Source organism: Artemia franciscana, unplaced genomic scaffold, assembly GCF_032884065.1.
Source record: "Artemia franciscana unplaced genomic scaffold, ASM3288406v1 PGA_scaffold_1180, whole genome shotgun sequence".
Lineage (NCBI taxonomy): Eukaryota > Metazoa > Arthropoda > Branchiopoda > Anostraca > Artemiidae > Artemia > Artemia franciscana.
Window position 1 is genome coordinate 542,283 of NW_027062618.1, and position 288,358 is coordinate 830,640.

General features: G+C 35.3%; 3 protein-coding genes and 1 long non-coding RNA gene across 10 annotated transcripts in view; 2 read left to right on the forward strand and 2 right to left on the reverse strand.

Annotated features, from left to right (window-relative positions):
- LOC136041234 (uncharacterized) overlaps nucleotides 1-8,813 on the forward strand; it is a 22,419-nt gene extending 13,606 nt beyond the window's left edge. The window contains exon 2 of the long non-coding RNA XR_010620979.1: nucleotides 8,604-8,813. This is a non-coding gene — a long non-coding RNA (uncharacterized LOC136041234). The remainder of the gene's footprint in view (nucleotides 1-8,603) is intronic.
- A 24,202-nt stretch (nucleotides 8,814-33,015) lies between these two features.
- LOC136041230 (structural maintenance of chromosomes protein 2-like) lies at nucleotides 33,016-173,514 on the reverse strand. The gene is made up of 15 exons (XM_065725819.1): nucleotides 173,324-173,514; nucleotides 160,061-160,348; nucleotides 157,347-157,481; nucleotides 153,162-153,366; nucleotides 149,385-149,564; nucleotides 140,900-141,561; nucleotides 136,200-136,346; nucleotides 131,890-132,094; nucleotides 124,110-124,475; nucleotides 111,014-111,246; nucleotides 104,291-104,569; nucleotides 97,803-97,919; nucleotides 78,108-78,323; nucleotides 45,580-45,789; nucleotides 33,016-33,296 (listed from the first exon to the last, which is right to left on the reverse strand). The coding sequence occupies exons 1-15, from the start codon at nucleotides 173,489-173,491 to the stop codon at nucleotides 33,123-33,125; spliced, it is 3,585 nt and encodes a 1,194-aa protein (XP_065581891.1). The 5' UTR covers nucleotides 173,492-173,514; the 3' UTR covers nucleotides 33,016-33,122.
- A 10,339-nt stretch (nucleotides 173,515-183,853) lies between these two features.
- LOC136041232 (NFU1 iron-sulfur cluster scaffold homolog, mitochondrial-like) lies at nucleotides 183,854-227,816 on the reverse strand. Of its 2 annotated transcripts, none has more exons than XM_065725820.1 (7): nucleotides 227,677-227,816; nucleotides 215,427-215,550; nucleotides 210,859-210,990; nucleotides 200,289-200,400; nucleotides 197,958-198,080; nucleotides 192,331-192,437; nucleotides 183,854-184,033 (listed from the first exon to the last, which is right to left on the reverse strand). In XM_065725820.1, exons 1-7 carry the CDS (start codon nucleotides 227,757-227,759, stop codon nucleotides 183,932-183,934), a joined length of 783 nt encoding a protein of 260 aa, XP_065581892.1. In that variant the 5' UTR covers nucleotides 227,760-227,816; the 3' UTR covers nucleotides 183,854-183,931. The 2 variants fall into 2 exon arrangements, with proteins under 2 accessions (XP_065581892.1, XP_065581893.1); XM_065725821.1 differs by having other exon boundaries at nucleotides 215,427-215,544; nucleotides 227,677-227,787.
- Nucleotides 227,817-237,887: 10,071 nt separating this feature from the next.
- The window catches only part of LOC136041239 (uncharacterized), a 61,826-nt gene continuing 11,355 nt past the window's right edge, over nucleotides 237,888-288,358 (forward strand). The window contains exons 1-3 of one of the 6 annotated variants that reach the window (XM_065725834.1): nucleotides 237,888-238,036; nucleotides 277,112-277,258; nucleotides 286,731-286,818. In XM_065725834.1, coding sequence (XP_065581906.1) covers nucleotides 277,117-277,258; nucleotides 286,731-286,818 — 230 coding nt within the window. In that variant the 5' untranslated portion in view covers nucleotides 237,888-238,036; nucleotides 277,112-277,116. Of the gene's footprint in view, nucleotides 238,037-259,845; nucleotides 260,022-272,349; nucleotides 272,439-277,111; nucleotides 277,259-286,730; nucleotides 286,819-288,358 lie in introns of those variants that run through there. The other 5 variants (XM_065725835.1, XM_065725836.1, XM_065725838.1 and 2 more) reach the window with 5 other exon arrangements.

Sequence of the window (288,358 nt, forward strand, 5' to 3'; positions counted from 1 at the left end):
ATTTTTTTTTATTAGTTTTTAGTTTTTTTTGTAGTTTTTGCCTTTTTTTAGTTTTTTCAGTTTTTTTTTTTAGTTTTTAGTTTTTTACCTTTTTTAGCCTAACCAGGATTTGAACCTGGGACCTTCATTCTCCGTTCTGACACCCTCTCTCACCGAGTGACTAGTCCAGCATGTTCATTTTGGTGTTTTAAATGGTATATTATTAACCAAATTAATGTGTTTTACAATATACTAAGCATCGTCATAACAAAAATGACGACAACTAATTTCATGACGTCAGCCGACACAGAAACATGACGTCACCTGATCCACAGATCCACAGACAGACAACTTATTTTTATATATATAGAAGATAGATATATATACATATATCTATATATATAAAAATAAGTTGTCTGTCTGTCTGTGGATCAGGTGACGTCATGTTTCTGTGTCGGCTGACGTCATGAAATTAGTTGTCGTCATTTTTGCTTTGACGGTGACGTCATTAACGGTATTTAAGACATTTGTTCACGGAAAAATGTTTAATTGTAAAATGACTGAAGAACCTACAATGGCAACAGCCGAGGAAGCTGCTCAAAGAGTTTATGCCAAAAAACTTGCTGCTGATAGAGAAAGTAAGAAAAGAAAGCGTTCCGAGGAATCACAAGAACAGCAAGAAAAACAGGCTTGCAGCTGATAGAGAAATTAAGAAAAGAAAGCGTGCCGGGGAATCACAAGAACAGCAAGAAAACAGGCTTGCGGCTAAAGAATGCAAAACCGCGCAGTTAGATGAAAATCCACCTGGACAGCGAGAGTCAAAACATATCAAAACTGAAAATGATAGCGATGATGATTGGGTTTGGGATTTTGACTTGGATAAGGTCATCAATGCCTACCAGATTTACGTTAAAAAAACAAAGGTTCGTCGATATGTACTTCATAGTGACGCTGAAAAATAAAGAAGAAAAAGAAAACTGAAAAAAGAAAAAAGGTAAAAAACTAAAAAAAAACTAAAAAGAAAAAACACTCAAAGAGAAATTACAGACCGGGACACAAATGACGACCGAGACAGAGGGAATATAAGTGACGACCGGGAACCTCAAAGAGAAATTACAGACTGGGACACCCGGACACAAATCACGACCGGGACACAGGGAATATAAATGACGACCGGGACACAGGGACACAACTACAACGGGGACGCCGGGGGCACAGGCCGGATATATAGACACCGGGACACAAATGACGACCGGGACACCGGGACACAGGGAATATAAATGACGACCGGGACACTCAAAGAGAAATTACAAACTGGGACACCGGGACACAAATGACGACCGGGACACAGGGAATATAAATGACGACCGGGACACACGGACACATCATTAGAATAATGAGATATAGATCTGAATACGGATTGTTTTTCCCATGGACAATTATATGTTGCATGTTCAAGAGTCAGTAAACCTGACAATCTATTTATATGCACAGACAATGGGACAGCGAAGAATGTTGTATATTCGCATGTTTTACGTAGTTAAAAACATATATTTATATCTATCTCTATTCACAGGTGGGACACAGGGACACAACTACAATGGCGCGTAACTAATATGGCGCGTAACGACTTACGCGCGCGGGGGGGCTTGGGGGGGCGCGAAGCGCCCCACCAACTAGGTGTTGGGGTGGCGCGAAGCGCCACCCCAACAGCTAGTATATATATATAAATAAGTTGTCTGTCTGTCTTTCGAGTGACGTCATTATATGACGTCTGAATTATTTCATCATATACCAATTCAAAAACGAATGTATTCAAGCCGAAGTAGCTGAGTTGGTAAAGCGTTATGTTCCAGGTTCTAGGTCCGAGAGGTTCCAGGTTCGAACCTTGGCTTTAGCATTAATACAAAAGAAGAAAAAAAAACTAAAAAAGGTAAAAACTACAAAAAAAACTAAAAAGAAAATACTAAAAAAACTAAAATGGCTAAAAAACTAAAAAAAACTAAAAAAAGGTAAAAAACTAAAAAAACTAAAAAAAACTAAAAAAAAAGGTAAAAACTACAAAAAAAACTAAAAAGAAAAAAAACTAATAAAAAAACTAAAAAAACTAAAAAAAACTAAAAACTGAAAAAGAAAAAAAAACAAAAAAAGGAAAAAACTGAAAAATAAAGGAGAAAAAGAAAACGAAAACCGGGACACAGGGAATATAAATGATGACCGGGGTACTCAAAGAGAAATTACAGACTGGGACACAAATAACGACCGGGAGATATAAATGACGACCGGGAGATATTAATGACGACCGGGACACTTATAGACAAATTACAGACCGGGACATCGGGACACAAATGACGACCGGGACACAGAGAATATAAATGACGACCGGGACGCTCAAAGAGAAATTACAGACTGGGACACAAATGACGACCGGGATACTGGGAATATAAATGACGACCGGGACACAGGGACACAACTACAACGGGGATGCCGGGGGCACAGGGGTATATATAAATGACGACGGGGACACAGGGAATGTTCGATTAGCAATCACCATCAACAAAGCTCAAGGGCAATCATTAGAATAATTAGGTATAGATCTGAATACGGATTGTTTTTCCCATGGAAAATTTCATGTTGCATGTTCAAGAGTCGGTAAACCTGACAATCTATTTATAAGCACAGACAATGGGACATCGAAGAATGTTGTATATTCGCAAGTTTTACAAAGTTAAAAAAATATATACATCTATCTATATTCACAGGTGAGACACAGGGACACAACTACAATGGCGCGTAACTAATATGGTGCGTAACGACTTACGCGCACGGGGGGGGGGGGGGCTTGGGGGGCGCGAAGCGCCCCCACCAACTAGGTGTTGGGTTGGGGCGCCCCCACCAACAGCTAGTATATATATATATATATATATATATATATATATATATATATATATATATATATATATATATATATATATATATATATATATATATATATATATATATATATATATATATATATATATATATATATGTATATATATATATATATATATATATATATATATATATATATATATATATATATATATATATATAATATATATATATGTATGTATATATATATATATATATATATATATATATATATATATATATATATATATATATATATAATATATATATATATATATATATATATATATATATATATATATATATATATATATATATATATATATATATATATATATATATATATATATATAATATACATTTAAATTTAATAATAAGGAACTATTTATAAGTAAAAGAATAAAATATTTAGGCTTTATCTTATCGGAAAATGGAAGCCTAAGGAGTCATGTTGATGAAATAATTAAGAGAGGTAGGGTGGCCATGTCAGCAATATTTAGAAACCCGACGATAATGGGGATTAAAAACCTAAAAATGCATAAAAGAATATTTAACACAAAAATTTTACCCGTGATAGAATATGGAGCAGAGATATGGGGTGGAGAAACGGTGCAGCAACTGGAGTCCCTTCAGCTCCAGTACTATAAAAGAGTGTTTGGTATACATCAGACAACTCATTCACAGACTATGAAAGGTGATATGGGCCTGTTTTCTTTAAGGCTATGTAGGTATATTTTAATGCTTAGATTCTGGTTGAAGTTAACTAAGTGTAATGAAGATAGACTACTAAGAGCGGCATATGAACAGATGTTGAAATGTGGTTTAAAAACCTCGTGGCCATCCCAAATTAAATCATTACTAGAAAAAGTAGGAATGCCTTATTTATGGAATAATGGTCTTTGCTCTAGTGATACACCAACAAATTTAGAAAGCCAGGTACGATTTATATTAGAGAGTCAAGAAATTCAGCATTGGCAAGGGATGGTTTTAGATTCTACAACCCTACAACATTATAATCAGGCAAAACCTAGTTTTGGAGAGGAATTTTATTTTAAATTTAATTTACCGGCTATGATTCTACGTCGTTGGATTCAGCTTAGGGCGAATTGTCTTCCAATCCAGAACAGGCAAAAAACTTTCGACAAAAATAAAATGATAGTTGGTCCTGACAGGCGATATGTTTGTCCCCTTTGTAAAGACGATGATGAAGACTTGGACCATTTTCTCCCGAAATGCCCTGTGCTCTTGGATTTACGGGAAATTTACTTGCATGGGATTAATTTGATGCTTCCGGGTATTCTGCAAAATAGTAACCCAACCACAATATTTCGAGTGGGAGTGTATATAGATAAATCCTTAATAAGAAGAAAAAGTTTCATATGACTAATTTATTTGTTGTTAGATTAGGCATTTTCGCGTTGTATTCTGTTTTGTGCATGTTTGTAATTCATACTGTTGTTTAATTTCCTTGCTTGATTGTTATTTATTTATATTTTTTGTGTATATGGCCCATGGGTTTTTGAAATACACTTATCTATCTATCTATCTATATATATATATATATATATATATATATATATATATATATATATATATATATATATATATATATATATATATATATATATATATATATATATATATATATTCGAAATACTTTAGGTTCATCCAAGCTGTCGAATTAACACAAATGCAATATCTCAAAAATAAAATAGGGTGCAAAGTTGAAACTTCAGGGAAGCTGAGAGGGATGTAGATCAAAATAAAATCAAAATAATCAAAATATCAAATATAAAAAATCAAAATTAAGTATTTAGAACCAGACTGTCTTATCTGGATTAAAAAATAAAACATAGAAAACTAAAAAAATATCAAAATTATTCTGAATTTAAGGGTGTGTTAGCGCTCCAAGAATTACCTTGTTTATTTTACTATCATCAATATCTCTTTCTTCTATCTGTATTAATTAAGGTGCATCTCAGTTTCTCTTTTATTTGTCATAACTTATCAGAGAATGAAAATATTTGCTTCCATTAGCTGGTTATTTGATTTGTTTAACAAGAAAATATTAAAGGGAAAGAAAAGTCAATAAAGAGCTTTCGGTTCTCTCTTAGAAAAAATCATTTTTCAAACTGAATTTCTAGGTCACAGAAAGAGGGAATAACTTGTTAAATCTTACCCTGCTTGCAACAAAGAAAATTCAAGAAGTAATTCGTCAATAGGGGGTTGAGTTTGGTTTTAATGCCGACAACCATAATCATAAGTTATTTCCTTATTTCGTTGCTACCTTAATATACAAGGTCACAATATAGAGTTAAAAATAAATAAAATATAAAAAGTATATGTAGTATAAAAGTAAAAGCAATAAAAAGTACAATAAAGTGTAACGTTTTATTTTTTTTAATGCTAACCCACTAGCCAAGCATTAAAAGGACGCTGAACTAACTTTCCAATCAAATAGGTCATTGTTAAGTAAATCTATATACGTGCGTTAGGTAAATTAGGGATTTGAGGTTTTGAATAAGGGATGAAAACTTACGATTAATAACTATATGTGATTAAACATTTTTAGTGTAATTAAGTATTGTCACGTCTGATAAATGAAAGGCTTAAATAAATCATACACATCTCAATTGGATGTAGTTTCACACCATAACCAGTGCTGTTACTGATGTTAAAAGTAACATCAAAATCTCTAGTAGCGTATAGGGTTGACTCAAGGCTGAAATTCTGGAAGGGTAACTACCTACCAGGAAGTTATAATGCTGATAGACTCCAGGATGAGACTTTGGGAAAACCTTTTCAGGAGCAGTTGAATACTAAATTGAAGAGTTTAAAATTTGACAATGTAAAAGACGGATGGAATAATTTTAGGAAAATAATTTGTCAGAGAAGAAAATTGGGAATGCAGCTAGGAATATCAGTGAAAAAGCTTTGTGTAAGGCCATAAAGATAGTAGAAAACGCATTAAAATATGAAGTAAGGAGGTATGAATTCTAGACCCATTGTCAGGAATCTAGAAGATTCTAGAATTAATTTAAGAATCTAGAATTAATTTAGAGGGAGTAGGTCAATCCGGACTTGTCCCTGTTGAAGAGAGGAACGGGGCCACAATTAATAATAAGGAAAGAGATATTGAAAGATGGGCTGAACATTTTGAGAATGCGCTAAACCGAGATACCGTTATAGGAAACATGATACAGAAAAATTAAAAAAGTTTTGTGATACCTTGGATGCGATGTATGATTTGATTTGTGAGGAAGAATTAGCGGCAGTACTAAAAGGATTTAAAAAATAATAAAGCCCCAAGTGCTGATAGTGTGGTAAATGAGTTTCTTAAGTATGGTGGTTCTGAGGGATTTTAGAAAAAAAAACTAATTAAACCACTGTATAGAAAGGCGATAAGAGAGTGTGACAATTATCGAGCCATTTGGCTAGGTATCTGTAGCTACTTGCAAATTACTTAGTAATATGATGCTTTTTAGACGGAGAGATGGCTGTAAACAAAGTTACAAGAGCAGAACACTGCGGTTTTAGGAAGGGTAGAGGATGTGTAGACCAAATTTTCACTCTTAGGTTAATAATTGAGAAGTACCTGAGTTATCATCTGAGTCCTCCTGAGTAAACATCTTTAGTCCTCAGTTTTATATATTATGAGCGGGCAATTGATTCTGTTGATAGAAGAGCTGTAGCGAATGTTTTATCAAACAATTCGTGGTAACGAACTGTGGTAAGGAGCGACCCGGCTCAATAGTAACAAAAGCTCTAAAAAATAGAATTTTGATACCAATAGCTACATCAAAAGAATCGCATTTTAATGCTGATTTTAAATATATACTTTTCATCAAGTTTAGTCTTACCCATCAAAAGATAAGAGCCTGAGAAAATTAGCCTTATTTATTTATTTATTTATTAATACCAAATACGGTAAGCTTTCAAGCTTGTCGCAATAAACATAATAAATAGAAACTATGACAATACTGATAACATAATACACACAGACAAATCAATGCAAATAACGGCTACAACAAACACTGACAAATAATACTAAAAATTATTTAAAAATGATTTACTTTGAAAATTTGTTTCTGCTAGTTTTGTTTTGAATGTGTTTATGTCATCTGTTAGAAATGTTTTAGGTGGAAGGTCATTCCATGGCTTCCATACCCTGCTGTAAAATGAATGTTGGCCTATTTTCCTTTTTGAAAGTGAGTGGTACAATTTATGTGGGTGATAACGGGTCCTGTTAGTGTCATTAAATGTGAAGAACTGTGATGTACTTATATTGTCAATGCCTTTGATTATACGGAATGTGTTAATAATGTCTGCCCTATCCCTTCGGATTTGAAGACTTGACAATCCTAGCCTGTGCAGTCTATTTTCATACGGCAAATGTTTCAAATAAGGTACAAGCTTAGTTGCTCTTTGCTGAATTTTTTCAACCCTTACTCTGTCATTTTTATTCAATGGATACCATACTGACGAATTGTATTCGAGTATCGGTCGAACTGTTGATTTATAAATGGCAATGAATGAACGGAGATTAAACTTACGGAAATTCCGTCTAAGATATAATAGCTGATAGTTTGCCTTACGAGTTACTTCAGAGACATGCCTGTCAAACCTAAGACTAGAATCAAAATGAACACCAAGGTCACGGACATTTTCAACAGGTAAGATCGAATGTCCAGCAAGATGGTATTGGTAACTTTGTTCTACTTTGCCGAAGTAATAGACGACCCTACACTTATTTTCGTTGACAAACATGGAGTTAGCATTACACCAATTGTGCACTGCATCCAAGTCTTTTTGAAGCAACGAGGCTTCATCTGACTTTGTCAAGGAGCGGTAGAGCTTTACATCATCTGCGGACATTTTAATTGTGGAATGGTGGACAACAAGAGGCAAGTCATTGATGAAAAGGCAGAAAAGTACTGGACCAAGGCAACTACCTTGTGGAACGCCACTTAAAACTATCTCAGCAGAGGACAAAGCATTACCTACAATCACTTTCTGGGTCCTGCCTGTTAGATAATCACCAATCCAATTCAACGTTCTGGCACCAAGGTGATATACCTCACACTTTTGAAGTAAAAGCGGAATGGAAATTTTATCAAACGCCTTAGAAAAATCTATATAAATGCAATCAAACTGTAGACCTTCATGTGCCATCCTATGGAAGTCAGTAATTACTTCCAAAAGCTGTGTATTACATGAACGTTTTTTACGGAAACCGTGTTGAGATGGATGTCAAAGAAGATTTGATTCGAAATAATTTTGTATTCTCTTGACCATTAGTTTTTCCATAACTCTGGAAAAAATTGAAGTGTTTGATATTGGTCTATAGTTTTTGTTATTATTTTGTTTTTTGTTTTAATTATTGCTTTTTTCGATGCCAAAGGGCAAGTACCAGATGCCAGACACAGATTATACAAATATGTCAGTGGTTCAGTGAGTACTGTTACAAGCTCTCGGATCATATGGTTTGAAAATTCATGAATGTCTGGTGATTTATTTGTGTCAAGATGCTTCAAGACCTCAAAAACTTGTTGATCATCAAAAGTCAGAATCATCAAAATCTATTGTGAAATTGGTAGAAAAATTAAGATCAATAGGAGTTTCACTGTGAGGTCGTGTAAAAACAGATGAGAAAAGTTTATTAAAATGTTCAGCTTTTTCATTATCATTATCTATATTTGTCTGTGTTTCAGGGTCAGTGAATGAAGTTGAGGATGGGGACTGTGAAGTCTTTTTTTTTTATATATTTCTAAAGCCTTTTTGGACAACTTTGAGCTGATGCAATGATAGAACATTCAAGTGCCTCACGATTTGACCGAAGAAGCCTAGTTGCTCTATTTCTTGCTCTTTTATATCTTATCCATGACTCAGTGCTTCTTATTTTAATATACTCACGCCACCGATAATTTATTTCGCTAATAGCTTGTAGAATTTCTCGAGGAAGAGTTTGCCTATTTTATAGAGCTGACTATACTATAGTCGGAATAAATTTGTTTTGACCCACTACCAAAGCCTCATGAATCAGCTCAAATACCTCATTAACATTATATTTATTTTCCCTCAACTGTTTCGTGATACATAGTGATAAAATGAAATTTCGGAAAGACTCATACTCGCCTTTAGTGTAATTATATTTAAGGGTCTGTTTTTGAGGAGTAGAATCATCACCTGAAGATTTTAATGACAGTTTAAGAACGGTGTGATCACTTTTTCCTAATGGAGGTAGAATTTCAATATTTCTAACATCGTCAGGAGATTTTGTTATTATCAAGTCAAGGACAGAAGAATTCGAAACATCCCGAAATCCTGTAGGCTCCTGAACGTGTTGGCATAGGTACGTGTCCTGCAATTTTTGAAGGAAATGATGCTCAAATGATTGATTAGAAAGCGAGGTTATTTGATTTTTCCAATCAATGGAAGGTAGGTTAAAATAACCCACCACTAATACCCTTGAGCCAACTGTTGAAACATTGTGAAGATACTGTAATAAATTTGCATTATTATTTGGAGATAGCTCATTAACACTAGGACTTCTATACACTGCAACAATTCTAATACTATTTGTAGACCTAGGAAATTTTACACCAACCACTAAACATTCACTAATACTCAGTACTAAAGGATCATTTACTTCTGTGTACTTAAGCAACGAATGAACATAAAAAAAATTCCACGTTTATAGTTAGTATTTACTAATAAAGTATAACCTTCAACCTGTTGAAAATATGCTTCTGGATGTGCGCAATTCTTAGGCAAAGATTCAGTAACAACAACAACATGAGGCTTATGCACTGACATTAATGACTGTAATTCTTCAACTTTATTTGATAAAGTATCTGCGTTGGTGTAGAGCACAAGGAAATTATTGTTCCATAACTGCTTCCCTAGGGATTTGCGAGCTATTTTCACCTCGAAAAGAGCTTATCTTTACAAGTTCTAGACCACCCTTTCCATCTTTAATTTTCCAACCTGATTCTCCTGCTGTCACTTTTTGGTTAAGTTCTTCTTTCAGAGCGTTATACCTTTTCTTTTGAGCAAGTTCCAGTTTCGTGCGATCATGAGAAAAGTTAAAAGTCGGGTATGAGGATTTTATGGTGTTCAGGTTACCACTCAAGAAGAAAGAAGCAGCATCACGTTCTATGGGGCTACGGAAAAACAGTTTGATCGGACGACATTTTCCATTATTTAGTCTTCCCAAACGAACTGTAAATGAACATTTGACAGGGCAATTCTGCAAAATTACTTGATTCAGGAGCTTTAAATCAACCTCATTTGACTCTTCTTAGTACTACAGTTTGGATCCTCTTGAAGTCCAAATACAACTAAATTTTTTTGCTTCGTGACCAAATCTTCTAGAATATCATTGGCTGTTTCTTTGCTTTTTATTTCATTTTTCAATTTTTCACTAAGGTTATCAAATTCGACTTTGAGCAATGTAGTGGCGTGCTTCTTTACATCCTCAACAGAACATTTGGCAGATACCTCTTTTTCTATCTGTGTTAATCGATCACTTATTGGTTTCAGTAGTTTTTCAAATTTATCTTGAAGCTTATTTTCCATTGTTGAAAATGAACACCTAATTTCACTCTTTATTATGTCTTTGATCTCACTAGCCCTTTTGCTTGCAAACAGGACAATGCCAGAGTGACCCAAGACGACGTGTCATCTTGTTAAACAAATCATACTCTGACTTGCTCATTTCAATGCATTCAATGCACAACCATGCATCACACATATCGCATGAAAGGGCACAACTATCATCCTTTAGCCCAATATCACATGCTTTGCAGCAATCTAGATCTTTTATCGGTGATTGTCTCTGATGTTTGCTGCTCATTTCTGTATCCAGCCAGACTACTACAGTGCTTTTTTGAAAAATATGATAACACTGCGCAGAGACGGAATTCAAAATATGTTACAAGCGTGCTTTTGTTGAAATGCAGTTTTTATTGTCAATATAAGTATCACTAAACCTAATCAAAAATGCTGAGATCACATTCAATTACTTTTGAGCCAATGCTGAAACAATGAAAAACGGCTGAAACTGCCTGTTCTATGGTGTTACGGAAATGTAGCGTTGGCAACTGCAAACTTTATAAGTTCGGAAGGAGAAAAAGCGTTTCGTTTGTTTTGATTATTTGGCTTGTCACTTTCAGTAGTTTCTTGACAGGACCTACTGAAAATGAATTTCAAGAGGTCCTGTCAAGAAACTCAAAAAAAAGGAAAAAGATTTCACCAATCAAAAATAATACCCCTTCCCATGATCCAACATTCCCCTCACAAAACCTTGGAATTTACTTAAAAATCACTCCAGATACCCCCTTTGAGATAAAAAAGATAGCTCCCTTGAGGGTTGCAATCTTTAAAATGTTAAAATCAATGTTTTCATTAAACATTAACCGTGATGGATCTCTGCTAATAGCCTTTCAAGATTCTAAATCAGCAGATATATTACAGAATTCAAAATCTCTTCTTAACATACCCATAAAATCTGTTCTCTGGACCCCAAACCAAAACCCAACTAAAATAGTAGTGTATAACATCCCTCCAGAAATTCCTATTCAGGATCTAAAAGAAGGACTCTCTGACAGAAATGGTAACTCAATCCCAGTAGCTGATGTAACCCAATTGAGTAAACCAGATGCCAATGGCCAAAAGTTAAGCAAATCTTTCTTGTTCACACTAAGAGAAGAAAATAATAACCTGGATCAGATATTCCTATTTGGACAAAGGAAACTCCACAAGCCCTACAAGCCAAAACCTATCCAATGCCAAAAATGTCTAAGACTAGGACACACAAAAAACACATGCAGTGAAACATTACATGAATGCAATTCTTGTAAAAACTCCCACCCCACTGGAATGATAAATTGTAAAAACAATCAGCCAAAATGTATCAACTGCAATGGTCCCCACGATTCTACTAATAAAACTTTATGCCCTGTATATAAAAAACGAGCACTAACACTCCAAATAGCAACAGAAAAAAACATACCTTACCCTTTTGCAGCAATGGAAGCAAATGCAGCTCAATCACACCTGACCAAAAACTTTATGAAACCACCCAACCCTCTCACCCACAGACCAGCCATTCTACCGAAAGCATCAAGCACCCCCAATAAGACTCCTTCCTCAAAGCGACCAAGCTCACATTCCTATAAGAGAGATTCACCCTGGACAAACCTTCTAGCCTCTACAAGTAATGATAGAAGATCAGAATGGCCACCTCTCCCAACTAGAAATGAATCAGAAGTATTAACGGGTATTAATCAAATTATCAACAAAAAGCCAGATGAAAATCCAAATGAATTAACACCTAACATGTGCCTATTTATACTAAATTCTAATGCAGTACAGTCAATGAACCTAAAACAACCACAAAAAGCAAAAATAATAAGCGAATTGGCAAAATTGTACCTACCTAATCACATGCATATCCAAGCAAAAAAGATCTTGCTCTGCTCCTAGAAAAGCTAAAGATTGATACACAGCAAAATGAAAATTAAAACAACAAAGCAGCATATTTCAATACTTCAGTGGAATGTAAGATCACTTTCAGAAAATAAGTTAAATGAACTTTTATCTTTTATGAATATAAATTCCATTGATATTGCTTGCCTTCAAGAAACCCATTTGACTAATAACCAACAAACAAAGTTTCCAGGATATACTATCCTGAGAAAGGATAGGTCTTCACAGAGAAAAGGAGGTGGCGTAGCTATAATTTTAAATAATAATATTAAATTTTGCGGTATTAATTTCCCAGATTTTTCAAATGATGTTGATGTTATTGGTATCAATGTCTGGATAAATAATACAAAAACATACATATTAAGTCTTTATAACCCTAATGGCCAGACTACAGATGCCATGGATTTTTTCACTTATATTACTAATTCTAATATGCTAAAAAACATAATCATCTGCGGGGATTTTAATGCCCACAGTCTTCTGTGGGGAGATAAGCCAGCAAATAAAGCTGGTAAGCTTATTGAAAGATTGATTTCAAATAATTCCGATTTAGCAATTGCTACCCCTCCTAATCTAAATACATATTTGAAACCCAAAAGTGGCAAATTCTCAACTATTGACCTAAAAATTATTTCAATAAGTATACTAAATAAAATTTATATTAAGAAAATTGAAAATCTATGCACTGACCATTTTGCAATAGTATCCTCTTTAAATGAACCAGCCAACATTCTCCCACATATCCCTAAATATGTCAACACCAAAGCAAATTGGACCATGTTTAGAAATAAGCTTAATGAAGAAGTCTTAAGTTTAACCCAGAAATCTCATACCTCAGTTGTAACTGCTGACACGTGTGCTGAAGCTATGACATCAATATTAACAAATGCAGCTAATCAAGCTATCCCCAGAACTTCACCTAGGAAAACCATCCCTAAACATACCCCTAAAGCATGGTGGACAAAAGATTGCCAAATTATGTGGAGAATAAAAAATGCAACTAGGAGAGCATACCTAAGAAAACCATCCCCTGCCACATATTTAAGTAAATTACAAGCAGAGGCTAACCTCAAGAGAACAATAACTAATGCCAAATATAATTATTGGAATAATTTTGCAAATAATCTTTCCAGAGAAACATCTGAGCCAAGAATACATAGACTTATAAGCAAAATCTGTGGGAGAAAAACATCCTCCAACCCTCTTATGTATGAACTAATACATGAGAATTCCCACTATGATAATGACATTGATAAGACAAGATTATTTGCCTCCCTTTTCTCAAAAAAGCTAACATCAAAAAACAAAAATATCACCACACAAATCATGACAAATCCTATTTACCAGCCCCGACCAGGTTCAGAATATATAAACCATCCCTTCTCAATACATGAATTGAATAATGCAATACAGCATATCAAGACCAATGCTACAAGTAGCTATGATAATATACACCCTATATGGATAAAGAATCTTACCCCTTTGTACAAACAGGAGCTCATAAATTGCTATAACCATGCATGGGCTACATCCACATTCCCTAATAACTGGAAATGTTCATCTCTCATACCAATTTTAAAGAAAAACAAACCTAAACATGACCCTCAGTCATATAGACCCATAATGATTACCCCAGTGCTGGGAAAATTAATGGAGAAAATGATTTACCATCGGCTGCTTTGGTTTGTTGAGAAGAATAATCTGATACCTCATACTCAAACTGGCTTCAGGAAACACCATTCATCAACGGATGCTTTCATAGTGTTAACAAATGCAATAAATGACTCCCTATCAAAAAATAATGTCTTAACTGCTGCATTCCTAGATTTTGAAGCAGCTTATGATAATGTTGACCACCAGATTCTCTTAGTTAAACTTACAAACCTTGGACTACCCCCCAAACTTGTATCCTTCATAAAATCCTTTATAGAAAACCGAAGTTTCATTGTTTGTGTAGGTTCAGCCTCTTCACCCAAAACTTCAATAACCAAAGGCCTTCCACAGGGTGCAGTCCTGAGCTGCCTCCCATTTTCACTTTTTCTGTGGGACACGAACCTCCCACATACCAATCTACAGTACGCTGACGATCTGGTATTATGGGCAACTGGCAATACCTTCGAGATTACGCATTCAAAGTTGCAAAATGCACTTTTCCAATTTGAAAAGTTCTCCCAAAAGTCCATTTTACCTACTGCACCCACAAAGTCAAAAATTATCCAATTCCACCATAAGCGAAATCATTATGATGCTAGGCTAACATTAAATGGAATACTTATCCCAGAGGATAATCAAATTAATTATCTAGGGCTCATACTTGACCAAAAACTAAATTTCCACCTCCACATCACAAATACAATAAAAAAGTACTATAGAAAAATAAGAATAATTAAAAGGCTACTAGCCACACCATGGGGCTGTAATGAGAAAACACTACTCCAATTTTATAAATCATATATAAGACCCCACATTGATTATAGCCTCATAGTTTATGGCGCTTGCGCTAAGACCCATATGCAAAAAATCAAAACAACTCAAAATGATATAATTTGTCTTATATTTGGTCTTAGGAAACCAACAAAAACTAAGTTTCTGCTTACTGAGAGTGGACTATCACCAATAAATGAAAGAAGAAGATCTCTACTATTTAAGTACCTTACAAAAATTGAAGCCAATGATTCTCATACCCTGCATAACTGGTTAAGAAATCCATCTATGTTTAGAGGCGTTGCAAATGAATATGCAAATATCCAGAAGAAGTTCCCAGTGCCAGTAAAATCTATTGCACCCACGTTCCCCCAAACCCCCCCTTGGAGCTGGTCAACCCCCATAATAAAGACTGACTTCTCAAAGTGGACCAAAGAACTTACCCCAATTTCTTTTATTCAGAAAAATTTTGCCGAGCTAAATAATGTTGCTTATAAAAAACATTTCCAAATTTTTGTAGATGGGTCCAAAATGAATGAGAAAGTGGCAAGCGGAGCATTCTTCCCAACCCATGATATCGCTTTAGGAGAGAGATTACACGATAATTCATCTGTAATGTCTGCCGAGCTAAATGCCATAATCATGGCATTAGATTTCCTCATGGTTAGTGAATATATGAAAGCTAATATTAAAAATATTATAATATATTCTGACTCTTTGTCAAGCCTTGAGCTTCTTTCGCCAGCTTCTCAAAATAAGATGGATATCGACACATTTCTTTGTCTTAGGATTATTGATATTTTTGCTTCAAACGAGTATTTTAACTCATATACAGTATATTCCAAGCCACTCGGGTATAATAGGTAACCATAAGGCAGATGAAATAGCAAAAAATGCTTTAAATATTGACCAGCCAAGTGGGAGACCAATCCCCATTAGAGATATTTACCGCTGGAGACTTACAGAGGTGCTTATAAATAATAAGAATCCTACCCTATGACCTTTCCCAAGTAAGCACCTTTCCAAGATTTATCATAGAATTCGGTCAGGTTCAAATGGGCTAAACTTTCAGGCATTTTCATATCAGATCCCTAATTCAAGTGGCGAAGTCCCCTCGTCCCCCCTTTGCAGGTCATGTAATCTTAAGAATGAAACAATAGATCACTGCCTATTTGAATGTAATATGCTGACGTCTGCACAGTATACCCTGCGATGTAAAATGTTAGAATGCTTCAAACACCACAAAATTCCACTAACAGCCAAGAGTCTTGCTGACCATACTCTCTCGCAGAGCACAGAGATCAATATATATTCTCTTATAATTCAACTGCTGGTATCAAAAGATACACTTCAGGAAATCTGAGCAGATACAAATCATATAAGACAAACCAGCTCCATAGCTCTGTCGATCTCACAGAGTGAGCCAAAAGGAAAAGGGCTAAATAGTATCGACTGAAAAGCCCGTCTGCTGAATAAGAAGAAGAAGGCTTTTGGGAAATACCCATGGGGATAGAAAAAATTCATTAGCTTTAAAATCCAGGTATTTAAAGTCAAATGCTAAGGGAAGCCACTTAAAATGACACCAAAGGATAAATATAAGCAGAAAACTGCAAATATAAGCAGAAATAAATGTTCTGTCTCACAAATTCAGCCAATAATCCTTTATTCAATTTTCACACACCCAGGTACTGTTACTGTTGTCAAGTCAAAACTTACCCATCAAAAGATACGAGCCTGAGAAAATTTGCCTTATTTTAGAAAATAGGGGCAAACACCCCCTAAAAGTGATAGAATCTTAACGAAAATCACACCATCAGATTCAGCGTATCAGAGAGCCCGATTGTTTCAAGCTCCTATCTACAAAAATGTGGAATTTTGTATTTTTGCCAGAAGGCAGATCACGGACGCGTGTTTATTTGTTTGTTTGTTTTTTTCCCAGGGGTGATCATATCGACCCAGTGGTCTTAGAATCTTGCAAGAGGGCTCATTCTAACGGGAAATGAAAAGTTCTAGTGCCCTTTTTAAATGACCAAAAATTGGAGGGCACCTAGGCCTCCTCCCACGCTAATTATTTTCCCAAAGTCAACGGATTAAAATTCTGAGATAGCCATTTTATTCAGCATAGTCGAAAAACCTTACAACTATGTCTTTGGGGACAACTTACTCCCCCACAGTCCCCATGGGAGGGGCTACAAGTTACAAACTTTGACCAGTGCTTATATATAGTAATGCTTATTGGGAAGTGTACAGACGTTTTCAGGGGGATTTTTTTGGTTGGGGGGAGGTGTTGACAAGAGGGGGATATGTTGGGAGAGCTTTCCATCGAGGAATTTGTCATGGGGGAAGAAAATTTCCATATGAAAAGATTTTTCTACTGGAAGTAAGGAGCAGCATTAAAACTTAAAACGAACAGAAATTATTACGCATATGAGGGACTCACCTCCTCCTAATACCTCGTTCTTTACGCTAAAGTATTTTTAGTGATTTCAACTACTTATTCTACGGCTTTTGTTATTCGGGGGTCATTCTTAATGAATTAAGACAAAATTTAATCTTTATTGTAAAGAGCGAGGTACTGACGAGGGGGTGAACCCCTCATATATGTAATAAAAACATGAGATTACAAAAGTTCGTTACGTAAGCTAATTTATAAGTTACGTCTATCTTTTACTAATAAAAACAATCGTAAAAAGTTAAAAGTTCTAGTTGCCTTTTTAAGTGACCAAAATACCGCAGGGCAACTAGGCTTCCTTCACCGTTCCTTTCTTTCTCAAAATCATTCGATCAAAACTATGAGAAAGCCATTAAGCCAAAAGAAAAAAAAACTTGCAAATTTCGTGTTAATTATTTCTCTGCGGAGAGCCAAAATCAAAACATGCATTGATTCATAAACGCTCAGAAATTAAATAAAAAAACAAATTTTTTAGCTGAAAGTAAGGAGCGACATTAAAACTTAAAATGAACAGAAACTACTTCGTATATGAAAGAGGCTGCTTCCTCATCAACGCCCTGCTCTTTACGCTAAAGTTTTCTTTACTGTTTTAACAAGAGCTAAGAGCTCATATGGCACTTGTGACGAGGCGAGAAGAGCTAAGAGCCAAGAGATCATATGGTATGAGCTCTAACAAAATTCTATGAATCAATAGATTGATTTAAAAAGGAAAATAAGAGGCTTAATGCCGGTCAAGATTTAAAATAAGAGCTCTGAGTCACAAAGTCCTTCTAAATATCAAAATTCATTAAGATCCGATCACCCACTCGTAAGTTATAAATAACTAATTTTTCCTCTCCCTTTTGCCCCCCCCCCAGATGGTCAAATCTGGGAAAACGACTTTATCAAGTCAAATTGTGCAGCTCCCTGACACGCCTACAAATTTTCATCGCCCTAGCACGTCCAGAAGCACCGAACTCGCCAAATCACTGAACCCCTCCCCCCAACTCCCCCAAAGAGAGCGAATCCAGTACGATTCTGTCAATCACGTATCAAGGACATTTGTTTATTCTATCCACCAAGCTTCATCCCGATTCCTCCACTGCAAGTGTTTTTCCAAGATTTCCCCCTCCAACTCCCCCCAATGTCAAAAGATCTGGTCGGGATTTGTAATAAGAGCTCTGAGACATGAATTCCTTCTAAAAATCAAATTTCATCACGATCCGATCATCTATTCGTAAGATATAAATACCCCAATTTTCATGTCTTCCAAGAATTCCGGTTTCCCCCTCCAACTCCCCCGAATGTCACAGGATCTGGTCGGAATTTGAAATTAGAACTTTAAAGCACAAGATCCTTCTAAATATCAAATTTCATTAAGATCTGGTCACCCTTTCGTAAGTTACAAATACCTCAATTTTCAAAATTACCCCCCCCCCCCCCAATTCCACCAAAGAGAGCAGATCCGGTCCAGTTATGTCAGTCACGTATCTTAGACAGGTTTCTATTCTTCCCATCCAGTTTCATCCTGATCTCACCGCTTTAAGTATTTTCCAAGATTTCCGGTCCCCCAACTGTCCCCCCACCAATTACGCTTGATCCGGTTGAGATTTAAAATAAGATATCTGAGTTACGAGGTCCTTCTAAATATGAAGTTTCATGAAGATCCGATCACTCCTTCGTAGGTTAAAAATAAGTAATTTTTTCTTATTTTTTACAATTACCCCCCCCCCCGCAATTGATCGGATCCGTTCCAATTATGTAAATCACGTATGCAAGACTTCTGCTTATTTTTCCAACCAAGTTTCATCCCAATCCCTCCAATCTAAGCCTTTTCCATCATTTTAGGTTTCCCCACCCCAAACTTCCCCCAATGTCACCAGATCCGGTCAGGATTTAAAATAAGAGCTTTGAGACACGATATCCTTCTAAATATTAAATTTCATGGAGATTCAATTACCCCTTCGTAAGTTAAAAATACCTCATTTTTTCTAATTTTTCAGAATTAACCCCCCCCCCCCAACTGCCCCAAAGAGAGCGGATCCGTTCTGGTTATGTCAATCATGTATCTAGGACTCGTGTTTTTTTCCCACCAAGTTTCATCCCGATCCCTCCACTCTAAGTGTTTTCCAAGTTTTAGGTTTCCCCCTCCCAACTCCCCCCCCCAATGTCACCAGATCCGGTCGGGTTTAAAATAAGAGCTCTGAGCCACGATATCCTTCTAAATATCAAATTTCATTGAGATCCGATCACCCGTTCGTAAGTTGAAAATACCTCATTTTTTTTTAATTTTTCAGAAATACCCCCCCCCCCAACTACCCCAAAGAGAGCGGATCCGTTCTGTTTATGTCAATCATCTATCTAGGACTTGTGTTTATTTTTCCCACCATGTTTCATCCCGATTCCTCCACTCTAAGTGTTTTCCAAGTTTTAGGTTTCCCCCTCCCAACTCCCCGCCCCCGTCACCAGATCCGGTCGGGATTTAAAATAAGAGCTCTAAGACACGATATCCTTCGAAACATCAAATTTCATTGAGATCCGATCACCCGTTCGTAAATTGAAAATACCTCATTTTTTTCTAATTTTTAAGAATTATTCCCCCCCCCCCAACTACCCCAAAGAGAGCGAATCAGTTCCAATTATGTCAATCATGTATCTGGGACCTGCGCTTATTTTTTCCATCAAGTTTCATCCCGATCCCTCCGCTCTAAGTGTTTTCCAAGATTTTAGGCTTCCCCCACCTCCAACTCCCCCCAATGTCATCAGATCCGGTCGGGATTTGAAATAAGAGCTCTGAGACACAATATCATTCCAAACATCAAATTTCATTAAGATCCAATCACCCGCTCATAAGTTAAAAATACTTCATTTTTTCAATTCTTTCCGAATTAACCGGCCCCCCACTCCCTCCTCCCAGATGGTCAAATCGGGAAAACGACTATTTCTAATTTAATCTGGTCCGGTCCCTGATATGCTTGCCAAATTTCATCGTCCTAGCTTACCTGGAAGTGCCTAAAGTAGCAAAGCCGGGACTTTAGGTTTTCCCCCTCCAACTCCCTCCAATGTCATCAGATCCGGTCGGGATTTAAAATAAGAGTTCTGAGACACAATATCATTCCAAACATCAACTTTCATTAAGATCCAATCACCCGCTCATAAGTTAAAAATACTTCATTTTTTCTATTTTTGCGAATTAACCGGCCCCCACTCCCCCCCAGATGGTCAAATCGGGAAAACGACTATTTCTAATTTAATCTGGTCCGGTCCCTGATACGCTTGCCAAATTTCATCGTCCTAGCTTACCTGGAAGTGCCTAAAGTAGCAAAACCGGGACCGACAGACAGACCGACAGACAGACAGACAGACAGAATTGGCGATTGCTATATGTCACTTGGTTAATACCAAGTGCCATAAAAAGCAGAGTTAAGAGAAAGAGTCAAACTTTAGCGTAAAGGGCGGGGCGTTGATGAGGAAGCAACCCCTTTCATATACGAAGTAATTTCTGTTCGTTTTAAGTTTTAATGTCGCTCCTTACTTTCAGCTAAAAAATTTGTACTATGATTTGTACTATGTACAATATAGTATAGGTACGAGAATAACACTGCTGCGGTTAAGGTAGGAAATGAGGTTAGCTGCTGGTTTCGTATTAAATCAGTAGTTAAGCAGAAATGTCTTCTATCCCCCTTTATATGGATCACTTTGATGGACTTTGTCTTAAGGAGAACAGGAAAGGCAATGGAAGACCACTAAACCAAATGAGGAGGAAAAACTTTCCTGGACACAGATTATGCTGATAATTTAAGCATTCTAGATGAAAGTGTGAGCAAAATGAATGGACTTTTAGAGGTTTTGCGAGTTAAGGATGCTAGAATAGCTTTGAAAAAATACTAAGTCGCCAAAGCTAGACATAAGTGAACCTGAAAAGGTGATGTTGGGTAGCAAAAAAATTGATTAAGTGGACAGCTTCACTTACATTTGTAGCATTATTAGTAAAGACGGCGGGAACAGTGAAGATGTTAAAAGTAGAATAACCAAAGCTCAGGGTATTATTTTCGAAGTCGAAAAAAGTTTGGAAGAATAGGAAGATAAGTCTGCAAACCAAAATTAGAATATCAGAATCTACAGTGGTCAAACATTGTTCTGAAGTATGGGCGCTTCGTAAAGCTGATGAAGATGTGCTAGATGTTTTCCAGAGATATTGTGTACGGATTGTTCTGGTTACCGGGAAGACTGACCGTATTTCAAACAATAGGCTGTCCGCAAAGTATAGTTCAATCTCAATTTCTAGGGCTATAATGAGAGAAAGATTGAGATGGCTAGGGCACGTTCTGCGGGTGAAATATTACAGATTGCCGATGATTGTCCTTTTCGGCCAACCGTCTAGGGCTAAACGGAAAGCAGGTCGTCCAAGGTCATGGTGAGAGAGTGTCGCAAAGAAAGACTTAAGGGATATGAGACCTTCCTGGGAGGGTGTTAAGAGGGAGGTTTTGAATATATTGTGATGTAGACAGAGCGTGCGTAGCTGTGTTGACCTCAGGCGGCTTGGTGCTACAGTGAGTTGTTAGTACCAGTAGTAAAAACAATTTTAAAATAAGTTTGAAAATATAGACCCCCCCCCCGAAATCCAACGATTCCCTTGTAAACTCATGTAAAATTGATCAACCAGCCCACTACCTCCCATTTCTAATCACTCTTTTGTTGATGATGTCTTTCCACATATGCTTGCACGTGTAATCTGCACATTCTTAATTACTGTCTTCTTGATACGTTCAATATGTCTTTAGATAATATCTTACACAAGCTTTAGCCTTTGCCTGTTTTTTTTGTATCAAATCATTTTGCATTTTACGTCGAAGCCATCTTCCACTTTCCCTGCTTCATGACACCACAGCAGGCAATATTCAAAATGGGAACTTCCTGGGAGGGTGTAAAGAGGGAGGCTTTGAATAGATATGGATAGAGGAGGAGTGTGCGCAGTGTGATGGCCTCAGCCGCTTGGTGCTGCGGTGAATTGTTAGTAGTAGTAGTAGTAGTAGTAGTAGTAGTAGTAGTAGTAGTAGTAGTAGTAGTAGTAGTAGTAGTAGTAGTAGTAGTAGTAGTAGTAGTAGCAGCAGTAGGATTTCGATGACATTTCTTCTAACAAATCTAATTCTGGTAAATGACCAAAGGATCTGATTGAAATTTTGCTTTCGCTGATTAGATAAAATTTCATGCCCAATCTCTAGACTTATACCATTTACGAAAAGAGGGAGTATTCTTAGAAGGTATATCCTCTGGTTAGCAGTTTTGTGCAGAAAAGCCTCGTTAAACCTTAAAAAGGAGTGGTTTCCTAATTTGAGATGATCTTAGACGATAGGAGGCTTTTGAAATTCATTTTCGTTTTGAAAAATCTCCATCTTAAATCAATAAAACTTAAATCAATATCCCCTAGTCTTTTTTTTCTCGGCCATCCCGAGATTTCCATAGGAGAAACCTTGAATGCTTAGTAGAGTTTTGTCTCCTCTCAAAACAAGAAATTGTTTTCTTTTTGCCTCTTTGCAAGAACAATATCTTTCAGCTATATTTCCAAGACGTGCAAACAGGAAATTGAGTTTGAGATGACCCCTGGCTTTAAGTGCTCTATTTTGGAACTTAATTTGGCTGTCAAGTCATTTTAATGGTACTTAAAATAGAGCTTCCACTGATAAAAAGTCTGATAAATTTCCATTACATGCTTTACGTTAGATAAAGATGTAAAACATGAACGAACTGATGAAAAAAAGAGCAGAATCCGTTCTTTTTCAACGCTTCTATTTAACCTCGTTTTTGATCGAATACCAAATCTTCCGAAAATCAGAATGCCTTTCCCAAACTTAGCATTCAACATGTTCAAACTGCGCATACTGGCAGCTTGAATGTAAGGTGGGCGTTGTGTCAGTATGACTTTTTTTATAGGAAGATGACTGTATGAACAAAGATTAGAATTTTGTAGCTACAGTGATGACAGTGGTCAAATATACTTCTTGAGCTTGGGCATTCCAAAAGACAGATGAGGTTTTTTAGATATTTTCCAGGGAAATTGTCTACTGATTGTTTTGGTTACCCGTCTGACTGACCGTATTTCAAGCAGTAAGCTATAGGAAAAATGTGGTTCAATCCCACTTACTAAGGCTTTAATGAGAGAAAGGCTGATATGGCAAGGACACGGAACTCACTCTGCATTTTGTCTTCCGTTGTTGTGCTTTTGGAGTCAATGTTGTGCTTTCCAATTGTTGTTGTCATCAAGTAGTCTCTTAGTTTTCCGGATATCTTCTAAACTCATTTTGCTTTAACAGGTATGGCTGAAGAGAGAGCACTTATTTCCGATAGATAAGCTCCGACATTAATGGCCATCTCTTTGGACTTGCCGTATAGAACAAAAAAATACTCAGCATCACGCATTTTCCTCGCACCACTCGCACCCGTTGAACTCATGCTTTCAATAATCACAAGTGCACTTGAACACAACTAACACCGTTTCACGGTTCTTTGTTTGATGAAGGGTAACGAGAAACTAAATACAAAACTGGAATGACACCCTGGTCTGGATACTCCTCTTTTCCAGATGTTAGCCTACACATAAAGGTGCCGACTGACGGGATTCATTAATTACTGGAGACATTTCAATGTCTCCGAGCCCAGAAAGTACTTTACAAACCCCTGCTAAAAGGCTGACCATAGATTAATTAGGGAGAACACCAAAAACAGGATACTTTCTTGAAATGCAATAATCATTGAGTACCTTGAATTTGCTTTTTAGTAACAATTCACAGTAGAAATGCGATAAAATAAGAGAAAAAAATAGAACAAGGACAAATAAACAAAGATTGAGACGTGGAGAGAATTACGTGGTTGAAATTGGGCCCCTCCAGATATCAGGGGGGTCATGGCCCCTCTGCCCTCCCCAAATGGCGCCACTGATGCAGACCTTCTCAGCAATATATGCTATGTGTAAACAATGAACGAATTGCCAAGCTTACAGCCTTTGTCCTGAGGGCTGTGGGGAGATTTACATCCCCAAAGACCTAATTACTGGACCTTCCAATAAGGCTGAACAGACTAGATCTCTTAAAATTTAGATCGAATATATTTTGGGAAATGATACGCTTGGGGGAGGGGCTGGTTGCCCTTCATTCATTTTTGACTCTTGAAAAGGGCAATAAAACTTTCGAATTTCTAATCAAATGAGTTCAATCCAATCCAAAGCTTATACGAGCACCCGTTCCATAAGAACCTTATATGCCCCGGGGCTGCGGGGGCATAACTCACAATCCTTGCCCATGGGCCCTCTGTCCACCCTAATGACATTGTTATAGGATTTTAGGACTATTGGTAATAAAATGACCATCTCACAGTTTCAAGTGAATGCGTTTTAGGAAAAGATTATGTCGGGGAGGGGGGGCTAGCGGCTCTCCATCATGTTTTTCTCTTAAAAGGGAACTAGAACTATACATTTCAAATTAAATGAGTCTCTTCTAAAGTTCACACGACCACCCCTTCGATAAAAACCTTCGAAGCCCCTGGGACATAACTTAAAACCCTTATCCCCAGACTTTGGGGGATTCTATCCACCCCAAAGGCCATATTATATGATCTTTGGACGACTTAATGGCTATCTGAAAATTTTTTATCGCATGCATTTGTGGAAGATACGACGTAGGGGGGGAGGCTGTCCCTGATCACTTCGACTCTTAAAAAATAAGTTAGAACATCCGATTTCCATTCCCATGAGCCTCTCTGGTGTTTATAAAACCACCCTTTCCACAAAACCCTTATATGCCCTTGGGGCATAACCCTTGCACTGAGGGCTGTGGGGGGTTGTCATTCTCAAAAGATATAATTTCCAGACCTTTTAACTACGCTGAACAAAATGGCTATCTCAAAATTTTGATTAGATGTGTTTTGGGAATTGATGGGTCTCAGACGAGCTCACAGCTCTTAAACACAAGAGTAAAGCTGAGAAAGTCTTTACAAAATCAAAATTCTTCATTTTTGGAATGAAGGGAAAGCATGAGGGGGAAACGTTGGTTTTTTAATGTAAAGAAGAATGATGAATAAGTAGTAAAATATAAACAAAGAACTTTAACAGTAAAAGTGTCATTTTCAAATACTACTCACTTTTATTTTCAAACACACGCCCTCCAATCACTTTTAACTATTAAAAAAAATTCCTTTCAATTCCCAATCGAATGAGCATTTTTTGAAGTTTTCTACGACAACAAATGGCCATCTCAAAATTTCTATCAGATGCAATTCAGGAAAATACGAGGTGTGATGGGGTATCCACCCTTCGATCATTTTGAATCTTAAAAAGAGTATTTAAAAATCTGATTACCAATCCAACGAGCCCCTTCCGAAGTTTATACGACCACACGTTCTATAAAAACCTTATATGCCCCCATGGCATAACTTACAACCTTTTCCCTGAGAGGCTTCGGGGTGGAGGGGTTGTCATCCTCAAAGACATAATTTCTGGACATTTTAACTACATTGAATAATATGGCTATCTGAAAAACTTGATTGGATATGGGGGGGCTCCAATCACTCTCATCTTCAAAAGGCAAATGAAACTTTTGATCATCTATTCAATGAGCCCCCTCTGAATTTTATACGATCCTCCTTTCTATACATACCTTATATGCCCCCAGGACATAACGTACAACCCTTGCCCTGAGGGTTCTGGGGGATGTCATCCTCAAAGACATAATTTACGAACCTTAAAATTATGTTGAAAAAATGGCTATCTCAAAATTTTGATTGGATGTGTTTAGGGAAGTGGTGGGCGTGGAGGGGATTAGTTGACCTTCAATCACTTTGGATTATTAAAAGGTCACTAGCTCTTTCAGTTTTTAATCGAATGAGCCTTTTTCGAAGTTTCTACAGCAACAAATAGCCGTCTCAAAACTTGTAGCAAAGGCATTTCGGGAAAATACGAGGTGTGTGGGGGTGGTTGTATCTGGGTATCCAACCTCCCATCACTCTGAATTTCGAAAATGGCACAAAAACTTCTGATTAGTAATCCAACGAGCGCCCTCCGAAGTTTACAAGATCACCTAATCTACATAAGCCTTATATCCCCCCTGGGCATGACTTACAACCCTTGCCCTGAGGGCTGTGGGGGGGGGGACTGTCATCCTCAAAGACATAATTTCCGGACCGTATAATTACATTAAACAAAATGACTATCTCAAAATTTTGATTGGATGTGTTTGGGAAAATGGTGGGCATGGGAGTGGTGCTAGTTGCCCTCTATTCACTTTCGATTATTAAAAAGGGTCCAAGCCCTTCTCATTTCCAATCGAATGAGCCCTTTGGGTCTAAAATTTTTGGTCTAAAACCAAAAAAAAAACAATAATAATAATGCATTGCGCCCACGCCACTCAGGCCACGCCGTGCTGCCTATGGTAAAAAGGGATTAAGTTACAATACCGAAGTTGTAACCAATGAAATATAAATAGTTGTCGCTATAAGATAAAAAGAACCTGTCACTTGGTGATGTATTTGATCAGGGGCATTAATTCACAAGCATGTAGGGGAAGTGGGGCAAGAATTTCTTCAATATTTTTTACGAAGATATAAAAATAAGAAGGCTTTTCTTCAAAATATATGGGGTAGGCTTAAGGGCATTTCGCTTTTTACTATTTTATGAACATATATAGCAAAATATTTATCTTTTACCAAAAAATATTTTTTTTTACAAAATCTAGGAGGATTGCACCCCCTTCAACTGGAGCCTTTGTTTATTATCAAAACTGTTTGAATGACAAAATCTTGCAAAGTTGTTTTAGATAGGCGAACAAAACTTCCAGGGATGGGCTTACAGTTAAGAAAAATCTATTTTTATGCTAACATTAAATATTTCATTAAGTAGGAACAATTTATCAAGATATTTATCAAATTCATTCAGAAGAGAGTCAGTGTGGGCTGAATGGGGCTATTTGACTTAAGCTAAAATTGCCCGTCGCATTATTTTTGTGTCATGTCAGTTTTGACTTGGTAGCATTAATGGTTAGATTGGATTCGTTACACTGGAAATTTAGCTCATCGAAAATGTCACTAGCAAACAGCGCTACTGGAGTGTTACTTTCAATTACATGAGTAAATATGAGAGATAAGTCATCCACAAATTGATACATGTCTTCACGCTCGCTCAGGATGTAGTTAGCAATAGCGGGAAATGTTATGCCTGCAAGTTTGCTGCCCTATGGGGCCCCGCAGGTTACATCGGAGGCTATATCGGAGTCAGTGTCTTCTTCATGGAAGGAGAATACCTTCTGCTGCCGTCCAGACAGAAAATCAATTACAAATGTTAGAGTTTGACGCATGGCTCCCATTCACTTCAAGTTAAGGCATGCACTGAGATGAGATAGAAGGTCAGAGGCTTTGCAAAAATCGATCACAGCTAGATCAACAAAACAACCCCAGGGTCTCTAATAACTTTAGAACGCGGTCAAACATTCTTACTAGGTATACAGAAGTTAAACATTTAGAGAGCCCTACGTATTGATATATGTTTATGGATTCACACACATAAGCTAACAAGCAGCGAAATATGAAAGATTCCGTCACTTTCACAAAGCATGGGGGAGATGGGTCTCAAGTCATCACAGCCCTTAGGTTGGCTTACCTTTGGAATGACACGTATATGTTCTTTCTTCCAAAACGAGGTAAACACTCCGGACGCAAAGCACTGATTAATCAGGGTGGAAAGGGGTAGGGCGAGGAACATAGCAAATTCATGGATAAGTTTTGCGGAGGTTTCACCAGAAAAAAGTGAGACTCCTATTTTATTTTTCTCGGCTTCTTGTGCACATCTAAGTCGCTGAGTTCAATTAAACCTTCTTGGGGGCAGTCTTCAAGCAAATACTCTTTTTCCTGGACAGTCATAAGAGGAAATGTAGCGCATATAGAGGTTGAGAAGGCGTTTACAGCACGAGACCCCAGTAATCGTCCGCTATCGTCTGTAATTGTAATAGCAGTTTTTGAAGACCTTCCACTTAATTTCTTGACGTAGCGGTGCCATTTGGCAGGCTTACTGTTCAGAAGTGCCACAACTTTTTCACACCCATATTCAGTTTTGGCGTTGCGTACCACGCGCACTACTTGGTTCCGTACGATTGATCCTTGGTTTGCTTCACCACGTGCGTAAAGATAACTTCGTTCACGACTTTTAGCTTTTATTGCAGGGGTAATCCATGGTTTGTCGTATTCGGTCAAGGTCACTGTCTTTGTTGTCAATATTTCAAGATAATTAGAGTAAAGTACCTCGTAGAAGGCGCTTACTCTCTGCTCAGTACCATCTAAGAACACTTTCGTGAAATTGTAAGAAGTAATCCACCGGCCATAGTCACGTACAGTAAAATTGGTTAGGGGCCTTGTTGTTACTCGAGAAAGCTTAGATTTCTTCACAGAAGCTTTGGCCTTGAGTATTAGAGCGTGGTGATCAGATAACCCCAATTGTTCCAAGGGAAATAGGGGGGGGGTGATAGAAGTCTTCCGTGTTTGTTAGAACTAAGCCCAGGATGTTTTCGGATGAGTGGGTTGGAATGTTGAAAATTTCCAAATTAATTAAAGTACTGATGATCATTGGAGACCTTTATACCTTATCCCATACTTGACAGAAAGCTTCGCAGCCACTACGTGTTTGAGCTTATTACCTCTTTTTATTTTTTTTATGGTTTTAAAACGCTGAAAAATCTTTCCATGACGACGTTTGAGCATGGAAGCGGTAAAATACAACCAACCATTTGAAGCACGTGGACGAACTTAGTATTCCGCTTGACAAAATGTGTCATCCTCCGACACATTTTGCGGATGATGGATGACAGATTGCCAAAAGATCGATCTTTAGGCCCACCCATCTAGGGCCGAAGGGAAAGCAGGTGGTCACCGAATAGGGTGAGAAGCAGTCATTACAAAGGATTTAAAGAAAATTAGAACTTCTTCGGAGGGAATAAAGGAGAACCTCTGAACAGATCGGGACGGAGGATGAGCGTCTAAAACTGTGTTATCCTCAAGCAACTTGGTGCTAAAGTGAATTGTTAGTAGTAGTAGTAGTAATATATTACTTTAATGCAAACACGCCCCCCCCCCGCCACCCCAACAAACAAAAATAAAGAAACAATATTACCGTGGTCAGGTCATTAATAAATGCTATTATAACAGTAGTACCTACAAACTGGTTGACGTTGATTTTTCACTTTACTTGTCGTTTTCACTCTTATCAGTCTTGTTTTCACTTTTCACTTTCACTTATCACTTATCACCTTTTCACTTATCACTGTTTATTTTCACTCCACTCTTATCTTCCTCTTGTTTTCAAAAATTGAAAAAGGCGGTTGTCTACAAACTCTAAAATCTCTCGTGCTATGTGAATGACACTTTCATGCATGGATAGCAACACACTTTAGGGTCTGAGCAAACATTTCCAAGATCTCACCCCGTCCCCGCCATGTACTAGGCAGAAAAGATTCTATACAGATTTATTTTGAGAAATTTTCTTCAATTTTCAGGTTTAGTTTGAGACTTGCTGGGGCGGGGAGCCTTCAGGAGGGACAAAGGGGACTGAGCAAAGATAGGAACTTGAAAACGCCTTCCCAACCACTGTTTGGACTGTAGATCAATTCCTGAAAAATGTATTCACTGCAACTACCTGAGTTCAAGTCACTTGAACACTCACATTTTCTACTGCTTTTACTCTCTTTTTGACCACATAGATTTCTTATGTAGCCATTTGCGAACGGCAATGATACTGATAAGCCACTAGTCCTAACAATATCATTTTAAAACGATTAATATGTCAGTATTTTTGTGTAGCACTATAGGTGTAAGTCTAGAGGGAGGGCGGCCTCCTTTGACCTGTTTGCGATTTCCACTTACTTTCACAGAAATCTACCAATCATAAAAGAATAGAAAATAACGCCATTAATGTTCCAGTATGTATAATTAGACTTCTACGAAGTTGGAAATTAAAAAATCCGCTATCCTAGTAGTCCTCCCTTGGGCAGGGGGCTTTTTTCGGAGATGGTAACCAAGAAATTATTTCTTCTGAAAGATTTTCTTTCCATGTGTTTGTTGATATACATTTCTACCCTTACTGCTCTCCTCTCAAATTTTTTAACCCCATTCAGCTTGCTGTGTACTAGTGTTTTTTTTCTAAATGCTCGCTCCCTGTTAAACACATATTACCGTCAAATCGTTGCCTGTTTGAAACAAGCAGAAGCTGCTGCTATCTCACGTGTCCCGAGTTCGCCTAAAAACTCGTAGTTCCATTTGGAAAGATGTCCCCGAATTAAAAGGCATTAAAAATAGAGCGAAGTTCTGGCTCGTATCTGGATCGCCTGTGGTCGTCCAAATGTAGGCCATGCTTTTGATATTAAAAAGAAGACCAAAGAAGAATTCAAGCGGTATCTGCGCAGTGTACGGTATAATGGCTATAAATTTCCCAAAACTGATTCTTAATAGAGACAGGTGATCAATTCCTCTAGGCTGGAACCCAATGCTTCTAGTGATGTTATTCCTGTGGCTTCTTGGATTGAGCACTATTCTAGTATTTTCACTGTCAACTAGGCTGTGCACTTTCATTTCTCGTATCTCTTTAGTGATTTAGTTCCCTTGAAGCTGAAGCAGAACAATAATCCCAATCTCCTGTGAACAAGTGCTTAAAAGTATAAAACAACTTAAATCGAAATCTGTTGATCATGATGGTATTTCTGTCTCCCACCTTCGAACGGAGTCGCAAGATTTAGTGTTCCAACCTGCAGCTGCTTTTCCAAATGTGCTTGGCATCCTCTTTTGTGCCTGACTCCTTTCTAAGCGTTGCAGTAGCCTCGGTGCTACAGCGTGGAATGGATCCTTTAAGCTGTGATTCCTGTAGACCCATAACTGTGGCCTGTAATTTTAGCAAAGTTTTTGAGTACGTTTTGTTACCTTTCGTAACAGAAATTATTGATAACAGTCAAAATCAGTTTGGATTCAGGCAGCATATTAGTTGCCAGCACGCCCACCGTGTTTTAACTTCTGTCCTTCTAAAGAATCAAGCCAGTGGCTCTGAGGTCCATTTTTGTGCGGTGGACCTGTCTAAAGCTTTTGACAGTGTTTCTCATGCTCAAGTTATGTTTTCCCTTGTCAGCTCTGGAGTCAACGTTTTTGTCGTTCGGGTTCTTTAATTTTGGTATAGTAATTCCCATGTTCAGTTGAAGTTTCACTCCAATTTTTATGGGAATAATCCAATCTGTTTGGGAATTCGTCAATGTGGTGTTCTTTCACTGTATCATTTCGGTATTTGTAATTACAGTGTGCTATCCGAAATTATGCCCCCTCTTTTTTGTGATTTGGTAAATGTCTCTTATATTGCATTTGCGGATGATATACTTCTTTTAAGCCGTTCTAGATCTAGCCTCTCAAATTCCGTATCATCTATTTCAAAATATTTCCAAAGTCATTGAATATTGATAAGTTTGAATACCTAGTCTTTAATGCAAATTTATGCCCATTTGTCTTCCGTGTTCTCATTTCTCCGTCCGTTGTGTCTCTGATTTGCGGTGGTTAGGCATTCATATTTGTTCGAGTCTATTAACTTTCAGGACCAATATTGTACGCGATGTTAGAGAAAAACAAAGTGGGTTATGGTAAAATAATGGCTAATCGTGGTCATTATTCTCGAAAAGCGTTAGCATTGCTATACAGTAGCTTTTGTGACCATTCAATACTTTTCCTGTCTGGTATTTCACCTATCCTGAAAAAAAAAGGATCTGGTTGATTGCGTATATTATATTTCCGCTATTGTAAGTTTCTGCTTTAATTATTCGTTCTAATAGGAACAAGAAAATAATTCGGTATTTCCGGGCTCCTGACATTATTACTTTTTTGCCCTTCCACCCCTTAGTTCATTTATTTACCCATTAGTTTTCACCTGTTTTTATTTTATAGTTCTGTTGTCTTTTAGAGGTTCTTTCAATAACTGAGTTATGATTGTATTGTACATGTTTTATCTCTCGTTTAGTTGTGTTATTTTTCTTTCATTGTCTTTTATTTACTCACACTTGTGTTGTATTTTAGTGGGTTAAAAATAAATTATTATGGTACCCGGTTATGCTAACGATGTTCTAATATGAGGTATTATGGACTCTCGAACCCCAACACTACTATTGAATCCCGTGGTGTTCTCGACCCGACTGTAGAATAAAAAGGTGGTATGCATAAAAATCATTTTATTTAGCTTCTTGTACAAGACAACAACCCAATTTCATGCTAAAAGCTCCAATTTTACCTAATTGTCTTTCTTTTTTCACCTATATTTTTAAAAGAGCTCCATTTTACCTAAAGCTCCGTTTTCCTATAAGCTTCCGTTTTACCTATAAAGTTACCTATTCATTTTACCAATTATTCAATTACCTATTCATTTTACCTATAAAGCTTCCGTTTCCTATTTCTGTACTTGAGACATGGGGATTTGATCCGTTCAGAAAAAAATTAGAGACCTCCTATCATTTCGGAAATCAAAAGGTACGAGAAAACGACTTAACACATCAAATATTTGTTAATATATTTTTTTTCCGATTTTACGAGTCAGATAAAATTTCGGGGGGGGGGGGTCAATGCCCCTCCTAGATATGCCCTTGATTGGGAATTACATCCGATTTTCACCCAAAACTTATGTCACAGTCCAATCTCCCAGATAGATTACCAACCATATTTATAAGACTTTGAAGGCATACAGCGCAGTCTATTCATTCTTCTAAAAAATCAGTCACTTTGAATACGGTGTTTTCATTGTTTTAATATATTTTTATAGGTAATAAAAGCATTAAAAAGTTTAATTACATCTTGACACGAAGACTTAATGTACAAAATAAATGACCTCGCCTCATTTCTTAGGTCGTTTAGTACCCTGCGGCTTAGGTTGATTAATCACTTCCTCCCGTCTCTGCCCTGATGCCTGAGTGGTTCTCGAAACGGTTGACATTCCATCGACAAATTTAGTTCTGAACAGAACATTTGCATTGTTAAACATGCCATCTTTCAGAGAGACGACAATGAACTGAAAAATAACAACGATAGTAAAACACTAGCAGTTAGATTCAAATGGAAGAAACTGAAGATCATCTTAAATTTTATGGTGCATTTCATATGATTTATGGTGTTAAATATGGCAGTCGTAAATACTGTATATTGAACTCTTTTGGAAACAGGAAAATAAAGTGATTACTAATTTTATGTTTAGAATATTATAACTCTTTGTCTTGGAAATAAGGACACAATTTTTTAATCTTAGTCTTCAAAAAAGTTCCAAATCTATTGCAGGCAGACTTTCACAAATTTTATGTTTAAAATGTTATAACTCTTTGTCTTTCAAATAAGGGCACGGTTTTTTAATCTTAATCTTTTCAAAAAAGGTCCAAACCTATTGCAGGCAGACTTTCACTAATTTTATGTTTAGAATATAATCTCCATTAAAGTTTCAATCAGGCTCACTTTTAAAAAAATGCATTTCACTTAATCACTCTTACAAAATATTAAATTTTAAAATCAAACGCACCTTTTCAGGATCAAAATCTATCCTGAAGCCAAAACCAAAAGCCAAAGTTGGCTGATCAAAAGCCAACTTGTCAACTAATTCCATGTTTATTTATTAATTTAATGTTACATTAAATGTTAAAAATTTAATTAATGTTAATTATTATTAATTCAATTTAAGGTGTTATTTATTTTAAACTTGGCATAAAGAATCCAATTTTTCAAAAAGAGTGAATTCAAGTACAAATATCTACATTTCTTACTTTAAAAAAAAATCACTTAATCCGCCCTCCCCCGCTCCTCAACCAAATAGTTCGTTGTTAATTTAAAAAAGAAGACATTAAGCTAGACTAACAAACTCCAACATAAAATTTTGTGCAACATACAGACATTCAAAGGGACGACAATGAAGGGAGAAACGACATTAGTTCTGTCGTCATCGTCATGAAAGTATAAGGGTCCAAATTAAAATAGACGAATAAGAAGCTATTTTACAATTTATCGTAAACGATCAAGTCCTTGCCACTTTTGTGCAACATTCAGATATTCAAAGTACGACAATGAATGGGAAAACAATGACGACATTGTTCATGTCGTCATCGTCATGAGAGTATCAGAGTCCAAGTTTAAATAGACGAAACAGAACGCTATTTTACAATTTATTATTTACGATCATGCCCTTGCGACTTGTGAATCGTGCAGATGACACTGTTGTCTACTTGTGAATAGTGCAGATGACAACGATGCCTAAACAGTCGAAATCAGTAATTTGATACTGTGATGCCCCAATAAGCGGATAGCCGAGCAACACCGGGCAGTTTCAGATCTGTGCAATCCCCTCGATACTTTTACCAGATTCAAACGCATAGGATTTCCCATCGAAAAACTAAAAGGAAAATCCCAAGACATGTTCATACCGAAAATTTTTAGATTCACCTCTGGCATCATATGCTTAAGTTTCTCATTGGTTCAAAAACTACGCATTTCCCTTAGTTCTATGCATTTCGCTTAGTTTAAAAATATTATAAATGTATGAATTCTTCCTTAAATGCATTCAAGTAATTCTTATGCAGGCCAGAGAAAAATTAAAAACCTCAAATTTTTGTAGAGCCAAAAATCCCGTCGTACCTAGAGGAAACTACTGCAACTACTAACAGCTCACCGCAGAACATAAGTCAACTGACGCCAACAGGTGCGCAAGCTCCTCCATCCCAATCTATCCAAAGCGTCCCTCTTTACAATCTTCCAGGAAGTTCTCATATCCTTTAAATCCATCTTTATAACATTCTCCCACCCAAGACGAGGACGACCTGCTTTCCTTTTAGCACAAGACTGTTGGCCGAAAAGGACTAACTTCGGCAATTTTTCATCCTTTATCCGCAGAAAAAGCCCTAGCCATCTCAACCTTTCTTTCATTATGGCCCTAGAAAGCGGGATTGAACCACATTTTTGTAGAGCCTACTGTTTGAAATATGGTCAGTCAGAATGGTGCTCAGAACAATCCGTAAGCAATTTCTCTGGAAAACTACTAGTATATCTTCATCCACTTTTCGGAGCACCCAAGCTTCAGAGCCATATTTGACCAGAGTCAAGTTTGAATCGTTGCCACAGTTCTACTTTTTAAAACAATTAAAAACTTTAGCGTAAAGAGCGAGGGATTGCGGAGGGGACAACCCATTTCATATACGGAGTAATTTCTGTTCGTTTTAGGCTTTATTGTCGCTCCTTACTTTCAGTTAAAAAAAACTAGTTGTTTTTTTATTTAATGCCATAAAAGGACAAGACCTTTGCTAAAGCTATTCTATCAATAGCTTTCCGAACGCTTACTCATATAATCTATAAAACTGAGGACCAAAGGTGTTTGACAACTCAGGCACTTCCCGATTATTAACCTGAGAGTGAAAACTTGGTCGACACATCCTCTACCTTTTCTAAAACCGCATGGTTCTTCTATTAAAACTTTGTCTACAGCATCTATCAATCTAAAAGTATCTTATTACCAAGTAATTTGGTACCTACAGAGACAAGATTAATATCTCAATAATTACCACACTCATTCTTATCACCTTTCTTATATAGTGGTTTAATTAAGGTTTACCTAAAATCATTAGGTACTACCGTTTTTCAAAAATCATATTCATAATCTTCAGTAACTGTTTTCCAACCTCAGGGCCACCATATCTAAGAAACTTATTTACCACTCTATGAGCACCTGGAGCCTTCCCAATGAAAAAATAATGGTTTTTGTGAAAACACTGGTTTTTCCCTTTCGTGATAATTAGGCATTTAGGGAATTTTTCTTGAAGGGGGCTAGACTAAGGGAAACTTACAAGAGTGAAAACCGATACTAGTGTAAAAACAACCGACACCATCTAGCGTTTGGAGACTTTCTGTCCCAAAACTATTGCATACTTGTCTTTCCAGGTACTTAAAATGCAGAGGAAGGTAATAAAAGTTGGAAGTTTTCCCAGTAGGCCAACCAGCCTGAAATCAACTAGCCTGCTAAAACTACCAAGATTTTCCTATCTAACCTAAAACCTACTTTGCACAGACTGAATTTTGGCTTAAAATAAATATATGTAAATAAGCGACGACTTATTATCATAGGTAGTAAGTAAAGAGCGATGTCGGCACAATTTTTTTTTTTTTTTGGTCTTACACCAGGGCACTTCGTATCGAAGGAGTTGTCGTAGAAACTCCAAAAAAGGCTCATTCGATCGGAAATTGTAAGGACTAGTGCCCTTTTTAACAGTCGAAAGTGACTGGACAGAAATTCCCATGCCTATCACTTCCTCCAACACAACCAACCAAAATTTCGAGATAGCCATTTTGTTCAACGTAGTTAAAATGCCCAGAAATTATGTCTTTGACGATGACACCCTCCACCCCCCCGATCCCTCAGGGCAAGGGTTATAAGTTAGGCAATCCGTCCATTATTTACATATAGCCTATCTTATCGAGATAGGCTGATATGTTTGACCTTTCTAAAATGACGAAGGGCATTTGAAGGCTCGAATGTAATTTGCACTTTACTGAAAATTAAACAGGTTGTTCAGGCTGAAGGTTTCACTTACCCAAGAAATATTTCTATAAATCTGTATAAAAAAGGATTGAAAAACGAAAAAGAAAAGCGACGAAATGTCTTATGAAAACCATAATGCTGAATAATCGTTAAAAATATTTTATAAAGAAAAATCTTTTCACAAAAATAACTTGGTGACTATGGCTTCTGAATCCCATCTCTCCCAAAAAATCTATTGAGTTAACATTAATCAGAACTAAATAAACAACTTGCCCTGAAAATAAAGTAAATTGAAGAAACACTTGAGAAAATGTCAACAGGTAAATCAATAAGGTAAATCAAACAGATAGTGGTAGCGAACTGTAAGCAAGGAGCGACTGGGCCCAATAGTAACCGCAACTCTAAAAGACGAAATTTCAATAACAATAGATACATCAGACGAATTGGCTTTTTATTTTGATTCTTAATATATATATATACATATATATGTATATATATATATATATATATATATATATATATATATATATATATATATATATATATATATATATATATATATATATATATATATATATATATATATATATATATATATATATATAAATAATATATATATATATATATATATATATATATATATGTATATATATATATATATATATGTTTTTAACTACGTAAAACTTGCGAATATACGACATTCTTTGCTGTCCCATTGTCTGTGCATATAAATAGATTGTCAGGTTTACCGACTCTTGAACATGCAACATATAATGGTCCATGGGAAAACAATCTGTATTCAGATCTATACCTCATGATTCTAATGATTGCCCTTGAGCTTTGTTGATGGTGATTGCTAATCGACCATTCCCTGTGTCGCCATCGTCATTTATATATCCCCCTGTGCCCCCCGGCGTCCCCTTTGTAGTTGTGTCCCTGTATCCCGGTCGTCATTTATATTCCCTGTGTCCCGGTCGTCATTTGTGTCCCGGTGTCCCAGTCTGTGATTTCTCTTTGAGTGTCCCGGGCGTCATTTATATTCCTTGTGTCCCGGTGTCCCGGTCGTCATTTGCGTCCCGGTGTCCCGGTCTGTATATACATTCGTTTTTGAACTGGTCTTTTTTTTTAGTTTTTAGTTTTTTACCTTTTTTTATTTTTTTTTTAGTTATACCTCATGATTCTAATGATTGCCTTTGAACTTTGTTGACGGTGATTGCTAATCAAACATTCCCTGTGTCCCCGTAGTCATTTATATATCCCCCTGTACCCCCCGGCGTCCCCGTTGTAGTTGTGTCCCTGTGTCCCGGTCGTCATTTGTATTCCCTGTGTCCCGGTCGTCATTTGTATCCCGGTCTGTATATACATTCTTTTTTTAGTTTTGTTTTTCTCCTTTATTTTTCATTTTTTCCTTTTTTATTTTTTTTCTTTTTTAGTTTTTTTAGTTTTTTAGCTTTTTTAGTTTTTTATTAGTTTTTAGTTTTTTTTTCATTTTAGTTTTTTTTGTAGTTTTTACCTTTTTTTAAGTTTTTTTTAGTTTTTTTTTTTTTTACTTATGTCCTGGTCGTCATTTATACTCCCTGTGTCCCGGTCGTCATTTGTGTCCCGGTGCTTTGTTGATGGTGATTGCTAATCGAACATTCCTTGTGTCCCGGTCGCTTTCTCTTTGAGTGTCCCGGTCGTCATTTATATTCCCTATGTGCCGGTGTCCCGGTCGTCATTTGTGTCCCGATGTCCCGGTCTGTAATTTCGTCAGTCGAAAACATGACGTCAGTCAACACACAAACATGACGTCACCCGACAGACCCACACACAGACAACTTATTTATATATATATATATAAATATATATATATATATATATATATATATATATATATATATATATATATATATATATATATATATATATATATATATGATTTGTTAAGTTTAACGTTACCCATTAAAAGCTAAGAGTGTGAATAAATCCACCTGATTTTCAACAAAGGGGAAGCACCCCCAAAAAATCTTAGTGTAGATCGTGGCGTTAGATTTCAGCGTATTGGAGAGCCCTTCTATAAAGGTTTCAGTATTGTTTTTTTTTTTTTTGCTTTTTTTGGTGGATATTATATCAAAGACCGGGAGAGTCCTAGTCCTAGAAAACCGAGAGAGGGATAAAGAAATTAAGATTTATAGTGCCCTTTTTAAGTGACCAAAATGATTGGAGGACAACTAGCCCCCCTCCCATGCCCCCTTTTCCCAAAAAGTATCTGATCAAAATTTTGATATAGCCATTTTGTTCAGCACTGTTAATAACCATTCCTCTGGGGATGACATGACCCCGCTCAACAACTGGGGGGAAGGGATGTAAGTTATGAAATTAGCCCATTGTCCACATGCGGTAGGCTATTCGTTATTTGGTGGTATACAGACGTTTTTCGGAGAGGGCAAATTTTCTGCGAGTGGGATTTTCCACGGGGAGAACTTTCCTTTGGGAGGGAGGTTTCCAGGAATGAACTTTCAAGGAGAAATTTTACAGAACTTCCATACGCTGTTCTTTTTATTTGTCTTACTTTCTCTTTAGCGACTCACACGTAGATATATTCTGGGGAAATTATCCAGAGAAGATTTTCAATGGGGCTGAAATTGTTTAGATGAATTCGCCATGGGAGGGAGGGTTCCACGGGAGAAATTGAAATTTCCGAAGGAGGAATTCTCCATGGTTGAATTTCCCGCGGGAAAGATTCTCCATGGGGAATTCTCCGGGGAGAGACTTTCCATGGAGGGAGGAAAGGAGGTTTCAGAAAAAATATTCAACTGAGGGGGATTCCAGACATGATTTAAAAACGATCGGAAATTAAATGAAAAACAATTTTTTTTTTCAAAGAAAAAGTAGGCTAAGGAGAATTTCCAGCTAGAATTGTCCACAAAAATATTTTCTGGGGGTATCTTCGGCGAAAATGAAATTGTCCGGAGGAAAAGTATTTTACGGGAGGAACCTTCAATAAATCAATCAATTTATGTCCGTGGAAGAATTTTTGTTAGGGGAATTTTTCATGGAGAGGGGATGCAAATTCTCCGGTATTATTTGAAAAACGATTTGTTTCAAGACAAGTTTTTTCAACTACAAGTAAGGAACAACATTAAAACTTAAAACGAACAGAAATTAATCTTTATATGAGAGGGAAAGCATCCTCCTCAATACCTCGCTCTTTACGCTAAAGTTTGACTTTTTGTCTGAATCTTTTAGGAACGACTCCTGAAACACAAGAGCCAATCATTTAGAATAAAAAGCTTTTTCTAAAGTACTTAAAACTTTAATGTGAAGAGCGAGAGATCCCTCCTCATTTAGAGAATAATTCCTGTTCGTTATTAAGTTTTAATGTCTTTTTTTTTTCATTTTATTAATATAAGATCAGCGCAGATTTTTAATATATGTTGCTATGAATACAGTATGGGTTTTATTAAAAATATAGATAGTTAGCTTCTTACTTTTCACTTCTTTTTTTTTATATGTTCAGATGTTCTATATGTTCTTATATGTTCAGGTGTTTTATATGTTTTTTTTATATGTTATATGTTTTTGTTTTTTTTTATCAAGGGAGGAGGTCCAACTAAGAGCATCCCACAGTTTAAAGATAGTGACTTTTCCTAAAAAAACAAAATAAATCCTGAATTTCTTTTAAATTCCGTGTTTAATAAGATGTTTTTTAAAGTTTTCCCTTCCCCGAAGTAAATGAACAAAATCAATAGAATTGTGACAAAATCGCGGTTAGGTCTTAGTATAATCGTAGCATTTTGCAGTGCAATGTTACTGTCCAACATTTTGACTAGTCGAACCCCATTGGGGAATCTCACAAATCAGCGTTATCCACAGCAAAGAGTAATTAGAAAAGGAGAAAAAAGAATTCCTTCTCTACTTCAAACTCATCTCAGAAGATCTAACACCAAGAGGAAAACTAGAAAGTATCCCAACATTCAAGAGTTACAGAGCTTAACAACAACATTACCAAGGGCGACTAAGGAAATGGTTCCTTGTCTTATTAATCGCTCTGGATCAATCTATCTTTCGTCCAGTTCCCCCTTGGATTCATTCTCAAGCAAACGAGATGAAGTCCCTGATTCTTTTCTTCTTTAAATGAATCTTTCAATTAAAAGCAATTTACTTGGAAGCAACTATTAAATAACAAAAGGTAATGAAATGAGGAAAGTGACAACAGTCAGTTTATCGACGAAAACAGGGAAGTTATTTTTTGAACAGGAAATTTTACTTAATACATATTTATTATTTTATACATCGTTTAATCTAACCATAATTGATGTATATTATAATGTTTTATTTAATGTGTAATGTTTTATTTTACTAATAATTATTTTATTGTTAAAATATTTTATTTTGTTTATTTTGTTAAGTTAATACAAAATAACGATAATCAGGAGTTGCCACAAAGGCGAAAAATACCCATCTATAATACAAATATACAAATACAAAAATATAAATATCCAAAAATACCGTATCTAGGCCATAATATGATCTAGCCTGCATTAAAATATAGGTAGAAATGCGAGTTCACTTCGATAAAATTGGGGCTATTGATAAGGAAAGAAGTTAAGAAAATTCTTACTTCATAATACGCACAATAATTATATTTACCATATTTTTACTGATTCCACTGTATTTTACCCCCCCCCCCCCTAATGTGCAAATATATAGCCCAAATTACATATTTCCCATGTGTTTCCCGTTTCTTGATTTAGTAGTCGTTGATTCGATTTACAGACCAACGGTTTAAAACAAGATAAACGAATGGCAAAATCCATGGGAAATATGCAGTTTGGGCTATTAGGGGTTGAGGTTGGGGTAAAGTATAGTCGAATAACAGTCGAGATATGCTATCTACAATTACTCCGCAAAATGTGTCTCAAAATGTGTCTTTTCATACTACAGTCTTTCCGAAGTTATTATTTGATTATTCAAGCAATCCGATTTCTAACAGCCATTTCTAAGAATAATCAAACATTTGGTTTTCTTTTTTAAGGTTTTGAATTTTTGTAACCCCTTACAAATGTGACAACGTTATTACACTACTGATGTAATCTAGATCTTTTTTGGGGGGAGAGGAGCGGAATATCACAGGATACCGATTTCCCGAAAAAAGACAAAATACAGTATCTTTTTTAAAATATTTGATTTTTGAAGCAAGTCCGATTTCTAACACCGGTTGTCTACTAAGTTCCAAACTTTTGGTTTTCTTTTTAAGGTCTTTGAATTATTGTAATTCCTTGTTAAAATATCTATCTATATAAAAATAAGTTGTATGCATGTTCGTTTTTTTGTAAAAAGAGGGTTTGCATATGACGTCATATAAGTATATACGGCTTTGCATATGACGTCATTATAAGATGAACTTACAGACCGGGACACCGGGACACCGGAACACAGGGAATATAAATCTGCATTCTATACAGAATACAGAATGTGTCCCAGTATACAGCCAGAAATGGGCTAAAACCTAACCTAAGCTGACCTAAGCCAAACTCATCTAATCAAACCTAATCTATTCTAACCTAGCCCGTCATTATCAAATCTTGTATTCAATTGAAAAAGTTTACTGCCAACGCTGACTAAATCCAAGCAGAAAAAAAGCTATTTCGGACATTCACCAATTTGCCGACATTCACGGTAATATATATATATATATATATATATATATATATATATATATATATATATATATATATATATATATATATATATATATATATATCATGAAAAGAGAAATCACCAATGCAACAGCACAAACACAAAAAAAAAGAAAAAAAAAGAGACAGAAGGAGAAAAGGAAGACTGTTTTCCTAAATTAGTGATTAATATAGACCAGCACTTGAATTGCTCGCCAAATCGCAGAACCCCTCCCCCCAACTCCCCCAAGTAGAGCGAATCCAGTACGATTCTGTCAATCATGTATCAAGGACATTTGTTTATTCTATCCGCCAAGCTTCATCCCGATTCCTCCACCCCAAGTGTTTTTCTAAGATTCCCCCCTCCAACTCCCCCCAATGTCAAAAGATATGGTCGGGATTTGAAATAAGAGCTCTGAGACATGAATTCCTTCTAAAAATCAAATTTCATTAAGATCCGATCATCTATTCGTAAGATAAAAATACCCCAATTTTCACGTTTTTCAAGAATTCCGGTTTCCCCCTCCAACTCCCCTCAATGTCACGAGATCTGGTCGGAATTTGAAACTAGAACTTTAAAGCACAAGATCCTTCTAAATATCAAATTTCATTAAGATCTGGTCACCCTTTCGTAAGTTACAAATAGCTCAATTTTCAAAATTACCCCCCCCCCCCCCAATTCCACCAAAGAGAGCAGATCCGGTCCGGTTATGTCAGTCACGTATCTTAGACAGGTTTCTATTCTTCCCATCCAGTTTCATCCTGATCTCGCCGCTTTAATTATTTTCTAAGATTTCCAGTCCCCCCAACGAACCCCCCCCCCCCCCAATTACGCTTGATCCGGTTGAGATTTAAAAAAAGAGATCTGAGTTACGAGGTCCTTCTAAATATGAAGTTTCATGAAGATCCGATCACTCCTTCGTAAGTTAAAAATACGTCATTTTTTCTTATTTTTCAGAATTAACCCCCCCCCCCCAATAGAACGGATCCGTTCCAATTATTAAATCACGTATGTAAGACTTCTGCTTATTTTTACCACCAAGTTTCATCCCGATCCCTCCAATCTAAGCGTTTTCAATGATTTTAGGTTCCCCCAAACTTCCCCCAATGTCACCAGATCCGATCAGGATTTAATATAAGAGCTTTGAGACACGATATCCTTCTAAATATCAAATTTCATTGAGATCCGATCACCCGTTCGTAAGTTAAAAATACCTACTTTTCTAATTTTTCAGTATTAACCCCTCCCTCAACTACCCCAAAGAGAGCGGATCCGTTCCGGTTATGTCAATCATATATCTAGGACTCGTGCTTATTTTTCCCATCAAGTTTCATCCCGATCCCTCCACTCTAAGTGTTTTCCAAGTTTTAGACCCCTCCCAACTCCCCCCCTCAATGTCATCAGATCCGGTCGGGTTTAAAATAAGAGCTCTGAGACATGATATCCTTCTAAATATCAAATTTCATTGAGATCCGATCACCCGTTCGTAAGTTAAAAATACCTCATTTGTTCTAGTTTTTCAGAAATACCCCCCCCCCAACTACCCCAAAGAGAGCGGATCCGTTCCGGTTATGTCAATCATGTATCTAAGACTTGTGTTTATTTTTCCCACCAAGTTTCATCCCGATCCCTCCACTCTAAATGTTTTCCAAGTTTTAGGTTCCCCCCCAACTCCCCCCAATGTCACCAGATCCGGTCGGGATTTAAAATAAGAGCTCTAAGACACGATATCCTTCTAAACATCAAATTTCATTTAGATCCGATCACCCGTTCGTAAGTTAAAAATACCTCATTTTTTCTAATTTTTCAGAATTACCCACCCCCCCCCAACTACCCCAAAGAGAGCGGATCTGTTCCGATTATGTCAATCATGTATCTGGGACTTGTGCTTATTTTTTCCATTAAGTTTCATCCCGATCCCTCCACTCTAAGTGTTTTCCAAGATTTTAGGTTTCCCCCCTCCAACTCCCCCCAATGTCATCAGATCCGTTGGGATTTAAAATAAGAGCTCTGAGACACAATATCATTCCAAACATCAAATTTCATTAAGATCCCATCACCCGCTCATAAGTTAAAAATACTTCATTTTTTTCGAATTAACCGGCCCCCCACTCCCCCCAGATGGTCAAATCTTGAAAACGACTATTTCTTATATAATCTGGTCCGGTCTCTGATACGCTTGCCAAATTTCATCGTCCTAGCTTACCTGGAAGTGCCTAAAGTAGCAAAACCGGGACCGACAGAATTTGCGATTGCTATATGCCACTTGGTTAATACCAAGTGCCATAAAAATATTACATGATCAAAAACAAATATCCAATTATTACATGATACACAATTCACAATATATACTAATGAGCTACATCTTGAAGCAACAAAACACAACTGATTCAAAACTTCAAACAAAAATGAATGAGAGAAACATTTCAACACTCTGACTTGGTACAATTGAAACAACACCTTCCAGGCACAATTCCACCAATCAGGATCTAATTACGTATTTTAAGACTTCATGATATTTTTCATCCAACTCTCTAATTTTTATTTCCTGTGTCGCCAAGACAATTTTATAAAAAGCTACAATCAACAACAAAAAACAAAATAGACTAAAAACAAAATAGACTTTACTTAATTTTAAAATGGGAAGGACTGCTTATTTTGATTTTTTAATGCCATAACGGAGAGTGGACAAACTTCTAACCACATGAAGAAACTCTGGAATAGCCATTTCAGTATAAAACATTATCACAACCACATAGGCAGGAAGAAGGGCTCCAGCTTGGACCTCTTAGAAATCTCAAGATTTTACGGTTTTTCCTATAACACACCTATAATGTGCAATTTGCGCCTCATTAAATCTGTTTTTTTTTTTGTTTTTTTTTTAAGCTTGTTCATGTGACGGAAGGAAACATACGAAAGCTTGTTATTTAATGAACTAGTAAATATAAACAATTAATTGAATAAACTATGTGAATATTCCTATTTCCATTCCATTTAATGAAGTTGTAGAGAATAAAATTTGTTTCATTTAATTAACTTTTTTCTCATCAACTATTTCTATTCGATTAATATATTTAAATAGGAAGTCGTTTATTTATAAAAATAAAAAAAATAGATTACTCACCTGAGAATTTTTAAAATGAGTCTTTAGCATGTAGCCAATGTTTTGGGTATGAGAAAGATCAAGGGCAGCATCGACCTCATCCAAGATGTATAACGGAGCAGGCTTAAATAATAGCAGGGCAAGAATAAGTGACAATGCCACTAAGGACCTTTGACCACCAGACAACTCATTTAAGCTTTCCTTCCATACGTTTCCAAATGCCACTTTAACCTAAAATGAAAAACAAAAGATTCAAATACAAATATGAAAACATAAACTTATCCACTATGTAAATGAGTTAAGGGGCGGATCTGGAGAAAAATATTGGAGGGGGTAGTGTGACAAGGACTCCAATAAACAAAATCTTGATGGGGGGGGTAATGTGACAAGGGTGCCAATAATTGACCTAACTGACAAATTTACTTTTAAAAAAGAGTAAAAACAGAAAAAAAACAAGGAATATGGGCGCCGGAAAAATACTGGGGCGATCCCCCTCTGGATCAACATCTGACTGAACTTATGAGGGGTTGCGTTATGTTATATCTAGATACAGTATGTTTTCGTTAATCCTGGTATTTCATTTTAATGGGGGGTGGTTGATTTGATGGTTGAATTGATTTTAATATCCACTCCTAAATATATATAGTAAAATTTGGCGATTTCATTAAAAAAAAGGCGTATTCATTCTTTTGTAAATTCTGGGCATAGTTAGACAAATAGAAAATTCAAACTTATATGTTTTAAGGAATTAATATATTCTATAATTTATTTATAGATATAATTTAAGGAATTATAGGAATTAAGCGTCTTGTCGACAAGCATTTAGGTATATCTTTATAGATAAATAGATGGATAAGCAGATGTGTATTCAAATGCAATAAACCAAAAATAATGAACAATTAATATACATAAGAAAAAATATACAATAATAAAATAATATACATCATCACACACCCTACGCAAAACTCTATGACTAGGAATGCAGGGACAGAGAGAAAGAAATAAAGACAAAAAAAAATCCCAAAAAGGATTCAAAACATATTATCAAAGAAAACAATGAGCAGCTACCCCCATTGAGTACCCGCCAAAGGTCTAGCTTGAGCCAATTGACACTCGCAATGAGCAATAAGAACACACTATTCGAGCTTGGATGACAATATTATAAATACATATCAAGTATAGTATTATATATATATATATATATATATATATATATATATATATATATATATATATATATATATATATATATATATATATATATATATATATATATATATAGAAATTCTCTTTCACAATTTTATTTTCTAAAGGCACCATACACATGACACTTTTTAGCTGACTCTGTTAAAGTATTCGAAACATACTCTTAACAGAGTATTCAAAATAATTAGTACCATTTTGGGTAATAATTTAGCACGTTTTACATTTCATAGTAAACTATCTCAACACGCGTTTAATTCTCAGAAAACTTCTGATAAGTATTCCACCTCATGAAGAGGTATTTCGCTCATACCTCGCATTTGTGTCTGTTGATCTTTGGAATTCCAATCTAGAATTCCAGATATTCCTCTTTCTCTTTCCCGGAAGGCGGTTTTGGTGGCGTATTTTCCGCAGCGAATAATTGTCCTTTATAGTTAACCCTCTAGGTAGATAATTTCTTAGACCACACTGTTTTTCCGTTGAAAATTTAAGAGAGTAAAGCGATTTAATTAATAAAGAAATGAACAAAACGTACTAAAAACAAAACACAACAAAAAATAATAATTAAAAAAAAATTAATTTTAAAGAGGAGAAATATCTGTTGTACAAGTGACATACGGTCTTCGGTGATTAAGGAGACAAACAGTTTTTCAAGTTCTGGAACTGTTTAGAATATCTCTTTTGCCAATCAAACAGTTCGTGATAACGACTTGTAAGTAAGGAGCGACTCGGCTCAACAGTAACCAAAACTCTAAAAAACCGAATTTTGATACCAATAGATACATCAAAAGAATCGGATTTTTATGCTGATTTTGAATACAATAATTTTCTCAAGTTTGGTCCAGCTCATCAAAAGCTACGAGCCTGAAAAAATTTAACTTATTTTCAAGAAAAGGGGGAAACACTCCCTAAAAGTAATAACGTCTTAATGAAAATCACATCATTAGATTCAGCGTATCAGAGAAACCTAATGTAGAGGTTTCAAGCTCCTACATGCAAAAATGTGGAATTTTGTGTTGTTTTTTTTGCCAAAAGAAAGATCACGGATACGCGTTTATTTGTTGTTGGATTTTTTTTTTTGCTTTTCCCAGGGGGTGATCGTGTCAACCCAGTGGCTCTAGAATGTTACGAGAGGGCTCATTCGAACGGAAATTAAAAGTTCTAGTGCGCTCTTTAGTGACAAAAAAATGGGGGGGGGGCAACAAAACCCCCTCGTACGCTCATTTTTTCCCCAAGTCACTAGATTAAAACTTTGAGATAGCCATTTGGTTCAGAATAGTCAAAAAATCTAATAACTTATGTCTTTGAGGACGACTAAATCCCCCACAGTCCCCGGGGAAAGGGCTGCATGTTATGAACTTTGGCCATTGTTTACATATAGTATTGGTTATTGGGAAGTATACAGACGTTTGCACGGGGGATTTTTTCTGGTGGGGGAGTAAGGGGAGAGGGTTACGTGGAAGGATATTTCCATGGAGGAATTTTTCATGGGGGAAGAGAATATTTCCATGAAGGGGGCGCCGGATTTCCCAGCATAATTTAAAAGACGATCATAAATTAAGTTAAAAAAAAGTTTTTCAACTGAAAGTAAGGAGCTGCATTAAAGCTTAAAACGAACAGAAATTATTACGTATATGAGGGGGTTCGCCCCCTCGTCAATACCTGGCTCTTTATGCTAAAGTTTTTTAGTACTGTCAAAAGAGCAATTTATTCTGATTAAACGCCCTTTGTGATTCAGGGATCATTTTTAAAGAACTGGAAAAAAAATTGAACTTTAGCGTTAACAGCAAGGTATTGACGAGGGGGCGAACCCCCTCATATACGTAATAATTTCTGTTCGTTTTAAGTTTTAATGTTTCTCCTTACTTTCAGTTGAAAAAACTTGTTCTTTTTATTTAATCATATGAAAGGTAGGTACTTCGGTGTTATAGCGACCACACCAAAGAAGTGAAGTTAGGCTAGTCCTGATGAAATATACCAAGATATGATGAAAATATAATACTTTAGTAACAAAATTACGGAAAATACAACAGAGAATTATGGAAACCAAGCCGCCCAGAATACATGATATCAAATACCTAACCAACTCTATATATTAAATATTTAATTAAAGTATTTTAATTAAAAATTAAATAATAAATTATATTACATAATAATTGTGTTACTAAATGCTAGAATAGTTATGGTCAGAGCCCCGCAAAAATTGTGAGCTTTATTTGTATAATTCACAACACATTCTCCCCTTGCATGGCTGATTAACGCTACGTTGACAAAGGCGATGGAGATGCATAACTGCCTATAGGGAACTAAATCATGCATCAAAGTGAACTAATGTGTTGCTTCAAGTTTGTTATAAGATAAATTTTACGATGAGATGTTTCGCTTTAAATTGGATGTGTTGGGCGATAAACTGATTTAACTATATATCGATGCTTTCGCTTTCTATATTTGCTATAGTGATTTCGATATCTTCGATTTTTTTTTCTCGAATTAATTAACTCTTCGCTTTTCCCAAGTTCAATAACAAAAATTGTAATTAAGAAATATTTTGCATAATTTTTTCCAAACATTGAATAATATAAAAACAAGCTTCGATGACATAAATGCTTACCATAGAAATCTAGATTTTAAATTATACGGGCTCAGCCTCAAGATAAAGAAACACAAACTACTAGCTATTTTTTGCTTTTCAAAATATGTGGCATTTCAATATTTTCTCCTGAGAATCGTTTGTGCCATTTCGTGATTAAACAAAAAAGCAGGTTTTTTCAACTAAAACAGGGTGAAAAATTAAACGAACAGAAATTATTACGAGAGGGGGAGGAAACCCCCTCCACAATACCTTACTCTTCACACTAAAGTTATTTAGAATGTTCAAAAAGCTATCTTATTCTAATTTAGCTTGTGTTTCACTTTTTGTTCGTAAAGGAAAGGGATACAAAGTCATACTTTAGCGTAAAGAACGAAGTATTTAAAAGGGGCCAAACCCCACATCTCACTACTGAAAATTCCCCCAGAGAAAATTCACCTCCCGAAAAATGTCTGTTTACTTTCCCAATAACAAATGCTATGTGTAAACAACTGGCAATAGACTTTTCTTTTTTGAATTAAATGAAAAAAAAAGGTTTTTTAACTGAAAGTAAGCAACCACTAAAACTTAAGTCGGACGGAAATTATTCCGTATACGAAAGGTGCTGTTCCATCCACAACGTCTCGCTCTTTACACTAAAGTCTGACTCTTTGTCACAACTCTACTGTATAAAACAATAAAAACTTTAGCGTAGAGTGAGGCGTTGAGGAGGGGACAATCCCTTTTCATATACGGAAAAATTTCTGCTCGTTTTAAGTTTTAATGTTGCTCCTTACTTTCAATTGAAATTTTTTTTTATTTAACCTGGCTTCAAGGATAAGAAATACCTGTTGTACTAGTGACATACGGTTGTCGGTGATTAGGCTGACACTTACAGTTTTTGTAGTTCTGGAATTGTCAGGAATGTGAGTTTTGTTTGTTTGTTTGTCTTTTTTTTCTTTCTTGTTGTGTTGTTGTTTTTTAATGATTTAAATTTATTTTTGTTTTCTCTTTTATTTTTCCTGTTGATAAAGGCTCCCGGATGTGGAGTTGAATTATTCGAAAATGTTTTAATTTATGCTTTTTGTTGTATTTTGTTTTTAGTACGCCTTCTTCACTGCTTGATTAATTAAACCCGTTTTTATCTCTTAAATCCCTCCCCCCTTCCCCTCTTCATTATTATTCCTCTTCTGGTCGTTCAACTGAACGATTTCTGTTTGTTTTATTTTTTCTAATTTTCTTCCATTCTCTTCCCACTTCAAGTTTCGAATGTCAATTGGATTTTTTTTTCTATGTGTGAAGGTTTATTGGCTCCCCGACAGACCTTTGCCCTGGTCCAGGTTTTTAACCTGATACTGTTAATCATTGGTGAGATGGCACTTATGCAAGTTTCATGTTTTCACGAAACAACTTTTTTTTCATGTTTATGTATTTATTGACCTATTGACCTTGGCATGTTTTTTGGACTTTGATTGTTGGATTTTGATTTGGATGTTGGTTTGATTTTGATTTATTTTCAAAAATTTTTAATGCAACAAAATACGAATATTAGCCTCGGAACTCGGAACGATTTTTTGAAAGTTAGTAAGTGTAAGAGTCGTTGTTTTCTATGCCAAGATTATTTTATCCCACGGACTTCTGTTAAGAGTACATTGTATAATAAAAATTTTGCGTGCAAGTTACGTGGTAATGTTAATTGCAAAACAACCGATGTAATTTACCTATTAGAATGTAATAAATGCTGCCTAATAATAAACTAATAATATACATAAAAGATTTTCTGGACACAAGACAACAGTTAATAAAGAAAAAATTAATAACTATCTAGTTCAACATTGTAATAATGGTATGTGTTCCATATAAAGAGTTAATATTTGTGATTTGGTAAAATTTATCACATTTAGTTTACCTACTGCTGCTACGCAGAGGAATATATTAACAGGATAAGCTTGTTTTGGTGTTACTTGGTTGTTCTACATTTGCTTTTTTTTCATAGGCATATATTTCGGGGGTGATACCTAACATGGGGATACCATAGGTATTCTATGGTAGGCACAACACTTGACTGGGTAGAGAATTTAAAGTGCCGAAACCCTATAGGCAAGTGTGTATTCTCCTGATGAGCCCTTGTGATGGGTTGTTGCCTCTGAATTATTTGTCTTTACTGTTTTATTGTTTGGTAAATGACGACTTATACTTATTGACGACATGACTGCCTGTCCACGGATTATTCTTTATGGTTGATTGTGTAAGGCTATGCTGTTTGACCTATGTGATTGTATGGATGAGTAGGGTTAAGGCCTCATTCAAGTGCTGGTCTATATTAATCACTAATTTAGGAAAACAGTCTTCCTTTTCTCCTTCTGTCTTCTTTCTTCTTTTTTTATGTGTTTGTGCTGTTGCATTGGTGATTTCCCTTTTCGTTATATATATATATATATATATATATATATATATATATATATATATATATATATATATATATATATATATATATATATATATATATATATATATATATATATATCCTCTATTGTGTTTTCAGCGGCTTTTCCTTTTTCTTTCTGTTCCTATGCATGTGACTTTCTGTTTAAAGTTGGTATTTCGCTCGTTTCTACTTTTTTTGCATTACCGTGCTTATGCAATGTGCTTGTTTATTGGTAGTAAAATGCAGGGGCGTCATTTCAGGGGAAAAAGGGAAGGGCACTTGCCCCCACCAAATAATTTGGAGAAACAGTATTATATAGCCCATACACCTTGACTATCCGGATATGGACCCTTGCCCCCCCCCCAAATAAAAATACTAGAGCTACTCCCCTGATAAAATAGAAATTAAATGGATCATAAAAATAAATTAGGGGCCACCAAGTAATATGAATATAAAAAATACGGTAATATCACTGTTATCTCTTTTATATAGATCTCATTTCCTATATATTTATCATAAGGGCAGATGACATGACAACACGATCATTCATACACCGAATGACAGATGGAATAAACATCAAGGAATAGCTCACTTGAGAAAACAATGATATCGATGCTGCGTAAAATAAGTGGCAGACGTGGAATTAAAACCCAGGAAGTAATTTCGAATTAATTATTCGAGACACTTTAGTACATCAACCGCGCTGATCGAATTGATAGCTGAATTTGAATTAAAATTAAATAGATAGCTGAATGATAGCTGAATTTGAATTAGAATCGAATAGATAGCTGAATGATACCTGAATTTGAATTAAAATTGAATAGATAGCTCAATGATAGCTGAATCTGAGCTAAAATTGAATAGATAGCTGAATGATAGCTGAATTTAAATTAAAATCAAATAGATAGCTGAATGATAGCTCAATTTGAATTAACATCGAATAGATAGCTAAATGCTGAATTTGAATTAAAATTGAATAGACAGCTGAATGATAGCCGAATTTGAATTAAATTGAATAGATAGCTAAATGATAGCTGAATTTAAATTGAAATTGAATAGATAGCTGAATGATAGCTGAATTTGAATTAAAATTGAATAGATAGCTGAATGATAGCTGAATTTAAATTAAAATTGAATAGATAGCTGAATGATAGCTGACTTTGTATTAAAATCGAATAGATAGCTGAATTTGAATTGAAATCGAATAGATAGCTGAATGATAGCAGAATTTGAATTAAAATCGAACAGATAGCTGAATGATAGCTGAATTTGAATTAAAATCGAACAGATAGCTGGATGATAGCTGAATTTGAGTTAAAATTGAATATATAGCTGAATGATAGCTGAATTTGAATTAAAATTGAATAGATAGCTGAATGATAGGTAAATTTAATTTAAAATCGAATATATAGCTGAATGATAGCTGACTTTGTATTAAAATCGAATAGATAGCTGAATTTGAATTAAAATTGAATAGATAGCTAAATGATAGCTGAATTTGAATTAAAATTGAATAGATAGCTGAATGATAGCTGAATTTGAATTAAAATTGAATAGATAGCTGAATGATAGCTGAATTTGAATTAAAATTGAATAGATAGCTGAATGATAGGTAAATTTAATTTAAAATCGAATATATAGCTGAATGATAGCTGACTTTGTATTAAAATCGAATAGATAGCTGAATTTGAATTGAAATCGAATAGATAGCTGAATGATAGCAGAATTTGAATTAAAATCGAACAGATAGCTGAATGATAGCTGAATTTGAATTAAAATCGAACAGATAGCTGAATGATAGCTGAATTTGACTTAAAATCGAATAGTTGTGGGCATCAAGTCATGGCTAATTGTGGAAAAAGCCAAGACAGATAGTCCAATTGAGTGAGAGGCAATTCTGGCATTAATCTCCCTTATTAGGATTGTATAAAAATGATGTTAATTAATGTTTAACACTATAAATACACTTTTCAAATCTAGAAAAAAAGGCAAACAGGTTCGTTCTTGAATTATGTACTTCTCGCCAGTTAATCAGTAAGTTCGAATAAATTTTGCCCTAAGAAGGAAATAATTTTCCTAGAAGGGTGCTGAATTTACTTTGCTGGCTCATAAAAGAAGAAATATTGTCAGGAGGTGTGACAACAATAAAAAGAGAACCAATAACGAACGAACTGTGAGGAATATGTATGGAATCAAATCGACAAGACTCGGCATTTTGGGAGGGGACAGATGACAAAAGATAACCCCCTCCCGTATCCGCATGAGTGGCTGCTGTCATTCCGACAGCCTATATATAAGGAAGGCCAACATGACAATTGACTACTAGGTACTGAAAGAAGAAAAAATCACAAAATTTATGGTAAAATATTGTTAAAAACAGTCATAAAATAGGTCAATTGGTGCGCTGGACAGCTGAGTATCTCAAAAGGATGAAGTTGTTTTAAGCATGAAAGTATCAGACATTTTTGCGGGTCATGAAATTTCATGAGAGCATGTCTTTTAATACTACTATCACTAACCGCTTGTTATATCTTTTGAAAAACCCTCGCTGAGTCAGCTTAAGAATGTCACTCGTTTGGTACTTTCAAAATAATTTTGAGAAATTTCTTAATGTCTTGATGACTTATGTTTATTTGGTTTTTTTCTGCTTCTTCTTTTTATGGGACGGGTGAATCTTATGTGTGTTGAAAAATTTTTGTTGTGAGGACTGATTGACTTGTTCTCAGCATTTCTCGTGGCTTGGTTTCAAATATCTAATAGGAAATATCTGTGATTCATGGGATAGTCCTCGATTTTTTTTTTTTTTTTTTTAGGGAGATTTATGTTTTTTGTTTTTTTACCTTTTTTGGGGGGGGGGTGTCTCTTAAAGTTTATAAAAATTGCATTTTTTTTTCTTTGTTTTTCTCTTGTGCTGAGTCTCTGAATGGCGTAACTGTGTTATGTTGAAAATATTTTTTTAAGTTTTTGTTTCATTTTTGTTCCTCCCCTCTTTTTTCCTGGCCAGAGCCTTATGGAGGAGCCTATGTTGAAGTGTTTCTGTTGTGAATATATTAGTTGAATAAATTGATTGACTGATGATTGATTGATTGACTAACAACTCACCGCAGCACCAAGCCACCTGAGGCCAACACAGGTGCACACGCTCCTTCTCCGTCCCATTGTGTTCAAAGCTTCCCTCTGTACACCCACCCAATAAGTTCCTGTTTCATTCCAATCGTTTCTTACGACCTATCTTCACCCCGTTCTGAGAATACCTACCTCTTCTTTGTCCCTAAATGGCTAAAAAGAACAACCTTTGGCAATCTGTCATCCTTTACCCTCAAAGCGTGCCCTGGCCATCTCAACCTTTCTCTCAGTGCTGTCTTAAAAATTAGGATAGAACCAGATTTTCTGCACAGCTTACTTTTTGAAATACAGACAGTCAAGCGAGTAATCAAAACAATCGGCAAAAAAAATCCTCTGGAAAACATCTAACAAATCTTCTTCCGGCTTTCCGAGCACCCACGATTCAGAACCATAGTTCATCACCGTCATCATTGTAGTTTCCAATATCCTAACCTTGGTTCGCAGACTCATCTTCATATTCTTTGGATTTTTTTTTCAACTGTAAAACACCCCAGGCCTTGGCTATTCTACTTTTAACTATCTCACTGAACATTCTTGTTCATGACTTGTCTAACAAATTTTCACCCCTGGCCTTCCATGCTTTCTAAATTTAAAATATTTGTGAAGAAACACTGCTTTTCTGTTAAGAAGTAAGCTTGCCACTTCTACATATACGCTTTTAAAACGATGGAATAAAACGCTAAGTCTGTCTAGCCCTTAAGTATAGAGGTTGATTTATGTTTTTAGAGCTTCGTAAGTGCCTCAGAGGAAGAAATCTATCAACAGATTGAAACTTCTAAGCGGAGAAATGGAATTTGTTCCACCCAAAGGCAAAACTTATTGAATAGAAAAATGATTCTTTAAGTCCCTCTTCAACTTCGCCAGCAAATGCAGATAGAAAAGCAAAGATTTACTGATGACTAAAACATACAAAATAAATGATTGATGATAAAGAAATGAAAAATAACCCTTCTGGATACTCTGATAATAAAATTATACAATCTTAGATTCACAGAGCCATCACTTTGTAAAACCGAGATCTTTTTCGAGAAAGAGCTAAGCTTGAAATCAGGAACTCACGAAAAAGAAACAGTATAGCCCCCACCCCCACCAAAAAAAGAAAAATTATTTCTTTAACGCTTTCGGAAGGATTTCCAAACGTTTTAAACGGCAAAACAGAGTAGCGCCTTATCCTCATTGTTCATGGCGTCGTGAGTCTCAAACACATAGATCTATTCTAGGAGGATCTATGGTTTTTATTCAGGATCTATCGAATAGAGAAGGGTGCTTTGTACACCCCCCACTCCAAAATCGTGAGTTAATATGGTTATTTCCATAACGGTTATTTATACGATTACTTCAAAAAAGCCGAGATTTGTTGAACACTTTTCAGAGGATTTTTAAACGTATTAAACGACCAAAAAAAACCTAGCGCCATTTCTCCACTATTCATGGCGCCATGAAACCTACAAAAAAGAACAGAATAGAATCTACCAAAAATTTTCTAGAATGTTGTGCGTAAATAAATTTCAATAAGAAAAAAAAAGCTTAGACAAAAGTTTAATCTCCTCCAAAAAATTATTAAATACTTCACTCAAGTTCCTTTTAAAGCTGTCGTTCCCAAACTACTTCCCAAATATCCTCCATTTCCGATGCTTCATCAACAAACTTTATTTACCAAGAAATGACTCTTACTAGGGAACGATGAGAAAAATAGAGAAGGGAGAGCTATATATATATTTTTTTGGGGATTTGTTTTTCTAGTAAATAGCTTTCACAAACACTTCAAAGACTACCCACTCGCCAAGCAGCCAAATTATGAGGGAAAAGAATTTCGTCTGTATCCAAAAGATAGTCCTATCCTCCTAAAGGTTGTAAATATAAGAATCAGACTAAGGGAGATATTTCTCTTAATGACCTGGGATTCATTGAGCAGGAATAAATCAAGGAATATCAAGCATAGTATTTCTAAAGCAGGGGCAAATGCACGAAATAAATTTAGAAAACGTTAAGAAAAGAGATAAAATTTAAATTTGACCTAAGAAAGAATTGACAGAGGCTGTAGTAGGGAATGGACTTCTAGAATGTATCGACGCTTTCTAAAAAATATACAGACTTGGAAGAAAATGAAATTCTGAGACTGATATAGGCTGTTTCATATTTAAAATCGCAATCGAAATTGATTGCATAAGATGTTCCACTAATCTTGGAATGCTAAGGAATAATTAGAGTACTTCTCCCACGAATCGTAAAATATTTGGAAACTCTAAAAAACTAAGCGTTGGATCCGGAATATTTGGTTTTCAATGCAAATATTCATTACTCTTGATAGAGAAGCGTTTAACAGCATAACCTCCAGAGGGCAATAATCTTGAAGCACAGACGAACAATTTGAGTACTACTCCTGCTAATTTTGGAAGACTTGAAAACTTCAAAAACCTAAGAAACTAAGCGCTGGATAGGGAGTTCATTATTGATGAACTTTGAACTTCTTGATGATTTTTTTATTATTCATCATTCTTGATGTGCAGGGGGTTTAACAACCTAACCTTCAGCAACACCTTCCGTTCATATAGACGCAGAGGCAACTTTAAAATTTCCAACGACAATACATGTAAGAGTTTCTATGTTTTAGTTCTCCATGATAAATGGCAAAGTTTGCCGAATAAGTCTTTTTCTAATTATCCCACTCAAAATTTAAACTCTTTGAAAACCACTGAAAATAAATCCATATTACATAAGCCCAGGCTTACATGCCTTCTCCAGTGCTGAAAAACTGGAGAAAAAAGAACACCGACTACGATGAGTCTTTCCTAACAAATTTTGATGATTTTATTAAATATGGACAATTTTTTCAATTCAAAATCAAATCTTTCGCCCCCAGATATTTTAAGACATTCACGATATATGATTATAGTTTGCTATATCTTACTAATAGCCTTAATATTTTCTTTTTTAAGTTTCTCATCGCTTCTTTAAAACAATTCAACTTAATATGTTGTTTCTCATTATGAGCATTATTATAACTACAAATATTATAACAAAAGAAACTCCAGCCAGAAATCAAACTTAATATTTTAAAATCATAAAGAATTTAAGAAACAAGTATCAGCATACGTATATTAAACTACCAATCCACGTTCGTTTGTTTGTTTTTTCTTCAGTAAAGGTCAAATTATGTTCTGGTCTTCAAACGGCAGTAGCAGCAGCAATAATGTGGTATCAGTAGTACTACTAACAGTGGTAACAGTAGTATCAATAGCAGTGGTAGCATGTACATGTTGCCTTTTGTAAGCTCCTTTTGCAATTTGTATGCACTTAATGTGCTTTTATTTAGTTACACTTTTGCATCCGTCTCCTCCTTGGGCTAGACGACTTTTAAGATAAAAACCTTTTTAGATAGATTTGTTAAGACTACTGGTTGGGTTCATTCCCTATAAGATTTTTTTTTTACCTCTATAATAGTTGATTTTAGAGTTATCCTATTTACTACTTTATTTGTTTTTTTATCCTTACTTTACGATAATGTCCCTGGGGTCCATAATAGAAAACGGAGCACCCTCACCCAAGGCAATAAATAGAAGTGGAGGAGGAAGAAGGCCCCTCAAATGTACACTCAACAGGTCCCAGTGACGTGTACACACGTCCCATGAGTTACAAACCTTCTCCCAGTAATGGGTTAAATTCCATGGTGACGCAGAACACCATCATGGGAGGATCCTCTATAGGAGGACAACTGCGGTAGGGCATAATATCCAGATCTATGGACAACGGCTTTTACAAAAGGCTGCATCGACCCTTTCGGGGCACCTGAAAAACTGGAGACCTTGCGGTCAACTCTATTCCCACTTTAGGAGTGACGCTTGACTTACTTTTGACTTAACGCTCTTGCTCAGCAGGGTCGCCAGCGTAGAGGGAACTGGTTGACAGCGCCGTCAGTCTTCTCCAAGCAGCCATATCCAGGGCTAAGTATGGGGCCTCATTTGGGTTGATGTTGCGGCTGAGTGGCACCCATCAAGGAAATTATAGCCTAGTAAACGACACAACGGCCTAGCCTATTTCTACAGGCGTTTTCGGGCTGAAAAACCTCTTCCTAGCTATTTTTCTACTATTGATTGCTTCTCTGTAGTAACAAAATATTTGTAGGATTGAATTATATAATGAGTCGGAGGTAATAGGCTTGGGACTGTCTTTGCAGGATTTCAACTCTTGATGATAAAAGAGCATCGCCAAGTGCTGAAAAACATGTTGTGAACAAGATAGCCACATGATTGCACAAGCCTCCATTCATGCTGGAGCTCCCAAGGACTTCTTGCAGTCCGGTTCTAAGCCGGACTAAGCGTTTCGGTGTAGACTTGATAAGATATGTTGATCCCCGTCCTGCACTGATATCCAGGATCATTGCTTTTCCTCAGGTCAAATAATTTCAATGATTAGAAGAACATGAAAATTGGAAATTGGAATGTTACGACGTTAAAAAATGATTATCGTATCGAAATTTTGACAGACGAAATCAGACGATTCGAACTGGACTTATGAGTTTAAGAAACCCATATCTCAGGGGGTAGTAAGCATGAAATTAGGTGATATAGAATTTGTTTACTCAGGTAGGAAGGATGGAATACATAGACAGAGAGTAGGGCTCATAATAAATAAGGAAGCTGCAAAGTCTTGTTTATGCTGGGAAGGTATGAAAAATAGGATATTAATTGCTCACTTCATGACTAAAAAGTTCAGGGTATCAGTTATAGAAATATATGCTCCTGTTGAACCGACTGACGGAGAATACTAGTGATGAATTTAACTTACAGTTACATGAGCAAATAGAAAGGATCCCAGGTAGAAATATGGTGTTTTTACTAGGATATTCTAACGCCCAGGTCGGTAGAAGTAGAGATAGATGGCAGCCTAGCCTAGGTAAATGTAGGAAAGGAAAACAGTAATGGCTACAGACTTTTGCAACTTTTTATGTATAACAATCTAGTTACAACCAATACTGTGTTTGGTCATAAACTGGCCTATAAGTTGACATGGTATTAACGTGATTCTAAAAGTGTCAACCTTATTGATTATGCGAAAAAGGTTGTGATACCTAATATGTGAAGGAAGTAGATAACTTCGAAGACCACAATGCCTTTCCATGACAAAAGTAAAACAGTTCAAGATAGGGATGATACCTTTTTATTGACAGTGAATAGATATAAAATTATTTAACTGGATATTTCGAACACATATACAGTGTTCATCATCAGCAGTAAACTGAGAGTTTTACTGCTGATTATGAAGACTGTATATGTGTTCGAAATGTCCAGTTAAATAATTTTATATCTATTCACTGTCAATAAAAAGGTATCATCCCTATTTTGAACTGTTTTACTTTCGTGATGTGAAGGAAGATTTGTTTTGTGAGGAAGAATTAGCGACAGTACTAAAAGGATTTAATAATATTAAGGCTCCAGGTGCTGATAGTGTGATAAATGAGTTTCTTAAATATGGTGGCTCTGAGGTTAGGAATAAGCTACTGAAGATTATGAATATAATTTTTGAAAAAGCAGAAGCACCTAACGATTTTAAGAGAACCTTAATTAAACCACTGTATAGGAAAGGTGATAAGAGTGACTGTCGTGATTATCGAGTCATTAGTCTGGTTTCTGTAGGTAGTCAATTACTTATTAATATGATGTTTTTTAGACCGAGAGATGCTGTGGACAAAGTTTAAGAGAAGAACGGTGTTTAAGTTTAAGAGAAGAATAATACGATAATAATTGAGAAGTCTTTTAGTTGTTAAACACCTTTGATTCTCAGTTGTATAGCCTCTTACGATAATAATTGAGAAGTCCTTTAGTTGTTAAACACCTTTGATTCTCAGTTTTATAGATTATGAACAACCGTTTCATTCTGTCTATAGAAGAGCTTTAGCAAAGATCCTTTAGAAAATGCTTGTATGCTATACCAGACAAACATATTAAAGTGATTAGTGCTATGTACGATAATAACACTGCTGTGGTTAAGGTAGGAAATGAGGTTAGAAGACGGTCTGCTTCTAACCTCATGATTTTGCATTAAATCAGGAGTTAAGCAGGGTTGTGTTCTATACCCTTTTATATAGATGATTTTGATGGACTTTGTCTTAAGGAGCACAGGAAAGGCAATGGGAGACCACGGAATCCAATGGTGAAAAACTCTCCTGGACTTAGATTATGTTGATTATTTAAGCATCCTAGATGAACATGAATGAACTTTTAGAAATCTTGCGAGTTCAGGGTGCTAAAATAGGTTTGAAGATTAATGTTAAGAAGACTAAGTCACTAAGGGTAGAAATAAGTGAAGATGAAAAGGTGATGTTTGATGACGAAAAGATTGATCAGGTGGGCACCTTCACTTACCTTGGTAGTATTATTAGTAAAGATGGTGGGAGCAGTGAAGATGTTAAAAGTAGAATAGCCAAGGCTGAGAGTGTTTTTTTCACAGTTAAGAAAGCTTGGAAGGATAGGAAGATAAGTCTGCAAACCAAGATTAGAATATTGGAAGGTACAGTGATGGCAGTGGTCAAACATGGCTCTGAAGCATAGGAGCTCCGAAAAGCGGATGAAGATTTACCTAGATGTTTTCCAGAGAAATTGCCTACGGATTGTTCTGAGGCTATTATGAAAGAGAGGTTGAGATGGCTTGGGCAGGTTCTGCGGGTGAAGGATGACAGATTGTCCTTTTCGGACAACCGTCCTCGTGTGGAGTGGAAGGATGTCCTAAAGAAAGATTTAAAGGAAATAGGAACTTCCTGGGAGGGTGTAAAGAGCGAGACTTTGAATAGATTGGGATGGAGGAGGAGCGTGCGTAGCTGTATTGGCCTCAAGAGGCTTGGTGTTGCGGTGAGTTGTTAGTAGTAGTAGTAGCCTTATTTCATCTGCTTAAGTTTTTATATCTGAAACTATGGGACAGGTTATAATGTGTAAAAATGTATTACTTATTATAATTGTGTTGTATATGTACTTTAATTGCTGTATGACAAAGCATAGTTGCATTATTTTGATTTTTTCACGCAAGCAATTTCTGCAGGTAAATAGCCGAATACCAATAGCAAGTTAAGTTATACATGATCTGGTTCAGAGAATATTGACTGAAGTGACACCAAAGCTAGCTAGTGATTACAGAGGGACAGAATAATCGAGTGATGCGAACGCATATGACCTATGGTCGAACGAGTCAAACCCCAAACCACAACAACAACAGCTAGCCCCAAAACAGATCCTCTTATGTTCATTTCAATATCCTTAGCCATGGTAAAACTCGGTACAGAAGCAGTAGCTTTTGTGGTAGTAGTAGCAGCAAAAGTAGCGTTAGTAGTAGTAGTAGCGTACAAATATTGCCTTTTTGGGCAATTGATCATCCCCCTTGTCATTTCCTGAAATTTCAAAATTAATATTCTAATTCATTCATGAGTTACACCCTTTTGACATCCCGTATGCACATAACATGTTTTGATTTAGTTCAACACTCCCCAATACAGTCTCTGAAAGGCTCAAATGCTCTTCGTCATTTTAGAAAGGTCAAACTTGTCAACCTTTCTCAAAAACATATAGCATATGTCGACAATGGAAGAATTGCCTAACTTACAGCCCTTGTCCTGAGGGAAGTGAAAGTTAGCATCCCCAAAGACATATTTACTGGACATTTCAACATTTGTTGGACATTTGTTGAAAAAAAATGCTATCTCAAAATTTTGATTGGATGTGTTTGGGAAAATGATGAGCGTATGGGGGTGGGGTGCCCTCTGATCACTTTTGATTCCTAAAAAGAGTATTAGAATTTTCCAATCGAATGAGCTCCTTTCGAAGTTTCTACGACAACTTCTATACAAAGTACCTTGGTGAAAAAAAAAGAAAAACACGTAAACATCGCTCTTTACATAGGCATTGCTATTGCGCTGCCTATGAAATCCTTGTTTTTTTCAAACAGTTCGTGGTAACGAACTGTAGTAAGAAGCGACCCGGCTCAATAGTAAACGAAACTCTAAAAAACGGAATTTTGATGCTAAAATATATATCAAAAGAATTGGATTTTCATGTTGATTTTAAATATATAAGCTTCATCAAATTTAGTCTTTGTCATATAAAGTTACGAGCCTGAGAAAATTTGCCTTATTTTGGAAAATAGGGGGAAACACCCCCTAAAAGTCATAGAATCTTAACGAAAATCACACCATCGCATTCGGCGTATCAGAGAACCCTATAGCAGTAATTTCAAGCTCCTATCTACAAAAATGTGGAATTCCGTATTTTTTGCCAGCAAACCAATCACGGGTGCGTGTTTATTTGTTTGTTTTTTTGTTTTTTTTTCAGGGGTCATCGTATCGACCAAGTGGTCCTAGAATGTCGCAAAAGGGCTCATTCTAACGGAAATGAAAAGTTCTAGTGCCCTTTTTAAGTGACCAAAAAAATTGGAGGGCACCTAGGCCCCCTCCCACGCTCATTTTTTCTCCAAAGTCAGCGGATCAAAATTTGGATCCGCATAGTCAAAAACCATGATAACTATGTCTTTGGGAATGACTTACTCTCCCACAGTCCCTGGGGGAGGGGCTGCAAGTTACAAACTTCGACCAGTGTTTACATATAATAATGGTTATTGGGAAGTGTACAGACGTTTTCAGGGTTTTTTTTTCGGTTTTAGGGATGGGGTTGAGGGGAGGGGGCTATGTGGGACGATCTTTCCTTGGAGAAATATGTCATGGGGGAACAAAAATTCAGTGAAAAGGGCGCAGGACTTTCTAAAATTACTATAAAAAAAGACAATGAAAAAATAAACATGGAAAAGTTTTTTTCAATTGAAAGTAAGGAGTAGCATTGAAACTTAAAACGAACAGAGATTATTACACATATGAGGGGTTCTAAAAATACTTTAGCATAAAGAGCGAGGTATTTAGGAGGAGATAAATACCTCGCTCTTTATGATACAGTATTTTTAGTAATCTCAACTATTTATTCTACGGCCTTTCTGATTCAGGGGTCATTCTTAAAGAATTGGGACAAAACTTACGATTTAGTGTGAAGAGCGAGGTATTAACGAGGGTACAAACTCCCTCATATACATAATAAAAATTTAAGAATATAAAAGTTTGTTACGTAAGTTAATTCTTAAGTTACGTATATTTTTTACTAATAAAAACATTCGTTAAAAATTAAAATTTATAGTTGCCTTTTTATGTAACCGAAAAATTGCAGGGCAACTAAGCCTCCTTCCCCATCGCTTATTTCTCAAAATCATCTGATCAAAACTAAGAGAAAGCCATTTAGCCAAAAAAGGAATTAATATGCAAATTTCATTTAATAATTTATGTGTGGAGAGCCAAAATCAAACATGCATTAATTCAAAACGTTCAGAAATTACATAAAAAAAATGGGTTGTCCCCTCCGCAATCCCTCGCTCTTTACGCTAAAGTTTGACTCTTTGCCACAATTCTGCTTTTTAGAACAATTACAAACTTTAACGTAAAGAGCGAGGGGTTGAGGAGAGGACAACCCATTTCATATACGGAGTAATTTCTGTTCGTTTTAAGTTTTAATGTCGCTCCTTACTTTCAGTTAAAAAAACTAGTTTTTTATGTAATTCAAGTAAGTATCGTTCTTTCAGCCATGTATGGACTTAAGCTCGGTTTCTCTGCAGGAGTCCGTAAGTTGTCTTGGAATCCATCTTGCACGCCCAATTTTCACGTTATCCAAGAATTCCGGTTTCCCCCTACAACCCCCCCCCAATGTCACAAGATCTGGTTGGAATTTAAAATTAGTTCTTTAAAGCACAAGATCCTTCTAAATATCAAATTTCATTAAGATCTGGTCACCCATTCGTAAGTTACAAATGCCTCATTTTTCCGAATTACCCCCCCCCCCCCAACTCCACCAAAGAGAGCAGATCCGGTCTAGTTATGTCAGTCACGTATCACAGACAGGTTTTCATTCTTCCCATCCAGTTTCATCCTGATCTCTCCGCTTTAAGTATTTTCTACGATTTCCGGTCCCCCCCCCCCCAACGACGCTGGATCCAGTTGAGATTTAAAATAAGAGATCTGAGTTACGAGGTCCTTCTATATATAAAGTTTTATGAAGATCCGATCATTCCTTCGTAAGTTAAAAATACGTCATTTTTTCTAATTTTTCAGAATTAGACCTTCCCCCCCCCCCAAAAAAAAAACACATCGGATCCGTTCCAATTATTTCAATCAGGTATCTAAGACTTCTGCTTATTTTACCACCAAGTTTCATCCCGATCCCTCCAATCTAAGCGTTTTCCATGATTTTAGGTTCCCCCCCAAACTCCCCCCAATGTCACCAGATCCGGTCGGGATTTAAAATAAGAGCTTTGAGACACGATATCCTGATTGAGACACGATCATACTGATTCACAGACCTCACAAACATAAGAAGAAGAAGATATCCTTCAAAATATCAGATTTCATTGAGATCCGATCACCCGTTCGTAAGCTAAAAATACCTCATTTTTTCAAAATTTTTCAGATTTAACCCCACCCCCCACTACTCCAAAGAGAGCGGATCCGTTCCGGTTATGTCAATCATGTATCTAGGACTTGTGCTTATTTTTCCCACCAAGTATCATCCCGATCCATCCACTCTAAGTGTTTGCCAAGATTTTAGGTTTCCCCCTCCCAACTCCCCCCAAATGTCACCAGATCCGGTCGGAACTTCAAATAACAGCTCTGAGAAACGATATCCTTCCAAACATCAAATTTCATTAAGATCTGATCAACTGTTCGTAAGTTAAAACTACTTCATTTTTTCTATTTTTTCCGAATTAACAGGCCCCCCACTCCTCCCCCAGATGGTCAAATCGTCTGGTACGGTCCCTGATATACCTGCCAAATTTCATCGTCCTAGATTACCTGGAAGTGCCTAAAGTAGCAAAACCGGGACCGACAGACCGACAGAAATTGCGATTGCTATGTCACTTGGTTAATACCAAGTGCCATAAAAAAAAAGACAGAAGGAGAAAAGGAAGACTGTTTTCCTACATTAGCAATTAATATAGATCAGTACTTGAATGACGCCTTAACCCTACTCATCCATCCAATTACATAGGTCAAACAACATAGCCATACACAATCAACCATAAAGAATAATCCATGGACAGGCAGTCGTGTCGTAAGTAAGTATATGTCGTCCTTTAGCAAATATTAAATAAAAAAAACAAGTTTTTTTAACTGAAAGTAAGGAGCGACATTAAAACTTAAAACGACCAGAAATTACTTCGTATATAAAAGAGGCTGCTTCCTCATGAACGCCTCGCTCTTTACGCTAAAGTTTGACTCTTTCTCTCAAGTCTTCTTCTTAAAACAGTAAAAAACTTTAGCGTAAAGAGCGGGGCGTTGATGAGGAAGCAGCCTCTTTCATATACGAAGTAATTTCTGGTCGTTTTAAGTTTTAATGTCGCTCCTTACTTTCAGTTAAAAAAAAAATTGTTTTTTTTTATTTAATTTCTGGACGTTTTTGAATCAATGCATGTTTTGATTTTGGCTCTCCGCAGAGGAATAATTAAAACAAAATTTGCATTTTTTTTTTTTTTTTTTTTTTGGCTAAATGGCTTTCTCATAATTTTGATCGAATGATTTTGAGAAAAAAAGAGCGGGGGAGGAAGCCTAGTTGCCCTCCGGTTTTTTGGTTAATTAAAAAGGCAACTAGAATTTTTGATTTTTTACGAATATTTTTATTAGTAAAAGATTTACGTAACTTATAAATTAGCTTAAGTAAAGAACTTTTGTATTCTCATATTTTTATTACATATATGAGGGGTTCCCCCTTGTCAGATCCTCGCTCTTTACATTAAAGCTTAAATTTTGTCCCAATTCATTAAGAATGACCCCAGAATCACAAAAGCTGTAGAATAAATAGTTGAAATTACTAAAAATACTTTAGCGTAAAGAGCGAGGTATTAGGAGGAGGCGAGCCCCTCAAATGGGTAATAATTTCTGTTTGTTTTAAGTTTTAATGCTGCTCCTTACTTCCAGCTGAAAGAACTTTTTCATATTTATTTTTTCATTTTTTTTTAAATAATGCTAGTAAATCCTGAGCTCCCTTCATGGAGATTTTCTTCCGCCATGACAAACTATCGATGGAAAGTTCCCCCAGCATATCCCCCTCTTCTCAACCCCTCCCCCAACCAAAAAAATTCTCCTGAAAACGCCTGTACACTTCCCAATAACCATTACTATATGTAAGCACTGGTCAAAGTTTGTAACTTGTTGCCCCTCCCACGGGGACTGTGGGGGAGTAAGTCGTCCCCAAAGACATAGTTATAAGGTTTTTCGACTACGCTGAATAAAATGACTATCTCAGAATTTTGATTTGTTGACTTTGGTAAAATAATTAGCTTGGGAGGGGGCCTAGGTGCCCTCCAATTTTTTTGTTCACTTAAAAAGGGCACTAGAACTTTTCATTTCCGTTAAAATGAGCCCTCTTGCAACATTCTAGGACAACTGGGTCGATACGATCACCCCTGGGAGAAAGAAAAAGAAAAAAAACAAAAAAAAAAAAACAAAAAAAAATAAACACGCATCCGTGATCTGCCTTCTGGCAAAAAATACAAAATTCCACATTTTTGTAGATAGGAGCTTGAAACTTCTACAGTAGGGTTCTCTGATACGGTGAATCTGATGGTGTGATTTTCGTAAAGATTCTATGACTTCTAGGGGGCGTTTCCCCCTATTTTATAAAATAACGCAAATTTTCTCAGGCTCGTAACTTTTGATAGGTAAGACTAAACTTGATGAAACTTATATATTTAAAATCAGCATTAAAATGTGATTCTTTTGATGTATGTATTGGCATCAAAATTCTATTTTTTAGAGTTTTGGTTACTATTGAGCCGGGTCGCTCCTTACTACAGTTCGTTACCACGAACTGTTTGATTAAAAACAATAAAAAAAAAGGCAAACAATTCAGAGGCAAATGTGACACAAAACAGGATACATGAAACCACGGATAAAATTCGTCATTATTTCAATGAAAACTACTGACTGTGGGAAATACTCAAAGTCAGTCAATAACAGTCATTGAATGAAAACAGACTTGAAATAACCATTATGCAAACTCACCCGATGGTTTTCAGAGTCGAAGATCATTGATTGGCTGAGTGTTATCAACATAGCCAATCATTGTTATATAGGCTAATAGTAGCCTATATTTACCAACAATAAACATATATTTTTATTTATTTATCACCCCTCATTCCAACAGAAAATAGACGGAGTATAAAAAGCAAAAAAGAAAAGGGGAAAAAACAGACTTGAAATAAAAATTATGCAAACATATATACATACATATATATATATATATATATATATATATATATATATATATATATATATATATATATATATATATATATATATATATATATATATATATATAAATATATATATATAAATATATATATATAAACATATATAAATATATAAATATATATATATATTTATATATATATTTATATTTATATATATATATATATATATATATATATATATATATAAACATATATAAATATATATATATAAATATATATATAAACATATATAAATATATAAATATATATATATATATATATATATATATATATATATATATATATATATATATATATATATATATATATATATATATATGTTTATATATATATTTATATATATATATATATAATATATATATATATATATATATATATATATATATATATATATATATATATATATATATATATATATATATATATATATATATATATATATATATATATATATATATATATATATATTACTTTGTCACTAGCATCCTAGGAGCTGAAAGGACAGTTATTCTAACAAGAAGAGCATAGCCAAAAATCTTTAGCAGAAAGGAAGAAGTGTCGATAAATTATGTTTCTTGTAGATGAAAAACTGCTTTATTAGTTTTTTCCTGATCGATATATTGATGTTTTTCAGGATTTTCCTGTAATGAAATTTCATTAAAAATGAATAATGAGTTCTAGAAAAAGAAAAATTCTATACCACTTTCATCAGTCATATTTGAAAATATTCATTTATCAAAAGCTTACCTCCATTGTATTTATTGAATTACAATAATACCTTCATGAAATGTAAAGAACGAATATAGAACTTGAACAAAAGACTAATTTAGGAGACCAAAAATGCCATCAGAGTTCCTTTGTCAGATCTAGTTTTTGAGATGGAGGCTAATTGAAGTTAATTCTGATTAAAAGCATAAGCACAGAAATCAAGATACTTTTTTAGATCAAAATAGAAATTCTATACTTAAAATAAAAAATTAATTAGCCAGATTTACCTAGAATTGCCGACGATTTTATTAACTTTTCATGACTTCTTGAACCCCCCCCCCCCTTAATTGTAATTGATGTATTACATCAAAGCCAGCAATCCATTTTGCCTTGAATTTTTTTCTCAGATTTTTTATTTCAGGAACTGATCAAATTGCCCCAGGATTGTTTATATCAAACAGTTCGTGGTAACGAACTGTAGTAAGAAGCGACCCGGTTCAAGAGTGAACAAAACTCTAAAAAGCTGAATTTTGATACCAATAGTTACAACAAAAGAATAGCAGTTTAATGCTGATTTTAAATATATAAGTTCCATCAAGTTTATCCCTACCCATCAGAAGTTAAAAGCTTGGGAAAATTTGCCCTTACTTTAGAAAAAAAGGGGAAAAATACCCCCTAAAAGTCATAGAATCTTAACGAAAATCACATCATCATATTCAGCGTATCAGATAACCGTACTGTAGAGGTTGCAAGCTACTATCTGCAAAAATGTGGAAATTTGATTTTTCTTTTTTTTGCCAGAAGAAAGATCACGGATGCATGTGAATCGATGGCTATATTAGCCTAGGATGAAAGGAGTTCTTTTTAATGTGAAATGACTCTTTAACAGTGAAAGTTTATAATTGGCTTTAAAAACATGAGTTAAATTATGCCTGACGTGAATAATAACGTAGAACAAGACCTAAGAGCTCATATGGCACTTATGACGAAGCAAGAAGAGCAAAGAGCCAAGAGCTCATACGGTATGAGCTCAAACAAAATTCTAAGATTCAATAGATTAATTTAAAAGGAAAATCAGAGGCTTAATGCCGGTCAAGATTTAAAATAAGAGCTCTGAGTCACGACGTCGTTCCAAATATCAAAATTCATTAAGATCCGATCACCCACTCGTATGTTATAATATCTCATTTTTCTAAATTTTCCTCTCCCTTTAGCCGCCCAGATGGTCGAATCTGGGAAAACGACTTTATCAAGCCAATTTGTGCAGCTCCCTGACATGCCTACCAATTTTCATCGTCCTAGCACGTCCAGAAGCACCAAACTCGCCAAATCACTGAACTCCTCCCCCCAACTCCCCCAAAGAGAGCGAATCCAGTACGGTTACGTCAATCACGTATCAAGGACATTTGCTTATTCTATCCACCAAGCTTCATCCCGATTCCTCCACTCCAAGTGTTCCAGTTTCGTCCTGATCTCTTCCTGATCCATCCAGTTTCGTCCTGATCTCTACGCTTTAAGTATTTTCTAAGCTTTCCCGTCCCCCCAACTGCCCCCCTCCCCAATGACGCTGGATCCGGTTGAGATTTAAAATAAGGGTTTTGAGTTACGGGGTCCTTCTAAATATGAAGTTTCATGAAGATCAGATCACTCCTTCGTAAGTTGAAAATACGTCATTTTTTCTATTTTTTCAGAATTAATCAACCCCCCCCCCCCCAAACCTGAGAGTTTAAAATTTGACAATGTGGAAGATGGATGGAATAATTTCAGAAAAACAATTTGTGAAGTTGCTGATTGTGTCCTAGGGAAGAGTGGTAAGACTGCAACTAGGAATATTAGTTAAAAAGCTTTAGGTTTAATAGAGAGTAGAAGGGGTTTGTATAAGAATTATCTGAGTGATAGGTCGTATGAAAACAAAAGGAATGTAAAGAAAGTGGAGAAAGCATTAAAATATGAACTAAGGAGATGTGAAGTGGAGGCCATGGATAAAATTGCTGAGGATCTGGAAGATATGGCTAGACGGCATAATAGTAAAATATTATACTGGCATGTCAATAAACTGAAAGGGAGTAGCCAATTCGGACTAGTCCCAGTTAAAGATAGAAATGGGGCCACAATTAGTGATAAGGAAAGAGTTAAAGAAAGATGGGTGGAACATTTTGAGAATGTGCTAAACCGAGATACAGTTGCAGGAAATGATATAGATGAAAATGAAAAAGTTTGTGATACCTTGGATGTGAAGGAAGATTTGTTTTGTGAGGAAGAATTAGCGACAGTACTAAAAGGATTAAAAAATAATAAGGCTCCAGGTGCTGATAGTATGATAAATGAGTTTCTCAAATATGGTGGCTCTGAGGTTAGAAATAAGCTACTGAAGATTATGAACATGATTTTTGAAAAAGGGGAGGTACCCAATGATTTTAGGAAAACCTTAATTAAACCACTATATAAGAAAGGTGACAAGAGTGACTGTCGTAATTATCGAGGCATTAGTCTGGTCTCTGTAGGTGGGAAATTACTGAGTAATATGATATGTTTTAGAATGAGGCATGCTGTAGACAAAGTTTTAAGGGAAGAACAATGCGGTTTTAGAAAAGGTAGAGGATGTGTCGACCATGTTTTCACTCTTAGGTTAATAATTGAGAATTCCCTTCGTTGTCAAACACCTTTGGTCCTCAGTTTTATCGATAATGAGCAAGCTTTCGATTCTGTTGATAGAATAGCGTTAACAAAGGTCTTATCGTTGTATAGTATACCAGAAAAATACTTTAAAGTGATTTGTGCTATGTACGAGAATAATGCTGCTGCGGTTAAGGTAGGAAATGAGGTTAGCAACTGGTTTTGTATTAGATCAGGAGTTAAGCAGGGTTGTGTTCTATCCCCCTTTATATGGATCATTTGGGGATGGACTTCGTCTTAAGGAGCATAGGAAAGGCAATTGGAGACCATGGAATAAAATGGGGAGGAAAAACGCTCCTGGACTTAGATTATGCTAATGATTTAAGCATATTAGATGAAAGTGTGAGCAAAATGAATGAATTTTTAGAGGTTTTGCGAGTTCAGGGTGCTAAAATAGGCTTGAAAATTAATGTTAAGAAGACTAAGTCATTAAGGCTAGGAATAAGTGAAGATAAACAAGTGACATTAGGTAACGAAAAGATTGATGAGGTTGGGAGATTCACTAACCTTGGTAGTATTATTAGTAAAGATGGTGGGAGGAGTGAAGATGTTAAAAGTACAATAGCTAAGGCTCAGGGTGTTTTTTCACAGTTAAAAAAAGTTTGGAAGAATAGAAAGATAAGTCTGCAAACCGATTAGAATATTGGAAGCTACAGTGATGACAGTGGTCAAATATGGCTCTGAAAAAAGGGCACTCCGAAAAGCAGATGAAAATTTACTAGATGCTTTCCAGAGAAATTGCCTACGGATTGTTCTGGGTACGCGGCTGACTGACCGTATTTCAAACTGTAGGTTGCACGAAAAATGTGGTTCAATCCCGCTTTCTGGGGCTATAATGAAATACAGGTTGAGATGGCCAGGCCACGTTCTACGGATGAAGGATGACAGATTACCGAAGATTGTCCTATTTGGCCAACCGTCTGGGGCTACACGGAAAGCAGGTTGTCCTTGTCTGGGTTGGGAGGATGTCATAAATAAAGATTTAAAGGAAATGAGAACTTCCTGGGAGGGTGTAAAGAGGGCTGGGAGGGCTTTAAATAGATTAGGTTGGAGGAGGAGCGTGCGTAGCTGTGTTGGCCTCAGGCGGCTTGGTGCTGCAGTGAGTTATTAGTAGTAGTAGTAGTAGTTTCATCCCGATCCCTCCAATCTATGCGTTTTCCATGATTTTAGGTTCCCCCCCCCACAAACTCCTCCCAATGTCACCAGATCCGGACGGGATTTAAAATTAAAGAGATTTGAGACACGATATCCTTTTACATTTCAAATTTCATTGAGATCCGATCACCGGTTGGTAAGTTAAAAATCCCTCTTTTTTCTAATTTTTCAGAATTAACCCCCCCTAACACACACACAACTATCCCAAAGAGAGCGGATCCGTTCCGGTTATGTCAATCATGTATCTAGGACTTTATTTTTCCCACAAAGTGCTTATTTTTCCCACAAAGTTTCATCCCGATCCCTCTACAAAGTGGTTTCCAAGATTTTAAGTTTCCCCCTCCCAACTGCCCCCCAATGTCACCAGATCTGGTCGGGATTTAAAATAACAGCTCCGAGACACGATATCCTTCCAAACATCAAATTTCATTAAGATCTGATCAACCGTTTGTAAGTTAAAAATACTTTTCTATACATTTTTCTATTTTTTCCGAATTAACGGGCCCCCACTCCCCCTCCCCCAGATGATCAAATCGGGGAAACAACTATTTCTAATTTAATCTGGTCCGGTCCCTGATACGCTTGCCAAATTTCATCGTCCTAGCTTACCTGGAAGTGCCTAAAGTAGCAAAATCGTAACCGACAGACAGACCGACAGAATTTGCGATTGCTATATGTCACTTGGTTGATACCTAGTGCCATAAAAAACAAATAAAAAGAAAAAGAAGCACAGAAAATTACATACGCAGCAAAAAAAAACATTTTAAACCGGTTTAGTTGGTCTCTATAACCTTAAAAAGTAAAACAAAAACAAGTACTAACATTACTCAATATGCAAGTGAATTTTTTCTCCTTTAGCTTTTTGTTTTATCAAACAGTTCGTGGTAACGAACTGTAGTAAGGAGCGACCCGGCTCAATAGTAACCAAAACTCTAAAAAATGGAATTTTGATACCAATACCTACATCAAAAGAATCGCATTTTAATGCTGATTTTAAATATATAAGTTTCATCAAGTTTAGTCTTACCCTTCAAAAGTTACGAGCCTGAGAAAATTTGCGTTATTTTAGAAAATAGGGGAAACGCCCCCTAGAAGTCATAGAATCTTAACGAAAATCACACCATCAGATTCAGCGTATCAGAGAACCCTACTGTAGAAGTTTCAAGCTCCTATCCACAAAAATGTGGAATTTTGTATTTTTTGCCAGAAGGCAGATCACGGATGCGTGTTTATTTGTTTTTTTGTTTTTTTTGTTTTTGTTTTTTTTCCAGGGGTGATCGTATCGACCCAGTTGTCCTAGAATGTTGCAAGAGGGCTCATTCTAACGGAAATGAAAAGTTCTAGTGCCCTTTTTAAGTGACCAAAAAATTGGAGGGCACCTAGGCCCCCTCCCACGCTAATTATTTTAACAAAGTCAACGGTTCAAAATTCTGAGATAGCCATTTTATTCAGCGTAGTCGAAAAACCTTATAACTATGTCTTTGGGGACGACTTACTCCCCCACAGTCCCCATGGGAGGTGCAACAAGTTACAAACTTTGACCAATGCTTATATATAGTAATGGTTATTGGGAAGTATACAGGCGTTTTCAGGAGGATTTTTTTGGTTGGGGGAGGGGTTGAGAAGAGGGGGATATGCTGGGGGAACTTTCCATCGATAATTTGTCATTGGAGAAGAAAATCTCCATGAAGGGAGGGCAGGATTTACTAGCATTATTTAAAAACACAACGAAAAAATAAATATGAAAAAATCTTTTAGCTGGAAGTAAGGAACAGCATTAAAACTTAAAACAAACAGAAATTATTACCCATTTGAGGGGCTCACCTCCTCCTAATACCTCGCTCATACGTTAAAGTATTTTTAGTAAATTCAACTATTTATTCTACGGCTTTTGTGATTCTGGGGTCATTCTTAATGAATTGGGACAGAATTTAAGCTTTAGTGTAAAGAGCGAGGATCTGACAAGGGGGCGAACCCCCTCATATATGTAAAAAAATATGAGAATACAAAAGTTCTTTACGTAAGCTAATTTATAAGTTACGTAAATCTTTTACTAATAAAAATATTCGTAAAAAATTAAAAGTTCTAGTTGCCTTTTTAATTAACCAAAAAATCGGAGGGCAACTAGGCTTCCTCCCCCGCTCTTTTTTTCTCAAAATAATTCGATCAAAATTATGAGAAAGTCATTTTGCCAAAAAAAAAATGCAAATTTCGTTTTAATTATTCCTCTGCGGAGAGCCAAAATCAAAACATGCATTGATTCAAAAACGTTCAGAAATTAAATAAAAAAACAAGTTTTTTTAACTGAAAGTAAGGAGCGACATTAAAACTTAAAACGAACAGAAATTACTTCGTATATGAAAGAGGCTGCTTCCTCATCAACGCCCCGCTCTTTACGCTTAAGTTTTTTACTGTTTTAAAAAGAAGAATTGAGAGACAGAGTCAAACTTTACCGTAAAGAGCGGGGCGTTGATGAGGAAGCAGCCTCTTTCATATACGAAGTAATTTCTGTTCGTTTTAAGTTTTAATGTCGCTCCTTACTTTCAGTTAAAAAAACTTGTTTTTTTATTTAATCCTATAATAGGTCATTTACTTTAGTTTTGTTAGTTGCATATTTCAAATGCTATTTATTTTTATTATATCTTTCTTATTTTTAACTTAATCTTTATCTGTAGAAACAAAGTGATCAAAATACCAGGCTTCAAAATTCTAGTTATCTTAATTCTACCAGCAAATGATACACTTCCTTGTTCTAGGAAAGAAACGAAGTAAAATACAGCAACACCCTGTCCCTGAATAAAAGAAAAGATTGCCTTTCCTACTAAAAAATTACTTACTGAAAGGAAGTTTGGGTTGAACTACGTTCCTAATCCCCTAAATTAACCGCGACTAGACTAATACTATTTCGTTTTTGTTAAAGCAGCACTTTTTCAAAGACTGAAAAGCTCTACTGGAACTGATCTAGAATAAGGGGGTCCATTTTAATGATATCCGGAAACTGTGGAGTGCATAGCACAAATATTGTCGGTTATCCGCCCCTTCCACCTGCTCTACTTTCAATAATTTTAAACATGCTTTTATCGATATAATATTCCAGACCCCATTAATTTCTGTCTCTGAGAGCTCAAAACAAACTGTACTTTAAATTTTCCTGAAAGTGATATATGCCAGGTTTTCAAGCTATTTCTAACATTCTTTGTTCAGAGGGAAGCGATGAAGCAAAAGAATGTATCATGTCAGCTCCGTCTATTTATGATCCAAACTGAATCCTTTTCTTTACTGCAAAGCTTTTATGTCAAGTAAGGAAATAAGGCTGGGACAATTTGGCTTTGGACCAGGTAAATGGATGGGGAAAAAATTTCCCTTGTCTCTTTCAGCTATTTGCTACCATTATCAAATGCCAAAATTCTTGGCTTTTGGCTATTAAGCAAATTAGTGTAATTTAGATCTTCTCTTAAAAGGTTTTCGGATATGTTAATTATCCTATCAAGACGACGGAGTAATTAACCAAATGAATAAAATTTAATAAAAATAAATATGATAATAAATGAACAGACATATACTATCTTTATAAACGAGCAATAATTGTATATTTATTTATGTATGTATTTTTTTTCGAAAACGGCTCCACATTTTTTCGGAAAATTGGCCGCCTGGGATATTCTGGCCTAAGAAAACGATCTAGAGAGGTCAGAAGTTTGAGATTATTCTTCAAAAGCCTTAATTTTGGAAAACAAATTTATGCGATTACCGTCATTTTAATATAGATCAGTATTGCAATGAAGTTGTCACACTTGTCAAACTTGTGTGTAATAATTGATGATTTTAATTATTACATAATTTTTTCATTATTTTTGCTCTTTAATTGCTTAAAGAGCAAAAAACTGATAATTGCAAAAACATTTGCATATATTTTGATGAGGAATTAAAATAGTTCAAAAACATTGATAAAGAAAATCAGAAGTTTGAAGGTTAGTAGAAATCGTTGTTAGAAATCGGACTTGCTGTAATAATTAAATATCTTTGAATGGACCCCAGTGTGTAAAGACATCAAATTGCGTAAAGAGCAAAAAACTGGTAATTGTAAAATATTTGTATATATTTTAACAAGGGATTACAATAATTCAACAGTAGGAAGGACTAAAAAACGAAAATTTGCGATTAGTACAAATACTATCTTTATAAACGAGCAATAATTGTATATTTATGAGCAATAATTGTATATTTACGTACATATTTTTTAGCACTGGGGCCCGGCGGCTGGTAATTGCAAAAATATTCCAAGAAACTTCAAGGCTCCACTTTCGGGAGAATAGAACTAAAGGAACTTATTTTTCGGGTTTATTTTCAGATGAAAATTACAATATCAGCTATATTATTTGATAAGAAATATAAACAATACAGTCCTGTAGTAAATAGTTGAGAGAAGTAGTAAATAGTTATAGTAATAGCAATAAATAGCAATAGTAGTAGTAATAGTAGCAAGTAGTAAATAGTATATTTTTAAGCATCACAATTCTTGGCTTTTGACTATTCAGTAGATTGGAATGCAGCAGTCTTTCTTTGAAGCTTTTCTGAAATAGCAACGAAATTATCGACGTAACAAGTTTACTTATAATGCTTGCTTTCTTTTGTTTGCTTTTTCTTTTGCTTCCTTATTTTTTCCAGACAAAGGATGCATTGAAATAAATTTCAGTGAGTGAAAAAAAGGTAAATTTCAGTCTTTTTTTATAAAACCTTCGCAAGAGTGTACTCAACAACTTTTTATAGAGAAACCGACATTATCCCCGGGCACTAAAGACCTAGCTACACCTCTGCCTATCTTTCTTAGTATAATCTGTATAATGTCTATAACTCCCAGCCAATCACCAATCTAAAAACAATCGTCGGATGTTATACAGTAGGTACCTTTAGCATCTTCACCACGACAGCCAAAGGACCAAGACCACAGAATGTATCCCACAAAACAAAAGGTGTACATTTTTTTATGTTTGGAGCCAGAAAAAAAAGCGAAAATTCCTTATATATATATATATATATATATATATATATATATATATATATATATATATATATATATATATATATATATATATATATATATATATATATATATATATATATATATATATATATATATATATATATATATATATATATATATAATATATATATATATATATATATATATATATAGGGATCCACCTGAAATTTTTGGAAAAGCAGTCTTTCATATTTTTTGGGAAGAAGCGTGAGGAAATTTAGAGTTAGTGTTTGAGGAAAGGGGGTAAAAATTTTCCAGTCCAAAAAAAGAAGTATATGCCACATTATTTTTCTATATATCTATATTTGACATACCTCTAACCCGTCCAAAACGGACTGTCCTTCCACAGGCTGCAGTTTTGCACCCGTTCCAGGCAATAACGTGTTGAATATTGAACCGAAGTCTTTGTTTACTTTTTCCCAGGCTTGTTGGAGAACTTGTTTTTTCTTCTCATCTAGCTGAAGGATAACGTCCTGAATTTTTGCTTTGTCTGCTTCTACAATCCTCTTCTTACGTATAAGGTCACAATACTATAAAAAATATTACTAAAATAAATTTTGAATATTTGATTCTGTTAATTTTTGTAGAGAATTAATAGCCATTCTTCCAAAATCAATTTCTAAATATTCTTTAAAAACCACTGCTTGACCTAGCAAAACTTTTTGAACAGAATTTTTTTTTTTCATGATGCAAAACCACATCATGAAAACGTCTGAAATCAAGCAGAAAGAAGATTTGGTGGGACTGTTGTAGACCATCCAAAGACAATCGAAATCATTTCTAATATTATTATTTTTATTGTGGATATATTACCGAACAACTTGCGACATGACGACAAGCCAAATAGAACTAAGAACGAAATACGAGTTAAAAAAAAATATATATAAGTCACACTAGCCAATGTGTCGGCAACTTCGGTGACGGTTGTGGAATCAGAGGCCCTTTTCAAAAAAAAGTTTGAAACAAACTTTTTCAAAAAAAAATTAAAGCTTGAAACACACATGAATCATTCAAAATTAAAGAGAAGCTGATCTCCATCTCCCCACCCACCCTCATTGCGCATGGCCTTTAAAGAAATTTAGGCAAAAAACTCAAGCTCATTCCAGAATCAATAAGCCCATTCCGTTCTTGAGCTTGTCAAAAGAAAAAAACTCAATGACATTGTTCTTTTGTCAAACTATTTGTTCTTGAAATATTAGAGGAATAAATTACACTTTAGCGTAGAGGGGGGCTCGGGGGCTCAGGGGCAGCCGTCCCTCTTGTAGTAGATAGCAAATAAAAAAAAAGAGACGCAAGTCAAAATCGAAATCATTTCTGCTATTGTTATTTTTATTGTGGATTTATTACTAGACAATTTACAAAATGACAAGAGGTTAAATAGAACTAAGAACGAAATACGAGTAAAAAAAAATATAAGTCACACTAGCCAACGTTTCGTGCGCTTCGATGACGGTTGTGAAATCAGAGGCCCTTTTTTCAACTGCTTGAAAAAAGTTTGTAATCTTGTAATTCATTGATGCATACCTATTACTGTGCCAAAAAGGATTATTATTAAAACTTGAAACGAACACGAATCATTCGACATTGAAGAGAAACTGATCTCCATCTTCCCACCCACCCTCATTGCGCATGGCCTTTTAGGCAAAAAATTTAGGCAAAATGTTGCGATATTTAGGTAAAGAAAAAACTCAAGCTCATTCCAGAATCAATAAGCCCATTCCATTCTTGAGCATGTGAAAAGAAAAAAAATCAATGATATTGTTCTTTTGTCAAACTATTTGTTCTTGAAATATTAGAGGAATAAATAACAATTTACAAAATGACAAGAGATTAAATAGAACTAAGAACGAAATACGAGTAAACTGCTCAGAAGCAGTCGTCCCTCTTGTAGTAGATAGCAAATTAAAAAAAGAGATGCAAGTCAAAATCAACACAAAATGATCAATCAACAAAATCACAAAAATCAACCAAAAATCAACACAAAATCAGCAATCAACAAAATCAACAAAAATCAACCAAAAATCAATACAAAATCAGCAATCAACAAAATAAACAAAAATCGACCAAAAATCCACATAAAATCAGAAATCGACAAAATCAACAAAAATCAACACAAAAACAGCAATCAACAAAAACAGCAATCAACAAAATCAACAGAAATCAGCAACCAATAAAATAACCAAAAATCAACACAAAATCAGCAATCAACAAAATGAACAAAACTCCACACAAAATCAGAAATCAACAAAATAAAAACAAAAAAATCAACCAAAAATCAACATGGCACAAGTTCAACGTGACACCACTGACAGAAATGTGCTACTGCTCTAGAAGCTTCATAGCTAAGAAATAACCAAAAGAAAATTCTTAGAAAACCAGATTTTCAGGTATGAACAGACCTAAAATGGGTCCTTAGTGCAAAATAATGTTTTATTTTGATGTCCTAGGATCCTTAAAGAAGAAATAGTTTTAGTCTAGTGAATATCCCCTAAACGTCAATACTTTCTGAAAGACTTTCCGCAACGAAATCTGTCGTGCCAATTTTCGGAAAAGTTGTAGTGCCGTTTTCGAGAACAATTTTGACATGTATATACAATTATTACTCGTTAAATAAGATAGATAAGTGATAATCTTAGCCATAAGTGCATAGAGTCACAAGTTTAGGAGAGGCATTCAAGTGTTTTCATTGTATGATTTTCTAAAATAATCAACAGTTTGTTGTTATTTTTAATGTTCAATTTTGTCCACATTTCAATGTGAATCTCCAGGTTTTTTTCATTAGTTCGGATCTCCTCTAGCAATTATTTAGGTACTAGCACTATTATTTCGTACCGCTACTATCTACCTATACAGTCGGTAAGTGTCTGTTACTCCCGACCGTTCCTTAATATTCAGCTTCGGAAACAATTGTGTGACGTTATACAGTGAGTGACTGAATTCTAGCAAGGATTGCTCATTCCGCAGTCGGTGGGTTTTATTAAAAATAGTAACGGATTTTGTGCGTAGTTTTGGCAAGTAGCCTATACCCAGTTTAATCTCACGGCTAGGGGATTGCGTTTCAGAATTTTTTTCTTCTCTTTTTTATTGGGGGGGGGGGGCAAAGTATCTATGAATTTTGCGTTCGAGGAAGGGAGCAAAATATTTTTTACTCTTTAGTCCTGCCAAAAGAGCAGAAACTTAACTTTTTTTTCTTTCTAACACCTCTCGTCCGACAAGGTTTTTGGTTAGTCACAAATAATTATCCAAAAAGGAATTGTCCAAAGTGGAATCATATCTCTTAACAACTAAATTTTAAAAAGAACAAGAATTATCAACTGAAAGTAAGCAGCAACATTCAAACTTAAAAACGAACAGGAATTATTCCGTATATAAGGGGTCCTTCCCCCTCCTCAATCCCTTGCTTTTTATGCTAAAGTTTTTTAGGACTTTAAGATAGCTTCTAATTCCAATCAAACGGCCCTAGTGTTTCAGAAGTTGCTCTTAAAGGAGTGGGGCCAAAAAATAAAACTGTGAAACCTCCATAGAAAATTCTCCTTTTCCCAAAAAATTCCTCCGCGGGGATTTGCTCCCGCGTAACGTTACCCCCCCTTGAAAATCCCCCTAGACAGTCCCATCCTCGCTGTAGATTCCCCTTGGAAAATTTCTCCTTGAAAAGTCTCCTTAGCCAGCTTAAATCTAACAAAAAAATGCTTTCTTAAAATTTTTTACTTAATTTCTGATCTAAATTACTTATTTTTTTATCAAATCAAGCACGAAATTCTCCTCCCTTCCGTGGAAATCTTTTCCCTGGAAATCCTCCCGCTCCAATAAAAGGTTGCTTCCGCGGAAAATTCCCCTATGGAGAATTTATCCCGTATAACCCCGCTCTACCCCATCGGCAAAATCCTCCAGATAATTTCAAACCCGCTAGAAAATGTCCCTTGACAATTCCTCTACAGCGTCTCCATATGTAAATTGAATCACCAAAAAGAAAGTGAGAAAAAATAAAGAGAATTTTTTATAGGAATTCTGGCAAATTTCCCCTGGAAATTTTACCCCAGAAGTTTTCCTCCCCCACGGAAAATTGGCCCCGCCGAAAATCCCCCCAAAATGTATGTACTCTTTCAAATATAAAACACTGTATGAATAAATAATGGGCAAATTTTCAACCTACAGCCCTTACCCCAGAGGTTGTGTGTGTTTGTGGGGGGGGGGGGGGTCATGTCACCTCCAGGGGCATAGATTGGACTTCTCAACTATGCTAAACAAAATGGCATTCTGAGGATTTTGATCGGATAACTTTGGTAAAAGGGACGTGGGAGGGGTGCCAATTTTCCTCCATTCTTTTTTAACTTAAAACTGGCAATAGAACTTATGATTTCTGTTCGGTTGACCCCTCTCTTGAACTTCTAAGACCATTGGTTCAATACGATTACCCCTGGGGAAAAAAGCTTGAAACCTCTACAGTAGGGTTCTCTGATACGCCGAAACTGATGGTACGATTTTAATTAACATTTCTTGACATTTTAGAGTTATTTCCTCCCGGCCTCTAAAGTCACGCAATATTTCTCAGGCTCGGAACTTTAATGAATTTTATGTATTTGAGATCAGGATAAAAAGCAAATTTTTTTATGGATATATTGTTTTCAAATTCCATTTTTTTGAGTTTCGGTTACTATTGCGCCGATCACAAGGCGTTATTCTAGAAAATAATTGAAAAATTGTTGGTTACCTTGGCAACAAAATCTAAAAAATTTAGATTAATTATTAATAATGACAAGGCAGTGAATCGGAAAAGAAAAAATTAGGGTTTTAAAAGGCTCCAATTTGGAATTGAGGCAATTTTCTTGAGTCTTGAAACTATTCTGAATTGTAAGTCAGTTCTTATGTCAGCGCAGCGGTACTACTATCTAGGCAGTCAACTTCCAAAGGAAATCTAAAAAATGGGCAAATTATGGGTTGAATAATAGATATTAGACTGCAAAAACATTACACAGATACTGCCAAAGGACTAGGTGAATTAGCTGACTTCTGCTTACGCGCTCGGCTACTAAACGCGCTTGGCTACTAAAGGAGGATATCGCAAAACTAAAAAATGAAGGCTTACGGTTTAAATTTACTCAGCTTTATCAGAAACATGTTATATTGCTAAGTCAGAACATGTCTTTTAACACAAACATCAAGTTCTTACATTAGGCCCATGGGTCAATTAACCGTTTAGTACTTGTAACAGAAGATTTCTTTTCCCAGAAGTTATGAAAAGGATAGCATTTCTTCTTTGTATTGGTATGGTTGAAATACAGTTTCATAGGAATTCTGATCTAATAAACTAGTATAATTAGAGTAGCGTCCTAAAAATTAATTATTTACACATTTTGCACTGTGTATTAAAAATTCCTCTCAGACACTACAGCATTTGTCACAAAATGATATGTTTTCTATTTTTTGTTTTTTGAGTGACAAATATACATAAAGTACTTTCATTTTGGATGAATAGCCTAGGGATTGGATTTTTTTTATGAGTAGTCTAAGGATTGGGGAGTTTTTTTCCCTCACAGATGATCTCTTAATGTCAGACATAGAATAGTACAGGGCTGGATCCAGACCTTGCGAGGCCCTTATGCAAAAGAACTGAATGGTGGGTCTCAAAAAAGAGAAAAAACTGGCTCCCTCATTTTAATTGAATTTTTCAATTCCAGGGTGTCCTTGCTTAAAGCAAGGGCTATATTTTCAGTTTTGTGAATTTTTTGCTAATGGAAATGGTTTGAACATTTCAATAATTTTTCCAACAAAAAAAAATAGAACCCTCAAGCTTGAGGTTGTTGTACTACCAACATATTTTGAAAACTTTTCGAACGTCTTTGAAAATCTAATGCTTCTCTATATCACACTGCCCTTCCAATAGAAAGAAATGAAAAGAAAAAAAATGTGGAAAAAGAAGCCCCTCCCCTCTGCAGACATCCCTTCAAAAAGCACTTATAGAAGAGTAAAACATGAGTAAAAGAAAAAGATCCTCCAGAACAATTGATGTCGCATAAGGCGTTAACGTCAACCCGACGTTTCAGCTGCTGGATCTTTTTTTTTGCAGGAGGAAGTAGCTAGCCGGTGGCCCAATCGTTGCGCCAGCTAGGATTGAACCCGGTTTCCCATATTACCATGCATAGGTTAAATTACTGCGCTACCACAGCATATAGCAGAGTAGAAATTCCAAAAGTGTTTATTCCATAAAATCGAAAAAAAGGTTCTAGTCGTGAGTCTGATTATTAATTCGGATAGTGGATTGTTGAGTTTTTTTCAAAATACGTTTGAGCTTTGTTTCTACTACTCTTGACGCAAGCAAATAAAAGCCTTTGTTTGATATCTTTGTAATTCAAACGGTGTTCTAACATATAATTTCTAGCATCAATTCTGATGGCGTGCGATTCATCCGAGAATTTTCTTTGTTTTGGCTTAATTGAGTTTGTCTTCAGGTTGGTGAAATGATTTAGAATTGGAATCATTTTCAACGTCCTGAGATATTGTTAAAGATTAATTTTTATTGTCTCGACTGATTGTCATAAATTTTTCTGGGCACAAATAGCATTCTTGTCGGCGAGTAATTTTGCACATCGGCTCTGGCCCCATCCCAGATTGTTAAATTTTTCGCTCTTTCCCAATAAATCCAGTGGTTTTTTTTGTTGTTGTTTTTTTCGAGTTTGTGTATCCCTTTAACAAATTTGTCACCGTTTCAATCGAAATCGCTTATTTTGACTTCGTAAAATCTTTGCGTTGGTCATTAGATTAAAAATTATTTCATTTTTTACGGTCTGAAAGACCGATTTGTTTCTGCTTGACTTGTTATATTGATTGATGCAGACTTATCTGTATATAAAATAAATAAAAAACTAGTTTTTTTCAACTGAAAGTAAGAAGGAACATTAAAGCTAAAAAAGAAAAGAAATTATTCCTTACATTAGGGGGGTTGACCCCGGCTCAATACCTTGCTCTTTACGCTAAAGTTTGACCTTTTTCCTCGTACTTTAAGAACGACTCCTGCAGTACCAGGGTCTTTTGATAAGAATAATAAGCAAAAAATAACTTTAGTGTAAAGAGCGAGGTGTTGAGGAGGGAGTAAATCTCCTCATATACAGAATAATTTCTGTTCGTTTTGAGTTTAATGTTGCTCCTTACTTTCAGTTGAAAAAACTTACTTTTTTTATTTAATTTCTTACCGTTTTTCAAGCCATACCGGTAAATCTGGCTCACCCTTCATGAACTTCCCTCGCGAAAAACTCCACCGTGGAAAGTTCCTCTCAATTGTAATACCCCCCCCCCAGCGCACAAAATTCCCTCTTGGCGATTCCCCTTTGAAATTCTCTCCAGACAATTCTATCCTCGCTGAAAATCAACCCCCCCCCATAAAATTTCTGACTGGCGATTCAGCCTGAAGAATTCTCCTTAGCATAGTTAAAAAAATAATAATTTAATTTCTAATCGTTTTCCCGACCATTCCAGAAATCCTCCCTTCCATAGAAATTTACTTCCGAAAGCCCGAATTAGCCTCCGGGTATATTTCACCGCAACATCTCCACATGCAAAATTGAGTTGGCAAAGAGAAATTAAGACAAATAAAAATAATTTCGTATAGGAATTCTGTCAAATTCCTTCAGTGTAAAGTTTCCCCTGGAAAGTTCACCCCCAAAAAAATTCTCCCTCCCCACGGAAAATTCTCTCCATGGAAATCGATCCAAAGCACAAAATCCCCCCCCCAGAAAAATGGCTGTATACTTCCCTTTAACAAATACTATACGTAAAAGTGGGTAAATTTCATAACTTACAGGCCTCTACCCACCGGCTGTGGGGGTCATGTTACCTCTAAGACATAGTTATTGGATGTTTCAACTATGCTGAACAAAATGACTATCTAAAAATTTGGATCGGACTACTCTGGGAAAAAGGAGCGTGGGGGGTGGCTAGTTGCCCTCTAATCTTTTTGGTCACTCAAAAGGGCACTAGAACTTTTAGTTTCGGTTCGAATGCATCCTCTCCCGATCTCCTAGGACTAATATTATGATACAGTCACCCCTGAAAAAAAAACATATAAACACGCATCCGTGACCTTTCCTCTGGCAAAAAAAATGCAAAATTCCACATTCTTCTATATAGGAGCTTGAAACTTCTGCACCAGTATTCTCTGATATGCTGAATCCGATGCTCTGATTTTCATTAAGATTCCTTGACTTTTAGGGGTGTTTTCGCCCCTTTTTTTGAAAATCAGGCAAATTTTATCAGGCTGGTAACTTTTGATTGTTAAATATGGAATCAGCAAAATAAGCCAATTTTTTTGATATATCTACTGATTTCAAAATTCAATTTTTTTTTTTTTAGTTTCGGTTGCGACTGAGCTAAGTCGCTCCTTACTCACAGATCGTCATCACGACCTGTTTCATAGATTGCCATATAGAAATTAGTGATATAGGGCTCGTCCTACGATATTTAGAAAAGTTTCCAATATGGTAACTGCAAAATTTTCCCTGTCTAAAAATGGATTTGTATTATGGAGCTTAATGAATTTTGAGAGAAATAAAAGGTTGAGAGAACAGAGTCAATGAGTTTTTCAAATATGGTGGTTATAAGATTTAAACTTCGAAGACAACACTGCCTTTCCATGACGAAAGTAAAACAGTTCAAAATAGGGATGAAACCTTTTTATTGACAGTGAATCGATATAAAATTATTTAACTGGATATTTCGAACACATATACAGTGTTCATCATCAGCAGTAAAACTACTGCTTTACTGCTGATGATGAACACTGTATATGTGTTCGAAATATCCAGTTAAATAATTTTATATCGATTCACTGTCAATAAAAAGGTTTCATTCCTATTTCAAACTGTTTTACTTTCGTTATAAGATTAGAGATAAATTACTGATAATTATGAATGTGATTTTTGAAAAAGATTTTGATATGATTTTTGGAAGAGCCTAGCCATTTTAGAAATTTCTAATTAAATGTCTCTATAAGAAATGTGATAGGAGTAAGTTCGGTTATTATAGGGGCATCAGACTGTTTCTGTAGGAAGCAAATTTCTTAGTATGATGATACTTTTTAGACTTAGAGATGCTGTGTATAGAATTTTAAGGGAAAAACAGTGTGGTCTTAGGAAGAATAGAGGATGTGTCGACTGAATTTTCGTCCTCAGATTAATAATTGACAAAGTGTCTGAGTCATCAAATACCTTTTTCTTCAGTTTTATAGGATATAAGCAAACGTTTGATTTAGCAGATAGGACAGCTTTAGCAAAGGTGCTCCTTGTACAGTATACCAGGTAAATACATTGAAGTGTTTAGTTTTATGTACGTAAATAACGTTGCTACGGTTAAGGTGGGAAATAAGGTTAGTAGGTGATTTCGTACTAAATCAAATATAGCGTGACTGCGTTCTATCCCCATTTATATGGATAATTTTGATAGACTTCGTCCTAGGGAGCACAGCAAAGGCAATGGAAGAACACGGAATCAAACGGGGAAGTAAAACTCTCCTAGACTTAGATTATGCAGATGACTTAAGTATCCTAGATGAAATTGTTAGAAAAATGAACAAACTTTTGGAGGTTTTGCAGGTTCAGGGTACAAAAATAGGTTTGAAAACTAATGTTACGAAGACTAAGTCGCTAAGACCAGGAATAAGTGAAGATGAAGAAGGTATGTTGGGTAACAAAAAGACCGATCAAGTAGACAGCTTTGCCTACTTACGTAGTATTTTAGTAAAGACGGCGGGTGCAGTGAAGATGTTAAAAGTAGAATAGCCCAGGCAAAGGGTATTTTTTAACAATAGGAAGATAACTCTTCGAACCAACATTATAATTTTGAAAGCTACAACGATACCAGCTGACACTATCCCAAACAGTAAGCTGTGCGAAAAAAGTGGTTCAATCCCACTTTCTATGGCTGTAATGAGAGAAAGGTTGAGATGGCTAGAGCCATCTTGTCGGCCAACCCTCTAGAGCCAAACAAAAAGCAGGTCCTAGCTGTGTCGGCCTCAGGCATCTTGGCGCTGCAGTGAGTTTAGTAGTAGCAGTAGTATTAGTTAAAGGAATCTATTTGGAGGCTTCAAGAAGTTTGATAGCAATGAAAGAGCATATTCAAGGCGCGACTTTTTTCAGATTTTCCAGAAAGGGGAGAGTCTCTTAATCTTTATGGATTCCAACAACTCTTCCTGTTTCTAGTTAGAATTAAACTGGATAAGAGCTGAATAAGTTTATGCTTGTAGTTACCACAGAGTTTTCTGTGGTAACTGTGGTAACAACTCTTCCTGTTTCTAGTTAGAAATAAACTGGGAAAGAGCTGGATAAGTTTATGCTTGTAGTCACCACAGAGGTTTCTGTGGTAACTGTGGTAACAACTCTTCCTGTTTCTAGTTAGAATTAAACTGGATAAGAGCTGGATAAGTTTATGCTTGTAGTCACCACAGAGGTTTCTGTGGTAACTGTGGTAACAACTCTTCCTGTTTCTAGTTAGAATTAAACTGGGAAAGAGCTGGATAAGTTTATGCTTGTAGTCACCACAGAGGTTTCTGTGGTAACTGTGGTAACAACTCTTCCTGTTTCTAGTTAGAATTAAACTGGATAAGAGCTGGATAAGTTTATGCTTGTAGTCACCACAGAGGTTTCTGTGGTAACTGTGGTAACAACTCTTCCTGTGTCTAGTTAGAATTAAACTGGGAAAGAGCTGAATAAGTTTATGCTTGTAGTCACCAGAGAGGTTTCTGTGGTAACTGTGGTAAAAACTCTTCCTGTTTCTAGTTTGAATTAAACTGGATAAGAGCTGGATAAGTTTATGCTTTTAGTCACCACAGAGGTTTCTGTGGTAACTGTGGTAACAACTCTTCCTGTTTCTAGTTAGAATTAAACTAGGAAAGAGCTGGATAAGTTTATGCTTGTAGTCACCACAGAGGTTTCTGTGGTAACTGTGGTAACAACTCTTCCTGTTTCTAGTTAGAATTAAACTGGATAAGAGCTGGATAAGTTTATGCTTGTAGTCACCACAGAGGTTTCTGTGGTAACTGTGATAACAACTCTTCCTGTTTCTAGTTAGAATTAAACTGGATAAGAGCTGAATAAGTTTATGCTTGTAGTCACCACAGAAGTTTCTGTGGTAACTGTGGTAACAACTCTTCCTGTTTCTAGTTAGAATTAAACTGGATAAGAGCTGAATAAGTTTATGCTTGTAGTCACCACAGAGGTTTCTGTGGTAACTGTGGTAACAACTCTTCCTGTTTCTAGTTAGAATTAAACTGGGAAAGAGCTGGATAAGTTTATGCTTGTAGTCACCAGAGAGATTTCTGTGGTAACTGTGGTAACAACTCTTCCTGTTTCTAGTTAGAATTAAACTGGATAAGAGCTGGATAAGTTTATGCTTGTAGCCACCACAGAGGTTTCTGTGGTAACTGTGGTAACAACTCTTCCTGTTTCTAGTTAGAATTAAACTGGATAAGAGCTGAATAAGTTTATGCTTGTAGTCACCACAGAAGTTTCTGTGGTAACTGTGGTAACAACTCTTCCTGTTTCTAGTTAGAATTAAACTGGATAAGAGCTGGATAAGTTTATGCTTTTAGTCACCACAGAGGTTTCTGTGGTAACTGTGGTAACAACTCTTCCTGTTTCTAGTTAGAATTAAACTGGGAAAGAGCTGGATAAGTTTATGCTTGTAGTCACCAGAGAGGTTTCTGTGGTAACTGTGGTAACAACTCTTCCTGTTTCTAGTTAGAATTAAACTGGATAAGAGCTGAATAAGTTTATGCTTGTAGTCACCACAGAGGTTTCTGTGGTAACTGTGGTAACAACTCTTCCTGTTTCTAGTTAAAATTAAACTGGATAAGAGCTGAATAAGTTTATGCTTGTAGTCACCACAGAGGTTTCTGTGGTAACTGTGGTAACAACTCTTCCTGTTTCTAGTTAGAATTAAACTGGATAAGAGCTGAATAAGTTTATGCTTGTAGTTACCACAGAGGTTTCTGTGGTAACTGTGGTAACAACTCTTCCTGTTTCTAGTTAGAATTAAACTGGATAAGAGCTGGATAAGTTTATGCTTGTAGTCACCACAGAGGTTTCTGTGGTAACTGTGGTAACAACTCTTCCTGTTTCTAGTTAGAATTAAACTGGGAAAGAGCTGGATAAGTTTATGCTTGTAGTCACCACAGAGGTTTCTGTGGTAACTGTGATAACAACTCTTCCTGTTTCTAGTTAGAATTAAACTGGGAAAGAGCTGGATAAGTTTATGCTTGTAGTCACCACAGAGGTTTCTGTGGTAACTGTGGTAACAACTCTTCCTGTTTCTAGTTAGAATTAAACTGGATAAGAGCTGAATAAGTTTATGCTTGTAGTTACCACAGAGGTTTCTGTGGTAACTGTGGTAACAACTCTTCCTGTTTCTAGATAGAATTAAACTGGGAAAGAGCTGGATAAGTTTATGCTTGTAGTCACCACAGAGGTTTCTGTGGTAACTGTGGTAACAACTCTTCCTGTTTCTAGTTAGAATTAAACTGGATAAGAGCTGAATAAGTTTATGCTTGTAGTCACCACAGAGGTTTCTGTGGTAACTGTGGTAACAACTCTTCCTGTTTCTAGTTAGAATTAAACTGGATAAGAGCTGAATAAGTTTATGCTTGTAGTTACCACAGAGGTTTCTGTGGTAACTGTGGTAACAACTCTTCCTGTTTCTAGTTAGAATTAAACTGGATAAGAGCTGGATAAGTTTATGCTTGTAGTCACCACAGAGGTTTCTGTGGTAACTGTGGTAACAACTCTTCCTGTTTCTAGTTAGAATTAAACTGGGAAAGAGCTGGATAAGTTTATGCTTGTAGTCACCACAGAGGTTTCTGTGGTAACTGTGATAACAACTCTTCCTGTTTCTAGTTAGAATTAAACTGGGAAAGAGCTGGATAAGTTTATGCTTGTAGTCACCACAGAGGTTTCTGTGGTAACTGTGGTAACAACTCTTCCTGTTTCTAGTTAGAATTAAACTGGATAAGAGCTGAATAAGTTTATGCTTGTAGTTACCACAGAGGTTTCTGTGGTAACTGTGGTAACAACTCTTCCTGTTTCTAGTTAGAATTAAACTGGGAAAGAGCTGGATAAGTTTATGCTTGTAGTCACCACAGAGGTTTCTGTGGTAACTGTGGTAACAACTCTTCCTGTTTCTAGTTAGAATTAAACTGGATAAGAGCTGGATAAGTTTATGCTTGTAGTTACCACAGAGGTTTCTGTGGTAACTGTGGTAACAACTCTTCCTGTTTCTAGTTAGAATTAAACTGGATAAGAGCTGGATAAGTTTATGCTTGTAGTCACCACAGAGGTTTCTGTGGTAACTGTGGTAACAACTCTTCCTGTTTCTAGTTAGAATTAAACTGGGAAAGAGCTGGATAAGTTTATGCTTGTAGTCACCACAGAGGTTTCTGTGGTAACTGTGATAACAACTCTTCCTGTTTCTAGTTAGAATTAAACTGGGAAAGAGCTGGATAAGTTTATGCTTGTAGTCACCACAGAGGTTTCTGTGGTAACTGTGGTAACAACTCTTCCTGTTTCTAGTTAGAATTAAACTGGATAAGAGCTGAATAAGTTTATGCTTGTAGTTACCACAGAGGTTTCTGTGGTAACTGTGGTAACAACTCTTCCTGTTTCTAGATAGAATTAAACTGGGAAAGAGCTGGATAAGTTTATGCTTGTAGTCACCACAGAGGTTTCTGTGGTAACTGTGGTAACAACTCTTCCTGTTTCTAGTTAGAATTAAACTGGATAAGAGCTGAATAAGTTTATGCTTGTAGTCACCACAGAGGTTTCTGTGGTAACTGTGGTAACAACTCTTCCTGTTTCTAGTTAGAATTAAACTGGATAAGAGCTGAATAAGTTTATGCTTGTAGTTACCACAGAGGTTTCTGTGGTAACTGTGGTAACAACTCTTCCTGTTTCTAGTTAGAATTAAACTGGATAAGAGCTGGATAAGTTTATGCTTGTAGTCACCACAGAGGTTTCTGTGGTAACTGTGGTAACAACTCTTCCTGTTTCTAGTTAGAATTAAACTGGGAAAGAGCTGGATAAGTTTATGCTTGTAGTCACCACAGAGGTTTCTGTGGTAACTGTGATAACAACTCTTCCTGTTTCTAGTTAGAATTAAACTGGGAAAGAGCTGGATAAGTTTATGCTTGTAGTCACCACAGAGGTTTCTGTGGTAACTGTGGTAACAACTCTTCCTGTTTCTAGTTAGAATTAAACTGGATAAGAGCTGAATAAGTTTATGCTTGTAGTTACCACAGAGGTTTCTGTGGTAACTGTGGTAACAACTCTTCCTGTTTCTAGATAGAATTAAACTGGGAAAGAGCTGGATAAGTTTATGCTTGTAGTCACCACAGAGGTTTCTGTGGTAACTGTGGTAACAACTCTTCCTGTTTCTAGTTAGAATTAAACTGGATAAGAGCTGGATAAGTTTATGCTTGTAGTTACCACAGAGGTTTCTGTGGTAACTGTGGTAACAACTCTTCCTGTTTCTAGTTAGAATTAAACTGGATAAGAGCTGGATAAGTTTATGCTTGTAGTCACCACAGAGGTTTCCGAAATAGCACCTCAGGTGGCTTGGTGCTGCAGTGAGTAGCAAGTGGTAGTAGTTTTTGGGCTTTGTTTTGGGAAGAAGCATTGATTTGTTTATTTTCCTTCTGCATCGGGGTTCCATTTAGGGTTCCATTATCGGGGTATGTATTGCGGGTATTGAAACTATGCAACCTGTCTCGAATTTGAACCAACAGTAGCGTGGAACAGTCTTTGAAAGTAATTTTATGACATCACCTTCAACTAATCTGGGACGTTTTCCACTGACATAAAGTTACTGACAGGGAAAGTGGTAGTCTGTGCTTTTTATCAAAGCGTCGCTGACAGCTAATAAGGACCAATCTTCATCGAATAAAATCAGAATTTTCTACGCTACTGTTGGTTTAAATATGATAGCAATAATTCAAACTTGAGAAAGATGGCCAAAATAGCCATACTGGCGGGTTATGCAAATGAGACCGGCGGAAGACTTTCATCATCTTAAACTTGCAAATATAAAGAAGTTACAGGAGGAAACTGAGACTTGTAAATATAACATAAGTAGGTTTAGCAGATTTCACTTATTCAGAATATAAAATCATTCTACCCTATCGAACACCCTCTAAGGACAATCGATCCTATGATCAGTATCAACCTACTTTCGAAATAGGAAAATCTTGCAAAATGCATAACACTTTGGCGAAAAGCAGACTCATTTTAAAGCATCTAATATCTTGCAAATTCCTTCGAATCCTAACTAAAATTTCAACCATATACTCAGTAAAAATATTTTACAGTCATAATTGGTAAACTCGAGCTTGCCAATCTTGGCCTGGTTCAACTGTATATTAGTTTCCCGAGATATACAGATTATCTGAAGTAAAGGTTCCTATCCTAACGCCCCGATGAAACTTCCTGGATGGTCTATTGTTGCCAAAAAACGCCCACCACAGATTTCTTTCATCTACAATATTTTTCTCTAGCACCCCATCTTCCTGTAACAAGTTATTCACAGAATTTGGATGAAAAATAAACAAGGAGTCAAACTGTTCAATTCCCAACCGGTAGCATTCTTCACAAGTGAGGAGAATCCTGAGAAGAGGATGTATGAGTCAGAGAGGAAACAAATCATACAAGACAAACCTTAAAGCATGGTTCTTTCAAACATGGCTCAAAGACCTATCGGAGGTATGCGGGAACTCTGTAAATAGCTTTTAAAATTTTCACTTCTTGTCTGGTTTTTAATAAGTGATTTCTCTACTACTTAACTAGCATTTAAAATATTTCAGGAGTATCTGAATAAGTCTTTGGTTGCAAACTAACCAAGGAAAGCGTTTTGATCTGTGTTTTACAATATTAGTAGTATGAAGCATATATCAAGAGTTTAAAACACGATAATCCGCTTTTTAGAAAATTCGTTTTTAACTAAAATGTTATTTTATTTAATTATGTTTTTATTATTTTTTTTATGTTGATTTTTAGGATCAAGAAATACAAATGTTGACGACAAACTTTTTAAACAAGATTGTTAACAAGGCCCATAAACCAATTCCAAATTTGAAAATATAAATAAATTTATTTTATTTATTTATGTTTTTATTTTTTACGTTGATTTTTATTGAATTTAATAGCAACTATCAATAAAGCAGAAATACAATTTTTGACGAAACTTTTTTTTAAGCAAGTTTTACCAATGCGGTTCAGAGACCCCTTAGAAATGGAAAGAAAAATTCTCAGGGTCCATAAGCCAATTCAAAACTTGAAAATAAAAGAAAAAGTTCGCTTTGTATCTGATATCGTACAGATATATGAAAAAAATTACATACCCTCTATATTTTGAGAGGTATCGAGTCAAGAATAGACCATCAAGAGGTACAACTAGGACAATATCTTGTACTTCCCCTATCCCTTCTGGTAGATAGCCTTACTAGATGAATTTAGGAAGTTTTAGTGATCACGGCCCCATAAGAGTCACACTGATTCGTTTGCACAAGGAATTACGAATTAGCCAATCCGAAACCCAAAATACGCACGCCGAAATTTGCAAAAGTCTTGAAAATTACGATCATAGTGTCATGACTCCTTATAGCCTACAGGCTTAGAGCCTAAGAAATTTTATAAGAAGAGCAAACATTTTTGGTATCTAAGCTTCTAGATAATCCAAGGTATTCCCATCCGCTCAAGCGTTATTAACGACTGTTTTGCATCAATATGCCGAAGCCATCTTCCAGTTCTCCTGCTTCTGATAACAGCAAAGCCAACAATATTCCAATAACCGAAAATTAACCAAGTTTTATAGATTATGAGCATGCGTTCGATTCAGCTGATAGAAGAGCTTTAAACAAAAATTATTTTGCCATTATGCGTCGAGGCCATCTTCCACCTTCCCCACTTCTTGAGAACACAGCAGGCAATTTTCCAATAAACAGAAATAATAAGTTCAGAAAAAATTGAACATCTAGATTCTAGGAATTATATATTATCTTAAGAACCTAGTGAAATTTATCAACCAGCCCACTAACTCCCATTTTGATCACTGTCTTGTTGATACTCAATGTATCTTTCCATGTATACTTACATAAGCTTTTAATTTTTGACTTCTAAAATAAATACCCCTTGTGATCTTATTGACCATAGAATACCATTTCTAGAACACCAGCTTTCTCCAAGATATTTTTTTATTTGTTTACAAATCTATTTACCAAATCCAAAAGAAAATATTAACCCAAATCAGTTTGGCTTAAGACCGGAACATAGCACGATCTATTATCTTGTATTGATGTTCGATACTATCTCAGGCATTTAGGAACTAAGGTATCTTCTGCTGCAGCTATTTTGCTGACATTTAGTGAAGCGTTTGACAATCTAGACCACCTTTATTGTGCTTAGTGAAGCAAAGAAAAGTCGCTGCACGGAAGACGATTATAAGAATGCTATACAGTGAGAAGCTTTTCCCAAATGAGCATATGTCTAATTTATTTCTTACGAATCTCTCCAGGAAACTAAATTAGGCCCATTTTCCTTCTTGATTGATTTAAATAGGAATACGAACAATCGCCAAAATCTTCCCAAGCTTGCAGATGAATGAACTATTTTAAGGTTGACTTAACATGTAAGTGCCCTTACTAGTACTGACTCCTTACTCGGAGTCTTACTTGCTAGTACTTACTATCAGTAGTACTGGTTCCTTACTTGGAGTCTCACTTACTAGTACTTACTCCTTACTTGAGACACTGATACGCAACCCTGATCAAGTGGAGCTTACTTTCAGCAGAAAAAAAACGTTGGCTTGTCAAGAAAATATCGCAACAGAAACATACATAAACATATACACAAACAATACATATACATAACATACATAAACACAGCATACATAACACACATAACATACATAAACATATATATACATATAACATATCACAACGGAAACATAACGTAGTTCCTTCGTGCGCTATTTTATTCGTCATTAGAATTTTGTTGCTTGAAAGGCGTCATAGAATTGTGTTGCTTGAAAGGCATCATTAGAATATTTCTTGCTAGTATGTTATTCACAATAGAGAATAGACGCTTTTTTTAATAAAAAATGAAAAACATAAAAAAAAAACACACGACCTTTTTTTTACAGGCATTGCCAGATGCTCACATTTGACAGAAGATAAGGGCAATAGCAACAGTTTACTTTCAGATTTGATAAATGCTAATTGATATTTATACAACAATGTTCCTAGGGATATACGAGTTTCGTATATATTTAAAAACCTATTATGAGAAAGAGAATTTACTGCTAACTCTTCTTTCGTGGGTAGTATGCTAAATATCCAAATTCATTTCTGCTTTGATAAAATTTGTCTAAATCTAGTGGAAGAGGGGTAAAAAAAGTCTTAAAAGAATGGAGGGCGACCCCCCTCCACTTTATTATTAACATCTTTAATAGTAACACTTATTTACTTTTAACTATTAACGCTTCTTTCGTGGAGAAAAATGGGAATTTACTGTTTCATTTTTTACTATTTACTATTATAGTAAACCAACTATTAACGCTTCTTTCGTGGGTAGTACATTAGATATCCAGAATCATTTGGGCTTTTATTAATTTTCTTTTCCCTAGGAAAACATTATCTATTCCATCACAAAAAGAAATAACGCGCTCTTCTTTTCTATAATACTTCTACCATGAATGGTAGTCCAAACAACAAAAGTAATACCTCCTTGTGGTCAAGTTGTTTCTATTGCTAATTATTTTCCAAGGAAACACGTTTTTAAGGATTGATTGGCAATATTGTTTCCATTATCTTGATAGGTCTTCAGGAACATTATAAAATAGGAGCCAACATTTATCTTAAATCTGAGATATTTTGACAAAATCAATTGCCACGAAACTAAAAGGAGTAGTGAAAGAAACTAAAAGAAACTAAAAGAAAAACAAATGGTGTAGTGATCGATATATAGGCTGAAGAGTTATCCAATTATAAGAAGGGTAGTGATGGAAACACAATCAAGAAAGAAAAATTTAAAAACGAGACACCATAAAAGCAAAAATTAGGGGAGAACACCTCTTAAGGGAGGGGGGAGTGTACAACTCCACGGAGCTAGTAAAAGACCTTACCAGTACAATCAAATTTCGGCTATACAGGGTACTAAACTAAAAAAAAAAGGCTAAGGACAGGCAGGGTTATGATTAAAAGCGCAAAATAAATAATGTAAACTTCTTTTAATTTAATGTAATGAAAATACAAGAATCCTTTAAAAGGTTCTTAGTCATGCTCCCCTTTCCCACTATAAAACAATCAGTAAACAATTAGCAATTTGCATAATTTACAACCCTTGCTTCAAGGACCGTGGGGATTATGTCATTCCCCGAAACATATTTATTGGACTTTTTGACCATTCTGAGTAGAATAGACCCTTCAAAATTTTGAAAGAATGCCTTTGGGGGTCACGAGAAAAGAGATTAACACAAAAGGGCACGTGGGGGGTTGGCTGTCCTTTAATCCCTTTTGATTCTTAAAATAGTATTTGAAACCCCTGATCTTCAATTGAATGGGCTGCTTCCAAACTTTTTTACGCTTCGATAAAAAGTGGAAGGGGAGAAAAAAACAAATAAAAATTCGACAGTATACTATACTATATTATAATACCTATACAATATTATGTTAGATAATAAAAATTAGATAAAATCTGAAAAGACGAACCCCCTCATAAAATAGACGTAATAATTTCTGCTCGTTCCAAGTTTTAATGTTAATCCTTACTTTCAGTTGAAAAAACTTGTTTTTTTTTTAATTTAATTCGAAAACAAAGCTAAAACTGTTCTAATACTTGTTCATACTTTAGTTTGTATATGGCAGATTTCTCACAGTAAATAGGATTTTTGTGGGAGCTTTGTGGCAAACAAGTTTACGACGAATTCAAATTTGAAAATTAGCAATGAGTTAATAATAAAGAAAATGAGAGATGAAAAGTTACCTCTTCTTCAGCTTGTCCAAGCATAGTCATAGCTCGAGCATTCACATTGCGACTTAACTTTGTCGATTGCTCCTGCAATGAAGCCACTCGTTTCTGCAAATCTGAATGGTTGATACCCTAGAACAAAAGAAAGGCTAGTGTCAATGCATCTCATTTCATTTTACCCAGTAACAATACTGGTTAGGTGGTATCCTCCAGATGGCTTATGATCTGTTTAGCTCTTACGGGCTACAGCAACAATACAGATATTTAAAAGTATAAACCACTTGAAACTAGGAAAGTTAAACCAGAACTAGAGTCTTAAACCATGAAAGAGCCGATTTTGTGACAAGCCTAAATATATTCAACACCCCCACCTCCAACTCTCCCTACATTTCCGTGAATTGTCACCTCCTGCAAATAAGACGATAAACCTCCTCTCCCTTAGGCGATGTAGGCTTTAGTAGCCGAGGAGTAGGCAAAAAGTAAGCATTTCGCCTAAGACTAGTCACAAGCATATGGCGGAATATACACGCTTGACTCTGTCTCAAACCGAGTGTCAATTTTCTTCACATTACGAACTCCGTCAATGACTAGAATTGAGACCGAGTCCAACAAACTACGCACAAAAAAAGTTTAAGTAAAAAAAAGACGAATCAATACATGGGATTCAGAGCACATTTTTTGGAAGAACTAGACAATTAAATTGAAAACATGCCAGCTCTTTATGATAAAACCAATACTAAATCCAATATCACGATGGCAGTTTTTTTTAGATTCTGAGGAGTTTGTATAGCTCAGCATGACTTAGTTACTGATAAAATATAAAGAAAAAAAAATTATATCCTGATTCATTAATGCATATTTCTTTGGCTCCTTCCCACGAAGCCTTATTTTAAAAACTTTGCCGATTCTTATGGATCTTCTTGATCCATATCCTTAAGTAATGTTGAACTGAGTTACCCCGCCGGACCTGAAGCTGTCAACCCCTCTGAAGGAGAGATTCATATTTAATCCAGGAAAGTGAACAAGAGAGATGACTGGAATGAGATGGCGCAGTCATAAAAGAGGAAATGCAACTAAAGCACAATCTCTTGAGTAAAAGAGCAGATTAGGTACAATTTTTAACAAAAAAAAATTACTGGAAAATTCGCCGTTTGAAGAATTGAATTCACAATTTCAACAAAATAAAGAAAATGCACGAACTCTCTCTGTCTTGCAGCACCAGGCTTGCATCCAGGAATCCGAGACAGATCCAGGAATCGGAGGCACTACTTTGATTGACTAATTGGATACAAAGCCTTAGTCAATCACTTTTTCTTTCAGTTAACTCAACCTACTGTTACTCCAACTAACAACTCATCGCAACATCTAGCCGCCTAAGGCCAACACAGCTACGCATGCTCCTCCTCTATCCCAATCTATTCAAAGCCTACCTCTTTACACCCTCCCAGGAAGTTCCCACTTTCTTTAAGTCTTTCTTTATGAAATTTCCCTACCCCAAGCGCGGACAACCTGCTTTCCGTTTAGCCACTAAACGGTTGACCGAATAGGACAATCTTCGGTAATCTGTCATCCTTCATCAGCAGAGCGTGCCCTAGCCATCTCAACCTTTCTCTCATTATAGCCCTAGAAAACTAGAAACTTTTCATACAGCCTATTGTTTGAAATACGGTCAGTCAGACAAGTACCTAGAAGAATTCATAGGGATTTCTGTGGAAAAGATCTAGCAAATCTTCCTACACTTTTCGGAGCGCCCATGCTTCAGACAACGAAATCAGTTGCTAACCTCATTTCCTATCTTAACCGCAGCAGTGTTATTTTCGTACACAGCACTAACCACTTTAATGTTTTTGTCTGGTATACCATACAAGGATAAGACCTTCGCTAAAGCTCTTCTATCAACAAAATCGAACGCCACAACTCCACCATCTAAAGTCTAACATCCTAAACCAAAATTAAAGAGTCAAAAATAACTTGTAATAATACTATGAGTCTGTCCGTCTAAAGAACTGTCTCTTCTCACCAATAAAATCGCATTTCCGAATAATGTCATCTCAAGGCCATGTCAACGTCTGCTACTCAAGGTTGCAGAAATTACGTGGTATGAGTGTTAAAGGTAGTAGTAATGATACTAGTGATATCATCTATAGAGTACAGTAACTTTGAACGCAAATACCTTATGGCATAATTAAGCGGCTAATTAATCTAAGTCATGACAAGTTAAAAAATTAAAAACAGGAAAACTCAATAAAACAGACAAAAAAGAAGCCCAGGTAAATATTTTTTTACTCAAAAGGGACAAAAACGGGGGGAGGGGACAAGCGAACAAACACAAAACTTAACAATTAACCAAAGAAGGAAACTAGCGGATATATGTTTCTCTTTTTCCGTAATGAAGCGGACAAAGATTTGTTTCTATTTGGAGATAGAGCAACAAACGGGAGACGAGGAAGGAGTAAACTTGGGAACGGTCCGAAGAAGGCTTAATCTTAGGGGGGGGGGGTATGTTTTCGAAAAAATGAATTCCAAGCGAGGTAACGTTGCATAAAACAAAACTTAGGTATAGCATACCTCTCCTGTTTGAGCCATTAAAAAGACTGAAAACCCTTATTGGTTCTTCAGCGTGAAATTTTAAGCCAGTAAAAAGGAACGAACAACTAACTACTTAAAATTTACTGGCTTAGAATTTCCGACGGAAAAACCAAAGAGCCAATCAAGATTCCTGTTACCATGTTTCTTGCCAATATGCCCATAGTTGTTGTAAGTTTAGCTATTAGGATTTTATTTTTCTTATTTGTTCTTGCTCTTCTGTTATACATGGATTATTTATATATTTTAGTTATTTTAGTCATTTAGTTATTTATATATTTAGTTAAGAAGTAAATTTTTGCTCCCTCTTTTGTAGAAGCGTTGGGACAACTAAAATTGAACTCAAATAATCGCATAAGCAGACAGAATAACGTTGATGGAAGAATTGCGTGCTTGCATGCAATTTTGCGTTTGTTAATTAAATTCTATCCAAATCAAATCAAAATTTCACGGTAAAGAATAAACGTAATAGAATCATAACTGTCGAAAAAAACAAAGTTCAAAGAGGCATAAGTCCTTTTATTAGACAGAGAAAAACAGATACAAGAAATTCTGGAAATTTCGACCACATACATCAGTGATCATCATCAGCATATAAACTAAAGTATTACAATTTAAACAAAGTATATTTATACAAAAAAAAATATGGTGTGTTTTAATTGTAATACTTTAGTTTATATGCTGATGATGATCACTGATGTATGTGGTCAAAATATCCGGAATTTCTTGTATCTGTCTTTCACTACCTAATAAAACTCATCCCTATTCAAACTTTGTTTGTTCGTCATAGAAAGGCAGTGTGGTGTCCGAAAAAATACCTACATCAAAACTGTTTATCTAGGTTACGCTTGTACACTGCTGTTCTTTGTTTGTTCGTCATAGAAAGGCAGTGTGGTGTCCGAAAAAATACCTACATCAAAACTGTTTATCTAGGTTACGCTTGTACACTGCTGTTCTTTGTTTGTTCGTCATAGAAAGGCAGTGTGGTGTCCGAAAAAATACCTACATCAAAACTGTTTATCTAGGTTACGCTTGTACACTGCTGTTCTTGCCAGCTCGATTAACCCTAAGACTAATTAACTTAATACGTGTTAGGGTGCCGGTAAAGTGTATCCCGCACTAATAAAATAAACGAGAATATCTATACAAACAAATTTTTACTGGAAATCTCGGCTACTTTTCTTTTAATTTCGGCACCATCTTCCGCATTCTCAGTGATTTCTCAGAATTATTGAAGATCAGTTCTACGTTCTTGGTTCCATTTTGTGTTTCATACGTATATCACTTTTTTACTGGACATCGTGGGTACTTTTTCTGTAGTCTCCAATTTGGGCATCCCAATTATATTCCTGGAAATTCTTGCTGACAATACCTGCAAACCAAACCCTGATTTCCGCAATCTCGGGTACAAGTTTTTCGGCTTCGGCAAAATTTCGGTATTTCTGGGCAGTATTTTTTATCAAAATATCTGCTCCTAAATTTTTATTCTCATCTCTAAATAGGGGTATACAAGGTCTACGGTGGAAAAAGCAGCAATCTTGGTAAAGACTAAATAACGACGAAGACTTTCCACGATCCACGATACTGCCTTTCCACGATAACAACATCAACTTCCTCAAACTTCCTTGAAGCAACGATTCTGGGACAGTTCTAGTTTTTGATTTTTAGTTTCAACGATGGCATTCTACTGTGAGTCTTATTTTAGTTTTATTGTGGTTTTCTGAGGACGGCCCTTGGATATACAGCCGAAATATTCTTTTAAGGCTTAAAAAAAATCACTGTATTAGATTAATTCCCCATTATTTTACCTGTTGTTTTTTTTTACTAAAGCAAGGGAGGGACTCAGAGTCGACCCCATCCCGAAATCGAAAAATTTCTCGAAATTCTGGGAACTTCTTATTCAAATTATCAAAGAAATTTTAGTTTTTATTATTGTCCCTCTCCCTTTTTATTATTGCCCTCCCATAACATTTTCTGCACATGTGCTTGATCTTGGTAATATGTTATGCAATCTCAGTGATGTGTGAATTTCGACTACTAGGTAACGGGGATATTGTGTCTTGGCTCGTTTTTGTTCCATTCTGGCCCAAAACGAATGCCCTAACGGTAGGTGTAATCGCTAAATTGACCAACTCATGCAACAATTAATTACGCATCCCTGTTTATAATAACATAATAACTAACTTTTCTATGATAGAACTTCAGAAAAAACTCACCTTTAAATCACATTGTGAGTCTGGCTGCCCAAAGTACTGCCTACCTTCTCTAACAAAACTGCTAATAAAAAAAAATCACTCTGAAGTCATATTCTGAGTCTGGCTGCCCGAAGAACTGGCTATCTTTGCTAATATAATCGCTAATAAAAGTATTAAATGAACCCCACCCTGCAATCATATTGTGAGTCTGGCTCTCCAAAGAAATGCCTACCGTTGCTAAGAAAATTGCTAATAAAAACATCTCCCTGAAATATATAATGAGTCTGGCAACTCAAAGAACTGCCTATCTTCGCTAATAAAACCGCTAATAAAAATTAAAAAAAAATAAAAGAAAGCCAAGAGCTCATATGGCACTTGTGACGAGGTCGGAAGAGCCAAGAGCTCATATGGCATGAGCTCTAGCAAAATTCTAAGAATCAATAGATTAATTTAAAGGGAAAATCAGAGGCTTAATGCCGTGAAAATAAGAGCTCTGAGACACGAGATCCTTCTAAATATCAAAATTCATCAAGATCTGATCTCCCACTCGTCAGTTAAAAACACCTCATTTTCTCTAATTTTTCCTCTCCTTCAGCCCCACAGGTGGTCGAATCGGGGCGAACGACTTTATCAAGTCAATTTGTGCAGGTCCCTGACACGCCTACCAATTTTCATCGTCCTAGCACGTCCAGAAGCACCGAACTCGCCAAAGCACTGGACCCCCCCCCCCCCTAAATCCTCCAAAAAGAGCGGATCCAGTCCGGTTACGTCAATCACGTATCTACGACATTTGCTTATTCTACCCACCAAGTTTCATCCCGATCTCTCCACTCTAAGCGTTTTCCAAGATTTACGGTTTCCCCCTCCGACTGCCCCCAATGTCACTGGATCCGATCAGGATTTAAAATAAAATCTCTGAGACACAATATCCTTCTAAATATAAAATTTCATTAAGGTCCGATCACCCGTTCGTAAGTTAAAAATACCTCATTTTTTCTAATTTTTCCGAATTAACCGTCCTCCACTCCCCCCCCCCAGATGGTTGAACAGGGGAAACGACCATTTCTAATTTAATCTGGTCTGTTCCCTGATGCGCCTGCCAATTTAATAGTCCTAGCTTATCTGGCAGTGCCTAAACTAGCAAAATCGGGACCGACAGACACACCAACAGAACTTGCGATTGCTAACGTCACTTGTTACATACCAAGTGCCATAAAAACTCACCCTGAAATCATGTTGAGAGTCTGACTGCCCAAAGAACTGTCTATCTTCACTAAAAAAAAAAAAAAAAAAAAAAAAAAAAAAAAAAAAAAAAAAAAAAAAAAAAAAAAAAAAAAAAAAAAAAAAAAAAAAAAAACCTGAAATCTTATTGTGAGTTTCGCTGCCCAAAGAACTGCCTATCTTCGCTAATAAAACAGTTAATTAAAAAAAAATCACTCCGAAATCATATTATGAGTCTGACTGCCCAAAGAACTGCCTATCTTCACTAATAAAACCGCTAAAAAAAAAAAATAATAAAAAATAAAAACAATCTCGCCCTGAAATCATATTGTGACTTTGGCTGCCCAGAGAGCTGTCTATCTTTGCTAACATAATCGCTAATATAAAAAAAAAACTCACACTAAAATCATATCGTGAGCCTGGCTGCCCAAAGAACTACCTATGTTTGCTAATATAGTCGCAAATAATAAAAAAAAATAAATAAATAAAAAAAAAACTCACCCTGAAATCATATTGTGAATCTGGCTGTCCAAAGAACTGCCTATCTTCGTTAATAAAATCATATTTCTTCATCATCTCATTAACTCGAATCTCAGCGTCCCTTACATCAGAATTGTGCTTCGATAGCTTCAAATCCAATTGTTTAATTTGTAGTTGATGTTCAGAGATTTTCTTCTTCAGTTGTTCAATCTTATTCGTCTTCTTGGTTATTTCTGCGTTGCTTTTACTGATAAGGTCTTTTTGTGCTTTTACTCTGTCTTGTTTCTCTTTGACGACCACCTAAAAGAAGAATATTACTTAAGGACGATTAGGGTGAAATGTTCGTTTAAATACAAATAAGAAATAAGTTCGTTTATTAGTAATATAAGTCAAATAACAAAAAAAAACACGAAAATAGTAGTTCCCGCCTTGTGGGCTCCATGGCCGGAAAAACAAGGTGAGGGAAAAAATATAAAAAAGAAAAAACGAGCTAGTGTCATCTACCGCAATTAACAAAAACAAATCGGTCGATAAGGGACTCCACAGACACGGCACAAAATCAAAAATAAAAGACAAAAAGGTGACACCATCCTTTTACAGCCAATGCGAAAAAATTAATTTAAACAACCATACCCCTTCAGAACCAACTTAGAAATATAAATTTATGCATAAAAAAATTCACATATATAATAAAAATACGAATAGTATTCCCAAAGTTTAAATCTGCTAAAGAATGATTCCCCTCCTTTTTCTACCTTTGTGGGGGAGGGGTGATAGTTTGATAGCTTCTTTTTCGAACGGAGGTTTATAGCACAGTGGCACAAGCATCATTAAATAAGTTCGTCTACATACGCCCAACCGTTCAGATGAGGGAATATAATGTAGGCGATAGTAATTTTTATTTTTCACGGAGGGGACTTAGCACTCTATTCGGGCCATATGCCCAAACTATTCGATTGTATTAAATATTTCTAGTTTATTTAGCTAACCGTTCTATAATCTTCAAAGTTAGAAAATTCATTCTGCTTTCTTTTAATTGAAATAGATGTAAATAAAAATAAAATAAAATAGTGTTAAATGGAAAGTTGCCAAGAAGTATTGGATAAAGTCGAAGGAATAGAAAAGTAAATAAACTCAGAACATGAACTTACAATAAGAAATTAACTTTGCCGTAAAAAACTTAAAAAATTAATGCGACTCCGATTTTCTTTCAGATAAACTAAACTAAATCAACTAAGACTAAACCAGATAACTGAAACTAAACTAAATAAACAGAAACAAAACTTGATAAACCAGAACTGTGTAAAAAACAAAATAAACTGTGAATACAGTAAAACCAAATTAAACAAACTGGAACTGATTAAACTATAATTGTACAGGAATAAACTAAACTCTGAATAAACTAAACTCAACTAAATAATACTTAAATTGAATAAATGAAAACAGTGTGAAAGTAAACTAAACACAGAACAAAATATCACTGTCTTACACCGTAAAAAGTCGTCAACATTACAACCAGACAAATTTATTTCTATGTGAAACTAACCAAATGTCGGATCAGAACTTTGTTTAACAGCAGGAATAGGAAAGAAACAGAAAAAGAAACAAAAAAAATTCCCCCTTCCTTTTCTTGTACTCTCTTAGGAACAATAATCAAGAAAAATTAGACAGGAGCGGCAATGGCTTGTGAAAGATTTAAAGTGGGGCTAAAACAGTTGTAGAAACCATTTAAGAGATGAGAGGATTTCAGCTAGATTGAACAAATAGTTGTCACATAATGTTGTGGTTCATAAATTGTTGAGTGATTTTGAGTATGGACTTTTATCAGGATCGGACTTTCATCAGGATAGTTTCGTCAGGACCATGCAAGAAATGAAAGGATTTCAGCTAGACTGAACAAACAATTATCACATAATGTTGTGATTTATGAGTTTCTGAGATGTGATTTTGTGTTGCATGAGTTGTTGAGTGATTTTAAGCATGGACTTTTATCAGGATCGGACTTTCATCAGGATAGTTTCGTCAGGACCATGTAAGAAATGAAAGGATTTCAGCTAGACTGAACAAACAATTATCACATAATGTTGTGATTTATGAGTTTCTGAGATGTGATTTTGTGTTGCATGAGTTGTTGAGTGATTTTAAGCATAGACTTTTATCAGGATCGGACTTTCATCAGGATAGTTTCGTCAAGGCCATGTAAGAAATGAAAGGATTTCAGCTAGACTGAACAAACAATTATCACATAATGTTGTGATTTATGAGTTTCTGAGATGTGATTTTGTGTTGCATGAGTTGTTGAGTGATTTTAAGCATGGACTTTTATCAGGATCGGACTTTTATCAGGATAGTTTCGTCAGGACTATGTAAGAAATGAAAGAATTTCAGCTAGACTGAACAAACAATTATCACATAATGTTGTGATTTATGAGTTACTGAGATTTGATGTTGTGTTTCATGAGTTGTTGAGAGTGATTTTAAGCATGGGCTTTTATCAGGATCAGCCTTTCATCAGAATTGAGCTTTAATCAGGACCATTTAAGAGATAAGATGACATCAGCTAGAGTTAACAAACAGTTGTCACATAATGTTGTGATTTATAACTTGTTGAGTGGTTTAGAGCATGGACTTTTATCAGGATCGGAATCTCATCAGGATCAGGCTTTAATCAGGTCCATTTAAGAGATAATAGAATACCAGCTAAAGTGAACACATAGTTGTCAGATAAGGTTGTGATTTATAGCTTGTTGAGTGATTTTGAGCATGGACTTTTATCAGGATCGGAATCTCATCAGGATCAGGCTTTAATCAGGTCCATTTAAGAGATAATAGAATACCAGCTAAAGTGAACACATAGTTGTCAGATAAGGTTGTGATTTATAGCTTGTTGAGTGATTTTGAGCATGGACTTTTATCAGGATCGGAATCTCATCAGGATCAGGCTTTAATCAGGTCCATTTAAGAGATAATAGAATACCAGCTAAAGTGAACACATAGTTGTCAGATAAGGTTGTGATTTATAGCTTGTTGAGTGATTTTGAGCATGGAATTTTATCAGGATCGGAATCTCATCAGGATCAGGCTTTAATCAGGTCCATTTAAGAGATAATAGAATACCAGCTAAAGTGAACACATAGTTGTCAGATAAGGTTGTGATTTATAGCTTGTTGAGTGATTTTGAGCATGGACTTTCACCAAGATAGGACTTTCCTCAGGATCGTTTCGTCAGGACCATTTAAAAGACGAGATGATTTAAGCTAGATTGAACCAATAGTTGTCACTTAACGATGTGATTTATAAATTGTTGATTGGTTTTGTGCATTGACTTCCATAGAGATCGTATTGGGATATTACTCTCAACGAATGATTTCGGTTAAAAAAAAAGTAAAAGTGTGCAACAAAAATTTATATACATGACTGGAGTATCACAAAATATAGATATTTACAATATTTATAAATATAACACAATTTCCAACACTAAAAGTAACTACTTAAACAGTTTTTTCCTCAAAATAAAAGCATTCTCCAAGCACGTTTTACGAGTAATTTGTAAAGTCAATAAAAAGCCAAGTGCTTTTTTGTCTGCGTATTCTTTTTGGCGCAAGACTGGTAAATGAAAAAGTGTGAGAAAGTTTCCTTCCTCGTACCAGTTCTGAGGATCAAGTGCCCCATACCACTGATTGCTGGCCAGTGGTGGAGACTCTCCTCTCTTTTTAAGGGGCAAATCATACCTATCAAAGACGGTACGAAGGCGGTGGGGGGGGGTGTCACGATGGAAAAAGTAATGGTGGACACTTTGACACTATCAAGGAAAGCTCTTCTAAAAGGGGGACAAAGCAAGCTTTACTTAAAAACACCACGACCGAGGGGTTTACAATAGTCCAGCAGCTTTTGGTGTTGTTTTTGGGAGGAGGGTGAGGCAATAAAACCTTTGTGACCTGAGCCTCGACTCAGTTTTGTGGGTCCACCTGTAACAATAATAATTGCAATAATTCAAACAATACTTGAAAATTTAAAAGGATATCTAAATACATTTCATAAATTTAGTAAATGTACAAAATTGGTATCAACAAGTCTTTTATAAAAAGCTAATAAAAATATTAAATATGCCATCTTTCATAATATTAAAAAAAAATTCAAAAACAAAAATAAAGACAAAATATTTAATATATCATCCTTAAATAGTTAAAAAATGATTAGAATAATCAAATAAAAGCTATATTAAATAATTATTTTAATTAAATGATTAAATAAACATTCAAATTATGATATTTTCATGTAAAATATCTGATTGCAGTAATTTTATATCCACTTCATTATCAAGAAGGATTTAAATTTCTCACAGCTGAATTTAGATTAGAATTTGAAAATGACAGGCCCGTATTCCACAACAATACCTTAAAAAAAGTTCTCTCAACTTTAGTACTAGGATTAAAGTACTTCAATTTTCGTAAGAAAATGGACTTCCCTGTCCTTTGCCAACCATTGGCAGAGGAAGGATACATTACATATCACTACTACCTATGCGATGAATTGATTTTCCTTGTTTTTCAAGATGGGGAACACAAAACCCTCAGTTCAGAATTTTCGACCATGGTGATTCCGATGGTACACCCTTCATTTCCATCCATAACCATTTTCAAGGAGTTTAAAAGTGTTTTCGAAAATTCTCAAAGATTTGCCTTTGCAACAAACATTTACTACTACTAATACTAACAACTCACCACAGCACCAAGACGCCTGAGGCCACACAGCAACGCACGATCCTCCTCTATCCCAATCTATTCAAAGCCTCCCTCTTTACACCCTCCCAGGAAGTTTCCATTTCCTTTAAATGTTTGTTATGAGATCCTCCCACCCCAACATCGGACGACCTGCTTTCCGTTTACCCCTAGACGGTTGGCCGAAAAGGATAATTTTCGACAATCTGTCATACTTCATCCGCAGAACGTGCCCTAGCCATCTCAACCTTTCTTTCATTATAGCCCTAGAAACCGAAACTGAACCACATTTTTTGTAAAGCCTACTGTTTGAAATACGGTTGAAATAAGGAGTCAACACAGAAACTTTTAGGATGAACATTTCAGATCGGAGTAGACCGTCGAACAAAGCTGTTCTTCAAGTACTCTGCTCTCGGCGTATCGACTTCAAGATAACTGAACCTAATCCTCCAAGACACACAGACCCTAGGTCTCTGTCCAACTCTCGCTCCCCCCTCTCGTCATTCCGTGAGAAATCCATGGGAAGGGAATTACGATACAACTAATAATTACATTTCATTTAAGATCATCTAAGGTATAGTATTCCTCTAAATCTTTTAGAATATAACCATTACAATAAAGTAAAATTAAGATAATTTCAAAGCAAGCACTGACGTAGAAATGTGTTTCGAGATTTGGCTAGACCATGAAAACAGCAGGCATCAGGCGCATTATATTATTATTATTATTTATTGAAAACCTGTTTTCAGACAAAAAAAATTAAGGAGCACTACAAAGAGAAAATAAAGACAAAACCAAAAGAGCCAAAAGTATGACAATGTAACTGGTGTAGAAGGAGTTGGTTCAAAGCATGTTTTGAAATGTTTTGGTTGTGTGTTTCCCCATAAGTTTAGCAACGGCTATTGTAGGATCTATTATATGAAGATTATTGATGAGCTTTGAATTATGTGTCCAAATTGGATATCTCAGTAGGTATTTTGCGAAACGGAAGAAAGTCGAGCGAATTTTCAATTTATCAACATTTGTAAGAATCTTCCAAAGGTCTGCAATGTAGAGGATGTGGGGGAGAGCAACATATGAAAGCTGTCAAGAGCCTATTGAATGACAGTCACTATCCATAAAGAGTATAGGGGAGGAACATTTGTTGCATTATCTGGGAAAGTGTGAAGGATTCAGAGGTGTGAGAAAAGAGGTTGTTGGAGTAAATGAGAGGAAGAGCTGTGGGTAAAATGGTGGCGAATAGGTGCTTTATTAGTGTTAGGAATCTGGCATATTTGTACGTGTGGGCATGATCCACATGGCGAGTGTTATTCTGTGATGATTTTTCTCATACTATTGTTATTTCTTGTTTTAATCTTTTTGTTTAATTGTTTAACTGATTCTTTTAATTGGTTTTGTACGTTGTTTTCTTTTTTTTGTAACCGTAGGGGTAACCAGGGCCCTGTGGGTTTTTGTGTCAAATATACCATAATATCCTATTTTCAGTCTGTATAGAAAAAGAACCAATCCTCAACAATTATAACTAGTACATAACTAGTACAGTGTCATACACTGTACTATACTACTATATACACTATATTATATGCGTAGAAATAAAATAATTCTCAAATCAGTCATAGGGAGCATATCATAGTATTCGATATAGCATAGTATTGTTCAGTACATTATACTATGCTAAATACTATAATACATGTGAAAAAAAAAATCCATGATCCTATCATAAAGAGTATTCTCGACTAGATGTTCTGCTGTCTGAGACAGGACGGTTTGTTAATTAGTTTTATATATTTGCTGCATTTATGTAAAAATTTACTAGTTTCCTATGAACAGGTTTTCTCTAGATTTAGGGACAATGGGGGAAATTTTTAAAATTAATATTTTTAGGAGGACCCCTTCATTCCTGGAACCTAGACTTTGTCAAAACGAATCTTAACAAAAGTTTGGGCATTAATGCCTGTCAAGATTAGTTCAGAGTCAAAATCAAATTGGAATATCGCTAATTTAAATAACTGCTTAAACTTACTTCTTGTTCTTTTGCTTTTTGTTTTGCCACATCTAGGTTATTTTTCAATTCTTCAATTAGCTTTTTGGATTCGGCGATCTGTTCATCAGCCGTTTCTGTGACCTTTTTCAGCTCTTCTATCTCCAATTTCAGAGTTTCAAGTCTTTGTTCCTTTTCTGCCCATTTTTCATTTATTCTTGACGCTTTGTCTTTCCATAGTGCCAAATTCTCTTCTGCCTCCTTTTCTTCTTGCTCTATATAGAACCATTTAATATATATATATATATATATATATATATATATATATATATATATATATATATATATATATATATATATATATATATATATCATAAATATTATGAAACATAATATTAGTAAATATATTAAATATATAATTATCAAATATTATTATTATTACATCTGGATATATTATAAAATATCTAAATATATTACTATTTATAGATTAGATATCATTAAACATGTTGTTAAATGTAATAAATGATAAATATTAGTAAATATTTGCGTCTAAATATAAATGTCCATCCGGAAGTGTGTGGTATCGAAACGTAAAGAGGTGTGATCTGTCGGCCAGAAAAGCGTTTTGCAAAATTCCTGGGTGTTCCGCTTGATGAGAACCTGTCATTCCTGCATCATATTTGAGCACTAGAACTGCAGATATCTCGGAATAATAGAGAAACTAAAAAACACTTTTCTGCAGGAAATACTGGTCTTGCTATACAACGCTCTTATGAAACCCCATTTACAATACTGTGCAATGACCTGGCAATCGACTTTGAAATCTCACCAGCAGAAGCTCAATTCGATTCATAAACGATCTTCGAAATGAATTGGAAAAATGAAGAGTATTTGTCAATAGAGTCGCTGCATCATCAGTCATGCTTGAGCTTTGTGTGCAACTTTCTAGCTGGTGAACCCCCGTCTGCATTTAAAATATTACTTCGGCCAATCTCGGGACAGCATAATGTAAATACCCGATCATCACCAAACCTGCAAATACCCTTCACCCCGACTGTACGATCAGATTTTGCTTCGAATATAACTTGTGCAAGGTCATGGAACCTGTTCCCAGAAGAACTGAGAGGCAGGAGCTCCCTCGCGTCATTTAAAAGAAGAGCAAGAGATCATTTATTAGCATTTGAAAAGATTAGTTAAATAATGGTAAAAGAAAATCATATAATGCATTAAATATAAATAGATAAAGATAAAGTTAAAAAATTTATTTTACTTTGGTATAATGATGAGGCGGTTTCCCCAGGTGAAAAAGGCAGGAGGATATTTGGTAGTTATGTTGGAAAAAATGGGATGTAAGGTTGTTTCTGAGAGTAGGAGCAGTGACCACGCTGCGTGTTATGTTTAAAAGGAAGCAATTGAGGATATCGACGGCCAGGAATGGACCTAAGGATTGTTATTATGTGTAGTTTATTTTTTGAATTGATAATAAACCCCATTGAACCTAAACTTGTAATATAAGTCTTAGTGAAGCTTTAGGTATGAGAACTTTGAATTGTACTTCTGATTTTCACCGTCTTTTGCATTTTCCATTCCTAAGTTACTTAATCAGTGTTTTTGCTTATATTATTTGAAGTCATTTTTGTGTGGCTTTTTGTTTCCTTTTTTTTTATTTCTTTGTCATTGTACCTCACATTGTTGTTTTTCCTTTTTTCTGGGTTATAAAGTCTACATACATACACAATATAAATTAAAATACTGAAAAGTTCTGCTCACAATGACATTTAATCCCCATAAGCCAAAGAGAAACAGCCTTATGAGACTGAAACTAGATGAGCATGTCCGTGCTCGAATAAATCACTACCAGAATTCTTTCGTGTCCTTTTTTAATCAAAGTATAATAATATATAATACTGTGTTTTGAAGTGCAGCATAGAATTAGCCATTGAGCTGCGATTGTTTTCGCAAATAAACCTAATCGAAATATTTCAGTACAATCCAGAAAGAAGTTTTGCATCAAAAGCAAATACCCACCAAAATGGAAAATACTGTCAAATGCTTGGAAATACAAACGCATATCCAAACAATCCATTCTAAAGCATCAAGGATTCACAAACTCTATTTAAAACGAAAAAAACGAATTTCAAAACGATATAACAATAGACGCTTTCTCTCATTCAAAATATCGGATTGCCAAATATCAAACAGTTCGTGGTAACGAACTCAATAGTAACTAAAACTCTAAAAAAATGGAATTTTGATACCAATAACTACATCAAAAGAATCGCATTATAATGGTGATTTTTAATATATAAATTTCATCAAGTTTAGTCTTACACATCTAAAGTTACGAGCCTGAGGAAATTTGCTTTAATTTAGAAAATAGGGAGAAACAACCCCTAAAAGTCCTAACATCTTAACGAAAATCACACCATCAGATTCAGCGCATTCGAGGACCCTACTATAGAAGTTTCAAGCTCCTATCTACAAAAATGTGGAATTTTGTATTTTTTGCCAGAAGGCAGATCACGGATGCGTGTTTTATTTTTTTGTATTTGTTTGTTTGTTTTTTTTTCTCAGGGGTGATCGTATCGACCCAGTGGTCCTAAAATCTTGCGAGAGGGCTCATTCTAATGGAAATGAAAAGTTCTAGTGCCCTTCTTAAGTGACCAAAAAATTGGAGGGCAACTAGGCCCCCTCCCACGCTAATTATTTTCCCAGAGGCACCGGATCAAAATTCTGAGATAGCCATTTTATTCAGCGTAGTCGAAAAACCTTATAACTATGTCTTCGGGAAAAACTTACTCCCCCACTGTTCCCGTGAGAGGGGCTACAAGTTACAAACTTTGACCAGTGCTTACATATAGTAATGGTTATTTGGAAGTGTACAGACGTTTTCAGGGGGAGTTTGTGGTTGGGGGAAGGGTTGAGAAGAGGGGGATATGTTGGGGGAAGTTTCCTTGGTGAAATTTGTCATGGGGGGAAGAAAATTTCCATGAAGGGATCGCAGGATTGTTTAGCATTACTTAAAAAAAAGGAAAAAATAAATATAATAAGAAAAATGTATGATTGCCGCTTTTGATATGCGCCGTGCAATGTTGGATGAGAAGGCTCCTTTCACGCTGGGGTTTATTTACAATCTTAGGACATTCATCGTATTTACAGCGAAAGCACTAAACTGTATATTATTCTTCTTTTTTTTTGTGCATTTTTCTCTTTTCCTATACTACACTTAAAAGCTCTTGTCATCACTAAATAAATAAATAAATTATTATAAATTATTACAATTATTATAGCATTTCCATAAACCCACTTGGAAAAGAAACTACAATAATTGAATCAGATTATATTATGAAAAAAACTATCCTACGAGACTGTTATTGGGCATGATAGAAAGATAAACAGAATTGAAATAAAATAAATAAGCCTACAAGATTTGAAAGTTTGTCGGCAAATGCGGAACATGTCTTGAATGAGGTTTTCCAGATAAAACTATTTCGTGACCAATTGAAGGGCTAAAGAGAAGTTCTATTTCGTTTTTTTTTAGAAAAAGATTATATTAATTAGAGTGTAGATGCCATTAATTTTTGAAAATCTTTCCAGCGTATGAGGAAAAAAGAGCATCTTGTGAATCCTTCCTCACCAAAAGCTGTAGATCCAAGGATTGGCAAAACTAATTATCTTTCTATCATGAGAAAAAAAAACAGACAGGATTTTTTTTTTGTCTACGAATCCGGAATGACCGAAAAAATAATCTAGACATCACCATAACAGGATGTCACAATCTGCTGAGACTTAAGTGGAAATTGCTAGGTTTCGCTACAAGAAGGTCCCGATCTTTTTGGCGGGCACTGTGCCTTATTAGCCTTAAACACGTTTCATATTTGTCGACAAGTTTGCTACTTTTTTCATCTGATTAGTATCAATTGCCGTATAGGTGATCTCTATACCAATTTAGCACTTCCTCGTCTGTCATATCCACGGAAAGAGGATATTTTTCTTGATATTTACATGAATACTTTATTGTTTAGCACTTTTATAAAGAAAAAGATAATGGAAACCTAAAGGTAAGTCATTAATCTGTTAAATTTCTATAAAAATCTAATACTTAGAATAGAAACATATCTAAAAAGTACAAATTGACCCGAAATTTGTGTATCCTCACTTTCTCTTTGGTGGTACTTGCCAAGCATGGCAAAAGTGTGCTAAGGGTGGCGGAACAGTGTCAAGTGCTGCGGGGGCTGTGGCAAGCGTTGCAGGGGCAGTCCCATTCGTGGCGGAACTGTGTGGTATACAATATACAATACAAGATTTAAACCAGGTGGCGGAAAGCTGGCAACCCTATGTTATGAAGGTATTATGTGTTTCAGACTTTTATAGTTGTGTTTTAATAGCTTCGACTGTGTTTTAGTACAAATGTAGTAGCCCCAGTTTTTATACCAACACAGGATGGTATGGTTTCTCGAATTCCATTATTATTTTCTTTTAGCCCAGATTATGGCAATTCTGCAATAATGTCGTCAAATGTGAAAAAGATTAAAGGCGATGATAGGAACCCTCCAGCTCTCCGTTCTCTGGAGAAATCTTAAAAGGGGATTTCGGAACCAATAACGAGGTAGCGTCTTCACACGGAGAGAAGTATCTCGACTCCGGGACAGCAATCACACTGGATCATTTGGCAATGTCCGAGCCATATATGGATGTCGCATCTACCAGGTAATAAACGCCTCCAAGATACACAGTAACACTATATATCACAGTATATATCACACCGAGATGCCATTCGTCGACATTGATTCCAAAGATGGCTCAAGCCTTGGAAATTCTTCTTTTTGAACCCTTGGTAAATATCCCATTTGTCAAAGCTCGTCAAAGCTCAAACGATCAAAAATGGGTTTTTTTACGGCCACACAAAAATACTGAAAAAACACACAAAGCGAATATTTCGAGAGTGACAACCGCCTCTATTCTTCAACGAGAGCAAAAAATATATTTTTATGAAAATGCAAAAAAAGACAAAGGAAAAAAAACCAAAGAAACGCGGAAAGTCAATGTGAAAAACAAAACCAAAAAAAAAACAATGAAAGAATAAAATTAAAAGATGAATAAAATTCAATAAAAGCCAAAATAAGAAGAATTAAAACCAAATACCTAATAAACATAAAGCGAGTCATTCACCAATATCCCCGATTTGCACAAAATCCAACAATTTGAACTGTAATCGACGAATACTAGCGAACAACTGACAAATAAAAGAAAAATTCATTTACTCAAACCAACGAGCTAGCCTTTAGATAAGTTAGAGAACTTTGTCATCTGAATTCTAATTTTAATAATTGCATTCCTTGCAGATATCCTTTGAGACTTAAGTGGTTGATGATGGAGAACTATGCCATCTGATTTCTGATTTTAATAATTGCATTTTCGCAGACACCCTTTGAGATCTAAGTAGTTGACGACGCGTTTGATTATGTGATTGCAAAGGTGATTCAAGGTTTATTTCAGTGGTTATTAAAGTATTGGCTTCTCTTTGAGACAACCGAAATATAAGCCATTTATTTTTAAATCACCGGTATCTCTGTTCAAATGTAGACTCTGTTCACTATCCAAAATTTAAAAATTTTAGCAAAAATGAACACTTAATGTTATACTCACTACCCAAGATCATTCCGGGATTATTAATAAACTGGTGATCATTCTCCTAGAGTTCCAGTGATTATAGTGACTATTTTCCAGTGATTATAGAATGTTTAGGATTAGGTTAGAATGCAGAAACTAGACGGTGAGCTATTCTCTCTTGTTACATCATCCAAAGTAACTCGTCTATGGCCTGTGTGCTAGACCCTTTGCTTTCCTTGAGACTCTTTTACGTACGAGTGACCAAGATGAACTGAATTTTGCTATTGATTTCTGTTTGCTGTGTTAATATCTGATAATTTTTTAATACGTTTTTCAATCACAGAATTTATTCAACTAATTGGATAACCATTCCAAAATGAAACATCTCTAAGGTGATCGAGCTCTGAATCCATGAAACGTGGTGAACAAACCAGCAATGTTCTATCAACTAGGGAAGTGACCACTCCTCTTTTCACAACGGGAGAATGATCAGGAGAATAATTCAAGTAACGGTCACTATGTGTAGGTTTTCTGTAGACCCCAAAATCAAAATATGTATCATTAGGGTGCACCAGGATATCCAAGAATTGAAAACCCCTATCTACCTTTAATTCCTGAGTAAATTTGAGTTTTGGATCCAAGGAGTTAAGGAAGTGAAGGAAAGACCCCAAAGATTCTTCACTATGCTCCCACGAATAAAAAATATCATCTTTAAAACGAACCAAAAATTCACGTTTACGAAGAATTGGCAAAATCGCTTTTCAAGGTTTTTAATGGAGATATCTGCTTCTATTGGTAAAAGGGGGCCCCCATTGGAAGCCCATATTTCTGTCTTTAAAAAAATTCCTCCATAGTGAAAATAAAAAGAAGTTCTGTTACAAAGGGCTATAATTGAAAGAAATGTCTGATTCGAAAGAATAGGTTTGTCTGATATAGTTGGGATTAAATTTATCCTCCGATCAAATGAATCACATTTTAAAGCTGATTTTAAATATATAAGTTTCATCAAGTTTAGTTTTACCCATAAAAAGTTACGAGTCTGAGAAAATTTGCCTTATTTTAAAAAATAGGGGGAAGTGAACACTAAAAGTCATATAATCTTAACGAAAATCACCACCATCAGATTCAGCGTATCAGAGAACCCTACTGTAGAAGTTTCAAGCTCCTATCTATAAAACTGTGGAATTTTGTATTTTTTGCCAGAAGACTGATCATGCATGCGTGTTTATTTGATTGTTCGTTTGTTTCTTGTTTTTTTCCCAGGGGTTATCGTATCGATCCAGTGATCCTAAAATGTCGTGAGAAGGATCATTTAAACGGAAATTAAAAGTTTTAGTACCCTTTTTAGCGACCAAAAAAATCGGATGGCACCTTGGCCCCCCTCCCATGCTCATTTTTTCCCAAGGTCACCGGATCAAAATTTCGAGATGGCCATTCTATTCAGCGCAGTCGAAAACTTAATAACTATTTCTTTGGCAACGACTTAATCCCCAACAGTCCCCGGGGGAGGGGTTACACGTTACAAACTTTGACTATTGTCAAACATTTCGTGGTAACGAACGACCCGGCTCAATAGTAAACGAAACTCTAAAAAACGGAATTTTGATGCTAAAATATACATCCAAAGAATCGGATTTTCATGATGATTTTAAATATATAAGTTTCATCAAATTTAGTCTTTGTCATCAAAAGTTACGAGCCTGAGAACATTTTTCTTATTTTGGAAAATAGGGAGAAACACCCCCTAAAAGTCATAGAATCTTAACGAAAATCAGAACATCGCATTCGGCGTATCAGAGAACCCTATAGCAAAAATTTCAAGCTCATATCTACAAAAATGTGGAATTTCGTATTTTTTTTGCCAGAAGACAAATCACGGGTGCGTGTTTATTTGTTTGTTTTTTTTTTGTTTTTTTTTTTTCTTTTCCCCAGGAGTCTTCGTATCGACCAAGTGGTCCTAGAATGTTGCAAGAGGGCTCATTCTAACGGAAATGAAAAGTTCTAGTGCCCTTTTTAAGTGACCAAAAAAATTGGAGGGCACCTAGGCCCCCTCCCACGCTCAATTTTTCTCCAAAGTGAACGGATCAAAATTTTGAGATAGCCATTTTGTTCCGCATAGTCAAAAACCATAATAACTATGTCTTTGGGAATGACTTACTCCCCCACAGTCCCTGGGGGAGGGGCTGCAAGTTACAAACTTCGACCAGTGTTTACATATAATAATGGTTATTGGGAAGTGTACAGATGTTTTCAGGGGTTTTTTTGTTTTGGGGGTAGGGTTGAGGGGAGGGGGCTATGTGGGAGGATCTTTCCTTGGAGAAATATGTCATGGGGGAACAGAAATTCAATGAAAAGGGCGCAGGATTTTCTAAAATTACTATAAAAAAACAGTGAAAAAATAAACATGGAAAAGTTTTTTTCAATTGAAAGTAAGGAGTAGCATTGAAACTTAAAACGAACAGAGATTATTACGCATATGAGGGGTTCTAAAAATACTTTAACATAATGAGCGAGGTATTAAGGATGAGATAAATACCTCGCTCTTTATGCTAAAGTATTCTTAGTAATTTCAACTATTTATTCTACGGCCTTTCTGATTCAGGGGTCATTCTTAAAGAATTGAAACAAAACTTACGATTTAGTGTAAAGAGCGAGGTATTAACGAGGGTACAAACGCCCTCATATACATAATAAAAATTTAAGAATATAAAAGTTTGTTACGTAAGTTAATTCTTAAGTTACGTGTATTTTTTACTAATAAAAACATTCGTTCAAAATTAAAATTTTACCGAAAATTAAAAATTAAAAACCGAAAAATTGCTGGGTAACTAGGCCTCCTTCCCCACCCCTTATTTCTCAAAATCGTCTGATCAAAACTAAGAGAAAGACATTTAGCCAAAAAAAAGGAATTAATATGCAAATTTGATATTAATAATTTATGTGTGGAGAGCCAAAATCAAACATGCATTAATTCAAAAACTTTCAGAAATTACATAAAAAAAACTAGTTTTTTAAACTGAAAGTAAGGAGCGACATTAAAACTTAAAACGAACAGAAATTACTCCGTATATGAAATGGGTTGTACCCAGAAATTACTCCGTATATGAAATGGGTTGTACCCTCCGCAATCCCTCGCTCTTTACGCTAAAGTTTGGCTCTTTGCCACAATTCTGCTTTTTAAAATAATTAAAAGCTTTACCGTAAAGAGTGAGGGATTGCGGAGGGGACAACCCATTTCTTATACGGAGTAATTTCTGTTCGTTTTAAGTTTTAATGTCGCTCCTTACTTTCAGTTAAAACAAAAACTAGTTTTTTATGTAATTTACATATAGTAATGGTTATTATGAAGCATACAGACTTTTTCGCGTTGGGTGGGTGAGGGTCGGGAGAGGTGGTTACGTGGGAGGATCTTTCCATGAAATTATAAGTGAAAATAAAATAAAATATCATGAAATTATATCATGAAATAAATAAGGAATATATATATATTATTTATTTATATTATAAGGATATTTATTTATTATAAATAATATTATAAATAATTATTTATTATATTCCCTTATTTATTATAAGGGAAGAGAATTTCCATGAAGGGGTACAGGATTTTCTAGCATTATTTAAAAAAAAATGAGAAAATAAATAATTTTTTTAACTGGAAGTAATGAGCAACATTAAAACTTAGAAAGAACATAAATATTACGTATATAAGGGGGTTCGTCTCCTCCACAATGCCTTGCTCTTTACGCTAGAGCTTTTTTAATAATTTCAACTATTTATTCTACGGCCTTTGCGATTCAGGGGTCATTCTTAAGGATTTGGGACAAAATTCAAGCTTTAGTGTAAAGAGCGAGGCATTGACGAGGGGGCGAAACCCCTCATATACGTAACAAAAATACACAAATATACAAGTTCGTTACGTAAGTTAACTTGTAAGGTACCTATGTTTATTATTAACAAAAAAGTTCGTAAAAAAAAAATCTAGTTGCACTTTCAAGTAACTAAAATTGGAGGGCAACTAGGTCTCCTCCCCCACCCTATTTTTTTATCAAAATTGTCCAATCAAAACTACGAGAAAGCAACTGAGACAAGAGAACTTAATATGCAAATTTCGTTTTAATTTTTTATGTGCGGTGAGCCAAAATCAAAACATGCATTAATTCAAAAACGTTCAGAAAATAAATAAAAAAAAACAAGTTTTTTTTAACTGCAAATAAGGAGCGACATTAAAACTTAAAACGAACAGAAATTATTCCGTATATGAAAGGGGTTGTCCCCTCCTCAACGCCTCGGTCTTTACGCTAAAGTTTTTTATTGTTTCAAAAAGTAGAGCTGTGAGAAAGAGTCAAACTTTACCGTAAAGAGCGGGGCGTTGAGGAGGGAGCAGCCCCTTTCATACACGAAGAAATTTCTTCGCTAGCTTAATTTTACATGACAAAGGTATCATCCAGCACTTCATAGAAGCTGTTGAGATTTATTACATTACAAGCAAAGCTTCTTGGGCCTAGTAACTGATTTACTTTTGTAATAGTTTTTCTTTTAGTACTAATAAATTGATTGATTGATCGATTCATTGATAGGTCTAGCTTGAAACGAAATTCCGGTGATTTACGAATAAATAAGTTATATTTCAGTTTTCTCAAAAGAGAAGCCGATAATTTAGTAATCCCTGAAATAAACCTTGAATCACCTTCGCAATCACATAATCAAACGCGTCGTCAACTGCTTAGATCTCAAAGGGTGTCTGGGAAAAATGCAATTATTAAAATCACAAATCAGATGACATAGTTCTCCAACTTATTTCATTGCTGGTTCGTTTGTCTGAGCGAATAAAATTTTCTTTTATTTGTCAGTTGTTCACTCGTACCCGTCAGTGGCAGCTGAAATTTTTGGATTTTGTGCAAATCGCGGATATTGGTGAATGACTCGCTTTACGGTTGTTGGGTGTTTGGTTTTAATTCTTCCAATTTTGGCTTTTATTTAATTTTATTCATCTTTTAATTTTGTTTTTTTCATTGGTTTTGCTTTTTTTCACATTGACTTTCCGCGTTTACTTTTGGTTTTTTCTTTATCTTTTTTGGAATTTTCCTTAAATATATTTTTTTTGTTCGCCCTGAAGAAGAGAGGCGGTTGTCCTCTCGAAATTTTCGCTGTTTTTTTTTTTTTTTTTTTTCAGTATTTTCGTTAGGCCTTAAAAAGCCCATTTTTGATAGTTTCTTCTTTACATTATGGCAGGCCAATGTGGTTTAAGAAATTATCTTCTTCAAAGCTCTTTTCAGCTTTCCCTTATGGTATTTGTTGCTACCTGGTGTTGTGCGTATATTAGTCTTGCATTCGGAGTGTTTGTAGTATCTACTTTGATAGGAGTTTTATGAGCAATTATTTATACTTGTTGGTTGTCAGATTCAACTAGATAAACTACTCCACCACTAAGAACGGCAACCACACAGGAAAACCACAACAGTTGGTTTCAAAACCACACAGGAAAAAAGTGAACCCGTCCCCCTTGCTTCAGTTAATCCGGGAACTGAAGACGAAACTCCTACTACTATACCATATATCTCGAAACTCAGCGTCAAACTTGGGGAAATTAAAAAAAAAAATAACCTCTCTGTTTCTTTCACAAATGAAGTTCAGTTTAACATTTATTCAACTCCAGAAAGGATAAGACTGACCTTATACTGGGTAGTGGGGTCTACAGAGTCTTGTACTCATGTGAGAAGTTTTACATTTGTAGAGCCCATCAACAGCTGAGGGGAATGATTGCATGAATACAAAACTTCAATAGATAATCCCCTGAGATATGAAAACAAAAACGACAACTTTGATTCTGCTTTGACCCTCCACATTTTTGAGAATCCTGATCATTTAGCTCATTTAGCTCTTTTTGAAGAGGCATCTTTAATATCTACTGTAAATGGCTTACCGCAATCTTTTAGAGAGCTAATTGAGATTTAAAAAATATATAAATAGAGATTTTGCTATAAATAGAGATGCGGAAGATATTTCCTTAAGCCCAATTTATAATAACTTAATATTAAGTAATTCAGACAACATTTTTCTCAGTCTAATTTAAGACAACCTGTCCGTATATCTAATAAAAATTAAGTTTGCAGGCAAGCTAAATCTATTGCTAAGCAAAGAATTTTTGCCAAATCCAATTGCTGAAACGTCTTTCATTTAATCTGACTGGTTTTGATTCAGTGTCTTTTCTCCTCTCGTGAGTTTTACTTCAAAAGGTTAGATTTTGTTTGTTTTCTTTTTTTAGTATTGAAGAAGATTTAGCGGAGGTCCTTGTCGAAATATCTGCTTATTTTCATTCTGCTTTTTTCCGCTGGTTGACACTACCCTCATTTTCCTTGCCTATTTAAATTTGGTTTTTTCAGTTGTTATTTTTTCTTCTTCTTTGCTTCGTACATCATGTATGGCCAGTGCGGTCTTAGAATGTAGTCACCACAACCCATCAACTCAAGAAAAAGATGTCAATCCTTTCAGTGTCTTGGTCTGTTGAGGCTACCCGTGTCGAGTCATATATAGCCGCAGGTTGCACACATTGTTGTGCCCTTCTATCAACTGACCGTCATCGAACAACAACCTTTCGTTTTAGGTTAATAAAACCATTCTTGGCCAATACTTTTATAGCTGTTCATCTTGCAACGGTTCTAAAACTAAATGGAAGAATCAGTTAAAGAGAAATGGGATGCTTAAGGACTTGCACCAAAGATGCGACGGGCGAGTTGTATATCATTTACCTTGATCGCCACTCACTTGGCGTGAATGGCACACAAGTTGGTATCCTCAGAAAGCCTAACCAAACACACTTCGCTGGCTTCTCATGGCTCCATCGCTGCCGAACTCCGAAACCTCAAGTCAATTGGGAGGTTCTAGGCGATCTCCCTCACAAGGCTCTGGACGGGTATATTACGAATTCAGCTTGTCCTGGTCTGTTTGTGTTTACTGTTACCTTCACAAAAACAACACAATTTCAAGTTTAGAAAACTAACAAAATTATGTCGCAGTTCATCATCCCATGGCGTATTGTCCATGCGCAGCACATTTGCTTTAGGTAAAATGTATCCAAAGTAAACATAGTGGTTGCATGAGTAACTTTGTTAGGAGCAACCAGAATGACCTGGCGGATTAAAGCAATTACAATCACGAGGCGGCATCCTCCAACCAACAATGACAAACAACCGCGAGTATTTCAGCCGAAGCGACTTTAATACGCTATTAGACCGTGCCTGCTGGCACCAGACTTGCCCCTCAACAGGTCATAAATAAAGCATTTAAGGGGACCTTTCTCAATGTTACTGTATTGAAAATATGCCTTCAGTAAATTCTTTCTATCGCGCCACCACCCTAAAGTTTCTGTTCGTGCAAAAATGTGTTATTTGTTGTGGAAAGTCAAATTTTCTTTACAATTTTTATTCGACATTCGTTATCATATATCAGAAAATATTAATTTCCGTTCAGAAAAAGAAAATAAATAAACTATTTTAAAATCTCGTAGATCAAGACTGCTACTTACTCTTCAATGATTCGGCATTCTTGACCTTATATTCAAGATCTTTGACTTTGTTCTTCAACTCTTTTTCCTTTTCTTTCATTTCGTGAGATCCTTGCTCAATATCAGCAATCATCTTTCTAAAACCTTCAATTTCCTGTTGCAATCTAAAATGTGAAGTCCCCTCAATTCTCTCTTTGAGTATCTGGAGATCAGAAACTTTTTTATCATAAACTTGTCTTTTATTCATATAGTTATTGTAGCTATCTTTTAATTTGCTTAGCTCGTTGTCAAGACGACGAAAATCCTCCTCTTTCTTTTCTTTCGTAGACCGCAGCTCCATGGCAAGACCAAGCTCTTCCAACATTTTACTACCTTGACCACGTGAGCCTAAAGGAAGAATAAGAAGATAAATTGATGTTTAAAGCAAACGTGCTACACACGTCGGAAGCCGAATTTAATTGTTTTGTTTTTTTTCATTCAAAAGCAAAGGCACAATAATGAGTTCTTTAATTTCTAAATAAGACCTGATTTGGAACACTTTCATCTTCAGCGAAAAAGGCACAATCAATCACCAGCTGATGATGACGATACTCTTGGCAAAAAAGCTGATTACAAATTTGTGCACAAAGGTCACAAAAGTCCGATGACAAAAACAAATGCAGTAAAAATCTTGACAACCCCCTAGAAACGAAGGGTAAGAAGATAGAATAATAGTTACAGAATTTAGGAATTTGTGCTAATTTAATTCAAATTCAATTAATAAAGAAACGAAATAACTCTATATATTTCACTTCCTGATGTTTGAAAAGAATATAATTTAAATATTGAATAAATATATATAGTATATACTAATAATATAATATATAAATATATTAAATATATATAGAATATAGAATAAAGAATATAGAAATACACAATCGCCAGTTGATGAAGACAGTACTTTTGGAGAATTTACGAAATTGTGCTTATTCAGTTATAATTCAATTAATAAAAAAAAAAAAACCTTACGTATTTTTGTAAAAAAAAAAACGTTTAAAGACGCATTTTATTCTAAATAAAATACTTAAATAAAATATTTGGAAATTTATAATATTTTAAATAATACATTAAAATTTATTTCACATAATAATTTATTCATTTCAAATTATTTTAGGTAGTATGGCTATGGAAAACGCAAGAAAAATTTGCCCGCCAAAGAATATGAGACCACAGAAAATCCCTAATAAAGTGGAATATAACTAGGAAAAAAAGAGTAAAAACGAAATGCCAAGGAAAGTAATCTGTGCTAAATATCGATTTTTTTTTCTTTTCTTTTTTTTTGAGGAGACACAACTTGTGCATACGTGTAAACCAAGGGTACAAAAATTAAAACGATGTTTACCAAATTGATCGATACATGCCCAGCTTGTACAACTGATGAAGACCCAAAAAACAATTAATATTTCATTTTTTTAAGTTTTCCTACACTTAAAAAATGAAGTTAGCCTTTAACGATGCATCTTCGGGGAAAAAACAATAAATCCATAGTTTATTTCTTTTTTTCTTTTTTTTACTGACGTGATTATCTATATATATAAAAATAAGTTGTCTGTCTGTCTGTGGATCTGTGGATCAGGTGACGTCAAGTTTCGGCTGACGTCATGAAATTATTTGCCGTCATTTTTGCTTTGAAGGTGACGTCATTCAAGTTATATAAGACATATGTTCGCGTAGAAATCTATTAATGTTTAAGTTTACAATGACTGATGAAGATGCTCAAAGAGTCTATGGGCACACGTAAAAACATTAAAATTAACTACAAATATGCGTGTCCGATTGCAAAACGATGACTCTGGTCAAACATTTTCAGATCAATTGCTGGCAATGGGAAACGGAAAGCTCCCAGTAGACTCAATTTCAGGACGTATACAACTACCTGCTGATTTCTGTAATTTAGTGACGTCCAAAAATGAATTGATTGAAAAAGTATTTCCGAATATTCTAAAAAATTATAAAAATAATAAAAGGCTAAGTGAAAGAGCGATTCTCGCACCCAAAAATATAGACGTCCACGAAATCAACAATATTGTTTTGACCAAGATTCAAGACCAGGCAGTCCTTTACAAGTCAGTCGACACAGTTTTGGAACCAAATGAAGCGGTTAATTATCCATCTGAATTTTTAAATTCCATAGATCTTTCAGGATTTCCACCACACGTGCTACAACTAAAAATAGGCGTACCAATAATACTTTTAAGAAATATAAACCCACCAAAGCTTTGCAATGGCACTCGACTTGCCGTAAAAAAAAAACAATGGAAAACCTAATAGAGGCCACAATCCTGACAGGGCCTTTTGAGGGTGAGGCTGTTCTTATTCCTCGCATTCCCATGATTCCAACGGATCTGCCTTTTCAATTTAAAAGATTGCAATTCCCAATTCGATTAGCATTTGCAATCACCATTAACAAAGCTCAAGGTCAATCATTAAAAAAATGTGGTATTGATCCTAATACTGATTGTTTTTCCCATGGACAATTGTACGTTGCATGTTCGAGGGTCGGTAAACCTGACAATCTATTTATATGCAGCGAGAATTGGACAGCGAAGAATGTTGTATATTCGCAAGTTTTACGCAGTTAATTTGTATTTCGGAACCAAATGAAGCGGTTAATTATCCATCTGAATTTTTAAATTCCATAGATCCTTCAGGGTTTCCACCACACGTGCTACAACTAAAAATAGGCGTACCAATAATACTTTTAAGAAATATCAACCCACCAAAGCTTTGCAATGGCACGTGACTTGCCGTAAAAAAAAACAATGGAAAACCTAATAGAGGCCACAATCTTGACAGGGCCTTATGAGGGTGAGGCTGTTCTTATTCCTCGCATTCCCATGATTCCAACGGATCTGCTTTTTCAATTTAAAAGATTGCAACACAGACAATGGGACAGCGAAGACTGTTGTATATTCACAAGTTTTATCTTGTTAATTTGTATTGTATCTATCTATCTATCTATCTATCTATATAAAAACGAGTTGTGTGTGTGCATGTCTGTTTGTTTGTAAAAAGAGCGTTTGCATATGACGTCATTATTAGTACATACGGCTTTGTATATGGACAGACAATGGGAAAGCCAAGAATGTTGTATATTCGCAATTTTTACGTAGTTTGAAACACATATATAAATCTATCTATATTCACAGGTGGGACACAGGGACACAACTACAATGGCGCGTAACTAATATGGCGCGTAACGACTTACGCGCGCGGGGGGGCTTGGGGTTTCGCGAAGCACCCCACCAACTAGGTGTTGGGGTGGCGCGAAGCGCCACCCCAACAGCTAGTATAATATAAAATAAATTCATATATAAGTACGAAAAAGGGGGAAACGGTACAAAAAAACTTTATGCCTTTTCAATTTATATTCCTCATCTCTTTTTGTGTTTTTTTTTTTAATTTTGCAGATTATATGAAGATATATTCATGTTTGAATTCAATAAACTAGCTAACCAAGTCTGTCATTAAGTTCCTTCGTTATCGTCACACAAATGAAAAGACAATGTACATGACCCCTAAATTTCCAGTCAAAAAAGATAAGTTCTGGAATATTTCCATCTTCACTGAAAGAAAAGGTAAACATAAAATTGTCTAAGTAATTATTATTGAACAAAGTATCATAACAGTTTATCCAATTTATAACCGGTTAATTTTAAAATTGTTGTCTGACGTCATGACCTTCCAAAAGTATCTGCATAAACCATATTATCTAATAATACATAACATTATATATTATTATAATATATATGATGTTATCTATATAATATATAATATTTTCTATATATTATAATATACTATACATATAATATTATATAATAAATGACATATAATAATATTTAAAATTATGTATAAGATTTTCTCAGTTTCAACGCTCCAGGACAGAGAAAAGGCGTATTCGGTGGTGGGGGAAGAGTTTGGTTTGAAAGAATTTTAAAAAGTTTGAAGTTTGAACTGTTTCTCCTTATTTTCTTCAATCAAATTTTCTTTAAATACAAACATTACCTCCCGCTTATAAACGATTTTAAATTAATCATGGTTAATGCCTTAGTGACAACCGAGTAAAGAATGAACCGTACCTGTAGTAACCGACCAAAGTAACAGTAAAAAATCGCATAAGAGGGAAGTCGCCTTCTCATGCATCTATAGGAGTTTTCCCATAAGAACGGTGTCGAAACGACATAGAAATTGCGTCATTGGGATTTCCATAACCGAAAACCCCATTTACGAGAATTAAAGTCCTCCATCTTGAATAACAAGAAAAATCCCTTTTTACAAAGGAAGCAGTGGCGTATCTCCTTTTTATATTATTCTGTTTCTGCATTATTCTGTGTTATTCTGTTTTATATTATTCTTTTATATTATTCTATTTCTGTTTCTGCTTAGCTTTATCTATTTGCCACTAGTGGGGCACTGAAATATCATATTACTTGTTTTAAAAGGAACGTATCCCAATGGTCGCGGTTTACAGGTTCAACTCAATGCTCATTATAGGTCTTCATCAAGGCAACTAGAAATAAACTTTGAAGGGTGATCAAAGAGTCAATAGACCTTCTACTGCTTCAGTAAAAAAGTAATGGCGCATTTGGAAACAATCAACACATATTGAAGAATCACTCGTATTTTACGTAGGCACTGTACAAGGCTCTGTTAAACCCATTTTGGAGCTTAAAAAGGGGCAGAATAAGAATAGGAAATATCAAAATGTCAATCTTAAATGTGACTAATTACTGCAGTTGTGCAGTAAATTTAAATTTTTGGTCAAAATGTCAATTTTAAAACAATTGATGTGAGCATATCTCTGTAACTTGTGTGATATTAGTATTCCTAGAATGGGACTAGGGCCAAGAAATATTAACTGTATATTAACTTTCAATTAACAAAAAAAAACAGCTCATCTAGAATCAATCAGTCAACACAATAAAGTCAACTATAAAATAACTCTGGTATCGCTATTCCATCAAATCCCCCAGGGGGGCAGAGTCTTATTTACACTTACAAAATACATCACGGTTCTGATTTAGAGGGGAAAAATCTAAATACCGCTCAAACTCTCACGTTTTTCTTTTAATTGATTCAGTATATTAGTCTCACGAGGAACTGACTTCCAAAAATGTGTTCTTCTTTTTAAATCTGTTCCAATGAAATGCATAGAAAAATTATTCGGCAAAATAAGGCCTTAAACTCACCGTCTCTTTAGTTTTCAACAAAGCGTACTACAGCCTTTAAAAGCGTTTTGGATCAGAAGGGCGAGGACGGGGTTGTGAAACCAGCTTTCTTTACAATGTTCATCTGAATTTGATCTCATTGTTCACTGCAATTTCTTTTTGTTTTATGTTGCCTTTCTCAATTCATAGTAACTCTTGGTCGTCATAAGCTAATATCTTAGAAGATGATTTATAGTATTTATCATAAAACTTGTTAGAATTTCCAATCTTCTACTTTCACACAGGCATTTATTTCAAAAGAGGGGAGGGGGCAATAAAATAGGCAATGCTGAAATATATAAGAGGGAATTCCTAAGAATCTTTATATTTATCGTATTACAACTTGAATTCACTTGATGGTTGTAGATGTGAGTTGACTTATCGCTTTGGACTAAATTGTTTGAATTCCCCAGCTCATCATGGTCTACTATATACTTAATTATTCTGAAATATGCTATATAAGCGTTTGCTGTTTTAATCGTGAAAATAGATTCTTGACTTATTTTAATTTTTTTACAACTCATTTTAATTTTTTTACGACTCATTTTAATTTATTGACCTTGAAAGAGCACTTGCAGCCCTAATTTTTTTGTGTTTCTGTTTATTTGTTTTAGGTATTTTTTTGTGTCAGGACATGCTCATGTTAGCCCCAGCTATTGCAGTGAATAAAATATGTTCTATTCTATTTATTAACAAAAATAGGCATAATTATTATAAGGATAAATTAATATAAAGATACACATTTTATTCTTTCATTTTGGACTGCTATACCGTTCGTTGGATAATTCCCTGCAAACAATTTATCATCCTTAATATCACACAGATATTCTTATTCAAGGAATCAAACAGACGGCTGCAACGTATTGCCAATAAAACGTTAGACTTGACAGAAGTTGGAGCATTTTCAGTGAATTATTTTATGAGTTGGGGGAGATGTATTTTAGCGAGTTTACTGGTGTAGCGATAAAACAAAACTTTATTTAGTGATAAAGCAATGAAATTATAATTACTTTCAAAAAGTTATAGTCGTATACAAAAAAAAACTGAGTGAAATCTATGGAGCTTCGCGGAACAAACAGAGCCGTATATTGGTGGAACCTTGCGTTATGTGACAGGACTCCAAAAAGACTAACTAAATGAAATGGGAAATGTTCCCATATCAATTTGTCATTACGTATGGGATTATATTTGAGCCACCCTTGAGCTACTTTTGAGGTATATCTGAAGACATCTATCACTGATATTTATTTATTTATTTTAATGTTTGGCCAAGCCGAACAACTATTGTACAAGTTCAGTGGCCAAATAATGAAAATTTGTGAAACAAATATAGAATGGGTTGGACCCAAGCCCAGGGCCTTCTGTACAGTAGGCAGGTAAATCATACGATAATTCCTATTTATTGAATGCAAATCAAGTTGGTTCAGGGAAATTTATTTTCACAATTTATCCAACACATTATTGTGCTGATATTTTAGCACCATAAAAGGGCGTTGATTCTGCCAAGCCCTGTAAGGGGCTATTAAGCATGGCCTGTATTTACAAGCATGGAACTAACACCGCAAATCTGTGGCTACGTCTGGCCAGCATGCAGGGGGCATGGGCTCAAGTTTTAGGAGTGATGACCTATTGTTACTAATGCTTACAACAAAATAAGTTACTTTTACTCCTCTTCTGCTCAATAATAAAGACTGTGTCTGCTAATATCTACTACACAAACACAGATAAGCTTTGTATTAGCCCTGGCCTATGTAGGTGCTAAGTTTCTCCCAGGCCTTCGTTAGTTTTCGTGGTATGAATAAACCCAAGATGGGTCCAGGGAGCAAAAACTGTTTCTATATTGACGTCCTTCATAATTAAAAAAAAATATGTTTTAAGGCAAATGTCTCGATGTTTACCAATAATAGTTCAAGTTCCAGAGAGGGCTCAGTTGATTCCCTTAGCTTCAGTTATCACTGCTATGGTAGTAAATTCGTTGCAATCCTGGCCGTAAAGCCTTGAGTGGGATATAATAATGTGTTAAATTTTTTTCTGTTCAAATTGATTTTTTTTTTTTTTTTTTTTTTTTTTTAATAAACCTATCTGTCAAATTTTGCTATCAGCTCCATTATCTTCATGATAAACAATCTATGGAGACATGAGACAATAAGAGCTTACAAAAAAAATATGATTCTATTCTTTTGATGCGTTTTATGAAAAAGAGGCGATATAAGATTTTAAAATTTAGAAAAAGTACAACATATGGACCTGTTTAGTATTTTATTTCATGGATTTAAATCAGGTAAATTGATTTTACAGGTGTTTACAGTTTCAATCATAGACAATTCAATCGAATTAAATTGCCAACTTTTATTTAACACATTGACAGTAAAGAAAAAGGAATAGAATCTACACTTCCCAGCTTAAGCATTTCTGTTCCTAATATCTCAAAAGACATCTTAATTGATTTAATCATATCAATTCTTACCACTTGTTTCACAGAGTAGGAAGAGAGATAGAATACCTAGATAATGATGGAGAATGGATAGAGAAGAAAAGATGGACAAAATACTTACCACCGGTGAGTGTGCCACTGGGGCTAAAATCGTCTCCTTCTAAAGAGATACATCGTCTCCGTAGACGATTATCGTAACAAGCTTGTTTGGCAATTTGCCCAGTTGTGGCAATTAAAGTATTACCGAAAACATATTCAACTGCTGAGCGTACTCCTGGGTCAAATTCAATCAAATCTAAAGCCAAGAATAAGTCGTTCTTTCCAAACTATATTAAAACACAACGTTATAAGTAATTAAAAGAATAAAATATGTAACCTCTGAAACTAAATGACTCAAAACTAGAAATTCTAAGCCTACTGAAAATACGGCACTGATATTAATATTATATTTATCAGAAAAATTTGGTAAAGAAACAAAGGAGTCGAGGTATTAAACGTTGACCCTTAAAGGTTTGACAATACTATTAAATAGGTATACTACTACTTATAACTCACCAAAAGCACCAAGCCACCTGAGGCCAACACAGCTATGTACGCTCCTCCTTCATCCCAATCTGTTCAAAGCCTCCCTCTTTGCACCCTCGCAAGAAGTTTTCATTTCCCTTAGATATTTCCTCCTCCATCCCAAACTATTCAACAACTCCCTCTTTACATGCTCCTAGGATGTTCTCATTTCCCTTAAATCTTTCCTGACGGCGTTCTTCCACAAAAGCAGGTCGGGGACGACCTACTTTTTGTTTTTCCCTAGATGTTTGGCGGACAAGGACGATCTTTGGCAATCTGTCATCCTTCGTCTGCAGGGCGTGTCCTAGCCATTTCAACTTTTCTATCATTACATCCGGAGAAAGTGGGATTGAATCACCTTTTTTGGTATAGTTTACTGATAGAGATATGGTCAGTCAGACAGGTATCCAAAAGAATCTCCAGGAAATTTCTCTGAAGAATACCTAACAAATCCTCCTCTGCCTTTTGGAGATATAGCATAGTATAACAAAGAGACATTCTGAAACCAAATGAATTTTTGGATACTCTTAGCCTTCTTTAAATATAACCTTAAAATTGCGTTGGTGCGGGATTGGGAAAAGTCTAGTAAAGAAATAAGTTTGGAAAGTATGAAAAAAAAATAAGTATGAAAGAAACAAAGAAAGAAGAAAGAAAGAAAAAAAGTCTAGAAAGAGATAAGGAACATCAGCAGGACATTTTGAGTTTTGACGTGGCATTCTGGTAATTTGCTGAAGTCTGCTAGGTCAAACAAAAATAGACACAAAAGACAGGAAATAAGTCTGAAAGAAAGAAAGAAAAAAGAAAGAAAGAAAAAAAGTCTAGAAAGAGATAAAGAACATCAGCAGGACATTTTGATTTTTGACGTGGCATTCTGGTAATTTGCTGAAGTCTGCTAGGTCAAACAAAGATAGACACAAAAGACAAGAAAACACAGATGCATTGGCAACACAATTAACAAATAAAGAACTTAACTACCAATATCTGCATCAAGATTAGACTTAATTTTTGCATTTTACAACGTGGAATATACTATCTGTGGGCTTTTGATGCCTGTTTCCCAAATCTAGAGCGCCTAAAATTGAATTATGGTACTTTGATTTTAAGATACCAAAAAAGAGCAGGATACCTCAGAACTCTCATACTACTAAATAGGTTTTGAGATACAATGATTTTTCAGGACGTATTAGAAAATGAAGAACGAAACAAAGAAGAAAACAAAAAGACGAAACAAAGATAAGAATAATTTGCAGTCATTTTACTCGCTAATTGGAAATTTTTCTCTTTTTTTTTGTAGACTATTCTTTTTTATAAATTGTAAATTCTGGGACTAGGAAGATCACGGGATAAGATAGCTGAGTGACTCCTGGTGGGCTGGAGGAACCTCGAAAGCTCGTGCGGCATTTTTTCGCGTACCTGAAGCCCAGAATTACTTTATTTTAAGGCCATTTGATACCTTATAAATCAGCCCAGAATTACCTGAAGCCGTGTATCTGAGACGTTGTTTTAAGGTATATATTAAGTGTGAAATTGATAGCAGAACTTCATAATATTTTACCTTAACTAAAATATGTGTTCAATCTAGCATTTGTTCAAAGGTGTGGAGTGGTGTATCCTTGATATAGCCCCCACCTCCTAATATAGCCCATTATAGCCCAAACTCCTGAATTTCAAGATAATTTTGAAGCAACCACATATGAAGAAAGCCATTTTTTTTACTCCTCCTGATTTTGAAGAGCCTTCTTTTAGTGACTTCTGGTGGACTGGCGGTACCTCGAAAGCTCGTGCAGTATTTTTTCGCTTAGTTGAAGCCCAGAATTGCCTGAAGCCGCGTATCTGAGACGTTATATTAAGACCATTTGATACCTTATAAATCATTATTTTAAGGTCATTTGATACCTTATAAATCAGCCCGGAATTACCTGAAGCAGCGTATCTGAGACATTATCTTAAGGCCATTTGATCCCCTAATAAATCATTTTCCGAGTCTCAGGGCCGGCTGACAATCTCAAAGACAAATGGCCCACTAGCAAACTTTTCCCACACCTCAGGGGACTACCAAAGCGATTTTGGTAAAAATTGATAGGGGGTGTTAAATGTATCAACAGTTCAAAAAGCTAACAATTAGCTAGTTGAAAATAAAGAAAACATACCATCTTTTAGTAATTGTTAAGGAAAGCGCTATCTATTCAATGTACATAGAGCATAAATAACACGTCACATGTGTCGCAAAAGGCTTTAAATCAAGGCGAGTAGCACAACAGGCAACTCTCAAGGCTGTCAAATCACTTAAAAGATACTTCTTTTGAACTAATTTTAAAGTTTTCCAATCAGGTAAGCAATCAGGTATGGAATATTTTAGGGGTTGACCCTTTCCTAAACTTAAAAAAAAACATTCTCATTTTAGCGTAATTACTAATAACTTAAAACTAAAAATCTAAAACTAATAACTAGCGTAATTTAAGTTAGCGTAATTTAAATTAGCATAATTTTAGCGTATGCTAGAATATTTTTAGGGACTACCCTTTCCTGAACTTAAAAAAAAAACATTCTAATTTTAGCGTAATTTTAATTACTAATAATTTAAAACTAAAAAGCTGAAACTAATAACTAGCGTAATTTAAATTAGCGTAATTTAAATTAGCGCAATTTTAGCGTATGCTAGAATATTTTAGGGACTGTCCATTCCTGAACTTGAAAAAAACAAAACATTTTGCTTCGTTTAATGGGGAAAACAAGATTCGTTTTATCGGAAAAACAAGATTTGTTTAATCGGAAAAACAAGATTCGTTTAATCGGAAAAACAACATTCGTTTAACCGGAAAAACAAGATTCGTTTAATCGGAAAAACAAGATCGGAAAGTAAGCTTAATTAAATCTGAAAATCTCAATCTCCGGCACAAAACAGAAGAAGTTAAATGCTTTTCCTAAGATAGCCGAGAAAGCAGGTGTCGCCTTTTAGTTTTCTGCCGTTTATTCGGATCTCTTATTCAAGCTCTAAAAGATATGGCAACACAATCCAATCAATTCTAAATACTTCGGCCAAATAAACTAAAAAAAAATAAATGAAAGTGATACTGTGATTTTTTTTTTAAGGTATAGCATCTTCTTAAGTCATAAAGTAAAATAGTTCAAATTGTGTAAGCAAATAATATAAAAAAGTGAAAAAAAATATGAAGAAACTGATATTACTTTACGAATTACTTCGTTCACAACAATAAGAAAAATATCAACAGGAACAACAAACTTATTTTTGGCATAGGGCATACGAATAGACATTATTAAAGGTTTTTAAAGGATATTTGTCTGGTCCAAAGGTCTTAGTTGAGGTATTATTTCACGGAAGTAGACAAGATAGCATAAACATATTAGCAATAATTAAAATTATCCGTTTAATTTTATTACCAATTTGTATATCCATATTATTATTACCACATTTTACCGCATTATACCATATTTTACCATGTTTTTGCAATATTTTTTACCAGATTATTACCAATTTTTATTATCACATTAGTAATAACCAAAATTTTCAAGAAATTGAACTACGTTACGGTTTCATCTCTTTACAATAATTGGGCAAAATATTAATTGGGGCATTCAGACGTGTCGGGAGGTGAGTTTTTCTTTGTTGAGATACAAGACTGGCTATTCTGCTGAAGACAAAACCTCTTGCAGACTCATAAGAATTGAACTTTAAGTTAAATTTACCTCTACCCGTCAAAAAAAAACGTAGAAATACCAGAATACAACTATTCATTCAAATTAGATTTCCACTGTCTTGCGAAAAGAAATACCTATTGTTCTTCTTGTTTTTTATCTTAAAAATACCAGAATATAGCAAAAATTAATGATTAAACATTAAATCACCTTGTTTTTAGCATACTGCATACGACCGTCATCAATTTTGTGAGCTTGAATTTTATTCAAAGGAATGAACGTCGTTCTGTTTCTCAGCTGTCCCTTTTCAATCAAAAGTTTACTTGTCTCGTCATCTTCCACAACAACATTGTACAGCTATAAAATTATAATAAAAAAATATATAAAAAAATAATTATTATTATTTAGACACTTATCATTTTTATTACAGAAAGGATGCAGAGTTCTTCCTCTTTAATACACGCTTTAACGAGTAGACTGATAAATTATTTCCCTTCATCCCAGGCGCAGGCTATATTTATTTTATTTATGTTGTTGTATTATTTTATTTTTTTTTATTTATATTTATGTGCCTGTTGGTGCTGAACAAATCATCTGTTGCAGAAGGCACCGGGTCAGTTAAGAATCATATTACTAACATTTGGTGAATGTGCTGAATGAAAGCTCAGTATTTTTACAGCCTTTGCTCCCAAACTGACTTATAACTGTAGCTCTATGTAGTATCTACTCTCCTATCTAAAGTGGAAAAAATTCCCCCCCCCCCAGCTCAAATTTAGTTTCTTCAAAAAGCTTCAAAGGCGTTCAAATGAATGAACGTCATTCTGTTTCTCAACTGTCCCTTTTCAATCAAAAGTTTACTAGTCTCATCATCTTCCACAACAACATTATACAGCTATAAAAAAAAAATATATATATAATACTTTCAAAAAATATAAACCTATAGAAAATATAAAACTATATAAAAATATGAAATATATAAAAATAAAAAATAAAAATATAAAAATAAAAAATATATATAAAAATAAAAAATTTAAATAATTATAAGCTAAATAAAAGTAAAATAAGCTATATAAAAATAAAAATATAAAACTATAAAAAAAAGTAAGGTATTACATCAGTAACTGGCCTGTTACCTTTTCACCAGTGTCCCACTGGTGTCCCACAACAACAGTCCCTTTTCAAAAGTCCCTTTTGGTGTCCCTTTTCAACAGTGTCCCACAGTGTCTTACTGGTATCCCACCTGCTAACAGATGGCTACCATTTTCATAGTAAAAGACAGCAACCAGCAGTTATACAGATGCGAGAAGGCATGTAAGTATGATTTTTTTCTGAAGAAGGAGGGGGTAAAAAAACATTTGATAATTTGAATAAGAAATGCCGAGAAATTCTGGGAAATTTGGTTTTTATTCTTTTTGGGGGGAGCTCGGGCCCCAAGGCCTTCCTTCTGTGTATATCATTGTATGCCAGTATATGGTAAATTCATAAGATCTACCATTTTTCTTACCATAAGATCTTACAATATTTCGTAAGTGCATTTAAAAAGTGAACTGAAAATTGCACCATATTTCGTAAGTGTATCTAACTAGTGACCAATTTGTGATTATAAAAGTAGCGTAATTCAGCATTCATTTTTGAGTGCTACGATAGCTATTTCATTAAACGAATACGAATAAGATCTCCTTTGGGGCACTGGAAATTAAATCCTGATATTTCATGCGTAAAAGTAGTAAATTCTAAAAATCCCCTGTGTGTGCACTTAAAAAAGTTTCATGTGGAAAAGAAGGCTACATACTATTTGAATACTGACACACTCTATGCCAAGCTATTTTTGTCTACAATAAAGATTTTATTTTGTTAGTTTCAGGTATTTTTCCGTTTCAGTGTTCATGTTTTTTTAAAGTTTGTAATTTTTTTAATTTCCAGGTGCTGGTGTCTGGTACATTACCTTAAAATCAGATATTGTCTCCCGAGCAACGCGAAACACAAAAAAACCTTTAGGACCCCAGTTCCTTGTTTGTTTGATATTTTTATCGTTACATCTATAATATGTATATCATAAACGGTAAAAAAAAATTATTGAGATAGTATACTTTATTATTTTTTTCTGTAATACTTAACCTATCACCAACACAAACATTTTTAACTAGAGACCCAAATTGTAGTTTGAAGTAAAATTTGTTTTAGTATTAACATACTGGCCAAAAAGTCTGTCAAACGACAGTCATTAAAAAGGAAAAGGGTAGCATAAAATCTTTTTGTGAGCCACAGAGAAAAATAATTTGCTCCGTTACCCCAAATACAAAATTGTACATCCTCTTATAAGACATAATTAATCTCTACACTAAAACAGCACACAAGTTAACAGTTTTACTTGAGGTAATGGTTTAATGCGATAATTTTAAATTCGTACTACTTGCAAGCAATAGGCAAGTATTAAGCAAGAAAATATCATCTAGTCCGGTGGTTCTCAAACTTATCGAGTCTACTATCACTTTCAAGAAAAAATTTTACTTCCCATTTCCTGGGAATGAATCAGGCTTAATTTTGATAGACAGGAAGATGTATGTACTATTACATTTAACTTTTCGTAAAATATAGAAGTGAAAGATGCAAAATAGTAAACATCGATGCTTGAAATTAAAACTATTTATTAAATTCTGAATAGAAATCAAACATTCAAAATAATCTAATAAGAAAGGACGGTATCATTTAAAAGGAGGAGGCAATTGATTTTTCTGATTGGCTAGTCATTTTTATCTACTGATTTGGGTGATATTGTTATTAAAATCAATTCTTTTTTACCGACTGAAATTGATCTTTTTTCATTGATTTTATATCATATATTCCCATTTACCCATTTACCTATTGCCTAAAATATTTTTCCCCGTAAAAAGCCTAGAGCCCGTAAAAGAGCCAAGAATGCATTGTTGCCCTAACTCCGTACTATTTACAAGTAACAGGCAAGCATTAAGCAAGATATTGTCATCTAGTTCAGTGAATCCCAAATTTATTTGGTCTACTGTCCCCTTTCAAGAAAATCCGCGCCCACTGGAAATTATTCTCTTTAAATTTTAATAACAACTAAAAAGATTGATATGCGTATAATCTATTCTACTTTTTTCGCAAAGGAAAAAAGTAAAGAGTAAAGAGGAAAAGTTAAGGAAAAAGAAAAGCTACAGTAAAGAGGATCTAATTTAGTAAACATGACAAAAAGATGACAAAATATTGTCATCTAGTTCAGAGAAATCCGAATTTATTTGGTCTACCGTCCCCTTTCAAAAAAATCCGCGCCCACGCGTATCATCTATTCTACTTTTTTCGCAAAGGAAAAAAGTAAAGAGGAAAAGTTAAGGAAAAGGAAAAGTTACAGTAAAGAGGATCTAATTTAGTAAACATGGATGTTTAAAATTATAAAACAGTTTATTCACCCCTGATCAGAAAGGTAATTAAAAAAAAATTCAAACATTCGAAATCATCTAAATGGAAAGTATGTACTTGACGTGATACCAATTTAGTATCATCGGCTCTATTTTCGTCAGCAGTTATCTTAAATCATCGCGATCTACCATTTGCAATCACTACAAGGTACCTTTGGCCATCACGGCTCCCCTATATCATTCCAGCTCCTACGGGGGGAATAGTGTCCACTTAAATGGATAAATTTGGAGTTCTAACTCAGGGAGATCTTTAGTTTTCGAAGGTCTTCTTTTGTCGGCCCTGGGAGTCATTCGTGTGAAAGCTGTACTGCTTGTAGTTTAGTTTGGAGATACGATACGCCAGCTTGGAGTACTTTTTTACTTTTCGTCTGTACTTTATTTATTTACTCTATTTATTATACTTATTTACTTTATTATATACTTTTTTATTATATTATTATATACTTATATACTTTATTTATTTACTTACTTGCTACTTGCAGCAAGACATGGCTTCTTCGCCTGACATGGCATCTTAAATTCATATATTTCGTGGGAATTTTTTAACCGTATACTCCTCAACCTTGCCCCAAATTATAACCAAATGCTATTTATCAACCTTGTAATAGTTCGCCCTTATAGTAATCAAAAGTGTTATTACCCAATAAGAACTTATATAAGAATTTATAAGAATTATATAAGAATTTCTCAGGTAAAATTAAACCGTCATTTAAAAAAAATATCTGAAGAATAAATAAAACTTAAGGATTTTTATGACAACCTACAAGACCCACAGCTGCGATTTCAATGGTAATCTAAATGTTAGGATTTTTTACCTGGATTTTTTTTTATAATTAGGCTATATTTAAAATTGATATTTAAAATTTTCATTAAAATCTATATTATTTAAAACTTACATATTTAATATTTTATATTTTAAATTTACAAATTTAAAGCTAGGTTTTTTATAAATTTTATCCCAATTAGAATCCGCGAGTGATAAATGTTCAAGAATTATATAGCCACATTAAATTAAGATTTGAAATTATTTTGGCCACTCATTAGAATTACGTCAGTCATTGTGGAACGTTCACAGTAAGAAAGATATAATAGAGAAAATATAACGGAATATTTTATACAACAATAATTCAATTCTAAGAACATTTTGTACAGTTCTAAACATTTTACAACGTTTTAACCGTTCCATCTGGGAATGTTTTATACAATGGGTTTAGACAAGGGGTGAGTCACGCCCTCTGTAGCTCATTGCACTACAATGCTCCTGAGATGATATTCCTACACTACTTATACTTAGTAAAAGATAAATATACAAACGCGTAAATATTTCTTTACAAACGAATAACTATACTCTAAGTCCGCGTAACTATAGTTACTAACACGTAACTATACTCTAGCCCGAAAGGAACACGTAAATAAACTCTTTAACGAGTTCTGACTCTTTTCAAGAGTAAAGACAAAACTTTATATACTTACACGTCCACCAGCTGCAACTTCAATGGCAGTGTAAAAAGCAGGATCTTTGACTTTGAACAAGTTACAAAACATTCCCTTGACTCTCCTTCTGTCAAAATTTGGAGTTGGATCCCTGTATTGAAATACTGTTGATGAATAGCGATCTTCAATATGAGAGAGTTTATCGCGCAGATTCCTCAGCTCCCCACTGAGTTCAACCTTTTTTTGCTCCACCAATTGATATTTATCAGCCGCGTTTGCACCAAGTTGCTTTTCCAAACTCTTAACATCATTCTCAAGTTTTTGATATTGTTCCTGATTTTGTTTCCACTCTTTCTCAGTATCTTTCAATTCCGGCTCTTTCTTTTTTAGCTTTTCTTTTGCATCTTTCAGCCTCATATTAGCAGTTTGCATTTCTGTCTGCAATTTTCGTAACTCCTCATTTTGCTTCATTAGTTGCTCTGCCAAAGTGGCATCCTCCCCAGAGGCCGTTACGAAAAGTCCTCTATTGATGGCATCACGGCGCCGTTCAGCCAATTGCAAATTTTCTTGGGCTTCCGAATTCTCTTTGATGAGACTATCAAAATTGGATTTGAAATCTGCTTCTTCTTTCAATCTTGCATTAAGAACCTTTAAGTCATCTTTCTTCCCCTTTTCAAGTTGATTGGCCTTCTTTTCTTCGTCTGCAAAAAAAAATAAATTATAGATAAATGGATAGATAAGTGTATTTCAAAAGCCCTGGGACCGTATACACAAAATACATGTAAAATAAGTAAATCGCCAGCAAAAAGAATTACAAAGCACACAAAAAAACGGAGCACAAAGAAAAAGAAATACATGTAAAAAGTATAAATTTAGCAATGAATCCTTTACCAAAGTTCTCTATGAACCAGCAAATGCGGGTTTCTCTTCTTGCAAACACAGCATATTACATACACCCAAAATTTGGGCGTTGTTATTTACACCATTAACCATACACCGTAATTAACAACTTACACCGTAACCCAAAATTGGGTTACTTACGCCCAAAATGGTATAGAAAAATTTTTTTCGGGAAGGGGTTTACAAAAAAGCATGAAAAATTTGTTTATATTCATTTCTGCTACATTTATACGAGTCAGAAAAACATTTCGTGGAGGGGGGTCAAACTCCCTACCCTCCCTGGATACCGCCGTGCCTCCTAATATGCATTGCTCTATTAATCCTCACTATGGCAAACGGTTTATGGCATTTATTTTAGAAATATATCACTCTCAGATATGGCCTTTTTGCGTATAAGTCTTTCATCACTTTTTCTATCTTACTGTGTTTCCGAGAAATAGTAGACCTACTTACGACTCTGCCTTTTTTCTCCATATTACCTTTGCGTTAGCTTTAAGCTGTTGAAACGAATAAAACATTGTATATTCTATTCCTGCATCGTGTTTATCCATTTCCAAAACTGAAGGGGTACTAGTTTATGTGTAGTATTAAAAAAGGGATATTTCGTAAAGCCAAAGAAACAAATGTGCCCTGGCGATATATAATAATCAGGGTTGAAGAGACCTCCCTCAAATTTTAAGCAATAGTCACCTCGAATGAAAAGCCATATTTTCGACATAATACTTTCAATTAACTGTTTTCACTGTCTAATAAATAGACTTAACCCCATTTGAAAATTTATTTGTTTGAATGGCAAGCCCTTAAGAAAATTTACAAATTGGTAATACTAAGAGACGACACAGATTTTTTACCTTTTTATTTATGTGCCCAGGTCAGATAAATAAAATTATTTTTTATCCCTCTGGACCTATCGGCGCTAGGCTTATCCCCTTTAAAATTCTCATCACAGAAAGTTCCCTCCGAAAAAATCCCCTCCCACAGCGAGAAAAATTCCTCGGGAAAATACCCAAATGGAATATCCATCGAATCCCCCCCCCCGGGTAGGAAATTCTCCACACACCTAAAAGTGAGCAGCCACAGAGAAAGTATAACAAATAAAAATAATGGAAAAAATAAGGAATTTTGGAATGTTCTACCTATATTTCAAAACACAGGCATTTTCTTTTTTTAGTTTTTGTAATTTTAATTAAAGTTTAAAAGCACATTGCATTTATTTTCTTAGTAAAATTTTTTTATTATTAACTAAAACATTGTTTAAAAATGAAAATACGCTAACCAAAACGTCCATTTAATATTCATATTGTGGTTGATCTTGACCCAGAGTCAAAATAGGTTGCCCACCCTTTGAGTCCTATACTATTTATTATCAAATATCCCAAATTTTTGATCAGACATCTCAATATTTTTGATTCGATAGCACTAGAGCTTTCAATTTCCAATCGAACCCTCTCCCAAGTTTCTATGATAGCCATTTCTATTCGAAGTGGATGGAACAAAGTTTTTGGTGCTTTTCTGGCACTTTTTTTGGGAGGCACTTTGAGGAGAAGCGATAATTTTTGTTTATTTTCCTTTTGTAATGGGGTCCCCTTAGCCCAAGGTTCCGAATAAGTTTCAGGCAAATCTAAAAAAAAAAAATCGGCCACCTAGTGGAGCCTTTGTCAGAAGAGGGACCAATCCCGGTAATTGTCACATTTTTGTCAGTATCGCCAAGTTTAACCGTGAAAACAAATGAACGAAAATAGTGAGTATGAGCTTGACAGCACTTTTCATCCCTAAAATCCGTTGTTTCCCAAATATAAATACACCTTCAAAGAAAGGTACACCTTCTTAACCAGTTTTGTGCCTTATGTTTTAGTTTATTTTTACTTATTTTTTGCTCACTTTTTTTCAAATTTGGCGCCCACTACTGGCAAAACTGCTCATTACATAGAGATATTTTTCATTAAAAACTGGTTTCTAGATTATCTATAGTTTTTGAAGATATATAAATTTCCATCTAACCAATTCCAGCACCAAAAATTCATTTTCACTGTCATGGGTACTTTAAGCGATAATCCTGAATGACTGACCCGTACAGAATTTGTATTCTAAGCGAGTTCTAAAACATAACTAATTTTTTAATTAGTTTAGTATCGACAATATCAAGCATGTGACACCACCATCATCTAATTAAGTTTAACCAAAGGTTCAGTAGATAGTCGACATAGTTGTTTCATATATAAACTCTTTTAAGAGGAGTTAGAGAAATGTGGCACCCTCACTCTTATTTATCTTATGGCAATATACTCTTTTCTCAATGCCCTGAAAGCGGGGCAATTGATTTCAATCAACTTTAATTCTGATTTCTTTATCCATAGCAACTTTTACTCATTTGAAATTTAACTTCTTTTAGGAGTTAATTTCTCCTATCAGTTAACTGTACAACTTGCTAAAAAAAAAAAAAAAAAAAAAGAGAGAGAGAAAAAGTTATGTGAAACTTAAGAAATTACGGGAGAAAGTCTCAAATTTTTAAGAACTGTTGTAATTATGTTGTATGTTGCCCGTTGCCTTAAGCTGCAAAAAGAAAAGTTGTAACATTTGGCCTCCCTAGCTTATTTTAACCCCCCCCCCCCCCGCCTCCCACTCGTATGCAAAAAATACCTTTTTTGGTGGGATTTCCAAAAGAGAAGGCCATTTTTTTTTTTTTTAACTAAAGAAATATCATTTAATTAAAAACACTCTAGTAAAAAGCATCATTACACTTACGTAATTACCGTAAAAAAGAAAGAATAAATAAATTAAATTAGTCTGATCTGTATGAAGTATATTAATAAGCTATATTCACCTAGTTTCATTTAAAAATACCAAGAAGAGATGAGTTTTAGAGCGATTTATCTTGCTTCCTCCTATAGGATCAAATAGTTCGTGGTAACAAACTGTAGTAAGGAGCGACCCGGCTCAATAGTAACCGAAACTCTAAAAAACAGAATTTTTATACCAACAGTTACATCAAAAGAATTGCATTTTAATGCTGATTATAAACATATAAGTTTCACTAAGTTTATTCTTACCCATCAAGAGTTACGAGCCTGAGAAAATTTATCTTATTTTAGAAAATAGGGGGAAATACCCCTTAAAAGTCATAGAATCTTAACAAAATGGAGTAGAAGTTTCAAGCTCTTATATACAAAAATGTAGAATTTTGTATTTTTTGCCACAAGACAGATCACGGATGCGTGTTTATTTGTTTTTTGTGTGTGTTTTTTTTCCAGAGGTGATCGTATCGACCCAATGGTCCTAGAATGCCGCAAGAGGGCTCATTCTAACGGAAATTAAAAGTTCTAGTGCCCTTTTTACGTGACAAAAGAACTGGAGGGCACCTAGGACCCTCCCACGCTCATTGTTTTCCCAAAGTCACTGTATCAAAATTTTGAAATAGCCATTTTGTTCAGCATAGTTGAAAAACCTAATAATTATGTCTTTCGGGACGACTTATTCCCCCACAGTCCCCAGAGGAGGGGCTGCAAGTTACAGATTTTGACCATTGTTTACATATAGAAATGGTTATTGGGATATGTACAGATATTTTCAGGGGGAGTTTTACACGTTAAAGAGGGGACGAGGGGAGGGGGTTACGTGGGAGGATCGTATGGTTACGTATGGAGGAATTTATCACGAGGAAAGAAAGTTTCCATGAAGGGGCTGCAGAATTTTCTAGTATTATTTACAAAAAAAAAACAATGAGAAAATAAATAAAAAAAAAGTTTTTTCAACTGAAAGTAAGAAGCAGCATTAAAACTTAAAACGAATAGAAATTATTACGCATATGAGGGGTTCACCTCCTCCTAATACCTCACTCTTTACGCTAAAGTATTCTTAGTAATTTCAACTGTTTATTCTACGGCCTTTGTGATTCAGGGGTCATTCTTAAGGAATTGGGACAAAATTCAAGCTTTAGTGTAAAGAGCGAGGTATTGACGAGGGGGTGAACCCCCTCATATACGTAATGAAAACATGCAAATATAAAAGTTTGTTACGCAAGTTAATTCGTAATTGAAGAATATTTTTACTAATAAAACGTTCGTTAAAAGTTCTAGTTGCTTTTTTAAGTAGCCAAAGAATTGGAGGGTAGCTAGGCCTCCTCCCCCGCTCTTGTTTTTCTCAAAATCGTCCGATCAAAACTATGAGAAAGCCATTTAGCCAAAAAAATAAATTAATATCCAAATTTCGTTTCAATTATTCATGTACGGATATTCAATATTCAATTTCAAAATTTCAAAATTCAATATTCATACACTTATGTTACTTTTTACGCAAAAACGAGCAATGTTTTTGAAAGTCATTCACAGGTTAATGTTCAGTCATAACAGATTTAACCGTACCCTAGCATAGGTAAGACTGATGCTCCCTTTTTTCTATTTCATTCCGCATTATAAGGCCTTTGGAACATCTCAGAGAGATGGTCATGGAATAAGACTAAGGCAAAACCCTTACATCTATATACTTTGTATCATTGTATAATAATATAATGTATAATGGTAATTTGTATTATTTTTTCAGCACTAGAGTAAAGTGCCATGCTGCACAAGAACTGCATTTATTGCCGGCCGTATGTCTTTATACAGAAACGTACTGCATTTATTTTCATATATGTTATGTCCATATGCGTCTTATTTGCGTCAGAATCAAAATGAAAAGATTAGGTTTTTATTAGCTTCGACGTTCGAGTTTTAGCTTCGACGTTCGACGTTCGTATAAGTCATGTCTATATGAATCATATTTTTCACCGGCATTAAAAAGAAAGATTAAATTTTACTTGCTTCGACGGGTAATATGTATCATGCAAGCTGAAGGGCCAAATCTACTGATAAAATTCTTCATCATTTTAATCAAACCGAGTATAAAGAGAAATATAATGTATATATATGTATATAGATATATATGTGTATAGTATATACATATAGTATAGTATATGTATATAGTATATAGTATATATATATATATATATATATATATATATATATATATATATATATATATATATATATATATATATATATATATATATATATATATATATATATATATATATATATATATATATATATATATATATATATATATATATATGCATATATATATATATATATATATGCATATATATATATATATATATATATATATATATATATATATATATATATATATATATATATATATATATATATATATGTATATATATATATATATATATATATATATATATATATATATATATATATATATATATATATATATATATATATATAAAGAGATATACTCGCTTGGATTCAGGTTTCAAATTTCTATCATAGAACGTCACGTGACTGCTTTCAAAGCAGAAGATTAGAGATTGGCTGGGATTTATGGACACTTACCAATTATATAGTATAGCACAAGAAAATCAAGCTACAAAAGCAAATTCAAACCATTAATTGTTGAGTTCTTCCAGAAATCGAGTTGACCTTGATTTAACCACTATATGAAGTTATTGAGTTTTGATTTATTGATTACTGGGTATTTAATTAACCACTATTGTTTTGCACAGTGTTTTATTTGCGGTTTATTTTTATTATTTTATTTGTCAAGCTTTGAATTGTCTTTCGTATAAGATCTTACTGACCTTTTAGCTAGTTTTAAAGACGGGATAAGATTCATTAATCCGATAAAAAAATCCGATATTAAACATTAAATACCCCCCCCCCCAAATCCTCGCGAGGCTCTATAGCCAGGAATGCAAGGAGAAACTTATGGGAAGGCAATGTCTTTAACAGGGAGATTCTAACATTCTGGAAAGTTTCATTAGTGATTTCCTGTATGATGATATCAGGTAACACACTAGCAAAGTCTCTTTCATGTACAACTAGAATATTACAGATAAGATAATATAATAAGATAGAAGTCAACCGAATCAACTTGGAAATAAAATACGATATTAAACTCACTAGAAAAGAATGATAGTTGACTTCAAGAGAATAATAAACGCCCTAAACGGGGCGTTTACAAAAGAAAAACTTTACAAAGCGCATCAAAAATGTGTTTATATTCACTTTTGTTACTTTTTACGAGACGGACAACTCCTTTTTTTTGGGGGGGACTAGGTAGGCCCACCTCCCCTCCCTGGATACGCCCCTGAGTATTTCATTCGTCATCTTAACTGTTGCTTGTATTGCTTCACATTGTCCATGTATCTTATTGTGTTTAAAATTGAAGTGGTGCTTGATAGTTTGGATTTTTGGTATTAATGTTTTTTGTAGATCCCTGCATTATTACTACGTCTCTGTTGAACATAGACATGCCCTTGTTAGCTTATGTAGTGAATAAGTATATTTTATCCTATCAGAGTCAACACTCATTCGTCAAGAGTTATGTGCTCTATTTTTTTTCCATGCCATTTCGTTTGGAAGGGGTGGTCGTAGAAACTCAGGAGAGGGCTTATTCAATTAAAAGTTGAAAGTTCTAGTGCTTATTAAGGAGTCAAAAAGTGGTTAGGAGATGTCCCTCTCCCGCCGAAAAAAAAGAAAACAAACTTTCTTTCCTATCAACTCTGAACTTGTGTTCTTAGCCTTCAGGCTAAGGATATCCCTTTCCAGAAGGAAAAATAAAAGAAAATATTAGTTCCCCCAGAAATACGGCCAGACAAAGGGCTAAAAATCTTTTCCCCCGAGCGGATTGAAACTTACAGCCGTAACTTTCTTGGCCAAAGGGATGCTAATGCACAAAGAATGTTTGGGCCCAAAAAATATTGGTTCCCCTGGAAATGGACCCTAGAAAAGGCCCCAAATAAGCTTTTAGTTAGGGCACGGGCCCCTCAAATATGGAATCCAAAAAGTTCCAGAAATACTTTTCCGATGTGGTTGAAACTTTCAAAGATCGTTGGCAGGACTGATAGGAGTAAAAAAAATCAAGGGAGGGGGATAGGGGAAACCATGTTTTCTAAATGCACTGTTTTCGTGGATTGCGCCGACTAATTTCCAAAATTTTACTAACGTGTCATATTTAGCATATTAGCGTACACCAATGACCTGCTACTGATTAGCCGAACTAATTAAGCTTTCTAGTGACATAGGACTCAGTTCCTTCTTTGACAAACGATTTCTAGCAATCAAAATTATTACAAAATAAAAAAATTCACTAAGCACAATTCTATTCTAAGCTTATCCCTGCATATTTTAAAGAGGAAAAAAGTGATTTATCTCATATGTGCAATTTATCTCTTTATCTCTTCTTCGAGAAACGATTTTCACCAATCGCTTGAATCAATGAAATACCTAATGCAAAAGATTATTGGAAACATATAAGAGTGGAAACTGGTTCTAGCGTCAATTAAAAAATAACAGCGCCATCTAGCACTTGGCATTCCTTGGTCTTTTTTGAGCTTAGTAATTGTGTTTTTTTTTTTTTTTTCCAGAACTGAGATCAGTCACTTATTACAACAATAATCTTGGCAATTACACTAACAATACTAATTTTACCTTATTATACTGACAAAAGGTCAAGAAACCCCAAAGACTAGATGGCACTGGATGGTATTTTAAATCAACATTAGCGCCAGCTTTCATCCTTGTAAGTTACCAGTAATCTTTAGGTATATTCGGAACAATACCTTTTATATTAGACTGCAGTGATTTCACGACTCCTTCCATCTTTGTTTGCTCCTTGACAGATTCTTTCAGCTGTGCTTCCAAATCTGAAAGTACTTGACCAGCGTCTCCCTCTTTCTTCTGCTGTAGTTCTAAAATTTCTTCCTCTACGCTGGCTATTTCTTCTGTTCCCAGCTCACATGCTAGAATAAAAGGAAAGTTAGTTCTCATAGCATAAGAAAAATGGAAGCAGACGAAATACTTTCATTGTTATTCAGTTACCTATTATTAAACCTGAATTCTGACTGAATTTCAGCATATATCATTCAAAAAGCTAAATTCCAATTTTTGTCTAAATATAAGAAAGGTGTTCGTAAACTGAAGTTACTAAATTCCAAACTAGAATAACGTATATCTTTGCTAAGTATCAGGTCCAGTTAGGTAACAAGAGTATACGAGTGTCGTTCAAAAAATTTACAAATTTCCAAAAAAAATTCCAAACTAGAATAACGTATACCTTTGTTAAATATCAAGTTCAGTTTGGTAACGAGAGTATACAAGGGCCGTTCAAAAAAATTTCAAATTCCTAAAAAATTTCCAACAAAATTTTAAAACTAGAATAACGTATACATTCATTAAATATCAAGTCCAGTTAGGTAACGAGAGTGTACGATGGCCGTCCAAAAACTTTCCAAATTAATATCAAATAATATAACCTTTGTTAAATATCAAGTCCAGTTAGGTAATGAGAGTATACGAGGGCCGTTCAAAAAATTTCCAAATTTCCAAAAAAAATCCAAACTAGAATAACGTATACCTTTGTTAAATATCAAGTCCAGTTAGGTAACGAGAGTATACGAGGGCCATTCAAAAATTTATGTCATCGAGATACACCACAAATTCTTCTAAGGTGTGGTTTTAGACTTTCTCGAAGATCTAGAAACTGCAACGGGAGCCTATTATGTAGTTTTGAGCACATCGAGGACAGAAGTAGCGAAAAAACGTCCAGAAAAGCTGCATCAATAGCCTTTACGTAGTAGCTTTAAGGAAATTAAGAGCAGAATTAGCTAGAAAGCGTTCAGCCTCATCTTGGAGTCCTGTTCTATCACGACAAAAACCAGCGCATTCTTAATGCGTTGCAAACGAAGTCTTGAGAGAGTCTGGTGGATATTCCAAAAAAAATCTACTAGTCCATATGACTTCTTTCATTCCCAAAACTCAAAAAACAGTTGGAAGGCGTCCATTATCAGTGACACTGATGAGACAAAACACGCAGCAAGAACGTAGCTCATAATGGAGCCTCTAAATTTCTTCAAAAATGTCTAAAAGAATGGAAGTTCATCGATCTTTACAAAGGTTATGTTAAAAATGAATCCATTATAGTACAAAAAAATCATAAAGAATTCCTAAGTTGTTTGCAGTTTGGATCCCCCTCGGATAACAAGAATACACAACAAGAACACAAATATCGAGTAACAGTCTTGATACCTCAGACCAATGATGTGATGCAAGTTTCATCCATACTAACATAATAAAAATACAACCTTATTTAACAATTATGTTTCACCGGACTATCGGAGAGATGTCACTAACAACACTTAGAGATATTCTTAAACAACTTCGAAAATTTTAGAATCGCAATTTTCATGCTCTTTTTGTGCTTTGAAATCTTTGTCTAGAATCGAAGGTCCCGTTTTTAAATTTTTTATCCAATTTATAGGTTTCTGCGAAAAACTAGAAACAATTTCTATTAGCTAACAATTACAAAACTTGCAAAAAATTACTACTAGTAATTTTTAATGAATTTCTCTAGTAACATATACTTGTTTTGAAGTTTCTCAGGTCTGAATTATGAAAGGATGATGACGGTAGGACAGCTAACCTTGTTTATTATGTTATTGTAAACCGAAGACTAACGGGATTGATACAAGATGTTGGGATATATAGGAGGGCTATGGTTGTTAGTAACTATCTAGTAGAGTGTAGGGTTAATTTAAAGCTAAAATTTAGTAAGGGTAACCACCTTCCAGAAAGCTATGACGTTGGTAGACTCTAGGATGACAATTTGAGAGAAAATTTCCAAGAGCAGTTGAATACTAGCCTGGAGAGTGTAAAATATCATAATATAGAAGATGGTTAGAATAATTTTAGGAAAATAGTTTGTGACGTCGACGATGATGTCTTAGGGAAGAAAGTTCAAAACGCAGCTAAAAAAACATTAGTGTTAAAGGTTTATGTTTAAAAGAGAGGAGGAGGGACTTGGACAAGTATTATTTGATAATAGATTATAGGCAAATAAGGGAAATGTAAAGATAGTAGAGAAAGCATTACAATAGGGACTAGTCAATCTGGACTTTTCATAGTTAATGATAGTAACGGGGCTACAATTAGTGATAAGAAAAGAGTCAAAGGGAGATGGTTGGCACATTTTGAGAATGTTCAAAACGGGGAGAGAGTTACAGAAAAAGACACAGAAAAGAATGAAAAGATTTTTGACACTTTGGATTTGAAGGAAGGTTTATTCTGTGAGGAAGAATTAATGACAAAACTGAAAGGATTAAAAAATAATAAGGCCCAGCGTGCTGATAGTGTGATAAATAAGCCTCTTAAATATAGTGGTTATGAAGTTCGAAATAACTTACTTAAGATTCTGACTAAGATTTTTGAAAAAGGGAAAGTACCTAACGATTTCACTATCTAAACACCTCTTTAAGAAAGGTGATAAGACTGAGTGTGGTAATTATAGAGGCATTAGTCTGGTTTCTGTAGGTAGCAAATTACTTAATACGATGATATTTTTTAGACTTAAGAGATACTTTAGGTAAACTCTTAACAGACGAGTAGTGCGGTTTTGGGAAGGGTAGAGGATGTGTCAACCATATTTTCCTAAATTAATAATTGAGAAATGCCTGATTTATCAAACACCTTAAGTTCTTGTTTTTAAAGATAATGAGCAAGTGTTTGATTCAGCTGATAGAAGTGCTTTAGCACGAACCTTATCCTTGTATGGTACACCAGACAAATACACTAATGTCATTAGTGCTATTTATGAGAAAAAAAATGTTGCGGTTGGGGTACGAAATTAGGTTAGTAGCTGATTTTATATTAAAGCAGGAGTTAAGCAGGGTTGCATTCTACCCGCATTTATATGGATCATTTTGAAGAACTTTGTCCTAAGGGTCAAATCAAAGGCAATGGGGAACACAGAATTAAACGGGGAGGTAAAATTTTCCTAGACTTGGATTATGCTGATGATTTAAACATCCTCGATGAAAGTGTTAGCAAAATGAATGAAATTTAGAGATTTTTCTAGTTTAGGATGCAAGAATAGGTTTCAAAATTAATTTTCACAAGACTATGTCGCTAAGGCTTGGAATAAATGAATCAAAAGGTGATGTTGAGTAATGAGAAGATCGACCAAGTGGACAGCTCCCCGAATGGAATTCACATTTTAAAACTTCTGTACATTCCAGCTCCAATAAAAAGGGTCAGCTCCTAATTAAGAAAAAAAGCGCAACGATTAAAGACGTTTGTCCAGAAGGTATATGCAATAATATCGTCGCCCATGCAAGGAACTAATTTTTTTTTAAATAGCTTTCCCAACTCAAAGTAAGGACCAACATTAAAAGTTAAAACGAACAGAAAATTGCTCTTTAAATGAGGGAGGCTGTCCATTCCTCAACCCTTGCTCTTTATGCTAAACTGTCAAAGTTCTTTAAAAATACTTCTTATTCAAATCAACAGCTCTTGTGCTTGAGCATAAAGAAAAACACAGGGTGTGAATGCTATGAATCCCTTACCTTTCTTCAAATTATCAATTTCGTTCACTTGAATTTGGTACTCGTCGCTGGCTTTTTTCAGCCTTTCTTCAAGCATCACAAATTGCTGTGCAATATAAATCTTCTGATAATGTTCCAACTCACGCTGAATCTTTTGATAGTTCAGATACTGTGACCTATCTTCCTTTAGCTTATTTATTGTAGGTGTTATATCTTCCATTATTACCTGTGGAAAAGGCATATTTTTAGAAAAACTAGTCATTACTGGATCTAAAACTGGCACAAAAAAATCACCCTGCAAAAAAAAAAAACAAAGGCATCCTCGCAAGAGAAATAATTTCTTTTAAAATTGTCAAACAAAAATAATTACGGGAATCAAGGCCGTATCCACAGGGAGCTTAGTGGGTATGAACCCCCCCCCCCCGAAATGATCATAAACAAATTTTTGATACATTTTCTCATTTGTAAGCCCCCCCCCCCTCTGTAAAAATCCTGGATACGACCGTGACAGGAATAGACCTAATTCGTGTGCCATTTATGTCTGTTATAGGAAGATATCTTTAATTTCAGAATTCACAGATTCCTGTCATGTATGTTTTGATTTTGCCATGTATCAATTAATCTAGATTCGCCATATCTCCTTTTCTCCAAATTTCTGTGTAGCTATGTCCATTCTTGTAATAAGGAGTATCGTTTTGAAATTTCGTTGTCGTTTATGTTGTTGATTTTCTCACGATTCTTTTGCTTATACTTTTTCTTTATTCTTTGATTATTGTTACCTTCTATAGAAGAGACCCAGAACGAGCAGGAACAGCCGTATTGGTAGCAGCCAGTCTGTAGGTCTTAAATTGTTGGGAACAGGGGGCTCAAGTACTTGAGCTTTTTACAAGTCAAGAAAATTTTATATTTTGTTTTGATTTCTTGTTCACGAATTCAGAAAAAAAAATCCATGAGAAAAAAAATAAAACGAGCAAAAAGCAGGTTGGTCACGAAGTAATAGAACAGCAACATATTGGAAGCTGAGAGGAACCCATTTAGGATTCAAGGTTTTTTTTTAAGAAAAAGAAGAAGAAATCCAGACTATTGATATAGAAAGAATGTAATAAGTCAGTTCCTGGCTTGCTTGTTGAATTGGTTTCAACAGTTAGCATTGTACCTATGTATTTCCAAAATTAAAAGGCAAAAAAGGTAAATTATAATAAAAACAATTAATAACAAAACAATATATTAGACATGATAAATATAAAGAAGTATATATAAATAAAAAAAAACTATGAGATATGAATTCATGCAGAAATTAAACAAAAAAAAACTGTTCTGGTTTTTATTTCCTTTTTTAATAAGAATAATTTTACTTTTTTCATCTGTAGTACAAATCAATGTTACAATTTTTTAGGGGTATTTTCATTAGAAAAACTTTCACACGTCTGAGGTATTTTCCAAAACCCGTTTGAGCTGTCAGGAACACATTTCCAGAGGATAGGTTTGTTTTGAAATATGGAGAAGTATTGTCACATTCACGCCTAAAGGCTGCATCTAAAACTTTCACACTTATGAGGATTTCCAAAAACCGTTTGAGCCTTGAAAGGAGGATCAGCAGGGTGATTTATCAATCACGCATCTGATTTGAATTGAGAAGAGTTCTCACTGGTTCTCACTTTGAGAACAGCTTAATAGACGTTTTTGGTTTTACCTTGACAACATAAAAATATCAAATACGATCTTTTGGCGGAACAATGACGATATGGGAATGCAGGTTTTATAGTTTTGACGAATTTGTGCTCAGGAAAATATCAATATAATCCTACGCATATCCATTTAAAGTAACATCGCACTCATGCCTCAAGGCCATGTCTGAAACCTACACACTTCTGAGGTATTTGTCAAAACTGTTTGAGATAACATTGAAAGGAGGTCGGCAGGGTAATTAATGTTCATCAAACTTCTGATTTGCACTTTGGACAGTCCTCACTTTGAGAACATCTTAGCAAATCACAACACCCTTATTTGCTGATGATGCGACATTGATGTGCGTTGCTTCAACTGAACAACAAATTACCTCTACAACTAATGCAGCAATGACTAAGACATATCTTTGGTTGAAGGTAAACCGGATTGACCTAATATAAGGTATTAAGTATACCTGAGTATTTGGTATTAATAAATAAATAAATAAAAAATATAAGTAAGTCAGATTTTGTTATCTTTTCACGGTCTTCAAATTATTATTCTTGGATTGCGGGAACAGCTTCACCGAAGGGAATTGTTGAGCGGTCAACTTCCATTAAGTACCTTGGGATTATAATTGACGGAAATTTATCATTTAAGTACCATGTAAAAGCTATAAGTAAAATACTACCGCCGAATACAGGTATTATCAGTAATTTAAAACACTTTTTTCGTTTATATGTTTTACGGTTATTATATTTTTCTCTGATACATCCGTATATTTTGTACTGTTCGTCTGTATGGTTTGGTACTTTCCCCTCAATACTTCGCCAATACGCGTACTACAGAACAATGCCATTAAATCATTTCTTGGAATAGGGAAGCGGGATTTTGTCAGGCCAATGTACAGTATATAATTAATATAATGCCTACAGCTGGATTGCGTGATTTTTGTACACTGTTTTTTATGCACAAGTGCCTTTCAGTCTTGAAATTATGATTGAAATTATGGGTGCCTTTCAGTCTTTTTTACAGGAATATTTCGGGAAAGGTCCAACATTCATTGTCACGGAACTCGGACAAGTGGAGATATTGAGGTTCCTCGCCTAGTTTCAAATAGGACTTCTTTTTCAGTTATTTACAGAGGGGCTAAGCTGTGGAATAAGCTTGTCTAAAGTACCAAGGAATTACCCATTAGTCAATTTAAATCTGAGCTACGTGTGGGGTTGCTTGGTAAGTAAACCTTCGAAACAGACTGAGATTGTTTTTTCTTTGTTCTTATTATTTTTTTTTCCTCTTCTAATTTTGTTCTTTTTTGTTAATAGCACACCCTCGCAAGCGACGCTTCGGATGTGCTACCGACTGATTTTGTCTCTGTTGCTTTTGGATAATAAACTGCTATTGCTAGTAAAAAAAAAATATTTCGGGCAATTATTTCAAAAGTGTCTATATGTCAAATGCGACCTTTTAGCGTGACAGTGACGATTCGTTGCTTTATATTCTCAAAAATGTCAATTTTAAAAAGGTCAAACGTGACCTTTTGGCGCGACAGTGAAGATTTGCTGCTTCATATTCCCAAAGAAATATCAATTGTAAAAATGTCGAACGTGACCTTTTGGCGGGACGATTCCTTGCTTCATATTCTAATAAAAATGACAACCGCAAACATGTCAGACATGACCTTGTACCGTGAGTATGACGATTCGCTTCTTTATATTCTCAAGAAAAATGTCAATTGTAAAAGTATCAAACACGACCTTTTAGTGTGACATTGAGGATAGGAGACTAGGTTTTATAGTTTTGAGGAATTCATGTCCAGACGAATATCAATATATTCCTACGCACATCCTAAGTATTAAAGACAGCGAAACTGACAGCAAAACAGCAAGACCAGCAAGACCAGCAAGTCCAGGCTAAAGTAAAGGCCTTAAATAGTTTGCTCGCCAGTGTGACGGCCTTTGGTGGCTTGATGCTGTAGTGAGTTTCTACATTTCAGGCCCTATCCAGACTATCCTTGAGTGTGACATTGAAGATATGCTGTATCCTCAATATTCGTCCAGACGAATATCAATATATCCCTACGCACATCCTAAGTATTAAAGACAGCAAAACAAAATCTGATTTATTGGAATTGGTTAAATGGAAACCTGCACAACCAGTTATGCAGGTATGCATCTTTGGGTGCACCGAATTTAAAAAAGAGAAACAAGGGTAAAAATGAGCAAAAACAGCTTTCTTTAAAGATTTATTTTTCTTTGGTAATAAACAGACTGTTAATATTTCGATTTTTAGAGACGAAAATCGTTGTCCAATTTAACTAGATAGTCTTGCCTGTTTATTTTCGCGGTCCAACGCGACAATACTGACGAAAATGTGACCTGCACTAAAAACTTCATAATTTTGTAAAAACCGAAAGACAAGCCTCAGAAAGTTATGGATTTCAGATATGAATGGATCTAAGACACGTTCAGGGGGGGGGGAATATGTTTGTTTTGATATCTTTTGAATTTTAGTTACAATTCAAATCAGTAAAATTACCTCTTCAATTTCTCTGAGCTTAGCATCTTTCTTCTCAATCGTTTTCTCAGCTTGTTGCTTCTTCACTTCGTACATCTTAGTTCCAGCGGCTTCTTCTAACATACCCAAAATTTCAGGCGGTTTCATATTCAAAACCTACAAACATTTCGCATCAAATTAACGGTTTCTCTACTTTACTCAGTAATTACACATAAATGGCAGCCTTTGTTTTTGCTTTTTATTTTTCTGATCATTTTAAAGGTCTCCTCAGTTTGCTCCTTCTTTACTTTGTTCATTTTAGTGCCAGTCGCTTTTTCTAACAAACCCAAATTTTCAAGCGATTTCATATTAAAACCAGTAAGAAATTTGCCTCAAGTTCACTGTTCAAATACATTAATAAGCAATTACACTTAAATACGAATATATATATATATATATATATATATATATATATATATATATATATATATATATATATATATATATATATATGCAAGTGATATTAATTAATTGCAAGTGATTTTCTTTTAGAAACATCACCATAATCAGATGTGAGAAGTTTAAAGCTCAAATTAACATTCCGTTTTTCTCTTGACGACAGGCGACTGTTGAGTTCTGGCAATAGTGGTTATCACGAATTCAGACGTAAAAAAAATATTCACTGAAAATTTGAATTTTCCTTACCAAAGATCAATCATTCTCCATAGATTTAAGGGAATAAAATCTATTATTGCTGACAGTACATGCAAATCGGCCTAAGAGTTAAACAGAAATATCAAATTAATTTTTTTTTTTAAGTCCTGAGTTGATGGAAAAATTGAGGTTATCTACCAAATATTTATAAAATTACCCCTTGCATTTTTAAAACCTGAATTTTTTAGGCCTGTATAATTCGAAATATAGAGAAAAATATATTCTCAAATAGCAACTTATCAATAACATTGTGAAATATAAGGTTTTTGATAAAAGTGTAAAAAGTTAGCACATTAGCAAATTTATCATCTTATGTCACAACTTAGCTTTACATTTGCTTTAAGAATTTTATAGGGGACTCGGCATTGTCTCTCTGCCCCCTCCCCCATTCAAACTTTGTCAATAACCATAGATACTGGAAGAATTCATAATTTAATTTTAACAGAAGGCAAGAGAGTCCTGGTTGTTATAGTAACCCAACAGCTGAAATTTATCTCTGATTCAAAACCATTGCTGACTTTATCAATAGTGGTAACCAGCCAGCAGGAGGGCGGGCTAATTTACCATCTATCTTATAACTTAGGATTATATTCGCTTCGAGAACTTTCTGACGGGTGCAACCATGCCTCTACAGTCCTTTCCCAGCTTTTCCTAAGCCTCAAAAATAAGCACAACAGATATGATGTTATAATGCCTCTATCAACTGGTGGAGCAGCCTTTACACGTATTTTAAAAATACTATCTGACGATGCATTTAAGAAAACTTTAAACAAGGAGTTGCCAGCCAAATTGTATGTATTCTATTGGAAGGGTTCGAGGTCATCTACATGCCTGGCTAGGCAGGAACAGATATTCAGCAAATAGTATATATTCGAATGAGAGGCTCAGGGGTCATCTACCCGAGTGTAGGATATCTACAATCTAATTGTTCGTTTTTAACAGCCAACAAGTTTTTTTTCTCTAGTTAGGCAGTCAATTTGAGTTTTTGTAACAAGTAGCAAAGATTCTGGAGGCTGGTAAAAATCCTTAACAGCTCCAAGATGTGATTAAAGTTTATTCTGTCTTTTGATGATGTTGATTGTCGTTTTATTAATACCACATCAACTTAGAGATCTTTTTAAATCTAAATACAAACTTGGTACTATTTTTTCAGGAGTATAATTTTATTCACATATAAATTAAAGAAAATAAGTGCCAAGACACCTTTCAGTTCGTTAGGCCAACTCCAACTCCCAACAGATAACTCTATATAAATAAAGAAAACAAAACAATATCCCCCCGCCGATGGGCGAACAACACATCTTCAACACAGATTCTTACATCACATACAGCACTACTAAAACAAAAAATAAATATATCAAACAAAATCATAATCAGCATTACTAAAATTCCTCAAATTTCTCCAAACTAGGTTGAGACGTGACTAAAAACTGTTTGCATTACCTCATAATAATTACTTTATCTGCCGCAATTCAAAAGGCATGATGTGACATTTACATAGAATTTATATTTATAGGCTAAAGCCTTAGAGAAACATTCAGGAGCTGGGTTTTGTCTTTGACTGAGGTCAAAATTCAGTTAGTAGTTTTGCATTCTATTTTAGAACTATAATCTCCATTATCGAACTGTCAGCCAATCGTAAGACAGAAGTGGCAGGTCTGCGGTTTTTGAGAACCGTCTTCCCAAATAAGCTTCTGATATCAAATCAATGTCAGATATATCTTATTAAAAAATTCTTTATTTAAACAATTAGTCAATAACAAAAATATAAAGTTTCAAACCAATCCCTGGGAGGGGTAGTTGCCCCCCTCCCCTTCCCCATAGCAAACTACCTCCCTTTGAGTCACCATAATAAAACTAATCTAATAATCTATTACTTCCACAGTTTTCAACCCACAGTCCCATACCATCATCAAAAAAAAGGTAAAATACTTTCAAATATGCGTTCAATTCAAAATTCAACATGTAAACAATTAATTTTCAAATATATAATGGAGGATAGAGAAGTCGTGATCTAGATTGGGCTAAGCATGTTAGCTTACCTTTGTGATCCTTCCTTGCATAATAAGAAAATGCGGATTATTGACATTCAACTGTACAGAACGAAACAAATCTTGAACCTTGTTATTCTGTGCATTGACTCCATTGATAAGATACTTATTTTTTCCTCCGACAACAATTTGACGTGTTATGGTAATTTCATCAAAATGATCATAGCCCAGAGGACTCTGGAGTTTGTCTGAATTATCAAACGTAATTGAAACAGAGGCTTTTGTTATTCCAGCTGTTCCGTTTTTGTAAACAAGCTCTTGTAAGTTAGTAGCTCGAACCTAAAACATTAATAATCATTAATAATATAAATTAACCATCACAAATATCATGTTAATATCCTGCCAACAATTAATAAATACAAAATACTGTTTTACATAGTAAATATACACATTGGAAGACATTAAATGTATACATTCTTACAAGAATTAATAACAAATTTTGTTGATGAATGATGTTACTGAAGATGATTAAATAAAAAAACAAGTTTTTTAAATGAAAGCAAGGAGCGACATTAAAACTTAAAACGGACAGAAATTACTCCGTATATGAAAGGGGCTTTTCCTTCTCAACGCCCCGCTCTTTACGCTAAAGTTTGACTCTTTCTTTTAACTCTACATTTTAAAACAGTAAAAAACTTTAGCGTAAAGAGCGGGGCGTTGAGAAGGAAAAGCCCCTTTCATATACGGAGTAATTTCTGTCCGTTTTAAGTTTTAATGTCGCTCCTTGCTTTCATTTAAAAAACTTGTTTTTTTATTTAATTTCTGAACGTTTTTGAATCAATACATGTTTTGATTTTGGCTCTCCGCAGAGGAATAATTAAAACGAAATTTGTATATTTTTTTTTTTTTTTTTTTGCTAAATGGCTTTCTCATAATTTTGATCGAATGGTTTTGAGAAAAAAGAGCGGGGGAGGAAGCCTAGTTGCCCTCCGATTTTCGGTTAATTAAAAAGGCAACTAGAACTTTAAATTTTTTACGAATCTTTTTATAAGTAAAAGATATACGTAACTTATAAATTAGCTTACGTAAAGAACTTGTGTATTCTTATGTTTTTATTACATATATGAGGGGGCTCGCCCCCTCGTCAGTACCTCGCTCTTTACACTAAAGCTTAAATTTTGTCCCAATTCATTAAGAATGACCCCTGAATCACAAAAGCCGCAGAATAAATAGTTGAAATTACTAAAAATACTTTGGCGTAAAGAGCGAGGTATTAGGAGGAGGTGAGCCCCTCATATGGGTAATAATTTCTGTTCGTTTTAAGTTTTAAAGCTGCTGCTTACTTCCAGCTGAAAAAAAACTTCTTCATTGTTTTTTTAAAGAATGCTAGTAAATCCTGCGCTCCCTTCATGGAAATTTTCTTCCCCCATGACAAATTCCTCGATGGAAAGTTCCCCCAGCATATTCCCTTTTCTCAACCCCTGCCTCCGACCAAAAAATCCTCCTGAAAACGCCTGTACACTTCCCAATAACATTACTATATGTAAGCAATGGTCAAAGTTTTGAACTTGTAACCCCTCCCACGGGGACTGTGGGGGAGTAAGTCGTCCCCAAAGACATAGTTATAAGGTATTTCGACTACGCTGAATAAAATGGCTATCTCAGAATTCTGATCCGTTGACTTTGGGAAAATAATTAGCGTGGGAGGAGGGCTAGGTGCCCTCCAATTTTTTTGGTCACTTAAAAAGGGCACTAGAACTTTTCATTTCCGTTAGAATGAGCCCTCTCGCAACATTCTAGGATAACTCTGTCGATACGATCATCCCTGGGAAAAAAAAAACAAATAAACACGCATCCGTGATCTGACTTCTGGCAAAAAATATAAATTTCCACATTTTTGTAGATAGGAGCTTGGAACTTCTACAGTATGGTTCTCTGATACGCTGAATCTGATGGTGTGATTTTCGTTAAAATTCTATGACTTTTAGGGGGTGTTTCCCCCTATTTTCTAAAATAACGCAAATTTTCTCAGGCTCGTAACTTTTGATGAGTAAGACTAAACTTAATGAAACTTATATATTTAAAATCAGCATTAAAATGCGATTCTTTTGATGTACCTATTGGTGCCAAAATTCCATTTTTTAGACTTTTGGTTACTATTGAGCCGGGTCGCTCTTTACTACAGATCGTTACCACGAACTGTTTGATTATGACGACCGCATGCGTATGTTAGAAGCTCGAACCTAAAACATTAATAGTATAAATTAACCACCAAAAATATTATCTTAATATTCTCTCAACAATTAATAAAAAAAAATACTGTTTTAGATTGTAAATATACACATTGGAAGACATATTAAATGTTGGTACTGGTGAAGACAAACGAGCCAGATAAACAGGCGGGAATACCACTTGCAGTTATCTTACAAAATTGACTACCAGAAAGGTTCCATGTTGATATTTGTTAGAAGAACTCCTATGACAATAGTACAATATAAACTGTGACCATGCTGTGTGCCAGTTCTAGAAGTAAAATCCTTGTCCTGGGATTTTAGATTACGAGCCTTATCGAAAAGGTACCCAGCCAAGACAGTGGAAATTGTTTTCTTTTTTCACTACCAGAAATAGGATCTCTTAGTAGATAATGAAAATACGATTCATTTAAAATATCAGAATGCTAAATAATAAAAACAATATCGAATTTGCCATATATCCCTTAACGCTAAAGAAAAATTGAATTGGATTTCTTACTCGCTCCCTTCAAGAATATTAGCTGTTCAAAAAAGCATCTCCCAGCATGTTCTGTTTTGGGGTAAGAATTCTTCCACAAGCCAAAAACAGTCACTCTACAGGGTACAGACAAAAGAATTATGCAGTTAAATTTCCTAACGACTTTCTTTACTCTTGGGTAATATTCAAGCATGGTTATTTTTCTTTTGCCTATCAGCCACATATGAAAGAACCTCCACCTTCAGAGTATTTTCATCGCGTTTCAGATTGCGTATTTCAGAGTAGTTTTCTGTAGTCTCTTCATCGCTACTGTCAAAGTATTCGTCACCAGAAAAATAGCTAGCTCTATCAGCCTTGTTAACAGCTTTGGGATCTTCAATCTTTCTTGTTCCTTCTACCAAGAATTCAACAGCTACATCCCTACTCTAATTTGGGAGCTACTTAAGTTTAAACAATGATGACTAGAAGTGGCAACAACATAATCCTTGGCATGAAAAAGTATCTCGTCCAGGATAGAGATTGAATTGTAGGGTAAGTTGTTATAAAGAAGCACTTTTCTTTTCCCTGAAGGGTTCCAGAGTAACCACTAATGGCTCCAAGACTTTCATATATTCTTCTAGAAAATCTAAATCACGAGAACCAAACCAAGGTTTCAGTAAAGCATCAAACACATAATGAAGCTTTTCTTTTTTGTTGTACCATTGAGTTTTCAGAGGCCTGCCGAGATGTCTACTGTACACCTTTTTTACAGCATCTGCAGCTTTGGAGCTCTTGTTAACCGTGTCCCAGAGAGAAGTACACCTGGCAAAAGCGTCATGGTACTGCTGCTTATATGCAACCTCACTCAATGCTTTATCAGCATCTTTGGATACAAGCAAATTGAGTATATTACTGACACAAGCAAGTACTCAAAACTTTCTTGCTCACTCCACTTACTAAGAATCTCTCCAACATTTAAAAACGTGAATAAGTAATTTTAACCTGCCTCAACTTCCTTCTCATTGCCACTAACTTGACCCTTACCACAGGAGATTGTCGGAAATTCTCCAAATGCTTTACTGAAGTTTGAAGCATTGTCAGCCAATACCTTTCTTTTAACTACAATTTTACATTTCCCAAAGACATCATTCAGTTCATCAGCAATCTTGTCATAGGTATGTGAGCCCTTAAAACAAAAAAATGCAAGAGCAAAAGATTTTCACCTATGTGGACAGTCATTCCAGGTAGCTTTTGCTGTTAGCATGCCAAATGTCTGCAGTCAAAGACATATAGTCTGTCAGTTCAAACTCACAATTCATAGCCTTCTATACTTCACAGCTGAAATGGTCCCATCTGTATATATTTTTCCACTATTCTATAAAAACTGGTCACATCAAAACAAAAGGCAAATCCACATACTCCTTGGTTTCCTTGCTTAAGATTTCAGAACACTATTCTAAAGTACTTGACTACTGAAGTGCCCTCAAGTACTTCTAGTTTTTACTTAAATACGAATATTAAGTGCTTTAAGAATCATTAACTTAAGTACAGTAGAAGTGCTGAGATTATTTACTTAAGAAGTTACTCGAGTACTTTTTACTTAAGTTATTTCCCACACTGGTACACATTGGAAGGCATATTAAATGTATACATTCTTACAAGAATTAATATTAAATTTAATGGATGAATGATAGTGTTGAAGATGATCCGGATAACTGCATACATTTGTTAGTAGCTCTACTTTAACACATTAATTTACTTTAACTTTAGTTATTAAACTTTACTAAACATTACTAAACATTAATTACTAAACTTTAACACATGTTTGTGGTGGGGATATTATATTTATATACATATATATGCATATAAATACGAATATATGTCACGAAAAAATGTTCTTATTTATTTTTTTTTCGTGTGTTTAGTTGTTGTGTTTTTTTTTAGTTAAGTTTTTACAAAAACAATTTTTTTTTCTTTTTTTGTCATTTGTAATTTTTTTTTTTTTTTCGTTGAGAAAGGCTCCCAGATGTGGGGCCGAAATTTTTTTAGTCTAAGTGTAGTTTTGTTTTTATATTTTATTTTTTGTTCACTGCTTTGTCAACATTAAAACCCGTTTTCTCTTTGCTTAAGTTTTCGTGTATATATATATATATATTTATATATATATATATATATATATATATATATATATATATATATATATATATATATATATATATATATATAGCTTTAAATGTATTAAGAATGATTGCTGTTAATGACTACTGTTACTGGGAATGATTATGCATTTGCCCTAGTAGCAATAACCTAAAACATTATTACTAGAATTCTACCATTAAAAATATAAATTTCAGATTCTATCAACATTCAACAAGAGATACTGCTACACATTTTAGAGGTAAATTTTGTCTGAAAATACTGTTTTCGAACACAAAATACTTTTTGTTCAAAGAAAAGCAGTCAAAGCACAAGCTATGCTGCTAAAGTGTTGGCAGCTTTTGGAATTCTGTCGAATTCTGTTACAGGTGACTTTGGAATTTTTTCCATACCTGGGTATATGTTTTAGATATGTATATTAAGGGATGCATTAGACGTATATATTTTAGCGTATAAGAGTGTTTGTTACTGACGACCAGTGTTACTGAGGATGATTACATATTTAGATTAGTAGCTCTAACCTAAGACATTAATACTATAATAATATAACCATCAAAAATTGGTGTTGACCTTCTGTCAACAATTTTAAGAGAGTAAAATTTTAAGGTATCTATTAAATCTATTAAGACTGATTCTTATTGGTGATTGGTCTACTGGAATTGATCAAGATGATTGCGCATGTAAGTTAGTAGCTGCAACGTAAAAGATTAAAACGTAAAAGAAATAAATTCAACCCAAAACGAACAGAAATTCTTATTTTGCAAACTAGCCTTACTTTGCAGATTTACCAGCCGTTCTTCCAAACCTTTTACAACAACAAAAAAACATGGTAGGAATATTGTTCCTATTGCAAGTAAATGAAGCGGGGGAATGCTCAAGAACATTTAAATAGTGCCTATAGACTAAAGAGACTTTACCCTGAAATTTAATGGTAAATAGAATTTAAAGTAACTTAAAAGTTGAAGTGGTTATTAGCTGGTCAACTACAGGGTATCTCACCCTGTTTCTGCAGGCTACTCATAATAAAACCAATCTGCCAAAAACAGAAAAGTTTTGCAGGCTAAATCCTAGGACAATATCTGGCCCCATGAAAGGGGGAACATGTTTACAAGGGTAGTAATTAGCACATTTGAAATCCAAATTAAAACACACATAGAGTAGTATTTCCATTTTCTTCCCATCTAAGTAACCAACAAACTGTAAATTTAACTCTATACCTACTCCTCTCCTGTTTCTAAGGTGAAGGCAATTGCCCAGAAGACAGGTTTTAATCTTGAGACTAGTTTTTGTCCCAGTTGGTTCCAACATGGGTTGTATTCACATAGTACAAAAAGTTTTCACACAACAGGTTTCAGAACCATCTCTGCTAAAAATATATAATACTGGGAACAGAGTGGAGAGATCATGAAAATTGCACAGCACTAGATAGCATTCAACAATTAAAGATTTTATTCTATAAATATTTTTTTCAAAATCTAGGGGGGCAGTTTTATTGTTTTTCAAGTTTTATAAAAAAAAATACCAAAAGAGGGCATATTTTGCTGAGAATAGCCCCAAATTTGTCCCATTTGGTCCTATGAGTCCAACATCAACATTATTCATGATGCCCTTCTCCGCCAAATTATCAACAATTGTCAACACGTCTTAGGGATGGACAGCAGCCTAGCCTTCTCAACTTGGCATTCCTCAGGAGACCAGAAGCTCTCCTGTCCATCTCATGTGTGCCCCAAATCAGAAAGAGTGATCTTGTCATCATAGATATCAGAACAACATTCCTCATGTTAACAAATTGCTACATCAAGAAGACCTTTACTAATTATGAGACAATTAGAATGGATCTTGACAGCATTGCATGGGATGATGTCTTATCTGGTTCTGTGGAATAGCAATGGCAGTGTTTCAAAGAATTGCTTATGAACAAAGCAAATCACCACACTTTGAGCAAAATTGTCCCCAAACCAAGAACACTTCCAAAAATGACAAAAGAGATTAAGAGGGAATGAACTGTAAAAGCAGACAAGGAAGAAATATAAAAAGCACCAATTCCCTAAACACAGAGAGAAAAATTCCAGAAGCCAGAATATACTTAAAAACTTGAAGCAGGCCTTGCAAACAAGCTTTGAATTGAAACTTGCATATGAAGCCAAGACAAGCCCAAAGAAGTTTTGGAAATACATCTTTATCTAAGACCAAAATAGATAATATGTCAAAAAACTGACAACAAAACGAGATGAAGAAATTGCAGACAATAATAAGCTTACTAACTTACTGAATCTATAATTTGTTATAGTTTCTACAACTGAACCTGATGGCCCTTTACCTTCCCCACCAAAATTTGATATATAAGCCCCAATGGATATTATCACAGCATTGTCTACAGGTGCCCTTAAAACATTTACAGAAGTTAGATGCTAACAAGTCACCAGGACCCAATAATATATATTCCAGACTACTAAAAGAAATTGCAGAAGTGATAGCAAACCCCCTCACAAGAATCTTCCAGGCATCACTTACCTCTAGAGAGCTATCAACAAGCAAGCTGGAAAGTAGCCAACATAAAGCCAGTATTCAAAAAAGGTAGCTGCATCAAGCCTGTTAATTATTGACCTATTAGCCTAACTTCAGCTGTTGTTAAGATGCTTGAATACTTGTCAATTATTCAATTCTCAAATGTTTAACCAACAACAAGATCTTGTTGCCTAAGCTGCAGAGAAGCATGGATTCCAGTCAGGACAATCAGTCAAACGGAACCTATTGGAATCATGCAAAGTAATTACAAACCTGATTGACCAAAGACACCCAGTCAACCTACAACTCCTAGACTTACCAAGGCCCTTGACAAGGTATACCATAGTTGACTGCACTCTGAATTATCTGCTGCTGGCATAGATTTTAGCCATGATAGACTGGCTAATGAATTCTCTCACCAGCTGCAAGCAAATAGGTGGCCAGACAATTTACTCTGATGAGGCCATAGTAATGAGTGGGGTACCAAGGGGAGCTGTACTACGCCTAAACCTTTTCCTGATGTACATGCACATCAATGACATTTTTTATCATGTGGATAATAATATGCATTTGTTTGCTGATGATGCAAAACTGTTTACGCATTGCAAACCCACAAAACATCAAACATGACATACAGGCTACAGGACAACCTAGTGGCTACCTACTAAACTTTCAATCCTATCACTAAAATAAGAGAGCAACTAGAAAATAGAGAAGAAGAAAGGGACATTGGTGTCATAGATGAAAATATGTTGAGGTTCCTCAGCAATGTTCAGCATATTGTTTTCTGAGCAAATTTCATCCCTGACCTATTAAAATGGACCATCTGTAGCTGAGAGGCAACAATATCCATAGAACTTAATAAAACTCTTGTTAGACCCCACCTTGATTTTGGCTTGTGCCTTGCTGGTCTTTCTTATTGGCAAGATGTAGGGCTCACTGAAAATGTTTACAGGTAAAGAACAAAGTGTGTGAAAAGCCTAAAATCAGCTCCAAATAAGGTATCAACTGTATGTATACTGTAAGGTATACTGTATCAAGCAACTTGAGTTACTTACCCTTATCTGGCCCTATTAGAGGGAGGGGGAGAATCTTGGCACATAATTACCAAATATAGCATTAGATTCTTTATTTAATGCTATTTCCAAATGTACTAATTGCTGCCATCATGATTGAGCCCTAGTCCCCTTCCCCCCTAGGGGGGTTAGATACAACAAACTATGACAAGCAATATGGCTTATCACACATAACCACACTATAAAATAATTTAGCAATGCTGCTAATTAATATCCATGATTAAAGGAGCATGGAATCTTCTAAAAAACAGAACTAATGATTAATTAAATAAAATTAATACAAAACAATTTTAAAAAACACGTTATGAGTGACTTTTATAAACATAATAGTAAATAAATGTAGGCTACAAACAAGCAATGTTTTGAAAGTCCTAACTCTACCTGAACAAACAGTTTGTCCAGTAACTTATCCCATACCCTTGATGCAAATGAAATAGAATCAATCTGCTTTTCAGCTTTAAGTAAGAACAATTTATAAAAATTATTATGCATTGCTGAATAACTAACAAATATGAAGAATGATTGGTAATTATCAATGTTATTAGGGATCCTAAATTATTTAACTGAATTTGGCTGTTAATGCTTAATTGTGAAACCCCCAATTGATGACCAATAAGTTCTAAGTTTTAATGTTATAACAAGAGCTAAGAGCTCATATGGCACTTGTGACAAGGTTAGAAGGGCCAAGAGCTCATATGGCATGAGCTCTAGCAAAATTCTAAGAATCAATAGACTGATTTACAAGGAAAATGAGAGGCTTAACTCTGGTCAGGATTTAAAATAAGAGCTCTGAGACACAAGGTCCTTCTAGATATCAAAATTCATTAAGATCCAATCACCCAAAGGTAAGTTAAAAATACATCATTTTTTCTAATTTTTCCTCTCCCTTCAGACCCCTAGATGGTCGAATTGGGAAAAACGACTTTATCAAGTCAATTTGTGCAGGTCCCTGACACACCTGCCAATTTTCATTGTTCTAGCATGTCCAGAATCACCAAACTCGTCAAAGCACTGGACCCCCCTTATTCCCCAGAAAGAGCCTATCCAGTCCGGTTACGTCAGTCATGTATGTACGACATTTTTTTATTCTACCCTCCCAGTTTCATCCCAATCTCTCTACTCTAAGCATTTTCAAAGATTTCTGGTTTTGCCTCCAACCCCCCCCCCCCAATGTCGTCAGTTCTGGTCGGGATTTAAAATAAGAGCTCTGAGACATGAGTTCCTTCTAAATATCAAATTTCATTAAGATCCAGTCACCTGTTCTTAAGTTAAAAATACCTCAATTTTTCTAATTTTTCTGAATTAACACCCCCAACCCTCCCCCCAAAGAGAGCGGATCCGTTCTAATTATGTCAATCACATACATAGAACTTGTGCTTATTCTTCTCATCAAGTTTCATCCTGATTTCTCCACTCTAAGCATTTTCCAAGATTTCCAGTTTCCAAGAATTCTGATTCCCCCCTCCAATCCCCATATTCCCGGATCCGATTCGAACTAAAATAGAGCGTCTGAGACATAAGACCTTTCTATATATCAAGTTTCATTAAGATCTGATCACCCATTCATAAGATAAAGATATGTCAATTTTCATGTTTTCCAAGATTTTCAGTTTTGCCCTACTACTGTCCCAATGTCACCAGATCAGGTCCGTTTTTGTCAGTCATGTATCTTGGACTTGTTCTTATTCTTCCCACCAAGTTTCATCCAGATCTCTCCACTCTAAACTTTTTCCAAGATTTCCATACCCCCCAATGATGCTGGATCCACTCAGGATGTAGATCTGAGTTATGAGGTCCTTCTAAATACGAAATTTCATTTAGATCTGATTGCTCCTTCATAAGTTAAAAATATCTCATTTTTCTATTTTTTCAAAATTAACCCTCCCCCAACTCCCCCAAAGAGAGCAGATATTCTGGTTATGTCAATCACATATTTAAGACTTGTGCTTATTTTTCCCACCAACTTTCATCCCAATTCCACCACTCTAAGTGTTTTCCATGATTTCAGGTTTACCCCTCCAGCTCCCCCCATTGTCACTGGATCTGGTCAGGATTTAAAATAAGAGCTCTGAGACACAATACCTTTCTAAATATCAAATTTTATTAGGATCCAATCACCTGCTTGTAAGTTAAAAATACCTCATTTATTCTAATTTTTTCAAATTAACAGTCTCCCACCCCCATATAAACTTCTTATGACACTTGGTAAATACCAAGTGCCATAAAAATTTTCTCGGATTGTAGACAATCAGTCTTAACTAGCACAAGGTAATTATCTAGTGGAATACCATATTTAAAAGAAACAGAGTAGTAAATATAAGAAGTAGCATTAAACTCCTTATTTGATGCTCTTTCTGAATATCATGGTTACTTTTCTGACAGTCCCTCCCATCCCTGGTGATCCCAAATATAGCCCAAATTACTAATTTCTTTGTTCTTTATCATTTTGCGATGCCTCAGTTTTCAAACCATCAGCCACAATGCAGATACATCAGCTTTCTACATTGTGGTAATAATTAATAAATCATTTCTTCTTTGCTAAAATTGGTTTGTTTCATTCTCAACCCTTGAAAACCAATCTTCTTCATGTAATATGGACAAAAACAGATTGTAATATTGGACAAAAATATTTCTTAAGAATGAGGTTAACAATGGAAGATAAATATGACAATCTGATTAATGCAAACTTGTTCCATGTTATAAAGGTGGAATTTTGTTGGGTACCACTGGATAGTGTGGCTATAAGGGGAAAACTATAAAACAAAAAGAATAGTGTCATTTGGTTCCTTATTTTATGCTTTTACAAAATACTAGCAGCATTTGTGATAATAAACACTGCCCAGCTGCCCTAACTGTCCCAGATGATATACTGTAAAAACCTTAGAAAATGCAGGGCTAGTAAAGAAATTATTACTTTTTAATTTGTAATCACATTTTTGTCTTTAATTCTTTTTTATCTTAGTTTTTAAATCATTTTCATAATAAACTTCTTTTGCTGCTCAGAAAATTTGATCTTTACAACATCAATATGCTTTTCACCCTTTGGGCTGTGATTTTCTTAATCTGAAAATCAATGTAACAACATACTGTTTACCCTCTTTACCTTGAAGCTGCCCACAAAAGTAGGCAACATAGGAATATTTAGTGTAAAAAGATTTTCTTATGGATTGAAATGAGGAAAGTAGTCAATTTTCACTGGTTGCACACATGTTTTTTGGGACTTTAATTTTGGAAACTAAAATTTATATGCTATCAATTAATCCAAAGTTAATATTAATTAGAACAACAGCAGTGTTCACACAATGAGTGAATCTCAAATTGGAACTGGGCCAAATGATAAAATTCAAGAAGTGGAAAAACAAGGTTCTGATATAGATGGCAAACATTATTTTGTTGTTTTGAACTGTTTTGATTTTCAAATGGAGGAACACATAAAACTAAGAGAAAAAAAGGTTAGCATAATTATGAAAGATTGAATTCAACAAGCAACAAAGAACTTATTAGTCAAAATGATTTAAAAACATAGATGAAACTGAAAAGAAAGATGAAAACATGACTAACTGAAACTTGTTGTGAATTATAAAATAGGAATGTACTTACTAACTTAGCATTTTTTAAGGTTTGTATATAGCCTAGGGCAACACCTGGGACCATTAGTGGGGAGGGATATTATCACAAACATAACTTATTCAATTCAATTTATTTCTGACCCATCTACAAAACAAAAGAGGGTTTGTAGCCCTAGTGACAGAGTAAGATAGAGTAAAACCCTAGTGACAGAATAACTATAAACATCAAGAAAAGCATATGATAAAGATGAATATGGTACTACTCCTTTTGCTTTTAATGTTATTTCAGAACAGACACCCTTATCCAGTATTATCTTTCATTATTTGAGTATTTTTAATAACTAAGGGCTACATCTACAACCATCAGAACAGGGGGGGGTACATTATCAGAAAAGCAGCTTTGATATTTGGAAATAGCATTAAACAAGCATTTGAATGGTGCTGCTTTTATTTTGTCAGCATGTTTCCTTTAGGTGTCATTATAAACCATGTACTTACCCAGCTCAGTCCTAACTATCTGCCAAGTTCAATGAGGCTATGTGCATTATAATCAAGATCAGGAGCCTAGGCTACTACCCATGTTTAAGAATGATACAATTTAATCAAGATATTTGCCTGAGGTAAGATGTGGTAAAATTCTAGTTTAGCTACTTTTCACTATCTTGGAAAGGGCATTGGTTAGGAACAATCAAACTTTTAGTCATGAACTCAGGGCCAAAAACATGCTCTGGGAAAGTATTGCTAAGATTCTATGCAAACTCTCTTCTGATTTCTAAGTCTTAAAAATTTGCCTAATTGACAGTTCAATACCTACTGAAATTTTGACAAAACAACAAGTTACCTTACAGTTTCCTTGTCCTTCATTTAAGTAGAAGATATGTTTTGCAAGGTTTCAATTTCATAATGAGAAGATTTTTAAAGGGAACCAACAGGCACTGCCCTCTTCAGGGAGGTGCACAGGTGGGTAGACTACTTCAAAATAGGCCTACCTTCCCACAGAATACTCTAATCTGTAGAACCATCCCTGAAATTTTAATTTTTCTAGCCTAATCCCTTTCCAAGTTAGCATGATTTATCCCAGACTAGGAATTTATGTAGGCTATAGAAGTTTCTCTCTATAGATGCAACTTCTTTCCAAGACAGCCTAGTGAAAACCTGACCATCTAAAATTTTGTCATCATTTCTAAGTTAAACTAGAACCCCATCAAATGAAAACATTGCTGAACAATTATTGGCTCTAAACACAATTTGAGTCTAAATTTAGGCTATCCTAAGTAAACCTATAGGCTACTTACATGACTTAAATTTGTGATTCCAAGAAGAAAGCAGATAGCATCGAGTATGTTCGACTTCCCACTACCATTTAAACCTGTAATAGCATTGAATTCATGGTCAAAACCGTTGATCTCTGTTCTTTGGCCATAAGACTTGAAACCATCAATAACCATTGATTTCACGTACATTTTTTCAAAAATTTGAATTTCCCAGCATTGGAGAGAGAAACCGTAAAATGTAGATGACAGTCAGTGTGTTTAGGCTTGTTTTTACTTTGGGTTTTACGGACATAACGCAAAGTAAGTCAGCCAATAGGAAACGTCCTTTTCCAGTGCTTCATTTAAAAAACAATTACCTCGGAGTTCATTGGTTAATTTTTTCAGTTTATCAGAATGAAGCCTAATGGAAACCTTACTTAAGACTTAACTATTATTTAGTAGTTTTGAACAAAAGGAAACAATAAAAATACTAAGAAGCGTTTTCTTTATCATCTGGAGTTAACAGGTAATAGATTAAATGATCAGCCGATGGAACACCTGGTTTTCTATATCCTATCCCCCTGTTGAACTGAAACTTTTCTTGCGTCTTCCTTGATTGATTACCTTAGTATTATTGCATTAAAACATCAAAGGAAATAACAGATTTAAAAGGTTTTAGGGCCTGGTTTTATTTTCTGTGATGCAAAAAATCAATAAAATTGACTGCCATCGATTTCGAAAGAGGTTCCAATAAAGAAAAAATAAATTTAATTGTATATAAGCTGGCACTTACCTGACAGTAATTATAAATAAGATATCTTTATCGCGAAACATATATCTATATCGAATTGTCATTGCGGTGATTTCATTATAATCTCATCTCTTCTAGTAACTTTCTCAATGTAACCCCTAAACGTTACAGCAGTAGCAGGGGAGTGGCAGGAATTCATCGAGTGATGATCGATGGCATCGGGATGAGTATCATGGGATTTTTAAAAATCCTAATACGGAATTAAGGGAGCATTTTTCCGATTCTTGAAAGGAAAAGCTTCGAAGCTTTTCCTATTCATATAAAGTTCTACTTGAATTTTTCGAGATAGATAATCATATCAATATATGCCAGTACTTCTTAATTAGCCATTTTAATAAGTAATAGGTAAATGGGCTTACAAAGAAACGATTTATATTGTTCAGTAATCTATACTTTTTCTCTGTTTTCTTGTTCGTAAAGTATTCAACAAAATTCAGCAGCAACTTTATAATTTAGTCTTTAACATATTGTTAATTGAGTTGAATTTACAATTTTCTATCTGTATGCTGAGTTAAGGAACACTTTCTTGCAAGTCAAGTTAAGTCTCCTTTTGTTCCCAGGGGACAAAGCTAGAACCAATTTCTTCCTTGACAGTCTTTAATAGAGTTTTAAGAAAATGGATGGATAAGGTAATATTTATTGCGAAAAGCCTGCAGGCCATAGCAATACAGTCTACAAGGAAAACTCAGGAACAAAATACAACTTTAGATAATGTATATCAAAAAAGAGAAAAAGAACAATGACAAAAAACAGAAAAAAAATAAAAAGAAACACACCAAGGTTCAACATATTAACCAACAAACACCAATCATAACAAAATTCAAATCATAAGAACCGTAACAAGCTATCCCCTCAAACATGATTCCCTATGTTTAATCCGTAAACGAAGAAACTTACACAACTGTTTAATAGCACATGCCTTCCTCTCAGCCATCCGCTTAATAAACCAACTTTCAGTCCCAAAGTCTCATCTAAAACATTCATTGCGCAATTCAGAGCTCCTCACACTCGGATACAAAAGGAAATAATTTCCCATTCACGCATCCACATATAGGCAAAACAAGGGCCAGCCGCCAGTCTAATCTCCCCAAAAATTTCCTTCTCTTACCTAAATCTAAAGTGTTCCCTCTTACAAACAACAAATTCTTCTAATCCTCTTTATTCAACCAAAATTTAGAATAAACCTTCTCCCCCCAACACTTTTTAGCTTCGGGGGAAAAGCTCAAAGACATAGATTGGTCCTTATGAGCTTGCCAGTCTTGGATTTCTTGGTCATTTATGGTTCACTAGACTTCCTTCCATACTGAAACACTTTCACCCACTGGACCTTTTCCTTAAATTCACATCTTCAAAAGGCCACAAAGATCCAATATTTTCTAATTTTGGCCACAAATCACGTCTACCGTCCTTCAAGGTATCCAAATAAGCTGACTCAAGAAGCCAAACTCTAGGTGGCCTAATTATTTTCTCCTAGAATTTCACCATTCTAACCAATCTAATACCACTTAAGGTGAAAAGCCCCAAATCTCCTTTCAGTACCATCGAACTAAATTAATCCTTCAAGCCTAAGATTCTTTTAAAATATCTTAGCTGAGCTACTCCTAGCTTAGCTGCTTTAGCAAAACCTCAGAGCCCCAATGCGTCGCTTCGGGTGCAATGCCCACAGTCTTCTTCGGAGTCAGTCCGTCCAAAAACGGGTAACCAGGATCTTCCTGAGTAGCAGAGACATTTCCTACCATGATCCCTAGCAACCCTTTAACTCCAAAATTTGGAGCTCCGTTTGGGTGACCTTATCCTGAGGTTTGGAAAAATGCTGCTGTCCAGCCCTGCTCACTGGGACATTTTACCCGCAGAAGCCCCGACAGTCAGCCGTACGAGAGAGAAGCTAAAGCTTCTTTACGAGAATAACACTGCTGCGGTTAAGGTAGGAAATGAGGTTAGCAGTCGGTTTTAAATTAAAGTAGGTGGTAAGCAGGGTTGTGTTCTATCCCACTTTACATGGATCATTTTGATGGACTTTGTCTTAAGGAGCATAGGAAAGGCAATGGGAGACCACGGAATCGAATGGGTAGGAAAAGGTCCCCTGGACTTAGATTATGCTGATGATTTAAGCATCTTAGATGAAAGTGTGAGCCAAATGAATGAATTTTTAGAGGTTATTCGAGTTCAGAGTGCTAAAATATGTTTGAAAATTAATGTTAAGAAGACTAAGTCACTAAGGCTAGGAACAAGTGAATATGAAAAGGTAAGGTTGGGTAACGAAAAGATTGATCAGGTGGGCAGCTTCACTTACTTTGGTAGTATTATTAGTAAAGACAGTGGGAGCATTGAAAATGCTAAAAGTAGAATAGCCAAGGCTCAGGGTGCTTCTTTCACTGTTAAAAAAAAGTTTGGAAGAATATGAAGATAAGTCTGCAAACCAAGATTAAAAAATTGGAAGGTATAGTGATGACAACGGTCAAATATGGCTCTGAAGCATGGGCGCTCCGAAAAGCGGATGAAGATTTACTTGATGTTTTCCAGATATATTTCCTACGGATTGTTCTGGGTACCCGGCTTACTGACCATATTTCAAACAATAGGCTGTACGAAAATATGGTCCAGTCCCTCTTTCTAGGGATATAATGAAAGAAAGGTTGAGATGGCTAGGACATGTTCTGCGGATGAAGGATGACAGATTGCTGAAGATTGTCCTTTTCGGCCAACCGTCTAGGGCTAAATGGTGAGTAGGTGATCCTCATCTGGGGTGGGAAGATGTCATGAAGAAAGATTTAAATGACCTGGGAACTTCCTGGCAGGGTGTAAAGAGGGAGGCTTTGAGTAGATTGGGATGGAGGGGGAGCCTACGTAGCTGTGTTGGGCTCAGGTGGCTTGGTTGTGCGGTGAGTTGTTAGCAAATACATGTCTGGTATTATCGCTACAAAAGAAGACGTCAAGCTTATTTTTAACAGACTTTCAATTAACAACCTCCTATTTACCGAGTCAAAAGTAGTTTTCAGGTCTAAAAAGGTGACGAATAGTTAACCATTTTTCCGTCTAGCATATTTCCTTCTCAGTATATCCAAAGTAAAAATATGGTCAACAGTGCTGAATGTCGATTTGAATCCCGCTTGCATTGGGCTAAGTATTTTTTCCTTATTTAACCAATCTCTTAGCCTAATTCCAAAACATTACACAAAAATTTACTTACCACATTTCCCATATTGACCTAAAGTTTTCATATAACTTCATATTACCTTTCTTAAGAAGAGGCACTGCTACCAAAACGTCCCATGAGCAAAGTCAACAAACTTTCTCCCCTACAAACAAGAAAATTCGGCCAACATGGGTGTTAAAGTTGTCCTTCCTAATCTCAGGGCCTTAGTAGATACACCATCTGCTCCTGGACACGAATTACCATTCATCTTTTTCAACTCACCCCAAATTTCTTGTTGAGATACAGGCCTAACTAAATCGTAATCATTCTGTCTTAAAGGATATGTTACCGTTCCTAGACCTAATTCTCTATTCTCTGAACCATTCGACTCATTCGCCCTGACAAATTCTGACTCATTATTTTCAAAATAATCTGGCTACGTCTCAACTGTCGGGACATCTCCTCTTATTCCTGGGCCCTGGATTGAACATTTAACTACCACCCAAAACTCTATAGGGTAGTTCACACCATAAGCCCTCTTAATTTCCAAATTAATCTTCATCTGTTTCTCTCTCTTTTTTACTCTTTTAACCCTATTATAATTTGACGTTAGTTTCCCATATTCAGCTAGCCTGCACAAATTTGTTTCCTGAATTAATGGGTCTGTTGCTTTAAGTAGCCTGAAAACACTAATTACCTCTTCCATTTTCTGCCTACATTCCTCAACGACAAAACCCTCTTCTTTTCTGGCCGGATGTTTCCTATCCTGAGATAAAGGTTTGATGCTCTCATAAATTGTATCTGTAATTACAGGAACAGCTCGATCCAATTCAGCTGGTTCTGAAAAATTCAAAATTTAATGGCAATCATTCTGAAATTCCTCACTTTCTAGTTCCATTTTAACTAACTCTTTCTCCTTGGCTATCCAAAGTGGTTTAAGGATCCTTTCTCCAAACGTAGGCCTCCACTTACCCTTTCAGACCGTCGAATACACGCTCTCAGCTTAATACTCACCCGCAATTGGTCAGATCAGACCAACTCCAGGACCCTGAGGTCCACCGCCCTGGGCCAGAAACTAAATAAAATATGACCAATTAAACTCGAGCTAAACCTACTATAGCACGTAAAATTACTCATACCAAAATCTCCTCGCAACCTTCCGTTTAAAAAAAAATGGATTGATATAAGTACGCTGAAGACTTGTTTAGTCACTCCATTCAAATTCTGTCGTCTCAATCAGCCCACCCTTCGAGCTTTGAGATTTGTTTTACCCTGGTGTAGACCTCGGTGATGTTAAGTTAAAAGATAGCGTGCCTACATGTATTGTAATGAATGTAGTTCATAAAACTTCAATTGCCTCCTGCTGACCATACTGTCCTCACTGTTCAGGAAAAGGTTAAAGCCTTGGTATTTCCGTTGAAAGTGGCCTGACATGATACTCCCACGTGACGATCGCAGTTAAGAAATAATGTATAGTTAATGCATAGCTGTTAAATGCGTACAAAGTTAATTCTTAGTATCAATTCGCAATTCCTTCCAAGTAACTAAGGTATATTTCTTACATTTACATTAGGCTAATTTTGGAATGCGATTGTCCTTATATGGAAACCTGACTTCATCTCGACTCAAAGTTACGAGCTTAAGGATATCCGAAAACGAGTATGCAAAATTATAATAGGAGCCCAGTATGTTTCTCATTAAAATAGTCTCAGGGTATTATGAATACCAAACCTTCAAGGAAAGAAAAATGACCTAACAATGAAATTTGGCTTCAAATGTCTCTCGTCTGAGGCACCGAGATAACTTTACTAAATATGGGTTCGGTGGAACTCCAAGAGCCAAGCTAATCCACCGTGAAGTCAACTGGTAGTTGCTTGTGTTCATTGTATACCCTACTACTACTATTATTAACAACGCACTACAGCCGCTCGACGCCAATACAGCTAAGCACTTTCCTCATCCCTGTTTACACCCTCCCAGGAAGTTTCTGTTTCCCTTAAATCTTTCCTCACGAAATCTTACCACCCCAACCGAGAACGACCTGCTTTTCATTTAGCCCTAGATGGTTGGCAGAAAAGGACAATCTTTGACAATGTATTATCCTTCAGCAGCTGAATGTGCCCTAACTATCTCAGCATTTCTCTCATTACAATCCTAGAAAGTGGGATTAAACCTCATTTTTCGTGCGGGCTATGGTTTGAGATAAGGTCAGTCAATTTTATGTCCAAAACAACCCATAGGCACTTTCTCTGGAAAACATCTAGAATATCCTCCTCCGTTTCTCGGAGTGCCCACGCTTTAGGACCATACCTGATCGCTGTAGCTTCCAATATTCTAAAATTGGTTCGTTGACTTATCTCCCTATTCTTTCAAACTTTTTTCAACTGTGTAAAAGACACCCTGGGCCTAGGCTATCCTACTTTTAACCTCATCAATGCACCCGCCGTCTTTACTAATAATACTATCTTGGTACGTCAAACAATTTAATTTTGAAAACAATTAGTGCGCCCTGAACCTGCAAAGCATATAAAAATTCATTTATTTTGCCAACAAATTCATCTTGGATACTCAAATCATCGGCATAATCTAAACCTATGAGGTTTTTATTTTCCTATTTTATTTTGTATTCTTCCATTGGCTTTGTTTTGCTCTTTTGGACTAAGTCCGTAAAACTGATCCACATAAATACGGATAGAATGCAACCCTACTAAACTCCTAATTCAACACAAAACAAGCAATTAACCTCATTTCCTACCTTAATCACAGCAGAGTTATTCTTATACATAGCACTAACCACTTTAATGTATTTATCTGGTATAATATCAAAGGACAAAACCTTCGTTAAAGCTCTTTCATCAGTTTAATCAAACGCTTATCGATAATCTACAAAACTGAGGACTGGAGATGTTTGTCGACTTAGGCGCTTCTCAATTACTAATCTAAGAGTGAAAAATTGGTAGATACATTGTCTACCCTTCCTACAATCACACTGTTCTTCTCTTATAATTTTATTTACATCATCTCCCAAGTCTAAAAAGTATCATCACACTAAGTAGTTTGCTTCCTACAGAAACAAAGCTAATGCATCAATAATTACCACACTCATTATTTTCATCCATTCTTATAAAGTGGTTTAATAAGAGTTTTCCTAAAATCGCTGGGTGCTTCCCCTTTCTCAAAATCATATTCATAATCTTCAGTAGCTTAACTACAACCTTGTAAATACCATTTACCGAAGAAACTCATTTAATACACTATCAGAACCTGGGGCCTTGTTATCTTTCAATCCACTTAGTACAGTTATTAATTCTTCCTCCCAAAATATCTTCCTCCAAATCCAAAGTGTCACAAACTTTTTCATTCTTTTTTCTGTAACTGTATCATGGTTTAAAAATTTTCAGAATGTCCTACCCATCTCTCTGTTGCTCTTTCCTTATCGTTAATTGTGGTTCTTTTCCTATCTTTAACTGGGACAAGTCCAGATCGACTATTCCCTCTCAACTTTTCGACATGCCAGTACAATGTTTAACTATTATTCCGTCTGGCTGAATCTTCCAGATTTTTGACAATTTTAACCGTTTTTGGATATGGAATTTGGAATTACCTATTACATATATTAGAATTTCTATAACTGAGATCAGATTCGTAAGCAATATTTTATTTTGGAGGTTGGGACATATTTTTATTGAACGCTTATCTTTTTCCAGGTATCTTATTAGGTTGTGAAATAAGATTTTTGAAAAATAAAAAGGATCATAATCAATAGGAGCTTTGTAAATCAGGGGCTTAATTTTCTATAGGGCGGAGGGGACTGCCCCTTCCACACCTCATTTTACCCCTCCCCCCAGTTTGGCCGCCATCTGAAATTGATTTGGGGAAATTGGCTATACCCCCCCTCCCAGGATTTTGACGAAATTACACAACTATTGTAAATGGGTTTAGATAAGTTTCTCTGGTCCGGCATATCTATCAAGAGTGACTTCTTCGTGGATACACTTATTCATTTCAGTTGCCTCCCTGAAAACTTGCAAGAGACCTTTAACAGGGGCAACAATGGAGGTGTTATCAAATAAAGTGAAGTAGTTGGAGTTGTCATACCCGTGTTCAACCAAAACAGAGTCAAAACTCTTGGACCCTTGAGGAAAATTCGTGGTTTTTTTTTTATTAAAGGCGTATATTCCGACAATACTTCTCCTAAACAGACTAAGCCAATCGAAAGACCTTATTTATTTTATGCTTGCCGATTATGATGTTTCACAATAAATAAATAATAAATAATTAAACACGACGCGTTTTATTACATCAGCCGAAATAGTGTCGCTGATTAAAATAGAACACGTGTTTAAATTTTAAAACAAAATCAATTTATCCACAATAAGTAAACTACCAACACCTTTGCACAGCTGAAACTCGATTTTTTAAATCAAATTCATAAGCTACATTCTAATTTGGGCATTAGCTTATATATTTCATCAGCCCCCACAGGGCACCAAAGACATGCTTTAATATCAATAGTAGCCCAAATCCTCATGACGTTGCTTTATTTATTGATCTCGGCTTCAATAAAAAAAAGTTATTACATTTATAATTCCAAATTAGCTTCAAGTTCATACACAGATGTTACAAAGTCGTCACTGAAAGCGAGGGGCTTAATTAAATCACCTAATTTCAGAACCAATTATCTCGAGGGTAACCACTCTGAATATGATATAGTATAGGATTTACTTACACATAAGCCGAAGAGCAGTGGTTACAAAACCAAGACTCTTCCATCAGAGGCAGCGCTCTAGCGTTGCCTGTAGTAAGGAGCCATAAGCCTTCAATACATTTTTTTTTTCAGAAGCACTTCATATGGAAGGGGCGGTTGCAGAAACTACTGAGAGGGGCTCATTCAATTGGGCATTAAAAGTTCTAGTTCCCTTTTTAAGAGTCAAAAGTTAAGGAAACCAGCCCCCTCCCACACCCTTCCTATCTGCCCACCTCCCAAATACTTCCGACCATAATTTTAAGATAGCTGTTTGGTTGAAAATGGTATAGAGGTCAAATAACCATACCTCCAGGGATGTCAGTTTCTTATAGTTTACATATATAGTTTGTTATTGGAAAACGAAAGGCCACATGATATTAAGATGAAACCTTAAGGAACTGTTAAGGAAGATGGTAAGAAAAATCAAAACACACTATGTGCATGCTGGTTGTCAAAATGGCCTATCAGCAATATCTAAGGACCGGCTAAGGGGATTTAGCCGAAACTTTCAGTTGCTGTTGAGCGAGATGTTGAACTAATCATAAGGCACTATATACATTGTACTTTTCCATAGTGATATAGCTACTACAACAAATGCTATTACGGCTATTACATGCAACTGCGAGTAATTGTGATCAATACAAAGACTACTTGCAACTGCAATTACATGCGACAACTTGAAACTGCTACTAGTGTTACTTCTACCAAAATTATTGAACATTATCAAAAGTGTCAATACATTCTGGCTGTCTGAAGGGCATAGATGTAATACCTCAGGAACCGAATAAAATATTAAGTTTAAACTATCAGGAAAAGTGGAGATGATATAAAACTGAATAAAAAAGCACCACGTATTGTCCAGATTGTCAAAAGACAAACTGTGCAACATAAGAAGCAACGCTATATAAAGACCATAAGGATCTAATGTTGTATTATTTATTAATATTTTTTCCCCAGAGGCACTTCGTATGGAAGGAGTAGTTGTATAGTCTTTGGGGGGGGGGAGTCTCATTCAATTGGAAATTGAAAGTTCTAGTGCCTTTTTTCAGAGTAGAAAGTGATCAGAGAGCAACTAGCCCCACCCCACACCCTTTTTTCACCATATGCATCCGATCAAAATTTTGACACTCATTTTGTTAAAAATAGTTAGAAAATCAGATAACAAAACACCGGGGTCGAATCAATCCCCCAGCGCTTTGAGCCAAAATCTTGATTCTTACGGAGAAAAACCGAAAAAAGCTTTATAAATATTCTTTCTATCAAAAAACTACTCCAAATAAAAACGAATGGAAATTCATTAAAAACAATTATCCACAAAAGAAGTTTTTCAAAGAAAAATAAAAACCTAAATTAAACCACAGACGAGCAAAAATAAAGTCGAATAATAATTTAAACGTTAAAACAGCGTAAATCATCATCATTAACGAACAGAAATTATAAAAATAATAAAGCCAAACATAAAACGAACAGAAATTACTACTAACAAGGGTAGGAAAAACACCACTTTTACTCTCTAGACCAGACCAGAACGTCATTTGCTGATACCTCTAGTAAAGAATATTGATATATATCAATGTCAGTCTACATTTTGTTAGTTCATTAGTAATCATATGTTTTCTTTCACAGAATGAATACATGAAAAGGAAAATTAGTAATAAAATCTAATATATTTTAATAAATTATAATAGTAACAATTAATAATAATAATTAACATAAACTTAATAATTTTTTCGTCACCATCTCTTACAGCTACGTTTTTTATGGAACGAACAGGAGAAAACTAGTTAATACTAGCTGCAGCAACTAGTTTTCCCATTAATACCCTATTTCATTTGTTCGATACTATGTCATATCTAAGTTAATGGGGAAATAAACTCATCTCGTTAAGTAGTCTATTTACATATCATTTTTACTGAAAACAAAAACAAGATTGAATTTCTTATATAACGTAATAAATCAGCCAGCGGTATCCTTTGTTCCTAGTTGATTTTCAGTTTTTTCAAATTCTTTCTGCGTTAATTCATCTTCGGGCTCTTGAACTTGTTCAACCGATACAACCTAGAAAAAAACTCGGCGGATTTAAAATGCAGGAAAGAATAACGGTATCACATTAGATCAAAATAAATAGACATGCGCATGGACCTATCAAAGATTTGGTCTAAGGCTATTAGCAAACTATATATATAAGGTTGCGTGTGATATACCTCGTAAATAGAACAAATTGGGGCTGATAAGAAGCACAAATTAGAAAGCTGGAACTCGATATTTTTCAGTATTTTACACTGTATTCACAAACTAGGTTTTAATTTATGCATAGGCTGAAATGTTATGCCGACTGGTAAAGGGCCACAATGGTTTTTTCAATACATGAGATGATGCTTTTAACACCGAATAGGTTCTTGGGACCCATTTCTTAGTTTAGCTGGCTTGTGATAGTGCTCCCAGTTCATTGCCCTAACAACATAAGTTATCAAGGACAAATATCCTTATTTGTCTTAATTATTACAGAAGACATACGTGACTAATGCACTAATTAATTAGTGCATTAATTACGCCAGTCAAGGCAAAAAAAATCGGCATTCCAGAAACTTTATTCTTTTCTACATATAGTGACACCAGCTATTTGCACAAACAACAAAGGGTAAAACAATGAGAAATTATTCTAAGACAGTAAAATTTTTTTAAATAAATATTTCGGCTCTATATACAAGGACCGCCATCAGCAAAGCAGAAATAATTCTACTTTTATTTATATCAGCTTTGTTGATGACGTTCTAGCTGGCTGGTGTCGCTGGTTCTTTGGTTTGGAAAGGAGATCAATGGTTTGACTCAGTAAGCTCAGCCAGAGTCGACCCAGCTACGGAAAAACCTGGAGAAAAACACAGCAAGCGTCGGATGATTTGCCCCAAACCACGCATTGCACTCCAACCAAAAGCATTGAATCAGGAGATTGGTACCTGGGTAACCAAGACCATTGGTCAGCATGCGAAAAAGTTTTTTTTTGCTGATGACAGTTTTTTTTATATAGGACCGATATACTCATTTAGAATTTTTTTACTATTTTAGAATGATTCTCATTGTTTCACTCTTTATTGTTTGTATTATGGAAAGGCAGTGTGATCTTCGCCATTATTTTCGGCTATTTTGCTGCGCGATCAACGTTCATCACTCGGACTCTTAAAAATGATACCAGACTTTTGCCAGAACCAGAACAACACTGCCAGAACCAGGCAATCTTGTAACGTGATTGGACACGCCCAGCCCCTCTGCTTCCAACTATGTATACCCCTCTGCTTCCAGAACCAGACAATGTTGTAACATGATTGGACACACCCAGACCCTCATCTTCCAATTAAGTAGACCCCTCTGCTTCCAGAACCCGGTAATGCTGTAACGTCATTGGACACACCCATACTCTTTGTTCCTAACTAAATAGACCACTCTGCTTCCTAGATATAGGACCGACATTCATTTAGAAATGTTTTTACTCTTTTAGAATGATTCTCATTGTTACACTGTTTATTGTTTGTATTATGGAGAGGAAGCGTGATCATCGACATTATTTTCAGCTGTTTTTACCAAGCGATCAACGTTCATCACTCGGACTCATAAAAATAACACCAGATTTTTGCCAGAACCAGGACCATACAAGTATAGAACCAGAACAACACTGCCAGAACCAGGCAATGTCGTAACGTGATTGGGCACACCTAGACTCTGCTTCCAACTAAGTAGACCCCTCTGCTTCCAGAACCAGGCAATGTTGTAACGTGATTGGAGACACTCAGGCCCACTGATCCGCACTCATTAGACCCCTCTACTTCCAGAACCAGACAATGTTGTAACGTGATTGTACACACCCAGACCCTCTGCTTCCAACTAAGTAGACCCTCTGCTTCCATAACCCGGCAATGTTGTAACGTGATTGGACACACCCAGACCCTCTGCTTCCAACTAAGTATACCCCTCTGCTTCCAGAACCAGGCAATGTTGTAACGTGATTGGAGACACCCAGGCCCAATGATCCGCACTCAGTAGACCCCTCTGCTTCCAGAACCAGACAATGTTATAACGTGATTGTACACACCCAGACCCTCTGCTTCCAACTAAGTAGACCCTCTGCTTCCATAACCCGACAATGTTGTAACGTGATTGGACACACCCAGACCCTCTGCTTCCAACAAAGTATACTCCTCTACTTCCAGAACCAGACAATGTTGTAACGTGATTGGACACACTCAGGCCCACTGATCCACACTCAGTAGACCCCTCTGCTTCCAGAACCAGACAGTATTGTAACGTGATTGGATACACCCAGACCCTCTGCTTCCAACTAAGTAGGCCCTCTGCTTCCATAGGCCAGCAATGTTGTAACGTGATTGGACACACCCAGACCCTCTGCTTCTAACTAAGTATACCCCTCTGCTTCCAGAATCAGACAATGTAACGTGATTGGACACACTCAGGCCCACTGATCCACACTCTGTAGACCCCTTTGCTTCCAGAACTAGACAATGTTGTAACGTGACTGGATACACCCAGACCCTCTGCTTCCAACTAAGTACACCCTATGCTTCAATAACCAGACTATGTTGTAACGTGATTGGACACACTGAGGTCCACTGATCCACACTCATAAGACCCCTCTGCTTCCAGAACCAGACAATGTTGTAATGTGATTGGACACACCCAGACCCTTTGCTTCCAACTAAGTAGACCCCTCTGCTTCCAGAACCTAGCTATGTTGATACGTGATTGGACACACCCAGACCTAGACCGACTTCTTCTAACTCAGTAGACCCCTCTGCTTCCATCTAACCAGGCTGAAGAGCACATTAATACCAGTAACCACGCAAAACTGACCGGTCTAACTATTCATTCGTGCCATTTTTTTAGTACCTATAAGCACTAGGATTGTTAAAGACAGCGTCATTTAGTTTGCAGTTTCAAGTCAAAGAAAAGAAAGCGATTTTCAAACAAAGAAGTGTCGTTATACATTAATAGCAAAAGTAAACCTAATCCAAATGATTTGGTTTTTGCTTATTGCTCTCAGTTTAAGCCAATAAGTTGCCATTTTTATCATATGGTCTTATAAAATGACCAGTGACTGAAGAGGAATTTTGAAATAAATGATTATGATTATGTTTTTATAGCAATAGCAAACCAAATCCACGAGACTCAGGTCTAAAAAAGTTTTACAAAATGACCAATGGCGGAGGGTCTGTTTTCTAAGGATAATGTTTTTACGGCAATTACAGTTCACGGTGTATCTTCACTTTATTTTAGTTTTACAGATAGGCGTCGAGAAGTTTGATAGTAATGAAAGAGCATATTTTAGGCGCAATTTTTTTCAGATTTTCCCAAAAGGGAAAAGTTTCTTAATCTCTATGGATTCCAACAACTCTTACCGTTACCAGTTATAATTATATACCATTTTGAAAAAGTTTATGTTTGTATATACAACAGAGGTTTCTAAATAACTAAATACAAACTCGCCGCAACACCAACCCACCTAAGACCAATACAACTACGCACGATCCTCCTCCATCCCAATCTATTTAAAGCTTCCCTCTTTACACCCTCCCAGGAAGTTCCCAATTCCTTTAACTTTCAGTGCAATAGTGGTTAAAATAAGGTTCCACAAGTATCAGAATATAACTCTTTTCTGAGGCTAAACATAAGTGTTTTCTAAAAAAAAAACATGTTTTCTTAACATAAAGCATATTTTCTAAACATAAAGCATATTTTCTAAACATAAAGCATATTTTTTGAACACAAAGCATATTTTCTTAACATAAAGCGTTTTCTGAAGTAATTCAAGAAAAACTGCCGTATACTTTCTTTTAAAAGAAGCAACATTATTAAAATTTGCATATGTAAAATATATCATTGTGGTAGAATGTAGAATATTGGATATATCGATTCTTCATGTTTCCCCTGCACCACGGACACTTCATTTACTCTTTATGTTTCATCAGAAATCCGTTACAAAAGAAATAGGAAATGAGCTAAAGAAAAAAAAAACCTAAAGACTGCGATCTTATTTCCCATTTGAATAAAAAGAACTCTTTGTTTTATTGCTTATTTCCTCTTCAGAAAAAGTACTTCAGCTCTTCAACTTTATGTACGCTTTTTCTTTCTTCAGAACTACTGCTTCCAACATGTTCATCTTTAGTAGTAGGCGTTACCAATTTTCAACAAAGCAATTCTATTGAACTACTTTCTTTTAAGCACCGACGACAGTGGAACTGCACAAAGCGGATTGGTCTTTACATAACCTGATCTTTTTAACTCATTTCCCTTACCTTCAAGAATTTTTTCATTTATGTATTTATAATTTAGTTCATTTTGATTTCTGTTATGTAAAGCCCAATCCGTTTTACGCCCCTCCGTTTTAACTTCTATACATAGATTCTCAAAAAAAGAGCTAAGAGCTCATATGGCATGAGCTCTAGCGAAATTCTAAGAATCAATAGATTGATTTAAAAGAAAAATCAGAGGCTTAATGCCGGTCGAGATTTAAAATAAGAGCTCTGAAACACGAGGTCCTTCTAAATATCAAAATTCATTAAGATCCGATCACCCACTCGTAAGTTAAAAATACCTCATTTTTTCTGATTCTTCCACTCCCTCCAGCCCCCCAGATGGTCGAATCGGGGAAAACAACTTTATCAAGTCAATTTGTGCAGGTCCCTGACAAGCCTACCAATTTTCATCGTCCTAGCACGTCCAGAAGCACCAAACTCGCCAAAGCACTGGACCCCGCCCCTAATTCCCCCAAAGAGAGCGGATCCAGTCCAATTACATCAATCACGTATCTACGACATTCGATTATTCTACCCACCAGGTTTCATCCCGATCTCTCCACTCTAAGCGTTTCCCAAGATTTCCGGTTTCCCCCTCCAACTTTCCCCAATGTCACCAGATCTGATCGGGATTTAAAGTAAGAGCTCTGAGACATTCATCGTACTGGCACGTCTAGAAGCACCGAACTCGAAAAAGCACTGGAAATTCCCCCAACTCCCCCAAATAGAGCGGATCCGTTCCAATTATGTCAATCACGTATCTAGAACTTGTACTTACTCTTCCTATCAAGTTTCAACCTGATCTCTCCACTCCAAGCGTTTCCCAAGATTTCCGGTTTCCAAGATTTCTGTTTCCCCCCTCCAGCCCCCCATGTCCCCGGATCCTATTCGAATTGAAAATAGAGCACCTGAGACATAAGATCTTTCTATATATCAAGTTTCATTAAGATCCGACCATCCATTCGTAAGATAAAGATGCTTTTCACGTTTTCAAAGATTTCCAGTTTCCCCCTCCAGCTCCTCCCAATGTCACCGGACCTGGTCGGGATTTAAAACAAGTGCTTTGAAGCACAAGTTCCTTCTAAATATCAAATTTCATTAGGATCTGATCCCCTGTTCGTAAGTTACAAATACCTCATTTTTTCTAATTTTTCCGAATTACCCCCCCCCCCCTCTCCAACTCCTCCGAAGAGAGCGGATCCGGTACGGTTATGTTAGTCACGTATCTTGGACTTGTGCTTATTACTCCCACGAAGTTTCATCCTGATCTCTCCACTCTAAGTGTTTTCCAAGATTTCCGGTCCCCCCTCCAACTCCCCCCAATGACACGGGATCCGGTCGGGATTTAAATAACCGATCTGAGTTGCGAGGTCCTTCTAAATATGAAATTTCATTAAGATCCGACCACTCCTTCGTAAGTTAAAAAACCTCATTTTTTCTAATTTTTCAGAATTAACCCCCCCCCCAACTCCCCCAAAGAGAGTGGATCTGTTCCAGTTATGTCAATCACGTATCTAGGACTTGTGATTATTTTTCCCACCAAGTTTCATCCCGATCCCTCCACTCTAAGCGTTTTCCAAGATTTTAGGTTTCCCCCTCCAACTCCCCCCAATGTCACCAGATCCGGTCGAGATTTAAAATAAGAGCTCTGAGGCACGATATGCTTCTAAATATCATATTTCATTAAGATCTGATCACCAGTTCGTAAGTTAAAAATACCTCATTTTTTCTAATGTTTCCGAATTAACCCCCCCCCCCCAGATGGTCGTATCGGGGAATGACTATTTCTAATTTAATCTGGTCTGGTCCCTGATACGTCTGCCAAATTTCATCGTCCTAGCTTATCTGGAAGTGCCTAAACTAGCGAAACCGGGACCGACAGACAGACCGACAGAATTTGCGATCGCTATATGTCACTTCGTAAATACCAAGTGCCATAAAAAATATTAGCTCTTGTTAGTACATTTTGAAAACGAGTAAAAAAAAATACATTATAATTTTGTATAATGGCAAGTTCAGATGTATAGGATATTGACAAAATCCTTGAAAGATTTGGCTGCTATTTTCAACTTGATTTTTTTTTAAATGCATCATATAAAGTTGTTAGGAAAAGATTAAAGCCTTCTAGAGTCTTTGCTCTAAACAAGACGTATTACAAAATTTTTCAGGCTGATAATAATGACAAAATCTTTAATAGATTTTGACAAAACCCTATAGTTCTGCAAAGGAAAAAGAAATAAAAGGACCCAGACTTCTGTCAGAATTAACACGGAGTCTTAGAGGTCAATGACATTTGTAAGTCTATCTGCCCTAGCTTTATCCGTCCCTGACCTGTCACTTTTCTCTAGTAGTTCAAAAACAAACAAAGGCCTATTTACCGCAACATGTCATTTATTTGATTTTCTCTTTTGCTTTTTACTTTATCTTAAATTCCTTATGTTCGTATACCTTCCTCTAACAATGAACTCCAAATGAAGTACCAAGGACAGTGAAAATGGTATGTGATTGTTTGAACTCGTTAAGTGGAAGCTTACATAGTCGTATAGATATTCCTGAATTACACCGTTTTGACAATCCATGTACGCATAACATGTTTTGATTTAATTCAACATTCAACACTCCTTGAAAGACTCGTGTTAATGCCCTCTGTATTTTGGAAAAGTAGACGTATACCTCTCTACAACAAAGAACTCTTTTAAATTATGTCAAATAATTTAATACAACAATGAACTTTATTTTAAATTTCTTATGTTCGTATACCTCTCTACAACAATGAACTCCATTTGAAGTACCAAAGACAGTGAAAATGGTATATGATTGTTTGGACTGGTTAAGCGGAAACTTACATAGTCGTATACATCTTTAATAATTGAGCAGAACTGGGAATCGAAGACAAAGACTTACATAGCTTTTTTTTGTAGCAATTGAGGTTAAATTTAAGAACAAGAAACGTAGGTAAAAATCATTAATAAATTTAGCTATAAACACACGACAGCCAACAGCTTGAGAAGGTGCAGCTTTTCTTTGAACTTGTGGTTGTCTGTGAGAGTCAACGGATTGTTAATGTTTGAGTTTTATGGATGAAAAGTGCCCTTAAATTTACCTAATTAGTTTTGTCTATTTATTTTCATAGTTCAGCCCAAAAACTTCATAATTTTGCGACAACCATAGCAAAACTTGAAAAATCACAGTTTTCAAATGTGAAGAGGTGACATTAAATAAAGAGAACATTAATCAAGTGGATAACCCACACACCTGGGTAGCTTGAGAGCTAAAGAAGGTAGATATAGTGAAAATGTAAAAAGTAGCCTAGCAATGGCCTATGGTGTCGTTTCACATCTGAAAAAAGCTAGGAAAAACAGGGAGATAACCTTAAGTACAAAGATCAGATATTGGAAGCGACGCTTTTAAAACGAAGGGGCTTTGAAAGGCTTAGAAAAATTTGTTAAATATTTTCCAGAGGAATTTTCTCAGGGTAGTCTTGGGTACTGACTGATCATATATTAAACATAAGCTGTAGAGAAAAAATGGATTCCGAATCTGTCATCTTAAAATTGACATCCAATTTGCCACCTTATTATCAGTAATCCTTTTTTGAACATGAATAGTAGCTATAACCTCAACCCCTTATTCTCGTAGTATAAAACACTTCCCATTCTGATTGTTGGAGATAATGCTGTGTTTAAGCCAAAATACCTAGAAAACATTACAAACCGCTTTGGAAAAGAAGAAGATTTAAAATCAAGAGGGAGAGACAAATCTATGAGTCTTTAGTACGCATTGTTGTCTTTTATGGTATCAAGACGTGGTCATAAATATAGTGTTCTGATAACAAATAAAGAACCATAGCCGCTATAGCTCACCCTGATGAAGCACAGCGTAGAACTATTAAGCGCGAAAACAGTACTTCTGAAAGTTACGCTATTTTAAACGTTTATTTCTACCGTTTAAAATTATTTCTAGCGTAAACTACACATATATAAGGGACGACTATGAAATTCATCTGACAGATACCTCATGCATATAGAATTGAAGTACATATAAAATTACCTCAGGTATATAGAACTGAAGCATGTTTTGGACACCGTTTTTCAAAGTAACAATTGATGACGGACAAGACGTACAGGACCCTTGCAACTTCAACTTCACAACACCATCTGAAATAATCAAATAGATATTTAATACAAGTTCTCATGATGTGAGAGATACACCCCCTCCTTCTGTTTAAAACTTAGAACAATTATACTAAACGTTTATTACGATAAACCTTACTTTAACGATAAACATTTTTAATGCAGGGATTGATTTTCAGCTTGTCAGTAATACTTACATTCCTTTTCAATTCCCATTTGGTAATATTATTACCTAATTTTACTCATTCAATTGCTGGTTTTTCTTATCCAGTTCATAGACAATTAAAGAGTCAATTATAGACAAATATAGACAAATTACAGACAAATAGTGTGTGTCTTTTTATATAGTAAGCAGGAAAGTTACACTTTATAGAGCTCATGATGATAATATTTTTTGGCTCATTTTCTGCTGACATTTTTTACAAACGTTCCTTATTTTCAAACTTAGTCCCCACTAAGGGTTAAAACAGCATATGGAACTTCAAAACTTCAATAAATGCAAAAGATAGATAAAGCAAGATACTATGATTGAAATGGCTAATTTGTTAAGAGCTCAGATACGTATGGTCCAAAGCACAGTAAGTATTTCTAACGTATAATAGTCTACTTTGTTGAAATACAGCATTGTTGTTTAAAGAGCACCTCTGAATCAAAAAATATTTACGATTATTATACGATTTAAGATTATTATTACGATTATTTGTTATATGAAAATATGGAAAAATAGTAACAATCTCTACAAAATAAAGAAGATCAGGACTTGTTTATAACCAGCTTATGGGCTGGTTATAAACGCCAAGTTTTTTTTGCGAGAGCTTTGAATCATAGTTTTGAATTTGAATATTCCCAATAGATAATTATAGAATTTTGGAGACTTCGAGCAATCAACATAAACAATCTTCAAACAAAATAAACAAGACAAAGAGACCCGCAATCGATAACAAATGTGTAAAATAGAACGCTTGAAACAAATTTTCAAAATAAAATCTCAAATTAAATTACAAATTAAATCTCAAAATTTTCTAAACGTATGAATTACCATTATCTATACCAAAGATCACTAAAGTGATACTACTTTTGCACAGTCAAAAAGTGAGGATATAACAGGAAATAAAAAAAAATATTCGACGGAGTATTCTAGTTAATCTTCAGCTATACGCCCAGAACCTCAGTCAGCTGAAATCCTAGCGCCAGTTTGGCATTTGTTAATTTTCCATTTGCCATTCAGGCAAAACATAGGATATAACAAGAAATAAAAAATATTCGACGGTTTATCCTAGTTTACCTTCAGCTATACGCCCAGAACCTCAGTCACCTGAAACCCCAGCACCAGTTTTGCCATTTGCCAGTCAGGCAAAAGTCAGTATAAAACCTTCAGCTATACGCCCAGAATCTCAGTCAGCTGAAACCCCAGCGCCAGTTTTGCCACTGGCATATTTGCCATTTGTCAGTCAGACAAAAGTCAGGACATAACAAGAAATAAAAAAATATTCGACGGTTTATCCTAGTTTACCTTCAGCTATACGCCCAGAATCTCATTCAGCTGAAACCCCAGCGCCAGTTTTGCCACTGGCAAATTTGCCATTTGCCAGTCAGACAAAAGTCAGGATATAACAAGAAATAAAAAAATATTCGACGGAGTATCCTAGTTTACCTTCAGCTATACGCCCAGAACCTCAGTCAGCTGAAACATCAGGGCCAGTTTTGCCACTGGCAAATTTGCCATTTGCCAGTCAGACAAAAGTCAGGATATAACAAGAAATAAAAAAATATTCGACGGAGTATCCTAGTTTACCTTCAGCTATACGCCCAGAGCCTCAGTCAGCTGAAACCCCAGGGCCAGTTTTGCCACTGGCATATTTGCCATTTGTCAGTCAGACAAAAGTCAGGACATAACAAGAAATAAAAAAATATTCGACGGAGTATCCTAGTTTACCTTCAGCTATACGCCCAGAACCTCAGTCAGCTGAAACCCCAGGGCCAGTTTTGCCACTTGCAAATTTGCCATTTGCCGGTCAGACAAAAGTCAGGATATAACAAGAAATAAAAAAATATTCGACGGAGTATCCTAGTTTACCTTCAGCTATACGAACAGAACCTCAGTCAGCTGAAACCACAGGGCCAGTTTCCAAAGAATCACCCTCTTTGAAAATACAGGAATACAAATCTAGCGCAAATCGAAGTGGATGTTATGTCCCTCAGCTTTCCTGCTCTTACCGACACTTTCACTCGCGGTCGACTGAAAACAATATATGCATTCATGTGTACATTGTAATTCAAAAGTTTAAAATATTACTATATTTTACTCCTGCTAAATATGAGTATAGAAGTCTGCTGTCGGTGCTAGTTCAATACTGGGGATGATTAAGCGTACCCTTTCCACTCATTCTCCCAAAGTCATTAGTCTTCTGTATAAGAGACTAGTTAGCCCCAAGGTTGAAGTAATTTCGACGACGAAGGTTTTGAAATTGAAAATGATTCCGTTTGTGGCATTTGCCAGTATTAGGCAAATATATACCCAATATATTGGGTTATATACCCAAGCCTAAAATTAAGCGTGTCAAGTATCGTCCGCTTACTGATTCAGCAATTTGCACCTATGGTCGATGGATAGTTACTTACCCTTTTCCAGAAGTGTATGGAGACAAAAGCCTCGATAAAAAATGCCAACTTCAACGAAGTTCTCCATGCCAAATACCTCGAGTTTTTTCCTGAAAAGACTTTCACTAGATGTGAAAGTGATAAACCCTGGATAACCCCCCAAATCAAGAAACTAATCCGAAAAAAGTGCAAGCTTTTCCAAGAAGGATATTTGCAAAATGCAAAAAATTGCGAAATCACACTACCTCTCTCACGAGAAGTGCGAAGAAAGATTACGGGTATGAGAAATTTTCGGACAGTCTTAGGCACACTAATCCCAGGAAATGGCACAGAGCGGTCAAGCAAATCACTGGCAAGTCCATTCATAACAGCATAAAAATAAGCCACCCTGACGGAACTTACACAACTGCTGATGAGGTTAATCAATATTTCACCCGCATCTGGACCTCATTTCCTTCTCCCACACAAGCCCAAAAGTCTGAAATACTTGACTCCTGTGCAGATGAAGGTGAAGTTGTTATCGATGAGATGACAACCTATAAGACCCTGATGAAGGTGAAAGTAAACTGTTCAGCTTATCCAGACGAACTTCCACCCAAACTGATTCGAGAATACGCCCCTTTCATTGCGAAACCACTCTCAGTGCTGATAAACCTTTGCTTTCGTATAGGGATCTTTCCAGCTGTTTGGAAGAAAGCTTACGTTAGAATAATTCCGAAGGTTACCAACCCTAAGAGCTGTGACGAACTTAGACCTATTTCGCAAACACCATGCCTGGCGAAAGTGGCCGAGACCTTTATCATGAGGGTCTTACTTGACCAAATCCAGGGATCTATCGACCAGAGACAATACGGCGGACTGAAAGACTGTAATACCTAAGTGTACCTAGTGAGGATGTACGATTGTCTCCTTAAGTGGGTCGAAAAAGGTCACAGTTTTGTAGACCTTGGTGCCATAGATTTCCGAAAGGCATTTGATCTAATCAATCACATTGTAGCTGCCCTTAATCTCAAGCTAATGGGGGCTAAGAAAAAGACTCTTACGCTCGTGTTGGACTTTCTCAGTCAGAGGATGCATCATGTGTTGGCTCTCTACGAAGGTGATACTAATTCCGAATGGTCCTCATCCACCTGTGGAGTCCCTCAGGGCACTAATCTTGCAGCTATTGTATTCTTGTCTGTAATTAACTTCCTAATAGCTGACTATGACGACCGCTACAAGTTCGTGGATGACCTGTCATTTATCCTGAAATATTTAGTACAAAACGGAGTTGTGACGCCACAGTTTAGTTCAAATTTTTTCAGTGTTTTCACAAAAGAGTGCGCGGAGCTAAATCTTGAGATTAATGTGAACAAGTTGAAGATAGTGCGCTTTAACCCGCTAAAAAGTGATGTTATGGAGCCAAATGTTCCATTCCTTCTCGCAAACAGTATCAAGATCCTTGGAGTTACTTTTTCCAATGACTTCAGCTTTGCCACACATATTGAAAACGTGGTTAAAAGTGCAAACGCTAGTCTACAGACTTTAAACGGTATGCGTAGGTTCAGTGCGAACACAGAGAGTATTAAGTATGCATACATAGCGTATATCCGCCCCATTCTGGAATATGCGTGTCCTGTTTGGGTGCCCTCAGCACTGAGAACAGTGTATCTTTGTCAGGAGCTTGAATCGGTTCAGAAGCGAGCGGTATCGATCATCTTGGGCCGCCGTGACATCCCCTACGTAAAGATTCTGGAAGTGCTAGGACTGCCGTCACTCCAAAATCGGTACGAAACTCTGATAATGAGTTTCGGAAAGTACTTGCTTTCTAAATCTCAGCACTTTGACATTCTACCTGATCAACCTCTACCATCAAGAACGAAAAAGCAAGATAAGTTAGTTCCCGTTAAAGCAAGAACAAACCGATACGGTAATTCTTTCGTCCCGGTTTTCGACAAAATGTATAATAAGAGTTAATATTTATAGTTTTATTTATATTTACAAGTGTAGCTTGATTTTGTATATGTTGTAAAGAAACACAAATCAGCGACAGCTATCAAGTTTTTGCTATTAAACCTGTCTACTACTACTACTACTATTAGTTAAATGAATTCGAAAAAGATATGGGAATACTTAAGTTGTTACCATCAAGACAGGAGGAAGTGCTGACAACCTTCTACTGCTGCCCAACTGCCAGGGTCTACTACTGCTACATTCAGTCACTGTCCAGCCGCTTGTCATCCTACGTCTCTAACCATAAGGAAGGTTTTTTTTGTAAAACATGCTGCCAGGATTCGATGGACTGAAGCCAGTAATGGCTGCCAAAATCATGTCCGAGGTGTCAATATCCCTGAACATAAGAAGCGTCAAACGTGGCGCAAGAAAAGATCCCTTGAAGGGCAATATGAGAGGGGAGAAAGAATTCTTTTGCTAGTGTGCGGCGATTGGTGGGTGACTCCTATATCTTTTGAGTGACGACTGTAACTTGTTCAAACCGGTCTAAAGCTGTTGAGCAGGATTCTCAGGATGGCGAAATAATGTTAAGACACCTTGACACTACCTAGGAATCCTTTATGAAAACAAAGAGATTGACAAGTCCTATCTCAACATATTACGCGAAAGCTCATCACCTTGGGTAATGAAAAGAATTTTTTTTTTCTGGATAGATTGTTCACGCTTAGTGGGTAAACGTCTTGCTGAAAATTGTGACAGGCCTATATTAATTTTTCTCCTTTCATTAAAATTAGTGCATTTTAGTAATTTTTGTGAAGAAACAAATAGAATACATCCCCCCAAAAAAAAATCAAACCCCATCCCTTGTGAAGATATTTTAATAAGCATTATATAATAGTCTGACACTTCAAAGTTTTAAAATAGATCACTTACAAATGGAATGTGAAAAAAAAAATCGCTTAACCATTGAACTAGCCTACAACTCTTATAAGAGAGCTCAGTCCTTCTTACCTTTAAAGCCTTTGAAGATGAGGTCGCCTCCATCCTCTTGAACAGTCGGCCTGATTCGACTATCGAGTAGTTCTTTGATCAACATAACAATCTCTTCGTCTTCACCATCAACATCCTCTCCAACTAAAAATAAAAGACAAAATAAAAGGAAATATTAAGGAATATAAAAAAAAGTTTAATAAGAAGCATAAATAAAGGGCAAAGCAAGTAATAAATGGCAGTCTATCAACCAAACAAATTCTGGAAGAAGAAACAAACAAGGAGTGAAGCCAGGCTCAAAACATTTAATCATTACGGTAGAAAAGAGAATCGATAGTAGATTCCGCCTTTGCGATCAGGTTTCGATATAAACCAGATATTTTCTAACATTTTTGATCCATTTTATTCTTACAGCCATTCTACATTTTAGATTGAATTTTTAAATCGAAGAATGAAACAAATGGTAAATACTAGCGAGAACCTGATCCACTGCCTTTTTTCTATCACCATAGATTCAGTTTCCTTAGCAAGCAAATATAAAAAATGAATTCGCAAGCAAAATACCACACAAAAGGCAACAGACAAGCTAATTCTCCAACCAGATGCTTCATGGCAAAATGCTTATCCTCAAGGCATTTCCTTATGTGTATGAGTGTGAAGGAAACCCTTAATGCCTTTTTTAATGGACTAAGCCAAATGTTTAAACACAGGGACGCCAACCCATGAAGATAGTGGGGGAAGGCAAGGATTTTTTTTTTTTTTTTTAACGAAGTTACTTTTTTTCAATGAAAATATCATTGATATGAAACATAAATTTATTAAAAAAGAAAACAAACACTATTCGCCTTTCGCCTGCCAAGAAAGGCAATGAGCTTGGAAGGACAAGCGAGGTTATCATCCTCAGCTAATTAAAGCCACATTCATACCGAGCTATTTAACACACAAGAAACTCAACTGATGAAGGAAGAAAGGAAAAAAGAGAAAGAGGAAAAGGCAAGAAGAAGATAGAAAAAAAATTAACAGCAAAGAAAAACGTGGAAATGCATTGAATAGAATGACAACCTTGAGCGGGCTTCACATCAAATTCACTCACGAGACAAAAAAAACACTTTCGCCTTTGACTTGAAAGCCGGAAGACTATGCGTATTTTTCACACGCTCGGACAATACATTTCAAACATGGGGACCATAGTGGCGAATCACAAAAGATGCCCGAGTGGTACTCCTAAAGTCATTTAGTTAAATTATCAGATTTTCTTGTATTATGATCATGACGGTCTCTATTAAAAGTAAACAGGTTTTGAAAAGCTGGGGTGAGCAACTGATGCAGAAACCTCATCAGAATCATAAAATTCCGATAATAATTTTACAGCTCTATTCTGAAGTTTTTGTACTCTTTTGAAACATGTTACAAAATTACTTGTCTATATAGAGCAACCGTAGCTAATTCATGGACGAAATTTAGAAAAATAAATCATTTTTAGAATATTTTTGGGACTACATTTTCAATTCTTCGCATCACCCCAAGGCCTCTGTTTAATTCTTCAGCTGTCACACTTGAATGGTTTTTCCACGACAGGTTTTCATCAATTAAAAACCCAAAATACTTCGTTTTTGATGCTCTTTTTATCACATTTTGGATCATTTGGATCATTTGGATCATTTCCAGCACTTGACGAAAGTCTAAAAAATATCATGAAAAAAACTTGAGAAAAGTTTAGGGTTAACAGACTTTGTTGAGAAAAAGTTAGAAGTTCAGGAACTGCATAATAAATTTTATTGTACAAAACATCAAGTCAAGGCGCTACCAGAAAGAGCAAAAATACCAAAGAAGGTATTTTTCAACATACAGATGGGCAAACAACCTAGGACGCGATTTTGGACATTGCAGAATATCTTTATAACATACCTTTGTGACATAGCCTAAATCACTAAGTACACATGGGATTATATCATTATACACTGTAATTGTGCATTATTTATATAAGCAAGCGTGGCAATAATATGGCTTAGGTATTGCTTGGCTATAATATGGCTTAGGTATTACCTAGGACGCGATTTTGGACATTGTAGGATATCTTCATAATATACCTTTGTCTGTGGAATAGCCTAACTCACTAAATTACACACAAGATTATATCATTATGCACTGTAATTGTGCATTATTTATTTTTATATGCAAGCATGGCTATAATATGGCTTAGGTATTGCTTTGTCTATACTATTTCTAATTGTATTTTCTCCTTTGAGATTGTTTTTCAAAGCTTAAAATCATCTTCTAATGTATTCAATGGATAATGTAGCTTAAGCACGGCATTTGCAAAAATGGATTTAAGGTAGAGAATAAACAGACCTGCTTCTTCGGCGTAGTCTTTGTTTATCACTGGTAAGCCAGTTGCGAAAAAGTCCATTATTGTGGCAAAAACTTCTGGCTTGATTTCTTTCCAATTGATTTCATCTTCTACCTAGAACAGAAAAATAAATCACTCAAACCATGAATCACTCAAAACAGCAAAATGAATCACTCAAACCAATCAACTAAGAATCCAAACACGCTCGGCTGTGAGCATGACCCTACCACAATTATGTCTAATGTACTTCCAATTCATTATTAAAAGTTTGCGCGAAAGTTTGACTTTTTGTCTTCAATTCTTTAATACCCTCTGCTCTGATATTATATTATATTGATATTATTCACAAAAGGCTTCAAGCTTCCCCTACAATTTGTGTTCAAAGGAAAATCCTGTTTGCGTTGCCTCTTAGTGGCATCAGGGTGAATATTTCTTGAGATTTTCCCAACCAAAACAGCGACTTCTAACAGTACTTCTGGGTGACCCCGAGAAGTGGCACCCCTCGAGGAAATTATACCCTAGTAAACAGCACAACATTGACACTGGATTCTCATTAATGGCTAATTTTTCTGGGTTCTTTCTGTTTTGGTGGGCTTTTTTGGGCTGAAAAAGCTCTTTCTAGCTAAGTTATCTATAGCCTCCCCGTAGTAGTATAATATTTATAGGCAGGAATATATATAACGAGTCGAAGGTAATAGGCTTGGGATTGCAGGCAAATGAAAAGATGTTTTCCACATTGCCTCAAGAATGAGTTTGTTTTAAACAATAAAATTTGCAAATCCCATGCTTTAAAAGGCAATTTAAAAGCAATAAGTAAAACACATACAATTCCCCACTAACTACGTTTATTGTACGCGTAAATACTTTCAGTGATGCACCATAGAACTCTGAAGTAAAGAGCATGGTGTAATTTTTACTAAGATCGCTCACCCTTATTGGGTAATGTATGTTGGGTAGCTTTAGACTAAATGAATTTTATCTATTTGGAATCACAACAAGAAAAGCCAGTTCCTTAATTGTATGTGTTGTTATCAAAACTTCTTCCTTTAAAGTTTTATACAAAATACAAGAAGAAATGAGGAATTTTCTGAAGACAGAAAATAAATTTACTCATTGAATTTAGAAAATTCTTCCTCATCTTCTTATATTCTGCATAAAAGAATGGCAGTGTGGTCTAGAGTTTGAGTTTTGCTATTTGCAAAAGCTATTTCTTACTTTCAGTTCGCTACCACAAACCGTTTAATATACAAGAATATAAACCTAAAACCAAACATTTCATTTAAACATAGATAAAAACAAACTTTTTGGCAATACTTCCCTTTTCCCACCTGGGAAATTTCCCAAAGGCGCCCATGATCCACCATTCCTGCATTTCTCCACTTTTTATACTGGTTAACATTTTAAAATAACATATTATGCTACAGAGAATAAAATTTCTTTTGCAATAAAAGGGGAACTGTCAACCCACAGCAATTTCATCCTACACGAGAATACTTTAACTTCCCTCTATCCTGCCCCTTAGACCCTTCTTCTATATCTTATCTGATACTCGTCGAAGGTTAGAAAAAATTGGCATGAAATAAACTTTTTGAGACAAAAAGACCCCCCCCCCCAAAAAAAAGAAAGATTATTCAGGGGCCCTCGTTGATAAAATATAATGTGTAATTATCTATCACTATACGTAATTTTATCAAACATCAAGTAAATCAACTCAATCTAATGAAACTTCAAATAAATGTCCATATTAACTGTTCGTTTTGTAGGGACCAGATAACTCTTAGGGAGTGAACGCCACCGCGCGGTGTCATTGCCTCTTAATGTGGGCAGCTTAATACGCAGTTTTTGATAATTATGAATCTACTGGGGATGTCAGCTTTACCGTGGCACAATCTTTTTGGCTACTTGATAAGGGGACTAGAACTTTTAATTTTCGTGTGAATAAACAACCTCCCAAATTTTTCAGCCCTAGCGGTTCGATACGAACATCCCTGGAAAAAAACAAGGATCCAAGATTGCCCTTTTCGGAAAAATGTAGATTTCTACACTTTTGTAGACTGAAACCACTACAAAAACATTCTCTGATATGCATAATTTGCTGGTACAACTTTCATAAGATCAACTGCTTGCTTGGGATGATTTCTTTCTTTTGCGAAAATCAGGCAATTTTTTAGGCTCGTAGTATTTGATGGTAAACTTAGAATCTGATGAATTTTCTATCTATAAGATCAGATACGACGCTACAGCGTTGCCTATAATAAACTCCATCAGATAAAACGCCATCAGTGAACTATGTAAACGCCTATAGTAAACGCCACCAGGCATTGTTGTTTCATGTTTTTTTTTGCTGTTTTTTCAGAGGCCCTTCATATGGAAGGGGTGGTTGTATAAACTTTGGAAGAGAATCACTCGATTGGAAAGAGGAAGTTATAATGTCCTTTCAAAGAGTCAAAAGCGATCGGAGGGCAACTAGCCCCCCCCACACGCCCTCTTTTCCAAAATCCATCCGGTCAAAATTTTGAGACAGCTATTTCGTTCAAAATAATATATAACACCATATAACAATACCCCGGGTTGAAACCCCCCTCCCCCTGAGCACCGGGGACAAGGATTTTAAGTAATCTCCCGAGGGCATATAAGGTTTTTATGGAAGGGGCGGGTGTATACACTTTGGAGAAGGCTCAGTTTGTTCAATATAGTCCGAATATAATATAAAAGTGCCTCCAGGGTTGACACAACTCCCCAGAGCCCAGAACAACGGTCGTAAGTTATGCCCTAGGGCATATATGGTTTCTATGGAAGGGGTGGTAGTGTAAACTTTGGAGGAGGCTCATTTGACTGAAAATCAAATGCCCCCAGAGCCCCCAGGGCAAAGATTGTAAATTATCAAATTTGTCTCTTTTTAACAATCAGGCTTTATCACTGGAAAAAGGAGGAATGTTTGATCATGGGTACATCCAAAAAGAATAAGGGTATTGAGGTTAAAAAAGAGGGGTATGGTGAGCTAAATAAAAAGATACTATCTGCATCCACGTTATCAAAAACGCATATCTGCAATATTTTAGGATCGGGTAAGGGTATTAACTTGAAACTTTCAGGGCCACTACTACTACTGCGGCTGCAAATGCGACCAGTTGTAACTGCAACAGTGACTACTTCCGACTGCGACAGTTTGCGACAACCTGTGACTGTGACTGCATGCAAATGGTACTACATTTACTTGTGACAACTTTCAGAGAATATTAAGGGATGTTCAATAAAATCAAAACACATTATGTGTACGCTGATTGTCAAAAGGGCGTACCAGCAATATCTCAGGAACAGCTGAAGACATTGAGTTGAAACTTTCAGAGAATGCTGAACAATGCCTGAACTTTCAGGGAATGCTTTGGGGGATTTCAAACTAAATAAAAAGACACTATTTGCATCCATGTTATTAACAGAGTATACCTGCAATGTCTTAGAAGCGGCTAAGGGTCAGAATATTTGATCAAAAGATACTTTCTGCATCTATGTTGACAGAAGGGCGTATCTGAAATGTCCCAGGAATGGCTGATGGCATTTACATGAACTTTCAGAGAATGTTAAGAGGGTATTTAAATAAATCAAAAGCCACTAATTAGAACTATTCACTTAGAATTAGCTATTTTAATTCTTACCCTAAAGACATGATAAACTGGAGAAACATTCATTATATTAACCAAAACTTTGGCAATCAAAAAGGAACAGAAATTAATTTAAAAAAAAAACTTTCCGAAAAAAGAAGCTTTTCAAAGCAAACTAAAAAGAATTCTTATTTTTTCCCAGAGATACTTCTCTGAGAATGAGATAAATGATGTAAATCTCTACCCCCCAAAATATAGGCTAAAGCTAACTAAATAGCTGGCAATCAAAAACAAGCAGAAATAAAGTAAAAAAAAAACTTTCCAACAAAAAAAGCACAATTCATAGTTAAGATCAGCAGAAACAAATTCCTATAACAATTCAAACTAAAAACGACCAGAAATTATTAATTAAAGAATACATGAAACCCGCCAGATATTAAATAAACAATGATAGCAAACAAACATACAACAGGTAGCGTACTATATTGAATATACATTGAATGTACATATATAATTGAATATACATACCTTAAAACGAGTAAAACTTCAACTGAATTTGCAAATCAAGCTTAAAACGAAAAAAATTACAACAAACAAGACTTTGACTACTGCCCTATTCCCTTACCGTACAAGTCTAAAGCATCCTGTGTCATTGGCGTTTTACTATAAACTATATGCATCTTGAGCAGCTTTGGAAAGAAAGTAAAACAGTTCAAAATAGGGATGATACCTTTTTATTGACATCAGCTTTACTGCTGATGATGAACACTGTATATGTGTTCGAAATATCCAGTTAAATATTTTTATATCTATCCACTGTCAATAAAAAGGTATCATCCCTATTTTGAACTGTTTTACTTTCGTCATGGAAAGGCAGTGTGGTCTTCGAAGTTATCTACGTCGAGTATTTGGAAAGAACTAATAAAAATAAACTTAATGCATAATGAAATTGATTGCTAAAAGCTCATCAGTTCAAGGTTTTATTTCGCTGTAGTTTTTATTTTATTTTCAATGTTGTAATAAGTACATAAGAAAATATTTGTAATATAATTCGTTTGAAAACTAAAAGGGTTTTGAACAGTCCTAGGGAAAAACTAATAAGATGAAGCAGAATATTTGATATATAATTAAACTAATCAAACAGTTCGTGGTAACGAACTGTAGTAAGGAGCGACCCGGCTCATTAGCAACCAAAACTCTAAAAAATGGGGTTTTGATATCAATAGCTACATCAAAAGAATCGCATTTTAATGCTGATTTTTGTTATATAAGTTTAAACAAGTTTAGTCTTACCCATCAAAAGTTGCAAGCCTGAGAAAATTTGCCTTATTTTAAAAAATAGGGGAAAACAACCCCTAAAAGTCATAGAATCTTAACGAAAATCACACCATCAGATTCAGCGTATCAGAGAACCCTACTGTAGAAGTTTCAAGCTCCTATCTACAAAAATGTGGAATTTCGTATTTTTTGCCAGAAGACAAATCACGGGTGCGTTTTTTTTTTTTTTTTTTTCCCCAGGGGTCATCGTATCGACCAAGTGGTCCTAGAATGTCGCAAGAGGGGTCATTCTAACGGAAATGAAAAGTTCTAGTGCCCTTTTTAAGTGACCAAAAAAATTGGAGGGCACCTAGGCCCCATCCCACGCTCATTTTTTCTCCAAAGTCAACGGATCAAAATTTTGAGATAGCCATTTTGTTCTGCATAGTCAAAAACCATAATAACTATGTCTTTGGGAATGACTTACTCCCCCACAGTCCCTGGGGGAGGGGCTGCAAGTTACAAACTTCGGCCAGTGTTTACATATAATAATGGTTATTGGGAAGTGTACAGCGTTTTCAGGGGATTTTTTATTTGTTTTTGGGGGTGGAGTTGAGGGGAGGGAGCTATGTGGGAGGATCTTTCCTTGGAGAAATATGTCATGGGGGAACAGAAATTCAATGAAAAGGGCGCAGGATTTTCTAAAATTACTATAAAAAAAAACAATGAAAAAATAAACATGGAAAAGTTTTTTCAATTGAAAGTAAGGAGTAGCATTGAAACTTAAAACGAACAGAGATTATTACGCATATGAGGGGCTTTAAAAATACTTTAGCATATAGAGCGAGGTATTTAGGAGGAGATAAATACCTCGCTCTTTATGCAATAGTATTTTCAGTAGTTTCTACTATTTATTCTACGGCCTTTCGGATTCAGGGGTCAATCTTAAAGAATTTGGACAAAACTTACAATTTAGTGTAAAGAGCGAGGTATTAACGAGGGTATAAACCCCCTAATTCTTAAGTTACGTATATTTTTTATTAATAAAAACATTCGTTAAAAATTAAAATTTATAGTTGCCTTTTTATGTAACCGAAAAATTGCAGGACAACTAGGCTTTCCCCACCCCTTATTTCTCAAAATCGTCTGATCAAAACTAAGAGAAAGCCATTTAGCCAAAAAAAGGAATTAATATGCAAATTTCATTTTAATAATTTATGTGTTGAGAGCCAAAATCGAACATGCATTAATTCAAAAACGTTCAGAAATTACATAAAAAAAACTAGTTCTTTTAACTGAAAGTAAGGAGCGACATTAAAACTTAAAACGAACAGAAATTACTTCGTATATGAAAGGGGCTGCTTCCTCATCAACGCCCCGCTCTTTACGCTAAAGTTTTTTACTGTTTTAAAAAGAAGAGTTGAGAGAAAGAGTCAAACTTTAGCGTAAAGAGCGGGGCGTTGATGAGGAAGCAGCCTCTTTCATATACGAAGTAATTTCTGTTCGTTTTAAGTTTTAATGTCGCTCTTTACTTTCAGTTAAAAAAAACTAGTTTTTTTTTATGTGATTGCTGAAAGCTCAGCAGTTCAAGATTTGTTTTTTCACTGGAATTTTTATTTTTATTTTCAATGTTATAAGTGCAAAAGAAAATATTTGTGATATAGTTCCTTATCAGTAAAGTGCCAGTGAGGCAGTAGGCTTTAGACTTTTACAGTTAGGGAAGGGGCAGTAGCAACGGTGCTCACATAGTATTTTCCGGGGGGGGGCGACAGCAGAATACAAGTGGTTTTTAAGGGGCAGAGGAATATATTTTACGATGCGTTTTCTAAAGAATAAGTTTATTGTTAAATACATCAGGAAAAAATTATCCAATAAAAAAGAGTGACTAACTTTGCCTGCTAAATGAAACAAAACTGAGGAAACTTTAAACGTTCATGATTCTTGGCAAAGGGGTCCATCCATTTGATCAATAATATATTCAAGCCTTATACATTATTATGCATTTAACTTTAATTTTACTTCATTCATGGAAGCCTCATTTATCTGTCCCAGATCAACAGATTTTTCAGATCTCACAAGCCCCAAAAATTGGGGTTTTGCCAAGATCTTTACATTTTTAAGGGCATATACTCAAAACTCACCCTGATTACATAGATACCACATTTGATTTTGTGATAACCACGTAAAATATACAGCTTTCTTAATGAGGAAAAAGGGGGAAAACATCCCCAAAAAAGCAAGCGATCTTAGTGAGAATAGCATTACTGAATTCATTAAATCAGAGAACCCCACCACACAGGTTTGGAACTCTACAAAATCTGTAATTTCGCTTTTTTTCGGAAGAAAGATCATGGACGCATGTCTATTTGCTTTTTTCCCAGGCGATCGTATCAAATTGAAGGGCTAGAACATTGGGAGAGAGCTCATTTGTACGTACATTAAAAGTTTCTTTGAAGTGACCATTAAGATCGTGCAATGGGAAAGTGTTGTTTTCTGCCATTTTATTGCACCGAACTACGACTTTACCCCAAAGAGCACCAATTTGTAATCAATCTAAAATTCTGAGAAGCTAATTGATTTAAAAATATCGAAAACCTCAATTTCATTCTTCGCACTTGCGGAGAAGTAATGCCTAATGATAGCAGTACTGGATTTAACGAAGTTGATTCACATTATTTTTATGAAATTACGCTCGGTGATGTGTCATTACATATCAGCTCTCATGAAGGAGATGTGGTGAGTCATTTTGTTGGCGGGTATGGGGCCGATGCCTAAAAGAGCACATTTTAATGCCCAAACTGGCAACTCTTCATGACCCTTCAGGTAGACGTAGACAAAGGTACGGGGGAGTAGAAATTAATTAAAATATTTCTCTGTGTAGCATAAAAAATTGCACTCCCATGCTTAGGTCTACCGGCACAGAGGTGGAAAAGACAAGGCGGGCCATCATGATTCCCGCCAAAAAATTACTTTGGGGTAACAAATACTACTAGGAACTTTATTTTCAGCAATTTTAAATGGTAATATTTCCATTTTTATATTTATATGAAATATTTCAATGTAATTAAACATCTTTATTTGATGTATATTAATAAGGACTTGCTGAACAAAAATATTATTCAAGGTAATTTTTAAAGTATATTCTAATTTTTATCTAAATTTAAATTGCAATCCAGCAGTTTAACTCTTAAGCAAAAAAACTAAAAAAAAAGTATGGCGGTAGTAATCAACTTACAATTACTGATATTACGTTTTAACCACAATAGATCAAGGGTTTAAGGGGTTGGTACCACACATTATATCTTGATTAGGCATGGAAAATTTGTAAAAGAATCAAAAATTAAATTCAAAAAACCAGTTTTATCAACTGACAGTAAGGAGCAGCTTCTGAACCAATTTTAACAGAAATTATTCTTAATATGAGGGGGACTGTCTCCTCCTTAACTCGTTACTCTCTAATCAGAAGGTTGACCAATTCTTTAAAGACATTTACTGAAACACAAGGGCCATTTAATTAGAAAAAGATGCTTTTTCAAAGCACTAACTTCAAAGTAAATCATTGAAGCTAAGATTTAGAAAATCAAATAAGAATTTCTAGCACTGGGCGTTATTGAGAAAGGCTGTAAGAGTTGAATGTTACTGAGTAATATTTATATTCTTAATTCAATTTTGAATACCAAAAACTGATTGCTTTAATGGCTTTATACTTCTTAACTATAAAACGTTTAAGCTTTTTCCAAGTGAAGAACTAGATCAGTACAATCACCCCTGGTAAAACAAAAAACAATAACAATAAAACACAAAAAAACAAGTATCCATTCTAGGGGAAAATACAAAATAATTTAATTTTTATTATAACGGCTTCAGATATCAGCTTATAGGTACTCACGCGCATACTAAATTTGACGCTATATTTTTATCGGGAGTTCCCCCTTTTTAAGTTGTTGTCCTTCTTTTCCTATAACTATGCGAACTTTCTTATGCACTAATAACTTTGGATGTTTATATTCAAACTCGAAGCAAATACATATTTGAAGTCACCGTAAAAAGCTGATTCTTTGATTTAATGTTTTCATTATTTAAGTTCTTATGCTTTCGTTGTTCGTTAGCTTCACTATAAAGGATAAAATGAATTTCTTCAAAAATTGAAATCATTTATTTTCAAAGTGTAATTTAGGCCCATTGTTCTATGTTTAAATGAAATAGACCAAAAAAGAAAAATTTAGAAACGAATAGTTTTTTAAACATGCACATTTTCTTTTGCATAATTTTGTTATTGAAAATTTAGTTTTCAATTGTTATAATTTTATTTAATGATAAATTAAAAAAAATAATTTGGTTCTTATTTGTTATAACATCAATAACAACACAGCAAAGATGTCCTTTATCTTTATATATAACAACACATCATCAAAAATGATGTCCCAGGGCTAATCAACGTTTAGAAAGATGGTGCTTTCTTTTGCTTTTCTTCGTTTTACAAATTCTAAATTATTTAATTTACATAATATGTATTTTTTAACAGTTTAGTTTTTATAGGGCCATATCTAGAATTTTTGTCGAGGGAGGAGGTATAATTTATTGGAGGGGGGGGGCAAAAAACTTTCCAAAACACAACAAAATTCGTTTATATACAGATTCGTAGCTTTTTTTTCACGGCTTGAAATTTTACATCCTTGAAATTTTATCTGGCAAGATATAAACAAGAAGAGAACAGAAGGACTGTTTTCATTAATAAAAAGTACTTATGAGAGTGGAAAAACTGTTTCATTTGTGACCATATTGATTCTACCCCCCCCCCCCCCCCAAACATATTTTCAAAGAAAATAAAGAGCCAGGATTATTATTCAATATTCCTAACCCACGTTTACAAAATAGTAGGGAAAGTAATTTTTTTTTTTCCTTTTCTTTCGTTTTAAAAATTCTAAACTTTATTTCATTGAAAGCAAAATATGTATTTTAAACAGTTTAGTTTTTATAGAGCCACATCAAGTTTTTTTTTCGGGAGAGAATATGTTTTGTTGGTGGGGGGGGGGCAACAAAAACTTTACAAGACGCATCAAAATTTGTTTAGTTGCATTTTTATAACCTTTTTACGAGTAGAATTTGACCTTTGGGCGAGAAGGGGAGGGGCTGAAGCCCGGTAAAACTCTTCACTTTGGATACGGTCTTGAATTTTCATTCGACAAAACGTCCATTTTTATTGTGTTTTCGCCTCAAAATCATTTAAAATATACATTGCTTTCAGTTGCCCCTCTGCCCGTCACCCCTCCTTTGCGGGCACCCATGGGCAATAGCCAAAATTTTATCTGTAGTTATTTTTGCTCGTTTTAAGCTTGATTTGCATATTCAATTTAAGTTTTGTTGTTTTAAGATGTTTTATTCATTTAAACTAGCACCTATTGTATGTTTGTTTGCTATGATTGTTTATTTAATCTCTGTTCGTTTTGGGTTTCATTTATTATTTAATAGTAATTTCTGGTTGTTTTTTAGTTTGAATTATTCTAGGTTTTTATTTCTGCTGATCCTAAGTTTAATATGGCCTTTACTTTTTTTGAGAAACTTCTTTTTCGGATTTTTTTTTAAAATTAATTATCATAAAAAGCTAATTCTTTTGATTTACATACTGTTATCAAAATCTCTTTTTATAGTTTCGACATTACCACGAATTGTTAGAAAACGTATTAACATCAGCTAAAAAAGACGTACATACCTTTGTAATTGTGATAAAATCAGGACCAAAAAATACGGATTTAACGCCATTTATTCTAAAAAGAAGCTTCGCTAGAGGAGATCCTTGCGCAGAGCTAATGTTTGAAAAATTGTAGGTTTCGTCTTCAACTATCTATAGAAAAGAAAAAAAAATTAAAATTAAAAATTTTCATTCTAGATACGAATTCTATAGATACGAAAAATTTAATTATTCATTAAATACCCCGCTTTGATTAAATTATATTTTTATGAAATATAAGGTTCACTCACTTAATGTAATTTTTGTGCATTTTTATGAATAAAAAAGCTCCCCTTTTTAGATTTTGAAAAATATATTCACATAAGATTTGCCATTCACAGCAAGATTTTACTAATACAGATGTTTAGCTAGTCCAAGCTGGAGCCAATGAGATTTCTCATGGAATTTTTTTGATTTGACGAAAAAGTATCCAGAAAATTCTGATTGGCAAAGATTAGCGCTGGGTAAATCACGATATTAGTAAAATCTTACTGTGAATGGGGCATTAGAAATTCAAGATAGAAATCATAAACATGAGCGACACTTATCTGTGCAAGTTTTCTTTATACCATAGAGTGTCCAACAAAGTTTCGCAAAAACGAAAATGATTCTGTACCAAATATTCAAATCACCAACCGGAGCGTTAGTTGAAAAAAGGGGGGTATCTTTTTCGAAAAATAGGTTATTTTAAGAAAAATAAAAAAATTCGAAATAGGGGAGGGATATATTTTTCGAAAAATAGGTGGGCCAATCTTTTTCTTGTTGCTGCGAGATTCGAACGGTTAAAAACGAAGTTTAACATTTTTCAAAAACTACCCCCGATCAGGATTCCAAATACTCATAGAGATTGCTCCATAGACTCCTTGCAATTATTCCAAAGTTCCACCTGTAAGTGTTTTGTTTAATAAATAACAATCACATGTATAGACCTCCCTATAGATTTCCAATTCAGATAATTAGAGAAAAAAAAACAGATAAAGAAATTCTTCAAATAAAAGCGAATCAAAATAATTAAACAAATAATCCCGTCGAACATAATGATAACGAATACTGATAGTCAAACTTAACGAGTTTAGTTCTAACTTAAAACGGACAGAAATTACTACAAAAAGGAGTAGAAATACAACTCTTCACTCATCCCTAAATTTCATAAGGGCTATTAAGCCGTTTGCGTTTTTAATGCATTAAACGTCTATATGCCTTTTGAACAATGCGGTCTGATTTGTCAAAACATCGGCGAAAAATAAAAAATAAAACAAGATCACCATATTAATTAAGATGAGTCGAAAAAACAAAAAAAGTAAACTGAATGTTTTTTATAGATAATTGTTTTTTTTAGAATGTTTTTTTTTATATAGAATGTTATTTAGATAGGCATTAGTTTAGATACTTACTGCAAAAAAGCCGCAGGGCATGGCAAAAAACAAATACTATTTTTAACACAAAAATGAATAATTCAAAAACGTATAAAATAAAATAAACAAATCACATACATACAACAATATTTTCAGCACTCATTCCCCTTCCTTCCTCTACAAAATTTTTTTTCTACATGTCATTCCTAATTTCATATATTTTCCATTCTTTCGAATAAAAAAAAAAAAAAATCATTCAAACCCTTTACTGAAACAAACCATTCACTCCACCTCATCTTATTCGAAAATACATCGTTTCTCAAATCCCAAGATTCAGGACAAAGTGCCATAAATTGAACCATATCCTCGTCAGTTTCTCCTCTCCACACATGGGGCAAGAGTAAGGACCGTTCATCGCCCATACCCCTCCATAACACATACTACTTAGTATCATCGCTATTTAAACCCGCTTTAAAATAAATATCATAAACCCAAAAATCCTTCCATTGTCGGGAAACTCTGAAGGACGTCGAGGCTGTGACTATGTTGTTGAGAAAAGGTATGCATGTTTGACTACTATTTCCCCAAAATACAAAGGATTCTAGGGTGAGTCTTTCAAGGAATGTTGAATCAAATCAAAACATGTCATGTGTATATGGGTTGTCAAAAAAGTTTAACTCAGGAATGACAGAGTATATTAATTTGGAACTTTCGAGAAATGATAAGAGAGATGATCAAGTGACCAGAAAGGCAATATTTGTGCGCTACTACTACTACTACAACCGCTGCTTCTACTGCTACCACAACTACTACTACCACTAATATAACTGAAACTACTACTTCTGTAGCAGGTACTACTAAGGCTGAGGACATTGAAATAAACAAATGAATAAACGTTGAGAGGAAACGGTGAACTAATAAAAGCATCCTATATGCATACAGATTATGATGTGGGTATATCAACAGCTTTTAGAACGGGTTATCGTATCAACAGGTATCATGAGTGGGATATTCACCTGACTAAAAGGAAACATGAACCTGCTGCTACTGCTATTAATACTACTGCTACTACTGTTATTATTCCTACTACTACCACTACTACTATGATGCTAGTACAATTAAGACTACGCGTATGAAGTTGGAAATTTGACAGAATATTGAGATGGAGTTTGAGCTAAATCAAAATGCATACACTTTTACAATAAACTGTCGGTGATGTTGGATGCGTACAGTTAGGAAATCAGAGTGTTCAGTTATAGAATAGAATAGAATATATTTATTCACTATAATAGCCGGAGCTAGCATTAGCATGTCATGACAAAAATAATTTATACCTTCAAAAACACTCACAGGAAAATTTAAACAAACATTATATTAATCAAACACATATTAATCAAACATTAAATATTAGTCGCGTCAATATTATTAAAATGACGGGTAAAATGCGGAACAAATGATTTACGATATCTCTCAGTACTATAGGCTGAGCAAGTCAGTAACTGTGGACAATTATTTTTTATTTGTCGGAATCTAGTAACTGGTCCTTCAGTTGGGGGGCTCTCAAGGTTGGGTAGTAGACGACAATGAGTTAGGGAATTCAAACAATTTAGTCCATTTCTATATGTTAAGCCATGTCTAAGACTATCAAGTGAGTCCAAATTGAGTTGTTTCAGTGCATCCTCGTAAGTTGAGTAGTTTTGTCCTAGTATAATTTTTACAGTTCTTTTTTGTATCGTCTCAAGTCTATCTGTTTGATCTTTTGTCAATCCCGGATGCCAAGCAGGGCATGCATACTCAAGAGAAGGTCTAACATAGCTGCAGTATACAGACTTTAAAACCTCAGTTGGTGTACCAAATCTTTTTAGGTTGGAAAATGAATGTAAAAGCGAGGCGCCTTTTTTAGTCAGATAGTCAACGTGCGAATTCCATTTTAAATCATCGTCCAAAAGTATCCCAAGTATTTTAACAGTTTTCTTTGTTGGGAGTATGGAATTATGAGAAGAGTGGTTGATTCCCTTTAGGAAGGAAAACGTCATATAAGAGCTCTTAGTTTCACTGACCGTCAGTTTTACCTTTCCTAATTCAGCTTTTAGATCATGATAGATTTTGATCAAGTCAGACTGTTCAGTAGTCGGAGGGCTTTATCTGCTTGTATTAAGTATCTCGGTCTCCTGATAGGGGATAGTGTAAAAACGACAAGGGCTCTTCTTATCTAAGTGAGATCTTGTCCGTGTGTACAACGCTTTTGCGATGCCTCATGTCCTCGCATTGACTCCATTTTGGATTGTGTTTACGGCTACTGATAAAAAGACTATTAGATCTCTATATTTTCGTTTCACAAAATTTCTCTTGTGTATGCCCCTATGGATAGGGACAAAAGACTAGTGTCATCCTATGGGTTAACTGAGCCACTAACTGTGGCTGAGGAGCGTTGCAGTCGCTATTTTTCTAAGCTTGATAGGACAAACAGCCTCCATCCTGCTATGTGTTAGTAGAAATATTTGAATCTATTCTTGTAGTATATATTTCTTTATGAGTGTCTTCTTCTTTCTTTTGTTTTTTTTTTTTTTTTGTCTTCTCATCTACTCCATATTGAACTCTTGTGTTTTTTTTGGGCAATAAGGACATTGATTGATTGATTGACTTTGTGCATGAAGATTGTCCAAAGGGCGTATCTTAAGAATGGATTTGGATATTAAGTTGGAACTTTTAGAGAATATTTAAAACGGAAGAGCAATTGAAAAAAAAAATAATAAATACATGTCACTACTAACACTACTACAGCTGCCACTTTTACTAATGCTTCTACTACTGCTTAACTACTCCAATTACAACTTCAACTGCAACAACTTGTAAGGCTTAGAGCATTAAGATGAAAAGGACGTCAGAAGGGGGTCAAAAGCGCACATCAACAATATTTTTGGAACGGCTTACCGTGTCATTGTGAAACTTCCGGGTAATCATGAAAGCAATGTTCAACTGACAAAGAGGTAATATTAACATGCTGCTACCGCTATTAATACTGCTTCTACTAATGCAACACTAACACTGCAACTACTTCTCCTAAAATTTTCTGTTACAAAAAGTTTTAGATTATCTACACTAGGCCACAGCTTTTACTGTTACAAAATGAAATAGCCACCATTTTTTACTGTCAGGCCACCATTTTGACTATTACAAAATGAAACCACAAACCTTTATCCCAGGAATAAATTTTAGGCTGTTTGGATTAGGAGTATCCTGTGTTTGTATAAACATTGTCCTGATCGGAAGAGTTCCTTTGAAACCATTATTCTTTGGAAAGAGTCTTGACCTGCTCCTGAAAAAATAAATAGATAAAAGGTGATGCACTTGTTACTCAGATGCTACCAATTAACCAACATTATCTTATTGGCAATTTTTAGTCAGTGATTGATAAATTACTACCACTTACCAACAACATTTTTTTAATGGTTGTTAGACAATATACTAGGAGACAATCTACTTAAGGATTATTGTGTTGCGAGAGCAACACTTTGGTTTTGTCCCGTTTTTTTTTTTTCTATGCTGCTGATCTCAGCTTATCCTGGAAACAGGTAAGGGTCTAACCTGTGCGGTTTTTATGCAAAGTGTGGACCTCAGGCCAGATTGATGAAAAGGACATTACATTTTGGAAAGCTCTGCAGAACTCTTGCCTGGGGCCAAAAAGGATGGTTTTTGCTTGTCCACGAGCCAGAGCCTATGGTGTACGAAGTGAAGTTGAGTTATATAGCCTATGTCAGAGAGGACTATCTGAAGTCGTGCAGCCAAGCTTCCGTTTCATCAAACCATGTTTCTGCTTTCGAGTGGAAAGCTCCATTCTAGCTGGCAAGCAGGCAGGCACCACTTTCAAATTGAAGATGGACTAAAATCTATAAGTGTTAAATATATGCGGCAGTTACCCGGCCCTACAGCCAGTATATCTTCTTTTAGTGATAAATAGAAAAATTTACAGAAGCAAAAATGTGGCATTTTCCCACAGGTCGAAAGTGCTGCCATCTATTGTTTCTACCCATTTCTGCTCGTGATTTCAGCTGAGTTTATCATTTGGTTTTCGGACTTGCGGTAGAGAAATGGTATCAGATGTACCTAATAAACTTTAAAAGTTCTCTCATTTCTAAAGAAATTGGAGCTTATCCTTTGCTCCTTTCTAAGTGGTGACGTTAGAAAGTTGGCATATGGCAAAAAAATCAATTTTTGAACTAGGACAGATATATTTTTTTTTTCTTTTACGGCAATCGATAGCTCTTGATGACCTGATCAAAGTATGTGACATCCATTTTTGGGTACAAAAATTCCTTCATGAGGTATACCAGTTTCAAAGTTTCAAGGGGTTGACAACTTCAGTAGTAAGGTACACACTGAAACGAAATCTAGGCCGGACAAATTGTGAGACATATAGAGGACGTGTGAGCAACAGTCGGCTGTTAGGTAATAATCATCATCAGCAATGAGGGGTTAGCAACTTTTGCTAGTTGGTGTAACTATTATTTGTTTCCAGTGTATTTGATGGTAAAACCAATTTGGTTCCAGTGGTAAGACATGTAGGGGACTTGTACGTAATAATCTGCTTAGACTACAGTCAACTTCAGCGATAATAGGTTTGCAACTATGCTAGTTGGTGTACCCATTTATCTGTTTCTGGTGAACTTGATGCCTATCACGGAAGAGGGACTTATAAGTAAGAATCAGTTCACTTTGGGCAAGAAACGGTTGTTAGCTCATAATCATCTTCGGCAATGAGGGGTTTGCCACTTTTGCTAGTTGGTGTACCTATTATTTGTTTCTGGTGTATTTGATGGTTAGATCAATTTGGTTCCAGTGGTAAGACATGTAGGGAACTTGTAAGTAATAATCGGCTGTTCGGCTACAATCATCTTCAGTGATGAGGGGTTTGCAACTTATGCTAGTTGGTGTACCCATTTATTTGTTTCCAGTGAACTTGATGTCTATCACGGGAGAGGGACTTGTAAGTAAGAATCCGTTCACTTTGGGCTAGAAATTTGCGCAAATTGGAGCACATTGTATTCGATCTCTTTAAATCTGACAGAATTAAGTGTTAACAACGGGTACAAACAATAATGTAAAACAATGAGGTAGTTTTGTAATAATTAGTGTCACCTATGGTATTTTAATCCTGAAAAGTTACGGATAGCTTTATAATACCAACTAGATTATATAAGATATTTTCCAAATTTTCATCTGTCATGATGTCTACGATTGAAAAGGATAAAGTTCAACTGGCTACAAAGTCAATTTAGTCCCTTCTTTTGATATTATTTTGTAGTTGTTGTTTTTCAACACTGAGGAATAGCCTTTGGTCATGTGATAATTGATTGCCTTCTTGTTTGAACATACCGTTTTAAAACTTCGATAGGCTGACAACTTCATCATTTAACTGATAGTGAAGATACAAGCACAAACAAGAATGTAAAACAATGAGATAGTTTTGTATTAATTAATAGAATGTCATCTATGGTATTTTGATCCTGAAAAGTTAGGGATAGCTTTATAATACCAACTAGATTATATTACATATTGTTCCGAGTTTTCATCCATCACGATGTCTACAATTGAAAAGAATAAAGTTCAACTGGTTGCAAAGTCAATTTGGTCCCTTCTTTAGATACTATTTTGCTGTTGTTTTTTCAACGCTGAGGAATAGCCTTTGATCATATGATTATTGATCGATAGCAAAGAAACAAAACCAAAGTGTTGCTCTCGCAACACTTTAGTCGGCGAAGCCAGAAAAAGGTTGCCGCAACCCTTCACGTTGCCCAGGCAACCTAAGTCTAGTTAAAATTAGGTTAGGGGTGCAACCGAACTAAAAGCAAATATAAAAACTGTGGTCTTGTCCCAAACTTCTCCTTCTAAACTGACTACAAAACAGAACAGTCTGTCTCCTCTTCTGCATTATAATACTGAAATGCTTACTGTATTACATTCATGTAATTTATTAGAAATTTATATAATTATTAGAATATGTGTTTTGATAAATGTGTGTTTGATAAAAGAATGTGTGCACATGAATAAATAAAATGAAATTCAAATTTCATCAATACCTTGCTGTTTACACTAAAGCTTGAATTTTGTCCCAAACCTTTAATAATGACCCCCAAATCACAAAGGCTGTGGTATAATTAGTTGAAGTTACTAAAAAACACTCTAGCGTAAAGAGCAAGGTATTGTGGAGGAGACGAACCCCCTTATATACGTAATATTTTATGTCCGTTTTAAGTTTTAATGCTGCTCATTACTTCCAGTTGAAAAAAATGTATTTATTTTCTCATTGTTTTCTCAAGTAATGCTGGAAAATGCTGCACCTCCTTCATGGAAATTCTTTTCCCTCATGATAAATTCCTCTATGGAAAGATCCTCCCACATAACCCCCTCCCCCCGACCCACCCCCATCCCAAAGCTAAAAAGTCCCTCTGAAAACGTCTGTAAACTTCATAATAACCATTACTATATGTAAACAATGGTCAAAGTTCCTAACTTGCAGCGTTTCCCCAGGGACTGTGGGGGATTAAGTTGTCCCCAAAGACATAGTTATTAGGTTTTTGACTAAGCTGAACAGAATGGTTATCTCAAAATTTTGATCCGGCAACTTTAGGGAAAAATGTGCGTGGGAGGAGGCCTAGGTGCCCTCCAAGTTGTTTGGTCACTTAAAAAGGGCACTGAAACTTTTAATTTCCGTTAGAATGAGCCCTCTCGCGACATTCTAGGACAACTACGTCGATACGATCACCCCTGCGAAAAAAAACAAATAAACACGCATCCATAATCTGTCTTCTGGCAAAAAAAAATACAAAATTCCGAATTTTTGTAGATAGGAGCTTGAAACTTCTACAGTAGGGTTCTCTGATACGCTGAATCTGATGGTGCTATTTTCATTAATATTCTATGACTTTTAGGGGGTGTTTCTCCCTATTTTCTAAAAAAGGGCAAATTTTCTTAGGCTTTTAACTTTTCATGGGTAAGACTAAACATGATGAAACTTATATATTTAAAATTAGCATTCAAATGCGATTCTTTTGATGTAACTATTGGTATAAAAATTCCGTTTCTAGAGTTTTGGTTACTATTGAGCCGGGTCGCTCCTTACTACAGTTTGTTACCACAACTGTTTGATATTTAATATCCCTTGTTAAAATATATACAAATATTTGTAATTACCAGTTTTGGCTCTTTGTGCAGTTTAATTTTTTTTCACACTATTTCTTTTAAAAAATATTTGAATATTGAAGATAGTTCAATTTCTAACAACAATATGTAGGCTACTAAGCTTCAAACTTTTGGTTTTCTTTTTTGAGGTTTTTGAATTGTTGTAATCCCTTGTAAAAATAGAGAATCATCATTTGAAATAATTACAAATTTTCGATTTTTAGGGCTTCCTACTGGCATTATATAACTGGTTGCGTTCAAAAAGCTTTCTTTTTTAAAGTATTTGAATTGTTGTAATCCCTTGCTAAAATTATACAAATATTTTTCCAATTACCAGTTTTCTGCTCTTACGCAATTTAATGTCTTTTTATACTGAATCCTTTTCAAAGATACTTGATTATTGAAGCTAGTCCGATCTATAACAGCAATATGCACTAAGCCTGAAACTTTTGGTTTTCTTTTTTTACTACTTTTGAATTGTTGCAATCCCTTGTCAAAATATAGAATCAACATTTGTAATAATTGCAAATTTTTGTTTTTTTGGGCCTTCCTACTGATATAATGTAACTGGTTGCGTTCAAACCTGTAAGCTTAACCAGGCAGCAAGTTGATCTTATCTAACAAAAAAAAACTAATTTTATAGTTTTCAGGCATTTTCAAGCACCAAAAATATTTTTGCAGTTTACATAATAACTTTAGCGTCCATGAAATGAACTTAATTTTTCAACCTTTTTTTCACGTCTTAAAAAGACATTGATTATACTTGTAACAAAACAACTTTGGTAATGATACTTTTCTAACAACTCTTTCCCACTAAGGTTCAAACTTCTGGTTTTCTTGTCTAATATTTTTCAATTGTTGTAATCCCTTGCTAAAATACATACACATACTAGCTGTTGGTGTGGCGCTTTGCACCACACCAACACCTAGTTGATGGGGGGGCTTCGCGCCCCCCAAGCCCCCGCGCGCGCGTAAGTCGTTACACGCCGTATTAGTTATGGTTATGCGCCATTGTAGTTGTGTCCCTGTGTCCCACCTGTGAATATAGATAGATAGATATGTACATGTTTTTAACTACGTAAAATGATGTCATTTGGAAACATGAGTTATATTTTCTGATGCTTAATAAAAACGCTTAGATTCTGACATAGTTCCAGTAAGCAAAGTCTTCAATGGCTCTGGTGGTGCAGCCAGTTGAGGAAGTTTAACTTTTCCTGAGGCGCAACACATTCCCACTGTTTCAACATTAAATTTCAAGGCCTTGCAGTAGGGACAAATTTTAGACAAAGTCCTGATATCTACTCAAGCTATAATCATTGACTGGGCTGTACCTGAATGCCAGGCGATATTTTTCGCGTTGCTCTTGTGATTCCTCGGCATGATTTTTTGGGCATTATCTCTTAGAGCCGCAAGCCTGTTTTCACGTTGCTCTTGTGATTCCTTGGCATGATTTTTTTTTGTTAATTTCTCTTGAGCTGCAAGCCTGTTTTCACATTGCTCTTGTGATTCCTCGGCATGCTTTCTTTTGGCATTATCTCTTTAAGCTGCAAGCCTGTTTTCACGTTGCTCTTATGATTGCTCGGCATGATTTTTTTCAGTAATTTCTCTTTGGGCTGCAAGCCTGTTTTCACATTGTTCTTGTGATTCCTCAGCTTAATTTTCTTGGTAATTTCTCTTGCTGTTTCTTCTGCCATTGTAGGATTTATACTGAATATTATCTTTGAATTGCAAGCCTTATATACTTATAATGATGTCATATACAAAGCCTTATATACTTACAATGAAGTCATATACAAAGCTTTATATAGTTATAATGACATCATATGCAAACCCTCTTTTTACAAAAAAAAAAACATACAAAAAACAAACATGCATACAACTTATTTTTATATATATAGATAGATAGATAGTTGCAATTACCAGTTCTTTGCTCTTTACACAATTTAATGTCTTTTCATGCTACGGTTTTGAAAGATATTCTATTATTGAATCAAGTCCGAGTTCTGACAATGATTTCGGCTAAGCTTCAAACTTTTGGTTTTCTTTTTCAAGGTTTTTGAATTGTTATAGTACCTTGTCAAAATGAGTAAAAATATTCTTCCAGTTACCAGTATTTACTCTTTGAGCAATTTAATGTAAACTTTTCCAAGCATGAAAATCCTCACTGTTTCCAGATATGTGTGACATGTGTGACAATGTCAATGCAATACTGATGTATTTAAAATTGGCGTCACTCACATAAATATTTCTTTTTCCAAAATCAAGGCTTTTAATAAATTTTCTCCAACTTCTGACCTATCAAGGTCGTTTGTTTAGGCCAGAATATCTCAGGATACAAATTTTCCTGGAAAATATGGAGCCAAACCACCAGGCCCTGACATGTGGAAGGTTTATATATATGGATTCTCATTTAGCTTGGTAATACGGGACCCAGAGATTGAATCATCCTGCAGCAATGCACTGCAGGGCTGACGCAGGGACCTTAGTAGTCAAGAAGCATCGTTAATCTGATACAATACAATATGGATTATCATTGTGGCTTGTCTTCTTACAGAAGTTATTTGATAATTCAAGCATGTCAGATTTCTAACAATGATTTCTACTAAGCTTCAAACTTTTGGTTTTCTTTTTAAAAGTTTTGGAATTGTTGAAATCCCTTGTCAAAATATATACAAATATTTCTGCATATGACCACCCATTCCATAAAAACCTTATATACCCCCAGGGCACGACTTACAGCCCTACCCTGGGGCACTGAGGTTTGTGTCAATCTAGAGGCATTGTTATATGTTCTTTTGGCTATTTTGAGCAAAATTGTTATGTTTAAAATTTAATCAGATTTGTTTAGTGAAGAGGGTCAGTCAAGGGGGACTGGGATTAACTTAAGATAGGGCTCATTTGATTTGAAATTGGAAGTAATAGTGCCCTTTTTAAATCAAAAGTGATTTGACAGGATCCAGCCCTCCCCCTCCATGCTCATCATTTTCCCAAAAATATCTAATCAAAATTTGGAGACAGCTATTTTATTCAAAGTAGTTGAGGGTCTATAATTATGTCTTTGAGGAAGACACCCCTATGGTCATATATACTTGAATTGCTGATCAGAATTTCTAGTGTCATTTTTAAGAGTCAGTGATCATAGGGAAGCAACCCCCCCCCCTACACACACAAACACATCATGTTTTCCAAAAATACATCCAATAGAAACTTTGAGATAGTCATTTTATTCAAAATACTACAAAGAACATATGCAAGGCTTTTGGGGTTGATAGAAACCATCAGAGCCTAGGGGCAATGGTTAAATGCCACAGCACATTTAAGGTTTCTGGAGAAGAGATGGTTGTTAAACTTTAGAAGAGGCTCATTTGGTTGGAAATTGGAACTTCTTCTAGTTCCTTTTAAAGCATCAATTGTGATGAAGGCCATTTAGTCCCCCCCTGACAACCACTCTTTTTACCAAATGCATCTGATTGAAATTACGAGACAGCAATTTTGTTCAGAATGGTCCAAAGGATTTATAATAATGCCTCTAGGGTTGATGGAACCCTCAGTGCCCTGAGGATAGGATTGAAAGTCATACCATAAGGCACATAAGGTTTTTTTATGGAATGGGCAGTCATATGTACCAATTTCGGAAATAATTTGCATTGTAACCCATGTTTTCAATGCATACTCCCAGCCCATGATTGTCCTCCAAAGCCCCATTTACCTTGATCAAAAGCACAAAAAATCTCAGTTTTAAATCCCATTAATACAAGAATTTAGTGCTACAGAAAGAGCTTTGTACCAGCGTTTGTTGAAATAATAAATAAATGAAGTTTGTAATGGATCATGTTAATGTGTCATTTATATTGTTAATGGTTCAGTTTTGATGTTTCATATTTATCTGACATTCTATTGACATTATTCTATTCCTATACTCATTTTTATTCATTTTACTTATGTTACTTACTTTTTACTTATGTACTAGTGTTTGTGTACTTATGTACTTATTTTCTTTCATTGTACTCATTTTATTTGACAAGCCAGTTGGGCCCATTGCTGTGGATTATGTTTATATATTGTACTTTTGTGCTTGTGTTTGTTTATATACAATGTAGGCTAGCTGATAGAAAGCAACAAGTTTGGCAGTTTTTATGTTGTGAGAGTTTGCTTGTTAATAAAGTATTATTTCATTCTATGCTCCATATAAACTTTAGACAGGGCTCATTTGATTTGAAACTAATTGCATTGGTAATAAGAAGTTGTAGTACCCTTTTTAAGAGTCAAAGTGATCAAAGCACAGCTTACACTCCCCCCCCCCCACACACACACCTATACAAACAAAAACATTATGTTTTCCAGAGATACATCCAACAGAAATTTTGAGACAGTCCTCTTATTCAAAATAGTCCAAAAATCATACAACAAGGCTTTTGGGGTTGATACAAACCACTAGAACCTGAGGGCAAGGGTTGTAAGTTATGCCCCTGGGGCATTTAAGGTTCTTACAGAAGAGATGGTTGTATAAACTTCAGATGTGGCTCATTTGGTTGAAATGTGAATTTCTAGTTCCCTTTTAAGTGTCAATAGTGATGCAGGTCAACTAGCCAACCCTCCCCCAACTACCCCTTGTTTCACCAAACACATCTTACTGAAATTATGCAATGGTAATTTTGTTCAAAATAGTCCAAAGAAGACACAACAATGCCTAAAGTGCTGACACCCCCCCCCCCCAATGCGCTGGGATAAGGACTTTAAGTTATGCCCTGTGGGGCATATAAGGTTTTAGGGAATGTGCAGTCATATTAAATTCAAATGGGTCCCATTTGATTTTATTTTGGAAGTTATAATGCCCTTTTTAATAGTTAGTGATTTGAGGAAAACCAACCACCCACCCTCTCCCACACACCCATCATTTCCCAAAACAAACATCCCAAATAAAGTTTTGAGACATATATTTTTTCAGTATTGTTGAAAGGTTCAGTAATTATGTGTTTTGGGGATGTCAGCCGCCTCCCCCCTGGGCCTTGGGCTGCAAGTTGTGTAATTTGTTAATTGTTTACACATAGTATGTGTTGTTGAGAGAAGGTATGCATGTTTTACTTCTACTTTCCCAAATTTACCAAGGGCATTAAGATGACTCATTCAGGGAATGTTGAACTACATCATAAGATGTTATGTGTATATGGTTTGTCAAAAAGGTGCAACTCAGGAATGACTGGGTATATTAATTTAGAATTTTCAGTAATTGATAAGAGAGATGATCAATTGACCAAAAAGGCAATATTAGCATGCTACTACTATTACAATTACTGCTGCTTTTACTGCTACCACAAGTGCTATACAACAACCACTACTATTATTAAAACTACTACTTCTATAGTGAGTACTACTAAGGCTGAGGATAAAAGGCAAAATATAGTTGACCAAATAGCAAATATATGCTATTAATACTGCTGCTACTACTGTTACTACTATTAATTATACACTATTACTGCTACAACTGTTCCTACTACTATGATACTAGTACAATTGAGACTACATGTATGTAGATGAAAATTTTACAGGATACTGAGGGGGAATTTCAACTAAATCAAAACACACTACATGCATGCAGTTTATCAAAAGGGCATATCTCAAAAATTGATTTGGGTAGTAAGTTGAAACTTTTGGAGAATGCTTAAAGGGGAAGATCAATTGACAAAAAGGTAATATACACATGTCACTACCAACACTAATACCACTGCTACTTTACTTATGTTACTACTGCTACTGAAATACTCTAGCCAATACTTTATTTGCAACAACTTGTTGTTGCACTAATACCACTGCTACTTTACTTATGTTACTACTGCTACTAAAATACTCTAGCCAATACTTCATTTGCAACAACTTGTTGGCTTAGCATATTAAGACAAAAAGGGCATCAAAACTGACTGAGTATATGAATTTGGAATGAAAAGATAAAGGAGATGATCAATTGACCAAAAAGGCAATATTGGCATGCTACTACTACAACTACTGCTACCACAAGTGCTATTGTTACTACCACTATTATTACCAACAAAAAACTACTATTACTTAAAAAACAACTTCTTTTGTGATTACTACTAAGGCTGAAGATATTTGAAAGAAACATCTGAGAAAACATTGAGGGGAAAGTTGAACAGAATCAAAACACTGTGTGTATACAGATTGCTGGTACTTTTGGAATGGCTTGCCATATCAAGAGGAAACTTCAGGGGTATCATGAGTGGGATGTTCAGTTGACCAAAAGGCAAAACATACCTACTACTACTGCTATTAACACTGCTACTACCAATAATTATACACTTACTGCTACTACTGTTCCTACTACTACCACAATACTGCTATGATACTAGTATAATTGAGGCTACAAATATGTAGATGCAAATTTGAAAGAATATTAAGGGGGGAAATTCAACTAAATCAAAACACACTATGTGTATACAGAATATCAAAAGTGCATATCTCAAGAATCAATTTGGTTATTAAGTTGAAGCTTTTGGAGAATACTTAAAGGGGAAGATCAATTGACAATATGATAGTAGCCTATATACATATCACTATTAACACTAATACCACTGCTAGGGTAAAAGACCTCTTTTGGGGAAAGGCCACTTTTCTTTGGCATTCTAGATAAATAGAGATGGGTTTTTGGTCTACTTTAATACTTTACATTTTACTATAGCTTGATGCAATTTGAGGGTAGTAGAATGAGAGCCTCACCTTCTTTTTAAAATTTCTACCAATAATTTGTCAGTACAAATTGAAAATGTGGTCTCTGTTTTGACTAGCCAAGCAATTGAAAAGAAAAATTGCATTGAATATCTGTAATTTATGGAATAAATATCAAGCAATAAAAGTTACAGTAAAATTCTAGTTAATTGACTTCTTGCAATATCAGAAAGGGTTTAGGTTAGGAAAATGAAACTTTCAGGGATGAATCTACAGACTAAAGTATGTCCCATGAAGGTATTTTGAAGCAACTACCTCTACTCCTTCCCCCTCTAGAGGGCCCTGACCTTTGATGATCTTCAAAAATATGTGTGTTATAAAAGTGAAACCTTGCAAAATAGATTTTTGGCTTAATTGAAGTACAAAAAAATTGTTTTCAGCTTCATAACTTTGCTCAATTCCATTTTATAAGGCTTTAAAGATATGCAAATACATTTCCTAAATTTTGAAAAAAAAATTGGGTAAAATTCTAGTTAATTGACTTCTTGCTATCTCAGAAAGGGTTTATGTTAAGAAAATGAAACTTTCAGGGTTGAATCTACAGACTAAAGTATGTCCCAGGAAGGTATTTTGAAGCAACTATCTCTACTCCTTCTTCCTCTACAGGGCCCTGACCTGTGATGACCTTTAAAAATATGTGTCTTATAAAAGTGAAACCCTGCAAAATAGATCTTGCAAAATTGATATGACTCAAAATTCTACTCAAATAACAGGAATTGCACTTTCAGAACTAAAGGCAGAGAAATAGCAACTAGTAGGCCTAACTGAAAATTGAGGTAAAATATTGTTTTGTCAAAATTTCAATAGGTATAGACCTGTCATGTAGGCCAATTTCAGGGCCCTTTAGAGGGAGGAGTGGAGGTGAGTACTTTCAAATACCTTCCTGGGACACACTTTAGCCTGTAGACCCCTCCCTGAAAGTTTCATTTTTCTAACCTAAACCCTTTCTGAGATAGCAAGAAGTCAATTAACTAGAATTTTACCAAAGTTACATTTTCAGAATTGGAAGAAAATCAGCTTTCTTCAAATATGTGACAGAATTGAAACACTAAATGGATATATACAATCAAAATAGGATAGATGGTATTTCCAAAAAGAGTTCTTTGTAGGTAAGTCAATAAACTAATAATTTCAAGTGTTTGATCTTAAGTAGCCTAATTTTAATAATAGCCTTATTGAAGCATAGCTTAGACTTTTAGCTATTCATTAACATATACAATTCTCCTCAATTCCTCTTTGGTAACAAGCTGCAAGGCTTTTAGTTTGACATAATTTTGCTCAATTGGATGCTGGTTTTTACCCAACTTTTAACTGATACAACTGCTACTGACCCACTCCAACTACTACTTCAATTACAATAACTTGTTAGGCTTAGCGTATTAAGATGAAAAGAGCATCAAAACAGCGTTAAAGGCGTAGGCTATTTTACTAGGCTAACAAGCGTGGTAGCCCAAACAATGTTCATGTTAGATTTAGCATATAATATTTACTCTGATATTCAGATCATATCTTAAATACTTGCCTCTGAATAGAACAGAAGTTTCTTTTAGACGAAGCTACTGTATTTCTCAGAAGATTTCCAAATATGCCTATTCTCAGTGACATTCTTCTTTTTCTTTTTCCACTCTAAGACAGTGTTGCCAGATCAGATGGAGAGGATTATGCTTCCTTGAGCCCTAAATTATGCTTTTTTGGACAGATTTATGCTATGCTTCTATATTTTGCCAGGTGTCACAAAAAAGTTGATCAGTTAAGACAAGTCTAATTCTGTCTTATCTTAATAAAGGTTCTGAATAGAATATAATCTGACAATAATAGCCGAATAATTTATTTTTAACCCGCTAAGGGAACAAAAGCGGGGTATAAACAAAGGAGGCAAAGAAAAAGGTAAAATAGTATAGAAAATAAGTAAAAAGGCTTTTTTATATCTAGAAGAAGGATCTTGGTTCACAATTTGTTTCACGTTTTTTGTTTTTTTTTGCAAGTCGTCGTCTTTCTTCTCGAAATGGTTGGCGGCTTCAGAGAAACATAATGTCTTACATCATAAAAATTTTACTTTAGATACATTAAAAAAAGAAGGAAAAAATGCGGTTCACATTCAATGATCTTCTTCATCTTTGCTTTCAGATTCGACTTTTTGACCAGGGGTGGGGTGGCTACCTAGAGGTTCTTGGAATTGTAGAACTTGATCTTTTTTTTCTTTTTTTTTAATTCTATCCTAATTTGTATGTCTCTCTTCACTTCTTTTAAAATCATTATCATCTATATGTTATATCTCCTTCTAAATCTTTTATCTGTTAAACGTCCTTGTCTTTTTCCAATGTTTTTTTTGTTTCTGTTTTTTTATATATTTTATAAAAGTTTTTTTCTTGTTTTCTGTGGTCCATTACAAGCACAGCTTTTTGGGCCTAGTAACCGCTTTACTTTGTAATAGTTTTTCTTTTGGTATTAATAAATTGATTGTTTGATTAATCTGATTGTCTGTAGGGATATATTTGTAGCAAACTGTATCTTTTGTTCTTAGTCGCGATTTAGTGACCAGCACAGCTTCAATACTTTCTTTCTTCAACTTACTCATCCAAGAAAAAAAAAAAAAAAACGGTGGGGAGACCACCCTCTCGGCGAGTTCTGCCAGATCTGGAAAAACTTTTTCGTCGGTAAAGTTTGTCATTTTGCGTATTTTTCTCCAGATCAAGTCTGTAGTAATTTTGCTCATATCTATCTTTTCGGAGTCACTAAAAGCATATGACAGCTTGCACCACTGGGAGTCAATATCTGTGAGTTTTGGCATGAGACTTGGAAATTGGTTCACTACGACACCTGGTTCTTTCATTTCCCAGCGCCATCTTGGGTTTTACAAACTGAAGAGACTTCAAAAAAGGATCACCGTACGCGAATCGTTTGAGCGTCTGTGTCGCTGCGGTAATGTAGAAACCTAAACACCTAAACGCTGTGCCGAAAATTTTACTTTAGTGTGGTAAAAAAATTCGATAAACCATCTTTGGTGTTCGTTTTATTGATGTGACGTTATGAGTTGTTCTACATTGTCTTAGATTATGCTACAATTATGCTATCTTAAGGAGGATTGTGCTTGGATGCTTTTGGTTCCTAATTATGCTACGTTCCGCAAAATTATGCTACACCTGGCAACAATGCCTTACGACCTAACCATTTGCTTTTGTTATTTGCCATTGAAACCAAACCGAATCGAAAGTATCAATCCTTCAAACGGCAAATTTGCCGTATGGCTCATAATCTAGGCAATGAAAATACTGCTCCACTCTGGCTCCATTAACAATCGGGATCGTGAGTTCACAGTTTATCGTGTAAATCCTGAAATCACTTGAAAAAGACTTTTTTTTACTGGTAAACTGAATTGTAAAATCGTAATCTGGGTTGCAAATTTGCCTTTCCGCTGAAAGGCCAGATTATGAAAATACTGCTTAACAGACGACCAAGATCGTGAGTAAATAATCCAGATTTTGAATTCAACAAGTATGCGCAAAAAGAAGGGTCGGATTTGGATTGTTGAACTTTCTGTTTATAGGAAACCCTTCAAACCACCTCCTTTTGTGAAAAGAAGCGTGGATGTATCTTTAGCTAATAGAAGCCTAAGAATGTGTTTCACACAATCATAAAGTCTTTCAACTAAATTATATTAAATGTAGTTTATTCTTTAATTTTAATCTATTAAACTTATTGAGGAAGCTATAGAAGGTAGATTAAAAACAGCAAAACAAAACAAGTAATGAGTTTGTCACCCACTCCAAAACTGAATAAAATTTTACTATTTTACCATATATTCCAATTCGAGACTCAGTAAAAGGCTTAAAAAAAAATTAATAAAAACATACTCCTTCCGTCTCCTTAAGAAACGAATTGTAGTTGAAAGTATATTTTTCAATATTGGGAAAGATAAAACTGACCTTATACTGGCAGTAGCCTTTACAAGGTCTCACATTCTTCCTAGGGCGTTTTGATTTGGCAGAACCCATTTAAAGTTGGGTAAATAACTGCAAGAATATAAAATTTCAATTAATAAATCTCTAAAGTCAAAAATTAAAAATGATCAATTCGACTCTGTTTCGGCTTTCCAATCTCTGAACACTTCAAAGATTTCAAAGATGAAGAAAACAACGGCTGTTTTAGACGAGACAACTAAAGTTCCAAACAGGTAAGTGATTTACCATAATATTTAAGGGAGGCAATTGGAATTTTAACATTAATACATAAGTAACTCTATTTAAAAGACCATAATGGGAGTATTACTATAAACCCAATTTACGATGATTTAATACAAGGAGAACCGACTAATATTCCTTCTCATTTTAAATTAATATCAATTTAACCAGAGGCACTACTTGGACCAAATCTTGGGGTAGGCATGAACTCCATCCTGGCCCCCCCTCCACCGACTCACTTCGTGTCGTGTAAGAAGAAATGCGGGTTTTGGCAGCACATCGATTGAATATTCCAAGCAAAAACGCATTTTCATCACCCGTGTGTTGCTTGGAAATGTACTGTAACCGAATGTGGAACTCAGCCACACTGACCTCTAAGATTAATTATAACATCGAAGATCACAATCAACGAGGTTAAGTGATTAAACTGAAAGTGGAAAATTCAACCAGACTATAGGCTGGCCTTCCTCAGCGAGAAACTTTCTTATTTAAGTAAACAATCCGTCGGTGAAAGTAATCTTCATTAACATGCTGAGGCTTGTAGCAAAAATCTCGGTTTTCCTTCAGCAGAAATCTTTCAGATCAAATATATTTACAAAAGGAAAAACATAACAAGAGAAAAAATATTACAACACTCAAGGTAACAAGGGGAACTGCCGAGGTTTCATCTTTGCAAAATCGTCAACAAGCTGGTCGTAGTCAAACTTTTTATTAAATCTTTTTCTGCAAACATCAAAAGGAGGTGACTGAGACAATCGTCTCCTGTTGTAGACCGCAGGTAGCTTTTCACTATTTCTAGGCTAGAAAACAAACGCTCATTCCTCGCTGTTGTCACAGGAAGTGTGGCAGCGATACGAAGTACTTTAATTACTTCTGAGTAAGCCACTGGTAATGCCTGAAGATGGTCGAAAATGTCTAGGAAGTTTTCTGGCTTTTTCTCCTCATCGAGCAAGAAACGCTTGGCAATACCAGCTTGAGATTCGAGAAGAATGTCGTCAATATCCAGCTCACCGTAAAGAGCAGAGAAACGCTTGAGCAACTCTGTGTCCATAAGCTTGGTCGAGCTTGGATCCAAGGCTTCAAGTGTGCTCAGCACTGGCAAGTTATCTGTAAACCTTCTGTCAAATTCGGCTAGTAGACGGTCAAAAGTCTCAGAGTACTCTCGCTTCATTTCATCCACCAAAGTAGTAGTCCGATTTCCAGATTGGATGAAGTTCTTTCCTATCGTCGAAGTTGTCACAAATTGTTTCAGATGCTTGGTGATCTTTCGAGTTCTAATGCTAATGGCTATTAATACCTTTATATTTACCTAACTAAAAAGTTAATAGGCTTAATGATGTAAAGTCTTCTACTTCTCTCTGTGCTCTCGTCTTTAAAGTCTTATGGTAGCGTTGGCCTACAATCTGGGTTTTGACCGGTAGAGGATGTCAAGCGTCTCCAACTTTCATATGGTTTATGTGTCAAGCATAAAAATGTTTATTTACTCATATGATACAGTTAATGTACATGAAACGAGGACAGAAACAGAATAAGAACTGACTCAAGTAATCTAGAATGGTGGCTTATATTCACTAAAACAAGGAAATAAGCATCAAAACATTTTACAGGAACTGGCCTATTTTAATCTGTCAACTTAGAGGAATTACTGCAAATATCCAGAATTTATGATAATAATATAATCATCCATCTAGGAAATGGGCATTTGGCAGAACTTGAAACTTTTATTATGTATCTAACCTACTTTCAAAGTTAGAGCAAATGGCGTAATTACCCCAAGGGTCGTCAGGTAATTACGCTCTTTGGTTAATAGGCGTGCAGTAACTTCTCAATTGGACAGAATGGATTATGTTGGACATAAAGGATTATTATGGCCGGCAAAGGGCCCTTTATGGTGGAAGCTTGGGCCCCCCTGGAAAATCTGGGGTGGGAATTTGCTTTTTTTCCTTTGACTGAAAATCTTCCTCGTTCTTATGCACTATTTTTACAAATTTAATGCACATAGCTTATTTTTTCAAGTTCGTATTCCTTGGAATTTTCAACTAGATTACTTTAGCCATTCCAGATATATTTAAGACAAGGCTTTTTGACATCCTGGATGTATTTAAGTTTTTTTATCGAACGTAATGTACAGTAAATATAATCTTGAAACGTATTTAATGTAGGCATACTATTTAGACAATAAGCCTGTACTTAGCTTATTTTCATCATGTCAAAAAGTTCCTGGACTTCTAAACTGGATTGCTTTAGCCGTTCCTGATTTATTAGAGATAAGCCCTTTGACAACCAGAATATATTTAAACTCCTCTGCTTTAATTTATTAGTGATAGTAAAAATAATACAATTATCATTTGAAGCAGCAGAGACAATCACAGCCACAGTAGCAGTACCAGCAATCACAAGTGGTCACAGTCGAAGACACAAATAGTTACAGTTGTAAGTATTCGCAGTTGCAAGCAGTCACAGAAGCAAGCAAACGCACTAATTACAAGTAATCGAGGCATAAATAGTCGCAGCCACAGTCGTAGGTAGTCGCATTCGCAAGTAGTCACCACCAAAAGCAGTCTGATTCGAAAGCAGTAATATCAAATATAGTAAAAGCTGCAAGCAGTCGTAGTCATAATCGCAAGTAGTCAAAGTTGTGTTGTTGCTAGACGTCTTAGTCCCATTTAGTTGTAAGAAAAATAGTCGTAAGAAAATAGTCGCAGTTGCAGTTGTAAGAAGTCACAACCGCCAGTAGTGCAAACCAAAAGTATTCCCGAACGCAAGTAGTCACAGTCAACAGTCGTCGCAGCCGTAAACAGTCACAGCTACATTCAAAATTATTCAGAGGTAACTAGAGTGACAGTCATAAGCTATCCCATTTGCAAGTAGCCATAGTCGCAAGCAGTCAAAGTGGTGTGTAGTAACACACACAGGTTGTTGCAGTGGCAATCACAGTCACAATCGTCACAAGTAGTAACAGTCACCATCGTAAGTAGCCATGATCGCTATTAGTTGTACGCACAAGTAGCTACAGTGACAAGTAGTCAAAGTCGCAAGGAATCGTTGTCGCAGATGCAGTAATATTAGCCCTGAAAGATATGGTCGCAGATGCAGTAATATTAGCCCTGAAAGATTTAAAATAATATCCTTACCTATTCGTATGAAATTACAGATACTCGTTTTTGGTAACCTAGATGCACATATTTTCTTTTGATACGGCTTAACAACGACCTCAATATTCCATCAAGTTTCATTTTAACATTATTATCCTTTTCGACAGACATTCCCGTTTTCCTTTTGTTCGTAAATAGTGGACAAATTTCTTAACTCACGACTCTCGTCCAGGGTGCTATGGTGTGTCATATTATGCTCTAAGGCACTGTTATTGGACCTTCTGAATACTTTAAACAAACAGTCATCTTAGAATCCAAATCAGTGGTAGGGGGTGCTAAGTGGCGCCAATTCAAAAAATGTAGGACTAATCTATCCAAATTCAGTTTTATAGCCTCCTCTTTTTCGATTACCTTGTAAACAAATTCACTCTGCCTGGCATTGCCCAGTATCGGTGGCACATAATTTTTCATTTGCCTTAATGCTGAGAAGAATCTATCATTGCTGGTACTGTTCATAAATAAAATATAAAATACCTTCATGAGTTTTACCACTGCAAAATGGACGACTGGGAGGCTAGATAAAATTTTAATAACTCGAAAAAGATCCAGTTTTGTAGTGTCACATTTAGAAAGATGCAACTTTGCAAGAGAAATCAAGGATTGTAGAGCATAATCACTACATCAAAATCTCTTTATAATGACTCATACCCTTTCAATTCAAAGAAAATAGATCTTGAAGGATCGAAAACGGGTAAAGCATCAAACAGAGGCATATTTTGCATGAAACTTTGGTCCATCGCGCTCCTGACACGGTCTAGTACAGAAATTTACCGGAGTCTGATTGAACTGGCTTCGATTGCTTCTGATTCATCATAACCCCTCAAAGCAAGACCCTGTGGGCGAAGTTAGCAAATGGTGCCAAAAATATATTTAACATTATTTTCAGTTTCATAAACCTCTTGAGATCTGGATCGTTTTGAGGCATTTGCTAGACATCTCGAAGTATCTGTACTAAGTATTTTAAATTCTGCCCAGGCTAACATGCAATGCCTATATCTTTCGCCTCCATCATCTTCCTTCAAGAGAGCAGAACTATCTTTCCACTAGCAAAATTTTCTCACGATGAAAATTTTTTCCAGCAGTTTCCCCAGCCTTTAGCAAAACAAAAAACGGAATTCATTTTTTTTAAGTGTTTAATCAACTTGTAATTTTTAAAGTAATACACTCTGAATTTCTTTCTGTTAAAAGTTGAAGCTAGTTATCTCATAATAATAGATTGATTTGATTGGTCGTGACGCGTTGTAAAGATGCGTGAGAGAGATTCTTTGCTGCTACTGCTTCTAGAGCCTGCAATGGGTGCCGGGATGCTGATTGCACTTTCGTTTTGACCTGGGTCATTTTTTGGTCCGATAGTTTCCAAAAGGTTTTCCCGGGTGGGAGAATACATACCCACTAACCCAAGACATTGAGCACTAACATTATTACCACTTTATTGTGCTGAATATTCGTCATTTTTCTTCTGTATTTTCAACGCAAAAATTTAAGGTTTGATGTTAATTTTTGCTCATTGCTTGGTTAGAGATCCACAAAAACAATAAAGATAAACTGATCAGCTGACGTCTGATTTCTGACTGAACCCTAGCTAGAGATCATGACTCGATTGGAAATTCAAAGGGCTAGTGCCCTTTTTATTAGTTGAAGTGATTGGAGGGACGCCAGCCCTCCTCTCCTGCCAATCATTTCCCCATACACATCCAATCAAAATTTTGAGATAGCCATTTCGTTCGGTACAGTCGAAAGGCCCAGAAATTATGTCTCTGAGGACGGTACCCCCCCCCTACAGTCCTCAGGGACAGAGTTGAAAATAAAATTTCAAAGAAAGGGTGGTCGTATAAGCCTCGGAAGGGGCTCACTGGATCGGTAATCAGAAGTTCTAGTGCCCCTTCCAGGAGTTAAAGTAATTGGGGCAGCTACGCCTCCCCCGTCACGCATTGTATTTTCCTGAAAGGTATCTTATAGCAGTTTTGAAATAGCTAATTCATAAAAAAAAATCAAAAAATCATAAGCAGCGCATTTGTCCTGCCTAAGAAAAGAGCTATTTGGGCAAAATAGATTATTTTTGTTTTCGTTTTTTTGTTATTTGTGTGTGTGTGTGTGTGTTTTTTTTTCTGTTTTTGTAAGACCAGGGCACTTCGTATAGAAGAAGTAGTCGCATAAATCTCAAAGGGGTTCATTTAAATGTAAATTACAAATGGTATTCTGATAGTTGAAAGTGATTCGAAGGCATCCAGTCCCCCCTCCCACGCCCATCTTTTCCCAAAATATGAATTCGATCAAAATATTTAGATAGCCATTTTATTCAGCGGAGTTAAAAAGTCCAGTAATTATGTGATTGAAGCCCATAGGGCAAGGGTTGTATGTTATGCCCTGGGGTTATATAAGTTTTTATTGAAAGGTTGGTCGTATGAACTTGAGAAGAGGGCTCATTGAATTGGAAATTTATAATGTCGTTTTTAATAGTCGAAAGTGATTGGAGAACAACCAGCCCCTGTCCCAGTTGCCCATTATTTTCCCAAACACATCCAATCAAAATTTTGAGAAACCCAATTTATTAGGTATATTTGATTGGTCCAGTAATTATGTCTTTGGGGATGACAACCCCCGCCCCTCCCTCATAGCCCTGATGGACAGGGTTTAGATTTATGTCCTTTGGGCATATAAGATTTTCAAAGAAATTAATGCATAAAATATTATTTGTTTTTCCATGGAGAAGGCTATGTCAGTGAAAAACGAACAAAAATTACTTTGTGGAAAAATTTTTCACAAAACAAATTTTTCAAAGAAAAATAAAGAGCTCCACTAAGCCAAAAATGAGCAGATGTAACGTCAAATAATCTTCCATGTGTAAAACTAGCGCAAACCACCATCAATAAATAAATAAAACTCAAAACGAACAGAAAAGACAACAAATAATCGAGTTAAACTCAAAACGAGCAAAAATTACCATTAATAGGGCTGATAACCCCTCTGCCTTCTCACAGTTACAAATTATATTTATTGTAATTAAATTACTTTTTAGTATTTAGTAGTAAGTATTTATTGTAATTAAATTATTACAGATACAAATTATGATCTTGTCTTTAGAAGGCATGGAGGGTGTGAGTCCTACTTTAGGTAATTTTAGCTTGTTTGAAGCTTGACACGGCTTTTTCTATTGTAATTTATGATCGTTTTGAGTTTCATTTACTTATCGATGCTGATATGTGGTGGTTTTACGTTAGGAAGGTTCTTTGAGTTTATATCTGCTCATTTTTAGCTTAGTGAAGCTCTTTACTTTTCTATGAAAAACTTTGTTTGTGGAAAAAGTTTTTTTTTTATTTTATTTTAAAATAACAATAGTTGGGGTACTCCAAAATGGGTACAGAAGGGACGTTTAAAAAAAGTTATTGAAAAGTAATAGGGCTATTTGATAGCTCTAAAACAAGTCACGGGGATGACCAATACAAAAGACCAGTTAGCCAGTCTTGCTAGTTCGATAGAGCACATAGATAAAATACAAATTAGCTATTAATTAGAAACAACTGGGTCTTTTTCTAAGCATAGGGGACATGGCTTCTGATCCCCCTCAACTAGTGCTACTGAGGGCATATCCAAAAAGGGCAATGGGGGCTTGCTACCCTCTGACCACTTTTCTACATCACCCTCAACATTTTCTCAAAATTTCTCCTTCTCCTTAATACCCAACTCCTTTTTTTTAGGACTACTCCTTCCACATGAAGTAGCTCTCGGAAAAAATACTGAATATTATTACATAAAAGTCTTATTATGGCTTTTTATTAAAGGTATCGCCAGAACGTTACCTCTGGCTGAAAATTAAGGCTTTGGAAAATGTTGACGAGCTCTACGGTAAATTGTTGTTTTAAACTCCAATCATTAGATAAAAAGGTCATAAATGCCTAAAGAACAATATATGCTGACACTGACAGCATTGCATCCCTGAAGTGATTTGTCACATATTCTTCCTTTCTGTTTATTGTTAATAGATACGATGTATCTAAGATGTATAAAGATACGATATATTTTTTAGTACTTTCATTAATATTGAAAATGATTATATACTACGTTTTAAAGAGTCATTCATGACATTGAAAAAAATTTCTTAGCTAATTCAACATACTACCAACGTAATCCGTAGTAAAGCAAATAGGAAAAAGTAATGAAAGTGTTCTGCAAAACACATTTATGAAAGTAACAAACTGCCTAGTAGACATGAAAAAAATAGAGCCTTAAAAATCCTTTTAAGGTTAATTTTATCATCCCTACAAGAATGACTGCCGGAAAAGTCTGTCTTGTCCACACCCCTTTCCTTATCCACTGAATATAAGACGCATTCGAAACATTCGATATATGGTAGAAACCTTCTCCTGAAAAAGTCAACTGAAGAATGCAGTCTTGGTTGTTTGCTGAGAACTAAAATCATTCTTGTTTGGCAACTCTGTCGCCTTAATCTAGCATGAAATTTAAAAGAAACCAATTCTGTCTCCTAGTTCTCAGTTAATGCTCTATTTATTCATTGATAGTTGAAGGATTATAATTGCAGCATTACGTAAGTTAAAAAGTGCTTGAGAATTTTCTATCGTCCGTTTCTTTCCTATCTGATTGTTAACTCTCCTGAAAAGCTGCATTTTAGGCTAGGCTACTCATGGTAAATTTGTGGCTCTGTATAGATTTATAGTATTAATTGATTTAGTAATTCATTGTTTTTTGGTAAAAACGTAGTTTAGGAGCTTCTTGCTCTCTTGGGAAGTAGGCTAGTTGACCTAGGCAAATGAAACTTTTAGGAGTGGATCCAAAACCAGAAAATGTAGTAGCCCATAAGAACATGTTATATTTTTTATTAAGGCTTTGGATATATAGTAAAATTCTAGTTTAGCTACTTGTTGATATCTTGGAAAGGAGATAGGTTAGGAAAATGAAACTTTCCAAGCTTAAGCCATAGGCTAGGCAATCAATAGGTTTTTTCTAAATCTAGCAAATGTATTTGTAGATCTTCTGGACCTCTTAAATTAGGATTGATCCAAGTTATGAAGCTGAAGAAAGTTATTTTGTTATTTTGCTGTACTTTAGTTAAGCAGAAGATCTGTTCTGTAAAATTTCACTTCTATGACACAAAGGTTTTTGAAAGTCATTAATTGTCAAGGTCCTCTATAGGGAGAAGGACTAGTGGTAGGTTATTCAAAATACCTGTAAAGGGCATACTTTAGTATATAGACCCATCCTTTAAAGTTTCTTTTTGTAACCTAACCCTTTTCCAAGATAAGAAGAAGTAGATAATTTAGAATGTTACTGTAATGATCAAGGTAAGCAATTTATTTAACCCAGGTACCTACAACAAAAAAGCAATATGCAAAGGCAAGCATAGTACATGCAGCAACATACAAGAAAGCATAAGCAAGCATTCATAATTAATTACTATACTATAGGCCTATATCATTACAGTTACCTTATTTTATTTTAGCTTTGGCTCTAGGGTCAATTCTGCTTTGCCTAGTCCTAACTGGGCCCCTAAAATCATTTTTGAGGGCTTTCTAGCTCTCTTTAAAAAATTTGGTAAATTTCTTTTCTAAATAGTATTGTGCTATTAAGACTACAGATAATAATAATTACTATTCCTGAATAAGCTATAAATAGTAATTTTTCATGGCACTTTATTTACCAAGTGACATGTAGCAATCACAATTTCTGTTGGTCTGTCAGTCTCTCTGTCCTGGTTTTGCTAGTTTGGGCACTTCCAGATAAGCTAGGACATAGTCATTTCCCTGATTTAACCATCTTGGGGAGAGTGAGGGGATAGTTAATTTGGAAAACTTAGAAAAAATGAGGTATTTTTAATTTACAAGTGGGTGATTGGATCTTAATGAAATTTATATTTAGAAGGATAGATAGATAGATAGATAGATTCATTCACACAAAAGCCCAATTGGGCTATGGTGACACACACAAAACAAGTGAAACAATGTAGCAACAAAACATTGACTGAAAAGACACTATAAAACTAGTTATGTAAGAAAATCATCACAATAGCTCATACCTACCCAAACAAACTTTCCAATATTGTTTATACATAAGTAACACCTGCTTCTCAAAATTTCCAAAATCCAATCTCAGAACTCTTATTTTAAATACTGACCAGATCCAGTTACATTGGGGGGATTTGGAGAGGAAACCTAAAATCTTGGAAAATGCTTAGAGTAGAGAGATCAGGATGAAACTTGTGGTAAAAATAAGTACAAGTCCTAGGTACATGATTGACATGACTAGAATGGATCTGCTCTCTTTAGGGGAGTTGGGGGGGGGGTAATTTTGAACAATTTAAAAAATAAGATATTTTAAACTTACAAACAAGCAATTGGATCATGATGAAATCTTATATTTAAAAGGACCTCATAACTTGGACCTCTCATTTTAAATTGTAACTGGGAGGAGTTGAGGGGGAGACCAGAAATCTTGGAAAATGCTTAGAGTGATCAGGCTGAAACTTGGTGGTAAGAATAAGCACAAGTCCTGAAATACATGGTTGACACAACCAGACTGGACCCACTCTCTTTGGGGGAGTTAATGGGGGACCTAATTCAGTAATTCAGAAAAATTAGAAAAAATGAGGAATTTTTAACTTACAAACAGTTGAGTGGATCTTAATGAAATTTGATATTTAGAAAGACCTTGTGTCTCAGAGCTCTTATTTTAAATCCTGACCAGATCTGGCAACATGGGGGGGGAGTTGGAGGAGGAAACTAGAAATCTTGGAAAATGCTTAGTCAGGAGAGATTGTGATGATACTTGGTGGGAAGAATAGGCACAAGTCCTAGATATGTAATTGGCATAACCAGACCTGATTGGCTCTCTTAGGGGGAGTTGGTGGGGGGCTAATTCAAGAAAATTAGAAAAAATGATGTAGTTTTAACTTAAAAATGGGTGGTCAGATCTTAATGAAATTTGATATTTGAAAATACCTTGTGTCTCAGAGCTCTTATTTTAAATTCCAACTGGATCTGGTGACATAGGGGAAATTAGAGAAGGAAACCAGGAATCTTGGAAAGCACTTAGAGTGTAGAGATTGGGATGAAATTTGGTGGGAAGAATGAGCACATGTCTTTGATACATTATTGACATAACTGGGCCAGATGTGCTCTCTTTGGGGGAGTTGGGGGGAATTTGCTAGTTTGGGCACATCCAGATAAGCTAGGACAATGAATGTTGTCAGGCATATCAGGGATTAGACTAGATTAAATTAGAAATAATCTCTTCCCCAATTCAACCATCTGAGGGGGGAGCAAGCAAATAAGATAGTTGAGAAGAAATTTATTTGTCCATAAAACAAATGATTGTTCTTCTTAAATATGATTTGTGGTCTAGGGGTATGATTCTCACTTAGGGGAAAGACATCTTGGGTTCAAATCCTGGACCATCCCAATTTCTACATGAAGAAGATCTGAAGTTGGCAGGCATATCAGGGACCTAACCAGATTAGTTAGAAATAGTTGCTTCCCCAATTTGACCACCTGGGGGAGTGGAAGGACAGTTAGTTTGGAAAAAATAGAAAAAAATTAGGTATTTTTAACTTACAAATAAGTAATCAGATCTTAATGAGATTTGATATTTAGAAGGACCTTGTGTCTCAGAGCTCTTGTTTTAAATCCTGGCTGGATCTGGTAACATTGGGGGGGGAAGTTGGAGGGGAAAACTGGAAATCTTGGAAAATGCTTAGAGTAGAGAGATTGTAATGAAACTTGGTGGGAAGAATCTCTTGGCTCTTCCAACCTTGCTACAAGTGCCATGTGAGCTCTTGGCTCGCGTTCTCACTAGCCAGCCTTTTTTTTACAAACATGCTGTTAAGCTTTTGGTCACTATAATATATAATATATATATATATGTATATATATATATATATATATATATATATATATATATATATATATATATATGTATATATATATATATATATATATATATATATATATATATATATATATATATATATATATATATATATATATATATATATATATATATATATATATATATATATATATGTATATATATATATATATATATATATATATATATATATATATATATATATATATATATATATATATATATATATATATATATATATATATATATATATATATATATATATATATATATATATATATATATATATATATATATATATATATATATATATATATATATATATATATATATATATATATATATATATATATATATATCTGTATATATATATATATATATATATATATATATATATATATATATATATATATATATATATATATATATATATATATATATATATATATATATATATATATATATATATATATATATATATATATATATATATATATATGTTAAGCTTTTGGTGACTAAAAAAGGTATCAAGTAATATATTAACTTCCATTATAGCTAAATTATGTTTTAAACTGGAAAAAAGCCCCTAAACTAGAGTTATACCTTTTTTTTCATTAGTTTAAGTTTTGTATCTTTTTGTCAGTGGGTAGTCTGCTGCAATAACAATAGTTGAACAAATATATAATTAAAAAAAATTGGATTTATTGTTAAAGGGCTTTTTTGGAGTTGTATGTATAGTCTGGGCCTGGGGCTAGTGTATGTCTTACACCATCATGGTGGTGGAGTGTATAATGTGATGATTATAACAATTGTGATTAGGAAATGTAAGACAAGATTTTATGTCTATAAATAGCCATCATAACCCCAGGTAGGCAGAATTTGCATTCTGAAGTCAATAAACACAAGAACCAAAAACATGGAAATATAATAATACTGGTCAGGAAGAAAATTATTAAAATGTAAAATACCTTTCACTGAGGGCTCTGGAGTGTTGTCATCCCTGAAGACATAATTACTGGACCTTTCAGCCATGCTGAAGAAAATGGTATTCTCAAAATTTTAATTGGATGCATTGGAGGAAATGATTGGAATGGTGGGGGTGCATTAGGATTTCTAATTGAATAAGCTCATTTCAAAGTTTTGACGATAGATCCTTCTATGTGAAGTACCTTGGTCAGAAAAAAAAAATAATAATAATAAATAATACATGTTGCCCACAACATTCTTTACTAAGGCAGCACTATTGCACTGCCTATGATTAAATAAAAAAAAAGTTTTTTTTTTCATAATAAAGAGCTAAACTGTGCCTTGAGCAAAGCAGGAAAATATCAGAAATTATAATAATAATAAAAAAACATATATCAGACTTAATAAAAAATTAAACCAATAGTTTACTTATTAAGTACCAAAAATATAACTGATATTCAACTCAAACTGAAAACAGACAGAAATTACTAGATATTTGAACTGGGAATTGTCTCCCTTGTATCCCAATTGTAGTTTAAAAAAACAGTTATTAAAAGACAGACATTAAAGTTAAAAGAAACAGATATTAGACTGAATAAAAAAAACAGTAATGAACTTATAATTTACCAAAAATAAAACTGATAGTCAACTCAAATTCAAAACAAATTGAAATTACCAGATATATGAATTGAGAAGTTGTCCCCCTTGCATGCCGATTATAGGGCAAGTTGTGATTTACTGAAAGCACATTGCACATTTGTGCTTTTTGAAAACAATATATAGTTTAAGCAGTTTAAAAGCAAAATAAAAAAAATGGATGTTTTGTCAAATAAAAAGTCAAAGCCACATCCAGACTGAAGAGTTTACCAGGATTCAGCTCACCCCCCAACCCACTCCCATTACCGAAAGGTTAAATTGTACTTGCAAAAAAAAATACAAAATGCAAATAAACAAATTTTGATGCATTTTGTAAAGTGTTTTTTTTTTTGTAACTCCCCTCAAAATAAGCTTCCAATGGGAAGGGTGTTTCAATCTCCCCCCTTTTCTTGCCCAAAGGTTCAATTCTGCTCATGAAAAAGATACAAGATTGCATATAAACAAATTTTGATATGTTTTGTTAAGTTTTTTGTGCATTAAATCCCCCCTCCAAAAAAATCATATTCCCTTTTCCAAAAAAATCCTAGAAATGACCCTGTAAAAATTAAAGATAAATTGTATTTTAAACATGTATACAAAACACTTTGCAGCACCTGTTAAGAAAGCCTGAAAGGGTTTGTAAACTGTTCAAAATACATATTGTTTCCAATGAAACACAATTTAGAATTTCTGTAGCAACAAAAATCACCATTTTTTCTTGAATATAAAAATTGATTGGTCCTTGGACATGATCTTTTGTTGTTGTTGTTTATGTTGCAACAAAAAAAGGCCAAATTAATTACTAAATAAAACTAATAATTGAAAACTAAAATCATAAAACCAAGATTATGCAAATAAAAATATACAAGTTCAAAAAAACAGTTTTGTCTATAATTCTTCTTTTTTGGTCTATTTCATATGAACACATAGACCAATGGAACCTAAATTACATTTTTAAAATGAATAGTTTTAACTTTGAAGACATTCGTTTTATTCTTTGACATGAAGTTTTTACAATGACAGATTTATTTGGTTCCTTTGTGCATTTGCAGGGAATGTGTTTAGAGTGATGAAATTATTAATGAAATTTGGAATTAATGAAATTAGTGGAACTAGATTGATATTATAAAATATAAACACATTAATTTACAGAGCTTTTGTTATTTTTCAATGTTATAATGATAAAAGAGGAACTATTTAAAATATATATTGCCTTCAGTAAAGCAGAAATTTGTGATTTGGTTTCAACAAAGTGCAACTTGCCCTATAATTGGCATGCCTGAGGGAGGATCTCCCATCTCCCATTTCGGTTTTTTGAGTTGTTGTTTTTGTTTAGGGTATGATGTGTTCAACTAAACGGTCATATGCGTTTGTATCACTCAATTCTTCTGTGCCTTCTGTAATCACTCACTTGCTTGGATGTCACTTCAGTCAATATTCACTGAACCAGATGATGTATCACTTATCTTGGTATTGGTAGGGGGTTATTCACCTACAGCAAATTCCTGCATTAAACACAGGAGTCAAAATAATGCAGCCATACTGTGTCATACAGCAAGTAAAATACATATACAAAACAATTAAAGTAAATAACACAATGTTACATTATTCCTGTCACATGCTTCCAAATATAAAAATCTAAACATATAAGGTATAAAGAATAAAAACAAATAAAATATTGAATGGGATAATTCTAAAATAAACTGTTATAGGGGAGTGAGAAGAAAAAATCTTATAGTTAGTGAACCAAACCAGTAGTCAACAAATCTACTTAAAAGGTTTGTGCTTAGTCATCTAGTCCAAGGAAGAGATGTGTAGTGTCCCAGAACAGAACACATTGTGAATGCCCCCAATGCCTTCTCACAGCAATTCCTTTGTATTTTCCTCTCTTTTTTATATTTTCTACCATTGAAGATGATGTGACATATGTCTTTGAACACTCCACATGTGTTGCAAATGGGGATGGGGCCATTTTCTGTTGGAATAGGGTTGATTTTGTCTTTGCATGACCACATGTAAGATGGAAGAGGGAGGTTGAAAGGAATGCAAGATATGAGGTACATTTTTTTGACAGCTGCTTATAATTGTAGAGATCTAGTAGCTGGGTATGATAAGAATGGAGCCAAGCCTATTCTTCCTTCAAAATTTTTGAAGAGATTGAAGACAGGAATTCAGGACCAGTAATAGGGGTTTAATTGGTCAGACCCAGTTGGAAGACTTGTTTTGCAAACTAATCTGCTAGTTCATTTCCTGATACCACACTGTGCTGGAACCCATATAAATAAAACTAATATACCCTTTTTTGCTAGTTGTGCTACTAAATTTTCAATCTCAATGGCAACATTTCTTGCTTTGTGTTGCTGGTGTGAAAGGTAATCCAAAGCTGATAGTGATTCAGTGCAGACAATATACTTCTAATTTTTGATCTATGTTAGGCTTGATATGGCTGGAAGAGAAAACTTAATTGCCATAAATTCTACAAAGAAAATTGTCAGGTTAGGGGGTAAATGGTAGGAAGGAGACAGGCTCTGGGAGGGTATAACTACTGTACAACTGCATTTTTGTCCATCTTTGAGCCATCTGTGTGAACGTGGGTGCAGTCCCAATATTCTGCCAACTCTCCTAGGAAGATAATTCTCATCAGAGATTTGGAAAACCCTCCTTTTTTTTACAATGCTGATCTTAGAAATAATCAATTCCCCAATTCCTTTGGATGCCCTAAGAGAATCATCATCCAAATTAACCGTCAGCCTGCCATTCTCCATGGATTCTTCCATGCCAGGAAGGCAAAGCAATCTCTGGAAAGAAGACATCTCTGTTGGGGTAAAGTGGACATCAGGGTTATGGTGGCTAACGATTTCTTTGTAGATAATGTAGTTCTTGAGTCTTATCTTCTTTGCAAAATGTCTTGCAAGGAGATATATTCTTCTGGCGTGAAGAGACTGGATCCCCATTTCACAATAAGTAGCTGCAATAGGAGTTGATTTCAGGCAACCAAGAGCTCTTCCTAAGATTGCATGGAGGGCGGTGTAAATTTTCTTCAGGAGACATACCTTAGCAGATCTATATATAAATGACCCATAGTCTATCTTAGATATCACACCTGACTTGAGAATAATTGAGGTAAAGGCTGCTGGGACTTCTTCTTCCAAGGCAGAGAGCATTAATGAAGTTTTGTCTTTGTTTGAGACTCCCAGTCAGTTCATCCAGATAGGGTTTTTATGTCCTTTTTTGGTCAAATACAACTCTCAGAAAGTGTCCATGTTCTGCAACTATAATCACGTTTCCATTCTGTTTCACCAGAGGTTTGAAAGCAGCCAGGTTATGCATTTTGTGGAAAAACATAGGAATTGACTTATGGCTTGAGAAAACTATATTATTACTGTTTGCCCAAATTGGTAGCATATCTACAGCTTTTTGTTTGAGCTGAATATCAGTTTTATTTTTGGCACACACTATTAATTCATTATTTGTTCTGTTTTTATTAAGGCTAATATCTGTTTCTTTTTACTGTAATATCTGTCTTTTTAAATTATAATTGGGATACAAGGGGGATAAGTTCCCAGTTCACATATCAAGTAATTTCTATTTTATTTTGAGTTTGAGCTGAATATCAGTTTTATAGTTTTATTTTTGTGACATTATAAGTTTTTAATTGGTTTAACTCTTTATTAAATCTAATTATCCGTTTCTTTTAGCTATTAGTTCATTATAATTTCTAGTAGTTTTTTGTCCTGCACAAGATATAGCTTTGGTCTTTACATTTGTGAAAAAATTTGTTGTTTTTTAATTTAATCTCTGTTTGTTTTTAATTCATTTCTGTAAAAATGAAAAAAAAAGAAAGAAGAAGAACTAAAACACTATCTTGATGATAATGATTGAGTAAATTATGATTTTATTCAAAGGCCCTAATTGAGAAAACAATTCACATTGTCCTTTCACTAAGGGCCCAAGTAAAAAAAAAAAAAACTGAATCTATGCAAAAAGCAAATTTCTGATTGTATGTTGTTGTTTTTTTTTTTTTTTTTTTACAGTTTAGTAATTTTTGTAAATTATATTTTGGGATGCTTTTACCCCAAGAAATATTCAAACATTTCTTTCGTCACTATGTTTTCACAGTTGCCAATAGGCTATAGATTAGATTCTAAATTAATTCCTCATCATCCAAGTAGCCCTATATTGTTTTTGAATGGCCGCTATAAGCAAATTACTAGGTGTCAAAACATTATAAATTTGATCTCTTTTTCAAAACAAAAACAACTCTACGCTTGTAGAATAATCAAAATCATCATTAAGATAAAAAAGAACCAACAGATTATTAGGTATTTTAACCCCTTCTTATTTCAACATAAAATAATAGATAACATGGTTCATTAGAATGACATAATTTGAAACTTAACCTAGTTTAAATTAGAATTGAAACTAAATTTGGTCAGTTATTCTCATATCACAAGAATTTTGTAATAAAGTATTCAAAATACCACGAGAAAAATGATAATCCCTTATTTACTCCATATCTGACCACATCCAAGTCCCCCTTATCTCTTTACCAAAATGAATAGTATAAAAAAAACCATCAGAGCCAAGATTATAAGGGCTTATAGGTTATGAGGCAAAGATAAGGGCGGAATTATAAGATATTAAAAGGGCTCTTGTGGTGGAGGGGCTGATATCCCAAAAGACATGGTTACTGGACTCTTCAACTATGCTGAACAAAGTAGCTATCTCAAAATTTTAATTTGATGTGTTTGGGGCATTGATGGGCATGGGAGTGCTGTTAAACCTCTAATCTCCTTTGATTCTTAAAAAGGGCTGTAGAACCTCTAGTTTTCAATTCAATCAATTTCAATTTTCAATGATATTGCTGATATGCTTTTTTTGACAATCTATGCATATTCTATTTTCTGATTTAGTTCAACCTTCCCCTCAAGATTTCCTCAAGTTTTCACTTCAGTGTCTTCAGCTTTGGTAATACTTGCTACAGAAGCTGTAGTGGTAGTAGTAGTAGTAGTGACATGCAAATATTTTCTTTTGGTCAATTGATCTTACCCTGTAAAGATTCCTTGAGAGTTCCAACTTTTACCCTAATCCATACCAGAGATACGCCCTTTTGGCAATCTGCATGCACATAGTGTTTTTTGATTCAATTCAAATTTCCTCTCTGTATACTCTTAAATTTTGAACTTTGTACCCTTAGTCTTAATAGCACTAGTATCATAGTAGTAGTAGTGGGAGCAATAGTAGTTTGCACATGTTGCCTTTTAACCGGTTCAACATCCCCTCATTCTGCCCTAAAAATTTCAGCTTGACATGGTAAGCCATTCCAAAGATATTGCTCTTATGTCCTTTTGACAAAACGCATGCACTTGGTACGTTTTGATTTAGTTCAACTTCACACCCAACATTTCCTCAAATTTGTACTTCAATATTCTCAGCCTCTTTAGTACTTGCTACAGAAGCAGCAATTGTTTTGGTAGTAGTCTTAGTAGTTGTAGTATTATGCAAATATTACATTTTTGGTCAATTGATCATCTCCCTTACCATTTTCTGAAAGTTCCAAATTAATGCGCTCAGTTATTCCTGAGTTACACCCTTTCGACAACCCATATGTACATAATGTGTTTTGATTTAGTTCAATAGTCTACTCAATATTTTCTGAAAGGTTCACCTGAATGTCTTTTGTATTTTTGGACACCAAAGGTCAAACGTACCGACCTTTCTCAATAGCAAACACTAGACGTAAACAAGGGGTGAATTGCATAACTTACACCCCTTGCCCCAATGGCCTTACGAGTGGATATCCTAAAAGAAATAGTTACGGGAGTTTTCAAATATTCTGAACAAAATGGCTGTCTCAAAATTTTGATTGGATGCATTGAGGGGAAAACGACATAAGGAGGGGGGAGGGTGTAGTTTACCATCTGATCACATCTGCCACTTTGAAAGCTCACTAGAATTTTCAGTTTTGGATCGAATAAGCCCCTCGAAAGATTACACAGCCCATTTCCATATATTGATTAAAAAAAACTTTCCACAAAATAAAGTTTCTCAAAGAAAAGTAAGGAACTCCATTATATCAAAAATAGGCAAATATAGAATCAAATAATCTAACAAGTGTAAAACTACCACACATCAGCATCAATAAATAAATAAAACCCAAAACAAACAGAATTACATTAAATAGCTGAGTCAAACTCAAGACGAACAGAGTAGTAGGACTCACAACCCATATGCCTTTTCAAGGCCAGAACCTAATTTGTCCTTCACTAAAAAGAAATGTTTAATGTTTTCACTTTTACAACTTTGATAAGTCAAAAATTATTAAGATGTCAAAGAATAAGTATCAGCATATGTACATTAAAATATTAAACTGACTTTGCATATTCATTTGATTGCACAGGCATTGCTGATACAACCTCTTGACAACCGATGTGGGCATAGTGTGTTTTGATTTAGTTCAGTACAGTTTCAATATTGCCCAAACTTTGTGCCTTAACACTCTTAGCTGTAGTATCAATAATAGTAGCATAAGCAGTAATAATAATAGTAGCAGTAGTTACGATACAAATATTGTCTTTTGGTTAGTTCAACAACCCCCACAACAAGCCGTGTAAGTTTACTCACAAAACTGTTCCTAAGATATTTATTATATGCCATTTTGACAACCTGCATACAGATGGCGTGTTGCAATTCAGTTTACCTTCCACCTTAAAAATTCTCTTAAAAATTTTACCTTCATATGGTACCCTTAGGTATAGTTGTAATAGTAGTCACAGCAGTCGTGCTAGTACTCAACTTAATAGAATTAGCCAATGCTATGACATTGTCGATATGTCCTTTTGATAACCTGTATATTTATATACCTTGAAATTTTCATCTTAATGCTCTTAGCCTTACAAGTAGTCGCAATAGAACTAGTAGTTTGAGCAATAGTAATAGTAGCAGTAGAGCTAGTAAAGGTAGCAGTGGTAGTAGTATTAGCGGTAGTGTTTGCATATTGCCTTTTGGTCAATTGATCCTCCCCTTTAAGCACTCTCTGAAAGTACTAACTTAATACACAAACCAGTTCTAAAGATACATTGTATTGACAATCTAAGTTTGCATAGTACCTATTATTTGTTCAAATTTGCCATCAGTATTCTCTCAAATTTTTTCTTCAATGACTTAGCCTTTCAAACAGTTCGTGGTAACGAACTGTAGTAAGGAGCGACCCGGCTCAATAGTAACCAAAACTCTAAAAAATTGAATTTTGATATCAATAGCTACATCAAAAGAATCGCATTTTAATGCTGATTTTAAATATATAACTTTCATCAAGTTTAGTCTTACCCATCAAAAGTTACGAGCCTGAGAAAATTTGCCTTATTTAGGAAAATAGGGGGAAACACCCCCTAAAAGTCGTAGGATCTTAACGAAAATGACACCGTCAGATTCAGCGTATCAGAGAACATTACTGTAGAAGTTTCAAGCTCCTATCTACAAAAATGTGGAATTATGTATTTTTTGCCAGAAGACAAATCACGGGTGCGTGTTTATTTGTTTGTTTTTTTGTTTTTTTTTTCCCCAGGGGTCATCGTATCGACCAAGTGGTCCTAGAATGTCGCAAGAGGGCTCATTCTAACGGAAATGAAAAGTTCTAGTGCCCTTTTTGAGTGACCAAAAAAATTGGAGGGCATCTAGGCCCCCTCCCACGCTCATTGTTTTCCCAAAGTCAACGGATCAGAATTTTGAGATAGCCATTTTGTTCAACATAGTCGAAAACCATAATAATTATGTCTTTGGGGGTGACATACTCCCCCACAATCCCTGGGGGAGGGGCTGCAAATTACAAACTTTGACCAGTGTTTTACATATAGTAATGGTTATTGGGAAGTGTACAGACGTTTTCAGTGGGATTTTATTTTGTTTGGGGGTGGGGCTGAGGAGAGGGGGCTATGCTGGAGGATCTTTCCTTCGAGGAATCTGTCATGGGGGAAGAAAAATTCAATGACAAGGGCGCAGGATTCTCTAGCATTACTATAAGAAAACAATGAAAAATAAACATGAAAACGTTTTTTCAAATGAAAGGAAGAAGTAGCATTGAAACTTGAAACGAACAGAGATTATTACGCATATGAGGGGTTCTAAAAATACTTTAGCATAAAGAGCGAGGTATTTAGGAGGAGATAAATACCTTGCTCTTTATGCTAAAGTATTTTTAGTAATTTCAACTATTTATTCTACGGCCTTTCTGATTCAGGGGTCATTCTTAAATAATTGGGACAAAACTTACGATTTTGTGCAAAGAGCGAGGTATTAACGAGGGTACAAACCCCCTCGTGTACATAATAAAAATATAAGGTTATGAAAGTTTGTTACGTAAGTTAATTCTTAAGTTACGTATATTTTTTACTAATAAAAACGTTCGTTAAAAATTAAAAGTCCTAGTTGCCTTTTTAAGTAAACGAAAAATTGGAGGGCAACTAGGCCTCCTTCTCCACCCCTTATTTCTCAAAATCGTCTGATCAAAACTAAGAGGAAGCCATTTAGCCAAAAAAAGAATTAATATATAAATTTCATTTTAATAATTTATGTGCGGAAAGCCAAAACCAAACATGCATTAATTCAAAAACGTTCAGAAATTAAATTAAAAAAAACTAATTTTTTTAGCTGAAAGTAAGGAGCGACATTAAAACTTAAAACGAACAGAAATTACTCCGTATATGAAATGAGTTGTCTCCTCCGCAATCCCTCGCTCTTTACGCTAAAGTTTGACTCTTTGCCACAATTCTACTTTTTAAAACAATTAAAAGCTTTAGCGTAAAGAGCGAGGGATTGCTGAGGGGACAACTCATTTCATATACGGAGTAATTTCTGTTCGTTTTAAGTTTTAATGTCGCTCCTTACTTTCAGCTAAAAAAATTAGTTTTTTTTTAATTTAATATAGTACTAGTATCACAATAGTTGCAGTGGTAGTAGGAGAAGTAGTAGCATTGTTAGTGATTTTTTAGTAGTGTAGTAATAGTTGTAGCAGTAGTAGGATGTACATCTTGCCTTTTGGTCAGTTGAACATCCATTTTATGGATGCCCCTGAAGTTTCACCTTGACACAGTAAGCCATTCCAAAAATATTGCTGAATTGGACTTTTGATCCCCCTTTTGACGCCCTTTTCATCTTGATACTTTAGCCCTTACAATTTTTTGCAATTTAAGTAGTAGTTGGTGTAGTTTAGTTGCAGTAATAGTATTAGTAAAAGTAGCAGTGGTAGTAATGTTAATTGCGGCATCCATAATTAATTGGCAACTTTTCGCCAATTGATCTTCCCCTTTAAGTATTCTTTGAAATTTCCAACTTAATACCCAAATCCATTCTCAACATATGCCCTATTTGACAATCTGCATGTTGATAGTGTGTTTTGATTTAGTTCAAATTCCCCCTCAGTATTCTGTCAAATTTTCTCCTTTGTAGGCGTAGCCTTAATAGTACTAGTACCATAGTAGTAGGAACAGTACTAGCAGTAATAGCGTATTATTAGTACTATTAGCAGCAGTATTAATAGCAGTAGTAGCAGGTATATTTTGCCTTTTGGTCAACTGAACATCCCACTCATGATGATACTCCTGAAGTCTCCTCTTGATTTTGTTTTTATTTATTTTAAATAATTACTATAAAAATATTCGACAACAAAAATACAACCAGTTGGAAGAAAGCCCTGGAGGGCTTGTGATGGCAGCTGATTAAAAAAAATTACTAAACAATAAATCAACTTAACTTAAACACCAACTTAAATTCATTTCAACTATAATCACAAAAAATCACCTTCATTCTCTACCTCTTCACCCCCTCCAACATACAACAAGTTGATCCAAAAATATTGCTGATACGCCCTATCAGCAATTTGTATGCACATAGTATGTTTTAATTTAGCTCAGCTTTCCCCTCATGTTTCCTCGGATGTTTATTTTAATATGCTCAAACTCAGTAGTACTTGCTATAGAAGTAGTAGTTTTATTGATAGTGGAGGTAGTAGTTGTAGTGGGTGTGGTGGTAGTAGCATTGGTGGTAGTTATAGTATTAGTAGCATGCAAATATTCCCTTTTTGGTCATTTGATCATCTCCTTTATCATTTCCTGGAAGTTCAACACTCCCCTGGACGTTTCCTCAAAGACTCACCTTAATGCCCTTCATATTTTGGGAAAGAAGAAGTCAAAAATGTATACCTTTTTGTCAATAAAAAACAGTGAACAAATTGGGTAACTTACAGTCCTTGCCCCAAGGCCTCTGGGAGGGGGAGAAGAGTTGACATCCCCAACCGTATAGTTACTGGGCCTTTCAGCAAATCTGAAAAAATAGATGTCTCAAAACTTTGTTTGGATGTTTGTTTTGTGAAATTATGGACATGGAGGGGTGGGGCTTGTTGCTCTCGAATCTCTGTCGAATCTTAAAAAGGGAAATATAACTTCGAATTTCAAATCAAATGAGCCCCATCCAAAGTTTATACGACTACCCATTCCATTATAACCTTAAATGTCCCCAGGGCACAACTCATTGCCCTTGCCTTAGGGCTCTGGGGGCTTTGTCAACCCTGGAGGAGTTGTTATATATTTTTTGGACTATTTGGAGCAAAATGGATATCTCATAATTTCTGTCAGATGGGTTTGGTGAAAAGAAGGCTAGTCATGGGGGCTAGCTGCCTTCATCACTTTTGACTCTTAAAAGGGAACTAGAGCTTCCAATTCTAAACCAAATGAGTCTACTCTGAAGTCTATAAAACCATCCCTTTCATAAAAACTCCAGGTTCCGGGGGTTTGTTTCAACTCAAAAAAACGTTGTTATATGATCTTTGGACTATTTTGAATAAAATAGCTATCTGAAAATTTATATTTGATGCGTCTCGGGAAAATAAGACGTGTGTGTATGGGGGGGTAGCTACCCTCCGATCATTTTGACACTTAAAAAGGGTACTGTAATTTCTTATTGCCGATTTAGTGAGCCCACTTCAAAGTTTGCAGGGCCACCCTTTGTAAAAAAAAAAACCTTATGCGCCCCCAGGGCTTAACTTACACAACCCTGTATTGTAATCTTGGGATTGTAATCTTCAAGGATATAATTACTAAGCTTTTCAACTACGCTAAACAAAATGATTATATCAAAATTTGGATTGGATGTATTTGGGGAAATGATTGGCATTGGGTGGGTGGGGCTGGCTGCCCCCTAATCATTTTCGATTATTGAAAAAGGTACTAAAACTTGCATTCTCCGATCGAATGAGTCGCTCTTGAAGTTTATACGGCAACTCCTTCTGTACGAAGGGCCCTGGTCTAAAATAAGAATAATACTATATTATGCCCACTATGAAACATATGTTCATATTGGGCAACTAGCATAACTTAAAGCCCTTGAACCGAGGGCTGGGATTAATCATTGAACCTGGAACCACAGTTATGAGACCTTTGGACTATTTTGAAAAAATAGTTATCTCAAAATTTTGATCAGAAGCGTCTGGGGGAAAGAGGCGATCACTTTTGATTCTTAAAAGGGAACTAAAACTTTCAATTTCAAATCGAATGAGCCTCCTCCGAAGTTTAAACCACCGCCCCTTCCACAAAAAACCTGGTAAGTTAGCAATAAACAACATGTATTTCTTATACACCTTGTCCTGGGGGCTGTGGGGGGTTTTTGCAACCCGGAAGGCATAGTTATTTGACATTTGAACTATTGTCTGTCCACAAAATGTCTATCTACATATTTTGATCGGATGTAGTTGGGAGAAGAGAGCACAGGGAGGGGAAGGGTACTTGCCCTCTGGCTCTTGAAAAGGGCACTAGAACTTACCACTTTCAGTCAAATGTGCCCCCTCAGAAGCTTATGCGACCTCCCATTACATAAATTCCTCTATGCCCCTGGGGCATAGTTTACAGCCCAGAGCCCCTGGGCTTGGGCGGTGTCAACCCTGGAGGCATTGTTTTATGATCTTTGGACTAAAATGGCTATCTCAAAATGGCCTTCTCCAAAGTTTATACGACCACCCGTTCCATACTAGCCTTATATGTTAATAATGGGCAAATAACTTAACTTATAGTCCTTGCCCTGAGTGCTGTAGGGGAGGGGGGATGACATCCACAAAGACATAATTACTTGATCTTTCAACAGTACTGAACACAATGGCTATCGCAAAATTTTTATTATACGTTTTTGGGGAAATGATGGGCGTGTGTGGGGGAGGGGGGCTGGTTGCTTTACCCTGGGTTATGGGGGGCATGGCATTCCTGAAGTATAGCTATTAGACCTTTTGACTAGTTTGAAAAAAATGAGAGTTCAAAAACTTAAAATGTTTATCAGTGTTGAGCAGAGGGGGGCCTAAAAAGGAAAAGTAGGTTTGAGATGGTCTTCCACCAATCTCTCTTCAAAATCTCGTCAACATACCTTGTAAGTTTCCACTTAATACCCTGAGTCGTTTATAGATATTGCTGATAATTCCCTTTTTCAAAGCCAACAATCACATAGTGTGTTGTGATTGTGTTGATGTATTTGGGGAAAGGTGTGTGTGTGTCGGGGGGCTGGTTGCCCTCCAGTCGTTTTGATTCTTAAAAATGGCACAAAATTTCCAATTGAGCGAACTTCCTCCAATTTTTATAAAACCATTTCTTTCATAAAAGACTTTTATTTAAACAATAAGCAACTTGAATTACTCGCAACTCGTGTTCATGTCCCTTAGGCTGAGTAGAGAGGGTAACTCTTTGCTCAGATCATTTTCATTTGACCTTTGGACTATTCTGAACAAAATGGTTGTCTTAAAAACTTGATCGGACATTTCTGGGAAAAATTGGGGGGCTGGTTACCCTCCAATTTCTTTTGACCACCAAAAAGGGAACTGGAACCTTACTCCGTATATGAAAGAATTACTCCGTATATGAAAAAGGCCTTTCCTCCTCAACGGCCCACCCTTTACGCTAAAGTTTGTACTTTCTCTTAACTCTACATTTTAGAATAGTAAAAAATTTTAGCGCAAAGCCCTTTTCATATACGGAGTAATATCTGTTTGTTTTAAGTTTTAATGTCGCTCCTTATTTTTAGTTTAAAAAACTTGTTTTTTTTTATTTAATTTCTGGACGTTTTTGAATTAATGCATGTTTTGATCTTGGTTCTCCGCACATAAATAATTAAAACGAAATTTGCATATTAATTTTTTTTTGGCTAAATGACTTTCTCATAGTTTTAATCGGAAGATTGTGAGAAAAGAAGGAGCGAGGGAGTAGGCCTAGTTGCCGTCCAATTTTTTTATTGCTTAAAAAGGCAACTGAAACTTTTAATTTCTTACGAACGTTTTCATTAGTAAAAAATATACATAACTTACAAATTAATTTACGTAACGAACTTCCATATTCGTATTTTTTTATTGCGAATATGAGGGGGTTCACCCCCTCGTCAATACCTCGTTCTTTACACTAAAGCTTAAATTTTGTCTCAATTCCTTAAGAATGACCCCTGAATCACAAAGGCCGTAGAATAAATAGTTGAAATTACTAAAAAATACTCCAGCGTATGGAGCGTGGTATTACGAGGAGGTAAACTCCTCATATGCGTACTAATTTCTGTTCGTTTTAAGCTTTAATGACGCTCCTTACTTTTGGTTGAAAATACTTTTCATATTTATTTTTTCATTGTTTTTTTTTTAATAATGCTAGAAAATCCTGCGCCCCCTTTATTGAAATTATCTTCCCCCATGAAAAATTCCTCCATGGAAAGATCCTCCCACGTAACCCCCCATCAAATTCTCCCCCCTTCCCCCCGAACTAAAAAAATCCCCCTTAAAACGTCTGTACACTTCCTAATAGCCATTACTATATGTAAACACAGGTCAAAGTTTGTAACTTGCAACCCCTCCCACGGGGACTGTGGGGGAGTAAGTCGTCCCCAAAGACATAATTATTAAGTTTTTGACTATCATGAATAAAATGACTATCTCAGAATTTTGATCTGGTGACTCTGGGGAAAAATGAGCGTGGGTGGGGGCATAGGTGCCCTCCAATTTTTTGGTCACCGAAAAAGGGCACTAGAACTTTTAATTTCCGTTAGAATGAGCCCTCTCGCGACATTCTAGGACCACTGAGTCGATACGATCACCCCTGGAAAAAATCAACAAACCAAAAAACAAATGAACACGCATCCTTGATCTGTCTTCTGGCAAAAAATGCGAAATTCCACATTTTTGTAGATATGAGCTTGAAACATCTACAATAGGGTTCTCTGATACACTGAATCTGATGGTGTGATTTTCGTTAAGATTTTATGACTTTTAGATTTCCCCCATTTTCTAAAATGAGGTGAATTTTCTCAGGCTCATAACTTTTGATGGGTAAGACTAATCTTGATGAAATTTATATATTTAAAATCAGCATTAAAATGCAATTCTTTTGATGTAACTATTGATATCAAAATTCCATTTTTTAGGGTTTCGGTTACTGTTGAGCCGGGTCGCTCCTTGCTACAGTTCGTTACCACAAACTGTTTGATGAGCTCCATCCAAAATTAATACGACCACTCTTTCCATAAAAATCCTATATGTTATTATAACCCTTGCCTCGGGTGCTTTCGGGTGTTTTGTCAACCCCGGAGGTGTAGTCATTTTCCTTTTGGAATATCTTATTCCAATACTTATATAACTGGAACGGATCCGCTCTCTTTTGGGGAGTTTGGGGGGGGGGCTCATTCGGAAAAATTAGAAAAAAATGAGGTATTGATAACTTAAGAACGAGTGATCGGACTTCAATGAAATTCGATATTTAGAAGAAAATCGTATTTCAGACCTCTTGTTTTAAATCCAGACCGGATCCGATGACATTGGAGGGAGCTGGAGGGGGAAACCGGAAATCTTGGAAAACGCTTAGAGTGGAGAGATCATGATGAAACTTGGTGAGAAGAAGCTCTTGGCTCTTCCGACCTCGTCATAAGTGCCATACGAGCTCTTGACTCTTGTTCTAGTAATGATTTAATTTAGGATGACCACGAGGTTTTTAAACCACTATATGACCACTTCTTCTATATGAAGTGCCTTCGGGATAAAAAAATAATAAAACATTGAAGCCTTATGGTTTTTTACTATAGTTGGCGCTATAGAATTGCCTCTGATAAATCCTATAGGTAAATTAGACTTTAAAAAAATAAGCTTTTATCAACTGAAAGTAAGGAGAATAATCAACTGAAGTTTTAACATTAAAACTTAAAACGAACAGAAATCATTACGTGTATGAGAGGGTTGCCCCCTCCTCAATATCTCGCGTTTTACACTAAAGTTTGACTTTTTGTTACATATATTTAAGAATGACTCCTGAAACGAAAAAAAACTGAAAAGTTAAAAAAAAATCATTTTAAGTTTTAATGTTGCTCCTTACTTTCAGTTAAAAAAAACTTGTTTTTATTGTCTAATTTCTGATCGTTTTATCGATCGTTTAATGCACGAACATCCGGCTCGCCCTCCATGGAAAATTTGCTTCCCCACGAAAAGTTTCTCCATAGAAATATCCTGGCACGTAGCTCTCCACCCCCCCCCCCTAACAAGAAAAATCTCCCTAAAAAAATATCTGTATATTTCCCAATAACCAATGCTATATGTAAACAAAGTTTATAGCTTGCAGCCCTTCCTCGGGGACTCTGGAGGGTCAAGTCTTCCTCAAAGACACAGTCATTAGATATTTCAACTAAGCTAAATAAAATGTCTGTCTCGAAATTTTTGAATCTCGTATCAAATGAGCCATCTCCTGATCCTTAAACACGCATACGTGATCTTTCTTCTCGCAAAAAAAATGCAAAATTTTGCATTTTTGCATGTGGGTGCTTGAAACCGCTACAGTAAGGTTCTCTGATATGCTGAATATGGTGGTGGGAATTTGATTAAATCACTTAATGTTTTTGAGGTGTTTTCCCCCTTTTTCCGAAAATTGGTTATGTTTTCCCAGGTTCGTAACTTTTGATGGGTAACATTAAACTTGATGAATTTTACATATTTGGAATAAGCATCAAAATTTGATTCTTTTGATGTATCTATTGTTATCAAGACTTGGTTTCTTAGAGTTTCGGTTATTATTGAGCCGCATCGATCCTTATATACAGTTCGTTACGACGAACTGTTTGACAATTGGTAAATCGCATAATTTACAACCCTTGTCCTATAGGCTGGAGTCTGGCGGGTCGCATCATCTCTGGAGGCTTAGTCACTAGTCCTTACGGCTATTTTGAACCAAATGGATATCTCAAATTTTGATCAATGTCGAAGGGGGCTGGCATCTATCAAGTATGAGGAGCCTTTTTGACCTTCAATCAGTTTCGACTCTTAGAGAGGGCACTAGAACTTTCAGTTTCCAATCATATGAGCCCCTCCTAAGTATCTACAACAATTTTGTTTATGCAGAGTAACCTGATGAAAAAAGCAAATAAATTATTCATAGTCCATTTTGCTCTTTACATAGGCAGTGTTATTGCGCTGCCTATGCCGAAAGGTTTTGATAAAGTAGACAAACAAAATTGACGTAAATTCTGCAATTTAGTATTCCATTTTAATTTGACTACTTCAGTTAATATTTTCACTGTATAATAGGAATCTTTATGACTTGAATCAATAATACAATTTAATTATCTCAAGTCTTTTACAATGCCGAATGTTGTTTTTGTTCTGATCGGTTTTTTATTGTTTTGACAATGTTTGATATCCAGGGTTTTTCGAGTAAACAAGCAAATTACTAGTCTAATCACTCTTTTATTAATGCTACATTTTTAGATAACTTTAGGAGTAGTTCAAGCAAAATAGATTGATCATTTTTTAATCAATACTATATTGTTTCGGATAAAGTGAGAAATAGGTATTTGAAGGGGGTAACCTTATTTGAAAATATGTCTAAGACAGACAAAATATATGATTCTTGAAACTTTGAATGGTACTTTTGTCTAATTCCGTTAATAAGAGGTATAAACTTTAAGAATTACCCATTATTAGTTGGAGTGAAACTGATAGACTAACTTGCAAGAATTTAGGTGTTACTTTGTATAAATTTTTCGAGGATAGCCAAAAGAAGGTAAGTTATTGCTTTAGTTGTTTTAATAGTGATCAAAATAATCCCACCAAAATGTGGGAAACCATTCGTTCAATTGTTGCAAATGATTATCTTTTACCTATTCCTATTGATCAGCGCGGTGAGTCTCTTGTGAGGAGATTTCGAGTTATTTTTATGGCACTTGGTATCTACCAAGTGACATATAGCGATCGCAAATTCTGTCGGTCGGTCGGTCGGTCTGTCTGTCTGTCTGTCCCAGTTTTGCTAGTTTAGGCACTTCCAGGTAAGCTAGGACGATGAAACTTGTCAGGCGCATCAGGAACCACGCCAGATTAAATTAGAAATTGTCGTTTTCCCGATTCGATCATCTGGGGGAGAGTTGGAGGACGGTAAACCGGAAAAATTAGAAAAAATTATGTATTTTTAACTTACGAAAGGAAGATCGGATCTTAATGAAATTTGATGTTTGGAAGGATATCGAGTCTCAGAGCTCTCCCCGACCGGATCCGGTAACATTGGGGGGGGGGACCTAAAATCTTGGAAAACGCTTAGAGAAGAGGGATCGGGATGAAAATTGGTGAGAAAAATAAGCACAAGTCCTAGAAACGGGATTGACATACCCGGAACGGATACACTCTCTTTGGGGGAGTTAATTCTGAAAAATTAGAAAAAATGAGGTATTTTTAACTTACGAAGGAGTGATCGGATCTTAATGAAATTGTATATTTAGAAAGGACTCGTACCTCAGATCTCTTATTTTAAATCCGGACTGGATCCAGTGTCATTGGGGGGGGGGGCAGAAATCTTGGAAAACGCTTAAAGGATGAAATCAGGATGAAACTTGGTGGGAAGAATAAGCACAAGTCCAAGATAAGTGATTGGCATAACCAGACCGGATCCTCTCTCTTTGGTGGAATTCGGGGGGGGGGGGTAGTAATTCGGAAAAATTAGAAAAAATGTGGTATTTGTAACTTACGAACGGGTGATCAGATCTTGACCTTTCAAACTTTAGTTTGACTCTTTCTCTTAACTCTACTTTTTAAAACGGTAAACTTTTTAAAGCCCCTTTCATATACGGAGTAATTTCTATTCTTTTTAAGTTTTAGTGTCGTTCCTTACTTTCAGTTAAAAAAAACTTGTTTTTTTATTTAATTTCTGAACGTTTTTGAATTAATGCATGTTTTGATTTTGGCTTTCCGCACATAAATAATTAAAACGAAATCTACATATTAATTTATTTTGGCTAAATGGCTTTCTCATTGTTTTAATTTCAAGATTTTGAGAAAAAAAGAGCGGTGGAGGATGCCTATTGCCCTTCAATTTTTTTATTACTTAAAAAGGCAACTAGAACTTTTAATTTTTTACGAACGTTTTCATTTGTAAAAAATATACGTAACTTACGAATTACGTAAAAAAATTCTATATTCGTATGTTTTTATTATGTATATGAGGGGGTTCACCCCCTCGTCAATACCTCGCTCTTTACACTAAATCTTGAATTTTGTCCAATTCCTTAAGAATGACCCCTGAGTCCCAAAGGCGTAGAATAAATAGTTGAAATTACTAAATATACTTTAGTGTAAAGAGCAAGGTATTACGAGGAGGTGAACCCCTCATATGCGTAATAATTTCAGTTCGTTTTAAGCTTTAATGCTGCTCCTTACTTTCAGTTGAAAAAACTTTTCATTTTCATTTTTTCATTGTTTTTTTTAATAATGCTAGAAAGTCCTGCGCCCCTTTCATTGAAATTATCTTCCCCCATGACAAATTTCCCCCCCCCCCAAACCAAAAATATCTCCCTGAAAACGTCTGTATACTTCCCAATAGCCATTAGTATATGTAAACAACGGTCAAAGTTTGTAACTTGCAGCCCCTCCCACGGGACTTTGGGGGATTAGGTCGTCCCTAAAGACATAGTTATTAGGTTTTTTGACTATGGTGAAAAAATGGCTTCCGATGACTTTGGGGGAAAAATGAGCGTGGGAGGGGGCCTAGGTGCCCTCCAATTTTTGGTCGCTTAAAAAGGGCACTAAAACTTTTAGTTTCCGTTAGAATGAGCCCTCTCGTGACATTCTATGACCACTGAGTCGATAAGATCACCCCTGGGAAAAAACAACAAAAAAAACAAATAAACACGCATCCGTGATCTGTCTATCCTGTAGATAGGAGCTTGAAAATTCTACAATAGGGTTCTCTGATACGCTGAATTTAATGGTGTGATTTTCGTTAAGGTTGTATTACTTTTAGGGGGTGTTTCCTGCTATTTTCTAAAATGAGGCAAATTTTCTCAGGCTCGTAACTTTTGATGGGTAAAACTAAACTTAATGAAAGTTATATATTTAAAATCAGCATTAAAATGCAATTTTTTTATGTAACTATTGGTATCAAAATCCCGTTTTTTAGAGTTTCGGTTGCTTTTGATCCGGGTCGCTCCTGGTTGTTCGTTACCACGAACTGTTTGAAAAATGAAATACACCTCAGCTCATAATGTACAGCGATTCAAAAATCATAAAAATTTACTGGTTACGATTCTTAGAACTAGTGAACATATTTATTATGAAGATTCGTTTAAAAAATTGGGTTCACCTCGGACTACATGTAAATTAATCAAGGAAAAAATTATAATAAATCTATAATTAAAATTATTATAAATTATTAAAATTATTATATAATTTAAATAATTATTATATATTATTATTATATTAATATTATTATAAAATTATTATATAATTATCATAAATTATGAAAAAATTATTATAAATCAAACAGTTCGTGGTAACGAACTGTAGTAAGGAGCGATCCGGCTCAATAGTAACCAAAACTCTAAATAGCTACATCAAAATATCTATATCAATAGCTACATCAAAAGAATCGCATTTTAATGCTGATTTTAAATATATAAGTTTCATCAAGTTTAGTCTTACCCATCAAAAGTTACGAGCCTGAGAAAATTTGCCTTATTTAGGAAAATAGGGGGAAAGGCCCCCTAAAAGTCGTAGGATCTTAACGAAAATGACACCATCAGATTCAGCGTATCAGAGAACCCTACTGTAGAAGTTTCAAGCTCCTATCTACAAAAATGTGGAATTTTGAATTTTTTGCCAGAAGACAAATCACGGGTGCGTGTTTATTTGTTTTTTTTTTTTTTTTTTTTTTTTTTTTCCCAGGGGTCATCGTATCGACCAAGTGGTCCTAGAATGTCGCAAGAGGGCTCATTCTAACGGAAATGAAAAGTTCTAGTGCCCTTTTTAAGTGACCAAAAAAATTGGAGGGCACCTAGGCCCCCTCCCACGCTCATTTTTTCTCCAAAGTCAACAGATCAAAATTTTGAGATAGCCATTTTGTTCCGCATAGTCAAAAACCATAATAACTATGTCTTTGGGAATGACTTACTCCCCCAAAGTCCCTGGGGGTGGGGCTGCAACTTACAAACTTCGACCAGTGTTTACATATAATAATGGTTATTGGGAAGTGTACAGTCGGTTTCAGGGGATTTTTTTTTTGGTTTTGGGGGTGAGGTTGAGGTGAGGGGGCTATGTGGGAGGATCTTTCCATGGAGAAATGTGTCATGGGGGAACAGAAATTCAATGAAAAGGGCGCAGAATTTTCTAAAATTACTATAAAAAAAACAATGAAAAAATAAACATGGAAATTTTTTTTTTCAATTGAAAGTAAAGAGTAGCATTGAAACTTAAAACGAACAGAGATTATTACGCATGTGAGGGGTTCTAAAAATACTTTAGCATAAAGAGCGAGGTATTTAGGAGGAGATAAATACCTCGCTCTTTATGCTATAGTATTTTTAGTAATTTCAACTATTCATTCTACGGCCTTTCTGATTCAGGGGTCATTCTTAAAGAATTGGGACAAAACTTGCAATTTAGTATAAAATTTATATATATAAATAAAAATTTATAGTTGCCTTTTTATGTAACCGAAAAATTTCATGGCAACTAGGCCTCCTTTCCCATCCCTTATTTCTCAAAATCGTCTGATCAAAACTAAGAGAAAGCCATTTAGCCAAAAAAGGAATTAATATGCAAATTTCATTTTAATAATTTATGTGTGGAGAGCCAAAATCAAACATGCATTAATTCAAAAACGTTCAGAAATTACATAAAAAAAAACTAGTTTTTTTAACTGAAAGTAAGGAGCGACATTAAAACTTAAAACGAACAGAAATTACTCCGTATATGAAATAGGTTGTCCCCTCCGCAATCCCTCGCTCTTTACGCTAAAGTTTGACTCTTTGCCACAATTCTGCTTTTTAATACAATTAAAAGCTTTAGCGTAAAGAGCGAGGGATTGCGGAGGGGACAACCCATTTCATATACGGAGTAATTTCTGTTCGTTTTAAGTTTTAATGTCGCTCCTTACTTTCAGTTAAAAAAACTAGTTTTTTTTTATGTAATTATTATAATAAATCGTAAATGAAAATGGTGTTGAATTGAAGGGGAAGGATGTTGTTGCAGATTATTTTTATAATTACTTTTCCCATTTTAGTACTACCGCTGATCTGGAACCCCCTGAATCTTTACTTTGGTTCATATAAGGATTATCTACCGTCATCCGAAAATTCTAGTATGTTCCTGGTCCCTGTTATTTTCGGTGAATTCCAGAAAGTAATTACGAATTAAAAACGTGATTCCCTATGTCTAGATGGGCTCTCCACAAGTATTTTGAAAGAACTTGCTAGTGTAATCCATGTCCCATTGCTTCATATTTTAAACGCATCTATATCATCAGGAATCTTTCCAGAAGTATGGAAATCTGCACGGGTTATTCCAATTCATAAAAAAGGTGATAAGACAGATGTAGGCAACTATCGCCCAATATCCTTCCTTCTCCAATATCTAAAGTTCTACAAAAAAATATTCAAAAAGGAATTGTATTGTGTTTTAGTAAAAGGAATTTATTTACTAAAATTCAGTTTGGATTTAGGTCGGGTCATTCCGCTGAACAAGCTATTGCTGCGCTAATCTTAGAGATTAATGATTCACTAAATGATGATAATCATGTGTCTGCTCTCTTCTATGATATAAAAAGGGCATTTGATACGCTAAACCACGAAATTTTGATGGTAAAAATTAATAACACAGGTATTAGAGAAAGGCTTAGATCTAATAAAATCTTACCTGCAAGATCAAAAAATTCAGGTAGAAATAAATGGACATCTGTCAAGCCATATCGTTATTGATGACATTGGAGTCCCCAGGGATAGGTATTGGGGCCATTACTATTTTTGATTTATATAAATGACCTCCCAATGTGTTTACCCCAAGATAATAGCTTAGCAGTAATTTTTGCAGATGATACGGCTGTGACAGTAAAAGCTAAAACTCCAACTTTGTTGGTTGAGAAAATGGTGACAGCAATGAATTCTTTGAATAAATGGTTTGCGTGTAACTGCCTAGCTCCGAACTTTTCTAAAACTGAATTCGTGATTTTCGGGTGGTCACATTGGGCGATAAATAAAATTACCATAGATGAGCTAATTGTAAATCAAAGTAGGATAAAAAGAGTAAATTTATTTCGTTACCTTGGGATTATTCTCGATGAGCTTTTATCTTTCCGTAAGCATTCTGATTATTTGGGATTGAAATTTGCCCATCACTTAGGTTGTCTTCATAGATTGAAACAGGTGTTTTCTTTTTCCGTCCTTAAAATTTTAAACCATTCTCTAATTGGATCGTATCTTAATTATTTCCCCATAGTTTATCTCAACACATTTATGGTCCATTTGCAACTTCTTCAGATAATTCAAAATAAGGCAATTAGAATTCTGGGTACATTTGTTCATCGCCCTGTGAGACTTAAAAATCTGTCAGAAACCCAAACTTTACATATTTTTCTCAATATACTTAATCTCAAGCAACTGAAGGACGTGCATACAGCAATGCGGTATTTTAATATCCAATCCTCAACAAATTATTTCCATGATTTGGGTATAATTGGGACTCCCACTTCTCCTGCCCGCTGCATCCGTTCCAGGAAGTATCGCCTTCCGTCACTCAAATCAGAAAGAGCTAGATTCTCAATCAGATACCAGATTCCTCAAATTGTAAATAAACTTAACTTAGTAGAAATGTCCCGAAGTTTCACGAGTCGATTTTCTTTGAAAAAACATATTTCAAAAATAGTTCTTTGCTTGGATGTCGGGATTGATTAATAATAGATTTTAGTATGTATTTTGTTGTGATGTTCTTGCGCTGGGGTGGCCTCCTCTGTTATCTCCTACCTTGTATGTTTTTTTTTTTTTTTTTTTTTTTTTTGGAATTATTAGTATGACGAGACGTTGTGTTTTTTTCTATGCATTTGTACTGCCCCAGCCTTACGAGCTCTGCTCTCTGTTGGGGCATAATATTGTTTTTGTATATTTTTAATTTGAATTAATAAATATTGATTGATTGATTGAAAAAAATTTGGACGAAATTTCAATATTTTTAGTCAAATTTTTGGTGAACAGTAGTTTTGTTCCGAAATTATGCAGTCACTTGATCTTCTGCGCGGCTGAAGCCATCGCGACCTGTGAAACTTCCTGATGTTTTAATATCATATATGACTGTTACTATGTACTGGGGTCTGCTTGCTACTGGATTGCAGCTACTGCTTCAGCTATGATAGAAGGTACAAAAAAACGAATGAATACATGAAATACGGATACGCGTGATACCGCTTACAGCCCGTTCCCTAGGGACTATTGAGGACCGTATCATCACCAAAACCATAGTGGTTGCACCTTTGAACTATGCTGAACAAAATAGCTATCGCAAAGTTTTGATCCGATGACTTTGGGGAAAGGGGGCCTTTTGGGGAGGGGGCTAGGTGGCTTCTAATATTTTTGGTAACTTACATTTACACATTGTCGAGGGGTTTCAGACTCTTTAAAACTTTACTTTTAAGGTGAACCAAAATAATAGTTACCATTCCTGAATCAGTGTCAGATGGCAATTTTTTCTTACAATTGAGTTTTTTCAAAGCGTGTTTTTCAATTTTTGGTTATTATGGAATGTGGTTCGGCCTTTACTAGGTTGCAGCTACTTCTGAACCATGATTTGTATATTCGACTACATTCAGGAAATTCTTTTAACAGTAATGTCACAACACGGTCTAGAATCGAGAGAGGAAAGTGATGAGTAGTGATCTGTCACCTCATCTCTTTAATGTGTGTTTTTTTCCGTCTTGCCATGTATTATTCCGTCACGTTTTCCTGGGCAACCTAATTTATCTTGCACAACACATACTGATGATTTGCAGTGAATTAGCCGCCCTGAACTTAGCTTTGACGATTCATCTAAGCTTGTTTCTACTTTGTGGCCCGAGATTAAACGCTGATGAATATGAATTTTACGAATTACTGAATTTACGAATTACAAGTCACAGTTTAATGCAAATTGCCGAGCTAGTGATGGTAATTGCGGTTCCAACTTTGTTAAGTTGAATTCGATACTGCAGTAGGTTGATACTAACGTTCGTTCTTATGCATCCTTATTCTGCGTTTGTTAACGTTTTATGAGTCAACTAAGGGCCGGTTATAGTAAAATTGAACGAATCATAAGCAATAACACTCTGTTTATCATAACACTTTCGCTACACTATATTTTTGCTTAGCAATGTTTCTGTTAAAAAAAAATATTCTGAGGGAAGTAAAGAGTAAAGTTGAAACTTACAACGAAAAAAAACAACATTACTACACAGCATGTCAAGGTTGCGGCAGTAGCTGCAACCTAGTAAAGAGCGAACCACGGCTTTAGAGCTTTTATTTTAAATCTCGACTAGATCCGGTGACAATGGGGGGGGGGAGTTTGAGTGGGAAGCCAAAACTCTTGGAAAACGTGAAAATTGAGGTATCTTTATCTCACGAATGGGTGATTGGATCTTAATAAAACTTGATATATAGAAGTATCTTATGTCTCGGATGCTCCATTTTCAATTGGAATCGGATCTGGGGACATAGGGGGTTGGAGGGGATAAACAGAAATCTTGAAACTTGATGAGAAGAATAAGCATAAGTTATAGATACGTGATTGACATAATTGGAACGGATCTGTTCACTTTGGAGGAGCTGGGGGTGTTGATTTGGAAAAAAAAACAAAAAAAAACTGAGGAATCTTTAACTTAAGAACGGGTGACCGGATCTTAATGAAATTTTATATTTAGAAGGAACTCATGTCTCAGAGCTCTTATTTCAAATCCCGACCAGATCTGTTGGCATTGGGGGAGTTCGAGGGGGAAACCGGAAATCTTGGAAAACGCTTAGAGTAGAGACATCCGGATGAAACTTCGTGGGTAGAATAAGCAAATGTCGTTGATACGTGATTGACGTAACCATACTGGATCCACTTTATTTGGGGGAGTTAAATGGTGGGGTTCAGTGCTTTGGCGAGTTTGGTGCTTCTGGACGTGCTAGGACGATGGAAATTGGTAGACGTGTCCGGGAGCTGCACAAATTGACTTGATAAAGTCGTTTTCCCCGATTAGATCATCTGGGAGGGCTGAAGGGAGAGGAAAAAGTAAAAAAATGACGTATTTATAACTTACGAGTGGGTGATCGGATCTTAATGAGTTTTGATATTAAGAAGGACATCGTGACTCAGAGCTCTTATTTTAAATCCCGAACGGTATTAAGCCTCCGATTTTCCTTTGAAATCAATCTATTGATTCTTAGAATTTAGCTAGAGCTCATACCATATGAGCTCTTGGCTCTTGTTTATTTATTTTTTTTTACTGAAACCAAGGAACAGAATTAAAACTTATAATGAACAGAAATTATTCCGTGTCTTTCCGCTTTCATACATTGAAAGCTTGTATTTTTGTATGCTGTTCAATGACCTCGTGGTTAAAAATTAATAATATTTATTTTTATGCTTAAGTTTTAAGATAATTTTAATTGTATGCTGAAAGTTACTGATATCACAGCTGATGTAAGACTATGAGTAGCGTTATATATTAGAGCGTTGTTGTCAGACTATGTACTCACTTTTGACTCCTAAATAAATATTCTTGATTTTTTTATATTGACCTTTGGGTGTTTTCAGTAAAGCGCTAATTTTCTATAATCATACAAACACAGGGAAATATTATCAGTTGGTTTATTTGCATTAGTTTTATCAATATATTCTAGATAGACTGTTAAACAATAATTTTTGTTCGTTTTAAGTTTCGAAGTCACTCTTTACTTCGCTCAGAAAAACTTTTTTTTTAAATTAATCTCTTCCCATTTTTAATTTAGGCTTAATTTAGAAAAAAACATTGCCATGATCTTTTTTTCGGGGGAAGGGGGAGAGTGCAGCCCCCTGATATGCGGAATAATTTCTATTTGTTTTGAGTTTTAATTTTCCTCCTTACTTCCAGTTGAATTTTATATTTAATTTGTGACAGTTTTTCAACTAATACCAGAAAATCTCCCTCCCTCCCTTGTGTACTTCTGGGAAATCCAAATATTTCCCAATAACAAATACTAGGCTGTAAGTGGACAATCGGCAAATTGAGTAGCTTACAACCCTTTCTTGGGAGATTATGGAAACAAAAAGAAACAATGAATTGACGAATCCGAATAGCTTAACTGCTCAAAATCGCTTAAATTTTGGCGGTTAATCGTAATTTCTGGTGCAGTAGGGGAACTTAGTATTTTTTGCCAGAAGACTGATCATGGGTGCGTGTTTATTTGTTTGTTGTTTTTTTCCCAGGGGTGATCGTATTGACCAAGTGGTCCTAGAATTTCGTGGGAGGGCTCATTCTAACGGAAGGACTCTAACAAAACTTGGAAGGTAATAAATTCTGTGCTTAAACCCGGTTCTCAATTTAGCTCTTTACCTATGAGTCTGGTCATTGGTGATGAAGCTGTAGAGGGTGAGCTTAATGTCCAAGAGGCATTCACTTCATCCTCCGCTAGTATTGGTAAGGATATTACTTCCACAGCTACTTTAACTCGGTCTAAGCTGGACTTTAGATCTTACCTCGGGCCGTCTTAATGAAATTAATGAAAATGAAATTAATAAAATCGTTAATGGCTTAAAAAACTCATCCTCGTCTGGGCGAGATTCTATTCCTACTAAGGTAGTTAAATCTATTCTTCCTTCAACAATTGAGCCTCTAACAAAACTTGTAAATCTTTCATTCAAATGTGGTGTTTTTCCGGATGCTCTCAAGCGTGCTCGGATTATCGTTCTGTGTAAAGGTGGATCAAGAAATGATCCAACAAATTGTCGACCAGTTTCAATTTTATCAATATTTAGTAAAATCTTCGAAAAGGTTATGCTTTCTGGTCTCCTTACTTTCCTAAAATCTAAAAAAAAATTCATGGTTTTCAATTTGGTTTCCGAATGAAGCACTCCACTGAACATGCCTGTATGACCCCGTTGAATTTTATACATTCTGCATTAGATTCGGGATTAATTCTGGCTGCTATACTCCTGGATAATCGGAAGGCATTCGATTCCTTAACCCATGAAATTATTCTATCGAAGATGTCTCATTTTGGCATTAAGGACAATGTATTCTATTGGTTCCAATCTTATTTGAATGATAGGTTAATTTATGTCGATCCACTTTTCCGTTCACCCTCACAAGTGAATTTTGGCGTCCCTCAGGGATCAGTTTTAAGGCCTGTGCTATTTTTGATTTATGTAAATGATATTTTTTATGCAGTGGCCAAATTGGGTAACTCGTAGATCTAAAGATCGATATGTTCTGTTTTTGGCATTCTTGTTGATGAAAACTTGTCTTTCGAACGTCATATTGATTTGATTAAAATGAAGAAATGCAGGAGTCTCGGTATTTTAAGGAAACTTAAACATACTTTCCCTGGATCAATTTTGAAAATCCTTTTTCTTTGCTTGATCCAATCTTACGTTTCTCAGTGTCCAGTAGTATGGATGTCAACCTTTCCTTCATTGTTAAAACCACTTTCTAAGGTTTATAATAACGCTAGAAACCTCATTATGGAAACTAATCGTTCAAGACTTATCACATTACTTGATCTCAAGTCACTGTATATTCTTTCGTGTGCATGTTTTACCTTTTCTCAGTTTCATGGTGACCTCCCCTATTCCCTAAGTGTTTCGCCCTTTTTTACCTCTGATCAGAATAATTATAATGTTCGCAATACCAAAAATCATATTCAAGTTCCTTTTACTCATTGTGCAAGGTCATATTTTAATCCTTTAATTGCGAGTCATATTGTGTGGAGTAAGTTGCCCTAATCAGCTCAAAGGTCCCACCCATTCGGTTTGTTAAAAAAAATATAAAAAATTCTTTGGCTTCTTTGAAGTTTGTTTTTATTCATTTATTTTGTTTATATATATATATATATATATATATATATATATATATATATATATATATATATATATATATATATATATATATATATATATATATATAAAAAAACAAGTTTTCTTTAACTGAAAGCAAGGAGCGACGTTAAAACTTAAAATATATATGTATATATATATATATATATATATATATATATATATATATATATATATATATATATATATATATATATATATATATATATATATATATATATATATATATATATATATATATATATGTATATATATATATATATATATATATATATATATATATATATATATATATATATATATATTATTATTTCATTGGAGTCTATTTAATCTACTTAATTCATTTAGTCAATTTAATATATTTAGTTTTGTTTTCTACAGTTTTTATCTTATTTATATTTTCTTTTCTTCTCCTTTTTGTTCTTCCCTCTGTGAGTAAATGATTATTTTAATTTTTGTTGTTGTTGTTTTCTTCTCTGAGTAAGTGACTCGTTTATCTACCCTCTTCTTGACAGGCCAAAGAGCCTTTGGGGGAAAGGTAAAATGTAATATTGTATGCTTATTTCATGATGAATAAATCTTATCTTATAATTATATTAAATAAAAAAAAGACTGATAGGAAGGAGCAACATGAAAGCTCAAAAGAATAGAAATTATTCCATGTATGAAGGGGTTGCCCCCTCCTCAATATCTTTCTCTTGACGCTAAAGTTTTTAGCACTTTTAAAAAGGCTTCCATTTCTAATTAAAAGACCCTTGTGTTTCAGGAGTCAGGATAAATTGGCACAAACAGTCAAACTTTAGCGGAAAGAGCAAGGTATTGGGGAAGGGGCACCCCTTTGTATACGGAATAATTTCTGTTCGTTTTGAGTTTTAATATTGCTCCTTACTTTCATTTGATTTTTTTTTTTTCGAATAAAGTATTCTTATCTAGCTGATAAGAAGTAATTGGGAAGCACATTTCTTCGACTGACAAGGCAATCATTGGCATAACCGCAAGTTGCCACTCCCTCCATATTGTTCTTCCCAGTATTATTGAAATGGTTGATACTCCCACAGGAAAGAAAAAAACAATATATTCAGTTTAGCAAGTCAAATTAGTTATTTCGTATGATGTAAAGATGGTAAGCATTTGTGGACTACGGGTCTATTTTAATTGATAAGAATCGTATAACTAATGAATCTACTCCGTGGGCCAAGAATTAATTACCAGGTACCAATTACCAAGTACCATATATTGTGATTTAGTGATAGTTTTCACAATTTGACTTTAGTTTCCGACAGTAGTGTGATGTCCCTGATTTCTCGTCTTTTTTTGCTTTATCAATTCAAGTTAGCCTACTGAAATTTTATAATCTGGTAAGTTTATTAGATTATGCTACTGATCCTTTTTTAAGATTTTTGGAGTTTGGAATGAGGCAGTTGGCTAGAATTTTGCTCGAGACAAATGCTGTTAATAGACAAGTGTTTTTTTGTGGCTAAGAATCGGTTTTGTTGCTTGGACATCCTGTTGGCTAAATTTAATCTCAGGAACTAAACTTAAAATTCAATGTCATTTAAAAAAGTCATTTCAAGGAAGTTGTTCCCAGCGTTGCATAAAGTCTAAAGTGGAGGAGTAAAAAATCATTAAAAGCAAAGATATACCTTTTAGAACCACCAGATCGCTGGTTTGATCCCCGTTGTTTTGGCCCTTTTTTTATAGATATGATCAGTCTATCCTCTATTCCCAAGCTTTTGGGGAAAGCGCCAAGATTATTTTATTTTCCTCCAAAAAATCAACCTGTCTGTATTTCTGAATTTTTGTCCAAATCACATTTTGTTCATCCCCGAAATCTCCACAAAAGTCAGAGTTCGCCAGACACTATTTTTTTCTTCTAAAACTAGATCTGTGTTAACTTTGTATAAATAAAAACTATCTTTCAGGAGTTTTAAATGAGAAATTTTAAAAATCAATCGTGCATATCACTTCTTAATGGTTAGAACTTGAAAAATTGTTAAATACCAACATTGGTAGAAATCAAACATCATTTATGAGTGCATATGAAAGATGTTCTTCCTAAATTGACTGTTAATTAGTATTTGGGAAACCAGTGTAAGAAAAAAAAACGTTCCATCATTTGTTTGGTAAATATAAAAAAACTGTTTCTTAAGGTATCTTGACCGTGCCTAGCAAGCTTTTCCCAAGCTAAACTAGGCCTACTCTGCAAAGACTGATTTTAATCCTATTGCATTACAGATTAATCTTACCAAACATACAATCTTCTTTGAAATGATCTGTTTTTTTATGGAGTCACCTGAAGCTAGCCCTCTCCTCCATGAAATGGAGTCCCTCTCCTTTGAAATCTTCTGCTTTTGTATGGAGTCACCTGATGCTAGCAGTTTTTAATCCCTCTCCTCCATGAAATGGAGTCCCTCTCCTTTGAAATCTTCTGCTTTTGTATGGAGTCACCTGATGCTAGCAGTTTTTAATCCCTCTCCTCCATGAAATAGAGTCCCTCTCCTTTGAAATCTTCTGCTTTTGTATGGAGTCACCTGATGCTAGCAGTTTTTAATCCCTCTCCTCCATGAAATGGAGTCCCTCTCCTTTGAAATCTTCTGCTTTTTTATGGAGTCACCTGATGCTAGCAGTTTTTAATCCCTCTCCTCCATGAAATGGAGTCCCTCTCCTTTGAAATCTTCTGCTTTTGTATGGAGTCACCTGATGCTAGCAGTTTTTAATCCCTCTCCTCCATGAAATGGAGTCCCTCTCCTTTGAAATCTTCTGCTTTTGTATGGAGTCACCTGATGCTAGCAGTTTTTAATCCCTCTCCTCCATGAAATGGAGTCCCTCTCCTTTGAAATCTTCTGCTTTTGTATGGAGTCACCTGATGCTAGCAGTTTTTAATCCCTCTCCTCCATGAAATGGAGTCCTCTCCTTTGAAATCTTCTGCTTTTGTATGGAGTCACCTGATGCTAGCAGTTTTTAATCCCTCTCCTCCATGAAATGAAGTCCCTCTCCTTTGAAATCTTCTGCTTTTTTGTGGAGTCACCGGATGCTAGCAGTTTTTAATCCCTCTCCTCCATGAAATGGAGTCCCTCTCCTTTGAAATCTTCTGCTTTTTTGTGGAGTCACCGGATGCTAGCAGTTTTTAATCCCTCTCCTCCATGAAATGGAGTCCCTCTCCTTTGAAATCTTCTGATTTTGTATGGAGTCACCTGATGCTAGCAGTTTTTAATCCCTCTCCTCCATGAAATGGAGTCCCTCTCCTTTGAAATCTTCTGCTTTTGTATGGAGTCACCTGATGCTAGCAGTTTTTAATCCCTCTCCTCCATGAAATGGAGTCCCTCTCCTTTGAAATCTTCTGCTTTTGTGTGGAGTCACCTGATGCTAGCAGTTTTTAATCCCTCTCCTCCATGAAATGGAGTCCCTCTCCTTTGAAATCTTCTGCTTTTTTATGGAGTCACCTGATGCTAGCAGTTTTTAATCCCTCTCCTCCATGAAATGGAGTCCCTCTCCTTTGAAATCTTCTGCTTTTGTATGGAGTCACCTGATGCTAGCAGTTTTTAATCCCTCTCCTCCATGAAATGGAGTCCTCTCCTTTGAAATCTTCTGCTTTTGTATGGAGTCACCTGATGCTAGCAGTTTTTAATCCCTCTCCTCCATGAAATGAAGTCCCTCTCCTTTGAAATCTTCTGCTTTTTTGTGGAGTCACCGGATGCTAGCAGTTTTTAATCCCTCTCCTCCATGAAATGGAGTCCCTCTCCTTTGAAATCTTCTGATTTTGTATGGAGTCACCTGATGCTAGCAGTTTTTAATCCCTCTCCTCCATGAAATGGAGTCTCTCTCCTTTGAAATCTTCTGCTTTTGTATGGAGTCACCTGATGCTAGCAGTTTTTAATCCCTCTCCTCCATGAAATGGAGTCCCTCTCCTTTGAAATCTTCTGCTTTTTTATGGAGTCACCGGATGCTAGCAGTTTTTAATAACTAGCTAATTTTAGTTAAAACTAGTTTTATAATTTACTATAAAAATAGCATGCTACTATAAAAGTAGTTTTCTAAAACTAGTTTTATAATTAAATAACTAGTTAATTTAACTAGTTTAATAGTTAATGATCGTATGAAGTCGGCTATTGATCTTCTTCTTGATCCAGATGAGCCTACCTATTGCTTGTGTGAGCAAGTGAGCTTTGCAGAAATGATTGGATGTGATAAAGACTTGTGCCCCTCCCAGGTTAAATCGGCCAAAGATCCAGATCTTTTAAGTTTATTGTTCGGTTTAACCTGATGCTCCAAATCGACATATCTGAAGACTGTGTGGGTTAGTTTTCTTATCTGTCCCTGACTTTGACACCAAAATTCAATTGTGTTTCCACAAAAACTCCCCAAATTAGGGGTCTTTCCCCTGACCTTTGAAAACTTCAACTAGGAGCAGGGATCTAGTCAACGTTGTAACAAACAAACATAAAGTAGAAACAATAGGGATATTCTTTTCAAGACAGTGGAAATCAATTCAGTGGATATTTCGGTCCTATGTCCAAGGTCCGTCTTCAGCACAACACGATATATATATATATATATATATATATATATATATATATATATATATATATATATATATATATATATATATATATATCGGGAGCATTGGAGCAGCTAATTATTGATTGCGAGCAAAAAACGATTGAGATTGCGAGCAAAAACGATTGAGATTGCGAGCATGGGAGCTGCCAATTATTTATTGGGAGCTGCCCGTTATTGATTGGGAACATGGGAACAGCCAATTATTGATTGCGAGCAAAAACGATTGAGATTGTGAGCATGGGAGCTGCCAATTATTTATTGGGAGCTGCCCGTTGTTGATTGGGAATATGGGAACAGCAATTATTGATTGCGAGCAAAAACGATTGAGATTGTGAGCATGGGAGCTGCCAATTATTTATTGGGAGCTGCCCGTTATTGATTGTTAACATGGGAACTGCCAATTATTGATTGCGAGCAAAAAACGATTGAGATTGCGAGCATGGGAGTTGTCAATTATTTATTGGGAACATGGGAACAGCTAATGAGAGCTGCCAATTATTGACTGGCAGCATGGGAGCTGCCAATTATTGATTGTGAGCATGGGAGCTGCAAATTATTGATTGCGAGCATGGGAGCTGCCAATTATTGATTATGAGCATGGGGGCTGCAAATTATTGATAACGAGCAAAAACGATTGAGATTATGAGCATGGGAGTTGCCAATTATTGATTGGGAACATGGGAACAGCTAATTATTGATTGCGAGCAAAAAATGATTGAGATTGCGAGCATGGGAGCTGCCAATTATTGACTGGGAGCATGGGAGCTGCCAATTATTGATTGCGAGCATGGGAGCTGCCAATTATTGATTGCAAGCATGGGAGCTGCAAATTATTGATTGGGAGCATGGGAACGGGCAATTATTGATTGCGAGCAAAAATGATTGAGATTGTGGGTATGGGAGCTGCCAATTATTGATTGGGAGCATGGGAGCTGCCAATTATTGATTGGGAGCATGGGAACAGCCAATTATTGATTGCGAGCAAAACCGATTGAGATTGCGAGCATGGGAGCTGCAAATTAACGACTGGGAGCATAAATGACTGAGATTGGGAGCGTGGATCTAGTCAACGTTGTCTCACAAATTATCTGCATGAATGTAAGTTTGATGGGTAATCATTGGTTGAAAAATTGTTTATCCAATAAAGGACTGCTAATTGTTCATGTTAAATCGTTGCAAACTCTCAACCACTGAAAGTTGCCTATTGGAGTAGAATACATCCCTTCTTTCTTTCAGTAGCAATGTCTCTCACTGAAATACCGCGAACTCCATCAGTTACTTCGTCAAAAGCCAGTCTCCTCTTTGATTTTGATTTGAACGACCCTGATTTTGGCTCTCTAAAGGACCTCCCTCAATCCTGCTTTGCTGCACACAAGTTTGCTGGTAAGTTTCGCTCTTTATTCGCTCATCATTTTTCGTCTTTTGAGATTCCAGCAACTACCACTATTAGAGATTTTTGGAATGGTAGGCCTACAGTAGAGTTTGCCATTTAAGACACGGCTGGAATTTTGAACTACTACGCAATCTTCAGCCCGAAAAGTCATAGACAGTAGCTCATTCGTGGTTTAAGGGGGTACATGGGTGGATCTAGGGCACAATCTTGGGGACCCAATCTGACAATAATTGACTACACTGACAAATTTATCTTAAAAAACGAGCGAAAAAATAAATAAATCTTGGGGGGGCTCCCGGTCCCCCTAGATCTGCCAGTGAATTGGCACTAGATGAGTATTAACTGCATCAGTACTTGGCACATGTTTAAATCATAGGCGATATAGAATCGCATAAACATGTTTGACCCTTTTGACTTGATGCTTGTTGATTACATATCCTAATAGCACATAAGTAAATTTTAAAAACTTTAAGAAGTGTAGACCCAATACAGACAGCACAAGCATAGAAACAAACGAGTGGAGAAACATAGAAACTGACACAAGAGGGGAATTATTGCCAATAAAATTTAGTTTCAAGGCTGCTAAATCAGTATTCATTCCATTTTATTTGTTGCATATTCGTTGCAGGAAATCTTTCCTGTAAGCTTGTCTATTTAAAAAAATGTCTTAATCTAAGATTCGAAACTAAGTTTCCACGGCCACAGGCAAGTGTCCAAATGATACCCTACCAAATCTTGCACTATTAGTGTTGACCTCAAAGCTCTATCACCGCTCAATACAGCTTTTTTATGTTCTTTTCAAATATAAATGTCCAAAAAGCACGCTGAAATGACCTAAAGCTTTAAATTGAGCCTTTTGCCATCTCTACGATGTTGCAGTTGTCTCCTAGTTCCAGTGTCATCAATGGGGAGGGGCAGTGTTCCTTTGCCCACCTAGTTTTTTGCCCCGCGTAGATTTTGGAAAATCCGTTTTTTTGTTACTTTAAGTGAAAAAACTGAAAAGTAACGATTTCCCCCTCCCCCTCTAGATACTAAAAATACCTTTTCCCCTCTCCCTCTATAGTTTTGAGAATTGACACCACTAGCCTAGTCTAGAACTATCCTAGCCTAGCCACTAGGACTAGTCTGGTTCTGTTGGTCAGCAGATGATTTATGGAAAATATTAAGAGGGTTGGAAGGGGAGTTTTGATGTTGTATTTCCGCACTATCATCGGAAGTATGTGCTAATAAAATTTGAAAGTATTTGAATATTCGGAAGTAGTCGAAATATGGCTCATGTATGACTCAAGTGTGTAAGTTGAAGAAAATGAGGTAATAAAAAAAACTATTCGTAAATAAACTGAATGATCTGTTTTTAAATCTTAATCTGCTTGGTTTTATCATTCCTTCCATAGTCCCTACTCAAAACTTGCATGCAAAGGGCTGAAGTAGATTTTAAGTAATGTCTTAAAATACCTCTTTTTTCTAAGGAACTTTAAAGTTTTCCGTTGTTTGGTCCAGGGACCTCTGGTCCCCCCCCCCTGTTCCTCCATAACTATTTTCTGAATGTGCCACTGCTGCAGACTAACTTCAGTATTTGCATCGTAGCTTGAAATTCTCCGTTGTAGGTTTTAGATAGATTTCCGAAGTTAGTTTTGTGCTATAGGAAAAAAATTCCCATTGGCTCGAGCAAAAATTACTGCTTCATGGTTAATGCAATATATGTCTGAACAAACTGTTTCAGATAAAGTGGCTTGCGAAGTTTTCCTATATTTGTAGAATGTTGAAAGACTAGTGCTTTACTGAAAACTTCTTGAGTTTTTAGAGAATTAAAATTGGATAGTAAAATTGATTGATTTCATGGCTCGTAAAAAAGTATTGGTAGCCTTATAAATTAGGCTTTTTCTTGGCCCTTCTGTATGGAATTCACTCCCACAGTTTAAAAAAGGATTAAAAGGGTATTATTTTTTGGGGAATTAGTTTTTTTATTTAGGGGGGATTAGAGTGGTTCATAGGGCTTATGGAGGATTAGGTTGAAGGGGTTGGGGTGGAGGGAGTTGTATTTGGATGAGGGTTGTTACCCTGGGGGTGTTTGAGAGAAGGTGATTGTCTTTTTTTCTTTCTTTTTCATTATTATTTTAATTAGTGTAGGATGCTTCTAGGAACATTCGTAAAGGTTTGTTTATTATTATTTTCAATTTAGGATGTCTTTAGGAATGTTTATGTAGTTAATCGCTACGCGTTAGCAAAATCTAAATTTTTCCCTAGCGTAATGATTTTTATCTGTAATAGTTTATATTTTTATTTATTATGCAAATAAGAGTTAAAGCCTACTTAAGGATTTTTCCTCTCCTGTCCTGTCTTTTCGCGTTCGTTTAGTGCTTTCAGTAAGGCTCTAGTTTTGCATACACAACAGACATTTGAAGAAATTATCATGTCATTTTGTTTGCACTATGTTATGCGCAGCCTATGTCAAACAGTTCGTGGTAACGAACTGTAGTAAGGAGCGACCCGGCTCAATAGTAACCAAAACTCTAAAAAATTGAATTTTGATATCAATAGCTACATCAAAAGAAATGCATTTTAATGCTGATTTTAAATATATAAGTTTCATCAAATTTAGTCTTACCCATCAAAAGTTACGAGCCTGAGAAAATTTGTCTTATTTATGAAAATAGGGGGAAACACCCCCTAAAAGTCATAGAATCTTAACGAAAATCACACTATCAGATTCGGCGTATCAGAGAACCCTACTGTAGAAGTTTCAAGCTTCTATCTACAAAAAATGTGGAATTTTGTATTTTTTGCCAGAAGAGAAATCACGGGTGTGTGTTTATTTGTTTGTTTGTTTGTTTTTTTTTCTTTTTCCCAGGGGTCATCGTATCGACCAAGTTGTCCCAGAATGTCGCAAGAGGGGTCATTCTAACGGAAATGAAAAGCTCTAGTGCCCTTTTTAAGTGACCAAAAAATTGGAGGGCATCTAGGCCCCCTCCCACGCTCATTTTTCCCAAAGTCAACGGATCAAAATTTTGAGATAGCCATTTTGTTCAGCATAGTCGAAAACCATAATAACTATGTATTTGGGGATGATTTACTCCCCCACAATCCCTGGGGGAGGGTCTGCAAGTTACAAACTTTGACCAGTGTTTACATATAGTAATGGTTATTGGGAAGTGTACAGACGTTTTCAGGGGGATTTTATTTTGTTTGGGGTGGGGCTGAGGGGAGGGGGCTATGTTTGAGGATCTTTCCTTGGAGGAATCTGTCATGGGGGAAGAAAAATTCAAGGAAAGGGGCGCATGATTTTCTAGCATTATTATAAGAAAACAATGAAAAATAAACATGAAAACGTTTTTTCAAATGAAAGGAAGGAGTAGCATTGAAACTTAAAACGAACAGAGATTATTACGCATATGAGGGGTTCTAAAAATACTTTAGCATAAAGAGCGAGGTATTTAGGAGGAGATAAATACCTCGCTCTTTATGCTAAAGTATTTTTAGTAATTTCAACTATTTATTCTACGGCCTTTCTGATTCAGGGGTCATTCTTAAAGAATTGGGACAAAGCTTAAGTTTTAGTGTAAAGAGCCAGGTATTAACGAGGGTACAAACCCCCTTGTATACATGATAAAAATATAAGATAATGAAAGTTTGTTACGTAAGTTGCTAATTTATAAGTTACGTATATTTTTTACTAATAAAAACGTTCGTTAAAAAATAAAAAGTTCTTGTTGCCTTTTTAAGCAACCGAAAAATTGGAGGGCAACTAGGCCTCCTTCTCCACCCCTTATTTCTCAAAATCGTCTGATTAAAACTAAGAGAAAGCTATTTAGCCAAAAAAAGAATTAATATACAAATTTCATTTTAATAATTTATGTGCGGAGAGCCAAAACCAAACATGCATTAATTCAAAAACGTTCAGAAATTAAATAAAAAAAAACTAATTTTTTTAGCTGAAAGTAAGGAGCGACATTAAAACTTAAAACGAACAGAAATTACTCCGTATATAAAATGGGTTGTCCCCTCCGCAATCCCTCGCTCTTTACGCTAAAGTTTGACTCTTTGCCACAATTCTACTTTTTAAAACAATTAAAAGCTTTAGCGTAAAGAGCGAGGGAATGCGGAGGGGACAACCCATTTTATATACGGAGTAATTTCTGTTCGTTTTAAGTTTTAATGTCGCTCCTTACTTTCAGCTAAAAAAATTAGTTTTTTTTTTTTTTAATAATTCTCAAAATTGGGTCATATTAACTAAACTTCCTACTGTGTTGTACATTTATATTTAGGTTACCGTGACTATCGGAAATTTTTGAATGTCGACGTTCACCGATGAATGTCCGAAATACAGCGTTGCCATTCCTAGTGATTTATTACTGGTTCTAGTGATTTTCTATGTTGCCTGGTGATTTTCTTCTCGCTAGTGATTTATAGGGATTTTGTTCTCGAACCAGTGATTTTTCACGATGTAGCGCGTAGATTCATCATTCAATCGAGTAAATTATACGAGAAGCTAATTAAAAAAAGAACGCAAAATAGTTATTCATTACAGTTCCTAATAAATCCCAGATTAGCATTTATGCAAATATACTGCCTTTGAAGCTTCCGAGTTCTTACCATGCGTGCATATCAGATTTAGACAGGTGGACCCCAGAGCGTTATCATCAAGATGATACGCGAACCTATTTAATCTGAAAATTACGAAAATGGTCTACACTTCCTATTTCACAATATTTGCTCAGGTCGAATGTTTGTCTTCATATTTATGATTTTTTACTCTCTATAATCTATCGGTTCCAAATTAGGTTTTCATATGTTAAAACCTTTGAAAGGGGTGGATAGTAGATATGAATACAGCCTCTACGTCTTCAAATAGAACAGAAATGGAGTCATTTGAAAATGAGAAGGTAGTTGTACATTATTTATAGTTTTCAAAATGAAAAAAGAAATCATTAAAAAAGAAAATAAGACTTAGTGCTTTTTATAATAAGATTTGTAACATAACTAGATAGGTTAAATCAATTTTAGTTCGATCATTGAACATGGTTGGGAGTAAGAGGGGGGGATATCCAATCTGGGAGTTGTTTAATCACTTTATTTTTTACCTCTAATATCTAATTGGAACTCTAATAATTCTTCAAATTGCCTGTAACACCTAATGAGCGCAGATAACGTCATATTCTTTAATTTTATGGATTCATTTGCTTACGTATCAAATAGTTGGTGGCAGATAACTATAAGAATGGAGGGACATGGCTCAATAGTAACCGAAACTAAAAAACAAAATTTTTACACCAATCGATATATCATCGGATTATTATGCTGATTCAAAACATAAGATTAATAATAATATTAATCTGTAATCTGATTAATAAGTAAAATAGAATCCCTTGAAAGTAAAATAGCTCTATTGCCGTTTCTAATAGTCGAAAGTGTTTGGAGGGCAACCAGCCCTCCAAATTCTCCAAATACATCATTTCTCCGAATACATCCGATCAATATTTTTGGCTCTTTTGTTCATTGTAGCTGAAAGGTCCAGTAATTATATCAGTGAAGATCACCCCCCCCCTCCTCCAGAGCCTTCAGGGAAGCTATGTCCCGGGCGCATATTAGGTTTTTATGGAAAGGGTGGTGGCCCTTGGATTGGAAATTGAAAGCTCTAGTGCCCTTTTTAATAGTTAAAAGTGATTGGAGGCAAACAGCCTCCCCTTCCCTCGCCCATCATTTCGCCAAACACATCCAATCAAAATGTTGAGATAGCCATTTTGTGAGGCATATTTGAAAGGTCCAGTTATTTTGTCTGTGGGGATGACACCCCCCCCCCCATGACCCTCATGGTAAGGGCTATAAGTTATATCAGTTCCCTATTGTTAACATTTAAGGCTTTTATGGAAAGGGTGGCCGTATGAACTTCGGATGTGGCTCATTCAATTGCAAACAGAAGTCATAGTGTCAAGGAGGCACACTCGTGCCTCTTTAAAGAGGCGAACCACGACAATGTTAAGCGATCTTCGGTTCCAATGGTCGCAGAGGGATGGGGAGGGATGCATTTCGAGCTCCAACTAAGAAACCTGCCAAATTTCATCCCCCTCCGACTTTTCCTTCATGGGGAAAATCTGGCCGAAAGTTTCGACCCCCCAACCCCACCCCACCCCCTTTAACGTTGTCCGATCGGGCTGAAATTCACAAGTTAAGGTCCCCTAGGGCCCAGGAGCTTATCCGCCAAATTTCAGCTCGATCCGATAACTCCTTCCCTGTTTTCCAGAAACCACGCATAGCCACTTAATGTTCATCTTCTCCTTTTGTTTTTTTCTGCCACGCCTACAGGTCACAGCCGACGTCGGATCTGGGTGTACGAAGACTCATTCGACGCGGAATTCTCCGAGTAATTTTCCTGGAAAGTTTCGTCGGAAAATCTTAACCCCCCGATTTTCTAGCTTAGAAAACCCTTTCCCCCATATGAGCCCATGTTAATTTTTGAAATTCTTAAAAGTCATTTAAAAGTTATATTTATACACATGCAGGTATTTCGACTTCAAACATGCCCGGTTAGATCAGTCGGTAGAGCGTGGGACTTTTAATCCTGAGGTCAAGGGTTCAAGTCCCTTATCGGGCGGTTTTTTTTTTCACAAAATATGAAAAAACATTCGTTTTCTTAAAGAGTTAAAGAGGCTGCGTCCCAAAGTCGAACCTTAAAACTTACAGGAATTAGGAGAGGCAGTACTAATTCCTGTACGAGGAGTACAGGAATTATTAAATTACATCCACCATGGATTGTAGAAAAACGTACAGAAATAATATGAAAAAAACTTCGTTTTCTTAAAGAGTTAAAGAGGCTGCGTCCCAAAGTCGAACCTTAAAACGTACAGGAATTAGGAGAGGCAGTTGGGGGACAGCCGCCCCCCAAACCCCCCGCTTTTAAAGACTCTTTTGTACATGTTTTTTGTTGTGGGGGGCTGCCGCCCCCCTAACCCCCCGCTCTTGGCTTCGGAAAGGCCCTCTTTTAATTAACAAAGAATACAAAACAGGATTTTGTTTGCTACCCTACCCCCACCCCCAGCTCTTAGCTTGTGTGCTCTGTGTCTGGGAAACAGTTTCAATAATTATGTTAAAATGTAAATGGAGTGGTCAACTTCATTGTTACTAATTACTAGTTTCGGCGCAATGGTTCTCCTGTCCTCTTGTGTTAAACATTTTTCGAAGTTATTCCATTATTCATTCATTTCAATTTTTTGTTAATTAAAAGAGGGCCTTTCCGAAGCCAAGAGCGGGGGGTTAGGGGGGCGGAAAAACCTGTACAAAAGAGTCTTTAAAAGTGGGGGGTTTGGGGGGCGGCAGCCCCCCAACTGCCTCTCCTAATTCCTGTACGTTTTAAGGTTCGACTTTGGGACGCAGCCTCTTTAACTCTTTAAGAAAACGAAGTTTTTTTCATATTATTCTTTATAAGAGTCAAAAGTGATAGGAGGGCAACTAGCTTCCCAACGTCTTCTTTTCCCCAAATGCATCCTATAGAAATGTTGAGATTGCTATTTTGTTCAAAATAGTATAAAGATCATATAAGAAGGACTTTAAGTTCTATTGTCGCTCCTTACACTCAGTTGAAAAAACTTGTGTTTTTCTTAATTTTCCTAAGATTATTCGGCGTTTCCGGACAGATGTTACTAACCCTAGACACAAATTAAATATTTAAATGGAATTTAACTAAAAGTAAATATATTATTTTCTCTCCTAAAATTAATCTCTTTATACAAGTTCTATTAAATTTAAACATCCTTTTTTAGCATATTTCATTTTTCGTAACAAATTATAACTATTTTCACTATCGGTCTACTATTGAAAGCAAGTGTCAAATCTAGTTTCAACTGTAAATTTGAATTTATAGAGTGGTCTATTGTAATCAATTTGCAAATATAATATAAAGAAACATTTTACGGTGAATTTTAAATTTGTTCCTTCAGATTCTTTTTATTTAATTATCAGATATTTTGACTTATAAATATAACACTGTTTCTTCGCTTTTTCTTAAATGTGAAATTTAGATTCGAAATAACTCAAATCTGTTTGTATAAGGTCATAATTGTGTCAAGCTTTTCATCCCCGTAAAATTTCGCCGGGCTATTCCTCCCCCTTTTTCCTCCTCATTAGGCACATACGCAGTATCTTCTCGGGGGGGGGAGGGGTAAATATACATTTTTTTCCTTAATTGGGATGAAAAGTGCAAAGAAATTTGCAAAATTTAGAATTTTTTAGGGGGGGGCAAACTCCCTTGTGTGCGTCCCTGCTCCTTCCATTTGCTATTCATGGCTTTTTTAATCTTAGGCTGGCTAAAAAATTCTATATTTAATAATTCTTGCAAGTTATGACCTGCCTCCTTCTGTCATCGTATTTACGTATTTCTTAGTTTTTCCAAAGGTTATTGACCTAGCCAAGGTCTTTGTTCTTATTTTTGTATCGAAGGACTTATTCACTAGTGAATAAAACTGAGGAAGTCCTATTAGTAACAGACAAAAGAAAGTATACAGGTAATTTTGCAAGAAACTAAAAAATACTATTTATTGAACAATAAAATATCTTTTGGGTTTTTTTCAGCTTAGTATCTGTTTGCATGTAACAAATATTTTGTAAAATTTACTAATAGTTTGTTTTTGCATCTCAATGGCCGTGTTCCAACTAAGTCACATGGGAAAATCATGACTTGGAAAGGATTAGTATCACATGTTTTATCGTTGATGGGTTTTTCTCTGTAAATTTACAATCAAATTTGTAGAAGTTAATAAAAGTTTGGAGAATCATATAAAAATTATTCCAATATGAAGCGAATCGCGAAAACCATGTCTTTTCTGGGAGAGCGGTAAACTCAATCCCCCTCCCCTGCATGATTCTTAATTTGTAAATATTACTTGCAGTTCATAATATTGCGGTTAAAAAAACTCTCGTCAAAGCAGAACTTAGAAAGAAGTTTTGTGAGTGTGGGTTAAAACCCTTCAAAAATTTGAAGCTTTGAGTCTTCCAAAAAACTATAGTTTTCCAAGATCCTTATGCTCTAGCCCGATTGCCCCCCTCCGTTCACTTTGAAATGTTATCTTAAAATATGTCGTTTAAACGTATTTCTACATTCCTGCCATTAATACTATTTATTGTTCCTAGGGGGGGGGGGGATTTGAAATTATTGTTTTTATCTCTCACATCTTTTTCGAATAGTAACATCAGTAGGGGGTTGTGTATCCCTAGGTCTTTTTGCCCCTCCCCCTCTATTTTCTAGATTTTACAATTATCTTTTCTTGATATTTTCATTGCAAATGCGTTTTTTGGTAGTTTCATTGAAAAAGAATAGGAAAAACAACAAAATAGCCCCCACTATGTTTTGAAAAAAACTCACTTTATTCCCCACCCTAATTTTGTGAATTGAAGTCACTGTCTCAAATAAAAAGTTAGACCTACACCACTAGTTATCGTTATTGTCATAAACACATTCGTATTTTACAGAAGAAGCTGGCCTGCGGAAAGTTAAGACGTGTCCAGTGGCTCTTGGCACTTTGAGTGAAAGCATAGAGAATATTTTGCATCTTGGAAGGTAACTTTTTACCGAATTTTATTTTTTTATTCTCAACTCTAGATTTTTACCGAAGAAAAGTTATATCAGTCCAAAATGTTCGTAATAATTTTTGTTTCGTTGTTGATCTAGCCCCCCCCCCAAAAAAAAAATGCTTACATATGTAGAATATTTTGCATCTTGGAAGGTAACTGTTTATTTTCTTTTCTTATCGAGAATTAGTTTGGGTATTAAGCTGGAACTTTCAGAGAATGCTTAAAGGGGAAGATCGTCTCACCAAAAGGCAATATGTGTACACTACTTCTAATACTACTGTTACTGCAACATTTACTGCTGCTACTACTATTTCTATTGCAACTACTTGTAAGGTTAAGAGCCTTAAGAAGAAAATTTCAAAAAGTATAGGAATATACAGGTTATCAAAAGGACATATCAACAATGTCATAGCCATTTTCTAATTGTATTAAGTTGAAACTTCTCGGACTTCATAAGAGGTATGTTCTACTGACCAAAAGGCAATATGTTAATACTACTAGTGCTAGTAGTACTACCACTATTCAATGCTATTGCTAGTAATATCAATACTACTGCTGTGACTATTATTACAACTATGCCTAAGGTATGAAGGTAAAATTTTTAAGGAATTTTGAGGGGAGGAGGTGAGCTGAATCACAATACAACGTATGTATACAGGTTGTCAACGGGGTGTAATAGAAATATCTTAGGAACAGTTTGGTGTGTGAAGATGAAAAATAGCAAAGCTTGTTGCGAGGGATGTTAAACTAACCAAAAGAAAATTGTTGCATCCTAATGCTACTGCTTCTACTCATACTAGTACTGCTGTTACTATTATTACTACTTTTATTACTACTACTATGACTAAAGCTTAGGCTACTGCGATTAATTCTACTGCTGCTACTGCTACTGCTGCTTTTAAAACTAAGGATATTAAGGTGACAAGTTTGGGATGTATAGAAACTATATGAAACTAATTCGGAACACACTAAGCCCACACAAGTTGTCAAGTAGATGGCTTCAGGAATGGTTGTTAAGGTTAAAAAGTTAAAGTTAAAAAGTTAAGGTGAACTTTCAGCGTGTACTGAAGGGGATGTTGAAAAAACCAAAGGCGCATAGTGCTAGGCGCATGGTGCTATGGTGCTAGTGATTGTGAAATGCTACATATGGTGCTAGTGAAGGGCGCATGGTGCTACTAATGCTGCTACAACTATTGCGAATTCACAAGCTAAGGGTATTGAGGTGAAGCTTCTAAGGAATATTGAGGCGAATGTTGAACTAAATCAAAACAAACTACGAACATATGAAATTTCAAAAGGGTGACAAAGCAATATCTGAGGAACAAATTATAAGTTAGACCTTCAGGAGAAAGTTTTGGGGGATTTTTTTAACTAGCCAGAAGGCACTTTGTATATACTTTTAATACTGCCACTACTGTTATGCTACTGTACCCAATTTCCGTAAGGGGCTTTAAGGTGAAACTTTAGGTAAAGTTTAAGAGGAGTTTTAATCAGACAAAAAACTATGCATGCAGGTTTTCAAAAAG

Bases quoted from the DNA above. Each gene is read 5' to 3' on its own strand.
- LOC136041230 (XM_065725819.1), bottom strand. From the start codon at position 173,491: ATGTACGTGAAATCAATGGTTATTGATGGTTTCAAGTCTTATGGCCAA. The intron at 149,565-153,161 runs GTAAGGGATTCA...CTTTTATTCTAG, and splicing joins AATTGATAATTTGAAGAAAG to CATGTGAGCTGGGAACAGAA. The intron at 111,247-124,109 runs GTAAGTAGCAGT...GGTTCTATATAG, and splicing joins GAATGCCGAATCATTGAAGA to AGCAAGAAGAAAAGGAGGCA.
- LOC136041232 (XM_065725820.1), bottom strand. From the start codon at position 227,759: ATGTCACTGAGAATAGGCATATTTGGAAATCTTCTGAGAAATACAGTA. The intron at 215,551-227,676 runs GCAAGTATTTAA...TTATTTTTTCAG, and splicing joins AACTTCTGTTCTATTCAGAG to GAGCAGGTCAAGACTCTTTC. The intron at 192,438-197,957 runs GTAAGAAGGACT...TGATTATTTCAG, and splicing joins CATCTTCAAAGGCTTTAAAG to ATGGTGTTGTGAAGTTGAAG.